Below are 243,740 nucleotides of genomic sequence, written 5' to 3'. Positions count from 1 at the left end.
GCAGGAAAATCATTAATCTCCCATTGTTTCCCTGTCCTTTCCCCAGCTGCCTTTGGTAAGGAAAAACCAGCCAGAAACAGCACAGAAGTTTTCCACCTCCCTGGTAACTGATCCTCCAGCCAGGGCTTGCAAATGTGTTTTTGTGGGTTTATAGCTCTCCGCATACAGCAGGTTTCAAAGGTTCTCGCTAGTTTTCGGGTGGCCGGGGCGGTGTGAGCCGGCATGCCCCATCTGTTATTAGTCTCAACAAGCCGTGTGCTGCCACAACACGGCTCGCACTTGTGACAGACCTGATACGAGGGTTGTGACCGAGCCAGAAAGCGCCGGGTCCAGACAACCCGAAGGTTGCTTTGGGACAGAAAGGGTTTCCCTCCTCTGGTCCAGACCAGTTCTGACCTTAAAAGAAAAGGTTTGCTGTACCCCGTCCGACACAGGACAGTTGTCCAGGGCGCTTTGCTCGCCGCCCTCCTCGGTGCCTGCAGCCGTGCCAAAGCACAACCCTGCTGTCGTCGCCTGACGGGACACCCGGCCAGCCGAGGGGAGAGCTCGCCCCTTCCCGGGGGACAGGTCCTGCCGGAAAAGAGCGTGGTGGTTGAGAGGTAAACCCGAGTAACACCTTCTCCAAAGCGACTTACAGCACCAGGATTTACGCTGCCCAAAACCCGGTGCTTTTTAATGCATTTTAATGCAGTGCAATACTGCTGGAAAATAGTGACCAGGGAAATTGTGAGTGGTTTCTCAATTAACTGTTCTTTTGCCAAAGCAAAAAATTGGGGGAGGGTGGGGGGCGTTGATAGAGGCATGGCTGGCAGCCGGTGCCTTTGGGCAAGGCTCCTGTATCTGCAGGAATGGAAGAAGGGCGAACGCCCTGCCTTCCTCAGAGCAGGGCTGGGAAGGGTTTCCTGGCTGGAAAGAGGTTTCTCTTTTTCTTTTTCATTTTTCTCTCATTCCAAATCAAGATGAAAGTGAGCCTTTGGGGTTTTTCACTGGCTGATTACCGAGGAAAAGTAGAACCCTGGCTTTGGATGGTTTGAAGCAGTTTAACTAAGATATTTCCAAATATTTCACTTGAGTTTTGTTCTTTGAATTCTAAGGTTTTAACATTTTTTATGGAAGTTAACTGCAGGTTTAGAAATACAAACTGCTTTAAATTGTAGTCTCTTCACACTTTTCAGTCTAAAGAAGTTAAGGTGGGACATTTTTATGGTCTTTTAAACTTTTTGAAAATCTTTCAAACTTTTTGACAATCAGAGCTAGGGAAGTTTTTGGCTTTCTTGCATGAGTAGTGGGGGTCTCTTGCAGCTTTCGTGTCTTTCCTGTGAAAAACATAGTTTGCTAAAAAATGTCTGACCAACTTTAAAGATTATATTCTAACTCAACCCACTGGAGCTGGCACATGATATGTTTTCTTTTAACAAGCTACTAGTTACCTTATATTATATTTTCAACTTAAATCATTTAGTGAATGAGTACAGAGAGTAAGACAAGGAAAACTCACAGGACAGTTGAGCAAATACAGACTTGTCACTGCAGTGCTCCTGTTAAACAAGCATTTAATATCTTGCAAAATTTTTCTCTCACATTTAAGATAAATCTTTCATATGTTATAAAGAAAATTATTAGAATCCACATTAAAAAAATTGTTGCAAGATGAGGTTCGTGGAGAGAGAAAGGTTTAAGGACAACTGAATTCCCATCCCTGTTAACAAGTAGAAGTGAGGTTATAAAGGGATTTTGTTTTGCTATTTATAAAATGTAGGCTTGCTACAAAATTAAATGCATGCAAGAAGTGTATCTACCTGTGTGTTTTTCTCTGGGAAAGAATAATTACTCTGTTTGTGCATGCCAATCAGTTAATTTTGTGCAAGAACACCTAAAGGCAATTTGTATGTTCAGGTTACTCAAAGTAAATGATAAGAAGCATTTAGACAAAAGGAACTTTTGTGAAATGCATGACATTTCATGTATCTCATTTTGAAAACTGTCCTTTATGGGGAGAAAATGTTTTTTAAATCTTAAAGTTTGTTTAAATTTAAATAAAATAGTCTCCTCCCCATCCCCATATAACATGCTCCAGATGTGTTTGCAATATTGCGTTTACACTACCAATGAAAGTGATAAAAACTAGTCAGGCCTCTTTCACCCATCTAACTGCAAGGTGAAATTAATGATTTTTCTTCTCTGTGTTGTAGAAGACAAAGAGAAATCGAGTCCTTCACGAGCTCAGCAGCCAAAACCCAAATAAAGGGCTTGAGTGCAGTGGTCTGAAGCGTCTTTGGTCTAGCAGAGGACAGGGCAGGGTATTTGCTCATCACCTGTCCTAGGGGACCAGTGGCTCCCCTCTTTCCTTGTGTCGCACACATACCTTAGCATCTATCACCGCTCTGGTGGGATGAAGCCTCATGTAGGTTTGAGGAGGCTTTTAGGAGGTGAAGAAACCCTTTTGAAGGACATGATGGGCAGCATCGGGTTAGCTTCCAGCACCTTGACTCAGTGATCCCAATGTTCCTGCAGTGCTTGGCACCTTCTGGCACCTCCCTGGGCGAGGAAGACTGTGCCGCTGCCACCAAGGTCCCCACGGACACCCAGGTTGGAGGAGGGCAGGCGAAATGGCCTCGGTCTTCCGGAGCGAGGAAATGAGCCTGATGCAGCTCTTCCTGCAGGTGGAGGCTGCCTACTGCTGCGTGGCTGAGCTCGGGGAGCTGGGTCTGGTCCAGTTCAGAGATGTGAGTAGTGCCCGGCCGGCACGCTGAGCTGTGGGAGATGCACCCCAGGGTGTGCTTGTCCTCCCTTCAAAGCACTTGGGGAAGGTGCACCAGCAGGGTGGTCAAAAAGCCCATGGTGAGAGCGGGACTTCCCCAAAGCTGATCTGAAAGCCAATCGCCGTGCCGAGAGCCAACTCATCCCCGAGTCCCCATCCAGTGCTCTGCACGCCCTCTGCACAATCTTAGGATGATTCCTTCCACCGCCAGAAAACAGGGGGTCTCTCCGTGAGAGTCCATCTATGATTCCTGCTGTCACAGCAAGACTGGGTGGAAATGAGCCTAATATAAGGCCATGATGTCCTTGGCCGTAAGGAAACCCACGGTATTGCCCTGCCTCTAGGAGTCTGTAAGATGCAGCAGTGTTGGCCATCCGCACCGAAGGCATTCGTTCTCTGCTGATGTTAAAAATGAGTGCAGCAGTGTGCAGCCTCCAGCCCCAGGCTTGTTTTCCCTCCTGTTTTTAGCTGAATGTGAACGTCAACAGCTTCCAGAGAAAGTTTGTGAATGAAGTGAGAAGGTGCGAATCCTTGGAGAGGATCCTGCGTAAGTAAACGCTTGTCAAACGCAATCGGCTTTCTGCCAACTGGTGGTGTGGGATTTATTTCTTTGTTAAGTGCTCTCACACTGTGGAGCAGAATTAGTGGCAAAATTGTGATGTTTTCATCTGAGCCCCTGGAAATGTTTTGCATGTGTCAGCTAATTACCACTTCACCCCATATGGGCAATAAATTGTTGCCCCTGTTTTGAAAATGGTTAACTGAACTGAAAAGAAGTTAATTAGCTTATGTAAAATCACAAGATAAATCTGGGGCTGGGGGGGAAGCTAATCCAGATAACCTGACTCTTTTACACCGGTACAATGGCTTCAGCCTGGGGAAAAATCCTTAAAACCCAAGCAGCAGAGCTTGTGGCACCTGCTGCCCCATGGATGTGTGTCCTGTGAACTCTGCACCCCCCCCGCCCCCCCCGACACCGGTGCCCACCGTAGCCACTGTGACAGTACTTGCCATTGCTAGAGTGGAGGAGCTACCATGACTTCAGGAGAAACAGCGTCCTCATTAAGAAAGGAAGCTGTGGGGTGGCCAGTTCTTGGAGGTTGTGTATATGCACTGGGATGACGGCCCTTGTGTATCGCTGCATCTTGTCACTCCTCTATGTGATGTCTCGGTCCTGGCAGGGGGCTTAGCAGCAGCTCGTGACCAGGATGATGCAGCGGGGATGGCTGTATCGAGACTTCTGTGTCCTTTCCTTGCAGGTTTTCTGGAAAATGAGATGGAAGACAATGTTGGGATAGTCAAACTAGAAAAGTACCCAGAGACCCCCCTGCCTCGGGAAATGATTGATATGGAGGTACAGAATTTGACGTGGGCCAAGGAGAGAGAGAAGGGGATGTGCACCGTGATGTCTGTGTAATGTGCTCGATATAGCCCTCCCCTGCAAGGAAGGACCCCGTAGCTGAGGCTGACAGGGCTCCCCTTGCCTGTGGAAATGCTCCCCGGGTCACTGTCTCAGCAGCTAGGTTAAGGCTGGTCTTACTGCATGTTCCTAAAGGAGCCCAGTCTTTTTACCATCCCCAGTGAAATATGCCTCTGGTCCCACATATCAATGGGAAGGTATCACTACCACAGAATGCCCCTATCATCCTGTAGGAGAGAATAAGAAGGTTTTAACCAGGAGAGCTGATGTTCGAACAGGCTTCACTGCGTAAAAACTCCAGGGCGGTCTGTCCTGGTGGGAGTATGGTTGTGATACAGTAGTACTGGGGCCTGACACAAATATTTGTGCCTTGCTTTCAGATGTGCAAGGGATGCTTTATTCTAGCCCAGCTAGAAGCTAAGTTTACCAACTGGGTAATTTTAAAATGCTGCACATGTAGGTGACTAGGAAGAAAAAATCATGCTTTCCAAGGGCTTCAACTTCATAAGCAAGGTGGTTGCCTGGTGTGCCCCTGGATGCACAACCTCGTCTAATTTTTGGCCTGTAGCTAATGAACCTAAGCTAATGGCCATGTTATAGGCTGCTTTTGTAGTCAGTAGACTGACAGCCAGTCCACGTGGGGTCTGAGATGTCCTGCAGGGAAACACAGAGGTGCCAAGACAGGCTGAGACACCCACACCGTGCACCCGCTTACCTGCCTGTGCTTCGGTCAGGTGAGTCAGAACTCTAATGCCAGAAGAGGACAAAACATCTAGTAGGGAACGTGACAATGGGAAAATGAGGCATTTCCATTGATGAATATCTTCCTACAAACTCAGTGTTCACTGAAGTGCTCATTGAGTATTTCTGTATTCCCCCTTGAAAAAAACCCAACCATCTATTGTTTGAGATTTGATATCAGCTTGGTAAAGGGCCATTGGTCTGCTTCAGAGTTTTTCTGGATGTGCTTGGACCCTAAACAGACGGTGCTGGAGAAACTTGAAGCTGAGCTGCTGGAAGCCAAGCAGAACCAGCAAACACTGAAGCAGAACTTCCTCGAGCTGACAGAGCTCAAACACCTGCTGAAGAAAACCCAGGACTTCTTTGAGGTGAGAGGCCTCTTTGCTCTTCCAACAGAGACGTAGAAAGTTCCTAAAAATACTGACATTTTCATTTGGTGTGTGTAGCTGTTATTTATTTTTAATCAAAACCCAGCATTCTTTACCACAAGCCAGTAAGATACTTTTGCAAAGGCACCTCAGTCACTTTGGAGCCTGCATCGCTCCGTGAGTCAATGGGGCTCAAGAACTTGGTTCCCAGATCTCTTTGAAAATGGCATTTATGCTTTTCAGTTGCTTAGACATAGTTTACTTTTTTTTTTTTTTTTTTTTCCTTTGGTCTAAGTCTCTGTGGAAAGCTACCTTTGGGGGAAAAAAATGCCAGGAGAAAAATGTGAAAACAGTTTTCAAACTGGCAATGCTGAATAGTTTTTTAAAACTAATGTTTTCCAGGCAGAAACCAATCTGCCAGATGATTTCTTCAGTGAAGACACATCTGGACTACTGGAGCTGAGAAGCAGTCCTGCTGCTGCAGCTGCCAAGCTGGGGTGTGTATTGGTGATGGCCCCCAGCCTGGCCAGGCTTCCCACCTGCACTGCATTGCTCTGACACTGGTACACTTCTTTCAGCTCCTTAGCAGGGGTTGCTCACCAGCCCCTTCAGTGTAGCTGTTTAATGAAGATGAAAGAGTGACTGTGCTCTAAAGTTATCATCAAAACTATGGTCAGGTTATGGTTCAGTGGGACAAACGGACTTTTACTTCCAGGCCACCAATTCCAGTGATTACTTAGTAGATAACCGAAAATTGTTATCTTATGGCATCTTACCTGTGGCTTATGGACTCAGGCATCTGGCTACCAGCCTGGTCTTCGGGGATGGATGTCTAACCACAGCAAAAAGCCATGGGATTGCTTGCACTGGGCTTTGTCTGCAATAGAAAGTGGCACAGAGGGTGAGAGTTAGGGGAGCAGAAACACCACCGTGCGTATCGCTGACGGTAATTTGGTAGACAGCATTGACTCAAACGGCTTTTCCTTGTGTCTACAGCAGCTAGGTGTGGTGAAACTCTCTGATGGTGTTCTTCCAGGCTAGTGTTTTTAACCGCTCATGCTGGTATTTCTGAAGTCCTGTTCAAATCTCTTATGAGCAAAGCATACACCTGCAGAGGGCTTGCCTTGGTGGGTGTATGCCAGCATGTTGCGCTGCACTGCAAAGGTGAAGTCTGGTGCTTTCTGGGAAAACAGGAGGGAGTAAAGATAAACCACCACTTCAAAATTGCTACCTCCTACCTCTGTTGTTCAGGCAGTCTCTCTTCGTGTGACTGTAAGCATCTCTCTGTTCCTCCATTTCTAGCCAGAATTGTCTCTTCTTTTTCTATTGATCTGGGGAGGACGTACGATGTTTTAAAGAAAGAGCAAAAGAATAAAGTCAGTAGATTGAGATAAGAGCCAGGCTTGAGCAAGGAGGTCTTTCCTAGAAGGGCCTACAGCAGCAGCAGAGCCCTGGCTATCTTGGTCTAGAAAACAAGAGATTGTAAAACCATGTGTGTTACAGGTCCTAAAAGACTTAGAATGGGCTTGTAATTTATTTATCTTTTAACTCTACTCAGATTTACAGCAGGGGTAATAAAGAGGGAAAGGATGATACCCTTTGAGCGTTTACTGTGGCGAGCCTGCAGGGGAAACATCTACCTGAGGTACACCGAAATGGACACCCCCCTCGAGGACCCTGTGACAGTAGGTACCAACCTAGCTTTGCTTCACCCTGCTCCTCATGCATGCCTGTGACCTGCAGAAACCGAACTGGGACCCTGGCCGTGCCACACCAGAGCTGGGGGTCTGAAGGCAGCCTGTAGAGGAAAGGCAGGAAAGTTTGAGGATGGGAGAGGTTTTTTTGACATTGCTCTCCCCTTTTGCCATTATCGAGTGGCTTCTTTTTCCTGCCTGGTTAAGATACGTGTGAGCCCTAGCAGGGTGGCTGTGTTACGGGGACCACTGGGGAGGTGGGCTGTGGCTGTCCTCACCTGGGGCTGGCCACGGGGAGTCGGTTCCTCTTGGTGTCTCTGGGGTGAGCCCTGTGCCCCGGTGGACCTCCGGTCCCCTGCCTCTCCACTCCACATTGCTCCTTCCCCCATAACCTAGAGCTGCCGCCCGTGCCTGGTCCCTGAAGCAACACCTAGGGAAAACATTGCTGTTGGAAAACTGGGGCTAGGGGAAAAGAACAACCTAGTGGAGAGGCTGCCAAAAAGAACCCCACCACGTTTTCCGCACTGGACTCTCTGCTCTGGGAGCATTAAATTCTGCTTGAATTGTGTTGCAGAGAGAAGAGATGAAGAAGAACGTGTTCGTTATCTTCTATCAAGGAGAGCAGCTTAAACAAAAAATCAAGAAGATTTGTGATGGGTAAGGCAGGTCTGTGGGCAAGCCACAGTGACTCCCATGGAGGTGTTTACTTGCCAGCCCAGGTTGGCTGAATTTGGAGCTGGAGATTAGATCTCCAGCTCTCCGGCTGTCAGCTCTGCCACCGAGCTCCCTTCCGCTCCTCAGCTCTGCTGCTCCTAATCATGAAAGATATCCATTACCTTGGTACTTGGAAATTGAGGTCCTAAATTTTCCAAAGTGACATAAAGATCTTGGTAGCTTCAGCTGCTAGCTTTTTAACTTGGGACAACTTAAAGGGGACTGGTTTTTAAGAAATACTCAGCATCCTTCCCCTGAAAATCAGGGGCCCTCACTTGGGCACTGGGAACATGGTAATCCCCGACCTGCTCTCAAGCCTTCCTGCATTTCATTGTGAAAAGATGATGCTGTGGTTTATTCAACCCTTTCCCAAGGCCTTTGAGCAATATCTGTGTAATCAGAGACAGAGCCCAGGAGAGAAATGAAAGCTTCATACAACCTGACTTGTTTCCACCCTGTTAAACATCTTGAAAAGATAATTCAAGTTGAATATTTTGTTACTCTTTCATAACGCTGATGACCGATGGGCTTTGTTGCAGTGTAAATCAGATTTGACGAGGGGATCTGTCTGCTGTCACCGAATCCATTTCAGGTATAGCCCCTCGGCCAAGCGGGGCCAGCCAAGCGCCTGCAGGCTGCAGGAGGTCGCAGGGAGGGGGTGAGCGATTGCTCTTACCCGACATGTGCATTCAGGGCAGGTCTTTCCTTACATCCTGCCTTTAATCAGAATAAAAGCAGGAAGATCAGTTCATCCAGCTGGGAGAATTGACTTCAGTCCCATGAAGCAACAGACCCCTGGGGACTATTAACAGTTCCTGCATTAGAAATGGGACTCTCCAAGATGCTTTCTATAGGCAGTGGGGGGGCAACACTCATCCTGAGAGCAATTCAGCCCTTCTAAGGTGGGCATCTCTCTGTAAAGCAGCCGTGTTAGCATGGACAGCTGGAGGAAGACTCCCAGCTGTCAGTCACTGATTTCTGATCCTGAACCTCAGACGTGGAGGCAGTTTTGCCGTCACCACTGTGCAGGGTCAGTCTGCTGCTGCCAGTGGTCTTTGAGGTTTCAGCGAGTCTCATTCTCTTTCCGGATTACAATTTCCTGCTTATGTCCCATTTCTTTGCCTGCTTTTTAGGTGCTGTTCAGTACCCTCCTCCCCTTCTGCACTCATGGGCAGTTGCTGGTGGTGAACGCTTCCCACTGCATTTGCCCCTGGGCCCATGGCCTTGCGAGTTGCGAGACCATACATTTAGAGCTGGTTGGGGTTGCCCGCAGAGTGCTGCAGGTGCCTAATTTTGGAGGATTTTTTTTTTTTTTTTTCCCTGCAGCATTTTAAATTCCCTGCAGTCAAAAGCCCAATACTTTTTTCTGGGGTGGGAATAAAAGAACAGGCAATGCGATGCCTGTCAGCATTTTCATTATTGATTGAACCCAGAATCATCCAAACCGGAGGCACGACCTTCTGCAGCAGGTTGCAGCTGGGAGCATGGGGCCAGGCGACACTGGAATTTTGAGCAGATCCCTGCAGGGTGGGCCATGACGTGCAAAGTTGTTATGAGCTAGTGGCATGGATGTGGTGGGAGGTTCATGGAAAGGAACTTAGACTGGTTTCTCTCAGGCCCTTGTAACTGAAGGAAAACATACCTACCTAAGACAAATTCACAGGATGTCCTTTGCAGTGTTAGTGCACTGGTTTTTGTTTATTGCCAGCTAATCAGGCTACACTTGAAATCATCCTTTATGTCTTTCCTTCCTCTCTTTTAAATTTTTTCCTTGCTGATATGCACGTATATACGGATGTTTTGCTGAGTGGCAGGTTTTTTTACATGTATTAATCCCATGACTCTCCTTTTGTGTTCTGTGGGCGATCAGCCATCCCTGGTACACAGGCCAAGACGTTTGGGTCTGGTCCATCTTTAAGGCAGGGTTAACTATACCTGAAGCAGATGGCAGTGTCATTCCAGCCCCAGCAGGACATTTCTGCTTAGCACTAAGTCATCATTCATGACAAGTAAATATCCTGCAAAAATCATGGGACTGGTATAAGCCAGTCTCGGGCAAGGCAGGCTAAGACTTGTTTGCAGAGCAGTGTGCCTCAGGTTATGCTTGTAGTCCCTGCTTGACTCTAATTGGTAACATTACTCTGCCAATTTCATGAGCATTAAGTCCATGCACAAATTTATTAGTGAAAGGTGTAGAGGGAGCAGGGAGGAGGAAAATGTAAGAATTTTTCTTTTCCTCCTTTTCTCGCGGCTGCCTCAGTGCTAATGTGAATACTAAACTGGGTTTATCAATGTAAGGATTCCCTGCTGAATTCTCCTGGAGCTTTCAGAGACGTCTGTGCCATTAGGGCAAAGCTGATACTCAGTATGCAAAATGGCTGTTAAAAGATCAAAGCAACACTGCTGCAATAACGTTATTGGAAACGGGGGAACTGTACAGCAAGGAGGAATAAGCTTTCAAGTTTGATTAAAAATCCTTATTAAAGATGAACTAAGAGCTGTGAAGAATAAGAAGATGGAAATAATTAGGTAGGGTGAATAACCTTTTGAAACGAATACCAGGTGTTGAGTGAGGAGAGATTCAATTTTGGAAAGGGAAGTTTAGCTGAAGAGCGCGTGCTGTCATTACACACAGCTCTGGGCTGATCTCTAGGAAACTGCAGAGTGTTTTGTTCAATTTGGAACTGTCCTCACTTGTGTGTGTGCTGGAACTGATTTTGGAGAGCAGGTGGTGATATATTCTGTGCTCAGACAAAGCCAGAACACGATGCTTATCTGTACACAGAGCATGCACATTTTTGTCTCTTAAACCGAGATAGACCCCTATGACCCTGTTACATCTTCATTTAATTCATCTCACGTGCAGAAAGGCAGCCCTTCAGCAACCCTAGCAGCATAACTCCACTGCAGGATGGTGGAAGTGTGTTGCCTTAGGTGGGCAGATCTCCACTCTGTAAAGAGCAGTGATCTCTTTGTGCAGACCTGTTGGGGCAAGGTTGAAGGACGACATTTATAATGCCCTTGAAGTGGCAGGGCTAGCACAAGGACTAGATACCACTGAACAAACCGAGTAGGAACAAGTGGAGGGATCTCTGCTATTTAGTTACCGCAACACCTCGGCTCAGTTAAAGCTTGCAGGCGCAGAGCCTTGCAGCAGTGCACCCTGTGATCTGCAAGGTCCCAGTGGGAACTCCTTGTGCCTGCTCTTTGTGCATGAAGTATACTCTGGGGCTTTTTGCAGGCAGGACAGGTAGCTGTGCACTTTTCAGAGACATGCAACTTATTCATTTCTAATTGGCTGTATTGGGCTCATATAGTGGCTTTAAGACACTGCAGTGTGCTGTATTATTGTAAGCACCTTTACACTAGTGTGACTTGTATCTGCACTAGAGAAGTTCATGTTGCATACTCTGGATGAAGCAGTATACAACACCTGCATGGAGGTAAGACCTTCACTGACATATTAGAAGCCCACATTAGTCCTTATTATACCACACTAAACAAACCAGCTGAATCTCCCAAATAGAGCCTTGGGGGTAAGCTTATAAAAGCATTTATACTGGCCTGGTCACACCACATCTAAGCTGACATAACGGATACCACTCTTGGGTGTTTAGAAAACTTCACCCATCCTTCCCTTGCTCCCAAACTGTCTAGCCAAACAGATGGACCAGAAGCCAAGAGCCGGGTGTATGGCCATCCTCCTTTTGTTTTACTCCTGGATATGCAGGCGTTTGCTTTTTTTTTTTTTTTTTTTTTTTTTTCCACAGGGTATTTACTTACACAGCCCGCATGCACAAAGGGTGTTTGCTTGCCGTGCAGCAGTAGCTCAGCTGATGTCTTCCCCCAGTGCCTGCGAGAGGGTAGTGCAGAGACGGAGAACACCGTATTTTTCCAGCCTCAGTGCAAGAGGGACATCTGTTGGCTACGGGTTATGGGGGCTGCATTCGCCAGGGTGGGCTTTTGTGGCTCCTTGCAGTTCAGGCAGCTTGTGGGCATAAGGGAGGTGCCTACATATTAGTGCTGACCACTGTATAAAATCAGGTACCTTGTAGTACCTAAAACAGGGAGTGGTTTTTTCAGCTAGAACAGATGAAGGGATCCTTTTTCTCATGAAGAGGTAAATGTACCTTTTTGGACCTTTCTGGGAGAGCAGGCACAACTTTGTAGTATGTAAGAAGAGTATACTACGGGGTGAGGAATAAAGTCTGGTTTCCCCACCTTTGAGCTGAGAAGAGTCCGGAGGAAGAAAAAGTCAGTCAAATAAGTGGTGTTTCTTGCTTTTCTCTTCCTGAGACTAGATTTCGTGCCATAGTCTATCCCTGTCCAGAGTCTGCCACTGAGCGCCGAGAAATGCTTGATGAAGTCAACACAAGGATCGAGGATTTAAACACAGTAAGTGGCAGTGGCTTTACTGGGATCTGAATCCTGCAAGTGGGACCTGCCCAGACATTTGTCCTGTCTGAAACGCTGTGGCCATGGCCAGATCCCAGGCTTGTTTTGGGAGCTGGCTGTGCAGAGCTGGCCTGGGGCTGGGGATGAAGCCACCAGCCCAGGAGCGGTCCCCCCCGCCGGTTGTGGAGGCCAGTGCTTGTGCTCTGCTCTGCCCATTTACAGCCCCCAGGAGCTGCTGGAGGACAGCCTCCCATGTGAGGGCTCAAAAACTGCTTGCTGCTGTTGGCCATGCAGAAGTCAGAGGTTTAGACCTTATGGTATGGGGCTACAGGGCGGAATCTAAGGTCATCAGCAGGCTACAGGTATTGTAACCAAATTGCACATTGTTCAAAATGGTTTCATCTAGCTCTTACAGCATGGTTTCCCTCAGCGGCTCGCCAATTTGTTCAGTCACAGCTGTAGTACAACTATACTAGGCTCAGAGAGGACTCTAAAGATTTATTTTATATTTAAATTAGGTTTTCTTTACCAAGGAAATCTTGGGGCATTTGTCACACTAACAATAGAAAGCTAAGACTGCTGTTATAGAAGTACATGTCTCCAACCTCTTTACTCCAATATTTAACACAGGGCTGAAAATTACAACTTCAGTTGCTATGGGTGCTCAGTACCTCATATATCCATATGCTGTATCAGGACTTCACACCTTTTGGAGGGACTCCCGCCTGTGACCTTTGTATTGTCACGCATGACAGTCAGTGGGTCCCGAGGCAGAAGGCAATGGACACCCTGTTTGCCTGAGGTGGCCCATCTAGCAGTTGACATCCTGCTGTCACCCCACTCTGTGGATACCAGTGACTGCCAAGCCTGCACACAGGTCTGCTTCCAAACTGACTTTCACTCCTGAGCATCATGGGCAGCTAGGCTTCTTCAGCGCTTGCAGACCACAGGGGTTATCTTCCTAACATGTTATCTCCATCACTCATTTATGCAGCAGCACTGTGGTGGCCACGTGAAGCATGGAGGTCCCACCAGCACCATGAGCTGTAGCTTTAGCAGTGCAGGCACGCTCATGGGTGTGATGTGCCCCAAGTTCATGGCACAGAGCTGCCTACAGGAGATGGCAGGGTGGGAACGCGTGGTGAGATGTAACCAGTCTGTAAGCAACTGGGTAAGGAGCCAATACCACAGATCAGTAACTCCCAATGGTCTCCTCTACACTTACAGAGGCTTGGGGCCGTGCAGGGAGAGTCCTTAGCGAACAGCATTGTGCACCTCATGTCAAGTGCTCCTGTGTCCAGACCTGCACACACTGCCCTCCAGGATAACCCATACATTCATATGAATCACTCCCTTTCCACAACCCTCTTCCACCTGCCTTCTCCAAATAACTGCTGAATAGATCATGCCACCTATGCCTTCCTATCTTGAGCACTGCCTGTGCTGTGCTTACAGGTGATAACCCAAACTGAGTCCCACCGCCAGCGACTGCTGCATGAGGCAGCAGCCAACTTGTGGTCCTGGGGGATCAAGGTGAAGAAAATCAAAGCCATCTACCACATCCTGAATTGCTGTAACATCGATGTCACCCAGCAGTGCGTCATTGCAGAGATGTGGTTCCCAGTGGCTGATGCTGGGCGGATAAAAAGAGCTCTCCATCAAGGAATGGTAAGAGACCAACATTCTGGGTCCCCTGAGCTCTCACCCAAACTGCATTGTTTATATGTTGACCATATGTTCAGACTGCTGTCTGTTACCGTAATGCTGGGCTCCCTTTTCTGTTTTAATTAAAGTTGAGGTTGTTGCATGATTGCTTGGCCTAGGGGAGTTTAAGGTCATCATTAAATCTTAGCAGGCTTGTGATCGACCCATGAGTCAGCAGTGCTGGCAGCTTTTCCTGAACAAATCAATAGCACAGAAAATGGAAAAATTTGGATATTAGAAAAAGGGTTGAGATATAACATTCTCGAAACCAGCTTTCATGTTGCTGCCTGTGCATGTTCGGACACAGACCGTGGTGCTGCGGGACTGATTCTTCTCTGCTAGCCACCCTGACTGTGTCTGTGCTTGTCACCGGGTTTGCAGGAGCGCAGTGGCTCTACTATCACCCCTATCCTTACCACCATACACACCAGGATGGCACCACCCACCTTCAACAGGACCAACAAGTTCACAGCTGGATTTCAGAACATCGTGGATGCATACGGTGTGGGCAACTACAGGGAGATGAACCCAGGTGAGAAACACTCAGCTACCTGCACGTGGCTTGCTAGAGCCAAAGTAAAGCCTTTGAGCTCCATCACTATCCTAAAATATGCACTCATTGATGATTGAGAAATCTGAACCATATTTTCTGCTGGTAAAAAACAATACTGTTTCGTGCATAGGCATGGATTTTCTCAGCCAAAGAATTTGGCCATCAGTCTTCAGTGATTGTGGCAGAAATAATGAACTACACAAATACAGGATGGGAAACAAATGGTGAGGTAGCAGCTCTGAGGAAAAGACCTAAGCTTACAAGGCAAATATAAGTTGAGCTCATTGTGCTGAGGCAAAAAAAGGCCAAAAGGACCTGAGAAAATTGTGAAACAATGGTAGAGAATCTCAAAGACACCACTGAGAATGAACAGAAACCTAGAAATGGGGGCCCATGGGAAAGGATCAGATGAATTCAGATTGTTGAGTCTGAGAAGACTGAAAAACATGATAGTAAACTTCAAGTACATTATTCTCTTGCAAAACAGAATGCAATTGTCTGTGCATGGTGTTTATTATGGTGAGACAAGAAATGAAGGCTAAAATTGCAAGGAATATGCAGGTCATACAATTGGACAATCTTTCTGATGATAAAGCTAGTTCTGCACTAGGTCTGACTGCCTGGTGAGTAGGGGAGGGATTAAGTGCAACAGCTGTGAGGAATGGTCTGGTGGAGTGGACTGCTGCTCTGCCGTGACCTTTTTGTTTAGGAAGAGCTGAGCTTCTTGTCCTCTCCTTCTTGCAGCTCCATACACTATCATTACCTTCCCCTTCTTGTTTGCGGTGATGTTTGGGGATTGCGGCCACGGCGCTGTCATGCTGGGCTTTGCGCTCTGGATGGTCATTAACGAGAAGAGCCTTCTGGGCCAGAAAAGCAATAATGAGGTGAGTACCAGGGAGCTGGTGCACCCTGTCAGCATGGAAAAAGGCTTGTCATCCCCATTTGGTAAAGGGGGCATCCAGCCTCCCAAAGGGTGAGTGAATATCCTTCGAAGATGCTTATGAGGCAGAGATTTGGCAAGTAATTCTGCCTGCTTCTACACAGAGACCTGGATGGGCCCAAGGGACCCGGACTTTCCTATGAGTAATTATATATACATAGATTAGTACAATCATGTCTCCTGTTGGCTGAGGCCCACGGTTTGATGGGACTGCAGGTACTTTGGTCACTGGCACTGCCTTTCCCCCCTGCAGATCTGGAACACGTTTTTCAGTGGGCGCTACCTGATCCTGCTCATGGGCATATTCTCCATGTACACTGGCTTCATCTACAATGACTGCTTCTCCAAATCTTTCAACATCTTTGGCTCTTCCTGGCATATCATCCCCATGTTTAAAAATAGCACTTGGAAGTAAGTGGCTAAATGTGGGAAACAAGTGAAAACACACCAAATGGAGCACGTAGGCTTTGAAAGAAAGACACGGTGACTGCCTGTGCGGGGAAGGGAAGAACTCCCTGCTGTGGATGCAGTCATGAATGAATCAGAGGTTTTGTCTGACACACACAGACGAACTCACTATTGAAATGGAAATGTAGAGTCCCCGGGAACATGCCTGTTTGTTCAGGCACTGATGTGCATAAAAATCTGCAGGTGTCCAGGACTGATGCATGGAGGATTATCAGTGTGATGGAGACTGTGATTGTGTAGGACCCATTTAGACACCCCCCCACCCCTACCTGTGCACACAAGCCCAGGATAACAGTTCACAGAAAGGCTGGAGCTGGTGACAGGTATCATGTAGTAGTCCTCAGCTCATCTCACATAAATGTACCAAAGGCTTATATAGTGAGATTAAGCTGGAAAGGCCATTTCACTTTTCTTTTGCAGTAAGGATGTGCTTCTGGACAATACGGTGCTGCAGTTGGATCCAGCAGTCCCAGGAGTCTACTCTGGAAATCCATATCCATTTGGAATAGATCCGGTAATTAAAGTAAATTGCTCTAGGATAATTTGTATTTCAATCCTGTTACATATCAGGTACATCAGTAGCTCCCTGCTCTCTCTCCTGAAGCCATGCTCTTCTCTTCTTGCTCTTTGCCTCTTCTTTACATAGTAGTTGTGATGCTTTTCTTTAGCAATCAAGGGTATGTATTGCTGACAGTTTTGCAAAGAGAGCAGCAAAATGGTAAGCAGGAAGGAACTTTGATTTCACTGGAAAGTGGTCTTGTGCTGCAGTCTCCGCTATGTCACCAGACTGCTGGACTCACATTTCCTTACTTGAGTACTTAACCCATTCCAGAGCTACCTCACAAGATTTTGAGGGCAAAGTCCTAATTTCTATGCAGTGTATTTTTTGTATGATGTGTGAAGTAAATGCCAGCATTATCTAATGGATCCACATTTTCTTCTCTGTGTCCTATTTCCCTTTTCTTGCCATTCTCTCTTTATCACATATTGAAATGCAGTTGTTAACATCAAGCTTTCCTGTTTCAATCTTCATATCAGCCGGTTAACCTCTGTTCTGCTGGATGCACTCTCATTTCAGTTGGTCACACAAAGAAACACTGGCTTCCCCTGGTTTGCAGAGAGATTGACCTTGTAGTAAGTTTTTCACAAACTGGGCTCTAAAGGTCTGCCCAGGAGATAGGCAGTGCAAGAAGTCACGACAGAGGAAGATGAATTTTCTGTACATTGCCCCAACACATCCCTAATTTAGGTTAACCCAGGCTAGTCCCTCTCCCACCCTGGCTGCTTCTTGCTCGAGAGTCTGGGACCCCTGGCTGGGAGGGAGGAATGGCTGAACAAGTGCTGGCAGGGAAGGGGTAGACTGGCAAGCACCGGCCCCCACGTGGCCCTCTCTGTGGAAATTATCCCTGTCATCTGCCCAGAAGGATGGATAGTTCTTTGCATTTTGAAATTCCTGGCAGATACCTGGCTGAGGTATATCTTGGAAGAGAAAGAGTCACCCCGAGCTGAGGAGGCTAGGTAGTCTCTTCTATAGCCATAGAAGAGGCAAAGCATGTTGGACAAAGGCACATGAGCTAATGTTTTGCATTCCAAATAATCCTGTCTTGCCTCCTTTCTGTGCAGGTACTATACTTAATATCTGAAAAGAAGTATCTACTTACCATCTTCGGGGTCAGAAGAGTTTGGGGTCTAGGAAGTTTTAGAAGAAAGGAGAGGGAACCCCGGTGCTCTGTAGCATAAAAAAGACAGGACTGAGAAGAGGCATATAGTTACTGTCCTAACACAACTGAAAGGTTACTACAGAGAGGTGGGCAATAATCTGATCTCCATGGCCAGGGAGCTGGAATGAGCTGTTTTTTTGTTCAGACAAGAAGTTTGAACATGCTCTGCCTTCGGTACTTCTCTGGTGAAGGTGGAACAAATTTCCATAGCAGCAGGAGGGATTTTCTCATGTCTTTCCATGTCTGCTAAAGGAGATAACTCAGCCCAGGGACAAGGAATGACACTGAAAAGATCTAGGTTCTGCTACCAGCCTTTGCACTGGTTTCTGGAGGACTGAAGCAAAGTCACTACATCATTTTAAACACCCGTTATTTTCTGTGCTAAACAAGGATAATAATACTTTAGATGAGAAGCTTGGCAGAGTGAGAAGTATTATAAGGAACATCTAGATTTCTGTCACTTGTTATCTTCTTACTAGAACTGGTAGGAGTAAATCAATGGCAGCAAAAAAACAACTTCCATGAATCTGTTACTCTGTTACTGAGCACACACCTGAAAACCTTGTTCTTCTGTCTTGGCTCCTTTCCCCAAAGATCTGGAATGTTGCACTGAACAAGCTGACTTTCCTGAACTCCTACAAAATGAAGATGTCGGTTGTCATAGGGATAGTGCACATGATTTTTGGGGTGGTACTCAGTCTCTTCAACCACATGTAAGTATGTTTCACCAAGCCCATTTCTGCAGCATGCAAGTCCTCACCTCTAGTGTCCTTCATTCAGAGAAAGCCTCATATCTTGGACTGATTACTTGAATTTTGCCCATTCCCCAGGGTGAATAGAAATGCCCCATACACCAACAGATTCACACCACTGTTGGTGCAGAGTGCTGAGTCCAAAGGCCAGAATGATGGCCATCACATTGCAGATATTCTTTTGGATAAACTCTCTTTTTTGCTTTCTCTCTTATATTCTTGATTCTGCAGAAATACTGAAGTACACTAAATTAAAAATATGTAGCACCTCCCACTATCAATAACTTTTGTCTTGAAAGACAAACTCCTTTGGTCTAATCCAAAGCACATAGAAATCTTGCACAGTGTCTGTGCATGCATTTCACCTGACTTAGTGGGCCTTTAGTCAGGATCTGTGGGTGTGCGTCTATACCTCTGCCTCTCTATTTTGCAACAAAAAATAAGAAATTGTGTTAGAGTGGGGAGGCTGACACTACTGTCTTGACAGACTCTCCAAAGTTGGAAGGTGTGTAGTGACCTTCAAGGACAGAAAGTGTTTGCAGATGACAGAGAGGAGGACTGCCCATGCAGAATTGATTCTACATCTGGTTCTGCCTTCCTCAGCATATAATGCTTAACTTTGTAAATTAGCCATTTTTAAAAAATTGGGTTTTATTTCAATGTAGTAATCTTTTGATGTGCTGAGATAGTGGTGGGTCATGCACAAAAACCTGAAGAGAATCAGTATGACAAGGCTTTTATATTTAAATAGTGGCTTTCATTAATAAAGACTGCAATTACAGACTTCTTTCTTGGCTAGCGATAGTTGTATGTTTCTTATGCTATTTTCCAAAGACTAAATAGTGTACAGTACTGCCATCCCTGAGTGCAACTTTGTATTAATACCCAGTGTATTAATTGTAGTTATCTTTCCTGATTCTTTCCAGCTACTTCAAGAAATACATAAACATTATCCTTCAGTTCATTCCAGAGATGATTTTTATTATCTCTCTTTTTGGCTATCTGGTCTTCATGATTATTTTCAAATGGTGTCATTTTGATGTCCACTCATCCCAGAGTGCACCAAGCATCCTCATCCACTTCATCAATATGTTTCTGTTCAATTACGGTGATGCTTCAAATGCTCCATTATATCTGCATCAGGTATGGATCAAGCAGCTCGAATCCACTGTAGCTGGTTTTGGATTCACAGTGGATGTTGTGTAGAGTGGGCATAAAGATGGGGAACAGGCTCGGAAGCTCAATCACAAATGCCAGTCACATACGAGAAGTTTGTTCTTCTGGTATTTGTGTTGGCCTGGACAAGTAGGACAGAGAAGCTATCAATCAGTGATGCAGAGGAAACCTCATTCTTAGTGTCATCCTTACAAGAATGATGATGCAATTTAAGATACTTTTGGCAAAAAAAGGAAAGAAGGGTGATTAGAGATGCAAAGCTGGGTATTGCAGATGTGCTGTCCTGAAGACTTGGCACAACGCTAGAGACAAAGCAAGCCTTTCCGTTCCTTGATAATTTCTTTTTTCTTCATGGAAAACTTGAAAACTTTATATTTTTAGCTAAAAATTAGAAGTAGCTAGAGGATCTTTTTGTCAGAAATACCTCCCTTGGGGAGTTCACTAAAAAAAACCCCAAAACCCCAAAGCAAAAAAATGTCCCCTAAGAGAAAACTCCTTTTTAAAGTCATCTCTATTTATTTGCTCAGAATGTGGATTACTTTTTTTCTTGCTTGATTTTACATCAGCAGCATCAGTGAAGAATCTGCAAGCAAATGCTGCCTCCAGCCACACGTGTGCATCTACATCTATACAGTTGCACACTCTGGCACTTCAATGTGAGCTCAGTTTTAGGGCTGCTAGTGAGTCAGAGTTAGTAGAGAGCCCCAGTCAGTTCCAAGTAACTGCATTAAGGCTGCAGGGGAGTTTGGGAAAACACAGTTTTCCCAGCCTTCAAAAAGTCATTAGATAACATTTGGCTTTGTAAGAACCCAAAGCCTTTCCAAGATGGTAATTTTTTTCTCATATTCCTATCCCCCTACCCTACCAGTAACTGTCTGTGCCATCCACCTGGGTAACCTGAATGCAAAGATTGTATGAGACCAACCATAAGGTGATCAGAGATGTGAGCCAGCTTTAAAAAAATGCATAAGTTGTACTTTGGGGTTTTTTTGGTTTTGGGTTTTTTTTTTTGTGGTGGTTTTTTTTTGTTTTGTTTTGTTTTGGTTTTTTTTTTCCTTAGAGTACAAACACTTATGTTAGGACAGCAATAGGGGTAGCATACTGCAACAAGGACCCTTATAATGTGGGGACAATGTGTTATCAAACCTAAGCTAAGGGCATTCAATTCCCTTCTGGAATTGCAAATGTAGAGCAAATTCTGGATTCCCTGCTTTCCTGGGAGAGACTTGATTGACTTGGCTCTTACTGCAGCATTTCTACTTTGAACAAAACAAGAAAGACTGACTGGCTCACCCAGCAGCTAGGACATTCAGTTGGGACACTGGAGAGCCAGGTTCAAATCAGTAACATTGGCTTTTGGCAAATTAACCCTTTCCAACATGAAAGCCCTTCAACTCTGAGTCTCCAACCATCTCTGGCTGGCAGTGCTTTCTGGAGCCTTAAGCAGGATACATTTATTTTCATGTCCTTACAAGCAGAGGAGACTCAACCGACACGAGGAGTATATCTGTTGTATAAAAAAAATACCATTTTATAGAATCAGGTTTCTAACCATAAATGTAGTTGGCTAAAAGGAAGTAAAGTAACTTTCTGTTCTTCTTGTTGTTCTGTCTCTTAGAAAGAAGTGCAGAGTTTCTTGGTCATATTTGCTCTGATTGCTGTTCCCTGGATGCTCCTAATTAAACCCTTCATCCTCCGAGCCAACCACCAGAAAGCGCAGCGCATGGTAAGGGATGTTGATCAGGCAAGGTGGGTTCAGCACAAAGGCAAAGCTGAGGAGACAGACCCCCAAAATTGCTTGCAGTGATCTAATTCTGGTTTTCTCTGATCTCAGAGTTTCTCCAGTGATTTCAAACTGTGCTTTATGGCACATGCGCCAAAAGCATGTGTATGGACATTTGGCTGAGCCATCTTAACGGGAGGCAGGAGCTTTGTTCACAAGGCCATACCCTATTTGTTGGGAGAGGAGTTAGGCTGACACTGAGTTCTTCCAAGTGTCATATCCAAAACCAGAGAAGGTTTAGAAAGACTGAAGTGCTTGTAAAGCCAAGACAGGGCAGAGACCTCAGTCCACAACCGCCACTAACCACTGGTTGGCTGCTCTATAGGAATGGGGCATCTGCAATACTCCTGGCCTTGGAGACATCAACACTGCTTGGAAGAGAGGCTTGATTTAAAAGCTGTTGCCTGATTTCCAGTGCTGATTTCTTCCCTAAGTGATTGCCTTCACATAAATGGAGCCCTCCTTCCCATGGGCTCTGCGGTTTGCCCAACTCTTCAGCACGTAACTGCAGCAGCTGCAGTTTCCCAGTTGTTCATTAATTCTCCCCTTTATTATGCTAACAGGACTTTACTTGTCTGTCAGGATTTACTTCTCTTTATAGGCAGAGTTAGTGCCTGGAGTACCTTTTATAGGGCACAGATGTTTCCATTTGAAGAGATGCTGGTTGTGCTGCATGACCTTTTCCAACCCAGTCACTTCTGACCTATAACTGAAAGCCAGCTCCCTGGGAGACCTTTGCAGCCCTGCCTCTGTGCTGTAATTTCTTATTTTGTCATTCTTCTGGGATTTGGATGAAAGCTTGACATGGCTGACTCCATCTCCTGCTTTTATGCTAGCAACATCTGACAGCTTTTCCCCACCTCCTATTATGCCCCTGTATTCCTGTTCCTAATTTTCACATGTTAGCTGTCTGATCACATCTTACATTTACGCAGGTTTATGTGTTTGCAACAAGGTCTGTTCTCTATGCTGACATTCAGGTAAAGCAAAGATAAAGCGAGAGTGACAATGATTACTGCTACAATAGGAAATAATATGTTATCATGAGACCTTGCCCATGAAACCTGCTGGAAGTTATAAAGAGTGACAGGGCAGAACCTGACAGAAGCCATGAGGTCCATATTTGGTTATGCTGTATAATAGGACTGTTGTAGTCGTATAATGTAGGGCTATTCTTATGCTGTGCTGTCATTTCTGGAGTAAGGCTCAGATCAGGTTGTTCAAGCCTCTAGAAAAGCTCTGTAAAGAATGATTACAGAGAGAAGATGGGTTGTCATGAGGTTTCTGTCAATTTAAAATGAATCAGGAAATCTGAATTATATTTCTGTCTGTATGCCAGATGCTGTGTGACCTTCATCAAGTCACCTGTTCCTTTCAGGCTCCATTTCCCTTCCACTTGATGCTAATTCCTTTGATTTGCACCCATCTAATTGAGATCATCAGCTTTAATGTGCCTCAGTTTTCTCATTTGCCAAAAGTGATGGATCTTCTCATGGCGGGTATAAAGGGTGCATTGTGAGACTAGAAACTAGCTCCAGATTAGATGGAATCACTGGAAAATGCTCTAGGATGGAAAACATTTAAGTATTGTTAGCCATTTGACAGGAGTATTCAGTTTCTGTGGTCCATGATGACTGACTATTGTTGAAATTGTCCTCATGTTCATGATATACTCCATATGTTACACATCATGAGGTTATTGATGGAGTTCTGTGCCATGGTCTACTTCATTTTGCTATCAACCTGTAGCATGACACAAAAGACATACTATATTTTGTTTCTGAAAGATTCGGTCTCAAGCCATCTCAGGAAACCCTGGAGGTGAAAATGAGGTAGATGTCCCCGAGACCAATCACTCCAAGAAAGCTTCCCAGGGAGACCACAGTGGTGGCCATGGAGGACATGAGGATGATGATGAAGAGGTAAGAAAATGTGGGCAGAAAATTATTCAGACAGACACAATAGTAGAAGACGCAAAGTTCAAGCAGAAGGCTTTTGCAGAGTTGCCAGCCTTTCTTTTTAACAAGATACCAAGAAACACTGTTGCAACAGCTTGTGTTTCCAAGCTCAGTAAGCTTTGAATTTTCATAGAATGAATACCTCTAAATTCTGCCCTTAGTTTTGCCTGGTGAGGGCATGCATTCTTACAAACCTCAAGCTTTTACAAACTTCAAGCTTTTGTTTGCCTGGGGGGGTTGTTTTACTTCCACATTGCACCCAGAGAAGGTCAAGCCTTCCCCAAGTGTCAGTGAATTTTCCTTTCTTTAAATTGCAAAGGAGCGTTGAAAAGTTGGCAGCCTGCAGTGTTGGCTAGGGAGAAAAGTCTTGCTTTGGCAGATACTGTCAAAGGCTTCTGCAGTATGCAGCAACACAGTTAAAAAAGCGACAAAATTGTTTGTAGCAGTTGGGAGCACCAACAATACTGAGTGCGGATATAGCTGACTGTTCCCACTCACAAGGAATCTTCACAGTCTTAGAAGATATGCTTATTTAGTGATATCTCCCAAAACGCATATGCCATTAGGCAGATAGTCTGAAAAACACTATTTTGTATAAGAATTTCTGTCTCTACAAGAAATCACAAAGCTTGGTAGCAATTGGATTGCCATCTTATTCCAGATTTTAAATTATAAGACTGGAATATGAGCTGGTTCCTGAATATTTGCTTTTCACTGGAGTTGCACTTCTCTGGGGAGAATGTATGGGAAGATCATAGAGAACTGACAATTTTCAAAGCAGTCTTTTTATCTGGGAACTATCTGTGTGTTGCTCAGGACATATCAAGAAAAAGGGAGGATTATGAAGAGCCTTTGGTGGAGTGTTGGTCTGTTAACCAGGAAGCGCTGAACTAAGAACTAATAAAATATGTTTGGTTTTATTTGTTTCAGTTCAATTTTGGAGACATATTTGTCCACCAAGCTATCCATACCATTGAATACTGCCTTGGCTGCATCTCCAACACAGCATCCTACTTGCGACTCTGGGCGCTGAGCTTAGCCCATGCACGTGAGTGATTGACTACCTGTTAGTTACTTCACCAGCAACTCCATGCCGATTGCTGCTTCTGCTAGTGTTTGATTATTGCTCTGAATTTCTCCATGAAATCATAGTTCTCCTTGTGGGCATTTATGTCTCAGAATATTTTGCTACAGGTCAGATCAATCCAAGCGTTTCGTGGTGACCATCACAGTTTTCAGTGGTGATACCTGGTAGCTATATATCAGACAGCTCCTGGCTGCATATACTGGCTGGGGCTCCTTTCCCACGCTGCTCTGTAGCCACCCCTCTGGAATAGTCCTCATGGTGTGTGGCATGGTGGGAACTGCAGTCCGAATGCGTACTTCAGTCCATAGAAGTAAAGGCAGTATGGGAACCATAGCTTCACTTCCCAAGAGACACTTGCTATAGCCTTAGGCTATGCAGATGAATGTCAAAATGACTTGAAATTGTTATTTTGATTTCGTTCAGCAAACTAGAAAGAAAAGTTTTGGTTCAAGAACTCCTGGAATTTGTCATTTTCACTGGGATTTTTCCCAGCAACTTTTAGTGGAACCTCACTTTCCATGAGAAATGTACAGCATTTCAATGTCTTTTGTCTTGATTTAAGATAAAAACAAATGCTCAAATACTAGAAATTGCCTCAGGCTGGAACTTCAACGACTCTAATTTTTCTGAAATGTTTTCTATTAATATTGCTGTACTGCCTGTGGCTAGGAGTTGCGCCCGCCCTAAAGAATTGGGCACACAAAAAAGGAAAATAAAAGATGGGGGGGAGGGGCACGCCATGGATTGACAGGAGTGAGCTGTACTTCTTGGCACAGAAATGAACTTAGTAGGAGTCGAGTGGAAGCTAATAAACATTAGCTTTACATGGAGGACAGGTATCTAAAGAAAATAAAATAAACTAACTAAAAATCTTAGCTAAGGGCAGTCCTATGCGTTATGTCAGAATTCTGCCTGGAAAACAACCATATTCCTTTGTAGCCTGACAAACTGGCACTGACAGGAGTATTTTTCCTGAGGGCAGCAGTTGCAAGGGATCCCTTGAATCTGTTGTCACCTAAAGTAACAGGTCATTGAATCTGAATATGGCTCAAGGACCAATGACTGGCAAAATGGAAGGCTGAACTGGTGGCTGGAGCATCTGGATGGAGAAGAGCTGGGCTAAGTCCTTGCTTTGCCTGTATCACAAAAGGAAAATTGCTTAGTCGTGAATCTATCCTCTGTGACTGGGGCAGTTAAGTTAGGAATATGTTATTGAGCTGACAGGGCACGTCAGATATACCAGTGCTATGAATGTTGATATAAACCTGTGCAGGAAAAAAGATCTTTAAGGGCATGCAAGCAACCTAAACACTAATACAGCCTGTCTTGAGTGGGACCAACCAGTTGTCTTTTTTTTTTCCCACCACAGCTTCTCCATGACACCCTAAGAGAAGTGGTTTGGAGAACAAATGGGAATTACATGTCTCCTGTGGGTCTCAGCTAGCATCAGTCAGTACAGCTTGTAACCTAATCTACACATGTATTGACTATGTCAATCAATCATGTTCACTGAGATTTAGCAGCAGGCAGTCCTAGAAGGCTCCACATACTGCCTATCTGACATGTTAAAGAGGTGCAAATTAAACTGATGACTGTATCATGCCAGGGCAACAGCAGTCTTGGTAGTGTGCTTGCATGGACTTGTGGTGCAAAGCCAAGCCAAAACAGCACCATCAGCTTCTAACACAGTGAAGAGGAGCAAGGGAAAACACTCTGCATCCACTTTGCTTCCCCAGCCATCGTGGAGAGACGGGGTGGCCGTACATGATTACTGTCATGTACGTTTTATCCTAGGCCATCTCCTCTAACTGTGAAAAATGGGTGAGCTGCCAGGCTGCATGCTGTGTCTGTCCACAGCTGCTGCTCAGCACTGTTTTTCCTTTATTTCCTTTTGCAGAACTGTCAGAGGTCCTTTGGACCATGGTGATGCACAACGGGTTCAACAACAGCAGCTGGGCAGGCCTCATCGTCATCTTCATTATCTTCGCGGCATTTGCAGTGCTGACAGTAGCCATCTTGCTTGTCATGGAGGGCCTCTCCGCCTTTCTGCACGCCTTGCGTTTGCACTGGTAGGTGGTGCGGTCTTTTGGAGGTTTTCCCGGAGCTGTCTTTGGGAGGGATCGGGCTGTGGAAACAGGTGATTACACCCGCGGGTGTTAGACATGCTGCACTAGTACCTGTGCATTAGGACATCAGTCCCCCTTGGCAAATGAAGCGAGGGAGACTCCTCCAAAGGGAGGTCAGGAGCTCCCTGCTCCATCGCTAAGCTGCTCCCTGGAGCAACCTGCCTGTCCTCCCGAGCCTGTGGTGGCTGTGGGCCTGTGTGGCAAATGGCAACCTGCAATTCTTCCCTGGTAAACATGCGGAGACACCGAGGCCACCTTGACCTGCGTGATAAGGCCTGAAGGCACCACAGCCACACCACTGGTTGTGTATCCCACCCAGAGTTACCATCAAATAAGACAGCTGGGGACTACCTACAGCAGCAAGAGTTCAGCCGGGGCTGCAAAACCTGCCGAAAACCTGGGTCGGCACTTGAGCCATTAGCCCAGGTTGAGCTCCAGGCTGTTTTGGCTTTGTGGCAAACTAGTTTCAAGTTAGCTCATGTCTGCCTTAACTAGATGTCAGGCCAGGCAAGGACAGCAGTGCGCACGCACCATCAGGCTAGTATGTAAAGCAAGACCAAGGTAACAAATCACCCCTCGCCACCACCACAACTTGGCGTCCTGCCTGAGCACCCAAGCTGTGGCCTTTTTCACCACGTAGCGTCCCACCACAAACACTGCCAAGGCAAACCATGGGGCAGTTGCTTGTCATTGTGCAGGGAGGGGAAGACGTCTGTCTCCCACCAGACTGTGCTACCAGCAGGTGGTTATCCCAGCTCTCCGAGGTGCTAGAAGTAGTTTAGCGGGCAGGCAAGGTCCTGCCGGCTGGCCTCACAAGGAGCATTTCCAGGCTGACTGATGGAAAGTCAAAGCTGATGTGTGCTGGGTCGCTCCCTGGGCTGCCTGTGTCTCACTGCTGGCTCCAGAAGGACCCTACATTCCTGGCTCAGAGGCCACCATCTCCCATGGCCTCCTTTTTCTGTGGATGCCTCGTTTTGTCCTCTCGGCTGGCCGCAGGTCCTGCCTGTGGGCAGCACTGATGCCCCTCTCCGCTCCTCCCCAGGGTGGAGTTCCAGAACAAGTTCTACGTGGGAGCAGGGTACAAATTTTCTCCGTTCTCCTTCAAGCACATCATCGATGGCACTGCAGAAGAGTGAAGGCAGTGCATCGCTGCTTCATTCCTCAGACCAGGCTCTATTTTCTTGTGGTCGCTCACCCACAGTGTAGGGTATATGGGATGAAACAGAATGGGATGTGGCCCTTGAAAGAAGAGCAGCTGTAGATGAAAATGTCCCGGCTGCATTCACATATACTGCTGTATCAACTGAGAGCTGAACTACATTGGCTGGGCTGGCTGCACCCTTGGTTAAGTATCTCCACTGATGTCTGTCTTTGCCAAATACCTAGTCCTCAGCATTCGATCAGGTCAGCTGCCTATTGCTTGGTTGAAAAGAGGAGATGGAGCTTTTGAATTAAACTTGTTATTAATAGTCAGCTTGCATGTGTTTTGCTCCATTTACTGCCTTGTCTTTGTGTCGTATTTCTTTCTGAGGAAAATATGTTTTGGCTGTTGTTTCAAGTTGTGGTTGATCATATGACAACGATTAAGTCCCTTATAAGATTGCAGCCCTTCATTTAGCACACAATGCAAACCAGCTCAAAGACAGATCATATTGCAGGCTTGCAATTTTCTACATGCTTTACTACAACAACCATCTTTTTATCTGATTTGCTCCAGGGCTTGACAGCACTGGATTATAGACATTCGCACACGTCATCACTTAACAAAAGTGTTAGTTTTGAGCTGTGTAAATAAAAGAGTGCGCCAGTCTCCACATTGGCAGCCAATTTGTTTCTCTCTATTGACTTGTTTCTCACTGAAGACTTAAGATGACTCCCCCTGTGCTGTATTTTTCAAGATGGGTTGTTAAAGCAGACTGTGTAGAAATGCTAATACCTAATGAACAGAAAGAAAAGAGGAATCAAAACAGTTGAGATTAATTTGAAATATTGATGTACTGTGATCTTTCCTAAATATTCATGAATTACTAATCTTTCAAACTGAATAGAGTTAATCATAACAGGCTATTTTTTTTAAACACAGTGGATGTAAAATCCCAATGCAGCACACCAATGGATTTGGAGGTGACAGTGCTCCCTTCCATGGTGTGTGACCAAACAAGCCCTATTTTCAAACCTCACACCCCTGATATCCAGCTCCACCAAAGAAACCCACCCGGGAGTGTTCCCAGCAGGACACGCAGTGGAATAGTCATCATGGGCCACGAGTCTGCAGTAGTCAGGCTTGAGAGCCACCTTCCTGCTACAGTGACTGAAGAGAAAATACCTCCCCAGGCAAAGCAGTTGTTCCACTTTTTCCCATGTGGTCTCAAGAAGTCATACTGGCATTGGGCATTGGTTACCAACAGAGCCACGAGACTTTTTCCCTTTTAACAACAGGTTGCGTTTGAAGACACAGCTGGACCTGAGAAGAGGTGGGCACAGGAGTGTGTCCCTGACCAACGCGTGGCCTCATGCCACCAGTTCTTTGTGCCACCTCTACTTCACCATGGGTAACCTACGGTACGGACAAAAACCACATGGACTTGAATGCAGTCAGTCAGTCGCTCAGTGTATGCACATCACCTTTGTTTCTTCCTTCCAGCATATTTTGTTTATTCCTATTCAGGAGAAAAGCTGTCTTGAAGCAAGAAAGGCCAAACTAGTTTGATGCATTACCAAACGCAGAGAAAACAATTTGCTTTATGAAATAGTGGGTGGATTTTCTGTACAAACACATATTTTATCTTTATTGCACCTTTCCATGTGATTGCAATGTAACTGAGAAGGTGATTACCTGAAACAGAATATCTGTTCCTTTTAGAGCTTCTTAGTGTTTTGCTTTTTGTCTGAGGTTTACATTTTAAGCAAGAAAAACAAGTTATCCTGTGAATACTGCAGGTGACAAGATGGTCTGTTGTTTACTGTACCAAACAGCGATTCAAACATTTGGCTTAATTCTGTGTTCAGCTCTCCCTTTCTGTGCACAACTGAATAAGGCAGCAGAGCCTGTGGCGCACTTTTGTATTCATGATACAGGGACAGCACTTCCCCCCTCCACAAGAGGACCAAGCCCACTTAAAATCAGGGATCATTCAGATGAAATACTGCTGAGAGGCAGGGTTGTTCTTATACACCTTGAGGAGAGCCCTGGCTTTCACCTGGGTTGTTTTTAAGACTTATTTAAAACCCCAGAAATGTTCCAGAGTGCCTTGTTTTTAAAAGGTTTTCCTGCAGAAGGTGAGGGGGATTTTGGAGCAGAGCAGTGACTGTCCGTTCCCTTGCAGAGCTGCTGAGCTGAACGGGACCATGTTTTCTAGCTGGTGCTGTAAATGTGGCCACCAGATGTGGTCAGATCCAGCAGAGACCACTGTTACAGACTAGTAGACCTTGGTATGACACCCCGCTGTCTTTATCTGGACTTTACCCATTGCTGGAGGAGGTGTGACTTGTAATTACCTGACTGGGAGCTCTTCAGGACCTCAGCGTGCCCCTCTGGGGCAGACTCGGGATCAGTGCCTAGGTAGGAACAGGTGCTTCTGGATCCAAAGCTCATCCATTGCTAGGAAAGCGTTGGTTTCTGAGAGATGGTGACATGAGTAATATCATTTTGTAGGAAATTAATATAAAAAATATCAGTGAATGACCATGTAGGAAGGGAAAGGGATAACAAAGTCAATCAAACGGTTTCAGTCACTCACACTCATTCTCTCCTGGATTTTCCATTCCTTCTCACAAGAGCCATTGCTGTGTGTGGCCAGGCACTCCCACCAGGACGACTTTGGTGACATGGACAATGAGAAAAGTCAGATATTGAGTTCTCGTCCAGTCTCTTGGGTCCTCTGGACTGATGATGATGAACTGGTTTTTGGAGTGAGCTTTCATAAACCTAAGGAGTCAACAGTCTCTTGGGAGCTCAGCCTCGGGCTCCTGCAGCAAACAGCACTTTCCTCAGTGTTTCCCTGTGTGATGGCTCTCTGTCATGTCCTTGGCCAGCACAGAGACCTTTCTTCTCCCCTTGCTCTCTTGTTTCTCCTGGAGCTTTCACACATGTAGACATTTCCGTTTATGCTTCAGTCTGACCAGTCTGCATTTCCGTGGCAAATAACTGAAATATCATGAGGTGGTTAAAAAAAAAAACCCCAATAGGCATAGCAACCCTTTGTTAATCTCAAACACCTGGGCCTGAAAGCACATCTTCGTGGCTGAGAATTTTACTGGTATTTTGGTCATTTTTTCCCGTCTGTGCCGGGGAGCTGGAATGCCCAAACATCTGTACCCGCCTGTGATTGCAAGCACTCTGTCTGAGTTTTTGCAATGAAAACATAATGGTATGAATCTGGCAGCCCCACAAAATGCATCTAGTTCAGCAGATGCCAGTAATGGCTGTAGCTGAATTTTAGATATTATTAAGAGGAAAATAAGGCTGTGAAATAGCATATGTTGGCTGGTAGCAAATGTCTTCCTGATGCTTGGAAGCATGCGATTCAGCATGGGATTTAAATGCTTTGATAAACCTATTGCAGCTTTGCTGCCAGATCAGTGTACGTATTTCAAAAGAGAAAGATTTTGGGAACCCTCATGGGAGAGAGAGACAAAAAACATCCCAGCATGTTCACTGGGAGAAACTAAAGCCAACACCAACACACTTGAGTACTAAAGGTTGGCATATACACTCCTGGTCAAGAGTACGTATCTATCGTAGTTCAGATTCACTGACCAACCCAACCTGCAGCACAGAGATTTGTTGCATGGTAAGGTCAGGATCACTGCAGCAGTTTAAGCCACAAATGCTCCCTGGAGTTCGGTAGTCAGTCAGGAAATTTAGAAGGATGAAGCAGATGAACAGGCCCCATTTTTTTCATGGTGATGGCACCTGGGTTGGCTTCACGTGGCTTGAGGGGTCTTTTGGCTGCAGTGCCTGGGTGCTGCTCATGGCTTTGCAGGGGTTAGGAAAGGCCCCTTCCATGGGCGCTGGTACTGTCAGACCTGCCCCTGAAAGCTGTCAGCTAAAATCTTGCTGGTGTAGTAATAGGGATAACTTCCCGGTGCCCTCCCTCCGTCTCCCTGGGGTCGTCCCTGTGGTGGGGAGCCCCTGCAGAAGACCTGTAGGTGCCACAGGACCAGCACAGGTCAGCACTGGGGCACCCCACCTGCGGCACCTACTGCTGGGAGGGCGGAGGTGGGTGGAGAGGGACCTGCCTGTGCCTGGCGCGGAGGAAACCTGACTCCTGGGAGCTGGATCCCAAACCCACAGCACTGCCAACACTGTAAAAAGAAAATAGCAGATGGGAAAAAAACAACCAGAGAAGAGGAAAGGTCTGCTCCTCCGTGCCTGAGACACTGCAGAGGTAAGGAAGCTTCACTCAAAATTAAAAAAAGAAAAAATATCTAATCAAGCTTTGACTTAATAGTGGGGGGTATCTGGTCATTTGTATGTCAGTTGCAGAAGCTCTCTGACTTTACTGACAGAATTCCCAGCTGGTCTCATGCACAGCATTGCATGTTGTGTGCCCTTCATGGCCTCACAGCCCTCCGCTGTGGGGTCACGGCATCCTTCCGCCGGGTCCCAGCAGCAGTTTCATTGCACTCTTGGTTGCTCCCTTTAGATGGAGGATCACTATTTTCCCTGCCAGCAGCAGCTTGTCACTGCTGGTTTTTTGGCTCATGTAATCGGCATTTAGCATTTTCAGTGGGATTTACAAATAGCAGGAAACTTGTGCCTCCCAGAAGAGGCATGATAGACACTAGCTACTCCATCAAGGCAAACAGGGCTGCAAAGATCTGGGATGAGCAAACCGTGGGTTCCATAGGAACCGTTAGGAGGTTTACTGAAGTGTTGCATCTAAATCTTTGTCTTTTGGACATAAATGCTAAGGCAAAGCGTACAGTGCCAGGGACTTATCTGAACAATGGCTTCTTGTCTGCTTATGGATGACTGAATTTTGCTCCAGCTGCCCCAGTACCTGGACAGAGGGAGATGCAGGTGCCTGCACAGATTTCTGGTGTTATTTGAGATGCTAGAGAAGGTATCCCACCTGCTCACCTGTTGCTATTTGAGAGTGGTGTGGGTCTCCCATAGGTGCTATCTGCCATCCTGAGGCCTCCGGGAATGTCTTGGCTACTGTGGGGTGTTGGAAGTGGCACCGCACCCTTCTGCTTGAGCACCTGAGCCTCATTGGGGGTTCTGCATAGCAACACCAGGGACTGGGGTTTCATCCCCTTTTCTGGAAGAGCTGTGGCACTTCCCAGAATGGTGGCATGTGGCCCAGAGTGGGTGAGCACCAGTGAAGTGCTCCAGCACCTCTCAGCAAAAATTAACAGAGTATTCCAGCATCAGGATGGGTGGGCAAGGGCCCAGGGCTTGATCCTTGTCCTGGGCATGCCCCAGCCTGGCCTGCCAGCACCCTGGGCTTTGCCCGCCGCAGGCTTCGGAGGACAGCAGATGTTTAACCAGACGCAGGCGTGATGTGGCAGCTTAGGGCAGAATGTGTTTGCAGCTCCTAATCATAAAGGAACAAAAAAGGAGAAAAACAGGTCCCCAGATTCTTTTATTGCAAAGCTCTCTGTGGTTCAGCCACACAGTAAAGCTTTACCTCTTCTCGCGGGCTCTTCCAAGCACCTTGTTTGGTTGCTCTTGAGCTGGTTCCACTTGGAAATGGTCCCTAGCTGGTGGCCTGCATGGTCAGCTGGTGGCACCGTGTGCTGCTGGCAACTATTGCTGCCTTCAAGGACACTGCAGAGAGACAGTTGTAAGCAATATCCTACGCATCCTCTGGGATGCTGGACTGTGACGATCTGTAACAGCAAGGTCAGTGTACGTGATCTGACCAACTAATCTGCCATTAGCCCTTGATGACCTCCTTATAGCTGTACCTCAGTATAATGCTTTTAAGGTATCCAGCTTGGGAGTACTGTAACTCTGTGCTTCCCGTATTCGTGCTGCCCTCTATCTCAGCTGGGATTTTGTATCTTTCATTAGATGCTCTTGGTCATTAATTCCCTCAAGCAGTCACCCTACTGCAGCCTCCCTGATTGCTGCTGCGTGGCCGTGAATGCTGCCTCGGCCAAGTCCAGCACCCCTGAAAGGAGGTGATCAAAGGAGAGCGTGTCATCAAATTGAAGACGGGTTGAGGCCCCCCCCCCGGTGTCTGAGCATGCACTCGGCAGGAAAGCTTGTGGGTTAAAGCAAGCAGCGTGCTTAATCTGCGCCCTGGGATTAAGATGAGCTTTTCTAATGAGAAAAGTGGCTGCGATCAGGCCAAGGGATATAGCATTGGAAACCAGAAACATCAGCGGGGGAAGCCAGCTCTCCCCTGCTGCAGCCCGGAACGCATGGCTGTGTTTCTTGCTGACCTGAGTGGACGGGGATTAGCACGGCGGGGGGGTGAGGCAGAAAATGAGGTTTGCAGCGGGAAGCGCTATGCTGGCAAGGTGCGGGCTGGGTGAGGAGGAGTTTGGTGCTTGTCTCTCGCTAGCCATGCCATCCCAGGGCAGCCGGGGTTAGGGGAGCAGGCTGGGCCACCCCGCTCCTCGGCACGGCTGTTCCTACCCGCCGGCTCTGCCTCAGCGGGTGCTCCCGTAAGGCTGAGCAATTACAGAGCGCAGCACCTCTACCGCCCACGCAACCCCAGCTCCCGAGGAGTAGCAATTTCTGCCTCCAACAGGGACAACCTGCTGCTGGTCGTGTCTTGGCCCACTGCGGGGGAGGTAGAGAAAATCGGGAGTGGGGTTGAGCCAGGAGGGAGGGAGGGCTGGGGGGAAGGCGTTCTGAGGTTTGGTTTTACTTCCTAATATCCTTGTTTTGATTTGATTGGTAGTACATTAAATTGATTTTGTTTCTTCCCCAAGTTAAGCCTGTCTTTTGCCCATGACCATAAGTGGGGAGTGATCCCTCCCAGTCCTTATCTCGACCCACGAGCCTGCCTTTATATTTTCTCCTCATCCCACTGTGGCCGGGGTAGGGGAGTGAGCAAGCGGTCGCGTGGTACTTTGTTACCAGCTGGGCTGAAACCACTACAGTGGCTTATTCCTCAGATGGCTTTTTAACTGTCCAGAGGTTTCACAGTTAAATCCCAGCCTTGCCTGACAGTGACGGTGGATCCCAGCAGGAGCTGAGATGGCCATTGCACCTAAAGCGGCAGAAAACGCCATTGGCTTGGAGGAAATCCACGCAGAGAGACAAGAACACCCAAAAGGTGGGTTTGTGTTGGCAGGACTAGAAATTTGGGTCGTCATTTAGCCAGGGTAGAGAGAGGGTCCCCAGTCCTGGCACTCCAGCTGCCTAAAACCTCTGTTCATGGAGTCACAAGCATCAGCTTCATACTGCCCCTCTCCCATCACAGCTACCCAACTGGTGGCTGCTGCCTATGGTGGAGGGAAGAGCTGGCTGGCTTGGTTTTTCTCAGGCCTCTGCTTTGTGTAAACATTTTATTATACCTGTAATTCAAAGACTCTTTAATTTCAGATAACTCGGTTTTTAAAAGAAAAATGTATTCTATTTCAAAAGCATTTTAAAGTGAAAGAAAATGTAGAAAAGCATAATTTCTCTGGAATTTCTGCAGTAAATTCTGTTCCATTTCAGAGCTCATGTTGATGGGTTTGGGATGACTGACTTGGGAGATAAATGGCCTGACAGAAAAATTTATGCAGCTATGACTTTACTTAAATAAGAGCTTAAAAGTATACATATATACTGAAAGCTTTCTGCCGGGTCTGTTTATAAAGCCATCCCAGCTCTGATCTTGAGATGCTTTGTTTGCTCCTGAAATGCGGGGGGAAAGTCAGGAATAAAGGCTTAGGAGATGTGGCTGGGCTCATCATGCAGGGCTCGGACCCGGGGCAGCCCCCAGCTCACTCCACCCGTGCTGGGAGCAGGCCTGTACCCCAGGGGTGCAGAGGGACTGAAGTCTCACGGCAGTTTGGGCAGGGAAAGCAAGTAGACCATTGCCCAGATGCAGTCCCAACCATGGGTTTCTGAAGCAGCTGGGGTAACTCAGTACAAGGCTGTCCTTCTGCCATGTCCAGCCTGCCTCTTCCTTGCTGGCTGCTGTTCCAGCAACCCCCTGACATGCCTGGCCACCAGTGTGCCCAGTAGCTGGTCGGTGGATACACAAATGGTAGATGTTTCCAGCCTTTTTCCTGGTGTGGTTGCACAGTAGCATGAAAAATGTTGACATTTCATAAAAAGGAGGTACAATTTGACTGCTGAAGGTTTTTTTTTGCCTCTGTCTTTCTTTCCCTTTGGTGCTCAGGGCAGAAGACATTTACAGTGGAAGAAGCTGTGGAAACCATTGGGTTTGGGAGGTTCCACATCATGCTTTTCCTGATCATGGGCAGCACTGGGGTAGGTGTCTGCAGCCACCTGCACTGGCCTGAAAAAATACTGTTTTCATTTTCCTTATTACCGTGCAATAACAACCATAAGCACCATGGGCACATATTGCAGCCCATTTTTTTCACACATATCTTCTCAAGCACAATTTCTGCTGTTGTCGTCTTTGGCCAAAATCAATATGGGCCACAATTGACATGAGACCTATTTCAGGCCAAAGCTGAGCAGGTTGGCCCAGAGCATCCTGGTCTGGCCCCTGCCCTGGAGCACCGTCCCACTGGGCAGCACTGATGGGGGCATGTCTTCAATAGTGCCTGAGGGTTACATTCAGCCTCCTGACTCCATTTTCCATGCCATCCCCAGGGCACCCAAACCCTGTGCAATCTGGCATGGGAAGGCTACCCTCCTCTCACCCTTGGCTCCCTGAAAAATTTCCTAACTGGCAGGATCTTGTGTTAATGGTGTATCATCTGGTTTGGGAACTGGGGCAAAAGCCTGAGGCCAGGCTGGGGTAAAGATGGGATGGGGCCATATCCATGAGGATCACTGCAGCTGAGGTGTAAGAGCCTTTAGCTATGTGTGATAGGCTCATTTCTTAACTGAAGCCAGCTGCTGGGGCAAACAGCCAATGGAGCAATGAAGTGTTTAATCAAAACCAGTTTTACGACGTCATCTTTGTGTTAGATGCCCAAATTCACAGCAGGGTACCTAACCAAGCAGCTTGGTTTCCAGAGATAGTTGAAGACCTTCCACTAGCACAGCTGGGCAAGAGTGTCCTCTGCAAAGGCTGAGTCTTTCCAGCCTTCCTAGATACACACTGTACCTAGATACATGCTTTCTAGGTGCACCTTTCTCGCCTTCTCTCCCTGTTTCCAAGCGCTCACCTCTTCCAGATCAGGCACAGGGCTCAGACCACTATGGAGGCCCCATGGCTTCACAACGCTGTTTTGACACGGTGGGACTGCCATGGCTGCAGGCTTGGTAGGACTGAGGGACTTTCCCCTGTGGGGTCCTTGTGGCTTCCCTTCTTGCTAACATGCACACTCGTTCCAAAAGGTGGCTGAAGCCATGGAGATCATGCTAATAGCCGTTGTGTCCCCTCTCATCCGATGTGAGTGGCAGCTTCAAGACTGGCAGGTGGCTTTAGTGACAACGGTGAGTGACTCTGTGTTCCCCTTACGCAGGTCATCCACTACATGGTCATTGTCAGCGGCACCACGAGGGGCTTGCTTTGTAAAGTACATTTCCCAGTGGATCAAATAAATTCCTAGGGCCTCCTCTCAGGTGCAAGAACAACACCACAACTGTAGAAAACCAGAAAGCGAGCTGACGTGAGCACACATCTGTGCCCAGAGCTGTAATGCCAAAACAAGCCCCCAGTTCAGTATTCTCATTTTGAAGTCCTTGCCATCCAACCCCCAGCTTTGAGGGTTGAAGCACTGAGCGCCTACATGGAGGAAGTCAACCCCTGAGAGGCACCTCGCTCACGCTCTGGGCACTGCAGTTCATCCTGCTGTTCGGAAAACATTCAACTCACCCACAGTTCAAAGGGCAGAGCTGCCCGGTGCTGCTGGGAGTGGGCTCTCCACAGCTGTGTTTCAATTCCTCTTAGATGGTGTTTTTTGGCTACATGGTCTTCAGCATAGTGCTTGGGCTCCTGGCCGACAGGTATGGCCGCTGGAAGGTGAGCGAGCGCCGGGGGCTGCACGTCCTTTTCCTGAGCCTCACAGGAGCCATGCACCTGGCTGAGCCCGTGGTTTGGTGACTCTGATTTTTCCCCTTTTGCAGATTCTGCTGCTCTCGTTCCTCTGGGCAGCCTACTTCTCCCTGCTGACCTCATTTGCCCCATCCTACATCTGGTTCGTGTTCCTGCGGGCCATGGTAGGAGGTGGCGTGTCGGGCCATGCGCAAGGGTAAGGCTGCGCCTCGTGGCACGGGCAGCGGCAAGACAGCCTTCGCAGGGAGGTTAGCGAAGGCACCCGTGGACCCGAGGGGGCTGAGATCCTGGGCTTACAGCAAGAAAAGCCCTTCAGCTCATTCTGGCTGACACTGGCCGAGTGCCTGGTTTCCCTTGCACTGAGCCTGATAAGCCGTGGCTGTGCTGTGACCTGGAGGAGATGGAGGGGAAGGGGCCTCCACGGGGGCTGGAAGTGGAAAGGGGAGCAAATTTCCACATAGCCTTAAAACAAAATGCCGTGCTGTGACTTTACGGAATCCCAGTCGATCAACCTAAATTGCGATTCCCAAGGACTCCTGAGCCCTGGAATAGAGAGGGCAGCTGGTTTACGTTAAGCCAGTGACAGAGGGATTATTAAAAACATATATTATAAAAACAATTAGACAGGTAACAGATGAGCAAAGGCTGCTTCCTCATAAAAAAAGTCACAACAATTCTGCTTAACTAGCAAATTCTTCTTGAACTGATGTAAAACATACCCACTTAAATGAAACTTTTTGCCTTGTTGGGGTGGAAAGGGGGACATGGAGGGAGGGGGGAGAAATCCACAATATTAACAACCACTTCACTAGGAGCCTAGCAGAATAAATTATTTCTTTCGACTCTCTCAGGGAAACAAATGCAACATTTCAGCATCTTCCATGGTTCCTCGAAGCCTGGTTGCTGCCCACACAGGAAAGCCCCAAACCAGTTGTGCTGACCCTTTGCTGAAGTGAAGGACAGGAGGGAGATAGGTGCTGTTGGGAGAAGAAGGCACCCTGTGCCTGGGTCACACATCTGCCAAGCTCCGGGCGTTGCCTCCCTCACAGGAGAGCCCCCATTGCCTGGCCGTGGAGGCTGCTAATGAACCTAATGAGGATGGAGGGAAATCGCACATTTGATAAAACACTTCAATAGCTGAGATAGAAGGAGCCAACGTGGGTGTCTCCCCACCCCTCTCTCTTTCCAGCCAAGGAAGCACAAGTCATACCTGTGAGCCTGGGAGACACCAGTGCCAGGCCCTCCCCCAAGGGCTATCTAACCATTTGATAAAAAGTGGAACAGACTGTTTTCTTTATTTAACAAAAAAAAAGATTCACTAAAAATTGTTCATTTCTACAAACACACTCTACGCCTCTATGCCTGTGCCCAGGCCTATGCCTGTGCTGATGCCTCAGTCAACCCACAGGACCTTCCCGTAGGTTTCTTGATGCACAGACTGGAGTGTTTACCTGCCTGTAGCCTACAGCCGTGGCCTGGAGAGGATTCATGCCGTGTATCTCCCTTGCATGTAATTTGGGCTTGCCTGAGTGGAAGGCATATTGAGCAGGGATCCCCTGTCTCGGGGTGCTCAGTGGTGGAAGAGGGATGGTACTCTGCCTACGGACAGCAATGTCCAGCACTGACTGAGCTGAGCTGAACTGCTACTTGATTAGTATAGAAATGCTCATTGTTGCTGTATTGCTGCATTTTTTTCCCCCTTTTTCGCTAGGCTTATCATAAAAACGGAATTTTTGCCCACCAAATACCGAGGATACATGTTGCCCTTAGGTAAGAGTGAGCACGTTACTGTTTCTTCTAGCCCTGAGTCCTGGGAGACTTGTCCCACTGCTGTTTGGAAGCTGGGTCTCCAGCACGTCAGCCTTTCTTCCAGACTATTCACACTTATCTGGGTCCGAGTGAGTGCTGCCTCCTGCCCCTGGAGCACGGCATCTGTGTTATTAAAGATGTACACAGGCAGCTGCCTGCAGAAGAGAGGCAATATCTTCTCAAATAATTGGATGCTCCAAACATTGCATGGGGACTGCGATCGATGGCTGGCACTCAGCCTCTCGGATGCCCTATCGATAACCGTGCTGCCTGCTCTAACGGGGCCAGTGCCGATGGCCCTTTCCAGCCAGCCCTGGGGCTAGCAGCACCACTGGCCCCCTCCGGGCCTGGGCTCATCCCTCCTCTCTTTGGACTTGTTTAATAACAATGCATTAATAAGGTGATTCCCAGATGAGATCCTAATCTGCGCCTCTCCCTGTCTCTGCTCAGGGATGGCACAGAGCTTTGTGTAGGATAGGGCTAGCATAGATAGTCCAAAATTCGGCCTGAGACGTGCTGGGAGGGTTGCGCCCACTTGCTGGGCAAAGACCACAGCAAGCGTGACTCGGGTTGTTGCTTACTTCTGCAATGGGCACTTGCTGCATGTGCAAATGATCTGCGGAGGCCTCCTTGAGCACACGAATTCATCTGACTGTTGAACCAAAAGTGTTTTTTATATGGTCTTGGTGGCTGGGATAATTTGCTTTTCATTACTGCCTGTTTGATGCCAGGGCTTCATTACCAAAGTGTCATCAGAAACACAAAGAAGGTTTATAAAAAAGAACGATCTTGTATTTCTCCCCAGAAATTTGTTATTTCTGCCCACAGATTACTCATAAACTTGCTGCAGCTTTTATATATTTGTTTGTGCTTTGTGTTGGCTGAGCTCCCTTGGGTGGTCCCCTGGAAAGGGATGCATCCCCTAATGGCAACAAGTGAACTTTGGGGAGGAATGTACTTGCAGATCGGGGGGCCAGATTCTCCATTGGTATAACTTGGCATTGACTCTACTGGAGATCCACCAACTTCCAGCAGCGGAAATCTGGCCCGTTTTTGCCTTCGGTGCTTGTAAATCTGGCGCTCCCCTGCAGAGATTTAGACAAGAGGAAAATTCATGGGCATGAGCATTAGCAGAGAAGAGACTGGAAGGACAAAAGAAGTGGCTTTAAGTACAATGGTAGCCACAGCAAGTTATCTGTTTTCATGTGGAGCTAATTAAGACTATCTTCAGCCGTCCCTCCCCAAATCCTTGTCTGTCTTTCCCTCTTTCCTTCAACCCAAGCTCACCTTTTCAGACACCCGTGGGATGGCTCAGTTTGAACCACAGTGCTCCCCAGCACAGATCCCCACCTATCCATGGAACCAGACCAGAAGGGGAGAAAATAAACAAATTGTTGCCATGTGTTCATGTTTTAACCCCTTCCTTTCCCTTGGAAAGGTGTTTTGGTTGGCAGGATCCTTGTTAATCATTGGCCTGGCATCGGTGGTGAACCCAACCATCGGCTGGCGGTGGCTGATCAGAATTGCCTCCATCCCCGGCATCCTTCTCATCCTGGTGTTCAAGGTAGGAAGAGCTCGTCTCCCCCCTCCCCGCCGCACCACCACTGACCTGGCATCTCTCCAGGCACCAAGAGGCATTGCCCTCCACCCCCTGCAAGCCTGGGGCTATCCTTGTGTCTTCCTTTCACTGCTGCAGCCCTCTCACCCAGGGGGCTTGGGAAGGTCCTGATGGCCTGGGGGGGAGCTGCAGACCAGCTGCTGGGGAGACGTCACCCTGCGGGAGATGGCTTGGCTTTGCTTTGCTTTTGCAAAGCCTCTGGCTTTGCTGCCCTGCTGTATCCCTCCAGCACCCCAGGGACCATGGTGATTGTCCAGGCATCGAGAGGAAGACAGGCTAGGCAGGGTACAGAAAAAATCACAAGTAATATCTTCGGTCTAGTGCTGGCCACAGCGTACCCTCTTCGGTCTTTACCTTTGCTAGGGCCGAGGAAAGAAGCCTCAGTATAATGTTCACAAAGCAAATGGGTGTCAGGGTCAACTGTGGCTTTCCCAGGTTTGCTCATGCTTCAGAAATATCAGCCTTGGACACGAGGGCCGTCTTATTTGTGGAGAGTGATGTGGAAAATCCCTACTACAGTGCTCATGGGCACTGCAGTGCTAAGCTGTGGCGAGTGCGAGGCGTGCAGATGCGAAAGCTCTTCCTGCAGCTGAATGAATGCACAAGTCCATTTGGGGTGCTACCTGGGCAGTCAAATCCAAGGTTGCTGTGAACATCCACTTGTATAACTTTGACGTTTGGTTTCCCTGATCATTTTTGACAGAAAAAAATGGGTAGCACAAGTTTTTAGTCCAGAAGAAAAAAAAGACACAGTCAGCATACATACCTTTAAAAAAGGAGTCTTTAATTCATATTTCAGTGATAAAGATGTATTTGTTTATAATTTAATAGAGCCATCATTTAATGAAAAGTGATTTTATTTTGGAAAGAGCACAGGTGTGGGTGAACATTGCAAATGCTAATGATGTGTGGGTTTGCTCCTAAAGTTCATCCATGCCTTCCTTTTTTTTCAATGGCCTTGTTAAGTCTTCCAAGACTTTTGCTTAAGTGACACATGCCTCATCCCTTTTTAGAATTTCAATTAATTAAGGGTTGTTTTTGTAAAACCTGTGTCTTTGGCTTCCACCTCTCATGAGTGCTTGCCACAGACGGCTCAGTAGCAGGCCCCTGGGAGCTGGACCAAGAATTGGGTTTGTTGGGCAGGGTGAGCCCCCCAACATGGGGTATGGGGAGCTGGGACATGCAGGGGTGCCCCAGGGCATGGCTAGGGAGGAGAACAGGCAAAAGGCTGCTCCAGCTCAGGCAGTGCCCTGTGCTAACCTGGCCAGGCTCCTGGGCAGGACGGGAAGCTGTGAGGAGGGTTTGTGTGGACAGAGAGGCGCAGAAAGGCTTTCTGACACCACTCCGCTTTCAGTTCATCCCAGAGTCAGCGCGGTACAACATCTCCACGGGAAACGTGGCGGCTGCCCTGGCCACGCTGCAGAGGATAGCCAAGATGAACGGGGCAGTGATGCCCGAGGGGGTGCTGAGGGAGCCCGCCAAGGTAAACCAAGCCTGCGGCGCTGCCTGGCCCCTCCGTCCCAGGCAGGGCTGCCGGCATCAGGGGGTTGGGGAGGGAGCGGGACCACCAAGCTCATCTCACTCTGCCTCTTTCCCCCTCCTCACCTGGTTTCTCTCCAAACAACTATTGAGTGTGATTATGAAGATGTCATTTTTTCTTTTAGAGGGACAGTAATCTTGGCCCTCAAAAGGAAACTGAGTTTTCCGCTTTTTTTTTTCATTCTTTGTGTTCGCTCAGGAAAATACCATGCTGAGAAAAGATTTGCTTCCTTTACCACAGAAAGGGCTCCCTGCAAAGCGCGTTCTTCCTTATTGCCCATCCATCCCCCAGGGGTGTCCCCTGTGCTGTAAGACCTGGGACCTTCCCCTCGGGGTCCCTCTCGGGGCTGTGGCCGGTCAGGCTGCGAGGGTCCCTGCCATGAGGTCAACCCACTGCTCCCAGAGGCTTCTCCCAGCCCCTGGCCGGGCTTGTCCGCGGGGTCCCAGCACCCTAGGTGTGGAGTGTGGAGCCACGGACTAGCAGAAAAAGGTCAAAGCAGGAGACGCCGTTTCACAGCTACCACCATTTCCACCTGTAAGCAGCTGAGCAGCTCAGGAGTTGATCACTACTGGACCGAAATGCCCAAAAGCATGTGTGGGTGTTGCAGGTGGGGCAGGAGAGGAGCTGGGGGCCAGGCTCACCCCCAGGCTGCTCCCCCTTACCCCCAGTCTGGGCCCTGCTGACTGCAGGGTGGGAGGACTTATTCAGGTGGCTCCTTTCCCCAAGAGAGGAAGATTGGGCGAAACTATTGTCCAGGGCTTCAAAACTATTATCCAGCTCTTTTAAGTCCCTTTCCTGGACCTCTTTGCTGCTTATTCAATCCCACAGGCACCAAGCATTGTCCTTAGCAATTCATGCAAGATGGTGCTATTGTATTGGAATTAATGAGGATTAAAGCTTCCCTGTAGTTTAATTGAATTTATGTAATGGACCCGCATTGGCTGTGGGAAGGGTTTTTGTTAGTTGTGCACCATCTCAGGCTTAACCAATGATGAGGAAAATAAAAATAAAGGCAACCCAAACCGTCCATGTGAACTCGTCTCCCCTCAGTAGCGGGATGCTGGGGCAGCTGCTGGCTCTTGGGGAGCAGTGGGGCAGGCAGGGCCCCCCAGTGCCTGCTTGCCTCTCTGCTCACTGGCATTTCAGGTCTCCTGGCAAGACGTATGTGGCCACAAACTTGCTTCACAGGCAGAGCAGCGGATGCTGGTCCTCTGTCCCCAGCACGTGGGCAACGGGAGCTGCCAGCAGCTCTGGCAGTGCTGGTCCCCCAGCAGCAACCAGGTCCCCCTCCAGCACCATGATGTTCATGCTGGGGCCAGATTACAGGGAGCTGCGACGTCATGTGTGGGCTGGGAGTGCTCAGGGTGTTCTCTTCTCCTCCCCTCCATCCTTTGCAGCATGTCCTCTTGTGGGCATCCTTTGGGAAGAGGGGCTTTCCTCTCTGGAGGGCTGATGGGGTGCTGTGTTGCACCATCTGTCAGTCTGTCTGTCATCGGCAGCCTGGGGTGAGGGCAGCGGGGCCTGGGGTGCCAGCTGCTGCTGCAGAACACTGGCCCCTGTATAAAAGATGCCTTTTTGAAACCTTCTATTTCTCTCAAACAATTTGCAGGAAAGGAGAGGAAGATTCAAGGACCTTATCCACCCCAAATACTTCAGAACCACTTTGCAGATATGGATCGTATGGTAAAAAAAGCTTTTTTTTTTTTTTTTTTCCCTCTTGCCTATCACCTCATTCTCTCAGTTGAATGTGTGCAGAGAGCAGAAGTCTCCCGTTGACTTTGCCATTACAAGGCAGCACTTCTGCCTCAGGAGGTGGCTGCAGATCCTTGGCAGCTGGAGGGGGAGTATGTGGGCATGGGTCACCGTCGGCTTGTCCTGATCTCAGACCATGCCTCAGGCACCCTGCGTCAGTCGGTGTTAACATAGGCAGAAAAAGGCTGGACATCCAGGATGGTGCAGGGCACCATGAGTCCTTCCTCGGGACAGGGCAGCTCAGGGGAGGTGGGGTGGGAGCCAGGCGAGAGCTGCAGGAGGAAACCCACACCTGCCTGCGGCGTGCAGCAGCGATGTGCCCACGACTCCGCTACCCTTCTTGGTGTAGACTTGTTCTTCCGGAGAGGAGGAGAAATGCGTCACCTTTGCAGGCCAGCCAATATATCAGTGAAATAGGGCTCCAACAGAAACTCATTAACAGTTACCAGTGCCACTGGCCAGGGAAAATTAAGATTGAAGAGAGACGGGTTTCATACGCAATGTTCCTGGTAGCTGTATGCAAAGGTAATATAAGTTTCATTGACTTTGCTGTCTGGAATGGAAATGTATAAATAATGGCTCCGTGGGAACTCATTGACCCAAAATGTTGCTAAGCGAGTCAGGCCTTGAATTTTTAATGGTTTTTTCCCCTCAACTTGTATGAGTATTATGAAATATCTTTCTTTTTGTTTTTTAATCCTCCTTTCTCCCTTAGTCCTCCCAGGAGTCGCTGGCCTGTTCTCGGGTTTGCGTTCTCACCCCCCGTGTCCTAAGCATCCCCCACCTCCCCAGGCAGCTCATTGCCTAGCCCAGATTCTGCTGCTTGTTTCTGAAACTGCCGGGGGGGGATGAAAAAGTGAAAATTACTTCTCGGCCTGCTTATGATTAGGCGTGTGCTGAATTACTTGATAATGACACAGCCAGGCTGCCATCACCAGTGCTGTGTTCTGGACAGCCAGCCAGGGTGCGATGTGAGCCTCTCCAGCCAGTTAATGAAAACTCCTTTCGAAAATCCCTGGGCAGAAAGGATAAGGACTGGAAAAAAATCTGGACAGTTGCTTCATGAAAGCTGCAAGCATCAGGGCCTGATGTCGAGAATCCCTGGTCCACAGGGAAGGGGTGGTTTGGAAATGTCTCCACTTACAGCCCTGCGTGAGGGAAGGGGCACGCTCCCCCCTGCTGCAGAGCAAGAACCAGCACTAAGGGACAAGCAAAAAGACAAACTAAGAGCGGAGGTGGGGTCCCCCGAGGAAGAGCGGTGCATGGACATAGGTGGTAGTGGTGTGCTGTGGGTGGGGTGACCAGTGACCTGGCGGGTACCCGAGTCACTGCTAGGCTCAGGCTAAGGGGGTCCATCACACAGAGCTGGTGCACACAGCGGGGGTCCCAGGGCACCCAAAACCTGCTGCATTTCAGTTTCCTCACTTTCTCCATCGTTGCTGCCGCTCACTGCAGCGTTTTCCCCCGCAGGCTTGGCATAGCGTTTGCTTATTACGGCGTCATCTTGGCCAGCGCTGAGTTGCTGGAGCGGGACCTTGTCTGTGGCTCCACGGCACCACCGGCGCAGGACTCCGGCGATGACTCCGAGGAGAGCCGCGGCCCCTGCCACTGCCACTTGTTCGGGCCCGCCGCCTACCAGACCATGATCATCAGCACAGTCGGAGAGATCGCACGTAACCTCTTCTCCCCTCCCTGCCCTGCCTTTCCCTTCTTACAGCCAGCCAATACTCACTGCAAAGCTTTTAGCTGTGCGTGTGCTTCGTGATGTGCCAGGGGTCAAAATGTCCTCAGCGTTGCTGGCAAGTGCTAGGCACAGGCTCTTCAAATGAAGGTCCAGGACACAAGCCATGAGCTGGTGGCAAGGGGCAAGGTAGGGCATTGCTCCCCAGGTGAATAATTCAGCTTCTGATGACAGCATGGGTCCTTCCAACAGCAGAGCCAAGGACCTCCTTTGCAGTTAGTACATACTAACAGTCTTGGTTAAACTCCAGGGGAAATTGCTCCTAACTTACCCAGAACTGAGCCTGGCTTCCCAAATTCCCAGACGTGTAGTTTTTGGAAAGTAAGTCATAAATAAGCAAGGATTGCAAATAGTCAGATTGCTGTAGTTGAATGCACCACACAAGTGCCCTACTTTCCAAGAGATGGCGGCCTCAGGAGCAGGTCCTGTGCTGAGTACTACAGTGAAGGACAGGTAAGTGCCCGGGGAATCTGCAGCTAACCAGAATGCTTCCCGGTGCAGCCTGCCTGGGAGTGGCACTGTGTGTGGGTCTAGTATTGTAACACTCCTGGGAGGTGAACGTTTTCCCTGGTTCACATCTCAGCAACTGAGCTACAAAGCGACCGGTTGTTGGATCCTGCAGGCGCAGCCAGGCTGGGACCAGTCCAGGGATGCACTCAGGTGTCTGCTTGGCTCCCGGCTCATGGTGGGACTCGACGGGGCAGACGCTGGGTCCTGGTGTTTGGCTGGGCTGTGGCCAGAGGGGGCAAAACCACCCAGGCCTGTGGTGCTCACCCAGCAGGTGCCTGCCTTGCATGGCTCAGGACAGGCGTTGGTGTCCTGCTGTAGTACAGCAGGGAAATTTCAGGGAAGGACAGGCTCCAGCTTCTGAGGGGAAGGACAAACAAAAAAAGGGCATAGGGGCAAATTACAGGGTTTGAGTACAGGAAGAGAATTATAGCATTCGTGCATTTTATAGAGCATTTCATAGGTGCTGGGCCTGCAGAGAGGTATTTTTGAGGCACACTGCGTAAGGTCTGTCAAGACAGACAATCGTTGCAGTTAGGTCATCTAACATTTTACGTTTTCCTTTTTATCTCCAGTAAATCCTTTGAACATTCTCGGCATCAATTTCCTCGGAAGACGACTGAGCCTGTGTATCACCATGGGATGTACGGCCCTATTCTTTCTTCTCCTTAATATCTGCACCTCGAGGTAGTCTGGATCAGCACGCGGGTCTTGTTGGGGGGTGTGCAGTGCCGAGGGCAGTACCTAGAGTATTCTCAGGTCACCAGTCGGTCAGGCCAGTAATTCTTGTACATCTGAAAAAACCCTCTGACTGGTTCCCTCCTCTTCCTGGGAGAGCTGTGGGCGCTTCAAGAGGAGCTCAAGTCATCAAGAGAAATGGTGCCACGAGTGCTGTAATTATCAGGTTGATTTGCGAGGATGTGTAGGAAAGACCCCTCTCAAGCTGGCAGAGCTTAATGGTTACTGAAAATCAGGATGGCTTCAAGCTGAAGATTCCTCTGAACTGGCTGGTAGCCTGACGGCTGCTCGCCAGTGGTGTACCCCCTGCCGCCTGCCCTGTGGGCCACTGGCCCTGGAGGCTGGCTAAATACTTGGGAGCTGGAGTGGGAGGCTGCAAATAGTCATTAAGCTAAATAAGGCCCTACCAGGAAGCTTACAGTTGTTCAGAAAGGCATTGGCCTCTGTACTGCTATTATTATTTTCAGTTTTCCCTAAAACTGAGCCTGGCCATCATATTTGCTTGCAACAGTTTTACAGAGGAACAGAAAGCGAGGGCTGGGCTGGAAGTCAGACTTGACCGTAACGCTGACGGCACCAGCTGAGCCACTACAGTCCTGTTCAGATAATTCCCTCCAGCCTCTAACACCGGCCTAAAGGAAACCTAACATGCAATAATAGCCCATTGTCAAACATGTCTTGTCACTGGACTAGAGAAAGATTACACTTGTCAGCAACCATCTTTCCCTTATGCTTTCCCTTATAGTAAGTTGGTAAAAGCCTTATCACAGTGAATATATTAGGCTGTGTCTCTGCTGATCGCTGTTCAGTGATGCTAACTCTGCTCCACATGGCTCTCCCTCCAGCACAGGCATGACTGGGTTTCTCTTCATGCTGCGTGCTTTGGTTTCAGCAAACTTCAACACCATCTACATTTACACAGCAGAGGTAGGTCCTTCTGAAAGTACGTTAAGCTGCTCTGGGGCATGAAAGCCTGTTTGCCTATACCTAGCAATGCTGCCGTATTTATTTTAGAGTCATCTTTCTTGGACAAAGTGTCTCTGGCTTCCTTGCCATGCTGTTTTCGTATGCAAGATCAGAGAAGAAATCGGATAATTAGTTGGAGAGGTGACAAAAGGAGGTGGAAGAGGAATGCCCTACTGAGCCACGTCTTGGTCAGCTACTACAAAATGTTATTTTTTGAGGATGTTGTGTACCACTGTCTTCCAAACCCCACAATCTTTCCCCTCACCACCCCCTGCAAAGTTAGAAAATAGGCTACCACTGAAAGGAACTTTTTCCAGCACTTACTTAAGGGACTATTGTCATAGTATAAGGTAGTATATGAGGTTATAAATATATGATTTATTTCACTTAATGGAAATTACTGTGTTTTGTCTGTAAACAGTTTTAATCCTTCAGAGAGCTTGTCTTTCATAAAACTTTGGAGCCGTGAGTTCTGGGAGTGAAGTATGCATTGTTGGGGGTTTTTTTTTGTTCTTTTTTAAACAATTGTGTGGAGTTAAATGTATTACCCTTCAGATTGAGCAAAGTGATAAAAAGCAAAAACTGAAGTAGCTCCCTGTGTTGGCCTGATACTTCTTTTAATAGTACATTATTTAAGCATGCACCAGGCTTGAATAAATACCAGCTTTATAATAGTCCTGAACTGGATGCTGTTGATGTAAAGACCATTGCTGCAACGGCCATATCATAAACCACTACTACTCAGAATTTAATCAATGACCAAAACCAAACTTGGAAATCCCCTTTTGGGCCACATGCCTGGACTCTTCTTGAATTACCTTACCTCCATTGGCTTGGCCCAGTTAAAGTATTTAAACAAAGGCTTACATGCTTGTACTTGCTAAAATCTATTAACAGGACTTAACTAAAGTTAAGCAAAACACATCCGTAAGTGTTTTATTGGCACAGGTGTTTGGGAGACATGAAAAAGAAAATACACAAAAGACAATCTTCTAAGCCTGGAGGTTTGTTAATGGGATCCGTTTTTCTTTTTCCTCCCAAACAAAAGTGCTGTTGATACAAATAAATAGGCAGTCTTGAAGGTTGCAGACAATATCCTTTCTTCCTGCTTTCCAGACACAGGGCCTGGTAATATAAATTGAATTCTTCCTTTAGTACCCAGCCTATCTTCTGTCACTTTGATGTGTGCTGCCCAGCCCAACTGGGAGAAAGGGGCGTGGTGGGGGGGAACAGACACAGGACAGGGAGCAAACAGCAGGGGAATCACATCCAGCTTTGATTGACTTGTCCTAAAACTTTACTTGGGGCAAAAAGTGGCAGATTTGTAACGGCACAAAAGAGACCCAGAGGAGCCTGCCTTTCTTTTTATATCTTAGCCCACTAGCTGCCCTTGATAATACAATGGGTGTCTCTGAAGAAAAATAATAATTAAAAAAAAAAAAAAAGACACATATCACAGATCATTGTTGCATTAATCCAATTTCTTTCTGATCTGTTTTAGGTTTATCCCACCACAATGCGAGCCCTGGGGATGGGAACAAGTGGGTCATTGTGCCGTGTTGGAGCTATGGTGGCCCCATTTATATCACAAGTAAGAGCACGCTTGATAATGTTGGTAAACACTGTGTGATCATTGCTATCAAATATACAGAGAAATGTCCCTAAAGTTCACCAAAAAAAAAAAAAGTATTCAGTTCCCTCTCCAACTCATTAGTTCTTTATCTGATGTTTTATACAGAGTACTTGTACTTATGTGGTCTTTGCCAGATGCAGATCTGCAAAATTCCCTTCCCAGAGCTTAGGCTTGCTAGTAAGTTACTTTCTGAAAGCTCATAGATACACAATTTTCTACTGTTGAGGCTCACAGGTGCTTGTGACCCTTTGTCCACTCTTTAATTACTAATTAACTGCCAGCTGCCCCATGCCACTGAGCTGATGTTTGAACTGTTCATTTCCCTGCAGGTTCTTATGAGCGCTTCTTTCATTGGGGCCCTGTGTCTTTTCTCATCTGTGTGCGTCGTGTGTGCAATCTCTGCATTCACGCTGCCCATCGAGACCAAGGGCAGAGCACTGCAGGTTTGTATTACCGCTCTTGGGTATCTAAATGCTCTTTAGAAACTAGTAGGTTATGATTCAGACAGAATCCAAACCAAATCCTCCTGAGGGTTCATAACCCAAAAGAAGGCCTGACAGGCAAGCACAGGAATGTGCTGTTGCAGCAGCTTAAAGCACTGTCATCGCAGTTGCCTAAAGCTCATTTCTCATAAAAGAACAAAGGAGAAGGCCTGCCCTAACCCCAGCTCCCTAATGCCAGCACATTAGCTTCAGCTAGCACAAGCCCCTCTTTACTGGTGTCTCCAGTCCTGACTTGAAGTTGCTGCTTCACGGGCACATATTCTGTTCTGCCTGTGCTGTAAGGAGAGAGGACAGCAGGTAGAACTAATACCTTGAACTACTAAAGCCTTTTCTCCATCAAATTCAAGTCAAAAGCCCCAACTGCATCAGTCTGTTAGCTAAGCCATTGTGGCTAGTGTTTCCTATAAAGCAATCAGCCAAAACACTAAGCACAAAGATTGAGGGGGAAGTTTAAATTCAGACATTCTCCCATGCACAAGTTGCACTAGTTTAATTACAGGAGGTGGTGAGCAGTTCTGTGATTCTAGTCGATTCAGCTATACCAGCATGGTACTTCTCATGTCATGCATGCAGCATGCCCACATCACCCGGCCTATTATTCTGCAGTCTTACCTGTATAAACCAGAAGATCATAGGCTCAAATAATCCACATTCTTTAGCAGCCTAGAGCAAGACAGATGTTTGATCAAACTGGTTTAGGTGGGCTTCAGAACCAGACTTTAAAAAAACCATATATACAAACACACACATATTACATACATATAGACACAAACACACACACACTTCATTGGGTCACATCAGCTAAAGTTTCCACAAGGTGCACAGAACAGTTAACCCTAGGGTTTTCAGAAAAGCACCATATTAATCATTACCTGCTTCTTTAAATGCTTATGTCTTTATGCCATTTAAAATATCTATATGATATTCTGTAAAAGACTGGGGAAAAAAATAACCAAAGTTTAATACGGAAGTGGACAAAGCGACTGACTGACTTCATCTTCCCTTGCTGGTGAAGTTCAATCCCCTGCACAGAGGCCAGAGAGCCACTTAGGCCTTCAAACGGTTGGATTTACAACAATTACTAAGCAAAACACTTCACTGAAACTGCTTTAGACTTTTAAAAGGAAAACTTTGATTCAGCTACAGTTGGATTAACTTTGGCTAACAGTGGTCAAGAAAATGGGAGTGTAATGATTCCTTAATGGGATCCCCCCCCTTTTCCTGGGGACTCAATAGCATTATTATCCTCCTTGCTACAAGTAAGAGTTACAAGCTCCAGCTGCTGGCCTTTACATGCACAAGTCAAAAGGACAGAAAAACAAAACGCTGCAGAACTAGCTGTGTAGTTAGAGAAGCCACCATTAGATCTACAATTCAACTTGCTAACTCTTATCTCATGGTCATTTCAGAGATTATATTTGTGTACATAGTCATTCAGGGATTGCTGAATCATGACTGTTGAACATATTGTCCGAGGGCCTCACACAGTACAGTCATCCAATCCATGCAAGAATTTAAATACATCACATAAAAGCTCTTTTAACATGGCAATATTCAGTCCTAAGGCTCCAGGCAATAGCTGTGCTCCTTAAAGCTAGGTCTAAATGAACCAACTAAATAAAGAATATGTAAGTAACTTTTTGTGAAATCTAGACAATGCATTTAAAAAGCATATCTACTCATTTCAGTTTATTAGGACAGCATCAGTTCGCTCTCAAAGCGGTCATGGGGATTGCCTGTCAGAGGCGAGACCTTTTGGACATACCCAAATGCACATTATTTTCCCCTGTATCCATTTCTGTTGGTTTTCATGTACCTTTTATTAATTTTATGTATTATTTTTTTCTCCCCTTTTTAGCAAGTAAAATGAAAGCAAGAGTTTGATGTTGGATTGGGTAGGAAAGAAAAACCTTTGGAATCTGTCATTTCCTGTGAGCTGCATTTGATGTTGATTGTTTCTCCATATCATTTCCATTATTAAAAATTGCAACTGAACAGTGTAAGAGCTATGATTTGTATAGACAAATGGCAAATTTCGCAAAGATGTTCCCTTTCTTATCATTCAATAAATAGATGCTTTGTGCCTGTCCTGTGAAGTGAGATGAAGACTCTTTACTACTAGTGCCATTAGTGTACACACACAACCACCCACCCACCCACCCCCCAAACCAGCCACCACTCTGTGGATTGAGGCAAAGGGGGGAAAATACACAAAGTAGATACGGTCTTTGCCATAGCAGCTTGAAAGAATATAGTACTTTCCTTTATAAATAAACCAGCATTCCTCAACTATTTGTACATATACCATGTGCATTAAAGCAGTTAAATTTAACTACATCTCAAACCTCATTGGAGTGACAATTTCTGAAGATTCTTAGGGTGACATTCAAGACCACAAAATCAAAGTCGAGTCAGATTTTTCCAGTGGATTATTTAAACAGAGACATTTTCAAACAGTTTACAGCAGACAGATAAGTAACTGGACACACTCCTCTCCCCAATATTTTCCATTGGGAGAACAACTTTAGTCTGAAGCTGTATAGGTGTTTAACTTCACCTCTAAATGCACTAAGCCTCCTAATAAATCTGTGCTTGCAACTTACGGTCTGGAGAACCACAGAGCACCTTCCTCTGGAAGCACTGTTAAACTTGGTGAACAAGGTATCTAGGACTTCTAGGCATTGCTAGATCTTTAAGACTTCAAATGTTGCAATGGCAGTGTCTCTTATTTCTTAAGTCTGTGCTACTGTAGTGTGCACTGATCACACCTGTTTTGTTAGAATGGTCTCCCTCACCATCTTGTTCTGTTCCTTCACCTCTCTTCCTTTTTTTCTGGTACTCTGGGATAGTAGAACTCCTGCTATAAGCAACTCTCTTCAGGTGATAAAAACCGCACAAAAAACAAAACACCCCCCAACCCCCACCCCCACCCCCAAACCCAAACAAAACAGAAAATAAGGAAAAGGGGAAAATAAATGCATTACTCTGGGCAGCTTAAAAATCAACCATGTGACCATGGCATTTCAAAAGCTATGTCAAAGGGCTGCTGCAAACACAACTGAGTGTTCTTTTGAAGTGTCCACTACATTTAAGTGGGCAGTGCCACCCTATGACAAAGACAGGTGGGTAGTATCTCATCTGGTGAGAGGCAAAAAAAGGGCCTTTTTCTGAGCACATATGTACACAGCAGGGAGGCACAAGCAGCACTTTTATCTAGTCTCTTCGATGATCTATCCACAGCACCACATCAGGGCTACAAAGCAAGTCAAAAGCAGGCCTGTGTACACTCGCATGTCTTCACAATTGCATCTGCAAAATTCTGGCACAAGCAGAGCTCAATTAATACAAAAGACTGCCTGCTCACCCAAAACCTCAGTTTTCATTTAAGGTGACATAGATGAAGAGTGTAAACCAACAGCTTCAGCAACCATAGACAAATACTTCTCTAACTCTGCAATCTTTGAGGGCAGAAACAACCATCTATATTGTTGTCAGTGCTTCTGGAAAGTCGACAGAACAAAAAAGGTAATTTGTCCTCACCTTCTGGTGATTTTAACAGGGGCAGATGAAGGGTTGAAGAGCAATATCTTTTCTTTTTTCCTCCATCTCTTCAAACTTGTGTACTTCCAAGTGAATAACAATACTGGTTGCATACTGACAACAATATATTTAGAAATTTGGAAAAACAACAAGAGCTCCTTGTGGACAGAAAGGATACTTTATCCCCTCTCTAAACACACACAAAGACTGAGTGATAGTTACAAGCAAACATTTTTCCCCTCGAGACTTTGTCATCAACTCCATTAAACAGAGGTACATCAAACTTGAGACACCTGTTAAACAAAATAGTACAGGAATACCACTGTTTCTTGCTGGTGGTGAGAAAAACGGCACAAACCAAAGTATTCTGTCTTTAACTTCCTTCATTAAAAACTCTCAAACAAATTCCTTTTTTGTTTTTCTTTTTAAGTTATTTTTAATACACTCTCCCTTACATTTTAAAATTACCAGCAACTTCTTTGGGGGCAACTACACTTTAATTGTACCAGTCAGTATTGCAGGACAATAATATTACACCATCTGTTGTCATGGCTTGTGTTAAATACAGTACAAAGAAATCAAATTATGGCCAGCCACATGCCTTTGGTAAAATTATAAGTCTGGTGAGATCACATTTTCTTCAAACTCAGGAAGCCACATGTTGAACCCATGTAATGTTTCAAAGTTCAATTCTATACAAACTTCTTTTCTTCCTCAAAGTAAAGTTAAACAGCTGTCACCCCACGCAAATGGCAATTTCTGTGCTGCTCCAGAAGTACAATGAAAGTTTGGAACTTCAGAGAAGCTTTCCACATGCCCTGATCTCCATTAGATTTGTGTTTCAGACAAGGGATAGAAAGTCTAGTAAATATCCACAAACCTACAAGTCAAAGCAGTCATGATTTTTCCCCTTTTTGCAACTAACAGTGATAAATATTCTTAGTTTTTAAAAAACGTTCCATTGTAACACATGCAGCTCATTTAAGCAACTGACGGTCTTCTCCTTTGAGGCGTTTTTTCCGGGGCTGTACAAAGTCATCATCTGACTCATCAGTAAGTTCTGGATTATCTTTTTCACTCTGGCAGTTGGATTGTACAGGGAACTTTCTCTCAGGATAAAGGTTGCTTAGAAGTTCTTCAAAGTACGCTTCAAGTTTCATGCCGGCATCGGCCACTTCTGAATCAGGCTGTTGGGTGAATTAACAACATCAGTGCATCACGAAACAGCTTTATACTTCGATCACATTAGGTCTTTTGGGTGCTCTTACAAACTACAAAAAAATCAATCAGCAGTAAGAACGGCACCTGTGGAACACATGGTCCCAAAGACCACAAGCCTGCAAAACAGAAGGTGAGGACAGATCTTTTGGCCAACACCCCCAATGACTTTTTTCTCCGACGGATTATCTCAGAGGCTAATTGCAAAAGCCATACTGCCTGGGTTCTGAAAGCTATATAAAGAGATTCTAAAACCTCTTAAATCCTGACACACACACAAAAAAAAAAGTTGGGTTATGCTGTGAAATATATAGGTATGCCTGTAGGATGTCAAACGTGTTTTGGAACAACTGCTTGAAACGCTAGCATTTCTCTAGCTTACAGACCTTTTTTAATTATGGTGAAACTAGAATAGATGATGATTTTAACCTGGAAGACTAGGCAGTCCTAAAGTCAGTCATAGCCACCACGGCTGATCGGTTTCCTGAAGCAGAGGTCACCATGGCAGGAAGTATTCCCAGCTATCAAGGGTGACTGGATGAGAACCCCACTGAGGCCACTTAGAGAAGTCTTTATCCCCAGTGTAATTCTCTCTTATTTCGTGGTCCACTCACTACCTGCATCTCTTTTCCAGCAGTGTTCCCTTAAGTGCTGTAAGGGATAACAACAATCACTCAACATGCAACTAGAAATCATAAGGGTGAGTACAGACCTCCCAGACTGAAAATTCCACTGAATTTAAGATTTGAGGCAAGGGGGATTAAACCCAATTTTTAAATCAAATGCTCGCTATTAACCTCTATGATAAACAATTGTCCTACTCTTTACCTGCTGTCCTGCCATTCAGCTGGCATGTTTGTTACAATCCTCCTTCCTTCTATGGAAGGATCTACACTTCACAGTCATCTAACACCACAGTAGTTTCAAACGTGATCTATGTTTTCACTGCAGTCTCATCATCAAAATAAGTTTAATACAATAAATTTTTGTGTTGTAAGTTCTACCTCCACTACATTTTTCCTGAAAGCAACTAAGCCTACAAAACCAGATAAAGTATCTACATTTCTAACCTCATTAAATTCAGCACAGTTTTGGAAAATCAGTCTGAAATCGGCCACAAAATCTTCCGGCTTTGTGTAGAATGAATTGGTCTCTTCAAGTCTTTTCTTGATGGTTGACAAGTCCATAGGCTTTTTGATTATTTTGTAGTAATCAGGAACCTACATGGAGAATAAATTTTTTTTACTGAATGCAGTCATGTTCATCACTTATTGTTGTACAAACCTTTAGCTCTGAGGGAGAGGGCAAGATTTAGTCTCATCTTCAAAGTACAATTCTAAGATGTAAGAACTGTACTTTTAACATACATGCAGACAGTTTCTGGAATAACAGTGATGTATGCTAGTTTTGCTAGCTAAAATATACTCCTCCCAATGCCTATTTTAAAATAAAGAAAAACAAATAAAAACCCCACCTACATTGACTACGTATGATAGAGCAAACAATTTAGACGTTATTCTTGGATGTAATCAAATGAGCCATGTATTAAATTTCACTCTCAAGACCACCATATGATAATTCTGGCAACCCACTCAAATGGAGACAGTACATGGGTTGCTCAAAAGGAATTTTGGTCATGGAGTATGTCCCTGGAAACAGTGGAAAATTTCAGAGTTATCAATGTTTTTGGCATCTCAAACTGTGGTTGTAGAATTAAGATTTATTCTTTCTTTAGAAAGAATTAGAAATTAGAAAATAAGATATGAAATTCAATGATAATATTTTTATATTTTCTTCCTAACTAGATTCACATTTTAAGAGAAATGCTATAATACCTGAATTTAGTAATACATGACCATCACATGATTAATCAATTAATCTCTTGTGCCCTTTCTTATTATTGAATTCTATGAAATGTTCTTCAAAAGAAGAATTCTTATTCAAATGGAATAAAAAGGGTGCATAGGAGCATATTACTTATTCATGAATTCTTTTCCCATTGACTTGTCTTGAAGAACATAAAAGAGGTACTTTTCATCTGATCACGCTGGTAACTCTTCTGTGCATCCTTGGACTTCTAATGCACCCAGGTATTGTTTACCATTTTAAACTAATAAATTTCAAGCTAATAATAAGAAATTCAATTTCATATTAGTACTACAGAGTACTCTTAATTCTCAAAATCAGGTAATTTTTAAAAAACCCAAACATATCCCAATTCACCTTTTTAGTGGTATTGCTCAGCATTATGAAATCAGCAGACAGTATTAGAACTTACTTTTTGTGTCTATTTTTGAAGTATTAAGCAAAATCAGTTCTTGGGGAATTTTACTAGCAAATCCCCTTCCAACCCGACGCTTCAACTTTTAACTCCCCTTCAGACAGTTTTAATAAAATTAAATACGTTTAATACACTCAATGTCTGGGAACCTTAACTTCTGATAATGGACTGTGATGGGACATAAAAAAATCCATTAGAAACATGCCAATTATGCTACTAACATAAAATGGAAGGAAGTGAGGTACATACTGTGGGAGGAACTGGATCTTGAAAAGCAAGACTCATTTCATGACAGTAGAGGTACAGCAGCAGCCTTTCACACTTCTGTGTCAAGAAAAATAGATAGCCAAGTAATTAGAGAATCCTACATGATCTGTTCTAAAATAACAAACTACAGAAAATACCAAACAGACGCTCAGTACTCCCTCAGTGCCTAAGCAGGACAGTGAGCACGGAAACTGTATTTGGAAGCAAGATTAACTGTCATAACTAGTGGCCTACAGTATTCCTTCTCTGCAATAGATACCTCATTATCAACTCTCAAATGCATGCTATGAAACCTCATACAGTAACTAACAGTGTTATTCAGCATTTGCTGAGCCCAGCAGACATTCCAGGGAATAAAAGAGCATGCATGGCTCTCAGTGCTTTACAAATATTCAGAGATAGCAGTCATATTTTTCCTCATCTGGGTATAACTGCTCTGTAACTGCAAAGGCTACGGTGCTTTTTGTTAGCAGTAGGAAGGGGTATCTTTTCTTTGTGTACCCAAATATATTAAACCGGATCTTGATCCTTGAAAGAGATTCTAATAATAGTTTTGTGTGATTTCATGCTTGCTGATCTTTTATCAGAATATTTACAGCACAGCACTTATAACTTACATTTAAAGCAAATACAAACAGAGCTAGCTTTTTTCCTTTTAGATAGCAGCACATGTAAATAATGGTTCTACAGGTAGACCAAAAGACCGCCAATAAATTACTAATTTCAGTGTATTTACAGCAGTTGCCAGGTGAAACCAAGTAAAACACTGCTGAAAGTTTCCAATACAGCTCAAAATCGCTTAAAAAAAGTTTTAAATAATAATAGAACAACTACAAAGAAATAAGAAAAATAAACAGAAAAAACCCAAGAATCCAAAAGTTTCTGTCAAGCAGTTCAACTGTCTGCTCAAAGGCACAATTTTTTTCTTTTAACTCTGAGGTTTAAGGGAAAAACAAAAGTTGGAGACCCACTGCTTGCTTTGTAGCTTTTCCACCAGACTATTCAAAGCTGCAAAAGGATAGCAGTTATTTCCAGAGACTTGTGTTAATCTCTGCAGGATCAGTATTGTATGTCTGTATATCTTCATTGTGAAAGAACCACCTTAATTTTTTAAAAGGATGTTGACAAAGTGCTTTAAAGACTAAAACCATTAGTTGATAACGTCAATCTATGCCAAATTTGGAAAGCACAAAGACAAAAAAATTCTCAATGCAAGGTCACTGTGTACAAAAGCTCTGTTAGAAACAGCACTTGGTAATTCCTAGAACACAGTCCCAGTTCAGAGCACCAGATCACAACCACTTCTCTGACATTCATCATGTGTTGTTCAGCATGTTTACACGAAGGCTGTTATCATCTCAGAGCTTATTTAAGAAGTTAATTCTTCTTTTCTACCACCACTTTTTAAAAGACACATACGTTTCAGAACACAAGCAGCAAGATGACAGTACTCGTTTTATCCTTACCCTGCGGTCTATTGGCGCCAAACCCACAGTGTCTTCCAATTTTCTTTTTTCAGAGCTGTGAGTGGGTTTATCACAGTCATATTCAACTTCTGGCTTGGACAAATCCCGACAGAATGTACAAATCCACTCTCCACTAAAGAAGACAAACAGACACATTGACCTCAGTGATGTAGCACACTCTTGACAAAAGGCTTTCCACATTTTTCTGGATAAGTTACTCATCTGTGGGGTGTTTTTTCCTGCATTGTGCGTTGTTTCGTTGTTGTTGGTTTTTTAAACCCTACAAAAGGCAGAGACTGCTGGTAAAAATGCTTTATTAGAACTTTGTTTCCTTTTTAATGGCACTGGTGTCATAACAGAAAAATGGTTTGTCATAACAGACAAACAGTGTCTCCCGTTGTTAGTACTGAAATTTTTCACTTGAACTTATAGGATTCAAGCAAAGCACTATTAGGAGTTCTGTTTTCTAACTACAGAGAGACTGAAGGAATCGCATAGGCCGAACAGAAGGAAAATTGTTAGTGTTATATGGCGAGAACTATATATTCTTTCTACAAGCTTGATCTACAACATATTACTACTCTACATAGATTACCCTTGAAAAGATTTTTTTGAAAACTGGAAATTCTTCACTCCCTAAAACTTTCAGATGTTCCCAATTTTATCAGTTAGTCTAAGAAAACCCTATAGATTTAAATGACAGCATAAGATTATGACAAAATTAGTTCTGCAAGCTATGTTCACTGGTGCTCTGATACAATTTGTGAACCTCAAAGTTTTCAAAAAACCTATGAAGAGTCTATGGTTTTAATATAGTTCTCCACAAACGAAGAAACTTGTATGCTTGCAGATAACCACAAGAGGGCTGAATTGTACTTCTTACGTAGCAGACACAATTCAGCAATAACCTGTTATGAGATCTAACTGTGTGTATTTACTCAGAGGTATGTTATTATAAGATCTTTGTAAATAGGAAATAGTTTCTGCAGCGCCTTTTAGTTCAACAGTAAGGCACAAGACTTTCCAAGTTAAAAAAAAAAAAATCTTACTGGTTTTTATTCAGAGTAATCCAAAGATTTCCATCATCTGCTAGTTGTAGCATACAGTAGTGAATAATGGGTATTTTCCTTCAAAGAGACTTTTACCTTCTACTGTCTTAACTTGATGGAGTTATTTATGACAGTGTGACCTCTGTGCTTGGACTAGCATCAGAGAAATGATCTGGCAGATACACAACAATAGATACAAGCCGTGATCTAAAGATCTTATGATACAAGAAAACAGGAAACGCATGAAAGATGGAAGGAACGATGCATTTAAATATCCCAGAATCCAGAAGAGTGTGGTGGGTTAGATTGAAGGAAAAAAAGATGCAGTGACCTTGTAAATCTATAGGGGAAATTGTTCTATCCACCTGAAGCAAGAACAAAAAGCAATCATTAAAGTAGTAGACTGACACTGCTGACATAATAATAAAGGAATTATTTTGTGTGTTTGAAGGAACAAGAGACCAAAGTTTGTTAAGACGACTGTTACAGCTGTAAAAAAACACCACAAAGATGAGAACACAAACCTGATACATCTGAAACCAGGAGGGAAATTAAGCTAACTATGGTTCTGAAGTCCAGGAACACAGAGCACTTGTATTAATATGCACCTTTACAAATCTGAACACTTGTCAGAAAAGTTGTTTTTAGCTCCCTTGCCCCTGGACATCATCTCAGTTTCCACAGAATGATCCAGTAAAAAAGAGAAATGTTAAAGACTTATTCTTGAAACTTTAATTTTAATAGGAACAAAGCCTTGTAAATACATCGTTATCTACCTGCTTAAAGATTATTTTTTTTCTTGTCAGAAAGGCACAAATGTTTATTAGTTTAAGTGCTCACTGTAACTTTAGCAGGGTTTTTCTTATGACAGAAATCTGTAACATAGCATCATTTTATTAAAAAACCCAAGGAAAAAACCCCAAACCCCCAAATCCCTGTAATTTGTAGTTTTAAAAGGTAAAAGAAACATTTTTATGTAACATTTCTAGTGACATTTAAAAGAGTAGATATGCTTGCAGAAGTATGCTTGTTCAGAGTAGCACAGAGATAATCAATGTATTAAACTAAGTTGCTATCCCAATGTTTTACACCAGCAAACTATGCTGATATTTAATAAGAAAACTTAGTATTTATAAAAGCATTAAACAATGTGCGTGTTATGACAGATGCTTTTATCCTGTAATACTAATAAGCTTATTGCATGGCATTTGCATGTTGGAACACTGCAAAATGCCATTTATTTTAATCAAAGACACTAATTCCAGAAGCAAACGCCAGTAATTCTTATAACAACAACCTATTAAGAGTGCATTTTGAAACTCAAGAAACTGAGTAGTTGTTTTGTAACAGCCAATCAAGAAAGCCTACTGCTTGTTTCAACATTGAACGAGATGTTACTAGAAGACGCCAGTTGCTACATCCCATGCTTGGACTGTAGCCATGTTTAGCAGTATAGATAATAATATATTTAATACTATATTAGCTTAGATTTTTCTTTAAGTTTTGTATTATTATTAAACAGATGTAAATCTTTTATGTCATCCTTAAAACATTTTATGACATTGGTAATTCTGTAGCCCAATTTTAATAACAGACGCCCTAGATGTAAGCGATCTTGCTTAATTGACAAATAAGTGAAGAGTTTTATTATTGTGACTGCCAATCTGTAAAGTGAAACTGGAGTTTCAAAGCAAATTCCAATTTTCACCAATTAATAAAACTTCTGTATTCAAGAACACACTGCTTGCTTTGAGGCTGAAGCTTCTCGTACTGGGCTTCACAATACAAAGCTTATGCCTTTTAATGCAAGTTTAGATGGAATTGAAGGGCTCATAATTACCTTGGAAAGCTCATCAATGTAGGAACATGACAAGAAAGATGGAATACTTTGGGACACTTCTCACAGCAAAGGAGCTCCCCTCCATTTTGACATACTGCACACCAGTCTTCGTTGGGATCATCCTCTTTTCTGCCCTCCCCGATGTGGGAGGAACCTATCCATCCTGTCTTCCCACTGGATGTGTTCTCCTGCAGTATCCCTGGCTGATCACCTGTGCTGTCCGGTGCATCTGTTCTTAAGACAGCTTCATCAGAATTGGAATTATGATTGCTATCTAACAGCAATGAAGTAAGTATGCTTCTTGAAAAGGTCGCCTGTAAGAAGAAACAAAGGAAGCCAGATTATAATATTTATGTGAATTTGCACGAACCTAACAAGTAAACTGACCAGAATTACAAACTTACATGCAAGCAGCCGTACAACTTGCAACATAAATAAAAAACAAAACTTATCTTTGATACCCCCAAACTCTAGCAACCTTATTTGTGTATATTACTGCACTATAATTAGAAACACTTCCTAGCACCACATGAAAATTTGATGTTTGCAAGCTATTTCCTGTCTTCCCAGGTTTTCAGTGGGTAAAAGCAGTCTGATCACACCAGTTAATTGAATTGGCATTAGAGCTAGTCTGATTTTGAATTTCACCTCTTCCTTTTATTTAGCTTTTTAGTTTTCCCCTAAAAAAGTCCCCAACAGAATATTAATAAATTATTTTATTCCCCATAAATGCGAAATACCCTCCACCAAAGAGAAAGGAGATCTTTATAAGTGTTAACATTACATTCCGAGGCCGGGATTCCTCATCCGTTTCCTGCTTCACTATAACAATTGGGAAATCAAAGTTCTCATTTGGTGCACTTGACTCCTGTTTAATTCTGATCGGCTCCAACATAACAACTGGGACTTTGTGTGTAGAATCAGCTCCTGGTGGCCTGCTGGAGGAGCCAGAACTGTAAATGACAGACAGAAGCAGGAAAAAAGAAAATTAAGAGTCAGAACTGGACACCTTTTGTACAGTGATGCTTTCTGAGACCTCAGGATGCTAATCCATTTTGCTGCTTTGAATCCTGAGCACTACAGTATTACTTTTATAGAATATGACATCCAAGTTTATTTCCTTTCGTGTACGTTGAAAAGGCATTACAAAAAGGGAAAATTTAATGGTGCAGTTCCAGAACTAGAGAATTACTCATGGTTTGACTTCCCATTAGTGCAAGACTTGCAAATAATCTCCATTTCTTTTAGGTCATACACAAAAAAGTGCTTCAACTGAACATTATCCCACTTCAGAGGAGATGCAGCTGTATTTTGGGGAAGGCCAGTGTCTCTCCAGAGCTGAACTGATCATTGTAAACCACACAAGCGAAGAAGCCAGATAAAACACATATTTACATTTCTTGGAAGAGTTTTCCAGCCTTACAGCTCTACCAAAACTGGGCCCCTACTTTTAGAACTAGATCTGTCCTTTTTTCATGTGTTTAGTCATAAACAAACTAAAAAATACCAGCCTTTTTTTTTAATAATAATGAAGAATTTTAAATCTAACAAAATGAATTCAAGCAGCAGCAGATAGAATCACAGTTTTTAAATGCAAGTAAAAAACTCTTCAAACATTTAAACAGTTCATAAGAGTCCTTCACAGAATTTACCATGTAAATGGAATAGAGTAAAAGGTATTCTATATTAAAAAGCATCTGCATTTCCAATTTGAGTAGGATGAATGTCATCTGATTTTTCTCTGCGTGAAAAATTAATCTCATGTCAGATGTACGCTCTAATTTATTGGAACACATTAATGGATCTGCACTCTTCAAACAACATTGTGTAAACCTATTTGTTCATTAATATTCCATCACTAAGGGGTAAAAACATTTGTGTAGACACTCAGTAGTTATCTAGTACTCACTTAACTAACTGTATTATGGCAGAAAATTCTTAATAACCCTCTTTGTAACATCAGTTCCTTAATCTGAAGTCATTTATAGTTTCACGAGGACTTTCAATATGCAACTTTTTCCTTTGGCTGATTTTTCTGAATTTAAAACCTAATTTAGAATTGGCGTTCTTTTAATAATGCCAACCTAGCCATCATTTACAGAGCTAACATGTTTTTAGATGTGCTATTAATACATTACAAATGAAATCACTACTTTTAGAATGCAAAGAGCGCTGTAATAACCATCAGGCCTGGCCTGTTAACAGAGAAGGTGAGGCAGTGACTTCTATATGCATTAACGAGAGAAGAGACTGAGGCATGTTCTGTGGAAGTGGAAGTTACATTTTCTTCTCTCCCACTCTTTCCTTACCTCTCTCTGCTCCCAACACTGGAGGCACTGGGTGAACGAATTGGAGGGTGTATATTTGTCACACTGACTCCTCCTGGGATAGAAGAATCGGGTTAAAACAAAACACAGGTCTGTGCCAAGTCCAAGATGTGACTCAGAAGTACACAGGTTTTGGGGAAAATTTCTCCTGCAGTGTCATTTATTTAACTCGTATCTCATTTAATACAAATTCAGAAGAGGATGAGAAGCATGGGATAATAGAGGGAAGGAGAGGAATAAAAACAGGCCCATTGCATGTAAGCAGGCTGATAGGTCAGTACCTTTGCCTGGCTGACCCCTCCACTTGATCACTGCAGTTTGTTTTGTCTTACCTTATTAAATTCTAGCAGATCTCTTAGGAGATCTGCTAGGAAGCTTTAAGCCAGATGAGCTAATGAGTAGAAAGAGGTCTGGGGACCAGATATGAAAGAGACCAAAGGTCTGGGGACCAGATAGCCGAAAGGCTTGCGAAGGAATTTTCACTGAGCATTGGTTCTGAGAAACCAGAGTGGGCTCCTTGTGCTGCCCGTGAATGCATTATCCAACTGTCTCAGCTCATCTGCACAAGTGCGTGAACACCACGCGAGTGCACGAACATTGCATGAGTGCTTACTGGGAACTCACGCTCACATAGCTTCATTACAGGCCAGACTGGGAAATGGGAGTAAGGAGTAGCTGCTGATTGCCACCAGGCATGGTGACAGGAATCCCCTGGGTCCTTCAGGTCCCCTACACTTAGCTACTGTCGTGGTTTAACCCCAGCCAGCAACTAAGCACCACGCAGCCGCTCACTCACTCCTCCGCCCTCCCAGTGGGAAGGGGAGGAGAACAGAAAAAAACAAAGTAAAACTCGTGGGTTGAGATAAGAACAGTTTAATAACTAAAGTAAAATAAAATATAATAATAACTATTATAATAGTAATAAAATATAATTAATAATGATTATGATTATGATGATGATGAAGAAAAGGAATTTAACAAAAAACCAACAAACAAACAAAAAAGAGAAATAAGTCCCAAGAAAATACAAGTGATGCACAATGCAATTGCTCACCACCCGCTGACCAATGCTCAAACAGCGATCCACCCCTCCCAGCCAACTCCCCCCGGTTTGTATACTGAGCATGACATTCTATGGTATGGAATGTCCCTTTGGCTAGTTCGGGTCAGCTGTCCTGGCCGTACTCCCTCCCAGCTTCTTGTGCACCTGCTTGCTGGCAGAGCACGGGAAACTGAACAATTCTTAACTTAGAATAAGCACCACTTAGCAACAACTAAAACATCAGTGTGTTATCAACATTATTCTCACACTAAATCTGAAATACACTGTACCAGCTACTAAGAAGAAAATTAACTCTATCCCAGCCGAAAGCAGGACAGCTACCCATAACAATAACTTCTGTGGTCAACCTGTGTCAGGGCTGCACTACCCTTCCAGTGAAAAAGATTTTCTCATATCCAACTGAACTTCCCAAGTCACCATTTGTAGTCACTGTCTCCTGTAACATCCTATCTTGCTTTTTTCAAATACTTGCCTCTTACCACAGCTTCTAGGTTTTAACTTGGCATACCCCTAAGAATGCCATTCTTCTATGGATTTCTGTGCAATTTGCTAAAATCTACTATGTTTTTCCCTCCATGTTTTTAAGATCTGGCCACTTACTTTTGTTCACAGTGCTAAAATATTGTCTCAACTTTACCTTCTACTAGGGTTTCCTACAACTTTGTCTTCATTTTTGTATTTCTCATCTTTGATATAAAACAGAAGTAATTAATTCTGATGTCAGTGTTAACATTGCCACATTAGATTTTTCCATTACACCACTTAAACAGATAATTGCACCACATTCAAATTACCTGAGAGGCCTGGTGATGGTACTGATGAATTTGGTGACTGCACAGTTCTGTTCGAAGGGGGTTTTGGCTGATTCTGCTCTGCAGTGCCATCCTTCCTTACAACATTATCCAGTGTGATGTTTCCTGAACAATCAATCTAAAAGGTGTGTAAGAGAGGGGAAGCAGTTAGTGTTGGGAGGGGAAAACCCCCCCCACAACAAAACCCCTCAAAACCAACAACAAAAAAACACTCCATGCCTCTGCCATACTGTTATTTTGAAGGTGAAGACCAAAATGCATTTCACCTAACTTTAGCCATCCAAAAAGTGAGGTGGTTAATTTAAAACAGGTCATCTTGCTTTCTCTAAAAAGAAAAGAAATGGCCAAATCCAGACAGTGCTTCATTTTAAGATCAGATGATTCTGTAAGGGCCAATTTTTCTCCATCAGCTACAGAGGAGACTTATATCAGACAGGGAGCTTTCACACACTGAAGTAGGAGATGAATTTTTACCTCTATACCTTCTTTTGACATGCTCATGTTATATACTCTAAAAAAGATAGTAAGCAATACACAAACCACCCATTAATCCACTAGTGCTGAACAGGACTGGAAGAACCTCAAAGGACACTGAATTCTATCTAACCCACATACCTTCTGGGCAGGGGCTGTGCATATGGGACTCAAAATGCAAACAGAAAACCAACACTTGCTCTTTCCACCCACAGCCCAGGCCAGACAACTGCACTCTGTTTTAGGGGCTCCCAAATTACCATTCTAACTTTCTGTAAAAATTAGACATTTTGGTTTGATAAAAAGAGAAATGTCCTTTTGAAATGTTAGGGGGTTTGCAATACATAAGATCATGTTTGATAAGAAAACAGGTCACCTTGGTATCAGTTTTCTCAATTATCCAGACACCTCACAAATCCACTGCTATCAACTGCATTGACTACTGAAACTTCTATTTATAAGCTAGACTTATCTGAAGTGGATGCAGAAGCCTCTGCTAGGTCAGCATATTTACGGTGATTTGGGCCATGTATCTTAATAGCATAAACTTAACCAAATACAAGTAGAAGAGTTCATAACACTGTGCACAAAAATCAGTATGCTAAAATGTCTCACAGACTCAGTAGTTTTATGATCGTGTTGTGCAGTTCACCTTAAGCCTGACAGATACTGTGATTCTGTACTCTATGTACTCTATTTAAAAAAATAGAACACTTTAATCTGATAATTTATTGGTGAGAACAAAAGACAGGTGGGAGAAACAGGGACTAACAGCAAGATATGACTAGAAAACCATGACATTTCAGATATCTACAAACCTTAGATCACAAAAATAGGCTTGGCAGTTATTTGGAAGAATAAAGTCAACTGACTAAAACTCAACAGCTCTAACATGGACCTCTGACAAACACGTACCAATCAGAAGAAGCTACGAAAAAGAAGTTTAGAAGCTTAAGAAAAGATCTTATGATGCTCCTTCCATCACTGGCTCACAGGCATGTTAGAGGATATATAAAGAAAAGCAGTACCAAAAGGAAATTATATAAGGAATATAGCCAGTATACCAACAATTATTACCTACCTAAGATAGCCCTTTCAATGAGTTAAAAATATATTTTAAAAAAAAGTTAAAGATTTACCAGAAATACCATCAGCAAACCAGTGCCATCTATGGACATCGGTGAACGAAAACTAAGCTAACTCATTTTTGTTAGTATCATCATGGGGGCTGGGGAAAAAATACGCAGCATCCAAATAAACAAGTCCAATTACAATTACAACCTGCAATGTTATTTTTCTTAGTTGTCCTAACAGCTGGCTCCCAGAACAGTTCTGATTATTGCCAGCAACATGTAGGCAATCCTGCATTGTTGTTTTCTAGAACTGTCTCATTTTGACAAACAGAGCAAGAATTTCAGTCTAAAAGGTTTCTACTTCTCACAAACATTAAGACTTACTTCAAAATAGAATCCATAAAACATTGCTCTTATGTTACACTTACATCAGGAAGAGATGGTAGATTGTAGGAGCTTCCCACTGGAGAACTCAAATCTATCACAGGGGGACCATATGTCTTCCCATCACATCCTACAGCACTAGTGACTGTGGGGCTGGAGGGAGTAGATGTTGTGCTGCTAGCGGTTGAAAGGGCAGTTGAAGTTTGTCCACTACCGATCTGCCACTAAAAAGACAAGACGATAATCCACAATTCAGCATTATTTTTTTTCCAGAGATCACATCTACTGCATATACTGGTTCCAACTCAGCAGTTAAACAAGCAGCTTAGTTCAGGAAGCTCAATTCAAACAAAATCCTGATTTACTCTGAAGTTATCTAATTTCAAGAACCAACCTTAGAAGACAAGGGAAGATGACAAGTAGTTGAAAACTATGGGTAGAAGAAATAAATGTGAATTCTTCAATTCAAAGCTGTATCTCAACATTAAGTATCTATTAATATTTCATGCTGCATTGACAGTGTTGTGGGAGAAACATAACAGTTTTAGCACAATAAAAGTATTACAGATAATAGGCTGAATGCACAACTGCTCCAGTGCTTTATTAAGTAAATAGCTATAGTGTCACTTGGACGCCATCAAGTATTTGATGTTGTGCTTCCCTTAACAACTTAAAGCGATTAAGAATTTGAAACACTGACTGGATCTCCACCCACGTATATGTTTAACACCATGATATGAAGTGCACAGTCAAGTCAGACAAAATTTCTTTCTCATTTAGACGTATGCAGTTTTCAGTGACTTTAATGGGATTTCATGGCAACTGTAGGTGAAATTTGACTCTGCTCAATTCCTTTTTAGTCAGTTGTTCTATCTACTGTTTCGAGGTTCAGAAAGACATTATTAGATAATGAAAATACTTGAAAGAAATGCTTTCAGACAGGTGAATATTCCTTTTCAGAGGCACAGACTAGAAGTGACTTCATTTTTTGTTACTACAGGTTCTCTTAGATATTGTACAGCTTGCTTCAATTTAGTTGGAATTAGTTCTCTGACATCATAAGCATTGCTAACATGAATGGTATTACTCCACTTCTCAGGTCACAGATCAGATTCATTTGATTCTTCCCTGCTTGCCTCTAGGGACATGATTTTCTCCTTCCTTCTACATACCTAACAACTCATGGATTAATATGCTTTTTAATAAAGATTTGCCTTCCTGAACATCCAGAAAACATGATGTGTTTGCTTCTGCCCCAGTTCAGCTGCTGATTAGCTGGGTACTGATCAGTCTAACTCAGCAAAGGTCTCACAACTGTGCACTTTGTTTTCTCTCCTGATCTGTAAAAGTTCAGATTTGGCATACTCTGGAGAATGGTGGCAGGTATAGCTTTTTAGTCAAGCTTTTACCTGGTTCCTAGTGAAGTCACTAATATCAAGCTAAATAGTGGGATTTTCTATTTTGTCTTTTCACTGATTGTCGTGTGCAGACCATGGCCATGTTAAGTTTTGCATGTGGCCAGAAATCACAGTAATAACAAACAAGAGAATGAAACACCTACATAGCACACACAGTGGCTCACTTCTGTAATGCTTCAGCTGTTTAGAACTGTCAAAATGAAAGAAACTTGACAGTTATCTCATTAAGAAAACTGTGGGCACCTTGTCATAGAGAAAAATGCAGTCTCTGTTCTACCTGAAAAGCACTCTAGAAATGTAAGATGATATAAAACGCATTTGATGTTTTATTTCTATATGGCCAGTGAAAAGGAAAAGAAACTCTACCTGTTTTATCGCTTGCTGTGCCAAGAATGCCATTTGCAATGGGCTGGGCTTTATTGCTTGCCTTGGTAGGTTCTGATTTTGGGGAAATCTCATCTGTTGTGCAGGAAGAGCTGAACCATTGGACTTGGAGCTATGATTTTGAAAATGAATCAAGCGCGGAGGTGCCTGCATGAAAACAAACAAACAATTCTGCAAGTTAGCCGATACCTATTCAATGTTCCAGAAATTTTTACCAAGTGGTCCTTTTAAAATTCTGAAAATCTTAACTAGTTAGATGCAAATAAATAGTACCACACCATTTATCTGATTGGTCAAACAACACATTGATTTTCAATGTTAAACCCAAAACCTAGTAGATGGGTTTGAATTATTCTGATACAGTAAATACAGATACATCACAGGAGCCAGTGAGAGTATTTCCAACTTTGAAAGATATATGGGCGAATCACAGAGTTTTATGCAAAAAAGCCTTGGAAAAAAAATTAATGACAGATTCACTTTTTAATCATTTGACAAAAATACAAAATATGTAGCTCAGCACTATATATGGTTGGATACCATATGATTTTTTTTTAAATGAATAAAAACAGGCTGAGTGCTATCACACATTTTCCCAGACAAGTTTAAAATGCCCATTCAATTCTCACTAAAGAAAATGTTCCCTAGCCCATTTACATAGCTGTGTGCTGAAGGTGAAGCTATCTGAAGTTATGTATCTAGACTTAATTTCTTTCTTCTTATCTTTATATACTTTCTCCTTCAGTGCCATGGGAGAAAGACAGTCGTCTTTGGAAATAGTCATAACTTACCTGATGAGAAGCAGGAGGCTGCTGCATGGCTCCTGGCATTCTTGGATTTGGTAAACCTACTGGACCTGCTCTGCGTTGAGCTTGCTGTCTCTGAGCCATGACCTGTTGCTGCATGTGCTGAAGTCGGAGCTGAGCTAAGCTTATCTGTGTTGGAAACTTAGACAGCTGGTTTGAAGGTAAGCTGCCTGGTGGCTGTAAGTTTGTTTCCATCACGGGGCTCTTGGGCATATGTGGTGGGGTTTCTTTATCTTCAATTACCAAAGAACCTAGTTTAAACAAAACAAATAAAATTAATACCAAAATACTGCAGTTAGCAGAAATGCTATTTTTCACAATGAGTTCCTTTTATACCACGTGGTCATCATTCATTATTGTAATGTAAAGAATGGATGAACATGAGATAGAGGACTCCATTTATTTTGTTTGTTTCCCTGAAAAAAAATGGTTCCATTTTATAGCAAACTGTCTTGTGCTGCAGCCTCCTCTGTACAGTGGATTCTCCTAGGAAGGTGTCCTGGCCTCTCCAGAAGAGCAAGGGAGCAAAGTTTCAAAGGGAAAGAGTATCCTGATCCAATCACCTGATTAAAAGATTTAACTGTATCATAAAACTTAAAGGTATTGTGATCCTTTCTTGCCTCTGAGTCAACATCATGGAATACTCAAATGATACTCTCAGTTGCTACACACCACCAATTCTAGGATGTGATGAGCACCTCCAGGACATGTTTTATTTCTCTCCACTGACTCAGAAATTTGACTAGACAGGTAACTTTGAGATTAATGCTGGGTGAGAGATTTTATCTGAAGAGACATATAGTGTGATCACATGAAACTGTCATGTAAAATTCTGGCTACCTCATCCAAGACACATGAATTCCAACTACAACAGAGTTTGATTTGATTCAAGGAAATAGCACACTGTACAGGAAAAGACAAAGATACATTCTTTGTTTAAAAGAGTGAAGTAGGGGAAGTTACGGTCCAAGACCAAGAGTTAAAAATTTCAATGATCTGTGGAAGGTTGCACAACAGCTTTTCAATACAAGTGGGAGATAGACACCTCATACTCCCTTCTCTCCCAGACATTTAAGCCTGCTTCCCAGGAGAGTTCACCTCCTGAGGTAGGTACACCACATGGCAATTTGACAATCCCTGTTACAGCAGAACTTGAAATCACCCTCTGCCACTTCTCTCCTCATATCCATCAGTCTCTGTGGATCCTGTGCAGTCTAGCCCAGCTCATTTTGGGGTAGATTATCTGAAGGAGGAGGAAACTTCTTGTATTTTATATTCCTCTTTTTCATCCCAAGAGCTGAGAAGCTATGCAAGTAGCATCATTCTAGTCTCCTATCTAGACGTAGACACAGAGGGAGTCTAGGCCAGACAACATACTGTAGTGCAGAGTAGGGCAGAAAGCTAACAACAATACTATTTTCATACTGACACTTGGTAATTTTGGTGTTGCATACATTTTAATTATGATTCTACCACTTCAGTCATTAATAAAAATATTAAATATGCTAAACAAAATGGAAAAAAACTACCAACCTATTGCCTAATACACTGTATAAAGCCTGTAACAGGTCTAGTCAGTGTTTCCCATAAAATGAGCAGAGAAAAATGCAGATGAATAATACTGCTTCCCATATACAGCTGTATGAAATATTTCACTACAGTCAAAATAGATCTGTTTTATTTTTTTTCTCTAGAATAGGAATTACCTTGACAAAGAATGGTATTGACTGTACTACAATCAACTGTCAAACCCATACCGCACTTTCATTCTGTTCTCTCCAAGTCTAATTACATCTTCAAAAATCTTTCCAGCCTTAACATCTGTGGTATAGCTACTTACCCAAAGGAACTATAGAGAATGATTCCCTTCTATTATTCTAGAAAACTATGGGTTATCATACAATTTGTGGAATTAAAACACTTTAAATGTTGTATTTTTTTTCTTAAATACATTCTGAAATCCGTAAGAGAGCTATCCTATTAGTGTACAGATGCTGTCACCTTGTCAGCAATATGCAGCCTGACTAGAATTCAAGCCATTCCCAAAGTAACTTGTTTCTTTACTCAGACCTTGTTTTATTTTTCCTTCAGTGGTTCTTAAATCTCATTTATCTACAGAAATTGAACATGTCTGATCATAAACCTAACAGCCTAAAGGTTGTGATTTCTGAAACCAGATAAACGTGATCTGGTTTTATCTATCACTTAAATAGATAAACTGTTACAAGAACTCCTATGCTGATCTACAGAGGTACCATTTCTATCGTAGCACTTTTCAGAATTTAAGGGAACATATTTCGGCAGCTCATTAAATAAACAAAAAAAAAAAAAAAAAAAAGAGCCCCAAAACCAAACACAAGAAAAAGCCCCCTCTTGACAAGCATCATCTCAATTTAGCAGCAGTTCACAGTTATCACCACACAACTTGACAGTCAGTTTCTGGAAACAAGAGATTCACTTTTGATTTCTTTCCCAAACAAAATTATTTACAAAGAAGGAACTTGGAGAATTTCCCTGCTACCATCCAATGTCCTGGTGTGTGGGGAAAGGAGCTTGTTCACCTTAAAGCACTGCCTTAACACTTTCTTTCTCTGCCTTTGTAGAGAAACATACACTTGCACCTCTCTGTACATTGGTAGAGCTGTTATAGATTGTAGAGGGTTAGAGATTGTGTTCCTTGTTTCAGAAGGCAGAAGGCATGCGTATTGTCCAGGAAACTGAAAGCTGCTATTGTCACCAAATCACACCTACCATTCAAGCAAGGTAAGTTTGTTAATACTTTATCATAAGTATTCATAAATAATACTTCTTCCCATACGATACACTTTAAATGTCTTCTACAGGTAAGGAAATAAATCTAACAAAGTAAACCAAGAAATTAATAGTGTGGAGGTCATTTATCTTCACAGAAAGCAAGCTGCTTTCAAAATAGGATGAAGACACCAAAGGGCTAATAAAACCTTATCATACCTAGATTGAAAATGTTTTGAGCCCAGAAGCTAGGATCACAGTGAAACTGGATGGTATTGTTAGTCACCGGTGAAGCATCACACCTTGCTCGGAGAAGATACCGTAGTCGATATGTAATCTGAAACAGGAACAAAACAAGATTATCTTTTTCTCTGGGGCCAGAGCCATGTATCCAAACAGCATAAAAAGTCTTGGAAAAAAACCCAAAACCCAGAACAACAACAACAAAAACCCCCACACCACAAACCACACCAAAAAACAACAGCAACAAAAAAACCCTGAACAAGCACCTAGAGAATTGAGGTGAAAGACAGAGAAATTTGTCCAAGCTACAAATAAGAGAGATATTCTTAACATCTTGCCCTTATTCCTAAAGTAGTTTTAAAAAGCAATCAACTACAACCTAAAAAAAATGAATTATTCTCCCCTATAGAAATACATATCCTTCCACAAACTTGGTCATTACGTTCAATGACTTGAACTACATGCAAGTGAAGTACAAATTCACATAACCATTGTTGGGTTCCCCCCCAAAAAACCTATGTTAGCCCATTCAGTTTTCTTCCAAAGAAATGAAACTCATCCTTTTGGCAACAAGTATCATCACAGGGAATTGTCCTTTGTAATAAATTTAAGTTTTCTTCAGAAACCCAAAGAAGAGATTTTATAAACTTTATCTTTGAAAACTCTCAGATTCACAGGTATTTTCAGACTCTTCCAACTCCTTGGTTCCAAAGGACTGCACTATGATTGCATTACACAAGCAGAATACTCTATCAAATGCTCAGTATTTATCTAGTTCCTAGAAAGAAAATACTTTCTTGCAGTTGTTTCAGTAGAAATATCTGACACAGGCACTAATTTTAGAATAACACACAGCAGATACAGAAAAAACTTAAGAGTTCAACAGGTTTTTTTCTTGACTAATAGATTATTTCCTGGAAAAGTTCAAAAGACGTACTTGGCAAAATCATCTTACCTGTTTAAAATGATACTAGTTATCTTTTACACAGGAATTTTAGAAGAGCTTCAAGTTTTTTCTTTCAATTTTAGGCAGGTCAGTCTTAGACCAGATACAAAAAACATTTAGCAAGACTTAAATATTTTAATGACCATGGAAAATTATGTGCACTCTTTTGAAAATAGATTTCCTAGGATTTCTGTGTACGCTACCAAAATCAAGTATACTACACTATAGAAATTCTAGTCTTTTGTCCTGTCAACAATACTGGTTGCACACATTTCTTGTCATAGTTTGCTCCATAAATTCCTCCTACTGTGCACACATACATATTGTAAATAAACTCATGACTAGACTAGTTACCTCCTGTCAGTAATAGCGGTAGCTACCAGTGTTTTGTTCATATTGGAGGACTAGGCTGGGAAACTGATGTCTTCCAGACATTGCCTCCTAGCTCTGACTCTGCATTTAAGCCTGCTGGGCATTCCTCCCTCCTAGTTTCACGTGGTTGGATATGCTGGAGCAGAAGTCTCACATGCTCCTCTATGCATCACTGTTTAGGAACAGATTTTCCAGATATCCACAGACAGGTTAGCTACTCAATGCCCAAATAACACCACCTTTCAGCAAAAAATCAGGAGCCTAAAGCTCATCTGTTCTTTTGAAAAATATTTCTCATTTGCTGAGGCTTTATGGGCTGGATGGTCTTTTTCTTCAGCTGCAAAATGTTTGTAAGATTAAGATGCCTGCAACATAACTTGTTTTCTTACTCACATAACAGAAGTCTTTGTGGCAACACTAAGCAATTACAAACTACATGACTCAGTTTGATGCCCTTTATCTCTATTGTGGTGGTGCATTCCTTCCCCCTCTCTGGGCTGACCTACGAACTCGGGACGTCTCGCTAGGCCTTAGCATAACTGTAATGAGTTGGGCGGTTAAGCGTCCCTTGACCGTACCAGGAACTCTTACATGGCTAAGACAGGGAGTCGTGCTGACCGTTCCAAGGACTCCTGCTGCCCAGCGGAGGCGGGGAACGGGAGCAGAGATAACTTGGTCTCTCCTGACAACCTTGGGACATATCTCAGTCCGCTCCTAACTGCCTTGGAGCAGCCCCTATCTGAATCTTAATTCATTCTCTGACAGCCCTGGAGCCGTCCTTATCTGAAGCGTAACTCATGCAAAATGGTATCAGCACAGCTGGAATTGCAGTAATTTGCTGATGACTAAAGCCTATCATCTCCCAAGCCTATAAAGCACGGTACTAAGTGAGACCCTTTGAGCTCTCCTGGACCGCAATGGGCTCCCTCTGAGCGGGACACCTCTCAGAGCTCACAAACTTTTCTGTTTGAGAAGATGGGAGGTCTGTCGCCGAAAGCCAGCAAGACTTGGGCTGATACCCTCCACTCCTTGAGGCTCGACCCTTTGCCCGTTGAGAAAGATGATGAAGCATTTGCTGTGAATATTTTCACTGAGCTCAAGGGGAATTTTTAACAGGTATACCTCTTGTAGTCACTTACATATATCTCTTAGTGTCTTCATGCATGTGTGTGTGCTAACCTGAATATTCTATAGCAAGTATATTACAAACATTGCTTTTCAAATCTACACCTAAATTACTGTCCTGAACTTTATTCGACTGTGAATGAATCCCAGGCTGCTATTATACTCATAATCCCTTTAGATATAAACCATTGCCCAAGTCTGAGACTAGGAGTTGATCCAGCTGCACCTAGACTCCAACAGGAGTTTAGAAAGCAAAGGGGTCTTCTCTGAGCCTGATGACTCAACGGGAGGGTCTCCCCTACCTTTCTACATTCCCAATCTCTGTAAAAATCATGAAAAATCAATTCTAACTCAATTTTTCTTTGTATGTTTCTCTTTTACCCTATTGCATCTTTGGTCTCTGCATACATAATTTTAGTTTGATTCTGACTTAATTTTCCTTTGTGCATTTCATCCATGTATTAAGTAATAGAGTGAACCTTGCCATCGAATTCTGTGAAGTCATGCTTTTATATAAGTTCCTATTAAATCTTTTTTTTTATTAATACCATTGGAGGTGATTCTTTAGGTGAACTAAACCCCTCCATTGCACGACATCTATGCAATTAAAAAAATATGACTTGCTGAGGCAGTATAAGGCAGGCCAAATGAATTTAACTACTTGAAGTAAGCTGATAAAAAGCAAGTAATATTCCACTATCTGCTATAGCCTGCAGAATTTTAATGGGTAACAAAAAAAAAGGGGGAAGAAAAAAACACCACCCAAACCCCAAACCAACCCCAAAAGCAACCAAACAAAAAACCCACTCCCACCCCCCCAGTAGGTTCTCAACTAAGCAATGAGAAGAAGAAAAAGCTTTGTGATCCAGGTATAAGAATTGGAAAAAAAGGGATCTAGCATCTTTCCTCAACATTGCCACAGATTTCTGGCATCAGGCTAGCACAATCTAGTAACCTCTGGACAAATCATGGTCAACTCTTTGTCTTTTAATTCAAGTCTTTTAGGATTTCTGTTCATCATGAGCAGTCAGCTTAGTGAGTCCACATGCACTCAGATCTTAAGTCTCCTTATTGCATTGAAATATTTAGCTTCATAACTCTGCACGGACAAGCAAAAGCCTCAATTCAGTTTTATCAATTTAAGACTTTTAGTGGAAGATGATTCTGACAGAACAAAGCAATACATTGATTTCTACATTAAAATGCTGGATATCAGACTCTACAATTTAGAAATACCATCTTTCTCTGAACTCAGAAGCTGTAACAAGTACTGAAAAGAACCTCAGTGATGATGTAGGACATGCAACATTTTGCCCAGTGTTTCACTGCCTCATGGTTTTCACTCCAGAGAAAAGTTGTCCCTACTTCTGCAGATCTACAACAATGCTATGGTAGTGTAATTCTCAGGAGAGAATCATGACCAGAGAGCTACATTATTAGAAACATTCTTTATTTATGTTTGAGAGAAAACCATGAAAAACTATATACAAATATTCCAATTAGCAGAAAGTCATTACAAAGTCTAATTCCCTAGTGTTACTGACAAGCGTGTGCGTGCCTATCTGCCTTGACTATAGTCTTTAAGTAAATGGAGAGAGGTATCTTCCTAACCTTACCAAGCGTTTGCTGTACAGTAGTGCTGTGCTGCTCCCACTGGAAACTGCCCATTTGGAAAAATTCATGACATGTTCCAGCTGTTTAGAGAGACCTGCCACTTCCTGTTGTTGCTGCAGAAGTTTCATCCGATGCTCTTTTGCCAGAGTCTGCAAGTAGAAAGGCAGTTCCAGTCAAAGGGTTCAATTTACAGTTAACAGGCATTAGCTTTCACATTTGTAACTCACAATGATCAAGTGCTTTCACATAGCTCTCCTAAAAAGCACTCCTGCCCCCTGACTGCAGCTATCAAACAGAAAAGTCAGTATACATTTATTCAAGATATCAGCAGTTTCTGTGCAGAATCCCATTTTCTCTTATGACACATTTTCGTATGTGTATATGTATGTGCCATTCTATACACACCCACTTTCTAAAACACAATTGAAGGCAATATTTTTCCAGGTATGCATTCTAGACAATTCTCTCTCCTTTGATTTGCTATTGGATTGCTGAATTTATGAAAAAATCTGACCGCAACACTTTTGTGCATGATGCATAGAATTATGACTTGCAAAAGCATGGAGAAAGAAACCGGGCTCAGAGACAGCCCTGATTCACAAAGCAGGGAACACAGATAATAATTACAAACAAAACAACATCCACCCCCCAAAAAACAAACCCTCCTCCCTTTCCCCACCAAACCCCCACTTGCTCAAATGCCTTGTGTGGGACATCTCTCCACTTTGGAACTGCAATAGGACACGCGCAGGTGGCTAATGCTAGATATGGATTTTATTTTAATGTGAAACTACACAAAAAATATTAAGAGTGACATTTTTGTTTCTTACGATAGAAACAAAATTACCTCCAACTGATGCAGTAGAGCTTTTCCCTTTTTATTTATTTCTACCATCAGTGTAAATATGGCAACTTTAATATCCTGTTCCACCTGCTTTTGATTCTGATTCACTTCAAGAATTCTGTAAGTAGACAGTATAGAAAATAATGTTCTTTAGCTCACAAACCCACCCTCCAAACAGTATAACCACCCCCCTCCCTATTGCTGAGACTGCAATATTTCTTGGTCATATGCACCAATTAATACATATACCATCAGATACTTATAGTCAGGAAAATTACTGGGAGAATTAGAAAGAGCAAGTAACAGTGACCTATAATAAAATTAATTAACTGGTGGAAAATTCTAATGCCGTAAGTCTAAAATTACTGACATCTGTCACTGAGAAAAATTAAATGCTCATTGTAATTGAAATTCTTGATTTTTAATTGGCCAGCACATTTCTGGAATGGCCCATGGCAATCAAAACTGTTTCAGTCTAATTTCCATCTAAGGTAGAATGCCACTCCAGAAACAAAAACAATAAACAGATTTCCTCATTTAGCTATTTCACCAAGAGTACTCAAACTCGTAACAGCAAAGTATATTCTTATATTGTGAAAATCACTTCTGCTAAGATGCAAGGGAGAATAACCACTTAGATGCAGCAAAAGAAGAAAAGGGTCTCTGCTGTTTTTTTCCATCTCCACCATCCTCAGAGACAGACAAAGAGAGAGGAAAAGTTAAAGTTGCACTCAGCATCCCGTACTGTGTTGAATCTTCCTGGGTACTGCCTTTGAACTCTGCTGAAGGAGCAGTTACAAAGGCCTACTGCAGCACACATTTTACAGATTTATTTTTCTCCTAGGTTTGTAGTACCGAGTGAATACAGCCCCAAGCATAAAAGTATTACATAAGTCTTCAAATATGTGTCACAAGCATTATAATGACGTGAGTCATAACCTTTCACTTTCTAAGAGGGATCTACACTAAGAAAATAAGTATGTTGATGGTGGGGAAGAATATAAGACTGCCTTCTACAGTCTTTATTGCGTAAGTTGTTTTGCTGCACCCAAGCTATTGCTGCCCATTAAGTCCACAGGCTGAAGAGAAGAGTTACCCAACACAATCAAGCACATTAAACAGTCACTAAGACAAACTGAAGATTTTAGAGTTTCTCTTTCTGGAAGCATAAAAGGAGAGAGGTACAAAATGCAATAATCTAAACATTTCAAGAAATCACAGTGTATGTAAAGTTGCCCTCTGTGTCAGTTTTAACCTCAAATTCCGATACATACCTGTTTTGGATCTGCTTCCCTGTATATTTTATGTATTTAGTCTTCTCCATTAATTTGGTGATTAGTGTCTCAATGATCACTTTCTGGTTCTGAAAAGCTTCTTCTATAAACTGGTACCTGTAGTAAAAAACAGTGAGTATTTACACATGCAAAAGGTGTGATATACTTGCTAAAAAGCAGAGTGCCTTACAAAAGAGTTCTTTAATCGAATAAAGATGCTGCTCAAGTCCATAATTTAACTGTCATCATGGAAATATATCTCAGCAAATGCTGATATATTTTATTTATAATATAGCTGAATCTATAGTATATATTTCCTGTCTTTTTTTTTTGAGAATTTATGATTTTCATAAATATGAAGGGATATTGCGTGACCAAAGCCCAATTATAGCAAAAGGAAAATTAATGTTGTGCTGTAGTCATCACTTTGTAAGTGAAAGTGCATGTAAGCTATTACTTCATACAAGATAAGGTTGTAGAAACAGAAGAAAGAACAGAGATCGCCGAGTCAGTAGAAGTCAGCAACATTTTAAATCAAGGAACTGAAATCATCAACAATTTGAGGAAAAAAAGAGGTGGCACATTCTGAAAGGGATATAAATCCTAAGAAAAGGAGAACTGAAGAGAAAGACTGCAACTCTGCAAGAGCAAGGTTTAGCCTGTTCCAGGGAGAAAAAGTGGTCACCACCTCTCTACCTATTGATGTTCACCTGGTCAGGCAAGCAAGTTCTTTGGGTGGCTGCATCAGGTATAGTGAGCATATTAATATTTAAGCTAAGAGTACATCTGTCCCAGACCACTACTATATGCATTAGCCAGCCAGATTATTGTCTTGTACCCAGAAGTTGTATATAATCCTGCTCTCCAGCTTCTGTGGCCGATAAAGAGATGACCAAAGAACAGCAATCTGAAGATTTCACTGTTATAAATAGTGTTGTCAAAGTACAGTATAGCCAAACTTTAGGTTTACTCTTCCTTTTAAAGGGCTCTTCACAGAAAAAATATATCCATTTGCTCCATTCTGAAATTGTTTGGTAATGTTCTATTATATAATCATCTTGTTGAAGAACAAATGGAGAAGTTACAAAGAAGTGTACAGTTGCATAACACAGCCCCTGTGCTTTCTAAGGACTCTCTGATGACCTGCACAGCAACAAATTCTATCCAAATAACTTGACAGTAAAGGAAGCTCATGTGCTTAAATCACCAGATTAACAACTGGAAAAATTAGGTTTTATTCTGAACTGTCACACACTCATCAGCCACGCTCTTTTTGCATACAATCTCTATTTATGTGTGGGCTTCATTTCTGAGCAGAAAATTTTATTTTGCACTTTTTTCACCTGACTGTACTCCATACGGCTAGAGCTACAATCAACTTCAAGCTATCTTCCTGTATGTGAGTTGCATAAAAGATACTCTTTGTTTCGATACCTGTGCTCTTTGTGCTCTAGTAACTGACAGTCTCGGCAGGTCAACTTGTCACAGGTTTCACAATACAACTTCAACTGCTCCTTTTTGTGATAAGGGCAAAACACAGGTCGCTGACTGGTCACACCAACTGCTTCTGTGAATAAAGGAAGATGTCAGTCCAGTCTCCTGAAATTACTAAAGATTTGCATTCTCCTGTTTTTCCTTACCACATCCCTCACCTAGATGCTAGAAGTGTGTATCAGGCCACCTAATCAAGAATATAACAGCTGTAAGCTCAAACTGCAACGTCTCACTCTTGATCAAGCATGGAGCTAACACCTTCTCTCATGGAAAATGTCTAGAACCTATTTTACCATAACTTATTATGGTCGCACAAAACTATTTACAAAAGGAGTAGCCAGTACTGTTGCAGTTGCAAAAGACATTGCACAACCAGCAAGTTCCTTTCTTAAATGGAAAAGAGGATATTGCAGACTTAATTCATTGCTCTGTCTTCTTAGTCAAGTGGGTGAAAGGGGGTTTGAAGATACCAAGACACAGGCATTCAAAAGCATAAAACGTACAGAATATAATAACCAGAAGTTACGAATGTCCCTTCAGGACCCCATTCTAAATGGGTGCGAGGTCTCACTTCAGTTTCCAGTAAGCATATGCCAAAGAGCACAGGAAACACCACCAGATGATAGAATTGAAAACTGTTCTTCAAACAATTTGACTGACAAAGCCTAATTTCTTGTTGGGTTGGACACTGAGTTCATGAGGATTATATTGCCTATAATGAAAACTGGCTTCACACCGCAGCCCATCCTTAACTGCAGATAAATAAGGTCCCTTCTCCATACCTATTCATTTATTTATTTTCATGAAACCTGGAAGAAGTTATTTTCCAATCTGTATCGTTCAGTCAAAATTCTTTGAAACTGACCAGCAGACTCAGAGGAGGCCTGAACGCACAGAGAACATTCCCACCACCAAGTCACGTTCAGCCTAACAGTCAGACAGTTTTGCCTACTGCTTTTGTCCTCTCCTGAAAGTACACTCAGTACTCACTTTTGATTAACCACATCTGAAAGTGGGATACACAATATAGTGCATATCTCCAAAGTATCATACTGGAAGCTACCCTTTGAGCAATAAAGATTACAGAAGTGAAAGTCCACATTATATACAAAATTCACAGGACTAGATATGATGGAATGAAAATAAATATACATTATAATACATATTTTATAACAATACATAATAATTTATAAAAATTATACATATATATACACACACACACACGATAAATCATGCAAGTCCAATGGACTTTTTAGAACCAGTAGAATGTTTATCAGCATCCTATTATGTTTATGATTGTCCTACAATGCCACTAAAAGACAAGACGCAAAGGGCATAAACTGAAACAAAAGAGGTTCTCAATGAATAAAAGTACAACCTTCTTTGCCATGAGACTAGTCAAGATTTCTCAGAGAGGCTGTACTGTACGCCACATCCATCCTTGTTCGTTCTCAAGGCCCAAATGGATAAAGCCCTGAGCAACTCGATCTGATCTCATAGCTGACTGCTTTAAGCAGGAGGCTGGACTAGATCATCTCCTGAGGTCCCTCCCAACCTGAATTATCATAGATCCTACTGAGGAAAAACACTCCAATTCATAAGATAATTCCCTTAAACATTAATGAAGTGTTTAAGGCAAAACATTTCAAACTTAAAATATACTTGGCTAAAACATGAATTCTGGCACACTGTATTGCTAACAGAGCATGCTTTATTATCAGAGTGCTGAAAAAGTATAGTCTATTAGTGCTCCTTTTGCAGCAGCATACAACAATAAAGTTCATATAAACCATTTGGTAGACCCTTTAGAAAAACTAGAGCAGCCAAATGCATAAAGAAGTATTTTCTGCAGCTGATCTCTAAAGTCTAGACAATAATTTGCAATCATACCAGGTGAAAGATAAAAATCTATGGGTATTTATTGTTTTAAAACACTTTGCACAAAAATCACATGAAATACCAATCTGTAGGGTTTCTTACCACCATGCAGCATATCTGACAGAAAAATGGCTGTCATACACCTAGCCATGACAAAGTCTCCCTTTTCAGCAGCTACATTCTAATGCATCTAATGCTTAAAATAGTTTTCTCTTTTATTAGCTGGATCTTAAGAGATCCACTTAGATGGAAAGCAGCCAAAAAACCACCAGAATTTATTCAAATGGTTGCAGCCTTCAGCAATGAAATTGAAGTAAGTGACTGGGAGGCAGGAAACTATTAAAACATATCCATTACCAACCAGAAAAATAACATGGTTCCACTAATTCATATGCACCAAAGGGTTATATCATAATGAATCTCTCCTTCTACATCTACTAGAATTAAGGAACACAATTTTTGAAATTTATCACTTTAAAAAGAAATGTGGTGGCCTAATACAGTATTCCAATGTAGACACACATTCCCTGTGAAATTATAACTCAAGTGTGTTACCTGGAGATACTTCCTCTTTCTGTCTTACAGTATGATCCTTTGTGAATTTAACCCTCTGGTGAGCTCTGATGCAGGTCTTGCACAACCATTCTACACATTCCACACAAAACCCATTAGCTTCTGCATTATCTTCACAGCTTGTGCAGACCTGACATGAGGAAGAAAAGGTAGCTGTTAAAATAAATATAAAATATACATACGAGCTATCGTTCATATATCATCAGTGCACTTTTACAGTTTTCTGAAAACAGTGAAATGAGAACGGAAAACTGCCTGAGGGACAGGAACACTATAAATAACTGCATAAAAGTAATCGAATGTGACTTTTCAAAGAAAGTGGCCATTTTGTCAGTGTTACTCTAACATCTTTACCTGACACAATAAAAGTCAAACCATTACTTTCTGCCCGACACTGCACACTTAGAAGCTATATAATGTTTACTATATACAATATGCTCTTGTGAAATGTTTACTAAAAGACACAACATGATCAGCACTGCTCTGATTTTAGAAGCCTCCCTCAGTTTACACAGACGCTTTAATTTTAGTTTCTGTTCACCTGCTTAGGAGTTTCAGAAGTACACACAGTATTGAATAGCAGCGTTCTTCCCAAGAATCTCTGCATCACCACTTAAAGATAGCGCTCCAGTTAAGCTTATCAGTAAAGCTATCCTAGAACAGATTTGCAAACAATGCATACTAATTTTCAAACTCTGGTCTGTTAATTCCTGGGGCTCTTTGGACTATACCCAAGAGATCTAGAGAAAAAATTTAATTAAAGAAAACAAATCTGAGAGCAGACCAAAACCTCTCTGCACAGAGTCAATACGCACACAAGAAAAAATTCTTATGAATCCACAATTTGAACAACAGGTCGAAAACTATGAATGATGGACAACACCACTTCACATGTTCATAACATTATTTCATTTTTAACTCCTCCTTTACAATGCCTCTGTAGTCATACTTTCAAGGGGGGTTTGGTGGTAAAAATAGTGAACATGCTTATGCAGATACTCGTTTAGGTAACTACCATCCGTTTCTATCAATGTTTAGCACTGCTGCAAACAAAAGCTTCAAGATGTCTGAAGATTGCTATATCCTACAGATCACAGTGATAGAATTCTGCTAGCAGAAGCAACAAGGAGAAAATTTTAGATTTTAGTTTAGTTTTCAGTTTCATTAAAAAAAAAAAATCCAGCTTCTGCACCTGCACAAGATAAATGTACATTAAGTTACAAAGGAAGCAAATATTTACATCCTATGCAGAGAAATAATATATATGTAGAACTATGTCCCAGTTTCCCCTTCAAGAAAGAGGAAAATTAGCACAAAACTCGCCTTAGGCTACATAGCAAGTTACTGACAGAACTGGAATTTGAACATAGATAGGAGTTCCAGATTCCCAATGCTGTACTTATTCTTCTGGATCATGTTGCCTCTCAAAGCAAATATCTTCTGAGAAATGAAGTTACAACACAAGGGTTGTTGACCCCTCTTTGCTGTCACTTGGAGTTTGAAGCAGTTCGTTTTCATTAAAGATGACCTGCAAAGGAGAAAAAATTGGGCTTGTGCCCCTTTTTCTGTTTCTTTACAAAAAGGAGGCCTGAAAATTTTATTTTTAAAAATCTTCTTAAATTTTTTTTATCTTGTGCTTTTTTTTTTCCTTTTCCTTCCCCCTCTTCTCTTAACAATAAAAATTCTAGTCCTAACCAGACTAGTTGACTAGGGAGAAATATCAAAGTAAGGACATCATAAAAAAAGTCAAGAAAATGGAAGTAAAGCAATTAAAGGAAGTGAATTGAAATCAGGACATTGAAAATTTTTACCTGCTTTCAACCCTTAATTTCAATACTATTTTGAAAAAAAAAAAGAGAGAGAGAGAGAGAGAGAGAAGTATTCTCAAGGACTCAGCACAGCTTCTTAAAAAAAATTTAGAACAAGCAAGTATCACTGAGACATTACTTCAATATTACATGTTCTCTGGCAGAAACTCCCATGAAAGAAATTCCCTCCTTTCTCCTTTGCCAGTTGTCTCCTCCACAGGTATGCCAATGCAAACCTCTGCAAGACTGTGGTGTAAAACCAGATTGATTACATCATTTTAGCCCAAGGATCAGTTACCTCAGCACTGTTGACTGGGCAGTGAACTACTGCAGGACAAGAAAAGTTTTAAAATCAGTCTTGTTGCCAGAGAGGTACGATCATGCTATGCCCCCAGATACCCAGAGGTGTTTTTGCAAGTGAGAGTGGAGAATAAGAGAGTGGATATTTGTTTTTCTAGTGTAAAAAACCCAACAGTGAAAACAAAATAAGCAAAGCAAAACATAACAACAAAAAAGTCTTTCAGGCATTCTTTAAGTCAAAGCAGCAAAACAAAGACAAAAAAAAAGGCAGGAACCCAATTAAAAACAAAAAACACGAAAACCACCCCCAACACACACACAGAACAGGAAAAAGAAACATCACAACAGCCTTTCCAGGTCACCTTTAGCAAACTTAGGCAGATAAACTTGCTGCGTGCCAGGGTATTTAAGTAAGTTCAAAGGATTTCTGAAGTTACTCATTCCTCCTAGATTCCAAGATCTTTGTCTATTTTCTTTTTTCAATACATTTTAGGGTTTTTTTCAACTGGTTTGACCTGCTATACTTGGAATGAGATGAAGATTGCGATTCAATAACCAATAATCAGGTGCTGCCCCATGAACTGAAACTCCGCCTTTGTAGTCCCAAAAGTATATATTCCAGCTTTATACTCTTCAAAGCCACCAAGTGGGAGAGACAGATTTCTAAAATTTTTCAGAGCCATCATAACTCATGCTGTCAAAATAGCTATGCCTTCTAGGTAGAAACTAGATTTGCTTATACCCACTTCTTATCTGAAATACAAATTTCCAAATACAGCTTGGGTTTTGCTAGAACTCCTAGTTATTAGAATAAGCCACATAGCTAAAGTACATGGAAGTACAATTACTGTAAGTATTTGCTATACTCTTACAAAACCTAAAACTTATTTCACTCTTATTTTTGTGACTCATACAAGCAGTGCTTCAGTGATCTCAAAGAAAACTCTCCCTAGTTAACCTGTAAGGCTTTATTCTGGTTAGACAGATAGTTATTTTTAATTGAGTCTTCCTTGTAATTATATTTAACTCAGTTACTAGTTTTAGTATGTATAACCGCGGGAAGTGTTCATTCAGCCTTCATTCAAATTTAACGAAAGCTGAAATTACTCAGCATGTTGCAGGTAAGTACTATTTTTTCAGTTGTAAAAGCTTGTATATTTACTTAAAAACAGATTTACATGCAAGAGTTGAGGTAATAGAGCTGTATTCTCAGCTACTGTAGTAACTAACCACTCTTCCAATTAAATATACTTTGAGTATTAATGAGATTAAATAAGCAAGCTAAGGTTTCCGAGTTTCAAAGGAAGAGAGCAAAGCAGTCCAGAGGATTATTCAGTGAACTAACATTACAAACTTCGCCAGTGTAAATTAGATGCAAGGGTTTCCCCTATTGGATCCAAAACCCATTGATGCCAATACTTACATACCTATCTCCTGGCACATACAAAATCACTAAAAGACAGCACCTGTCTTCTGGGACATTCTCACCTATATGTAACTCTAAATATGAACCATATGCTGGTATCTCAAAATGCATGAACCCTGATCAACATATCCTCCTTTCCCCAACATCCCATCAACAGCTGCCTCTCTTCAAAGCACAACAAAACCATACTGTGACTCTTCTTGAGTCTATTACCCACTACCCTAAACCAGTGGCTTTCAAAGACATTTTGGCCTCCACTACAGCTTTGATAAGCTATTTAGCATACTAGTTCTTTGGAAGAATACATAGTGGCTACTCTGGCACCATCCAAAAACCAGAGAAACTTTTTGTTCTAAATTGTCCTCATTAATCGCTCTATTATGCCAGTCAGACTTGCCATCTTAGTATCCAGATCTAGTATCAGATCTGAACTTGTACCTTGTTTTGTTACTACATTCCCAACATCTTACATGAAGTCCAACTGTTCTTCATTCCTACTACAACATTTAAAACTCTCAGAACAGTAACTGGTAAAAAATACAGAAAGTGTTCTTACTATCAAAAATATTTTTACACATGTTCTCTTTTGGACACAGAAGCTATGAGAATCAGGACCTAGACTAAAATGCCCTATAGGCTCAATATGCTGCAGCAACACCAATGTTATCACCATGATCTTCTCTTCTGCACCAATCTCACACTTCTCTTACTTTCATGGCTTTGCACATGGGTTAAATAATTTTCTTCTGTTAAGTTCCTGAGTTTCCCTTACTTGTCTACCCTTTAGTCTTACCCAAATTTAGCATTTGCTTCAGTAACGTCTCTTGGGTTTGAAGCTCCTTTCCGCTCACTCTTATGAATAAAGTACAATTAATTTTTTTTTTCAAACTTCCCTTTAGCATCCAATAATTTCGCCAAGTCTTTCAATAAATCATAATGTGAAAAAAATTATAAAGGATCTGTTCTTTCGAAGTATTTATGTCCTAGTTGCCCAAAACCTACAATGATTACTTTCAGGAAGACCACAACTGCATTTCCCGTTAGTCTCTTTTCTTCTGGAAAGCTTCCTATGCTAACACCCAGCACAAAATCCTTAATGTTCTCTTTAACGCTAGCCAGGAAAGCCCTTGTGGAACATATACTACGGACTTTTACACTTTCTTCATGCTTACTTCTTTTGCTCCTTAAGTTTTCAGTAGTCAATGCTAGAAAGCACAGCTATGTAAGTAGGGTACTGAACTGCCAAAATCAGGCTCAGATAAGGTGAACATGATTTTAGATAGATGTATGGCACTTCAATGGGTTCCAGTTATTTTTCTCACCCCACGATGCCAGGCTCCACGATATGCCATTCACTCCTACAGTTTTAATTCAATATGCTAAAAACTATTTTAGCATTATTACCATTTTAAATCTGAAACAACCAGACATTGAGTTTGAAAGGGGTTTTTTGCAGTCTCTCCTGAATTGAAATAAACCAGTCCTTCCTGACAACACACACACACAGGCTAGTCAGATATGGACCAGTGGTTCTAAGCCACAACATCACTTGCACAGAACCCACGGCTTTGCTCTAATTCTAATTTCTTAAACATCCTGCTAAAGCTGCTGAACTATCAAAGCCAAACTAACCATCTCAGTAGAAAATTTCTGTAAGATAGCTAAAGTTTTTGACAGAATTTGGATGATCTCTGATCCAATATTTCCTGCAAGTCTCAGTATCTTTTCCACTTTAATTCCTCTGATCTGTTGCCTATCTTGCTACTGGCGTTTTTTCTTTCTTTCTTTTCTCTTTGCTCCTTCAAAGGCAAAACAAGACAGGCCATTTAGAAGGATGTATCATCCTTAAACCTCATTATGTTCCCCCTTGAACAGGACACTGACCTGTTTAACTATTATTGAGTTAACTTTGCTATTCCACAACAGACAGCTTTGTAGAATGGTGTAGCTTTTTTTTATGGTTCCAATGTCAAAGTACAAAGGAATGTCCAAAAAGCTTCATTATCATACCAAAATAAATCTGTTCAAACAAAACAGAACTGCACATAATTCATTTCCAAGAGGTAAGGTACATGGTCACTTAGTAGGCATCTAACAAAACATCTAGCTCCATTTTTAAAAAAAGTCAGCAGAAAAGCACATGAATGTACCACTCTGCTGGTTCAGCAAAGTCTGCTGGTTTGCCTTGAACTGCTGCAGAAACTATGCTGAGTTCAGCCAGGGAACTTAGCTTAAGAACAGACATGCTTTCTCAACTGCAAGCCTGCTATTTTTTGTTAGGGAGAGAGAGAAACAAATATGGAATGGAAGAGTAAGACAGAAGTCTGAGAAGCAAACTTAAGGTAACACCAATGCTTTGAAGAACCTCCCTGAAATCTGCTCACACCACTCAACAACAGATAATTCCAAACCAGCTGTTGAAATACGTGGAATTTCTCTGTATCTCTTTCCAGCAGATCAAGATCCAAGGGTAAATGAAAAAAGACATCTCCCTCAATTCCAAGGAAGTGCCTGTCTTATGCTGACATCACTGAGTTTGGTGGATACTCCAACTTTTGATACCCTATGACCCATTGAAGTACACCCAATTTTACATTATGATGATCAACCTCAAGAATATGAAGAGCTCTTCTTGAATTTTCAGATCCTTATCCAGGTCTCGAAGGCCTCAATTCCCCACTTAACTTTCACAGAAAGCAGGGGAAAAAAAAAAAACCCCAACAACAAAAAACTTTGTCACTAAACCCAGGAAAAATAATTCTACTTCTATCCCCACTCCCCAAAGCAGTATGCTCCTCTTCCTAATTTTAAAGTCACTAAAAAAGTTATGATCAAATTTTCAATGCAACAGGTACTATTCCTTTTGTCAATATTACTGGTATTGAGAGACTTTGTGCAAATCTCACAACCATCTCCAAAACTCAGATGTTTCCCTGCAACACCCAGGGGAAAAAAAACCCAAACAAACCAACCAAAAAAACACCACACACAAACACAAAAAAAGCAAAGTTTAAACTGTCCTACATTAAGAGAACACTGCTCATACTTCCAGAGACTCCCAACTAAATTTCAGTTTCTGGTAAGGTCTATAATTTCTCAGAAATCCAGTTGCAAAATTCCTTATAAGCTGAATGCAGTTTAATGGTTTTCAAGACATAAGTAAATTATTCTTCCTCAGAGATGATGACAACATTTATGCCTTTAATAGTCAGGGAGCTGGTATCACAAACCTGACTGGTTACTTTCATCTGTTCCTGAGACACATACCCATTCATATATGTAAGCACGAATTTCAGCTAAGCTTTGAAACAAGGAGAATACACAATAAAGGACCTCTAAGAAGCTGCCCCCAAAACAAATAGATCAAGAGCCAATGATACTGGTTCCTAAAACAGGAAAGTGAAAAAGAGGCATTTTCAAAATAAAAGGAGACTACCATCCAAATGTTAGGGTATGAGTTGAAATGCAAGCCACATTGACATAGTAACCTTTTTGTACTGTTATTATGAAGAATGCAACAACATATAAAGAGGCTGAATTATTTACAATAAGTTCCTGGAGTTTAATAAAAAGTTTATGAGTAAAGAGATGTTTGAGATACTCTCTTACTAGCTAAAAATGAAGACATGCAATATTTTGATATCAGAGACTGCTAAACTGTGTTTCTATATAGGTGCTATTATTCATTTGGTACTGCTTCCGTACTAGTACTTTCTTCCTGAAAAAACATCAGGAGGAAAAAAACCCACCAGTATTACCCAGTATTACTATTTTTCCAGATAAGCAGGTTTTGGTTTTATGAGATGGCTATTATTTGATTGCAAAAGGAAGAAGAGGCAGCTTACATAAGAGAAACAAAAAAAAAACCCCTACAACATAGCATCTTCCCCAGTTAGAAGTTTGAGCCTCTTGCTTGGTAACTGCACTCCAGCTATTTAGTGCCATATTTTGTCAGTGCTGAGATAAGAAAAAATAGTCAATTTAACTACAGGATTCCATTTTACATTGAGATCTCTTGATGTAGCATTGTTCGGGTCTCTGCTTCAAAGAGTGCTTCAAGTGCCCTGTCCAAAGTATAGAAATTCCGATTCTAACGCCTATTCCTTACTTTTATCTTTTGCTATCATGATGCAATTTTACATCAACAATTAAAAATAGTTTAGAATAAGATAACCACCTTCTTCACATACATTTTCATTGATTTTAACTGATGTTCTAGACTAGCTACCCCATGGGATGACTAAGTACTTGAAGTCTTTTTCTGCATAGGAAGAGCAAAAAGGCCACACAGGAAGAAGCCAAGGATATGCATACACATCCAAAAGGTGTTAACTTGATTACATCTTAATGCACTTACCTGATTTGATTTCTCTACTGTGCTACTGGGAACCTCTGTGGTATCCTTCACAAAAAAGTTATCTATGATGTGTCTCTCTGCACATTCCTGACCACAAATTGGACAGCGGATAACACCGACTGGGGGGGAAAAAAAAAAAATCTTATTATGCTTTCACAACTTAAGATTATCAAACAACTTCAAAGACAGCTTCTAAGGACAAATACTTTGACAGGATGTTTTAATACTTTCCTGTCAATAAGGTGTGAGTAGAAAGAAGCTAATTCTCATTTATCACTGAAGTAACCTTCACCTGTTATTCCCTGATGGTATATTCTTTCAACCAAGGTCAAGTGCCTATCCTATAAAGAATTTGCCTTAATCTTATAGAAAATTAATTCCTTTCCTCTAAAGGGAATGTGTTCCCATTGACAATTTGTTGTTATAGGATGGATTAAAGTAAACATTTATTAGTGCGGAGTATTAATTAGTGACGTTGAGTGGTATTACATACACACACCCACCCCCCCCAACAGTGACATGATTGACTTCTAACTATGTAATGAGAAACTGAAATGTAGTAAATTCAAAATTAATGAGGCAAGTTGTATAGAGGAAGAACAGACCTGTACTAATATTGTCACTACCTTCACACTAAACAAGGGAAAGCAAGCAAGAAAGACATAGGAATAAATAAGCAAGGTCCTCTTCCTCCTCTCCTCTGCACTGGACACACTGAGGAACAATTCTAAGACAATAACATACTTAGACTCCTGTTTGAAGAAAGAGTGGAGAACCAATAATGCAACGGTTTAAACAATTAACAGTTTTCTCAAGGGAATAAAAAGGACAAAGTCAAGTTCAAAACTTGGGTTTCAACAGTAAGCAGACTAGACTGAAATGGAAAAAAATATCTATATAAACATCTCAAAGTAGACACCTTTCCTAGGTGCAGAAAACAGAATGTTTCATCAGCACTGAGGCTTGTTTATCATACAAGAAAAATCTTTAAAATGCTAGGCATTAACATCTTGCTTTAAGAAAATTATCACAGTCATTACCACCAAAAAGAGAAAAGAATAAAATAACTAAGTTAGGGTGAAATAATCACTTAGGATGTGGAAGTCATCATGCAAAGCCTACAGTAGAATAGTCAGTCATGCGAGTCCACACTGAGACAGATTCTAGACCTACAGCTGCCATTTTGAGAGGAGGCATGATTTTAGGACCTTAAAGAAGATCAGAAGCACCATTTAACCCAATGAATTTAACGCCAGTATATAATTCAGCACTTGCATATTTAACTAAACCAGCATGGGCTTAATTCTGTTCCTGTTTCACTTTTAGAATAAAATGGAGAAGTACAGAAACTGTTAAATATTTCACTTTCTGCAGAAGAACTTCATTCCTTATAGTAAGTGCTTCATACAAGATTTTGGTAACTTTCTCATAATGTTCTTCCAATATACGCTAGAGATTTAACTGGCCAACCCACTATAAAGCAGTTATCTAACAAAAGTCTACTAAATTAACTCTTCATTCTGGAAATTTAGCCAGCAGTTTTCCACTTGTGTGCAAGGCATTTCACTTTCATCTGAAAGGCTATGATGTTAAGCCTGGTTTTATTGTAACTGCCATTTTGCCAGTCTGCATTTCAATACATATTTGTGCAGCTTCCTTTACAAATTCTGTATTTTGGCTAAAGACTTTTGTAACTTTTTTTATACCATCATCATGAAGGATAATTAAGAAATCCAATTCTGGTATGTCAGGTAGTTAATAGAACTCCAAGTGCTGAATTTCCCCTTTTATTAAGCAAATCAATTTACCAGTCAAGAGTAAATATATTTCCTAATACTCAAGCTACATACTTGCTGAAAGAGACTATTTTTTACGTTTTTCTACAGTGCCAATTACAAACTGCTCTCTGTTCCCTCACTGCTCATTCTTTACCCTGACAAAGTGCACCGCTCTGGACCATCACAAGTGACTGAGTCAGTCTTTGCATGTGTTTGGGAGTGGGATATAGACAGAGAATGAGACTGGCAGACTGATTCAGACATGGATGTCTTTCTCCTGCTCTCCCAAGCTTTACCTTCAGTTCCCGCTCTGCTTCACTGACCAAATGCACTACTGTTTACACTACAGCAACATGAGAAGCAGCACAAGGATGGGAAGCGGCCAACACCACCACCAAAGATTAAACATGGAACCACTGAAACACATCAGTTGTATTAAGTCGAGTTTATAAATCAGCTTGAATTGAAAACATGGTGGGCAAGGAAGTGGCAGGGGATGAGTTCGGAAACTTACTAATGTAAACCAAATGTTTCATTTGCATTTTCACCAAGGGAATACTGCCAAGTACCTGTTCAAGTGATCACTTTCAGATTCTAGACTGAGATGGGAAAAGGAGAAAAGAAAAACTGCCCAAACCTCTCAAAATCCTCCTGAAACTTTTCTAGAATACCTTATGCTGTCTAGCCTTAAGTCAAAGTTTTCTTCTGCAACTATGTGTAAGTTTGCTTTTGTTATAATCCTGGATTGATGACTGATAAACAAATCAGTTTTAACCCAGGTGTCGCATCCCAAGGTTGGAGCGACTGAGGTTCATGGACTTCCTTTGTCGGAATTGAGGTGAAACGACACCAGGGGAGTTCAACAACAATCAACATTTATTCAACCAAGCTAACCTTGCCCCAGTACAAGAGAACTTATCAATGTGAACCTTGCATCATGTCATTAAGCCGCTATTTGAAAAGAGAAGGGAGGTGTAGAAAAAGAAATGGAAAAAGGAACATGAAACTATGTCAGTGAACTGTAAGCCTTAAGAAAATAAGGAGAGCCCTCCCGTTGAGTCATGAGGATTAGAATGGACCCCCTTGCTTTCTAGACTCCTTCTCAAAGAGGAGCCTGGGGCAGCTGGATCCACTCCTAGTCCCAGACTTGGTCAACGGTTTCTGTTTAAAAGGATGGGGGGGGGGGGGGGGGGGGGGGGGGTGTGGGTGGCGGCAAGAAGGAGAGAGGAAGAAAGAGAGAAGAAAAGGATTTCACCAGTCCTGGGTCTAGCATTGGTCCAGCCAGTCTGGGGATCCAGTTCCAGAGGGTGCCCCGAGAACTCATCCTTCCTTCTTTTACACCTAAAGGGTGCAGCCCTGTAGGTGGGGGTTTGCCATCATGGAGCAAGAACAGTGTGAGCTCAGGAGTGTTCCAGAAATGAGCTGGAGGTCTCGACATGCGCAGTTCACGTTCCCAGGATTCTCTGGAAATGGGTTGGTGGGCTTGGGGAGTCATCGGGGAGTTGCTTCTCCCTCCCTGCAGGCATGACCACTGTCTGAGCTTTCCTTCTGGCGCATACAGTTGTGCTTCTTCTCATGGTCACTCAAGATAAGGATTCGTGGCTTTGGAGAAGCGCAGTCCCACGCTCCGTGGGGCCGCCTTCTCCAGCAGCATTTTCCTGTTCACACAACTCCAGCGCTTTTACAGAGGCCATCTTCTTCCACTAAAATTCTTTAACGAATGTTTGAGACGTTGATTATAATTTGTCAGACCATGACACCAGGTTTAATCTTCAGGACCGTGGATTTAAGTGAAAATACCTAATACCATGATCTCAGTGTAACTGCTATAACCAAGTTACACTGTTACACACACAGCTGGCAACATAGGCCTTTTTGGCACAAAATGTAAAGCACAAATTAGCCAGGCAGCATTCCTTTCAGGTCCTTACCTACTATCCTTCGCGTATCCAAGGCTCTTTCAGTAACCGAACAATATAAACCACGTGTGGTCTTTTCCTCTCCACTCTCCATGTGGGAAATGGAAGGTGCAAGCAGAATGCTCTGTACATGTTTTTTCATGCGTGTTGCATTTGAAACAAAAGGGTCATGGCAAATAAAAGTACCTGATGAATTCATACAGGTTCATTTCAGAACTTCAATCTAACCACCTCAAAGAGACACTCTCACATAGATAGGCTGCACATCAGCACTGGAATTGCTACCCGCACTCCTTATCAGTAAACAAATACTACAGCGGAGCACACCATATAATCCCCACACAGTCCTACAGAACATGGTGAAGAACTGGCACTTAGCCAGAACCCACGTAATTAAGAGAAACACTAAGTTACAGGGAAGGAAAAATAGGGTTTACAATGAACCCAGAATTCAGAGCTTCCTATGGGAAAACAGAGGCAGTGGAGGAAAGACAATGACTATTTTGGAATTAAATGGAAAACATGGATAAATACAAAAACAATGTATTCAAAATTAAAAAAAGAACACTGACTGTATTCAAGACACTCTAATTCAGCAAAGCTTATGGACAAACAGATCTATTTCACCATCAGCATTTCTACTGATGTTATCAGGGTTACCTGTCCTAATTAAGTACTAAAGTTTTATTTGGAAATAGTAATTTTCAAGTAAATTCTTACTTTGCAATACTAGTTACAGAATGCAGCTTTTTGTATAAAATCATAAAACTACACATAGGCCAAGCAAAGTTTTCAGCCATTCATCCAATACGAATTGTACAGTTGCAGCTATCGCAGATCTGATGGGATTTAAGTCAGTTCATGTTATTTGCTTACAGCCCAAAATGCATCAGCACAACCCTAAGAGCACACACCTGTAAACACCAGGCTGCAGAGAGTTATAAACAAGAAATATTGGGAAGAGCAGCAGGAAAGTTACTGGATTTGTTCAGTATCTTTTTCTGAAGATGACACATAACATTCAATTTTTTTCATATGCAGAGTCCTCTTTTAGAGTAAGATTTGGTCCCATAACATGGTCCATTGTGTTTACATGTCCAGGTTTTGATAAGAGGGGGTGAGAGGGAGCTGCAGTGGTTTTCTCTGTGAGAACACACTGGGGTCTGCCCTCACGTCAGACAGAGCCAATTCCAGCCAGCTCCAAGATATATTCCAAGCTCAGCTAGAACTCAATCTGGCCACTATTGTAAGGGACAACAAAAAATGTTTTTACAAATATGTTAACAGTAAAAAGAAACCCAAGGAGAATATCTATCCTTTAATGGATACAGAAGGGAACGTTGCCACCAGAGATAAGGAAAAGGGAGACCAGTTATGTATCCTCAGGGTACTCTGCCCCCTCAACGGTTCCAGGTTTTGGGGGTTTTTTTGTTGTTTGGTTGATTTGGGGGTTTTGTTTGGTTTTTTTAAAGCTAAATGCTTTAAACAAGAATTCTGTCTTAGTTGATAAGAGAAGTGGACCTGAAAGAGATGCATGTAACTTTGCAGGTTTTATATGGAGAAGACACTGCTCTGCCATGTTGCAACCTTAGAGAGATGTCGAGAATACATAACCTCATGCCATTTACAATATCTGTACCACTTTGGAGGCCTAATCCAGTTTAGAACATTGCTAACCATAGAGAACTTATGCTTTTTCCTTTTCTTAAGTAAAAAGGGCTCTGAAGAGTACTGAGACAGTGTCACTGTCCTCAAACTAGTCGACACCATATACTACTGTAGCTTAAGAGAAATTTTATTTAAAAGAGAGGAGGAAAAACTCAGATAGATGCACACTAGAGTAGAGTCTTTTGGTATCAACAACAAAAATAGAAACTGTACAATAAATATCAGCATATTAATGACTTGACAGTTTTAATACATTATTCCTACTATCTCAAATCATATTATTTATAATGTATTTTGTATGTACAGTTATGATTTGGTAAAGGAATCACAGACATGATTTTAAACCCTTTTTTCCTCATCCAGCTTTCCAGTACAAAGGCTTAACTCAGACCATGGACAAGTATCCCCTCCTAGGTCCTGTGGCAGTAACAAAACACAACACTGCACACTAAGGATTACTGCTCTCCCCAGCCTACTAATAGACCTGACAGAGGAGTTCAACTTCTTTTGGTGCATAAAGAGTCAGCTTGGTTTAAAGTCATAACTGACAAATAATATTAAGACAGATGGCTGAAGCAAGCATCAAAGCACACATACAAGCTTTTTGCTACCAAGCCAACAGGTGATGTAGCAAGCAATTAACTCTAACTTTTTTGAACAACCAAAAGGACAGCGATATTTTCCAAAGACATTTCTGCACATATTTCAGAGTTACAGTAACATACAGGAAGAAGGAATGCAATACAAAGGCAACTTAATATAGCCCCAGCATGTTCTTACTACATTCCACGTATGTATTTGCTTTTAATGTTCATCGGTACATCTTATTTCCTCGTAAACATTTAATTACATTTTAAACTGTTCCTTAAGCATGGAAAGAATGCAATTCCTAAATTAACCTCTGAATTAATTATCATTTCCTCCATCAAGTCCCTCCTAGGGCTACAATGAATTAAACTTTTTTTTTTTTTAAGCGTTAAGGTTTGGAAGCAATCGTGCAATAGCTTTCTAACCATGCTTAACCTTATTGCCAACACTTCCTTCCTCTTGTTTCAAGACACCTGCTTCCTGAATTGTGCCACAATTTACTTCAGCTTTCAAGGCTGGTAACTCTAGCTATTATGCTATGGTCTGTTCAAGAAGATTCAAATTCTGAGCAGCAGATATTAAAAGCCATTTAGTTGATTTCCTTGTATAAATGGGTAAGGAAAATAATTAATCCTCTAACGAAACTACAGGAGAAGCATACTATGTCATCAAGAACTACGTTATTGCTTTAAAGGCAGGAAAAAAAAAATGCCCAAACTATTTTGCTGTTCGTTCCCCACCTCCCCCCAAATACCCACCATTTTGTTAAAAGGAATGAGGGCAAAAGAGAAGAAAAATCTGGAAAGCTGCAGCATAGAACATTATTAACCCACGCACTGTGAGGTAATATAATGAAAATTCACTAATCCAAAAATTATTTTTGCAACTGATATTTGCTATAGCAAGTATATATTCTTCAAGTACATTAACAAGTCAGACCAAACCTAGTATTTTCACAAAAAGACAAAACCCCAGTATCTTTAAAAAAACATTGTCAGAGCAATTACAATGCAGCAGCATCAGAAACAGCATCAGATTCAGTTTAGCATTTTGGCTAACACTGTTCAGGTTAAGCACATTCCTGGATGGTAAGACTCTACTGTTTATCCTGATTAAATTAGGGGTAAGGAGGACCTCTAATTCCACATTAATGTTCTGATGCTCAACTAATTCTTGAACCAATCAACTCTACGGAGCTTTGAGATATTTGCGTGTGAATTGAACAATATAGTTAGCTGGCTTCCAAGACCATTATTTTTCAGTGAACAAAGTAATTTTCCTTCCTAAAGATTCTCTGAAAGAAGACTTGCTACAATAGCAAATTGCCAGAAATAGAGAGTTGACACTTGATATTTTTAATGTCATTTCCTTTCAGAATGCCTGATATTGCACTACACTCAAGAGACACAGGCAATATCCAAGAAAACCAGATCTAGTATTACTTAGAAAAGGCAACAAGTTGAGATCAAGCTACCTTTCCTATTCCTCCTTAGAGTGTGGAGGGATGGGAAATTGGGCAAGGGTGACCTTACCTTTTCCTAAAATTGCCTGAAGTAGCATCACCTACCATCATCTAACCAAAGAGGATCCAGCAGTGACTGCAGCACACCAGAGCAGCTACAGGAGTAGTTAACCAGGGACCTTCAGCCAGTTGTACCATTTTTGACCGGACTTACCCTTACTGGGTTGCCTGTTTGTTTCAAACCCTATGTTTCCCTCTCAAACTGTTGTCAAGCTTCAGTCAGTTGCCAGCTGATTTACCATCCTCCCTCCACTTTCTCTACTGGTAACAAGAAGCCCGTTCTCTGGTTCTAATCATCATCTGTTTTATTCACATCAAATGCAATCTACTGCTTCCAGCCCTGTAGTGCCCACTACAATGGGGCAAATGCAGGGGGGGGCGGGAAGAACCAAAAAAACCCCACAGGATTCATCTGTAAAATAACTGAAAATTTCAGTGTGTTTGGGCCTGAGGCACTGCAAGGTTTAGTGGATATGAACCAAAAAAAGAAAAAACATCTGAAAAGTAGAGAGCACAAAAAACACCCATGTATTGTTAGAAATAGGTAAGGTTCCTCTGTAGTCTTAGCACTTAGTGAATCTTCAAAAGGGCCACATTGCAAGGGATAAGATGACACACATTGGAATGCCTTTCTCTGAGAACAGTCCCATTTTACATGGGCTTAAACTTTCAAATTTAAGAGTCCTAACAAGAATTGCACAGTTTGCTTTCTTTTAATATCCTATTATAACATAAGTATCTTCATTCAAAGCTGTAAAACAAAGAAATCCATTGTCTATCAAAAAGGAAGAGAGGCTGTGGTGGTGCATTCCTTCCCCCTCTCTGGGCTGACCTACGAACTCAGGACGTCTTGCTAGGCCTTAGCATAACTGTAATGAGTTGGGCGGTTAAGCGTCCCTTGACCGTACCAGGAACTCTTACATGGCTAAGACAGGGAGTCGTGCTGACCGTTCCAAGGACTCCTGCTGCCCAGCGGAGGCGGGGAACGGGAGCAGAGATAACTTGGTCTCTCCTGACAACCTTGGGACATATCTCAGTCCGCTCCTAACTGCCTTGGAGCAGCCCCTATCTGAATCTTAATTCATTCTCTGACAGCCCTGGAGCCATCCTTATCTGAAGCGTAACTCATGCATAACGGTACCAGCACAGCTGGAATTGCAGTAATTTGCTGATGACTAAAGCCTATCATCTCCCAAGCCTATAAAGCACGGTACTAAGTGAGACCCTTTGAGCTCTCCTGGACCGCAATGGGCTCCCTCTGAGCGGGACACCTCTCAGAGCTCACAAACTTTTCTGTTTGAGAAGATGGGAGGTCTGTCGCTGAAAGCCAGCAAGACTTGGGCTGATACCCTCCACTCCTTGTGGCTCGACCCTTTGCCCGTTGAGAAAGATGATGAAGCATTTGCTGTGAATATTTTCACTGAGCTCAAGGGGAATTTTTAACAGGTATACCTCTTGTAGTCGCTTACATATATCTCTTAGTGTCTTCATGCATGTGTGTGTGCTAACCTGAATATTCTACAGCAAGTATATTACAAACATTGCTTTTCAAATCTACACCTAAATTACTGTCCTGAACTTTATTCGACTGTGAATGAATCCCAGGCTGCTATTATACTCATAATCCCTTTAGATATAAACCATTGCCCAAGTCTGAGACTAGGAGTTGATCCAGCTGCACCTAGACTCCAACAGGAGTTTAGAAAGCAAAGGGGTCTTCTCTGAACCTCATGACTCAACAGGAGGGTCTCCCCTACCTTTCTACATTCCCGATCTCTGTAAAAATCATGAAAAATCAATTCTAACCCAATTTTTCTTTGTATGTTTCTCTTTTACCCTATTGTATCTTTGGTCTCTGTATACATAATTTTAGTTTGATTCCGACTTAATTTTCTTGTGTGCATTTCATCCATGCAGTAAGTAATAGACTTCTGTGAAGTCACGCTTTTATATAAGTTCCTATTAAATCTTTTTTACTAATACCATTGGAGGTGATTCTTTAAGCAGTCTAAACCACTCCATCTCAGAACACAGGCTTGAAACTGTTTCTCTTCCTGCCTCTGTGCACTGATATGAGCTGAGGGAGAACCTAAGTCTAGGTAGGCAGTCCAGTGAGCTTTTTAAAGTATTTCCAATGTGTCAATTTGTAAATGTTAATGTCTAACATGAAATCACTGCAGGAAGTAAGATTTTTAAAAGCATACTTAGCTGTTTGTTCTCGATCAGAAGAATGAAGTTCTCAAGCATCAGGGTTTATTTTTGTCAAAATAATCCTATAAGATTTATTTTTTTTTAATGGAGCAAGCATTCCAGAGTGCTCCAGAGGGCAGGTGAAAACATATTACTTAACGTGGCAGGAGTTCCATAATCACCATCATGCTTATTGTGAGGATGGTAAGTGGTAAGAACCCACATTTTCATCTACTCCTTTGTGCCAGGATAGTTGTTTATGCAGCTGTATCAAGAGCACGTGGCTCTTGAGTAGGAGGAGTAGAGGGAAAGACCTCCACCCTTTTTAGCAGCAGTATTCATTTGTATAAAAATCAAGCAGCTGTGGAACCTTACATTCAGACTTTGCTTGAACCAGGCCCAGACACCCCATTGCTAACAAAAGTAACAATGCTGGCTCCCCTGCCCATTCGTTTCTATCCCATGCTAACACAAAGATTTATGCTGCCATGCAATGAGCTGGATTAGGGAATATGATGTGGATTAAATGGAGTTGTGCCAGGAGAAAAGAGTTTCTGTTTGCGCCATAACAGTTCTCCCTGGCTCCAGGCTCACAATGCGTATGCCTCTTCAAGGAACGCTAGCCTGTGTTTTAGACACGTAGGGGAAACCACGGCACATTCTTACTCTTCTTCACAAGGTACACACTGCATCCACAGCAATGCCATCTCAAGCCATTCAGCAGAATGGATTTAAGGCATATACTGTATTATTCCCAACTCTGTTCTCAATTTCCTGGGACTACATTCCACACTACTGAAGCATCCTGAGACAATAGGAGGAGACGGCTCTGGTCTGCCCCAGTTTCGGCTCATTTGCGTCTTCACTGTAGCGAACAGGTTTCAGAGCCAATTTGCTAAAGCCACTAGATAATCATTTGTAGATCCAAAAGGGTATTTTTGTTTGTGGATGCAAAGTGCTGCACTAAAAAAGGAGGGCTTAACGGTTCCCTTTCTTCAGCACAGATTAGTAAAAACAAAACACTAGTTTTGTGAAAAAGAGCTCTCAAACAGAATGCTTGGAAGCAACTGGTAACTAATTTTCCCCTAAAACAACACAGTCATTACAGAATAAATTAATTAGGCTTGCATAAGGCAATTTTCCTTGGTTTTACCGAGTCTTGTTTGAAATTTTAACTATACAGATTTCAGAACAGAAAATACTAACAGCAAGTCACACATACAGTTAAATTTTTTAAAAAAATGGACAGGCTAGTTAACATTAATAGAAGGTATGTCAGAGACTGAAGGCAGTGCCAGCTATAAGATTTTTAGCTTAACTACACAGAAAATTAAGGCATTTCAATTGTGACCTCCAGAATCTTTTCTCCTCTTGCTGTGTATATAGACACCATTAATATTTGCAAGGTTCTTCATTAAAATGCATGGGGTTGGGGCTAAACTGGTTATATTTACACAGGTCATGTTTTTCTGTTAAAAACAAACACTTAGAGAACTTAATTTGAGAGACGATATCATGTGCAATAACGCCTGAATCAATTTTAAAAATAATTACTGCTTTCCTCTTGTTTCTCATTAAGTCAATACTGCTGCTGCAAAATTGGCAACTTCTTCAAACCAGTTTGTTCCAGAAAAAGCTGCTCCTATCTAGTTCTGACAGCCTGCTGCTGCTAGTGGAGGGGAGATAGGTTAAACCAACAAGAAAGGACATCTCAAGGGGAAACTGGCACTTACTGCCAAAATATAAACATTCAAAGCAACCACCAATCTAGCAGGTAAGTTTATTAAAACCCAAATGCTTTATTTACCACCCTTTAAAATGTAAATAGACAAAAACCAGACAAAGACTACTAGCTGTAATCCCCCCTCTGGAAGAGTGTTACAGGCCAGTTTTTATGCTGCAGTGCATTGACTTTCTTGGAAAGCACTGCAGAGCTGAATTAAAATATTTCAGCTGCTCTGTGAAATGGTTCATTGTTTTTGCTATACTTGCCCAATCTTCAAACATTTCAAATATTGCATATTAGACTTCATAAACTGTAAATTTTGCAAGGGCTGACTCTCCAGCCACTTCTGAATACCTTAAGAAATTCTGAAGGGAGAGTTTATGTTCACATCCAAGGCTGTCCAGTGCATTTCCTTTGACAGTTATAACAAGTGTCATAATGGTAACAAAGGGAAATACTGCTATTGTGGGATAGACAATATTTAAGCACAAGATGATGAATAAAAAAAGCCTCACTGCCTTGCAATGAACATGCTTAAATGACAATGCAGAAGCTGCCAATAATTATGCCAATTGTCACTGCTGACTGATGAGCATTTCCTTCATCAAAATGAAAATACATTCTTTCAAGTCCTGAAATTCTCAAGTATTTCCAACTTGTATACTTGAATTCATTACATATAAGACACAAGGATTTTTAAGATTCAGCGACATCCTTGCATCGTTTTCTCTGAGCAGCCTAGTATTTAATTTTTCAAGTTGCTAACATTTTGAAAATGGGTTTAATGCTGTCTAGATTCATACATTCTACTGAAATACCATTTTGCAGACACGCTAGGTTCCTACCAACAGTGCTCAAGTCCATTGTATCCATGTGCTTCAGGAACAAGGAAGTTAACACCTTTGTCCCTGAATAGCAACGCTGGCATGTTGTTATTACTACTTAATAAAAGATCACTGGGGCAAAAAACTTCCGTTGCCAGAAACTCTGGTAAGGAGATGGACCCCACCTTAGAGTTGTGAGCATGACACAGCTGGTAATCATTTCTTTGTAGCAAGAAATTTCATACTCTGATCTTCATGTTTTAGAGTACTCACCTACTACCAGCTGACAGTTCAAGTTGCAGTACAACGCATCTATTACCAGAAATGACAGTTACTGAAAAGTAGGTAAGCAGATTACCATTTGGGCAGTTGGACACAGTCACACACCAAAGAACCAAGCCTTTCTGGAAGACACTGAAGGAGTTGGTTCTTTTTAAACCTTTTTTGAAAAGATGAAAACTGTACTCCAACGTGTGACACTTTTCACTGGTTCACCCACTTCCTCTGTTTAGCCCCAGATACCATAATGTTCCCATCAATAGTGAGCAGATGTGAAGGTAAAAAAAGCCTTGAAAAATAACTTCCAAGAATCTGGACCACATTAAGGGAACCAAGTTTGAAGCAGTACTGGGAACTACAGTAGGTAACAGGCTTTAGTCAGAGTACTTCAGGAGAAATGTCATCCAAAACAGGAACACTAATGCAGTTCAAGGCCTTTGGCTAGCTCCTGTCACTCACTCTCTTCTTTGAGTGCTCAGATGCACCCTTGCAATCTGTTCCTTTCACAGGTCTCCTCCCATTCTCAAATTGATCACTGCTCCGTAACTGGAAACTACCTATCAGGACTTTGGAAACTAGCCTCTTGGCCCTGATTTTTCAAGCCACTAGCCTCAGGGGAGCAATTCAGGTGCCTAAACAGACATACCTAATTTGAGGAGGATATCCTGCCTGGCTTCCAGCTACTATTCCAGAAGGAAATAGGTCTCCTGTGGATTATGCATTATGTTTGCCAGTCCTTTTTTTTTTTTTTTGAATATCAGAGGCACCCCAGAAATTCAGAAGTGGCAGAAGATATTCCAGTTTGGACAGTGAATCTCAACCTACCTGTCTCCTCTATTCCACATAACTTTGCTATGGTGATTTCAAATTCCTGGTGGAAAATACAACTGAGAGGCACACAGATCTCTCATGTAGTACCCAAACAAACTGCAGTCTGTAGCTCCAAAGGAAAACTTGGTTAAAATCACTTAAGTGTCAATATTCAGAGCCATAAACTTGTTAACCGCAATGTTTGCTGCATCCATCTGTATTCTGCTATATAGATATCTATTCTGAAGTTCTCATCAAGGACAGACTCATAGTTCAGACAGAAGCCATCAATATCTCTATTATGTTTCCTTCAAATGATCTCAAAATGTAAATTACAGTGATGTAACAAATATAATGAAAGACTCAAACAACTTTATCCATAAACTGTATATGCAGGGAATGGATGTTCCAAAGTACATAGAAATAGTATGTTAATTTAGAATAATAGGTTCTGCCTTTGTTTACATTATTTTGTTTGGTGAGGGGGTGGAAAGAAGAAAAAGAAAGGGCAGGCTGTTATTAAAAAAATAGATTTTTTGCTAATTAGAATCATGGAATTATTTAGGTTGGAAAAGACCCTTAAGGTTTATGGTTGGACTCTATGATCTAACACTACCAAGTTCACCACTAAACCATGTCCCTAAGCACCACATATACACGTCTTTTAACTACCTCCAGGGATGGCGACTCCACCACTTCCCTGGGCAGCCTGTTCCAATGCTTGACAACCCTGTCGGTGAAGAAATTTTTCTTAATATCCAATCTAAACCTCCCCTGGCACAACTTGAGGCCATTTCCACTTGTCCTATCACTTGTTACTTGGAGAAGAGACTGACACCCACCTCGCTACAACCTCCTTTCAGGTAGTTGTAGAGAGCGACAAGGTCTCCCCTCAGCCTCCTTTTCTCCAGGCTAAACAACCCCAATTCCCTCTGCTGCTCCTCACAAGACTTGCGCTCTAGACCCTCCACCAGCTTCATTGCTCTTCTTAGTATTTCTTCAATATATTCTTCAATGATAATATAATAATAGCATATTTACCACACAAGTACAATGCCGAGGACTTAGATCCCCAACAGTAAGTGGAATTTAATATATATTTATCAATAAATTCTGAGTATTTATAAAGGCGCACTTTTAGTCTGTGCTGAAATTAAGTCTGTTGTATAATAAACACTTTCATTATTAACCTGGTAATATATTACGGTTTTCTAGAATTTTTTTTTTTATTTTTTTTAAAGCTTGCTGTTGGCCTGACAATGAAAGGCACAAACATTTGATGAAAATTCACACACTGGTAAATGTAGTCAATAAGACCAAAAAAATAAAAATACTTCTTATTTCCTGCAGTTTCCATTAGAGAGGTTTAAGTGCTCTGTAAGACATTATTATTGGAATAAAAAAGTAAAGATTCAAGCCATTTAATTTATTTGAGAAAAACAAGCCCAAGATTCCCAAATCCAGTCTATTCTGACTACTTGTTATACTCAAAAGCTGTTTAATACTAAAGCTTGTCACATGCAGAATTTCTGCATCTATGAAAAAGTAACTCTTAGCAGCAGCACAGAAATAATACCAATTTACTATGCCAAAGTTACTCCATAAAGTTAAACTTTGCACTTCAAAGGTGGATAAAGTTTCTTTGCAGTGTTGCCGAATTTTAATACCTTGGGTGAGATTCATCTAAGTGTTGATTTACATGAAGTTCCCTTCATAGTCAATACAGACCTAGGTAATATAGTTAGGTCATGAGTTGTCTCATCCTTAAAGCAGATGTCTACACTTGGTCAGATGAATCATACCTTAAAAACATTCACTTCTTCCCAGTAACTACACTAATACTCTTATCCACTATTGGCAATCCAGTTCAATTGCAGGAATCCCTCCAATATTCTAAGCCCAGTAATTACAGAGGAGAATATCCTCCAAGTTATGTGCAAGGTACAAGCATTGCACTTTTGGGTGTACATGTACAGGAATAAAAAGCCTTTATATTCCTCTGTTATGTGCCCAGTATCCCACAGCACTGCCGTAAGGGTTTAAAAAGCAAGGTGACCAGCTTTTTCCAGTTCCCACATACAAAGCTGGAGCAATATATGCATTGTGAGATCCACACAGACTATAAAGCATCCAAGAACCAGCATTAATTAAGAAGCAGCATTGTTCCTTCTACTCTGATAATGCATTAATATGAAAATTACCAAATGTAACTAATAAAACGTATTCTTTCTGGGTTGAAGAGATGTGCTGTTTGATCAAGTAAGAACAACAGTGATTTAAAATACCCTACAGCTCTCAGAAAACAGCAGGTTACAAAGGCAGCAGTGATACTACTTGTGTTCCCACTGCATATCTTCTGATATTCTCTCTTGTAATCTGCAGTAGATAACTGAACCATGAACTAGACCCTGTTGGCTGATGCGAACATCTACATCCACTGAAGAAATCTAACCTTCCTATGGTTTCCCCCATTGTCCCCAAACCAGTGAAGAGCTCCTTTGAAGGCCCTTTCCCAGCACGACACTCTCTGTACTAAGAAAGAAGCTTAGGGAAATGAATCTTCTACCAAAACTGGTCTTCATAAATGCCATTTACCTGTCCTTTAGATTCACTTCATCTATTTCCACCTTCTTGTGCCATACTGCCTGAAAGGATTGATCATATATTAGTTCAGATAGAGTTCTGAAAACATTACACTTTGCCTCCAATACCAGTTTGGGAATGAACTAAGATTATAGTTCTATTCTTATTTATTTTTAAGGAACATTCACAATGGTTCCAATCATGGCATTGTGGTTCTTAACCTACTTGGCTGGCATAACGACAAATGAAAAAGAAAAAACAAACAATCACAACTTTAAGGCAGAACAACAGCTATTCTGGCAAAGGTTTGAAGTCAGACATCCTGCAGCTCATAGCACCTATACTATATTCTCAATAATTTAGATCAGTCAAAAGGCAGCCAAAGAAAACCTCATTAAATCTGATCTCATCCCAATGGAACTGGAAGCAGGGAAAATTTAAAAAAACCCACACGATAAATACAATCAGATTGGAACACAATACAATGCTACTGCTACTAAATGGATTTTAAAAGGATGCAAGATTAGCATTCAGCTTCTTAAAGAATCCAGACTACATTCAGCTCTTGCACAAAGGGTGGAACGCAGGGAAGAGTACTGTCAGTTCAATCCCTTTTGGATGCCCATATATAAAGTCTTCCTCATTTTGCCAAAACAGCTTCTAGAATGATTATTTTGAGAAGCGATCTTTAGCCTAGTTGAATTTAAACAGCAGTGATAATAATCTAGAAGACATGTGAGCTACCATAAACTGTGGCTTTGCTTCCAAGTTGTATCTGGTTCCAGTTACAAGGCCATTTCTAAGAATAAAAAGGCAACAGAGGACTGTCTCCCAATCTGCAGTTAAACCTGCTTAGTCCATCAAGATACACAGAATCTTACTGATGGTGCCAGTCCCAAGAGCGTATACAACAAATATTTCTTTATCGAGTGGTAAGAACAATTCTGACAGGTCATTCTTATGATATAGAATAAGGCCCTACTGCTAGTTTTTTTTATTTAATCTTCACTGCTAGAAGATGTGGGAAGACCACAGACCCCCCCATACATTCCATCCCAGGCTCTTCTGAACACTCTTTCACATCATTGGACTCTGTCTTTGCTATGAAGGAGGGAATAACCATTCTATTTTACAGCGTGGAGTATAATATTTGAAGAAAGGGCTGCTAGCATCTCTGGACTCACATTCAGGTAGACTATGGGAGGCAAGCTACACCTATGTTTATCCCAGGAGAGAATTCTATGTATCTATATTTTGAGATAATACTTCCTCAGGCATGGTTTAAACCATGAGCTCTGAATCCACATTTGAGTTTCTTGCATAAAGAAGGGACCGAGGAAAACTCAAGTAGAGCTTCTCAAAGGAGATCAATTTCCTTTAACATACGATTAAATTAAACAATTGAAGTATTCTAAATTATTTTGGGAGTTTCAAAGAAAGATTTGCTAGCCAGCAGGTTATACCCTCATAGTCCCCGCTTGCTACCAGCAATGGGAAGAGAACTGAAGGCCAAGTAGTCTGTAGTTGGTAAGCTCAACAATTCCTAGGCTAAAACAACTGAGAACAATAGCTGCTAATGTGTGATGAAAGACCCCCAAACAAGACAAAAGCAAGTAAGGAACAGAACTACTGAGGGCTGAAAACCAGCTGCTCAAGCAAGCAAAAGGTACTACTGGAACTGGGAAGCTGTAAACACTCAAAAGAGCTAAATCTAACCCTGAAGTATGCTACCTCCAAGATTTCAACGTTCCCAGGACATTTACCCATTACTGAGGTCCTGTTATCAGAAACAGCATATCATTACACAGCTCTATATTCATTCACCAAAGCTTGTCTGCTAAATAAACTGTCTTTATCTCAGCTTGTGACTGATCAGTTGCCCACTACCCTAATTTGTCCCTTTGGTGCTAGGGAACGCCATGAATTTCAACTTTTGCTTGAAAACTATTGAAATAATAGTTACAAGTCACAGAAGTTTTCCAAAAGGCAAAGATTATTCAAAGCTACTTCCACTTCTCTTTAAACCAACTGACTAGGAAGGCATGTAATTTACACTCCTACATTACTTTAGCAAGTAGTTTACTCATTTTAAAGCAGAGTCCAGGTTGAAAAAAAAAAAGTATGTTTCAATTCACACTTTTGCTGTTCAGGCTAGTCTTGCATACTACTCATTTCTAGTAACAGGCCTATTGGTGCTGGGCTGTTTTGTCAAAGCACTGTACTGTGCATTTAAAATTAGAAGCTTGCTCCCATTTTAAAATGTCTTACTCTCCAGCCCCAGCAGAGTGCTGCAGCTCTCTGCCTCTCTTTCTTCCTACCTACTCATTCCCTGCGCAGCTACGAGTGTTCCCTCCCCTAACCAGCATCACTGTTACAAGTATCCTGACACAGCAAGTTCGGCAGCAGCCTAAGCCTACCATGAACTTCTGTTAGGCTGGCTTATAGCATTAGTTCAACACACTTCAACTCTGCACATCCTTAACCATGTTGTAACTCTATAGCAGATGCCTAGAAATGAATGAAGCAGATTAAGTGAACTTTTAAATTTATTACAAGCTTTCTGAACTCAAGTAGACATCGTAGAAAATACATGGTGCTTTTCCAAGTCAACATTTACGTAAAAATAGTCCTGTTTCTTTTTTACTACGTACAATACAGACAAATGTGTCAGCTCACTGGAAAAATATACGGTCACTTTTCAAATTAGGTAATCATTCTAGTTCAAAGGGTATTTCAGCTATAGTCTTGTTTTATTCAAATAGCACTATATTCACTTGAGGAACTACAGTAGAAAGGGGAACTCACCACTTTAAAAAAAAAGTTGCCTGTGGCAACTTACTTATTAATCAGAAGCAGGAATCTTTCTACAGTCAGAAAGCAAATGGCTTGGTTCTCTTGTCCATGTACTCCCACACTTATGGGTAGTTTAGCACTGGAGCTGCAGATTTCTTTTTTGAAATGAGGATGTGCCTGTGACCCAAATCTACTTTAGAAACAAAGGCACTCAAAACCCCATGAGTGCAGTTCAAACAGCTGAGCCTTGCTTACTGTCTTCCTTTTTCCCATAGCCTGCTGATAAACTTCAAAAATAACTAGAAAGCTTGTTTAACATCAATCCTCTATCATAAGTTAGCAATGTATTCAAGGTAATACACAATTTTCTCCCACATAAAAGCTTCAAATAAGCATTTACTTGAAGCACTGGACAGACAGTATCAAGTAATTAGGAACATTCTTTTGCTCTGCCTTCGGATTCATACCTGACTTCACAAGACTCTTTCTTGTTAAGAATGGTGTAATTTTCTTAGTTATTCACACAACTGTTTCATGATTTCTTTGATGGTAAACATTTATGTTTTTATACATTCTCCCTGGCCACTAGAGAAAAAAAAAGTAGGTATTTAGTCAGTTCAACTATGACACTGACATCTTCAAAGCACGTTTGAGCTGCAAGTTCATAGTTTAAACAGTAAATGACTCCATAGCTACATAACTGCAGAGGTAAATTTTAACAGCATCACTGGAATTTTTCTATGAAAACAATCTTTCTGTGACTTTTAAATTAGCCAAAGAAAAAAGAATGCATCATTAAACTGTTATAGCAGATAGAAGTTAAATAAGAGATAGTAAGCGCAGTAGGAGATTTTGCCACAATTCAGCCAGATCATCTGCCTAGGTCCACAATGCAAGCTACAGGGCCATATTCACCTGAACAACCCTGCCTGACCAGCATATTATTGTTAGGAAATCAGTGAAAACTACTGTATTAAAGTATTTCAACTTATTGTAAAAATCTTTTTAAAAAGTCTAAATTTCCAATTTCAGAAATAACAGGTTTTTCATAAACAGTCAGTTATTCATATTGAAATACAGTCACATTAAAATTCACTTTAAATTCTTTTTGGTTTTCCCCTGTCTTGTTCTTAGATTAGATATAATAGGCAAAATACCAGCTTCAAAAGCTTACTGTTACTGGGAAATTCCACTAAATAATATGGAAACTCCACCTACAGCATCTTAACAAACTCACACAACCCTGGCATAAAGCTTTTCTTGTACAAAAGACCAGCTTCTTTAACAACACCACATTCAGAATCAAGAGTTGCAACAAAATTCCTTTCTTAAATTGAACAAACTGAGTGAAGTTCAGTGAACATGGCCACTTTGTAGTACTCAGGTAAGCCAGCAGGCCAACCTAAAAACTTGCTGCATGGCCTACTAGCTCTTCAGTACATTTCTCCTACGAATGAGCTAGCCCACAAAGAGCACACTCCTTCCTCGACTTGCCTCTTAATGAATATATGCACCATTATTTTCCCTTGCTCTTCAGGCAAGTCATTTTCTTAAAAGGTATCTCTATCATATGCATTAAAACAACCCAACGGACTTTCAACTAGATACACATCTGAGAATTTTTAATACATTAGTATATATTTCCTCTCCTGTTACCTTATGATCTAGGATACCTTTCCATTATTGAAAGTCCTAATTGCTTACCAGAGACATTATAAGCTGATTTTTTATCAGAACAGAGCTAGGTTGGCCTCCGAGGATTTAAATCTTTGCTTAAAAAAAAAAAAGTTTCACACAACAGTTCAGCTATTGATAACTTCTACAGCCTAACTTTTAAAAGGCTTCTAATTCAAATGAAGCTGGCTATATCACTGCGGTTGTTTTAACATTCATCTGAAGTTTCTGATGGCTTCAGCTTTTCAATCTCCCACTTTCTACTGGTGAAAGAAGCAAGAATGTCAATGCATCTGCTGTAGTTTAAGCCCAGCTGGTAACAAAGCATCACGAAGCCACTCGCTCACTCCTGTTGCCCCAGCCCCAGTAGGATGAGGAAGAGAAAAATATAAAGCAGCACTCATGGGTCAAGACAAGGACAGGGAAGGATCACTCACCACTTATGGTCATGGGCAAAAAACAGACTCAACTCGGAGAAAAAACAAAATCAATTTACTACAAATCAAATCAAAACAAGGATAATGAGAAATAAACCCAAATCTTAAAACACCTTCCCCCCCCACCCCTCCCTCCTTCCCGGCGCAACTCCACTCCCAGTTCTCTCTCCCTCCTCCCCTCAGCGGCGCAGGGGGACGGGGAACGGGGGTTGGGGTCAGTTCCTCACACCTTGTCTCTGCCGCTCCTTCCTCCTCAGGGGGAGGACTCCTCACTCGTCCCCTGCTCCACCATGGGGTCCCTCCCACAGGAGACAGTCCTCCACAAACTTCTCCAATGTGGGTCCTTCCCACGGGCTGCAGTTCTTCACGAACTGCTCCAGCGTGGGTCCTTTCCGCAGGCCACAGTCCTTCAGTCACAGACTGCTCCAGTGCGGGCTTCCCCATGTAGTGGCGGCCATCTTGGGGGGCATCCACCCCCTGCTCCGTCATGGGCTCCTCTCTCCCCGGGCTGCAGGTGGGCATCTGCTCCCCCGCTCCCCTCCGTGGGCTGGGGGGGGACAGCCTGCCGCCTCACCACGGGCTGCGGGGGCATCCCCTCCTCCGGCACACCTCCTCCCCTCCTTCTTCACTGACTCGGGATCTGCAGAGGGGTTCCTCTCCCATTCCAGTCCCCCTACTCGCTGCAGGTTCCCCTCTTAAATCTGTTCTCCCACAGGTGTTACCACCATCGCTGATGGGCTCGGCCTGGGCCAGCGGCAGGTCCAGCTTGGAGCCAGGGAAGCTTCTAGCAGCTTCTCACAGGAGACACCCCTGCGGCCCCTCCCCTGCTACCAAAACCCTGCCACACAAACCCAAAACAGGATCTAACCTACCCTCAAAATACTGTTCCGTAGACATACATAAGATAATAAACATATATTATATGCTTATATTAATCATATATTGGAGCAAGCATGATTTAAAGCTTCTTTCAGCATCATGTAGTTGTCCACCTTAATGAAGGCTGCATAGGTATGTCTCCAGATTTTTGTGGAATTCCTGGTAGAAAAGAATGCAGGAATTTTTGGCAAATATATCCTCTACTTCAAATTACACCTGTACAATTAATATCATATCCCATCACATATATTGAGAGCATACCTTTTTCTAAAAGGGCATTGTAATTAGAAAAATAAGAACCTTCTCTAGATAGTTCACTCATTAATATTTTAAGTTTTTACTAGTTTCATTACTTTTTAGCCAAGAGGTTTGTCCATTACAGGCTATCAAAACAAGAACATTATATTTCACCTGTAACAATGCTAAATGCTTTTGTGAAATGTATATTGGCTTTCGCAAAATGAGAACACCGAAATTTGCCTAACTACTGCATAAGCTACATCCCGAAAGGATGTTTGCCTCACTGCCACTAAATTAGGCCTTACCATGGGAAATATGTAGTTAATATATTCCAGGCATCAATTGTATTTTATAGTTTGTAGGCAATAAACGGGCACAAGCAGAATATGTAGTTTCTTTTGATGAGATAAGACATCCTGTAACTCAAGTAATTAAAGGATGTATAGATAGATTTGTGAAAACATAGAAAAACAGACATATGGACCCAAGGACGAGTAAAATTGAGAACACAAGTAAGAAGATAAGGAGTGATTTGTTAGCATGAGAACAGCATTTTGGGGGTCAAAGATTATTTGACATGAAAGATACGAGAAGAACAAAGGAAAACCAGGAGTTTAATGTGAAAATATTAAAAAGTGTGACTGGAGGAAAACGACAGGGTGAAAAGTGCAGCCAGAGGAAGACTACTGACTTCATCCCTTGCAGATCTCCGAAGGCCGCCAGAGGAAGACTACTGACTTCATCCCTTGCAGATCCCCGAAGGCCCCTCCGAACCACAAGAGACGCGCGCAAGGGGGGGTGGTCTGGGGTGGAGTTATGTTAATAGATACCTGAAATATTAAAATAACCCCTTTGAAATACCACAAACACAGTGTATAAAAAGGCAAGTTTGGGTATAACCGGCGCGCCTCTGGTTTTGACCATGCGCCCAGCGCTGTTTGCCTTTGTTCTATAATAAACTTGTAAAATTCAGGAAATTCAGCGTGAGTGCATTTCTCACACTTTCCACATATGCAATCACTGGGGCTTCAGGAGTTTTCAATTCAAAGTGAGCACAAATCAAAAACAGTATGTAAACTAGGCATATCTTTCCTCTACATATTCCTGTAATGTATATTATTTTCAAATATCAGCAGTCCTAAATCTTCTTAAGTTTGTTACAGGTTAAACAATTCAGTTCTTGATGGCACCACAGCAGAATAAGACTTGTGAAAGGATGCATAGGTGCAACTATGTATGTTCAAGTGTGAGTATATACCCACACAAATAAAACACGGACTCTTTGTAATGGCAGAGATGGAGAGAACTCACTTTAAGCAAGTGGCAATATGGAAGACGAAAGGGAAATAATCGTACATAGCAGGCAGATTTAAAAAAATCTTAAGTCTTCTTAGACTACCAACACCTGGAAGAAAAATTGATCTTCACCATAAGAAAGCTCAAATGAAGCTATTATATCCTTCAAACTAACTAATAAGGTTCCTAATCATTATCAAACTGAAAGGGGGAAAGAACACGTTACATACAGAGAAATAAGAAAATTTAAGTTAATTTCAAAAGCTGTATTTTCAAGGTCAAATGAAGTGATGACATGGGAAAGTCCAGATATCAAGATAAGATTAGCCTGAAAGAGTTTAAAGCTATCTGGATAAGGGCTGACTGTGGGACCTGATAAAATAGCAGATGCCATCTGCATAGATGAGGGGATATCAAGGGTTAGGTCTTCATTCCATGCCTTACATACCTCCAAAATTGTGTTGGTAAACAAATATTTCTGGGCATTAATAAGCTGAAATATGAAACATGAACACCACTGAAGTCCTTGTTTAGTAACTCTGAAGTATTTATTCCTTAATTAACAGCAAGTATCGAACGTATTTGAGTTGTTAGTCTGGACACTCCCCAAGAATTTATATCCTGGGAGTGTCCAAACATTACATGCTTTTAACAGCTTCATACGGATTTGTTTGCTAGTAGGCCTGTCTACAGATAAAACAGAAAAAAAAAAATTCCCTCTACTTTTGGTATTGACACTAGTAAGATTTAATCATGATACCTGCATAAACTTTGCTATGCATTTCCATTCACAAATTTTTCCCCACACCAGTTCCCAATCTATATCATGCACAGATTGATGATAAAGAACAAACAAGGATGTTTGCAACTTAAATAGTTCTGAAAAGGAAGAGACTCTCAATCTATAACTTCGCAGTTTTCATGTACCTCTTTCACATTTAAAAATTCCACAAGAGTACTATCATGTCCAGATATTCCCCACATTACCAATGCTGTCCTTTAATTAAAGTACTGACTACTACTCAACTAGTCATTGAAGCACCACCCAGCACAAAATTTGGGCAAATGGCAGATTTCTAATAACAGCCTTCTTGTATGCACCAGTTATAACTGGCACAAATAGTGAAGAATGGCCATTTGAGAAACAAAAAGAAAACACAGGTTAAGTTAACCAAGATACTTAGTAGCAGTGTCTGTAGACATTTGCTCACAAGCTAGCATCACATTTACAGACGCACTCTTGCAGCATTGCCCACAGTTTGCAACGTTCTGTGTGTGGCGACCCATTTTTTGGCAATGCAACAACAAAAATATCACCTACATCAAATAAGCTGCCATTGGACATTCAGAAAACAAGCAGCGAGTTCTCCAGTGCCGAGACCATTGAAGTTTGACACACAGATGATTCTGCAACACCTTAAACTTCAGCAACGGTACAGAGATCAGAAACCACAGGTTTTCTTTTCTATAGAAATTTTTATTTTAAAACTGAAAGCATGTAGCAATATAGAGTATATCCATGCTAATTGGCCTTGCCACCAGCCTACCTTTGCAGGAGGAATACTGATTAACATCCACCACAGGAAACTCCTCCGCATGTCTTGACACTTGTCTTCGCCATTATCCATGCTGAACCTCGTATTCAAGTGAGCAACACTAGAATACTTAATTCACTCTAGATCCTTGAGTTTGAATTTTTTTTTCACAGCACTCCTTTATTAGCTGTTAGTATCATTACAGAAAGAGAGCCAACATTCTCCCAAGTAAACTTGTCTACATGTTGGAAGTTGAAGGTACGCGTTATTCTAGAAAAGTGAAGGACTGTTTCCGCTTGGTAACAGTTTTCTGAAGACAAAAAGCGCATCCAGATTATACTTGAAACTCGGTTCCTCTTTAACTACCTGTTTCTCAACTAATTTGGATATTAGCACACATTCCATCTCAAGGCTGGCTCAGTGAAGCACTTTTCAAATCACATCCTCTTCCTCTCCTTTGTTCAGGACAGACTCCCTTCTACCCATCTTTCTTTGGGCTTCTCTTTGCACAACATCTTAGCGCTCAGCAGACGTGCATAAGCAGTAAGTCTGCTTATCTTTCAGGAGCTTTTCATAGTTTGTACTTCTATTGTGTTCCTTGCCTAGGACATTCCTTCCAGCACAGATAGCTTCCTTGCTGTTTATTTTTTCAGTTTACTCATGGTAATCTCAAGGTACATCATAAGAGGCATTTACCATCCAACTTTCTAAGCTTATACTCTTTGGTTTATTTCTTCAGGTCACTCCTCAAACATTTTGCACAACATATTACCAGAAGAGGTGACAGATTTGCACTATTTTGTCCTTCCTCCCATCTTCCGAGAATTTAAGAACTCCTCCAACCATAACATTTTTCCTCAAGCTAATCAGCTTTAGACACTGACGCTATTTTTTTTCAATCCTAACTTAAGTTTACAACTTTTTTTTTATATCGGTTGGAAAACAGAAAGCAGCCAATGCACATCATCAAGTTAGGTCTTAGGTAGCTAGTGTACAGCCATTGTCATTTTCACTGGGCCAAAACCATGACAAGAAAAGATGTAAAGAATGCATCAAGGAGAGTGCGAGTTCTGTACAAGTTTCTTCTTCCTATTGGACAATGAATAGTAGTGCGGAAGCATGAAAATAACTTGAAAGAAAAGTCAACAGGGTAAAAATAATGTCACCAAAAAACAGTATGTGTGTAAATTTGTAGAATAAGGAGGAATATATGCTGTATCATTCATTCATACAGAACCAACTCACATAGTCAAAAGGAGGGAATAGAGCTACACATTTGCTGTTGCTACGATTCATTATTTCATTTATCATTTGTCCACTCAAGCAGATGTTTGAATAGCACTAATCTTTTCATTCTTAAGATGCATCTCACTTCTTACTCAACTACAGACCCCTTCTGCTATGTTTAAATAGAACATCTGGGAATTAAGCTATGCTGTTCATGACCTCAAAACTCATAAGATGATGATTATATTGTCTCTCAGCCTGTGTTGCAACCCCTGAGTGAGCTGCGTCTCTGCCCTCTTTCTCGTTTCCAAGTACCTCATCTTGAAATACCTCATCATACACCAAAAGCGTGTGCTTTTTCTGTTCCTCCCATGCAGAACTTCACGGTTCTACTCGTAAGACGCATGAGCACTAACAGGTCCTGGATCAGCCAAGCTTAAATATACTGGCTTTGGGTCTCACTGATTTTCCCATTCTGGAACTTCTGACTAGGCAGTCTGACTAATACACCAATTACATGCTACAATTAAAGACTGAATGAATACACTAACACAGACATTCATGTAGATGAAGAGGCTCAGCATATCGTGTTAATAACATACTCAGGACTTCCTCAGATATTCTGAAGCAAGGCTGTCTCTCCAATTGTCACAAATATTCCTTTCTCTCATGAGGGTGTTCCACTACAAGTTCCAATATGAGTTACTGCAAACATTTTGCATATTCAAGTTGTAATCTTTCTGGTCAGAACCGCTGGCAGCGTGGTGACGGCTTCCTGAATGCGCTTAAAGGACAACGGCCCATACTTGCTTAAGAACGGCCAATCTGGAGTTCATGTACAACTTTTCACTTGAGCCCCCGCTACACATCCCAATAAGCACAACCTCCACTAACACCTATAGAGAGGCTCAGTTTCCATCACACTTCCTCTTTTGTATTCAAGCTTCTCCAGGATCTTTACCCATTTCCACTAGAGGATGCTTGTTTGCACCTTCTTCTAAGACAAAGTTGCCTTTAACAAAATTAAGTGACCCGCTAGACCCAAGAGGGCTGGGAAAAAAGAAAAAACATTAGGAAAGCACTTTCAGATCACAGGAGTTTGTTCCCCATCTTCTGCAGCAAGATGCATTTTTTAAACACGTTGACATAAGCAACTATATCAGTATGTGAGCTTACCAGAACTTCCTCGTGGCATTCTCCCTTCAGCCCGACAATTACACAAGTAAGTTTTCCATCAATGCATTACCAGATCCATCCAGGCTGCCTATCACGTGGACAAGTGTTATTATTGCCTGTCCGCACTTGTTACTGCCCGGGTGCTCGCACCCTGCCCGGCTGAAATGATGACACCTGCGGGGCTTCCCTCCAGGTGAGCGCCGGGCTGCCAGCCTACAAACATCACTCCAAAAAAAAGTCTTCTTTTCTCGCTACCTTTTTCTGCCTTCCTATCACTCCATATTAAGGTTTCCCGCCGGCGAGAGGCAAAAGCATGCCCTTCTGGGCGCAAACCCCCCGCCCCGGCGCCCACCGAGGGAAGCTGCCCGGGCCGGCTGCGGCCCCCGCGGCGGGTCCGGCCCCGCACCCCACACCTCCCAGCCCAGCGGCGGGGAGGAGGGGGACGGCTCCCGCCGCTCCTCTCTATCGGCACAGAGAAGTCCTGGGAAAGTAAAATTACTGCCTTCCCTTTCGAGGTGGGAAATTTAAAAAAAAAAAATTAAAAATAATAATAAAAAAAAAAAAACCAAACACAATCCCGCCGGCAGCCCCGGCGCTGGTGAGCAGCGACCGCCCCGACAGGTCCGTGCCCCCGGCAGCCCCGCGGCCGGGCACCTGCACCCCGCCCGCGGCACCCGGTGCTTCCCAAGTTCCCCTCGCGACAGCTCCCCGCCCCCCACGTCTGTCGCGACACACGGGCCTCGGGGAGCGGAGGGGACTGCACCCCCAGCCCCGGGGACCGCGGGCCAGGCGGAGGGAGGGAAGGGGTGGTCGGCAGAAGGGCCACTTACCGGGCGTGCAGTGCAGGGGTGAGGCCGGCGAAGAGACGGGCGAGGAGGGGGGCGCCGGCGGCTGCAGCTCCTTCGGGGTGCCGGCGGCCGAGGAGGGGATGGCGGGGGGCAGCATGAGGTAGCGGTCGGGCTGCGGCAGGCAGCGGAGGCAGACCGAGTGGAGGCAGGGCAGCAGCTTGGGCCGCCGGCTCTGGATGGGCTGCCCGCACACGCCGCAAGTGTCCAACAGGTTGAGCGGGGCCACCTCCCCGCCGCGCTCCGCCGGGCCCTGCCGGCTCTCGGCCTCGTTCTCCCCGCTCAGCGCCGCCGCCCCCGTTCGATCCGCCGGGCAGGGCCCCCCCGCCGCCGCCGCTGCTGCCGCCGCTACTACCGCCGCTGCCGCCTCTTCCATTGTCCTGCGCCGGCCGCCGCCGGAGCGCCGAAGGGAGGCGGGGCGGCCCCGCTGCCCCCGCCGCTTCCCGCCCGCCCGCCCGCCCGCCCGCCCGCGCCGCCGCCGCGCCGACCCCCGCCCCGCGCGGGCCGCGGTGTTTGTGTGCCTGCCCCGGGAGGAGGCTGCCCCGCCGCGCGACACGGCCAACGGCCGCCCGCGGCCCCGCCCCTCGCCAAGCCGGGCCCCGCCCCTCCCCCCGCCGCGCCCGCCGCCTCGGCCCCGCTGCCCCGCCCCGCCTCGCCGCGCCACTCCCCCTCCGGGGCCACGCCCCCGCCTACGTGCGGCGAGAGCTTCTCCCGCCCCGCCCCCACAGGAACCAGCCCGACCGCCGGAGGAAGCCCCGCCCCGCGGGGCCCCGCCCCCAGAGGCCCCGCCTTCTCCCCGCGCGGTGGGCGGGGCTCTTCCCGCCGCCGTCGGCCGCCGGTCGCCCGGCGGCGCAGCCCCGCCGCCTCCCCGGGGCCCGGCGCCCCACCAGGCGGCAGACGCTGCGTTAAAGGCTTCCTACGGGCCCCGCTGGAGCCCGTGGTCCTCTCAGCTCCTGCCCAAATGGCCGCCCTCTCGTCTGGGTGGAAGGCCCCGGCCGTGGCAGCGGCACGTGGGCAGCCTGGCGCTGGCGTGAGGCCTTCACCCCTTTGAGAGGTCATTAAGGAGGCGGCCCTTCTCCCCCGCTCTAAGCGTGGGCGTCTGTAAATTTTGGCCCACGTTCGGATCTGTGGATCACATCTACGCTGCCGTGCATGGGCACGTTACCTGACGGAAGCTAATTGGCAATCGGTAAAATTAAAAAAGTGCGATGGAAAAGTACACTTCTGGCTTGGATGCGACATTTAATTGGATCAAATGCTTTAACTTAAGTACGCGTGCAGAGATGAAACGCTGCTTACGCATTGGTCACATTGGTAAACTGATCCAGGCTCCTCAGAATATTCTAGATGACTGCGCTTAAAATCCGAGAGCGGCCAGCGCACATCCTGCTTCCTTGCAATCCCATCAAGACCCTAACATCAGACCCGTAATAAATAGGAGCATGACAAAAGACGAATTTCTTCAGCACATAGAACAACTGCCTACAGGAGCATTGTCATGATTCAGCATCTCACATCCATAATTTACCATGATAACAGGAGAACAATACTACAGGTTGTTTCAGGGGGTAAAAAAAAAAGCAGATTTGGCTTTACAATGAGGAACTGTTAAGAGATAAATGTCATTCCCTGCTTAAGAAGATCAAGAGAGGGGACAAACCATACCTTCTCAACCCTTGACCTGCCATGCATAGGGGAAAAATGTCACCTGAAGCACACCTGCCTCCCAGTCCAGCTGCCTCTCTCCCTTTGCTGAGACTCAACAAGTGGTAGGGTAGAGCCCTGTCATCCTCTTTCTCTGATCACACACACAACAGCTTCGCCATCCAACACCCTACAATGATGTTCTAACAATTCCTTGTGATGGGAGCTAACATGCTAACAGCGTGTAAGTGCTAATTATGAAATGGGTTTGGGAATTAAAGCTAAGGATGATGGTACAGGTTCCGGATTGTGAAAAAGTATCAAAAATGCCATTAGAATGGGTCTGTTGGGAAGCAGGCAATAACTGAATTATGTTTGATTAGTTTTAATAGCAAACATGATTGGAAAGTCAATTAATAATCTATTTGTGGGGGATGATAGCAAGTCATAAGATAGTCAAACTAGATGGTTTCTGTAACTAGTATAAACTCTTTCTCCAATAGGTGTCAACACAGGAAAATAGAGATATTATCAAACGGTACAAAGATCACTCTGCAAAGGATCTAAGCAGACACTTTGTTGGAAATGATGATCCCCATGAGCCAGTATCCCAGAGATTAGTAAAATGATACGATTATGTTTTCTGCAAAGTTTGTTTGCTTGAAATGTTTGCAAAGCTCACACAAACTGTGCTGTAAAATCTGTAGTCGCATGGCATCTGAACAACATCTGATTTAAAATAAATGTTTGAACTTTTATGATTTGTATTTGAATGTAGAGCCCTGCTCTCATCCTGTTAGTGGTGGCATCAGATTAGGAGTACTCGGGAGAGGAGCAAAAAGCATTAGGGAGGAACAGAAATAACCATCCCAGCCATGCAGTATGAGAAGATGAGAGTGAATGAAAAAGCTTTTAAGTGTAACTGCATTCCTCAGACAAAATGTGGAAAAAAATCGATGAAAGATGCTACACCCCATTATACTCATCTAGGTGCACTGCTTTTGGACCAGAGCTACACTGCATCTGGCCAACAGGGAACCAAGGCAGAGCTGGCTTGGGGTTACTTGTAAAAGGTGTAGACAAACCCACCACAGGGCAATATGTGCTGTACTGTCTTCAGTCTGAAAACAGCTGCTGGTTTTGTCTAATTTCTGTCAGACACAGGCTATGACTTGTTGGGTCCTCCAGTGTTTCACTGGGATGAGACAAAACCAATGGAGAAAAAATGAAGATGGTGACAAGTTGATAGAGTCAGCTTAGAAAGCATGGAAATAATGTTGACTAGCTGCAGGAAACAACCAGCAGCTGAGATGATTACTTCATCTCTCCTCCCTCTTCCATGCTCACAGAAGAGCTTAAGAGCTTGCTATGCTACTTGTTACTTCTGTCCATAATATGTTTCATTAAATCCTCTGCTTCTTCTGGACATCCCAATTAAAGCAAACTCCAGAACCAGTATTCCTCCAGCATTTTGCCTTCTGTTTAGATATACACTTTGTGACCACAATCTAGACCTTTGCCATTTGTAATCAAGACTTTTGCCATTTGTAATCTAGATTCCTGCAACATACTCCACAAAAAGTTACCATTCAGAAACTTCAGCTGCAGAAGGAAATGGCTGCTGACTACCCAGGAGATCTTCTCAGTGGAGGGCTCGTAACTAGGAGTTCCTTGCACTCAGAATTTACTTGCTGGCTCTGATTTCTTCCTTTTGTCTCTGGTTCAGTTTGTCTCCTCCCTGTATTTCTAGATTTTCTAGTAGTCAGTCACTTGGCCTTACAAAACGCAACCCTTCCCAGATTATCTCTAAACATCGGCATGTACATTTCCTCGTCCTCAGACAGCCATATGACACTAAACAGTCTCTTTCCAAAGTCTTTTCATAGACCAAAACAAAGCCATGGGGCTTGCAGTGTGATCTGGACAGCTCAGTTTTGTCCTTTATGTGGCAACATTGAAGGAAGTGGTGGAGGAGACTCAGCGCTCCATCTGTATCATTAAAAAATGCTTTTGCCACTGTGGTCATCCAAGAGGTGGATATAGTAGCTTTTCGGCCAGACTCCACTACCAGCAACGTGAAGCAGTCACTGGGAGGATCTGCCCCAGAATATACAGCATTTTCTAGTCTGACTTCTCTTGACAAATGAATGTCTTAATATATGGTTGCTTTTGCTGTTGAGTGAAATCCATAAAATATAAAACATGTTCACGGGGAACAAGATGAGTCCATTAGAAATTCACAGTTAGGGAGCTGTAATATATTAACCTTTCCAGCAACAGTGAAGAAGGAGAACTTTACATACCAGAACAGCTGGAATAAGCAGTGAATGAACATAGTGCCTCCCTAGCTATGAAGGCTGAATTAGGAACTAACCTAGAATATGGCTTAGGCCTGTAGGCTGCCTTTTTGAACTCTGCAATCAAGAACCTATAAAGCTATAATAAACTACCTGCTTGTCCTCTCAGCCAGGAGAGAGTGAGAGGAACCTGGTTCGGGTAATTTTCTTAGGATTTTCAACTTTCTGTTTTCTATACTTCACTCACCCAAGATACACACACACACACACAAAATCTTTTCTTCCAAACTGAGGGATGGTTTCTTAGAAACCTTCTTTGTGTCCTATTATATATGCTATTTACCCAAGTCAAATATTTCTTCGACACCTGGCAAATAACCACTGGCACTCTTCTTTCACAATTGAGAAGAGATTCACTTGACCAGCTTGGTCTCAGCTGGAAGCTCACCACAGATGAGGCTGGGTCCAACACCCTGGAGTGGGCCAGCTGCCCTGTAGTGCTTCCAGTGCTCCACCCAACATGCCTCCACTGTAAACTATGGAATAACACCACCACTGCTCAGCTTCGCATTAGTTTCACATTCAGAGAAGTCACTGTGCTTTTGTAAATTAACCCTGGGGTCATCCCATTAGGTTCCCTTCCATGAAAAAGGGGCTTGCCTAAGGCGAGAGGCAACATGCCGGTTCTGAATGCCCAGTATTAGATAAAAACTGCTGAAAATGACTGTGGTATTCACAAACCTTTTTTCTTCCACAATGTATTTTTTAGGGTTAACCTTCACTTCCACAGAAAATTCCACAAACACATGGAATCAGTATGGCTAAACATGAACACATCCCAGTTAATGTCCTCTAACAATGCAATGTTTTATCAAACAGTTACAGGTCCCATCTCTAATCCCTAATGGACCTTTGGAGACCTACGTCTCTCCTAGGGATGAGCAGGATGCTAGGACTGCCCGTGCAGAGGTGCTGCGGTTCAAAACTGCATCTCTTCCCCCTTCCAAGTCCCCATGCTCCCTGGCTGTGCAGCCTCAATGGAAGTGGGGCATCCCAGGGTTGCAAGTACAGACCAGCCCAGCAATAATTTAAGAGTGCAGTTGCAAGCCAGCCCCTGATGAGTTAAACTCAGACATTCATCCAAATAATCAGGCCAACAGACCATATTCCTAAATTATCACAGGGCAGCTCCAAATCTGTCACATCCAGTTTCTTTTCTGACACGTAGAAGGCCAGAAATATCTTTCTGCAGCAGCACAAGTAACCCTGTTGGGTATTAGACTCATTTCAAGGAACTCGGGAATTATCCAGTGGGGGCCACAGCTTCTGTTGATAAATCTCAGTAATCTCAGGAATTATAAGGTAGGGGGTATAGCTGTAGTGCCTGTGGATTTGAAATTCAGTAATAATTGAGTGCTTAGCTCCCTACCTGCCTAAGCACTTCTCTTGCCCCTGTCTCTTTATCTGATGAGGGTTTCCTACTCGGGTTCTTGTTAGCATTAGTGCTGTTAGAAAAAATGAAGCATTGCAAACTCCTGTTAATGTATGTTTCTGGGAAGGTCCAAAGAGAATTTGGACCAACAGAACAGTGTTTCTCAAGTGACCTGGCTCCATTGGGAGACTGTAACCCACCAGGATGAGATTCTGCCCTGACTTCATTCGTGAAAAGGGACTTTCTGAAGTACTTTTTCTTTTTCAGGGAGGGTGGGGGAGGAAAAAAATGTTGCTTTAACAGTCGCTTTCAGCATCAGTAGCGATGGTAATAGGTGAATGCACATGGAAAGGAAGTCCCTTGTGACATCTTTTTTCACTTCCCTAGTGTGAGTCTTCAGCTGTAAGGAGAATCAAAATTTCATTTAACAAAAGATTCCCAGGTTTCAGAATGTGCTTCCATTCAGATTAGGAAAAAGTTTCCCCAATTTTAAAGTACTTTGTAAAGAAAAGCTTTTGAGACATAGTCTGGATTTGATTAAAAACTATGTTTTCAATAACAATATTTTGTTTGGATTTTGGTCTTTCATTTATCACTGTGTCAAATACACGTTATACTGCAACATAAAGTATTTGGAATCTTTTTTTTCCCAAAAGATGTCTAAAAGACATCTACCAAATGACCATAACTTTTAGTCCAACGTCACAATTTTCTGAAGCATTTTTATTAAAAAAACAAAAACTAAAAAAAAAAAAAAATCCCCAAACCTCTGCAGACTGCAAAAGAAAATGGTCATTATCTCATTACTGGTATTCCTACTGTCACCTCACTTGCTGACCCCACCTGGTTTTCAGTAATGCCTTCACAGGCTGTGCCATTTTTTGCCCATAGATCTTTGGCTGAATACCCACAGTAAGGTACATTTTGTTCTCTTCTTATTCTTACTGAGTGTCAGAGGTTTATTTTCCTTCTTGTTGACAACAGATCACATTAAATTACTAAGAACAGGCCAGGACCAAAAATACATTCATTTTCACTTCTGTTCTGAAAAGTAACAGTAAAATGGAGTTATGCAATCACTTATTTATTTTCCCAATGATTTTAAGGTCAGATATGCTCAGTTTAAGCGTAAAGGGTGTTAATCTATCTGTAAAGCTACTGCAACTTGCAATCTAAAGGTCATGATATTCCTTCATGATCAACGGTACTCTTAATGAACCCTTATTTTTGACCAGAAAGTCCCTTTCTTTCAACTTAGGCTTTCAGGGGCATCTATATGAATCACATTAAGGAATCAGCTGGGAAGAATAGAATCTCTCTCACTTCATTTTTAATATTGTGTATATTCAGAAATGCCCTACTTTGCACATAGGCATTACATCTGTATGAGGGATTTGCATCAGTGTGACTAAATTGATTTTGCTGCATCATTGCACATTTGCTTAATGTAAACAAGGCCTTTACTGTTGGCTATGCTGAACTAACAAGAAAAAAACCAGCAATGAAAACTTTCTCTAAGGTTGTTTGGAGATAGGATTCTGAATACACATACAGGGAAAATAAGAAGGGTTGGTTTGCTTTTACACTTTGCTGCTTTTACAGAGTTGGTTTTCAATGAAGCAAAGCTTATTAGAAAATTCAGAATCCATCAATTTAGGCCAAAGGAGCATGCTATAAATTTCCTAGCAGAAAGATATAACTAACCTTATCTTGGTTACTGAAATTTTTATTTGCAGTAGCAATTAGCTAGTAAATAAAATGTTCACCTCTTAAAAAGCCTCTGAGCTATTTAGAGTTTCCCTCTCATTGTGTCCCAAGTCTCGTCCATACAACTAAACCAAACCCACATTGGACAGCAGGCACCAGGACCAGCTGGACTCAAACCAACTCCTTTGTTTTATTATGCAGCTTCTCTGAACAGCCCTGAATAGAGGGTGGGACAATGAAATAGAGGATAAAAAATTCACAATCCTGGCTAAAAGCCACAGTGGATAGACACAGGACTGCATTACCTGGAATAACACCTTCGAGCACTCCGGCCATCTGTGTCTGGACAGACATCAAGACTGTTGCACACAAAGTTCAAGGCTCTCACCTGACCTCTCAGCCCTGAAAGCCTTCTTTGTGATGGGACACAGGACACTCTGACTTGTTTAAGCACCAAGACTGAAGGCATGAGATACCACAAGCCTCTCCAATTTTTTCATTCTGTCATCACTATTTATGGTATTAATTCTTAGGGGATTATATGATAATGAAAATAAAGGGAGTAGATTATACATATAAGAACTTTAGATAGACAATATCTAAACCCCACACATTTTACTCTCAATTAGCACAAGGCATTTATGGATCTAGGCAAATACTGAACATCTAAGAGCATTTCCTTCTCAAAGTCTTTGTGTTTGGTTAGCATCTGGGGAAGGAGGGTGTGAGATAGGCAAAGTTCATTTTGCCTTTGCTTTTCCACATGCAATTTCAAGCTTGTCGCTTCCCAAGGTTGGAGAGACTCGGATTCATGGATTTCCTTTGTCAGAATTGAGGTGAAACGACATCAGGGGAGTTCAACAACAATCAACATTTATTCAACCAAGCTAACCTTGCCCAAGTACAAGTGAACTTATCAATATGAACCTTGCATCATGTCATTAAGCCGCTATTTGAAAGGAGAAGGGAGGTATAGAAAAAGAAATGGAAAAAGGAACATGAAACTATGTCAGTAAACTGTACGACACATGCTAACCATATGTAAGCCTTACTTATTTGGGGATCAATTCAGAGAAGAAAATAAGGAGAGCCCTCCCGTTGAGTCATGAGGTTCAGAACGGACCCCCTTGCTTTCTAGACTCCTTCTCAAGGAGGAGCCTGGGGCGGCTGGATCCACTCCTAGTCCCAGACTTGGTCAACGGTTTCTGTTTAAAACGATGACGTGTAGGGACTGTGGGGGGGAGAGAGGGGAGCAGGGGGAGAAGGAGAGAGGAAGAAAGAGAGAAGAAAAGGATTTCACCAGTCCTGGGTCTAGCATTGGTCCAGCCAGTCTGGGGATCCAGTTCCAGAGGGTGCCCCGAGAACTCGTCCTCCCTTCTTTTACACCTAAAGGGTCCAGCCCTGTAGGTGGGGGTTTGCCATCATTGAGCAAGAACAGTGTGAGCTCAGGAGTGTTCCAGAAATGAGTTGGAGGTCTCGACATGCGCAGTTCACGTTCCCAGGATTCTCTGGAAATGGGTTGGTGGGCTTGGGGAGTCATCGGGGAGTTGCTTCTCCCTCCCTGCAGGCATGACCACTGTCTGAGCTTTCCTTCTGGCGCATACAGTTGTGCTTCTTCTCATGGTCACTTAAGATAAGGATCTGTGGCTTTGGCGAAGCGCGGTCCCACCCTCCATGGGGCCCTTTCCTCCAGCAGCATTTTCCTGTTCACACAACTCCAGCGCTTTTACAGAGGCCGTCTTCTTCCACTAAAGTTCTTTAACGAATGTTTGAGACATTGGCTATGATTTGTCAGACCATCACACAGCTATGGAGAAATTCCTTCCTGGGTTTACGGTTTGACATACAACTGTTTTAGCAACAGTGCCAGAGACAAAGTCATGCCACCTTAGCTGTTCAAATGTTCAGTCATGGCCTACAAGAATGTAGCATTGCTAAATGACAAATAAGACTTGTTTGTGTTCCAGTTTTTTGGTGGGGCAGGGGGTTATCTTCCTTCTGATGACTGCTGGAAAGACAATCTTTAAAAGTCAATGACTATGCCAGGAGCAACTCTACTGTCCCATCACAACAGAGTTACAGATCATTGATACCCTGGTGCCTATGTTTCAGCTTCCCAGGCATACTCTCCTCTTGCTTTAAAATAAAGGGGTGATTGTTAATTATATTTATGATCAGGAACAGTATTTTACAAATGAAAAAAGAATACATAAGGTGACAGAAATATTCCTCTAATTATTATGAGCTGAGATGCACACCTATGGCTGTTGGTCCCATCCAGTCTCTCTCTCATAAATACCCCAACAGGGTGGCCATTGCTGGAGGGACCTGCAGTATCCCAACCAACTCCTTCAGTACCGACAGGCTAAAGATAGATTAGCCATAAGATCAGAGGCCTGTGGTTCACATGGATCAATGGATGATGATTGAGTTAGGGTGTTACGTGACTTTGGGGCAGGCCGTTCTCTCTCCCTCTGGCAGATTTGATAGGAAAGTTTACATGCTAAAATTTTTTCTTTCTGCTCCTTTACACTGGTGTAGCGAACAGTAGGACTTGAGGTTTGCATAGGCCAAAATACTGCATGCTGGCATACAGGCAAAATTGAAGAGGTTAAGGCTGATACCAGCTTTTGTATCTGTTGACTTGCTTTATTTAAAATTTATAATATCAATAGAAGAGTCAAAATGAGGCTTCAACTGCATTGGTATGAACCTTCAGAAGTACTGGTAAGGAGAGAAAACGGGTCATATATCAGGATTCAGTTATATTTCCTATGAAACCATGCAAGCGCTGTTACACCTCTCAGAAATGTTGCTACCAAACACTGTCATATTCTGCCCCTCTTAGATTAGTACCTTAGTGCATATTATTGTTTCTATTTGGAGCAGTGTCAGCACTGCGCAGCCATATAATACTGTGACAAAACCTGCTCCTTCACTCACGTGTATTTCCATCCTAAATCAAACCTGAGTAAAGCAAGCAGAGTTTGACCCTAAATTGGAGAGCTTTATAAGCAGAAGCTATGTATTACAGTCACAGAAATCTGACCTCCAGATCTGTGGAGCTGCATATTTATAATTTTCCAATGCTTGAATAGATTTTAAAATAAACCAGTCTGTAAATACAAGGGAAGATCTAACGGCAGCATTATGAAGTTGTGCAATGCAGCACTCCAGATTTGTTTTTTTCACAACTCTGTAGAACTGTGGGCAATTTGTAACTAACTAAATGCCTAATTTATTTCTTTTACTTCTTCTCAAATAAGCCATACCCCAAAGGAATATCTTTGTGATCTACAGTATCGTGAATTCTAATGTATTTTTTTAAGGTATCATTTGACTTTTCAGCAAGGATCAAGGGTGATGGTTCATCCGTTAGAGACATACTCTGGGATTAAAGACAACTGGATTGACTTTTTTTTATATATATCACATACTTCCCTGGGAAAATTACTGAGTCTATAGCTCTGTTTGAATTTGCACAAAAATTGCATTTTCCTGTCCCACAAGCATGTTGTGAGGGACCTCGAAGACTGAGATGTTTCACAGATTGTTGTAATTGGAAGTCATATAAAATGTGCATCAGGCAGATATCCTAAATGTTAAAATGAAGTTTGAACTCGGAAGTAATTTCTAATTTTTCATTATTGTCATCCAGTAACAGATTAAAATAAGGAGAATATTGCAAATTGTTTCTTGGTTTCAAGTCATAATTGGGTGCATTTTTGTCTTGGGAGACAACTCACAGCTAATGACATAATTTTCATTTCAGAAATCGACCAAAACAAAGTTATTCCAAGTTATTAGTCTTACAGAGATTGTACTGTATTAAAAAGAACATAACAAGGATACTCAGCAAGATTATCAGCAAATATGGTTCAGCATAACTCCACTGAAGTAGCTACAACTAGATCAAATTGGACTTCCTGACAGTCTGTCCTGGTGTCCCTACTCACAGTTTCGCAGTGACTGAAATCTTAGTTCATCTTTACAAAATACATAGTTTTATTTCTTAGCTTCTGCTTGATTAATCACAGGTGAGTGACAAACTGAGAAGGATTAATGTAAAACCAGATCTGAATAGTATCAGTATCAAGCAATGAACAAGACAACTGTTTTTCCCTTGAGAAAATTAAACAACCAAAATAGGAGTTGTTAAAAAAAAAATGTACATTAGCTTTAAAAAACCCACCATTTTCTGGTAAAAGGAGATAGCTATGATAAAACTACATAACAGCATAGTAAGTTGTCCACTGAATTGTAGAAGACAAGATAGAAGTTGCTTTAAATTATTTATGGTTATACAATAGGCCAGTGCAGAATTTTTCTGTTCTGTAATTTTCTACAGATTTGCCCAGATACGAATGCTAAATAGCTCAAGTTAACGATTCCCACTTTTGCCACTGGAATATGATGCCACGGTCCAACACCTTTCACAGTTTCAGGTGCGTTTTTTCCTGCCTCATTTTTCCTACATACACTCTTTGCTATCAAAAAAAGAAAAAAATAAGTAAATCATCTCTTCTCATCGTCAGTATCTCCATTTCCAGTATCTGCAGAGAGTAGGAGTCTTCACACTTTCCCTGAATTTATTTACAGTTAATATTCCCTTCCATTTCAGTCTTTCCATTCCTTTGCTCACATTTTGCCACACTTGACTGCCGCCTTCCCAATTTTGCTGCATTTCTGTTGCAGCCTGTACTTTTTCCCAGCAGCGCTGTGCCAGCTCCGTGCTGACTGCAATATAGCAATCACGTCCCAACAGCATTACGATGAGATTGTGTCAGATCAGAGTCATGCAGTAGTCATATCAGATATACCTCACTCTTCTTATATGATTACGTATAATGCACTGTAGCCGAGGCACAGGTTTATACTAAGAAAAACGCCTAAGGACTTTCAGAGGAAATATAGGCAGCTGAAGAAAACCAACGTTTCAAATAAAAGGGAAGGGCCTCTTCCACTTCAACAAGGTAGAGGAAAAAAGAAACTCTGTTGGTGATATTGCAAGCCACTAAAAATTGGGTGATTCAGACTTAGAAGCAACCAATGATTACCTCTCATACATCGGTCTTGATAAAAGCAGTATTTCAGTCTTTCCCCCTTCAAGCTGCAGTCCTGTGGCCATCACCAGCTTGGCGGAGCCTGGAAATGCTGTAATTGGGCAGTGTGAGGGAAACGAGGCAGATGTCCAACCATGCTTTGGGTACTGTAAGGGCTGATGTGTTGGAACCTGAGAATACTGATAGCTATTGGGCTCGCTCTGTAATCTGCGCAGTCAAGGACGTTGCTGTCTGTCGGGTTTCAAGTCCTTCCTCTTGGGTTGCATGGGGAGCGTGGTTTAGCTCAATAGGAAGAAGAGGAAAAGAAAATAATAACCCAGGTAGAAACATCTCAGTCTGTTTGGCCAGACCAGGAGCCTGGAAATCAAAATGTTGGACACATTTCAAGTATATTTCCCTGAAATGGGGAAAGAACTTCTTTATGGCTTAAGGTCATAGGCTGTTTTGCCCAGATTCTGTTTAACACAAAATGGGGGAGAAGGGAAAAAAAAAAAGAAAAGAAAAGCCTTATTTGACCAACCTTTAATTCTTTTCCAGTGGACTTACAACATTTCGGTGAAAAGAGGTATCCCCTGGCTAGACTTCCATAGCCTGAACATGGAAATAAATATAATTTTCCTATAGTGGTTCACTCCAGCACATCCTTAAACAGCTGATTTCTCTGTTTTACTTGTCAATAAACACATAAAATTATAAAAAATAAAACAAAGACACAATAAAATCTGCACACAAGACTATATAGCAAGTGGGAAGAACAAACCATGTTGACTGGATAATATGGAGTAATTGGAGAGTAAGATGTTTCCATAATTTTCTGACTTGCAATCATATGGCAAAACCTTTCGAACACGGAAGATACCCTGTCTGTTAGATTTTGTTCCAGAGCTTGTCATTACAGACAGTTTCCCAAATACTAAGTGAAAACAAGCTAAAAAAAAGGGTTGCTTCATGGTATCCATTCAAGAATTTTGCTTAATACAATGGGAGTAGGCTGCCATCCCCTTACACAAATTTATTACGTAAGCCAAGGAGAAAGAATGTCGGTAGACATAGTAGTCAATACACTGTTTATTGTTCTGATACTCACCGAGCATCCCATAGAAATTAAGTGCATTTCTAGAAAGCCATCACAATTTCTTTTTCCATTCAACTGCACTAGTGCTAACTGGCATGTTAGGGCGGGAGTTGATTATGCAGCTTAGGAGGTGAATTGGTTTGTATCCAGACATAAAATGAGTTGTCTTGCAGAATGATATAAGGGGATTTAACTTTGCTGAGTCAAATTTCAGTAAAATAAATAGACCCAGAGGGTCAAACGTATTAAAGGTACTGTGTCACTGTAACAAAACTATATTGCTAAACATGTTTTGGGATAGGGTCTGAGGTTCCAGATGCATAAATCTTAGCATTGTTTATTCCCGTGGCAGCATGAACCACACCAAATCTTTTAAACCCTTTATTAAAGATAGAAAAAATAAGCGGGACGGAGGGGGGGAATTTGCAATGCAGAAAAGTAAGTCTTTCATTTTAAAAATCTCCAATTTCCATTTGCTGCTAAGAATCTCTATGAGGAAAACCACCATTGTTTAACAGGCTTAAAGAGACAGTAAGAAACACGATTTATTGTTGTTTTTATTTTAGAAAAGAGAGTTATTCAGTTCACTGAGACGGGCTGGATCTGCTACTGGAGCTGTTGTCAGAGCCCAGTCCTTCCCTGGAGAGACAGGCAATATGAACAAGGGACAAAGACGGCACAAGAGCTGCAGGGGAAGGGAACTCAGCCTCTCACTCTGGTGTTGGCTCTGAATAGCAAGTTCATTGCTAGGAAAACTCCAGCACAGCATATTGTTTGTTGGTCGCACGGAAACGGAAATGGCAGCCGTGCCCTGCTGTCTCTAACACAGCTTTTTGGAAGCTGTCTATTAACAACATTGTGACAGCTCTACAAAGGACGTAGCTTTAACATCTCAAGGAGATTCTTCTTGAACAGAAAACAAAGGAAAACACATATGGAAAAGGAAAGAACAAAGGAGGGAAGGAAAAGCACAAACCAGGGGGCTATGACAGTCTCATTCCAGGTGTTGTTCAGGATTTAGGCAATGCAAGTAGAGTGCGAGGTCACCTGGATTCCTCCTTCTGGCCCAGTCCTGTCTGTACACCTTTCATGTTGGTAATAAATGCCCAGTGCAAAGGAGCCGTGGGGGACTGGCTGCAGGGGATGGGGCAAATGACCGCAATGATGCCGGGCTGTACTCCTGCTGTCTACCTATCTTTCTGCGGTTTGGGTCAAATTAAGCATCCTTGCAGCTGATTCACAAGGTTAGGGGCACCAGAGAGGCGGAATAGCCCATCCACTCATGATTTTGTTCATCAGCGAGGCTTACTCTACGGTATATCAATTTTGTCCCACTGAGTCTAGTCTTGTACTTTCCTTCTTTACTAGACATGCTTTCAGCATAGTCCTTGGGGCTTATCACTGGGTCTTTTTTTCCTGAAAAAACTGTCATTTTCTCTTTAATTTTTACTGACCTTTGCAAATTATTTTATGTAACAGGCTGAGCTGTACACTGGTCACCTTGAACTATTTAGAGCATAGGCCTTGGCACAGCAGGATCTAATTTTTCTTATTTGCAAGGGCATTCCTTATCTTCTCTAAGGAATGAAAGTCTGTATAGTGGTCATTAAAGATATTAGAATGCTTTTTATGAGATTAAATGTATCAACCCTGTTGTCCTATCTAAACAGTATGAAATTGTATAATTCAGGAGTTTTTACTTGACACACATTCTCAAGGGGAACTAGTGTAAAACAATCCAGACGTCTGATGTGTCTGACAGGCTGTAGGGGAAAATGTGCTGTGCTTAAAAATTCTGGTGTCTTCTGTGACAAAGCCTACATCTCACAAGTTTGGTGCAAGGACTTAGAAGATAGCGTTTGTGTCAGGGACGTGTTGTTTTTATCCTCATTGTCATGGTTTAACCCCAGCCAGCAACTAAGCCCCACGCAGCTGCTCACTCACTTCCCCCCCACCCAGTGGGATGGGGGAGAATCGGGAAAAGAAGTAAAACTGGTGGGTTGAGATAAAGACAGTTTAATAGGACAGAAAGGAAGAAAATAATAATGATAATGATAACACTAATAAAATGACAATAATAATAATAAATGGATTGGAATATACAAGTGATGCACAATGCAATTGCTCACCACCCGCCGACCGATGCCGAGTCAGACCCCGAGCGGTGATCCCCCCACCCCCCCCCAGTTTATATACTAGACATGATGTCACATGGTATGGAATACCCTGTTGGCCACCTTTGGGTCAGCTGTCCTGGCTGTGTCCCCTCCCAACTTCTTGTGCCCCTCCAGCCTTCTTGCTGGCTGGGCATGAGAGGCTGAAAAATCCTTGACTTCAGACTAAATATTACTTAGCAACAACTGAAAACATCGGTGTTATCAACATTCTTCTCATACCAAACTCAAAAACATAGCACTATACCAGCTACTAGGAAGATGATTAACTCTACCCCAGCTGAAACTAGGACACTCATGAAATAAGTGTATGAAAAGTCATGGTGCACTTTTGATAAAGATGACTTTGATTTTGACAGCAAACTTTCCTAAGGTTCCATTTGCTATGGATAGGCATCTGCTAACATGAGCCGTAAGAGGTCTAGGCACCCAAATGGAAAGCAGGGGTCTGCCTTCCTCTGGTCCCAGCAGGCCTGTTGTTCAACTCAAGAGTACAGAGGTTGGACTTGTTCAAATGCACCATGGAGAAAATCTCAGACAGATATACTGGATCCCAGAGCTGTGCTAGATGAGGAATGCGGTCAGGAGGAGTGGTTGGGGAGTTAGGGTGGTCCAGCCAAGGAGAATGGGAGCAAAGAATGTCATACTGGGGATGAGCAAAGAGGTAATCAGATTGGGAGATCAGGAGCTGGGAACCACAGTGACTTGCTGTAGGAGGAGACTGAGTCTGGGATGAAGTGGGAAAGGCAAAGGACAACGATGGTGAACAGCCGAAGGAGACACAGCAGGTTAGCTTACATCTGGAGTATACATCTACCTGACTACTTGTCACCCCAGCTGAGAAGCAAATCCTCACTTCATGTTTCTCATCAGTGCCCATCAGTGAGCCTCTTCTGGGAGTGCTTTACTCAGAGGATGACAACCCATGACTGGTAGTGGCACTCCATTAGCTCAAGTAGCAGAAATCTGTGCTAATTCTGCAGTTCTCAGTCTGCTGAGGAAAATGAGGTATATCGTGGTGAAATTCATCTCTTTCCAGCTTGTTTTCATTTTTCTATCCTTTTTTCTGTTTAAGAAAATAAACAAATAATTTGTTAAAGAACACTACCGAGATTGCTAAGTCAAGCAACGGAAACAGGAAATAGTAGAATCAAATAAATTATGTTTATTCTCTTTAATTAATTTTTCTTAATGTGATATTAGGAGCTTATCTCCCCCTCTTACCCGGTGTGGCCTGCTAAGTAATTAGCCCAAACTCATTTAGAGCAGAGAGTATGCTAATACAACATAAATATTTCTTCCAGTATGTCTTTTTTTGTACGTCTTTGCTACACAGGCTTATTTTGTGCTCTCTGTGAGTTAGTACAGTGGAAAAACAAGAATGCAACTATGCAGTCATCCTGATTTATCTGTTTTGTACATTGTGCCTGCTGCCCTCACATTTAATCTCGGTTGTTTCTAGGCTGTGCGCTCTGGTCACAGACTGTCTTTCCATCCCTGTGTGGTATCTAGAATATTTTGAAAGTGACTTATAGAGCAATAATGCCAAGGTAATTTCCCTAAATATCTACAAAATATAAAGGACCCTTTGCTCACTCAGGGGAGTAGCCTAACGCTGCCTAAGAGGAAAATGACAAGTTAATCATACTTTCCAAAGGAAAATAGGGGCCCATGTTTGTACCTTGGCTCACATTCCCTCTCTCTTCGAAACAAGCCTTAATGTTCCAGCTTATGTGAGCTATGGCTGAACCTGCCAGATCAGCCTAGAGAGACAAAGTCTCGTATCAAAAGTCATTGTTTTCATAGAGATGAAAATAATCCAATATTAATCCAAGAAAATTACTGACCTTGTTGATGAGTCTTAGCTGTTCTTAAGGCTTGCGGCTGCTCCACCCAACCGATAGCCTACACAAGAGCAGAGCTGTAGTGGGAATGCAAAGGAGAAATCATTTATTAGCAGCTAATAACAAAAAGTGTACGTCGCCCCGTTGTTCTCGGTGCGGAGCCAGCTGTCATGGCCGTAGGACCAGGGCACGGGAGCTGGCAGGGCAGGGCAGGGCAGAGCAGGCAAGCATGCCACTTGTTTATTTTTGTCCCCCGTCAGTGCTGGGAGCTTATCTCCACCTCTTACCACTGCCTGGCCTGTTAGGGAATTAGCCCAACCTCATTCACAGCAGAGAATATTCTAATACGGTGTAAGTATGTCTTCCAGTCTATAATTGAATGCTCTAATTATATAACAAAATTGAATGTCATAACGTAGATATTGCTTCGTCATGGCTGTGTTCTGGGACCCATGGCCTTCATCTTGCTGCTTTCACTACATAAAGGCAGGATACTTTACAGCGTGATCTCACCTGAGGAACTGTTGCATGATTACATACAATGTGTACAATGCATGCTTATATTACTGGTGAGGCAAGCGTGAGCTATGGTTTATATCCCCTTGCTGCTGTCAGCCTTGCCAGCAGCAAGTGATCCAGGCAGTGACATTTCAGTCAAGGTTTTGATTCCGGAAAACAAACCTGTTCTTCAATGCACCCCCATTCAGAAAAGCGTGTAAATGCATACCAAACTTATCTTCAGTAAGTGCTTAAAAAGAAGGCACACATTTAAGAGCCTGTCCTGAATAAGGCTCTTAACTTCAACTGCTATACATATATAAATACATATGGGCTTTGGTGGGCAGACTCCCAAATTAAAAAAAAAAAAATATATATATATTTAGTTGTTTAACTTGGAGAATAAGAACAATCTCATTTTGGAAATGAGGTTAAACCTCTGTGATCTGTACTCAAGACACAGACACATGCTGCTGCTCAGGACACAGGAATATATATAGCACGAGAAGGTGGAAAAATTTCACCAGATACCATTGAGGAATCTGGGCTATGTGTGGGTCTGATTTGATGAGAAAAGTAGAAGAAAGCTGAGACCAGACTGCAGAGTTTTACTTTTTAAAAAAGCATAGAAATAGTGGGTTTGTGTTAAAACTTGGCTAAGAAAATGGCGGGGAATTGTAGCAGAGATGATATATTCTGAATGTACTCAATGTAACAGGAGTCTGTGGCCCCTCTTACATCAATGGCATCACCTCAAAAAGCACACTCAGATCTAAACTCAAACTTTAGCTGAAGCTGAAACAACTTTGTAGATCAATCACATAAAAAAGGACTACTTAGTTTATAGATATTAGTAACCTTGCAGATCAACACCAGATTGCACACCCAAATATTTATGGTTAAAGAGCAAAACTGTCTCTAATGCAACACAGTTTGATTAAAGATCTCTCATTCAGTCTAGGTAATAAAAAATAAACCATCGTTGCTTATGACGCCAGTAGGCTCCAGATACCTTTGAAGATACATGAAAGGCAAAACCCCTTTAATCAGGGATCATGTAATTTCCACTGTGGCATGACTACCTGAGTCCCACACCTGCCAACTCTTCTTGGCATGGACTTTCTCCCCAGTCTATCATGACTGCAGCAATCACACAGCAGTGCCCTGGCAACAGGCCCCCGGCTCCTTGAAGCATTTGGCAGAGTGCTGTAGTCTGGACATAGCTACTCTCTGCATCTCTGGAGCAAGAGCTTTATTTTCCTCCCCTTCGTAAGGTTCACAATTATTACCTCCAGTGGCAGCTAATAAAATAAGCTAGCTAACACAAGTTTTGCTTTACAGAGAAAACAAAGCCATTATGGGGAACATATTTGATTCTCTAGTAGCCCTTACATTATTCTTACTGTCTCCTTCCAATAGCAAGGCTGGGACATGAAGTGGAAGCTAGTGTCTTCCATTCCTCTCTGTCATTCGTTGGTATTTCTAGTGGACACGGTTGAGATTGATCACTGTCATTCCTGTGAGGTGGGTCTTCTTAAGATCTCTAATGAGCATCCTCTTCTTCACACACGCTGGTCTCCCCTGGATCATTTTGTGGAGGATTCTTGGGAGCTCCCATTCAGCGAACGCACACCAAACACATCCTGTGCTCCCTGCTAGCTCTAGTGAAAGATGAGCTGGTGAGCTCTTCAACTCTATGCTGAGGATAGAGCCCAAAGTTCAGACTTTTTCATAGGCACTTTTTCTTTCAGGGCATCTAGTTTTCTAGCACCTTTGATGTCTCTACTTTCCAGGGTCTATTTTAGCATTGTAATTACATGGTTATAATAATTTTTAAAAATCTTGTTTTCGTTCTGGGACTGAATATCTTGGATTTCCATATGCTGAAATGAGTATGAATGGTGGAAGACTCTCCCAGCCTTGCTGTCATTTCCTTCCTAATTACTCAGAAGTGGGATTTGGACAGGACAGGCAAGCTGTTCTACTTTCCCAGAATTTGTGTTTTCTAACATGACTTTGATGCTTGGTATTAAGCTTTCAAGGATGTTTGCTTTGATAGCTGATTTTGAATCCTGTTTGGCTTACTTTTTTTGCTAGGTTATGTATCTTCACAGCTTTTTTCAGGTCTATGGCTCAGTAACACAATGCTACTAGCGCAATTTACGCTTCCGAGATATGTGTAATCCACCCCATGGTATGCTGCTACTTTTGTTGCCTACACAGTAGCTATGTATGATAATGCAAAACAGCAACAGAAAGCAAGTGTACCCTTGTTTTACACCAGGGTTCAAAGTGAACCAGTCTATTACTTAGAAGCACTCCCAGATGCAGCCGTCCATCCCTCTCTGCGAGGCCGTAATGCTGGAGGATGAGCTGAGTGCTGTAGTTCCACAAGGCATTCCCGAGGCTGCTGTCAAGTAGCCTTAAAAAAAATCAATGAAACCGATGATGAGCAAAACCTGTCATTGCATGTGTTCTTTCAGGATGCTCTTTTGTATGAATATCCAGTTTTCTGGGCCTGAGTCCAGAGGCTGTTCTCCTCCAATTCTACGTCCATCATCTGTGTCATCTTGTGCAGCATTCCACTGCAAATGAGCTCCCCTATAGCATAGGGCAGAGAGACACTTTTGCAGTTTCATTTTTAAATATTTTAACAACTCCATGCTCCCCCTCATCAAAAGTTGTATTTTTCCCAGATTTTATTCAACAACTTATTAAATTTTACTTCTGCAGTGACATTGTGGGCTCTTAGCATTTCTGCTACGATCACATTGTCTTTCATTGCATTGTTGCTGCTACCTACTGGACTACAACTTGCTTTTCTGATATCATTACTGAGCCAGTGGCAATCTCCTGTTGTTTGAAGTCACATCATGTGGTGTCACAGAATCTCATGTCAAGGTAGGGCTGAGTTTTTGCCACTGACTTCTTTAAAATGCTTTGCCCATCTATTTTATCTCTGTTGTATGCATTTCTCTATCTTTGCTCCTGATCAGCCCATTTCCTGTTTAAACTAGCCACACAGGATTTTTGTAACTCGGTAAACAAGATCTGTGGTTTCCTACCATGGCAGCAGCTTCAGTTTCAAGTGTTAGGTCTTTAACATATCTCTGTTCATCTGTCATTGAACATTATTTTTCACTGATTTGTCAGCTTTCATGTTCCTTTTTGTAATTCCACACTTTTCATCAGTCTTAACATTGAAGAATTTTTATTTCTGAGTTTTTATTTTCTTTATGATGCCTCCTTTTTGGGCTTACCCAATTTGTTGTCGTGCCCATATTGAAGCTGCTGCAGATTATCACATTGTTTCATGAGCCAGCAAGGCAACTTTAATGGCTCACTCCCACTGAGAGGGCCCTGCCCAACCTTAACTCCTTCCAATCTTAACTACATGTTCCCACCTCCTCCTCACGCTGTGGTGCTCATCTGTCTCTTAGTGAAATAGTTCAGCTAACTAAATCAGCAGAAAGCCAACCAGTTTAAAAAAACTAATCAGCTTCTGCCAGGTCGGTGAGCTGAAACAGCTCACAGAGATGTTGGACAAGGGCCAGCACTAGCTCAAGAGAGAGAGACGAGGAACACCAGGACAGGACCTGGAGGGAGACGGGATCACCTTGCACAGATGGCAGCAGCTAAGTTTTACAGAGACTCAGTCATACTGGGAAATACCATGCTGAGCATTCTCCCTTTGTAACACCGTTTCTCCACCTCACCTACCCTTGGCTCCAACAGTAACTTAAATCACAGAATCATCAAATGATCCAAGCTGGAAGGGGATTCAGAAGTTCCCTAGCCCATCCACCTCACTCAATGCAGGGTCAATGCTGAGCTCAGCCCGGGCTGCTCAGGGTTTTATCCAGTCATGTCTGGGAAAACTCCAAGGATGGAGACTGCCAAACCTCTCTGAGCAACCTGTGCCAGTGATTAATTATCCTCACAGTGATGGGGTTTTTTTTCTTATAAATCTGTACATGGTTAAAGTCAGAATATCATGCAGCACTGTTTCATTTTCAGCTCCGTATCACTGACTTTGAAGTCATTTTCCCTTTGAAAGTCCATCCTTCCCAGACTTTTCTGCTTGGCATTACAAAGACCATCACTGATACCACCAGTTATGTACCAGGTGGTGTTGGTGTCAGTATCTATTTCTCGAAGTCTTTTTGCCATCTGGCAAGATCCACATTTTTAAGCCAGCAAGGTGCTTAGAAATATGCCAGACAACAAGCACAGATCAGTCTCTCTCCCACATTTTCGTAGATCTTTCACACACTCTTACTATTTTAAGACAAGGCCTAGGTCGGCCATATGACCCCAGCTCAGCTTTACAAAAAAAAAAGGTTGCTAAGCTATGAGTGACAGCACATAAACTTAAGCCAAGCAAGATATATAAAAAAAGCAGAAATGAGGACAGAAGTGAAATTGTTGAGTTGGTAGCAGTCACTCAAGAACTGAAGGAAAAAACATTGACTGAAAAAGCTCTAAAACCCTGAGGAAAAAAAATCAAAATAGAGGATAGCAACTCGGCAAAACTGCGGATCAGCCTATTGCAAGGAGCAATGGAGACTGGCGCTTCCCCATGTGATTACCATCTGCCTGACCAGCAGAAACCCAGTGGGTACCTGCATCAGAGGCGGTGAGGACATTAGTGCTTAGGCTAATAGCACGTTAGCCCCAGCTATTTATTGCGTGTACAATCCAACAAATAGCATAATTGTTGCATACTCATAAATTGTGTTTGTGACCCTGCTTTTAAGCCTACGTGCACAGGAAAAGACACCCAAATAAATGTGACTGAAAATGCTGTAAAGGTTATACAATACCACTGCTCTATCCATTTCTTGATTTTTTATTCACCTTCAGTATTAAAGTGGTCCATGAAAGAAATAGGCTGAGTTTTGGTATTTCTTTAATTCCTACTTTGAAGGCCATTTTGGAAATGCATGCTTGTGCTCTTCTCCACATTTCTCTGTCATAGCACAGCACTGTGCAATATCCATTTTGGCATGTGGGGTGCAATGCATTGCTCAGCTCACCTGTTTTGCTGGCACGCTTTCTTCTTCTCCATCCTAATTGCCAGATGACGGTCTGCCTTCCTGGAGTGACTCAGCCTGCAGGCTGGCTGGCTCACCCATCATTCCCCCGTCATCTGCACGTGAATGTGTGTCAAGGCAGGATATGGGTGGAGATGGAAGTGCAGCCCAATTACAGAATCAAGAATGCAAGAGGGAATGCGTGAAATTAATATTGGTAGAGTGCAAACACTGGCTTTCTTCCTAAAATCTTAAACTCTACCCACCTCTTAGGTTAGCTTCCAGCAGAGCCAAAGAATTGGGCTGGTGTTACAATCTAGGGAAATGGTATTCACAGACGTGTCATAGATTCAGGTAATTCACTGTATCATCCATTGGCCAAAGAAGCTAGCCGCTGAAGCTGAAGGAAAAAGAAAAAAAAAAAAACCTAGGAACAAATGTAAAGAAAAGTAATTTTTCCAAAGTTGAAATAAACTGATAGTTTATTTCAGATAAACAAGATTATTAAAAAAAATTAAACAGTAGTGGCAATGTCAAGGTTCGGGAGAAGATGCTGAAGAAGTTGGAGGGATGAGAAAAAGTGGCAATTTGTCTTGTGAAGCCCCATGCTGTCCTGCAGTGAGGTCAGCTATAATCCTACGGACTCATCAAGGAGACAGTTGTCTTGAGTTTGGAGAAGGAAGGAAGGGTGAGTCTGCCGTCCCGTACGTTTTTGCTGTGTGAGCAGCTGGTAATGGGAGCAGTAGCTGTCAGTGACGGGCCAACACCTGGTGATCTGCCCAGCAACAGGACCCCGGCAGCTTGCCAGCACTTGGTGATTTAGTCCAACAGCAGCTCCGAAAATTTTTTTTTTCTACTGATGGATCATTACAGATGTGTGGCCTCAGTAGGCTCAACGCAGTCAACGAAATTTTTTTGGTGTATGCACAGTTGTTTATCAATGCATGCAAACATGCAGCGCTGCTGTCGCCTCAAATCAGCAGGGTTAATGTTAACATGCACTGAAGTTTCCTGGAAGCCAAAGGAAATCGAGTTCCAACTGAAAACTGGGAATATGCATAAATGTCTGCCGAACTGCAGCCTGTATACATGACCTGATGCCTGGTGTTATATGTTTTCTGGTTTACAAATGTTAAAAAAATCCTTCAGATCTGAAACTACCCAAACTCTCTTGTAACACTAAAAGGACCTTTTTCTTCTCAGATGTAAAGAAAAATATTTGAAAGAAAATGCACAAGCTATGAATAGGTGACTACATATAGCTTTTCAGAATTCAAAAAAGATGACTTTTCCATGCTCATCATTAACCTTAATTAACCTCATTAATTCCCATCATTAATCATTGATGCAAATGAGCAGCTGCCTAGAGGAGAGCGGGTCCCAAATCACTGTCGGAGCTGAGGGAATGGCAGGTGCATCTCACATTCATCTCCAGCCTGAGAGCTGCCTGGACACTGAGCAGCTAACACTGTCCCACTGACCACAAAGCCCACGGGCAGCCCAGACAACCTGCCCTTTCTCCTGCTGAACTGGCTGGAGCTTGAGAAGGAGCTGGGGCTACCAGGAGGATGTTGTAGACACAAGGCGTGAACCCAAGGAAACCATGCTGCAATGGTTCTGATACTCCACTATGAATAAATCTGTTAACTACCACTGGTGTCACCTTATGGGAGCATATCAAATCAATATTTAAGAAACAAAAATAATTCAATCACTTACAAGCTAGTAAATCCTACTAGCATCACATGTAGAGTTTTAGAACACATTTTGAAGGAAGTAATAATTGATAGCTGGATAAAAGGAAAAAGGTATTAAAATGCATTGATGACTTGAAAAGAATAGATCATGCTAGAAATAGTTTTCTTCAATAAAAATGGAGACAAACGTGCTTTCAGGCTGCTGGAAAAAAAATAGCATTTGGTATAAATCAAGCCTCAACAAAAGTGTTAAGTGATGCTTGTATAAATATGCCACATTGGACATGCTGTGCACGCAATACACAATATGGTGATATGCAACATCATTTAGGAATGCGTAACATAGATAATCGGCAAAAAATGGAGCAGTGAGTAAGGCTGACCACGATCCCTCTTTCTGTTTACACCCTCAAGTCTTTAGAACACATTGTTTGAATATGGTAAGTTTTACAGTTACGTTTCACAGCTAAATTGTAATTACAGTGTGTGATATACACAAAGTTGCATGTGGTGGGACTCCATAAGCCTGTGAAAAATATGGGGCCAGTTAAGCTGAGGATTCTGGAGAGAGAACACCTGACAAGTCAGGATATGACCCCAGGAGATGAGTGAAGGGTATGAAAGAGAAGAGCAGAATGTTCCTACTAAAGGAACTTGAAAGGGAATTCAAACATGAGAAAAATGCAATGTTGTAAGCCTGAGCGGATCCTCAGCAGCAAGGACTTCACATCCAGCTCAAGTGCTCTCGTACATCATCACTGCAGCCCTTATTATTAACATCACAGTTCAAAGTGAATTGTCAGTAAATGGTGACAATTGTCACTAAATTGAGCTGCCACTCAGTTGCACACCACTGTTTTGTATGTAAGGGTGAGAGGGTGTTACATCCTTTGGTAAGAACAGAACAACTTGTGGTTTGTGCAGCACACCCCAAATGCAGAGAGATTGAGTGAACACTGAAAACAAAGTCCTTTCAGCCCTAAAAGATTACCAATTGTCATGGTTTAACCCCAGCCAGCAACTAAGCACCACACAGCCGCTCGCTCACCTCCCTCACAGTGGGATGGGGGAGAGAATCAGATGGTAAAAGCAAGAAAACTCGTGGGCTGAGGTAAAGACAGTTTAACAGGTAAAGCAAAAGCCATGCACAGAAGCAAAGCAAACCAAGGAATTCATTCCCCACTTCCCATGGGCAGGCAGGTGTTCAGCCATCTCCAGGAGAGCAGGGCTCCAGCACACCTAACGGTGACTTGGGAAGACAAATGCCATCGCCCCGAACGTCCCCCCCTCCCTTCTTCTTCCCCCAGCTTTTATTTCTGGGCATGACGTCCTATGGTCTGGGATATCCCTTGGGTCAGTTGGGGTCAGCTGTCCTGTGTCCCCTCCCAACTCCTTGTGCCCCCCCAGCCTCGCTGGTGGGGTGGGGTGAGGAGCAGAAAAGGCCTTGGCTCTGGGTAAGCACTGCTCAGCAGGAACAATAACATCCCTGAATTACCAACACTGTTTTCAGCACAAATCCAAAACACAGCCTCATACAAACTACTGTGAAGAAACTCTACCCCAGCCAAAACCAGCACACCAATGTAGGAAGACACATTTGCCCATTTTTCTGGACAGCTGTCCCCAGAATTCCTCCTCCTACATCCTTTCTGAAACCTCAAAAAGCCAGGAAATGCGATGTGGATTTGGTGTGCTGTATTCTTTCTTCTGAACAATGCTAGCCCATCTGGTTTCCTGCTTTTGTAGATGATAATCTAATGGCTGCCACTGGTACTTTCTGGGATTATGCAGTTGGGTTTTTTCCACAATGCTTCTGTCAACTCATGCCCTTCTCTTGAGAAAAAAAGTTGTAGATTTAGGTTAAACCACAATGATACAAATGAACGGTTGCCCCCAGCACGGTTCTGTGGACTGAATAGGCTAAATCGAGACATGTTTTATTTACAAAAGTGTATCACTGCAATAAGAGCACTCTACTAATCTCTTTAGGAAGAATTAATTAGAGAGGAAATAGATTCTGAAAGAGCTTGAGCAAAATGGGTGAAAATAGAAAAAAGAGAAGGAGGTGGCTGGGGCAGGGAAGTGGCTACAAAAGAGGAGGAACAAGGAGAGAAAGTATACTTTTCATTATTTTAGACAATGTCATTGCCAAAATATGTCAATACCAGTTGTTTGCATTTGCGCAAACTCCTGGCCAGATCTGTGGCAACCCCTTAGCTCCCTCCTTCCAGCCGATGGCAAGGAGCCGCAGTGTGCAGCCAGCTTCGTTTCACTCGCCTGGCGAGGAGCAGCATCGCGGGGCCCTTGTTAAAATCCTAGAGCAGTTTAAGCGGCTTAAACCGCTTTATAAGCTTAAAGTGTCTAAGTCTTCAAAGCTGCTTAAAGCTATTTAAGCTGCTTAAGACACTTTAGGCTGTTGGAGTGTGCCATGGGGCTGTACGCAACATCCTGGCCTACAAACCAGAGTCCACCTTCGGGTTTACAGGTCCCAGCAACGAAACGACCTCACTGGGGCTGCCCTAAGCAAGCTCAGCTGAGCTGAGATTTGTTCACTTGGGTCTAATTGTCCCTCTGCACTTTGCAATTGAGGCTGTCCTTGACACCCATTTGCACAGCAAAACTCACAAGCTCCAGTGTTTGTTTATAAGAGAGAAGGTTCTCATGCAGTATGGAATCATTATTCTCGTGTCTAAAAGTCATGTATATTTTTAAAAGAACAAAAGGACCAGCAGACATTCACTGAAGTATGGACTGATCAATAAACACCAAACGTAAATATTTCTGAATTTCTGGGAAGTCATATTTGGGCCAGACCTTGATCTTATCTTTGAGGTTTATGACCATCTTTTACTAGACTAAAATAACAGTGGTGACTGCAAACACTTCCAGTGTTTACAGTCATATTTGGGTCAACACCACGGTGCATGTGATGAGCACAGATTTCTCTAGAAAACATTTTTGAGACAATTTTTTTTTTATATTAAGTAGTGACTAGAGTTTGCCAGAAGTTTTACACAAGTTTGAATTTCTAACAAAGAGCACATTTTCTGAAAAACTTAGTTTTGCTCAATTTTCTTTTGGGAGTATGATTTTAAAAAGATTTGTTTTGAGCTAACACTAAAAATAGCCTATTGCAGAATGCTACTTTATTTGCACTGTAATTCTGGTTGGCATTTTCTTGTGTATACTACAGTCCCTGGAGGACTGTGGCTCCTATAATGTTCACTGTGCTTCCCTACCTAAGATGTATATGTGGTACACCATGACTGCAACATTTTGGTTTTTGAATGTTGAAATGTTCAGTTGTAATTCAAGCCCTCAAAACTTTCCAATCTTTCCAAAACACTTACATTTTTTCTCATTCCCATTCTTCTCATTTTCCAAATTAGAAAAAAATCCTAAAATTTTGACTAAAAACAATTACTAAAATTCAGAATTTCTCACAGATTGAGAAATCCTGACTTGTTAGTTTTACTGAAGTCTTTATCTGTGCTGTTGTTTTGCAGACCCACTGGCATGAAAACAAGATTTTGTCCTTTTCCATTGGCAAAGATGATTTGATCTGTGTTTGTTTTGGATATGTTTGTTTAATTCCTCATTTGAGCACTATCATAAATGATTAGGTCATTACTGCCCTGGGAAAAGAACTAGTTTAATTATTAACTTGTGCTTGCAAAGCTCTTCAACAACTCAGAAAAAATACTGTAGATTGCACATGAATCATAGAAATGTAGACTTGGATGGGATCTCAAGTGGTCATGTAGTCTGTTACTCCTCAATATTTTTAATCAAAGATGTACTTAACCTTCCAGAGGTAAAATAAAAACAAACCAAAAAAACCCCCACAACACAAAATCAAAGGAAAACAAGCTTTTTGGAAAAAGAAGTCCAGAGAACAAACTGTGCAATCTTCTATAATGGTTAATGAATATGGCCAGGACCACACGTGGAATTTTCAAATGCTTTCTTAGCGAAAACCTGTTATAGATTACCTTGTAATAACTTGTATGCTCTGTCATGGTTCCAGGGATCTCAGCCACCTACTACAAATCATTCATCTGGTCCATCTCCTAACTTTGAAGAAAGACCACAATTGTCTTGATAATTGTATATGGCAGTCCCTCTGACTTGTATCTAAAAACATTAATGACAGGGATTATACAACCTTCTTGAGTAATACATTCCAGTGATAATCTTTTCTTCTAGTTACAAGGTGTTACTGTAATGCCTATTATAATATAGCTAAAAAAGTTTCCTTCGCATTCTGCCCATATCTCTAGTGGGCATGAAAAAACATATCACTACCCTCTTTATAATAACCTTTTATGTACTTGAAGACTGTTGAACCCCATATAGCCTTATATTTTCTAGATTAAAACAAAAGCAAAACTTGCAGCCTTGCTTTATGGATCCGATTTTCCAAACTACTTGTCCTTGTTGATCTTCTCTGGATTGTTTCCAGCTTATCTACATCTTTTTTAAATTATGGTGCTTCAGAGTAAAGTACAGTATTTTAGCTGAGGCCTCACCAGTGCCAAGAAGAGCACGCTAATTATCTCATCTTACACATACTGGTTCGAACAGACAATTCAAAGAGAATCTAGAATTACATTTATCTCTTTTCCTCAACAGCATCACACGTTGACTCATTCATGGCCCTCATTAATCACTAGATCTTTATCTGCAGTGGCATTCTGTGGTTGTGCTTTTGATTTCGTCCTCCCAAGTGTAGTCCTCTGTGACAGTCTCTGTTGAAATTTTTAATGTTGGATTTCAGAACCTTTCAGAACCTATTGAAATACTTTCAAATTCTAATTCTGTCCTTGAGCACATTTTGCAAATCTTAACATGGTGTCATCTACCAAGCTTATGATTATTTCTAGTTCTGTCATCTAAGTCTTTATTGAAATGTTGAACAGAAGCCTATCCATTAGGAGCTGTGCAAGACTCCTCTTCAACATCCTCCTAGTGCAGCTACCAACAATCATGTGTTAGGTTTACATTTAACAGTGGATTGAATTAGGAGTGTGTGGTGGTGCATTCCTTCCCCCTCTCTGGGCTGACCTACGAACTCGGGACGTCTCGCTAGGCTTTAGCATAACTGTAATGAGTTGGGCGGTTAAGCGTCCCTTGACCGTACCAGGAACTCTTACATGGCTAAGACAGGGAATCGTGCTGACCGTTCCAAGGACTCCTGCTGCCCAGCGGAGGCGGGGAACAGGAGCAGAGATAACTTGGTCTCTCCTGACAACCTTGGGACATATCTCAGTCCGCTCCTAACTGCCTTGGAGCAGCCCCTATCTGAATCTTAACTCATTCTCTGACAGCCCTGGAGCCATCCTTATCTGAAGCGTAACTCATGCATAACGGTACCAGCACAGCTGGAATTGCAGTAATTTGCTGATGACTAAAGCCTATCATCTCCCAAGCCTATAAAGCACGGTACTAAGTGAGACCCTTTGAGCTCTCCTGGACCGCAATGGGCTCCCTCTGAGCGGGACACCTCTCAGAGCTCACAAACTTTTCTGTTTGAGAAGATGGGAGGTCTGTCGCTGAAAGCCAGCAAGACTTGGGCTGATACCCTCCACTCCTTGTGGCTCGACCCTTTGCCCGTTGAGAAAGATGATGAAGCATTTGCTGTGAATATTTTCACTGAGCTCAAGGGGAATTTTTAACAGGTATACCTCTTGTAGTCGCTTACATATATCTCTTAGTGTCTTCATGCATGTGTGTGTGCTAACCTGAATATTCTATAGCAAGTATATTACAAACATTGCTTTTCAAATCTACACCTAAATTACTGTCCTGAACTTTATTCGACTGTGAATGAATCCCAGGCTGCTATTATACTCATAATCCCTTTAGATATAAACCATTGCCCAAGTCTGAGACTAGGAGTTGATCCAGCTGCACCTAGACTCCAACAGGAGTTTAGAAAGTAAAGGGGTCTTCTCTGAGCCTGATGACTCAACAGGAGGGTCTCCCCTACCTTTCTACATTCCCAATCTCTGTAAAAATCATGAAAAATCAATTCTAACTCAATTTTTCTTTGTACGTTTCTCTTTTACCCTATTGCGTCTTTGGTCTCTGTATACATAATTTTAGTTTGATTCTAACTTAATTTTCTTGTGTGCATTTCATCCATGTATTAAGTAATAGAGTGAACCTTGCCATTGAATTCTGTAAAGTCGCGCTTTTATATAAATTCCTATTAAATCGTTTTTACTAATACCATTGGAGGTGATTCTTTAAGCGGTCTAAACCACTCCATTTCACAACAGAGTGATTTCAAATGGGACAGCTTTCCCCAGTTCGTTTATGAACACACAGGACAGTGTCAAAAGCCTTACTTAGGTTAAGATACATCTTGGGTCAAAATACGGTCATTTCTACTGCTTTTCCTTATCTATTGGACCAGTTGGCTTGTTCAAGAAGGAAATTAGATTAGTTTGACAAATTCACGCTGGCTGTTTCTTATCACCTTATTATTCTCATGGTGTGTATGCATTTACTTCTCAATAATTTGTCCCACTATCTTTCTCGGTATTGAAGTTAGACAGAGTACTCTGAATTCCCTAGGTTCTTCATTTCCCATTTTTAAAAGCAGACATGGTTATAACTCTGCAAACCAGGGCTGCAGCCAACAACTTCTTAATAGTGCCCAAATCTGAGCCTGCTGTGAATGCCATGTTTGAGAAAGCTTATTCAATTTTTTTTTCTTTTTTTCTTTTTTTTTTAAACCGTGTGCCATGATGGCAAGAATTAAGGAAGAGCAAGTCTTTAAACCGACTGGGTGTTTTGTTTAAAATAATTTACAAAATGTATATTGTAATGTCAGATCTCTGATCATTGCCAAAAATCGGAAGTATGATTCCAACTGTATTTCCATCTTAGGCTACGTAGTTGCTGCAGGCCCCAGTGACTTATCTGCTCTTCCAGGAACTCTCAGAGATAAGTTGAGAGCCCAGTATGTATTAAGTGAATTTCAGTGAGCTCTAGAGACTTGCGTACATCTAATTTATTCAAATGTTCTTTTACTTGTTTTTTCCCTATTCTGGCATATGTCCTTCCCTTTGTTAAAAAAAAGTGTTGTAAAGTACGTATCATTAATGTTTATATGCACATGAAGAAAGTAGCAAAATAAATAAAACATTTCACTCCACTCTGGGTATCTGTTATTTGTGCCTCTGCCCTTCTCTTCCTCTAACTTCTTGGTATTTATAGAACCTCTTTTTCTTCCCTTTTATGCTCCAGGAAAGTTGTAACTCATTTTGTGACTTAGTCTTCCTAGTTTTATCCCTAGATGTTTATGCTACTGCTTTATTACTCATCTCACTTACTTACATGCCCTTGCTTTCACTCTTTGTAGGATTTCCTTTTTGATATTCAGGTCACTGAAGAATTCCTAATGCAGCTATACTGGTCTCTTACTGCTTATCTGTCTTCCACATCAGGATGGTTTGCTGGTGCACCTACAGCACTGTTTCATTTACTCACAGGTTTATTTTCCTTAAAATTTCTTCACATGGGACAATTCCTAGCAGCACCCTGAATTGCTGTGTTATATAGTGGTCATTTTTTTAACTAGCTTCACTTAAAACAAAATGGGTGTGTTTCATCTGACATTTTTCACATGAGAAAAATAACGGGTTTAAAATAGATAATATGTGGCTCTAAGCAACTTAATTATATCCCATTTTAAAGAACTACTTTGCCAGTGGAAAAAAGGCATGTCAGTATTTCAGCGCGATGATTTATGATTCTGTCATAGTGACAGATGTTCTTCATGTATCTCTGACATTGTAATCTGGAATCAATGTGCTTTTTTTCATGTTTGCTGGTAAAAAGAAATGCACTATATAAATACATTGTTATTTGTCTTCAAGGTCTTGCCCTGCATTAGATTGGAAAACTGGTCTGGTTTTGAGATGAGTTCTGCAGTAAAACCACTTTAGTAGTTACACTGTACCGCAAAACCAGCACTGCAGACCCAGTTGGGCCCCCTTACTGGGCGCTTACCAGGCTGATATGCTCAGATCCAGTGAGGATCTGGCACGTTGCTGCGCTCCTCTGAATCTTGGCAGACTTCAGCCATCATCTCCATCTTCGGCTTCTCGGTTCATCCTGTGGGCTGAGATTCCTGATCTTAAGCACCCCTTGTCTGCATTCAGGATTTATTACCCATACCTCTTGGCTGCTGAGATGCAGAATTTAAGCCTAGTGGGAGAGAGAATCACTGAAGCATGAACAAAGGCATTGACTCATGGAGGAAGAGCGGCATCAAACTGCACCATTAAGGAGCTTCTTTCTGCCACTCACTGCCTCACTCACTGCAGTTCAATAGCCCTCCATCTTTGGCCCTTTCTTAGGTACAAGAATTCTTGTTGGCACCCTTGTTTCTGCTTAAAGGACTGCTGAGAGAAGCTGAAGGACCGAGGCTGTGGTTTAATAAAGTGGTGGAGTGTGTCGTGGTTTAATCCCAGCCAGCAACCAAGCACCACGCAGCTGCTCGCTCACTCCTCCCCGCTCCCAGTGGGATGGGGAGGAGAATAGAAAAAAAGAAGTAAAACTCATGGGTTGAGATAAGAACAGTTTAATAACTAAAGTAAAAATAAAAAATAATAACAACAACAATAATAAAATATTATAATAAAAATAATAACAGTAAATAGTAATTGTAATTAAAAGGAATATAACAAAAAAAGAGAGAAATAAGTCCCAAGAAAATACAAGTGATGCATGATGCAATTGCTCACCACCCACTGACTGATGCCCGAACAGCGATCCACCCCTCCCGGCCAACTCCCCCCGGTTTGTATACTGAGCATGACGTTCTATGGTATGGAATGTCCCTTTGGCTAGTTCGGGTCAGCTGTCTTGGCCATGCTCCCCTCCCAGCTTCTTGTGCACCTGCTTGCTGGCAGAGTATGGGAAACCAAACAATCCTTAAGTTGGGATAAGCACCACTTAACAACAACTAAAACATCAGTGTGTTATCAACATTATTCTCACACTAAATCCAAAACACACTGTACCAGCTACTAAGAAGAAAATTAACTCTATCCCAGCCGAAACCAGGACAGAGTGACACAGACACATGAATATCTGTATACATCCTTCTTGAAGTTTTGCTGATGCAGCGGAATTACACTAAAGATTTCTACCAGCACAGCTCTATCAACCAGGGATTGCACTTTTTCACAGCACGGCCATGTTGGTGACAACTTGTGGGATCAACATAGCTACGGTTCAAAGGTTCCGCAAAACACATCTCATCTTGCTGTAACAGGGAGCTTCCTAACAAAACTTCTGCTCCTATCAATTTCTTATTATGAGGGCACTGCTCTGCAGTCCAGACCTGTGCTACCATTAGTTTACTGGTTAGTCTTGTTCAGCTCTGAGTACTCAGAAAAAGGTGCAGATAACCATGATACCACAAAAGGAAGAAGTTATAGGAAAACCACTTTTGCCAGATATGACTTTATAACCTATCTTTACTAGGAAAAAAAAGTGTGACCAGCTATAGATTCACCTGTAAAAATGTAGTGAAATATTGCAACAAAGAATACTTGTTAACAGTGAACCCTCCAGACTGGCGCTATTTTTTAGGAACATTTTGATAAGCTGGGCTTAGCATTTTGATAAACAAGGCTAGGGTAATATTCAAATTGAACGGTTCTGCACTGAGGGAGCAAAAGATGTTAATGCATCTTTCTCATCTCTGCTTTCTGCGAATGAGCTAGCAAATAGGTGCAATCAATCGGCAATCCAAATTCTGAATGTAAAGACTGACTTCCTGATTATTATCGACAGAGGATGACATTGCTACATTCTGGGGTTTCCTGAATATTGCATCACAGATTGAACTAAACCAAGTCTGCCCTGCTTATTTCTACCACATGACTAATAGTAAGATGCCTGATAAGCAAAAGGAGATCTTCTACTGGAGAAGATGTCTGAAGCCTTCATGAAGATGGAGTTTCATTAACAAAAGGCACAGCTACGTGGATAGGGGCCCAACGGAACACACTGAACTGTGTGTGCTCAGGGATGCTGGGATTCAGGCCAGTCTGGGAGCTAGAGAGGCACAAGAGTGGCTCTCCACCGCTGCTGCTATCTCCTGACCCTCATCTAAAACAGCTTCCAGACCAGGCCTGGTGGACAAGACGCATGTGCAGAGCAAGGGCAGAGAAAGTTCTAGACATAACTGTCCATGTGGCCATGGTTTGAGATACTCAACCACAAGATAAGCTTAACAAAACTAGAACATGAAAGAAGATTACTTACATGAAAGGTACAAAAGGGCTTATTTTCAAGATGGTAGAGCTTATCAATGTCAGTTCTGCAGAGCTTCAGACATCTGCAATGTTGGAGGCTCAGACTCTATTCTTTAGGGTTTAGGAAATCAACAGAAGTTAACCTTTAGGCAATAGATATGCAAATAATTCACTATTGTGGTACAAATACAGAAATCAAGTTTCACAGAGTTACTATTTCCTCCCTTCCTCAGGGCTGCAGATTTTTCAATTTATTTGGTCTTTTTAAAATAAATGCATGCGACATTGTTCAAAGATTTATACTTGCAAAATCAATATATCTGTCAGCTGCTACACAAACTTATTTGGGTTTGAAATATTTACAACATGGCAGAAAAGCAAAGTATGAGTTGAGTTCTTTGTGTTATCGCAAAGCTGTCCTGTTCTGAAAATGTTCTGTTTAGTTTTCTCTATTTTGCAGAAAGCCAGAAACAATAAGGAGTAATCATATTATTTCTTTTTAAACATATACCATTAAAGAGAACCCTTAAGGAAAAAATAATAATAATACAGCATCTGATAAAAATTTTTGATCATGGTCATGAACAGACATATTCACGTACTTTTCAGTCACGACCATTCTGTCTACCTTAGTAATTTGTTTGATAGCAATAGGGTAGCTTTGAAGCAAATCCCCAGATTGTCCCCACTTGTCACATGTTAGTTGTTTTCTCAAAGTGATGCTGGTGTGCACAAAATAGATTCCTATTGGATGAAACCAAACCGGGAGCTCTGCTCCACAGCACTCCAACACTCAGTGGAGTAATGGGTCCTAAATCCTTGTGTGGACTCTCCACTGCAAGGACCTCCAGCGTGTAGCTAAGGTACATGCATTCACAGAAGGCTCCCAGACCCTGAAGAGTGGCCTCAAAACCTGAAGAAGGTTGCAGGGTCAAGTACTGCATATATCTTCCTACTTGCTGTCAGCTGCCAGTCCTCAACCGCTTTAGTGGTGTCTGCCTATCCCCTGCTTTATCCTCATTCATCCAGACTTCAGATCTGAAACCTTCTCATTTTTCCTGCCTTCTGTTGTTGAACTCCCTTGCTGAACCTGTCTTTTGTTATCCTCCTTTTTGTTTTATCTCTTCTCCAGACTTCTACTCTCCTCTACCACACTGGAAGCTCCCTCTTCCATCTGCCAAAAAATTCAGATAACTACAGCCTGCAGCCCTGAAGATATGACATTTCCCATGAACCCGTGCCATGAGAGAAAGAGAAGTTTCTCAAGGGGCAAGATAACCCAGTGGCAACCTCAGAAGGTTGAGAAACTCCCACCAGCTGCCACCTACAAGAGAGGTGGTGAACAAGGCTGCCTTAAAAAGTCAAAGGTGAAGATGGTCTTCTTGCAGGCCAGTAACTATATAATCAGCAGTCAGTCCTGTGCCTCGTACAGGGAACTTGAGAAAGTCTTTGGGAGGGAGCACACAACTGAGCCAGCATCTGTCTTGGATTTCTACACCATGAATCTCAGGGTCCCCATGTAGGAAAGTCTGGAGGAATGTGAGCCCTTGGACATCATTCTTGGCACCCTGGCCCAGAGTCCCACAGCAGATTCCTGAGAGGGCACATCCAGGGATGACACTTCAGCCTCCTCCCCTACAGAGCAGGTGCCAGCCACCTCCTCTGCCATCAGCCCGAGTTCTGACCCCAGCAGGTGTGTAGCCCTTTTCTACAATATCTCTGAAGTAAAGGGATGGCAATGGGGTAGCTGTAAGATTTCTGGTGGGATTACAGCACTGGTCTCGAAGCTGTGGAGAAGGGGTGGATTTTGCCAGGCTGCCCATGGGGACTATTGTGTTTTGAAACGCACTGGAGCCATAAGCTGTAGGAAAAGTCTCCTGCAGAGGAACTGCACACATCAGAAATCTCATGCCCCATCCCCATCCCGTACGAGTGCCTGGTGCATTGCCAGGGCCTTGGTGAGCTGCACATGGGGGCACGTCATGATAATGCAGTTATCTGAGGCCAGACAGTGAGGCCCCACCCGTTTCCTCCTCGCTGAGCGGAGCCAGCTGTAGGCTTGTGACAGTCACACGTTTTGTCATTTGAATGCTTTTGCCAGTCTGTTTCTGTTAGCCGCACCTCTTCTTCTCATACCTAGCCTGGGCCTTTCCCCTTCAAGCCTTGCCTAATGTCTACTTTGCTGCTGTCCCCCTTGGGTAGGGGCATGGCAGGAGCCTGTGGACCATTGCAAGGGGGGAGCACGGAGCAGGGGAGAAGCTCTTGTCCCCCACTAGGGAAACGGGAGGAGGAAAGTTATCTTGCTGAGAGTCCTTTCCCTTCCTTCAGGACCTAATCAGCCCAGCCCCCTGTTTCCTTATCAAGCATAGTTCAGCCTTTATGGAGCTTCCCCACCCCTGCCGCTTTTTCTCCCCACTGCTTCTTGCAGCTCTGATAGCAGGCAAACCCTCCTCCACACCATCACCCTTCCTGCTGGGCTGCAGCTGCTGCCTGGCTCTCCCCAGCATGGGATGCCTGTGGCAGCGATGGCAAAGGAGGCAGTGCAATGACTTCTTGAGAGCCACAGAGGTCCGTGCCACCAGAGGAGGGGCAAAGAGGGTAGAGAAGGTCAGAGACCACTTCGTAAGAGTAAACTAAAGGGACGGTGGATTGCATGTCCCGGAGGAGTGAGTGGACGAAGCAGGCCAGCCTTATAGGGTGCACCAGGGTGTGAAGAAACTCTTCATCCCTTCCCCAAGAAGAGGGGAAGATGACACGTCAACATCTCAGAAAGCTTTTCTTCCATTGAAGAATGTCTTCTCATTCCAGGCATTGGAAGAAGGCACCGCTGTTTAATCACCTCGCTTCATTCTGCTCCACGTGCCCCCCACATACAGTGCAGAGAGTGTCCAGGACACCACTGTTTTCCTAGTCCCCCAGTGCCCCCAGAGAGTAGGAGGGGGCCATGCATGCAGCCACCAGGGAACTGGTCCCCATTGGTCAACCTAGATGGAAGGGCTCACCTGCATCCCCACAGAGTTTGTGCAGGGCTCAGAAAACATCCATAACTGGAGATCGTTGGGAGTGCTGGAGCCAAGTCTGTGCGCTGCGCAAAGCTCATCATCTGATGGCGAGATGACTGAAAGGTCATCGTACTTCCAGCCTACATGCAGAAGAGGCATGGTTAAGCCTTGCAGGTGCACTCTTGCTGTCAGGATATGGCCTTATGATCAAACAGCATAGAGTATATGGCATTTCCCACAAAACCTAAACACCATGAACCTTTCCCTTCTTGGAATGGAGGTAGCCATATCCCCACCAAGCCCAAGGCTGGAGTTGTTGAAAATGCCACATCGTGAGGCCCTGCACCAAAATATGCTGAGAAATCCATAAATCTCCTTTAGAGGTTGACCAAAGCCTTACAGTGTATGTAGTTGTAGCTGCAGCAGGCTGGGAACAGAAGGAGAAAATTAATCTTGTCAAAGCTCCCCTCCCAGTTTGGGAAGTCATGGAGACCAAAGGCTTGGAGAGCTTCTCAGCTGTCACCCACAGCACTAGTGAAGTAAAGGTTTGGAGAATGAAATATCCACAACCTCTCTGCTCGTGGTGGACCTGCCACCCCAAAGGGATTGTTGACCAAGGACTAATGGACGGAGACTGTGAGACTCTAAAGGATGGCAGCCACTGACTTGGGCATGGCTATGGGCTCTGAAATCTCATGTGAGGATGGTGAAAGTATGGCAGCAACTCACAGAAGAGGGCCTTGATGATGCCCTTCATCATCCAAAAGTCTGGCACCTGCCACTGGTTATCCTATCTACCTACCACGGTCAATATAGTCCCATTTGCTAAATTTATTTTAAGATTTGTATCCTATATTCAGAAAACACTGCAATATTTGAGCATCACCAATGTATTATGGAAAGACAGTGGCATTTTTATACTCTTCCAGACCAAAGATATCCAACAGCTCAAACAAGATCTTCTCAGTGCATTGCAAACTCTCCTAGAAAAACAGAGCTTAAAACATTTCCATTATAATACTGGGTCATACCCTTGACTGATCTAGTCCAATAGGTAGCCTCAGATGGAGAGTAATACCAAATATCCATGAATAAGTCTTGTGACTCAACTGCTACTTGAATAATTGGAGGTGGCTGAATATACATTATTGGAAATTTGTCAGGCAGTGATGATCTTTTAGCACATCTCCATAAAGATATTAGCTCTGACACAGTTAAAAATGTTAACCACGTTACATTAAATCATTCTTTCAGCTACAACAGCTCAAAGCTGCTACTTCACTGAAGTCCTGCTGTCTTCCTTTTTAATTACATGTTTAACCTACCAACAGCTTTCTGATAACAAAACCTGAGAAAATGGATAAAAATAATTTTTTTTGTTTTATCTTTTGAACTCAGAGGATGCTAACTTAAGAAGATAGCAGCCAGCAGCTTACCTTCCATCTTCTTCGATCACTTCTATGTTTGCTTGCTGTATGGAGAAGTGGATGTAAACACTCAGTGGAAATGCTACAGCCTACTCCAGTCCTGCTGTAAAAGCATCTTCCAGTGTGACTTTGCTACAAATGCAAACAACCCAGACAGAAGACTTGTAACTGTGAGGCAATATTGTGATTTTTGTTTCACTCCAGATTGATGAGAAATCAGGTGCCTTTTATTTTCAGTTAGATCTAAATCTGAGATATGGGAAAAGGGAGAAGAGTTGTTATCATTTCTGTCATTTTAAGAAAATTAATATGGGCCTCGGCTCTCTTTTTTTTGCCTTCATCATTTTGTGATTGTGAAGAATAGCTCATCCTATACTAGTAGAAATATAAACACTTCATTTTGAGATAATTGGTGTCGTTTTCCAGACTGGCTTACTTTTCAGGTCTCTTCGCTCCCCACTAGCCACAGCCAGCCTCTGCACATCCTGTGCCCCTCATCAAAATGCATTTTTTTCTGCTTACAACCCCGCACCTACGGCGCATTCACCCTTCGATTGGGGTATTATGCATTGCCTCAGCAACCTCTTCTGTATGCACTGCCCATATCTATGCCAAGTCCTCCGCTCCCTCTGTACCCTTTTCTTTCTCATCTTTTGTTGAAGCCTGCATTTATTTTCAAAGACTCCTCTACTCAGCCTTTTATGTGCCATGCTTTAAACCCTTTTATTCCCCTGAGCATTCCCAGCTATCCATTCTTTCCCTGAGAGGGAGGTGGATCTTCCTTGAAGTCATTATTCAGGGAAAGGAGACTAGGCCCCATTATTTGATTGATTTCACAAGTCATTTAAATGAATGGTATGTATGCGCAACTAGCAAATGCTTGTTAAAATGGTTAATTTGATCATTTCTTTTCAGTGATAGTGGGAGAACATAAAAATCACAAAATAAGTAACTGAGCAAAATGGCAAGAACTATGTTTTGTCCTGCTTTCTTTGAAATAATATTAAATTACAATATAAATCCTATAGAAGTATTCATGGGGTATTACTATATCTACCAAGAGTTCATTATGTCTTACATTACTAGAATGAAAGGCAAAGAAATGAGTGATTAGATTATGATGTTAAAGCTGCACCATTTTTATTTAAGCAATTGCATTACTCGCAGTGTAGCATGCCAGAAAAATGACTGGTTCAGTGACAGATCTCCTTTTCTATAACAAAGCCCCTTTTAAAATAATTAGCAACAGAACAGAAAGTAAGATACAAAATACCTTTAAATGTAGGAAAAACAAGAAATTATTCTGATGTCCTAAATTAACCTAAAGCACTCGCTTGTATGACAAAATCACTGCAATAATTTTTCTAACTTAGTGGTCTTCATGCAGGGGAGGTTGAACACTTAAATAGGGTAGCGGTTAGGACAGGAAGGACAGTGACAAAGCTTTGCAAACAAAATCTTGCCACAATCCACCTCACATGCATTCCTTCGGTCAATACCAGAAATTTTTTACTTTACTGAGGAAAAAAAAAATAAATAAAAAAAAAAGAGTTTTTTCTTAAAAATAAGACTGTCTACTGTCAACGTACTAAAAATATAAACAACAACTTCCTGATTATAGTTAATTAAAAGACCTTAGAAAAATACTACATTGGCTTCAAGTCAACAGGCTAAGTTTCTATTGCCAAACATTTGGGTATGATTTCCACTGGCTTTATCAGGAATTGCACCTGTAATCGGTTAACAGAGAGAGTTAATGGCCATGGAAATAAAGATTCCAAAGTCATGTCTAACAGTGTGTCCAAATAAGCCTGGGACAATTGCTGGAAGTATGGTTGGAAACCACACCGCTTTATTTTGCCAGACAGGTGTACTGATGACAGGCATCCTATGTTTGGAGAGCTCATTTAGGCATAAACGTATTCCTTAATAGCAGAGCCTTAGTCTTGTGAGAGACTGAATTGTTATCTTGAGCTATTTGTCTGAAAGATTGTTTGTTGTGAGACTGGACTATCATCTCAAGCCATTCGTCTCAAGGATTGTTTGCTGTGACCAGTCACTTATCCCAGAGATGGCCTGTTTAAGCAGGGCACTCCTCTGTCCAAAAGGAGGATTACCAGGCCACTGAGGCATCCAGGGGAGGAGACAGGCCAGAGCCAGCGAAGAATGTGAAGACTACCATTCTCATGGAAACTGTAGTCTTTGAGATAAGATACTGGTTTCTGGTGTTGATCATGAGAAGGTTGTGTGATAGATGAAACCTGCAGCGCATGAACAGTACGTATGTGCATGCATCATCAGAGTATCTCCTATAAAAAACCATGGAGACAAGCCGTGGTGTGCACCCATCACCGAAGAATTGAAGACTGAGGACCAACAGGATGCTGCTGGATCCATGGTGGTGACTATCCTTGCAACTCTATCGCGACTGCTTGCTTGATTTCTGCCTTTTCTTACATTCTATCCTATCACTACTATTTTCTACTTTTGATGCTTTTGATAATAAAAGTTCTTTTGGGTATACGGCATGTGACCTCGTTTGTGTCTTAATCTCGCTCTTGGGATCATACGAAAACCCTCCCCGATGTTGGATGGGGACAAGTCTTAATGCTGGAATTTCCTGGGGGCTCAGCATTTGTTAACCTCCAGCCCTGGTCTCAAGTTTGCCTCCCTTTGCTCAAATAGAGGAAAGGAGCTGCAGTGACTCACCACTTGTCCCTGGCCAAGGACTTCTCTCCAGCACGTCCCCAGAAGCATTACAGCTAGCGCAGTGCCAAACCCTTTGCCATCACCTTCTGCAGCTCTGGTCCTAGGGGTGTCTCAGGGATGGCTTCTGTGCAGAAATCCCCAGCTGCCAAAAGCCCCCTAGAAGCCATGGGCAAAAGGTACAATGTTAGTTTAAGGACTATATTAAAAAGTTTCTGCAGTCATATCGCAGTTGCCCATTGGACTAAATTGCCGTAAGGCACTCCCTTTGCTAGTGTAAGCTCGATTCCCATGAGGGACTGTTTCTTCCTGGAGGTTAATCCTTCGATTGTGTATTCTCTATGTCAGTAACTTTATTATACTCTTAACAAGAACAGAGTCATTTTTCATGCATCTCTTTACAGCAGTGATTAAGAAGCACCTTCAAACTGGTTATTATTAAGTTTGCCTATGCTTATGTGCAGTTCGCTAATACTTCCCAGGCCAGACAGCAATGAATGACCCTTTGTTCCATGTTAAGCCCTAAGCTTGTCAGAGCTGTGGCAGTAGGTCCATCTTTATCAGGGATGTGCTCGTTTCTTGGTTGAAATTCCTTAGCTTTGTCTGAAGTTGGCTGAAAATAGTGTCTAAAATGCAAGGTCACTCTTACTGAAGCCTATGGAAAGCAGTGATTCCAGCAAAGCAAGCATCCTTCAGGACGTATAGTGCCTTCCATACACTGAAAAACACCAGTCTCTCATATGCATGCAGAGATATGCTTGTATAACTTGTATTATTTATGCTCTAGACTTCATCAATTTTCCATATTAAAATGGGATTATTTCATATTCACTCTGTGGCAGCATATGCTGATCATCCTGGAAAATATTAATCATTTTTCTACGGTTTCAATTCTACAGAGTCATTGTTCTGCCATTTCTATCTTCACACTGGATGAAGACTTACCCACTGGTGTCATTGTAAGATGATAGACTGTTACCGGGTCCTTACTAGAGGCATAAAGCATGTGTTTAAGGAATTAAGTTAATAAAGAAATAGGAACTCGGTGGCAGGAAATAGCATTACAGACTTTAAGAACACCAGGCGCGTAATTAGTACTGCGGCATAATGATGAAAGAAGGTAATAAAATAATTTTACTTCATTCTGTAATTCTTAGAGCAATGCAAATTAGCTTGTCAGCAGGGAAGGGCTGGTTTCTTTTCTTTAAATTTCATCTGTATGCTGTCTTAATGTTATTTTCTTTTTAAAAGATTTTGCAGAACACGGTGAATACCATACAACTGAAATTTGAATTCACATGGTACATGCATGATTGTCCTTTTTCAGGTTGAGAATCTCATCTATAGCACAATTAGGAGAGTTTGTAGTGGCTGGAGGATCAGTGGTTCTCTGGTCCCAGGAAAAAACGCAGGATGTGAGCATTTGATCTGTGATCTCTGCAAAGCCATGGAGGCTCAGGAGGGTGGAGATAACATCACTATACCAGCCTTATTCAAAGCAAAGATGTTGCAAATACTCTGATAAAGAAATTAAAATTCAATTATATAAAAGAGTTAGGTTTGATTAAGAAGTAGAAAATTGTGAAGCATAATGTATAGGAGTGTTAAGTTTGAAATACAGTCATAGAAACTTTAGGAACTGTGTTATGTGTGACCATAGGAACCTTAGTATTGTTAAGTTTGAAATAAGCTAACCATAGAAACCTCACCAGGAAGTTACTGGTTTTTCTATGTTTTGTTTCAAGAAACTAAGGAAACCGTCATGGACACCAGTTTGCTGCTTGGAAACCCCCTTACCCTTCCCATCTCGATATGAGTATCAAAGATTCCGATCAGTAGAGCTAAGTGAACTTGACCAATGATTGTTTTTAAATAAGAATATTGATAAGGTGATATAATCAAAAGACCAATCATTATAAAGGTTAAATCTAAGAGCAAGCATAGTATGCATTTTTATGTAAAGAGCTTATGTAACAATGACTTGACAGAAAAAGTCTATAAAAACTGATGGATTTTGATCCTAAGCTGGACACACCTTTGGAGGAGCGATCCCCCATGTCCCCAGCGCTGCAGTAAATGAAGTGCCTGCTTCTTAACTTCACATCGGTGTTAAGGAGTTTTATTCCGGATTTCGGTAACAAAGAGAAATCACATCGGTGGCAATTTGAAAAATTCAGAGTGATGAGAAGAACCAACATGCTTGATTTATTTAAATTTTGTGGAAAACAAAACCAAAGATTATCTCATAAAATAATGGTGGAGAAAAGTTGTAAAGCAATAAACCACTAGTGCCATCTCTGCTTCCTGCTGATGCCCATGTCAAAACTTCCCCTGCGCTACTTGTTATTTCTTCCATATATTAAAAAGTGATTATTTAAAGTACTGATCAGAGAGAACATTGTGCCACTTTCTTATTCCAAATCCTTACATTTTTTGTTTCACACACAGAACATGTTGGGCCAAATTCAGCTGGTACATGTTAAACAACTGCAAAGGCACTGCAATCAATGCTCTTCCAGTATCAGTACTGCATTTGCTCTGTAACCATTTTACTGTTGGATATATATTTCCTGTTGACTGTATTTATAATATATTTGCAATACAAAACTGAAACATATTAATTTGCTTTTTATTTCTGCATGATAATGGAATGTGATCCGATTCTCTGCTTTTTATTTACCTTTACTATTTTCAGCAGGATACTGGAATTCAAATTTCTTTAGAAAGATAACAGTTAGTCTGAGTTTCCATATATAGTAAGTCAGTCTGCTGCTATTTCATTAAAACCTAATTTAGACTGAACTAAACACTTCTCTGAACTAATTAATCTGACATGGAAAACTTCAGAGTACTAAATCACTAATGGTCTCATTTTATGTTAATAAATGTAGGCAGATATATTGACATCTTGTAGATTCATGTCTATATGGTATAAAAACACAGAAGAAAAGAGAAGGAAAAGCAAGACCTGACAGGGACATAAGTTTAATGGAGCCAAACTTGGTCAAGAAATGGGACTGGGTTCTTTTATGAGAAAGGTGGACAGGAATTATAGGCCCAGAAGGTGGGATTTGATGATGGGATGTAAGGCAACTCAGGAAGGAAGGAAGCCATTCAGTCCATTCCAGATGGCGAAGGCAGCATGGGAGAAGTAGCTCACTGCCAGCTGTGGCGAGACAAGCAGGGGAAACACAATATTTAAACGATTTCTATTGAATTACATAAAAAGCCTACATTCAAAGACTGTTAGGGTTGCAAAGTTTGGTACTCAGAGGATAGGAAATGCCTGATTTACATTTTCCTAGACAAATTAAACTTGTAACTCTTATACACACTGTAATCTTTAATTACAGGATAACATATAGCTTTTTACACAGGACCTTTGGCCTTTCTGTGCACATGGAGGGCATACATTTAATGAGCAACTATTCATTAGCTTGTTTTATCCTCTTTGTTAAGTGCATGGCCTCATGCCTTATTTACTATATCCTATTCAAAGTCTGCCCTGAATACACCATTAGTAATATCATCATAGGATCTCCCACGTAATTTATTGCTATAGTACTTTGTGCTTCACAAACATTAATTAATGTCTCCAACCTCCTTGTAAGGACAGGCCATTTTTCTTATTTTTATGGTTGGGAATAGTGTGAGATGACAAAGGACTGATTCTTTTTTCAGGAAACTGGCATCCCTGTGTCTCTTCTTGGAGAAACAACCTGGTGTTTCCATCCTGGTGTGAAGCCAGGGCCCCTTCCCCTCCTCCTCCAGTAACACCGTGCCAGCCATTTGACGTACGATGAGAGTTTGAGTGGCTGCTCCACTGGGCTGTGGCACACAACAGGGGAGCAATGCCACTGGCCAGCGCTGGCAGCTGCCACCAGCAGATTCCTAACTTCCTACCTTGTCCCATGCAACAGCAGTAGTACAGCCATTATATAAAGGTCCAGCACTTCCAGCCTGCCATGCTGTGGTCTTGCCTGCATGGAGCATACCGTCATCCCATGCAGCCAGCCTGGTATTCCTGCTCCTCCCATCGCCATAGCTATGGCAACCCATTGGGCCCTGCCTCCTTGCTGGTAGGGAGACAGCTTCTCCTCTGTGCCATCCAAAACATGTCCCTTGGGCAGCGCCTGTTTGCTGTAGCTTTCCTGGGTTCATAGCTGTCCTGGTTTCAGCTGGGATAGAGTTAACTGTCTTCCTAGTAGCTGGTACAGTGCTATGTTTTGAGTTCAGAGCGAAGAATGTTGATAACACTGATGTTTTCAGTTGTTGCTCAGTAGTGTTTAGACTAATGTCAAGGATTTTTCAGCTTCTCATGCCCAGCCAGTGAGAAAGCTGGAGGGGCACAAGAAGTTGGCACAGGACACAGCCAGGGCACCTGACCCAAACTGGCCAATGGTGTATTCCATACCATGTGACGTCCCATCCAGTATAGGAATGGGGAGGTGGGGGGGGCAGGGATTCGCCGCTCGGGGACTGGCTGGGTGTCAGTCGGCGGGTGGTGAGCAATTGCACTGCGCATCATTTGTACATTCCAATCCTTTCATTATTGCTGTTGTCATTTTATTAGTGTTATCATTATCATTATTAGTTTCTTCTTTTCTGTTCTATTAAACCGTTCTTATCTCAACCCACGGGTTTAGCTTCTTTTCCCGATTTTCTCCCCCATCCCACTGGGTGGGGGGGAGTGAGTGAGCGGCTGCGTGGTGTTTAGTTGCTGGCTGGGGTTAAACCACGACAATAGCCCATCACCGATCTCCTGACAAAGTGAGTTCCCACACCGATACGCTCACTGGGACATTGCTCCTGGCCTGGGGGAGGTACAGGTGGTACAGGTGGTCCAGCTGATTCTCCCACACTTCTAGAAGGATGGATAGCTGTACAGTGGGCAAAGTTTGACCTCATCCATGGCTTCCTCCTAAACACCCATGGCCACTCCAGTGCCTGTAGACACTAGCTCATGGGAATTATAAAGATGCCCTGGATCTTACAGTACTGTCCACCTCTAAAGTTGCTCTGGTGGACTCCTCAGTACAAATCCCAGGGAAATTACCCTAAAGGACACAGGCGTACTGAGCTTCTCATCATGGTCCTGCACATTCACATGAGCTACCTTTAATTTTAGAAGTTTACATTTGCATTGCTCCCTGTGTTGTAAATACTCTGATAAAGTAATCAAAATTTGATCTCATAGAAGAGTTAGGTTTGATTAAGAAGCAGAAAATTGTGAAACACAATGTATAAGATTGTTAAGTTTAAAAATAGCTAACCGTAGAAATCTCACCAGGAAGTTGCTGGGTTTTTCTGTTTTGTTTTAAGAAACTAAGGAGATCGTCATGGACACCAGTTATGTTGCTTGGAAATCCCCTTACCCCTCCCATCTTGATTTGAATAACAAGAATTCCAATCAATAGAGTTAGGTAGAAGTGACCAATGATTGTTTTGGGGTAAGAATATTGATAAGGTTATATAACTAACGAGACCAATCATTATAAAGGTTACATTTAATAGCGAACATATTATGCATTTTTATGTAAAAGAACTTATGTAACAATGACTTGACAGAAAAAGTATATAAAAACTGATGGATTTCAAAACTAAGTTGGGCACGTTGGGCGGAGCTATACCCCGTGTTCCCAGTGCTGCAATAAAGAAATGCCTGCTTATCTACTTTGTGTAGATGAGTTTTTCTTCCCATTGCTAACATCTGTGCAGTTGAAACAAGCCTGAGTTACTGCCATAGCCAGCAGGAAATTTCTCCAGAAGGAAATGGCATCAAGCACATTCCTCAGTTCTCTGCCCTCCCAGACCCATTAGATCCCAGCCTAGCAGAAGCAGAAGTGCTGCACAGAATTCTGTGAAGAGCTATAGCAGAAATGTCAGCCTTGGTATGGATGGAGCACAAGTGGGAAATGTCTGAGTGTGGGAGAAGTGGAAGAAGAAGGGATGAAAGAATAGCATGTGTTAATGGCACCTAAATTTGTAGGTCATCAGGTCCCCAGCACAACTATCTGCAGTTTCTCTAAACACCCAGGATGAAAAAAAAAGAGAGCAACCTAAATACAACAGCCTACACCCAGAAGGAGAGACAAAAGAACAATGAATTAATCAGCAATTTTGCCTCGTGACTCACAGAGGTGGGACAGCAGGAGAGACAAACTATTCACAATCACTGTCAACTTTTAAAAGGTAAAAGACACATTCAAAAACCAACCACGTGGTTGCCAGTAATAAGAACAACCCAGAAGACACAATGAGAACTAAATAACCAGCTTCCCTCATTCTGTCACTGCAAATAATCCTGGACAGACCATGTGCAGACACATCTTCAAGCTTCTGAGTATGAAAGAATGAGTGAGTCAAATCTATGAGAGAATGACCGTGCATGAGTGGTACCTGGTTTGTACAAAACAAAATGACCTTTCCTTCTTATGCTGTCTCTCATTGAGGGTTGCTCCATTAGTTGAGCTTTGCAGAACAATTCTGGATGCCAGATGCCGCTCCGTGGCTCCCCTCCCACCAGGCGACTGAAGTCACTTCTGCCAGGACTCTGCGTCGGCTTGGCCTCAATGTGCAAATCATCTGCCCTGGCTAAGCAGCAGCACATGCTCCCACGTGTGGTTTCCTGGTGGAAATCAGGTCAGATGATGAGGGAGAACCAGCACACAGCGAAGGGCTTCGGGTGAGCACGGGCTTGTGGCTCTGGCTCTCATGCAGGCACAGAGCATACCTGGCTTCCCGCAAGCCAGCATCTGAGTGTTGCACCGGGAATGCTACACAGATTGCAAAAGAATATCTCACCCATCCACCATCACTCCCTGGTCCTTCGTTATGTCCTCTCTAACCACTGGCAAGCTGTGTCCGTCACCTCTACTGTCGGCAGAAAGGCAACGTTCATCTCCACTCCCAGGTGCTCGCCTGTTACAACAGCTTTAGGTCACCAGTCTGCTAAGGCACCCACCAAGCTTCACAGGTTCAGGAGGGGAGCTTAAATACCAAAGCCTACACAGTCTTTACAAGCAAGTCACTCCTCCCTTGGCTATTAATATCTTTGCAAACTCCTGTAGCATGTAGCTAGAGTACACATCTTTAAATGTTTTACGAGCTTGTGGCAGTCACCCATTCATCATTTATGGTTGAGCACTAAAATATTTTGCAAACAACTGTATCTAACACTAGAAAGTGTTAATAAATATCAGTTACATAGTGAGAATCAGCATAATTAACATTTTGATTTTCAAAACACTTTAAACAAGAATGAATCCATAGAGGATCCTCATGACAGAGGTAGGCGCTGAAGAGAAATTCGAACTATTTAATTTCCATGCAGCACTGGGAATGTGAGCCTGGGTTATAGTCTTATGCCATCAGGCCTGGAAGCTCTGCTTACATGTGAATAAGTAGCACATACTGTAGTTGTATTTTCTTGTATACCGTACTCTGCTTTCCTTACAGGTGAGCTTTTAGTTTGGGCTCCATGAAGTTACTGCTGAACAGGCTGCATTTAGACACGGCAGCGTTTTGGTTATTGCCAGGCAAAATAAACTGCTTCAGGGTGTGGCTATCTACAAATATCATGCTTGGTCATAGTCAACATTCACGTAGAATTAAGTTACTTTCTATATCTAAAAGCTAATCCTTTATTGTAAAACAGATCCACGCCATCATAAGCAAAGAGAAAATAATGGTAAAGTAATAATAAAGGACTAGTTTGTCTCTGCATCACTTCAGCAGTGCAAAGGGACGCCAGTGAGAATGATAATCATGGCCAAAGCCATTACACAGCCCAGCTATAAAATTAGTCTAACAGTCTGAGGCAACAGCTACATATTACGTTCAGCACTCCTTAAATAGTTATTTTCCAGCCCAATCAACTCCCTGATCTGGTTCATGGCACAAACATCCATGCTGGCACAGAGGGCAGAAAAGAGCAGCAGAAAAGAGGGTGCCAAAAGAGCTGAAGGGTGAAGCGCTTCTTAAGCCCTCATCGCCAGGAGGTGAAGATGCCCAGAGCTACAGCCTTATGCAAACAGTCCCATGAGTTCATCATCATGTCTTTCAGGGACATGGTTTAGTGGTGGACTTGGCAGTGTTAGGTTTACAGTTGGACTCGATGATCTTAAAGGTCTTTTCCAACCTAAATGATTCTATGATCTTTCCATAGCAATTTGTGGTGTCCTTCCTCGTGGTCATTAGGATGCAATATTTTTAGAACTAAGCAGTCAGGGGCCTCTGGTAGTACATTCAGGAGAAAGTCCAATCTTATGAAATGGTTGACAAAATGTAAACATTAGGTGACAGCTGATCAAATAATGAGTCTACACAAATCTAGCAGCAATTTAGCTGCAACGTGATAAAATAATACAGAAACAGCTTTATAGCAGTATATAGCCAGAGTCATCAACTAATTTCTACCTATGTATGATAAATGCATACAAAATCCCCAAACTGCTCATGTTATTCACACTTGAAGTGAAAACTCAGAGCTGGTTTTTCCAACCCTGGATGTGGCTATAGTAACAATGACTTCAAAAAGGACTTTGGTCTGATCAGGTACTGCAAAATGGTGGCTATCATTTTTCCAGACAGAATTTTGGTCTGGCTGGAAGAGAGGGAATTATCCTCTTTGCTTCCAAAACCAGCTGAAACCCAGTTGATGGTTTTCTCAGAGTTTGGGACTCACCAACGTGATGATACCTGGCAAAGTTTAATATTAACAGTTGTGACTGTTCACTCAAGTCCTGCCCAGATTTTTGGCTAACACAGCTCATGCTAAGGCCTGATGTTTATTGGGAGTGGTGCCATTAGGTCAAAGAAAGAGCACCACAGAGGCAGGACAGGAGGGACAGGAAGAGATAAAGCTCCATTATGCAGCCATTATCACCTGCAGATTGCCGTCTCCTGCAGCCATCAACTTTGCATGTTGATTGTCTGGCAGTTTCATCAGAATCCACTAACTCATGGAAAGGACACAAGCTGGAAGGTATAAAAATGTCAGCTTAACCAGAAAGCTCTGGAAGCTGATCCAACAGCAGCTGGACTGCTGAGGCTTTTGTGCTTCTGGTGTGATACAGGGGATGCCCATGCCGAGACCAAGGAGAAAGGATGAGCACTCTCACCACCAGCTGGGTAACTATTTTGCTCATAGTTACACGAGTTGAGTTACAAGTTATAAGTTGTGAGTTGCAAATTATGCATTAGAGAACTTGCAAGCGAGAAACCTCATGACTTACATGATGAATTGGTGAATTCACGTGATAGACTAGTTTGTGCAAAGGGGATTGAGCCCTTGTTTGTTGTGTTTGTTTCTTGCTTAATGAGCTTACAAAATAAAGTTTAATTTATGGAGTACGATGTCTTGTAGATTTGAGAGATCCAAACGGACCGTGACAACAGTCTTCAAAAGTTCAGTGTATTTCAACATGGCTTGGTCTATTCCAGCATAGAACAGTGCATGAAAAGTTGAATTAATTTACTTCAGCTTATTTTGAAAAAGCAAATAATTAAAAAAAACCCCACAGCTTAGGCCTGATACATATGAAAGTTTGCCCACAGCTAGCCAGGCTGGTGAGCCTAGGAAGCCATATTCACTATTTTGATTACATAATATGCCTGCAAAGCCAGAGACATACAGACCACAAATAAATTTATTTAAAACCAGATTGGACTAGCTATTTTGTTTTCTTCCAATCTACTATACATCTGCCTCTGAAGTCTGGAACTTTATGATTTCTGCTCTAAGTTTCACTATAGGGTTTCCTACATGACATTAGCAAACTTCTATCACGTGTTTCTAGAGATGTCAAAACTTCATACAACATAGCACTGATGCTTGTAGAGGCTCTGTATTTAATTATACCACTTTGCACTTTATACAATTTGACCAGGGTGAACCATCTCGATTAAACTCACCAGCCTTTCTAGACTGCTTCATTTGTCTGTAACAGCTTCCCCCTATCATTGCAATAATTATCACTGCAACACCCTAGGAGTGCTTTTTTAACGAGACTCAGTTCCTCATCTGTGATTTATTTACAAGCATGGTCTCCTGCCAAGAATTTGTAGATAATTGTACAGTCTCTGTTTAGGCATATAGCCTGTGAGTGTTACTAATTCCCTGTAAAATGCTTAAGAAAAAAACCCTGAGTTTGAGACAGTTCAGTGAACTTTTACCAACACAGTAAAGGAAAGGGAAGAAACAGAACTGGGATCTGCCTCACTGGTATTCTGTCATGGAACAGACAACTTTTACACTAAATGGTCCCTGAGAGCTACCAGCAAGCGTGCAGATGCTGGGTTAGGATGCTTTTCTTTTCAACACCGTGTCAATATCCCTGATTGTTTATGACGTGCCTTGTGACAGTTCTCAGCAGTGGACCAAGACAGTATGGTGCTGTGTTGTCAGAGGAGAAAAAGGTCCTGGACCTCAAAGCTTCCTGCAATGCAGCAGGGTGAGATGGAAATCCTGGCCAGGCACATCGGTGCCAATAACCACAGACATGGATCCGTGGCTTGACCATGGGTTGTCTGCTGTGCACCCGGTCTGCCTTGGGGTGGAAGAGTGTTGTCAGGCCTGGTGAAGTAAGACAGCCAAGACAGTGGCAGCTAATGTAGTACTGTACGGCACAGGGGACAGCCCTTCTCCCCTGGCCAAGGGATGGAGCCACGGCACGGAGGTGGTCACTCACACAGAAGGCACCGGGGATGGCAACCGTACTGTTTGCAGACACGCTGCCTGGCTGCACATAAATGGAGCTGAAGAAATGTGGCAAGAAAAAACTAAACAGAAGGTCTGTCACGTGACTTGTAATAATAAATATCATGTTGTACAACCCCATCCCAGGTCTCCTTCTTGTGGGTAACAGAAGCAAATAGTCACTGGCAAGGTAAGGCAGACACACCAAAGAGGGAGCAGAAGCAGCTAGCCCCCTGTCTATAGCTAGTAATGACCTTTTTCCTGGATGGACGAGAAGCAAATCTGTGCATATTCACACACACGGGCGCGCATATTACCATGCCCACACTCTTACAATGCTCCACCTCTGAAAACATCTTTGTTGTTATGCAAACTTTTGTTTAAAACAAGCAGAACGGGCAACTCAAACACAGCCTGCTGACCCAGCACGCACGCTCTTGTTTAGATAGGACGTGCCACGCCACTCACCCAGAGCAGCGCTCAGAGATGGGATGGGTCCTAGGGGTTTCCCAGCACCACCACATCAGAGGTTGGCCAACACTTGTCTTCCCACACTTCTCGTGTAATATTTCCTGCTCTGCAGACTGATATAAGATCTTCCCTAATTTAGCAGCATTCTTATAGAGGTTCTGCTATTAAATTTCCTGTCTGGGGGGGTATGGCTGGTTTTGTATTTCCAAGACAGCAAGTCAACAGCAAATGTTGCCTCCTCAGAAAAAAGTCACTCACCAGGCATCTCTAGCTCTCGGTTGCTATTCTGTTTTTGCTTGGACTGTAATATTCTTTCCTCTGTTGCAACATTTATTATGACATTCTCCACTATAGGTACCTTACATATCCCTAGCAGCCAAAAATCAAAGGATGCATTTCCCAAATAGGTGGCAGGTCTCGTGCATCTGTTGAGTCTGAGTCCATTCCTCACCAGAGAAAATTAGTCCAAATTTATGTTCGTTGAGCAAAGTCTCACATGACCATGAAATCCCAAAGCAATTTGTCTAACAACTGTCTGCTACATTCAGCTTTTATTACTGGCCGGCTTGCAACCCTCAAAGGAAGAGGTTTCTGAACTGTGTAGTAGGAGGGCTCTTTCCACATCCCCCAGGCAACACAAAACCTCTGCCACAGACTCAGCTGGGACCCCTTTCTCTGCAGTGGGCACCCTCAGGGGCCAGAATTTACTGACCAGCCAAAGCTTGTGATGTGGTTCCACCTAATTTCAGCTCTAATCTGCATGCAGTCCTGGCCAACACATCCCAGCTTCCAAAATTGCCCACTGCCCACAGCATTTTCAAATTTCACGTAATCCTCAGTAATCCATGTCAAACCTTGTTCAGGACATTGCTCTGATCCTTCTAACAAAAAAGCTGCACAACTCATCCCAACACCCCTGGTTGCAGAGGAGCTGCTGTTCCTGTGAAAGCCCCCCTGCACCCAGCTGGCACTTTCCCCGCCTCCTGCAGCCTTTTAATTACACTCATTCCTCCCTTCTTGCGTTGCTGCTCCTGAGCTCCCCAGCTCAGGATCTGCCACCTTCCCACTATGGATTTGTTCTGGTTGATGTCCAGCGCAACGCTCTGCACTGCTGACATGCAGGTAGCTCTGCGTAGCCAGGGGGCTCGGCCAGCCTGTCCCATATGGCTGCTTATATCCCTGGACAAGCTTTTGCTGCTAATCAGGCTGACCTGATTCCCACAGTCTCTGCTTCTCCGGTGGCATTTCTGCCTGAGGCCAATTGCCGAGGCTGGGAGAGCTCACACTGCAGCTCCGGGGCACCTATTAGGGCACTCTCATCCATTGCTAGCAGACAGGCACACACAAGCCCCAAATCCCTCCCTTTGAAGAGCAATAGCCCCAAATCTGCCTTCTGTCCTTCAAACAAGACTCCTCCTTGCAGCTTAATAAGGGTGCATTATCTAGGAGCTTTTACTCCCTCAACCATTAAAAGCATTTCAGGTGTAGGAAGCGAGCAGAGAGGTCTGCAGCTTCCCCTTCCCTGGACCTTGTAGCACATCAGCGCACGCAGACGCAGGTCCACCCGCAGCCTGGGATGTAGACAGTGCTGCTGGAAGTGCAAGCAAAGGTGGACGAGGCAGCCGACTCCCAGATACATGGTCTTTCTCCCTGTGTGAAGTGTTTTCCTGGGCCCGGGCAAAGACTGAGTTACAATAACAGGTCCTGAGCTCTCACTGGCTGTGGGAACCCCCATCTGTCAAATCTGAAGTCTACAGAAGTAGCCAAGTGGAAATAATCATTTTTAAAGAAAACAAGAAAGTAAGAAGGTTTTGATGACCTAAGATGCCAGGAGACAACTTGTTGCCTGGCTCGCTCTCGCCCTTTTGCAACATGATCCCAAACGATTTGAATCAAAAGTTCAAAGATTCTTTGGGAATTTGGGTTTTAAAGATGCCTGAGAAACCTGCAACAGGTTGCTCAGCAAGAGGATCTGCAAGAAGTGGCTCTGCCAGTCCATCCTGAGGGACCAGATTGAGCTCTACAGGAGGCCTGCCGAGCAATGCTGACATGTTTATCCTGGACATAAACACAGACAGAAGGAAATTGCTGTAAAAAAAAAATCTAAAACATGAAAAGCCATAAAGGATGTAGCTACACCTAAAACACATCAGAGATGAGGCAAGTTTTAAGTTTGTTAAGCTACAGAGGAAGATTTCATACAACCAAAAGCCTGCTGTACTTGGCCAAATGACCGAGTTCAGAGAGGTCTAGCAGGCTGTCCCAGGCCAGCCTCATGGGACAACCCATCCTGGCCCCCTTTTTCTTCTGCCGAGCCACCAGGGATGGGCCGAGCCACCAGGCACAAAGGGAGACCCGCAGTCCAATGGGAGGTTTCATCCAGTGGAGATCCCCAGCCCAACAGGAGGTTTCATCCAGTGGAGATCCCCAGCCCAGCAGGAGGTTTCATCCCCAGCCCAGCGAGGGTTCGGAGGTGGGCTCAAGTCTCAGTGCCACATCAATACCCAGTGGTGGCCACCAGAATGATGTGGCAGCCATGACTGGTGTTCCTCTGAGAAGCGCAGTCCAAGCAGAAATAGGGCTGTTGGGGACAGTCTCCCCATTAGGAGGAAAGCACAGAAACGAGGAATGAGCCTATAAAAGAATCTTGCTATGGAGGGAACCATCTGGCTCTCACGGCAAGCATTTGCATGGCTCCCAAGCATTTAAAAGCAGAATTAATAAGAATCTTTTTCTTTCATCCCATCTAGGCAGTAGGAGGAACAGTTGATTAGTTTGCTTGTTAAAGTATTACTGACATACCGTACTGTAGTTTTCAAACAATCAGATCTTGATTAATTTTGGTCATATAAATAAAATTCTTACAAGGATTATTTTCAAGCCTACTTAACTCTCTATATAAATGCAGCATTATTTTCAAACCTCAACTTCCCTTGCCCCAACAAACTAAAGAGTATGTTTTCATGCACATGGCACAGGAAATGAAGAGTTTTTATGGGAATATTTAAAACTCACTTTTGCAGACAAAGCAGACTTAGAAAACCTCATTCAAAAGGGTCACTTTTTCAAGGTTGGAAGGGGCAAATTATGAGCCTTGGAAACAGCATTCATCCTCCCCAAATAATTTCATTTAATCACACTGTTTACCAGATACTTATAATGCTCATGCAGAAGATTTAGGGTGGATAGATAGAAGGATATCAATTGTGCAGAGCTTGGGTAATAACCCCAGATTCTGGCTTTGGAGAGAAGTTCATTGGAAATTCTTGGTGAGAATCCTTATTTCCATAATAAAACCAGAAAAAAAGACATCTTCCAAATGCACTGGATGCACTACAGTGGCCTATGCCCACAAGTACATGTACTTTGGGAAAAGCCCAGATTACCAAGCTTCTGGGCCAAGGAACAAACAACAGCAACAGAAATGTTTCTGGGCAGAGATGGACTCTTGCCTGGAGGACTGTGGGCTTCCCTGGCAGAGCCAAGCATCCTCAAGGCAAGATGTGTTTGAAGAGAACGCAACGTGCCAATCTAAATGGAAATCTTTGATTCATCTCTCCTTGCAGTTTCACACTTGTGCTTTAACTGAATGTTCCTTAATGAAAAAGGAAAGGTTTTTTGGGGAAAAAAAAAAAAAAGAAAAATCAAAGCAAATCTACGAGAAAAGTGTATTGACAGCAACATCCATGCTACAAAGGCACAGACAGAATTTGCCTCACTCCCTGTTAGCCTGTAACTCTATTACAGAATAAGCAGGGGAGGGCCAAGGCACAGCTAATGAAGGATCTTAACAGTGACACAGACCAAATGACGGGAACTTTTAGATCATCAAGGAAAAAAACTGAAATGTTCTTCATCAGAAAAAACAAAGTCAAAAGAAAACCTGTAAAAGTAGGAGAAAATCTCACTGATAGGGCAGGAAGAAAATTCAAGAATCAGTTCAATAGTAAGAGGAAAAATGCTGGGGGATATTTTCCACAAGCAGTGAATTTGACAAAAAAATTGAAACAATGAGTAAATTCAGGTTGAATTCACATAAATTCTTGGCTGAAAGGAGAGTACAGGAATAGATTTTTGAACATGGAAAATCCTTACATTCCAACGGTTTGCAAATAAAATTTTGCAACTTATTCGTTCAAAGTGTCATTCAATTAAAAAAAAGACAAGAATAATCATAACACAAAACGTTCAATTTTGGTGGAATGAAACATTTTGGTTCATTCAAGGTTTTGGCATGATGAGTTTTTTGGTTTCTTTTTGCCAAAGAAAACCTTAGAAAATTCTGACCCAAGATATTTTTTCCTGCTTTTTTGGTTTGGCATCTGAGCAAAAAAAAACCCCAAAGCAGTATTTGCCCAGATCTATTAGAGTCATTGAATGAAATGATGCCAAGGTAACATCATTTTATCATAGCAAAGCATCAGATTAATCCAAAGCAGCTGTGTGCTGTTTTATGCTTGCTGACTGCTGAAGGAAATACAAAAGGAACAATGTAATGCTACACATGATGAATTCTGGAATATGATCTATGTGTCTAGAACCCAAAGATGGCACAGGCTTTTTCTCCCTAGGCTTCTGGCCACGCATACCAATGATATACGGCTAGTGAGGCAGACAGGTGCTCCCCAAAACTTTTTTAAAAATGGACTTCACTGACAAACAGTGGCTGCCTTTTGCTAGCGCAAGTATTGTCTTGGCCTTCACAGGTTATTTATTGGTGCAGTGCTGCAACATACTTCATTTCAAATGACATAAGTCATTTTAGCTGTAAATTTATCTGAAGTCCTTTCAATTTTTGTGTGCCCTCACTTTTAGTGCTGAATGTTCTCCGGTAGGCGAGACGTCATGGTTCATGAGACAGGCACAGCCTCCCGCTGCTCTCGCTGCTCCCATTTGTGCAGTTCCTATGGCCATTCCTGCCACCACTGAGGCCACCGCTGGGATCAGCGAACTGCTGCTGGCATCAGGAAGAGCAGCATGAGTGGAAACGTGTTTCAATCCCTTTCATGTGTATTTGGCAAACCTGGTTTTAGAGCTCATTTCTCAGAGAAAAAAAAAAAATCCCATATTGTCTTCACCAGAAAATAGATGTACACAGAGCACAGATAAAGAATAATGAATGGGAGCTAACAGAGCAGTTATTAATGCAGGAGGAGTCTTCACAGCACTTTGCTTCCAGCAACAATGATCTGTCCCCATCCTGATAATGGTCCGTGTCTGGGGCTTGGGGGAGTGAGAGCAGCATTTGCTGCCAGGTAAAGAGCTGTTTCATGCCCGCTTCACGCTCCCTGCCATGTCTCCATCAGAGAATGGCTCTATGTTATGTAGAAATAAATTAATTAATAAATTAAGCCCCAATAAAAGAGATCCCAGTCAAACCTGCCAGTTAAGTGTTTCATGAAAACATCAGTAAAATGCAGTGTGTACTACAGCCAAAACAGAAATAGTCTTCCTGACACAACAGTAAACAAGAAAATCAATGGAGCAGTAACAGAAATGATGAATTAAAGACAGGGAGCATAGCATTTTGATACTCATGCAAGAGCTTAAGAACATTATTTTTGTACTGGCATGAAAACTGTAAGTAATGTAATAAGGTGTGATATTTTCAGTGGTTATTAGCCCATTGGACAGCACATGTGACAGCCAAGCACTTTGACAATTATATTAAGACTTGCTTAAGACCACCTGGGAGGGGATAAAGTGATTTAGAACAACATTTTATGGTCTGGTAAAGCTCAAATCAGTGTGCTACAGTTTACTAGAAAGGTCCAAAGATGAAGCAGGGAGAAAGAGAACATCTGCTTTTTCATATTTAGAATGGTGGCAGAATAACTTCCAAATGTGTAATGATACATACTGTAAATCTATGCTTAGTCACATTTTATAAAAATATTCCATGTGGTACATAGTAAGGCAGCATTCAAGCAGAAACACTCCTGTCAAAAGGCAAAGACGCAGTAGCCATTGGCTAAAACATGGATAAAGGAGAAGTTGCTGGAAGGAAGATTTTACGGGAAGCTGGGTAATAGGTACACACTGGCATCCTTGTGCCCATTCCCACACCACTGTAAGCAGTTGCTCCCCAAAAGAACAAGTTCAGATTTAGAAACATGATGTTACGTCAATTTATTATTCAGCACATGGGACACACAACAGGTGAGGGTTTCACTTCATGTATTTCAGGTTTATAATGAAAACGTAAGTCAAAACTCTATAGCCAGGCTGTATCTCAGGTTCACCCACTGTGGGACTGGTACCCTGGGCAGCTGCTTTGCAACAAATACTAAATAAAGGACAGAAAACTATTTTTATATTTATTGAACTTTTGTCTTTTGAAAATGAGGAGTCACAGGTAACATCCCTGATATGGTACTGAAAGAGGAAGACAATTTCTCATGCTCAGAGAATGTGATACCTGAATATCTATTTTTGAAGACACATATTCTTTGGTAATTAACAGAGATTAAAGTCTTAAGGACCTTCTCACCAGCACTAGCATCTGTTCCCAGAGTTGCCATGAGTGAATCAGCAAGAGAGCCAAGTTTGGAGACCCTCCCTTTAGACAGTGGGCTTGCCAAGACTAAATTACCTTCTGCATCCATGGTATTTGTTCCAAATGGCTTACACGATGTCACTGCAATGGGCGTGCCGCCGTCTACGGCACAGAGGATGCACCTTCACCCCAGGGACTTGCCTCCTTATCTGACTCTGCTTGCTATGAGGACCCCATTTTGAAGTGCTACGGCAATGGACTGCATTTAAACTGCTGCTTATAGAAGTCTTGAAAATAGGCACGAAGGCAATTTATATTCCCATTCATATTACTGGTTACTTGTATCAGGCAGACCAGACTGCTGAGGGGGTGTCCTCACCTCATCCCATAAGGGCAGGTGAGACCTGCAGGCTTGGCCTTGATTTATGTACGCAAGAAGTCAAGCATGCATGTGGGTAGTTAGGGTCTGGCGGCCGGAAGATGTCGCGCTGTACGGAAAGATAGGGCCCCTCTCCTAAGAGCCAATAACCTTTAGTTTATGATGTAAGCAGGTGGAAGTGACGTTGTAAACCTTAGCTATATAAAGCTGTGTTACTCATCAATAAACGCCATTTGCCATCCACCATATTGGTGTCTGTGAGCCGATGGCCCGAGCAGCCTGGGGTTGGTCGCCGTGCCGTTCCTGAACCAGGTCGCCGCGCCTTTAAAGGCAACAAGTGGTGCCGAAACCCGGGAATCATCGCCTGGACGGGTGAACGGCGGCCGGAGCGGCAGGACCAGCCCGGCGGGGAGGACGCTCCCGGACCAACAAGGAGGATGGAAGCCCTTGTGAAGGTCGTATCACAATTGCATAAGCAGTGGGGTATTGATTGTAAACCCAAAGATTTTACTCTCGCCGTTGCGAGGCTTTTACAAATAGGGGTCATTGACCAGCCGGTGGATATTCTCCACCCTGAAGTGTGGGATAAGTGTACTAAAGTGTTAGCCGAGGAGACGATGTCCTCGGGTTGTGGGAAAAACCTTAAGTCTTGGGGGAAAGTCGTACAAGCTCTGCAAAAGGCCATACAAGAGCAGGAGACCTGGGTGGCAGCAAGGGACTGTTTGTTGGTCACCCCGAAAGTAGGAGTCGGGGCAGCCACACAGACTCCGCTCCCCCCAGACGGTGGCAATTCTGCCGAGCCTAAAAACTTGCGAGAGGGCGATACGCCCCCCAAATCCCCGAACCCCGACCCGCTTACAGACGGACAGAATCAAGCAAAATCCTTCTGGGGTGGGTTAGCCGAGGAGGCCAGAAGTGCCGCGGGGAAATCAGAGTTTGAGGACGTCTGGGCTAGACCACCGCCCTATGCGCCCCAAAATGGCGCCGAGCAGCAAGGGGAAGGGCGGGGCGAGGATACCCCCGGCGGGAACAGGAGGGAAGCGCTAGAACTAACAAGCGTGTGCAAACGGGAAGGGGAGGAGAACGAGAAGGAGAAAAGTGGTGGGGACAACCGGGAAGGGAAGGGGAGCGTGAGTGATGGGTGGAGGGCCAATCAGAACGGCCATCTGAAGAAATGCCCTTATAGGGCAAACACCCCCCCTAGTAGAAGGCGGGGCGAGCCAAGAGGGGGGGAACAGCCCGCCCGCAAGGGAAGTGGGCGGGGCCGGAACCCAACAAAAAAGTATCGGAGCCCGGAAGTAACCAGTCAGTCGAGTTCTGATTCCGGATCAGACACTAGCTGGGACGAGTGGCTCGCAACCGATCCAAATTCAGAGGGGGAGGAAGCGGAGGTAAACAAGGTTAAAAACCAAAATATCCCCATCCGCAATAAAGAGGGGCCGCGAGGGGGAAAAATTCCTCTCACAGATTGGAAAAAAATAAAGATTGCGTGTGCCGATTGGGCCCCATCGGCCACGCTAGCGTTCCCGGTCCGGGTGACGGACGGGGGACAAAGGGTCTATTCGCCAATAAACCCTAAGGATATACAAGCGATTGTTAAAGCAATTGCGGACAAAGGGCTTAATTCTGCCATGGTCTCCACCCTCATAGATGGGGTTTTCGGAGGAGATGACATGCTCCCATTCGATATAAAACAGACTTGTAGATTGATTTTTGATGGGGCAGGGATGATTGTTTTTAAACAAGAATGGGAGGACAACTGTACGAAACAACTAGCCCAAGTAACTGGGGCAGATCACCCACTACATGGCTCCAGCCTGCAGCGACTAATGGGTACAGACCCAACAATGATTACCCCCCAGGCACAAGCCCAAGGCCTGCGGGCCCATGAAGTTACGGCAACTACTCGTGCAGCTAGAGAAGCTATTCGCACAGCCTCTAGAGTTATCGCCAAGCCATCGCCATGGTCTACAATAAAACAAAATGAAAGTGAAAGCTTTACACAATTTGTGGATCGCCTCCAAGCAGCGGTCGACTCCTCGACCCTACCCACGGAAGCAAAAGGTCCGGTCGTTGCAGACTGCTTACGTCAGCAGTGTAATTCAAAAACCAAAGAAATCCTACGATCACTACCGGTGGGGTCAAGTATCGCGGACATGATTAAGCATGTCATGAAAGAAGAGCATCTGGCCCCAATTCAGGCGGCTGTTCGCACCGCTATAGCTAATGTGATGGCATGTTTTAGATGTGGCCAGGCGGGCCACATGGTGGCAAACTGCCCCCGACTGGGGGACCCGCCAACAGCGCCCCCCCGCGCCAAAATCAATCCAGAGGACCGTGTTGGGCCTGTGGAAAGAAAGGACATTTCGCTAAGGATTGCAGATTTAAAACCCAGGGAAACGGAGGGGGGAGAGGGCACTCGGGCCGCGCACGACCCTCTCCCACTTGGGACATGAGGCGGCCCAACTATGCCAACCCCGGGTGGGGCAAGGCGCTCCCGAACCCGCTGCCCCCTCGAGAAGCGATCAACTTCATGGTCCAACCAATGGTCCAGCCCAATCAGCCCCTATCACAGGGACAACAAGGACTACCCCTTGGGGGCGAGACCCCAGGGTGGCCCTGGCAGTAAAGTGTGACAACCCGCCAGTGGTATGGAGGATCTGTTCCCTCTATAATATCCCAAATGACACCACCATTAGTGTCCCCTTCTTGATTGACACCGGAGCAGATGTTACAGTTATTCCTGAGACGAATTGGCCCCCACGCTGGAAATTGGAAGACGCCCCCATGGTGGGTGGAGTCGGGGGATTAACCCGAGCTCGGAAGAGTGCTCAATTGGTAGCAATCACGCTCCACACTGAAAAGGGACCAGAGAAAACCATCACCCTTTTCCCATATGTCATGTCAGGAGTCCCACCCCTGTTGGGGAGGGACGCTCTAGCCCTGCTAAAAGCCAGAGTGACAAATTTACCCTAAGGGCCACTGCCGCACACCCACTTCCACCAATTAAGCTGACGTGGAAATCTTCCGACCCAGTGTGGGTCGAGCAGTGGCCCCTATCGAAGCCTCGAATGGACGCTCTTTTTGAGCTAATTGACCGCGAACTACAGCGAGGTCACATGGAGCCTTCCACTAGCCCGTGGAACACCCCAGTTTTCGTAATACCCAAACGAACTGGCGAAGGGTTTCGTCTCCTCCATGACCTGCGTGAAGTAAACAAGACAATCCAACCAATGGGTCCTGTCCAAACGCTGTTGCTTATGAACTCTATGATACCGGAAGGACAACCTTGTGCTGTCCTTGATATTAAGGACTGTTTCTTCTCGATACCCCTGCATGAGGAGGACAAGGAACGGTTTGCTTTTTCCATCGTGTTCCCAAACAGCCAACGCCCCAACCTACGCTTCCAATGGAAAGTGCTGCCCCAAGGAATGATCAACTCACCCACTATCTGCCAGATTACGGTGGATTGGGCATTGGCACCGGTCCGGCGCAGTAACCCGACTGCGACTATCATTCAATACATGGATGATATTTTAATCGCTGCACCATCAGGAAGTCAGGTAGACCAGCTAGTGTCAACGGTTTCAGAAACTCTAAAAACAAACAGGTTCGAAATTGCAAGCGCGAAAATTAAAAGAGGACCATGCGTAAGTTTTTTGGGAGTGGAGATCACAAGTTCTTACGTAACCCCCCCCCCAAATAAAAATCCGTCGGAACATTAAGACACTCCATGATATGCAACAGTTAGTGGGGTCCTTGCAATGGCTCCGCAACATTGTTTTGATCCCTCCCGAAATCATGGCCCCCCTGTACGATCTTTTGAAAGGAAAGAACCCATGGGAACAAAAAACTCTGACGATAGAAGCAACGAACTCTCTCGACTTTATCGAGCAACAGGTGTCATCAAGCACGCTCGCCAGGTGGAACCCGAATATACCTCTTGATCTGTATGTACACTTCACGGCAGGGGGGGGAGTAGGAGCATTAGCCCAGGGCCCCCCTGAAAAAGCCCAGCCAGTACAATGGATAGTCCTAGGAAAAACGTCACGTGCATTTTCTCCAGGAGTCGAGTGCCTTGGTAACCTCATCATGAAAGGCAGAAAACTCGCCCTAAGGCACCTAGGCATCGAACCCGCCAGGATATACCTACCCTTCCGCAAACAGCTTCCAACGCAATCAGTGGCGATGTCAGAGTATCTGGCCATAGCTCTCGTCGGATTTGGTGGAGAAGTCCGGTACGCCACAAAGCCCCCCTGGGCTCAAATGCTGACAATTGTCAACATCGACCTTCCACGGAAGATCATGGACCAGCCCCAACCGGGACCAACGGTCTTCACAGACGCATCCTCAGCGACCTCAACCGCGGCAGTAGTATGGCAATCGGGAGGAGAATGGCACTGCATTAAAATGACCGATTGTGCTCTTTCAGTCCAGCAGCTAGAAGCGACGGCCGTAGTACTAGCGTGCGGACTGTTCCCAGCAGAACATCTTAACATAGTAACTGATTCGATGTTTGTGGCCAAACTTTGCTTGGCCATGTCGGGGCCCGGCGTGTCAACATCCACAACAGCCCTAATGCTGGAAGAAGCACTTTTTTCTCGAAAGGGCACTATATCGGTCATCCATGTCAACAGCCACAGCCCAATTAAAGGGTTTTTCCAAACCGGTAACGACAAAGCAGACGCCACTGCAAAAGGATTGTGGACACTAAGAGATGCCCGTCAGCTACATGAGTCTCTCCACATCGGAGCAAAAGCGTTAGTAAAGAGATGCGGGATCTCAGTCACTGACGCAAAACACATAGTAGCTACATGTCCCCACTGTCAGAAAGCACCACTGTGGTCCAGCGGGGTGAACCCCAGAGGTCTTAAAGCCTCCGAGGTGTGGCAGACGGATTTTACACTCTGCCAGTTGCTAAAACCTCGAGCGTGGCTAGCGGTAACTGTAGACACATATAGCGGGGTGATTGTAGCCACTCAACACCTTAAGACTGACTCCAAAACAACCATCCAACATTAGCTGACAGCCATGGCGTGGCTTGGCGTCCCTAATCAGATCAAAACGGACAACGGTCCAAATTTTGTTTCTAAATCAGTTCAGGCATTTGCTCTGAAATGGGGTATTACCCTAACACACGGCATCCCGTATAATAGCACGGGACAAGCCATAGTTGAACGAGCGAATCAAACTCTGAAATCTAAATTGGAGGTATTGGCAAAAACAGAAGGTTTTGTCAACGCCATTCCCCCGGGAGACCAAGCACGCCTACTAGCAACTGCTCTACTAGCACTGAATCAATTCCCCAGGGGGGAGGAGGTGAATAGCCCCACCCAAAAACATTGGGCCACTCGAGCACTAGAAGAAGGCCCGTTGGTCATAATTAGAAATGAGCTGGGAGAATGGGAACAAGGGTGGAAACTGGTTCTGACAGGGCGAGGGTATGCCGCTGTCAAAAAAGATGGTAGAGTTAAGTGGTGCCCGCTTAAGTCTATCAAACCAGACCTTCAGAATAAAACTAATGAAAACTGTGAGTTTTTGTTCACAGGTCCGGATCATCGGACACCCCCGTAACCCGTACACCCCGGTGGCAAGCGTCCCGTCCAAACCTGGGAGTTCCACACTGACAGAATCCAGACAACGGCAAAATAGCCGCCGCGGGGGGGGCTGCAATGCCTTTGTGTGATCCTGATTTCGGAGCTTGTCACTATAGGACAGGCAGAACCAAACTACTATCACCATCAACCGTTCAGATGGATCCTACGGGACCCTGCAAGTGATCGAGTGATAAGGGAGAACGTAACAGTAGGTGCCCCAACTTTTACGATAAAAAATAGTGACTTATTCTCCATAATTGGACGCGATTCATTATGGGGAACATACTGGTGTCCCAGTTCAAACCCAGGAAAAAGTTATTGTAACTATCCAGGATACTGGTTTTGTGGGTATTGGGGATGCGAGACCATTGTGACAAGTGATAGATGGAAACCACAAAAAGAAGACGAATTTTTGCGAGTAAGATGGGGACCAAATAGGTGTAAACATCCAAAGTTTGCGAGCGATGGATTACTATATGAAAAAGGTACTTGTACCCATTTGATTTTGGAAATCCTAAACCCAACCAATACGGGTTGGGTTGTGGGGAAAATGTGGTCAGTATTTCTTCACAACGGGTTTAAAGATCCAGGAGTAGTGATACAAATCATTAGAACCATGCAACAAGTACCCCAAGCAATTGGGCCTAACCCGGTTCTTAACCCACAAACATCCAAACCTTTAATACGTAACACCAAAAATAATACCGAGGATACGGCTCCCAATAACACCAAAATTTTGACAACTTTAGAATTTGAAATGCCCCCCCTATGGAAGTTGTTGAACTCAACATACCAGATATTGAACTCTACAAATCCAAATATGACAACAAACTGCTGGCTTTGCTATGACGTAAGGCCCCCTTTTTATGAAGCAGTAGGTATACCCTCTAAACCAGAACTAGTGAATGGGTCTAATCCTGTACAATGTATATGGAACACTGAAAACAGCCCAGGAATGACGATGCAATATGTATCAGGACAGGGCAGATGTGTCGGCGAAGTACCCCCCGAGAAAAGGCGTTTATGTACAAACGAGACCACACTAGAAAAAGGATCAAAAGGTGATTGGCTAGTTCCTGCGAACAACACCAAATGGCTATGTTCGAGAATTGGAGTTACCCCATGTATATCTCTTAAACTGTTCAATGGAAGTAATGAATTTTGTATACAAGTAATAATTATCCCAAGAATCATATACCATCCTGAAGAATTTATATATAATCATCAAACCCTTTTAACTTCTCATCATATACAAAAGCGAGAACCCTTTACCGCTCTGACCATAGCTACCCTACTAACTGTAGGAGCCGCAGGGGCAGGAACAGGAATAGCCTCATTAGTCGAACAAAACCAGAGGTTCCACTCCCTTAGAATAGCAGTAGATGAAGATTTGGTTCGAATTGAACAATCGATCAGCGCTTTAGAAACGTCATTGAGATCATTGTCAGAAGTAGTTTTACAAAATCGTAGAGGATTAGATCTCATGTTTCTACAACGAGGCGGACTATGTGCTGCATTAGGAGAAGAATGCTGTGTATACGCAGATAACACTGGGGTTGTCAGAGATACCATGGCCAAACTTAGGGAGGGTCTAGACAAAAGAAAAAGAGAAAGGGAAGCCCAACAAGGGTGGTTTGAATCATGGTTTAACCGTTCACCGTGGTTAACCACCCTGATATCTACCTTGATAGGACCGATCGCAATGATCATGATAGCACTGATCTTTGGACCCTGTATACTGAATAGGCTCGTGTCGTTTGTCAAGAGCCGACTAGAGAAGGTTAACATTATGCTGGTAGAACACCAGCAACTGCTTTAAGGATGTACCCACTCAGTGTTACCCCCAGTTATCCCTAAGTTACCCCAAGTTACACCCCATTATTACCAGTTACCCTCTAACTTCCACCCGTTCACTGTGCCTTATGTTTTTTATTCAAGTTTATGACATATACTTTTTAAGATTGTTATAAAGTATAGAATAAGAATAAAAATAGAATTTTTTTTAGGATTTTTGCATTTTAGCCAATTTAGTTATGCATAGGGAGGGGGGAAAATGTGGGTAGTTAGGGTCTGGCGGCCGGAAGATGTCGCGCTGTACGGAAAGATAGGGCCCCTCTCCTAAGAGCCAATAACCTTTAGTTTATGATGTAAGCAGGCGGAAGTGACGTTGTAAACCTTAGCTATATAAAGCTGTGTTACTCATCAATAAACGCCATTTGCCATCCACCATATTGGTGTCTGTGAGCCGATGGCCCGAGCGGCCTGGGGTTGGTCGCCGTGCCGTTCCTGAACCAGGTCGCCGCGCCTTTGAAGGCAACACATGCATTGCTGGAGCTACAGAGTGACATGGCTTTCAAGGCACCGCATGACCAGCGTACCAGCTACAGAGCAGATGTTGCCCAAGTTAAGCATGTGAATCGGTATCTTCAGTACTAAGGCTAAATTTTAGGCTCTTTGGTCTAAGAAAAGCATCTTCCCCTTTGTAAAGCTGAGGTAAAAAAGCTACAACTTCCAAATGTGATAAAAATCTCTGCTATAAATTATGCATTAGCTTTCTGTGCAAAGTCTTTCAGGTGACAGAGAAGCAGATGGGTTTTGAGTCATGTGTACATATGTTTCTCAGCATAAGAGGTTCCTGTGGAAGCTTCTAGACACGAAGAACACAGAAAAGATCAGAAAAAATCCTTTCAAAGAGGAAAAGGAAAAGATGTCATTCCAGTGACAACTTAAAAAAATAATCAGATACTGAAAAAGATACTTCAGCATGTATTTAAAGCTGAGTAGAAGTTTCCTGGATTGAGACACAAATGAATATATGAGGCTTTGTGTCTTTTCTCCTTTTTAGTGGTTTTTGAGCAGGTTGTCACAGGGGCCCCTGAGAATACACCCATAGAATGACAGCAGAGGCCTTGAAAGTACAGGCACAGGACAACTCCAGAGGTAAAAGCACAAATACAAATAGTTGAGGATGGTCAGTAAAGGTATGCAGCCCTGAGAGCTGGGCAGGGCTTGTTTTAGGGCATAACAAAGAAGCCATAAAAAAGGGAACAAAGAACTTATATTGAATAGATATAAACCATCTCCTATACAGTGAAAATGCAAAGAAGGAAAAAAGGAGGAATAAAAAAAAAAAACAAAACAAACCTTCTGCCAGATTGGGAACACAGGAGGAGCAGAGCAAGAGGAGGTGCCCCTGCACTGTGCCATCCCCTCGCCCCGGCAGTAACAGCATCATGCCCAGCCAACACTTATCTACAGCAGGTCCTCACTCCCCTTCTGTGGAGTGCCGTCCTACTGAAACTCAGCAACTACCCTTCAAGTGTTATCTTTTTGTCTATGGGTTAAATAAACTAGAATTATAAAGAGTTGCGTACACATGCATGTGTTAATACAAGCGTGTGTTTTCTGCTCCAGCCTTCCCACACAAGGTGATTGAGACCACAGCACCAAGTTGGACTAAAGGTAGACACAACCCAGGGGTTTTTTTAAAATTAATTTAAAATGTGGAATAATAATTAAAAAAAAAATCCACAAAACCTCTAAGTACTTAAAGATTTATAAAATGGTGTAAAACTTCAGATAATGAGTAAATAATTCATTACACAAATAATTCCTAAAGATGCATTTCCTTGCTCGAGGAATTCCTGAAATGAAGCTTGGCAAACGCAATGAACCTACGAAAAGAACGGCATTAATTCCAGAAGGTTCTGAATTTAACAGGTTTCTACCTTAACATGAGATGGGAATTATTATTCTGTCACTCTTTCTGGAATGATAGTAAGATTCAGATGCCGAGCATGGCAATAGAGTGCGAAGGCTTGCTGTACGCCGAGCAGCTCCTCGCTGCACCTGTTTACGATCGATTGCCTCATTATCATTTCGCACAGCGGGAGAGAACACAGCTAAATTCGCCTTCGGAGAAAACTGAAAATTCACCATGCTTATTAATGTCCCTTTCATCCGCAGCCCTGCGTGCCACTTCCCGGGGGCTGGGCAGCACCACGCAGCTGTAACAGGGAGCTTTATTGCCCGGCACTGGGTGGCAAAGAATTGCATCAGAGAAGTCTCCAAGCTGCCGGGACGGCAAGTGGACGTGATAGAGCAGAGAAATAAGAAGCCATGCCCATATGATGGTGGTTGGTTTTTTTTCTTTTTTCCCCCCAGATGGATAAATCTAACTGAGAGCAAGGATGGAATAATACATGGAGAGGAAAGAAGCAGGAAAATCATTGCATTTTTCATGTTTTCATAAATCATAATAAAACACCATCCCTGAGTATTTTTATCCCTGCGGCCAGGTAGGCTCCGTGTGGAGGTGCATAGAACCAGATTTTGGGCTTCACAGCACAGCTTTTTGCTTCTCTAGCGAGGGCTAGAGACCCAGTGCTGCTGGGCTGCTCGCTGCCTTCAGAGCTGCCAGGAGCCTTCGGGCACCCCTCCAGGCACTCCCCAAAGTTGACTCGAGGAACAACTTTGAGGGGTACCCTCCTATCCTCTTGGAAATGCAGTTATTACAACCAGAGCACCTTAAGACAAAAAACATGCTGTAGAGATGCATTTCACTGGTACTGATGTTCATCCCAACAATATTTGCAACCCCTTCTCTCTGTTTGGTTTTTGTATGCACACTGCTGAAAGCAAAATTAATTTGCACATAAGGGAAGCTTGGCAAATAGTCAAATATATTCACCCAAAAGAGCCACACGTAAGAATCATACGTGCAGAGACTGGTGACCAACCACAAGTCCCAAAATAGCAAATACCCAGTGAAACGGTTATAGCACTGGAATATGTTTGCATAAATTATTCACAGAATAATTCTGAATATTAAATATGTACAATGTTAAGGCAGGCTGGGAAACTCTGCACACATGCATTTTTCCTTTTTGTAGAGTTTATCACTTGTCTTGCTGGTCCCCTTAATTCCCTCTCTCCTCGGAGCCTTTGCAGACAAAGGTGTAACTAAGTGTCCCTCTCCAAAGGCAGCCCTTGTAAATCAGAATCTGAACAACTCTGAGCACTAAGAGCAATGGTTAATATGAGCAAAATGGTTAAATCATGATTCCTTCATTACAACAACTGCCTGTCTGTTATCAGCAGATCCTATTTGCCTTGATGCTGAAAATGCTTATAGAAAATGAATGCTGAGAGTTGACTTGTTTTATTTGCCACTGTTGCATTGCACTGGCTTTTGTTTGCCTGGATCCTATGCTGACCAGTCCATAGCAATCTGTCACTTGCCCAAAAACTGCTCACGTCTGTAAGGTGAGATAAAGTACCAAAGGCCCCAAAAGAGGCAGTTTGACACCGCTATTTATTTCCAGAGATTGATTCAGCACAATGCAAGTGGTACCACACAACAATTTCAGTTCTTTTCTAGACTGAAAGTATGCAAGAAAAATAAATATTCCTTTCTTAAAATTCACAGAAGAGGAGGTTGAGGATTCTCTTGATTCATCATGACCAGAGCATTTAATTCTATTCTGACAAGTGCATTAATTTAAGTCAATGCATCTTGGGTGGAAAAGGTATGAATCAACCAATTTAATTGTATTTATATTCAGTAGTAAAAAAAAAAAAAAAAAAAGAAAAAAAAGTAGGCAAAAAAAATCTTATACCACTTTTCCTCTACTGATTCTCCAGCAGTGAGTAAAGAATAAGAAGTGTTTTGTGTAGGGTTGTAAATTCTCCTACTAATGGTGCTCCCTGTGGTACTTATGCACAATGAAATGAAGAGGAAGCAATGCTAGTTTGTGCCTGAAAGGAGAAGAGGCAGAAAATTAACATCTGACAGGTAGAAGAGGACAACCACAGTAGGAGGTGGCGGCAAACAGCGGACGTCAAATGAAAGGAATAAAACAACCAACAACTTCTGAGAGGTTTCAGAGGAAGAAGCCCTCCTTTTTTCAGTCAGTAAAGCCCTAAGCAGAAAGTGATTAGCTCGTGACCATGTGCAATCCTTATTTTCAACACTGAACTCTGTCCAGTGTCTCAGGATACATCTTCATGGCACGATATCAGACCACGCAGAGACCCTGAATGAACTCACTCAAAGAGCTAAAGCCACTAAAGCCCTTCTGAGAAGCATATTAAGAGCATCACTTTATCCTGGCTAGACTGTGTCTAGTCCCAAGAGGATGATTGAATATAAATCTCTCAAGCTCTAGAGAAAAATGTAGCCATTGGGTGCTTGTGTGCCATCTTCATGATACAGAATTCTTCCATCTAGCAAACTCATCATTGCCTTGACTGATCCTGAATGTTCCTTTTGTATAGCTAACTTACTGACCTGGTGATGTAGGTATTATTTTAATTATTATGCAAAAAGAAATGTAAATAATAAAATCCCTTAAAGAGTAAGTGGATCCACAGAAGCCAATAATAAAATTTACCACTGATCTCAATATTACAAGAAGTTCATCTTTACAGCCAAAGACGTCCTTTCAAACAAGATGGAAAGGTCAAATTAGCATCAGGAACTATGTAGTCCTATTTGCAGTAAATTTATTACTGCTATACTTATTAGGTATGACAACTTCACAATTGTTAGTACATTTATCAAGTATATGAATCATCCCATCTCCATTTTTCAGGTACAAACTCAGATGCCCCTTGGAGAATATCAAGATACTTAGCATCTAACCTTAACCAATTTCCATGGAAAAGAAATAGGTGTTATACCTTGAAGAATCTGACACTAAATTATTTCCCTCAGGTCTTAGAAGTAATCAACTGCAGAAGAGAAAACTGAATCCAATTTCCCAAGTTCAAGGCTGGTAACCTAATCTCTGGACAGGTTCCCTCTCCTGTGTGTTAAAGCAGCAGCCTGGAAAAGGAGCCACATGCTATGCATTGGTCGAGTCTTTGACCTTGTCATGGCACGAAGGATCGGTGGAACTTCTTTGGGTGGGCTATAAGAAGAGGGCTTTCTATATGGAGTAAACACTTACTGTAGAATCTTATTGCCCAGAGTCACTTGTGCAGGTATTAATTGCTACAGGAAATATCACGAATCCACCTGATTTTTTTTATTTTATTTTTTTTTTAAATCTCTCCTACCATACAAGTGTTAGGTAACTCAACGGTAACACAGCCCTGCCAGGAGCCACAGTGGTGACACCACCACCTGAGGCAGAGCATGTTTTTTGCATCACGAGCACGTGCTGGTGCATTACCAACCGCCCCATGTGCTTTGCAGTGTTGCTGCTAAGAACAACTGCAGAGACTCTCAAGGGAGAAGGAGACTGCCCAAGAAGAGCAGCCTTCTTGAGCAGACAAGACCTGCAAGTTCAGGCAGATTTATTGCAGCCTTTCTGGCATGTCTCCGTTCTCAATCATCTCATGTTTTTCTCTCCACGGGCCCCAGAAGACTCTCATTCCCCACCTCTAACCCACAAGTGAGTCATAAGTAGAAAAACATTTCAAGGTGAATGTTGAGGTGTTTTCTAGGCCTCCTGCCCCACTTCTGCAGGCTTTACTTGGGAGAATGATGTAAAGCACCAAGTCAGGGAGGGATCCTATAATCCCTGGGATTTACATGTAACAATCCAATCCTGATTAGCTCTGCCTTCTTTATCTCTAAAGCAAATGTACGAGACTTTGGATTTGTGGACTCTAGGAATAAGTTCTTTAAATTATCAAAGCCTGTTTATTCAATGTGGAAATGAAATCTGTTCCAAAGTGAGTTTATAGGACTATTGAATAAATTCCAGAGTCAAACATGATCTTTAATCTTCAATTTCCTGTTCCTCATCACAACAGCAGATTTAAATCTAATTAGTTTGTTTACTTTTAATTGAATTCTTCTCTTATGAAAGATGTAAAATATGAATGATTGCTTGACAGTGGGTTCAGAAATTATTTAAACAAGGGCTTGATCCCAAGACTACTGAATCAATGTTTTCAAATAGTTTTGGATCAGGCGCTGCATAGAATAAATTTTGTACAAATATCTAAACACATTCTGTTGTGTGGGAAGAGTCTAGAAAAGCTCCCAGCTCCCTATACAATCATTGCCTTAAGATCACCTCTCGCTTCCTCAAAAAGATTTGAAAGAGGTTTTATTTGGAATCAATTTTATCAACATGTCTGGTACATAGTATACTTTCCCCATTGCTCTGTTTCAATTACTACTAGTATTATTATTATTAATAAATCACAATTAGTTGCTATGGAGATAATTAAGTCTGCAAATAAAACATTATGACTGAGCTTCTGAGGCAAATAAACAGTAACTAAGTATCAGGAACAGATTAACCCTAAACTAGCAATGGGTTTATTTCCATGTAAATTGCATAATCAGAAAAAGAAGAAAAGAAAGAATAACTGCCCCCCCCCCAAAACCAAAACCCAAAACAACTAAATCACTCTCCATATCCAGCATTTTCTGATGTCTTCTGGGAGACACCATGTCTGCTAGAATGTTTCACTTCAAAATCTGAATATTTATTAAATTACATTACAGCTGTCCCAAGGGCCGGGCACTAACATGTTATCAAAACAAGCACTAAATGTGTTGCGTGTACACACAACTTTGTGTATCTGCTTATTTGAAATAGGATTGCAGAGTTAGAGGCAAAAGTACACTTCAACACTGATACAAATGTAAGTTTCCACATGTAAAGAAAGCTTTTAGCCTTGAGCTATGAATGTGACTGTACCAGGCTGACAAGAGTATTTTGCTTACAGTAAAATGGGGGTTTCTTTATAGTTAAGGAGGGCTGCTAACAGAGCCTCTTTATCATCTAGGCAGAAGAAAGTTTTACCTAGCCATGCCCAAAAAACATAAGTATTTCTGAAAGTAAGGTGGCAGATGGGAGGCAAACCCTTGGGAAAAGATTGAAATCAACATTTTGATTAAATTACATTCTAAATGGAACCACAGAGAATAAATTAGCTGTAAACGTTATGCCCAGAAAGGATCCCAAGCAACAAATTTGGTTAAACGTTTTTTGCTGCACAGATAAAAGCCTCTTTGAGTTCATTTAAGTATGGGTGGATAAAAGAACAGTTTTCTTCTTAGTTCTGTCTCTAAATTCATTGTAATTGCATTGCCGACATTTGTGCTATGTAAACAAATTCTCATTTACATTTGCTTTCATCTTTACTGCTGTTAAGTGTGATTTCAGGAGAGCTAGAAAACAATGAGGCTTGGGTGTAGCAAGCCATAAAACTCTCTGTACTGGCCACTGCAATCCATCCCCAGGGCCTCCAGAAGGAAAAAGCTGTGTTCTTCTGGAAACCACAGTGGTCAGGGCCAGTGCTGGCCACTTACGGTGTCTGCACAACAGAAATGTCCTTCCACACCCAGGATGAGGAGAGGTTTTCCCTGATAGCAGGACACTGGTGAAGACTGCCAGAACCCCACAGCCTTAGAGTGAGTTTGTAACAGTGGCCCTCCTTCCTTGCAAAGTTTAAGGAAAACACTCATCCCCATTAACTCTCTCTCCAAAGACATTAACCATCTGTCATTCCCATTCCCCTCCTTCCCAACTTTCATAATAACTGTTAATGGAATAAAGTACAGTCTCTCTCCCCTTCACAAGGTTGACTGCAGGTGGTCACGGTCAGAGTCTCATGTAATAGCACTTCAAGAGCGATTCCCGTTCTGCTAATTAGATGATGTTCTCAGCACTTCATGAAAACAGAAGGAATTTTAAAGTAATAAAGTCAACAGCTGAGATACGACAGAGAAAACTGCTAAGCAAACCTGAGATTTTGAAGTTCAAAGCAATAGTGAAGACCCTTACAGGCAAAAGCTTAAAGACATACCTGTGGAAAGAGAGACCTTTTCTTTCTCCATAGTCTGGCTGTTGCATCACTTCAAGCTAAAGATTGTTTTGACTTTCCAGTTCATGTGCATGATGCATGACTATCACAGCCCTGATTTTTCAAAAGTGTTCAATACCCACAACTTCAGCTAAACTCAACAGCACCTGGATTTGCCTAGCTCCTCTGAAAAGCCAACCCTGTATTTCTTCTTTTCTCTGAGCAGTCTTTGCAGCACAAACCAGATTGAACAAATATATACTTATAGCAATCCTACTTTCAGAAATTCTGAACAAGGCATCAAAGTATGGTGTTCTGGCTGATTGCAAAAATATATCTTTTCTTTAAACAAACAAAAAACAAAGTCTACGTCTGGTCTTTTACTCCAAAATGGGAACATTTTTTGAATTGTGGAATTTCCTGAAAAAAAATGGAACTTCTGGTTCCTGCCCAGCTCTGCTCTCTCCAGCCTCGTTCCTACTCAAGCGTGAAACCTAGGAAACCCAGTCATTGCCACACTCTCCCTTTGCATCTCATGGTCTTGCCAGGTGGCTCCAGCTGTGTTTTGTGCTACAGCAAAAGAGGCTCAGCTGCTTCTATTGCTGAGCACAAAGACTGATAGTTTAGCACATGCAGCTGCATTAGAGATCTATGAATGCCTTGGTGTAGGATCTCTATTCATGGGCCATTAAGCTTCCTCTTTTATACCTAGAGTAGATAAGGAATTTTATGTGACAAAAGAATTGCCACCTGAAAAAGTCAACTGGAAAGCTTCCCAAATGTGTACTATCTTGGGGGTGGGGCAGAATCCAACACCTTTACATTTTGGTTTGTCAAAAGATATGCAAAGGTTTTATGCTGTTAACATCAGTCTGTAGTTACCTGGATTTCCATGGTTCATTGTGAGAGTTGTTGTTCAGATAGCTGAAGTGTGTTCCCTACCACAAGCTGAGCTCTTTGGCCAAAGTAGCTCCTGTGACGAACCAGTACTTAGGACAAAAGCAATGTTAAAATACTGGAAGTCCTCAAAAGATGAAATTCCTTGTCCCCCTCCCACCACGACCCTGCCATCTAGCTCTGCTTAGAAAGTTTTGCTCTTCACTAAGCTTTGTTTTCATCAGTTGTTTTCAAACCATACACCAAAACAGGTTTGGTGGATGTTGGATGATATCTGTTTAGAGTCTCAAGCACACTCCTGTTACCAGTACTAAATGGTTGCAAAAATCTCATTCAAGACTGAGCATTCTTTAGTACACTAGCTAGCCATGTTTTCCATAGATTTAGCTGGAAAACCCCTGAAGAATAACTTCAGAGACTTTTAAAAGCCTACCCAGAGCACAGCCAACCACATCAGTGAACAAGAGAAGCTCTACCATGACCTAACACGATCAAGTAGCAACCATGATTTGCACCCAGGCAGTCTGGAGATAAGACCTTGAGGTTTGAAGCTGAGGAAGAAATTTCTACATTGAAGTGAAACTCAGTGTAAACATTTGTTTTCTACTCTAAGTGTGCAAGAGTACCATCTGATGGTACAATCCCATCTGAATTGTCATCTCATCTGAATTTAGCTGCCTAAAAGCTAGATGCTGAATCTCAACTTAGTGTCTACTCTCTTCCCTGCAGAGAGACATAAGCATTTCTGGGGGTATTTAGTCCACCTATTTGGGATACCTAGAAACGGTACCTTAATTTTTGGTAGCTAAAGTTAGGTCAGGTGAGTCTGGACTGATGGCAGAAGTCCATCAGGCTTCCTCAGGGCAAGTTTTTAAATTCATGTACGGCCTTAGTTTGTTTCTTTCTACTCTGTCATGAGTACACAAGTGCCAGGACCCTGAACACACTGACAGGCTTTAATCACCCTGACCAGTTGGTAACCATCTTTCTTTAATCCTCCTCCCTCCAGGGTTTGGCTGTCTCTGTTCAAGGTCAGCTCTGATATATATGGCAGTGGTGGTTTAGCTGTGAGCCCTTGAGGTGAGGGTGACTAACCAGGTACCAAGCTGTATTAGCAAGGATGTAGCCAGCAGCTGAAACAAATTGATCCTCTTCCCTTCTATTTGGCACTCATGAGACCACCTGTGGAGTACCATGTTCAGTTTTGGGATCTCTGGTAGAAGAAAGATACTGAGAAACTGGAACAAGTCCAGCAGATGGCCACCAGCATAGGACCACTGGAGGGCTTTCTCACACAAGGACAAGGCGGGGCTGAGGAACTGGGCTTGTTCAGCCACAGGAGGAGGAAAACGCTCAGGGGAGATCTTATGGCTGTCTTCAACAACCTAATGGCAGGTTGCAGAGTAGACAGGGAAACCTGCTTGTACGTACCCAGCAAAAGCACAGGAGGCAAAATTGTGCAACAGGCAACAGACACAAGTTGCAACAAGGGAAATTCCAGCTGGATGTTAACAAAACCTTTCCCCATCAAATGTGGTCAATTATTGGAAAAGGTGCTCAGAGAAGCTGCAAAGTCTACGTCTTTAAGCTCAAAACTCAACTGGACAAGACTGTAACAACCTGATCCAGCTCACGATGATATTAGCAGGAGGTGGGTCTGGATGACACCCCAAGGTCCCCTCCACAAATCTCTGTGCACCTCTGGGTTCACTATTACCGAAATCTGGAATAAAACTCCTTAACACCGATGTGAAGTTAAGAAGCAGGCACTTCATTTACTGCAGCGCTGGGGACATGGGGGATCGCTCCTCCAAAGGTGTGTCCAGCTTAGGATCAAAATCCATCAGTTTTTATAGACTTTTTCTGTCAAGTCATTGTTACATAAGCTCTTTACATAAAAATGCATACTATGCTTGCTCTTAGATTTAACCTTTATAATGATTGGTCTTTTGATTATATCACCTTATCAATATTCTTATTTAAAAACAATCATTGGTCAAGTTCACTTAGCTCTACTGATCGGAATCTTTGATACTCATATCGAGATGGGAAGGGTAAGGGGGTTTCCAAGCAGCAAACTGGTGTCCATGACGGTTTCCTTAGTTTCTTGAAACAAAACATAGAAAAACCAGTAACTTCCTGGTGAGGTTTCTATGGTTAGCTATTTCAAACTTTAACAATATTAAGGTTCATATAGTTACACATAACACAGTTCCTAAAGGTTCTATGGTTACATTTCAAACTTAACAATCCTATACATTATGCTTCACAATTTTACTTCTTAATCAAACCTAACTCTTCTATGTGATTAAATTTTGATTTCTTTATCAGAATATTTGCAACAACTCAGCTCCCACTAAGTCAGTTTCAGACCTTTGCCAACTTCAGTGTGGGCTTTCTATCCATTCTATTCCATTACACTTGGAAAATAAGGATAAAATTCATGCTGAAAATGGGACAAAAGATTAAGATACAAAAAGAAAAAATCAGAAATGAAGAAACATTTTATTTCAAAATTTCCCAATATTTGTTAGCCCGATTCTAGATGTGGTGAAACCCCCAATTTTTCCAACTTCCACTAGCACATGCAAGTGTGGGGGTAAAATTACTAATATTTAAGATTGAGAGGTCTGGCTAAGAAGTTATCTTTAGTAAAGGACCATTCCTTCTGACTAAAAACTGACAGTCTGTGATCATTTCTAACCCCCCATTTCTGAGCTAAGATAATACTGGGTGTGCCACTCCTATAGGCTCCATCAAGAGCCATCTCTCCATATTGTCATATTGTTTACTGCTTGATTCCTTAGAGTTGTAGCAGTTAGCAAGATACTTAAGGAGTCCATCCCTCCCAGGGTTGAATACCCGGCTTTGTTAACATCGAACTGATTTCCTCACCTTTTTCTTTTGTTTCTGAAACAGTGTATAGGTTGGGCCTCTGCAATCACTGGGCAGGGATCAGGGGAGCAGAGGTAGATGCTGTCCAAATGTTCTCTTACTATGATCACGGTTAATAAAGCTTCTGTCTGACCTGTCCTAAATTGTAATTGTGTAATTACGCACTTGGAGTCCCCAGATCTTCCGATGCATGCAAATAAAAATGAAAATTGAAGTGCTCAAACATGTACAACTTTTGTACTTTATAAGGGCTTTCACAGCTCACCAACATGCAAGATGAACAAAACTCAAAGGTGCGAAAAACAACAGGTCACCTATAATCACATGACTGAAAGAAGATAGAAAACTTAAAGGCAGTTTTCCTCTCTACAACAGCTCCCAGCAAAGGCAGTAAGGGGAGGGGAGGAAATCTGATAGAATCTATTTTGCATTCAAAGAGGCATAAAGCAGAATTACCGAACGAGTGGGGAGAGAGAGGGAAGTGAATAGGCTGGACAGTGTTCAAGGCAGTAATGGTTGTGAACGCTAATGTTCTTGCTGCAATTCCCAGCTAAGCCAATTTAATGTGATGACAAACAGCAGTAAAACACAACGCTGCATCATGCTCCTACCATAACATCATGACACTGCACGTTACATTTTAAAGATAATTAACTAACTTCATCATAAAATTTTGCCATGGCACCTGGCCTTAAAGTATGCCAAGAAGATAAGGAAATTCTGCACCAAAGTAGAATTGGAGATTCACAGCAGTTTCCTCTCAGGGAGTGACAAAATTGTACTTCTACCCAAGTACATGTTTCCCAGTTTAGCATTGTTGAATAAATTGCTTTCTTTGTGGCCTTTATTGCAGCGCCCCTTTTGTTAATTGAAGAAGAATATTTATATAATCTGTCTGGCAGTTGCTTAGGTTATTAAATCAACTCCCTATAGAATATGAATCCCACCACCACAAGGGGTGCAGATTTATGTTACAAAGGTTTTTGTCCCAGTTTTTCTTGCTTTGTGGAAAGCCAGCACATCCCACTCGCTAGTGGAATAAATACTCCTTTCTTCAGAGCATTGGTCTGTGCTATGGCATCTGAGCAACTCTCAGTGCTTGTTCAAGTTCCCCCCACTTAATTAGGACAGTGTGATCAGTTCCTGAAATTTGCAGAACTTAGATGAGGCTCAAAGCTCTCCGAGTTTCTTCAGAAGTGTTCTTTCCTAAGCAAGTTTGATTAAAATTTGGCTGTTTCATGCAAGATTCTATGAAGAACTCAGTTAAACTCCTTTGTAAACCCATGGATAAGATGCTTGCTTCCTAGGACTACATGAATGGGAAAAAGCATATAGGATCTGAATCAGAATCAAGAGTCAGATAGGGTTGATTGACTTCTAGTTTGCTTGTATCTATCAGCTTGTTTTCTTTCTTTTATGTGTGATTTTCCAGCTCTGCTGGACTGATGGTTTTGATATATTTTCTTTGGAGAAAAGATACTACTACCTTGGAACAAGCTCCTTATATTAATTCTTTTACCACTGTCCAAAACATTTTGAAGATGACCCTCTCGATTATCAATTTATCACTTGCAAGACTGTTGAAGATAGGTAATATATCTCAGATGGCTGACACAGGCTGAAATCTCTGCTGTCATCTCTTTGCTTTTATGGCTGAGCCATGCCAGTATAAAAACTAATTGCAGATATTTCTAAATCTTCTGTGCCTATGCTTTCAAACTGTGCTGGTTTTGGCTGGGATATGGTTAATTTTCTTCACAGTAGCTGGTATGGGACTACATTTTGGATTCGTGCTGGAAACAGCCTTGATAACACAGGGATGTTTCGTTCCTGCTGAGCAGTGCTTACCCAGAGCCAAGGCCTTTTCTGCTCCTCACCCCACCCCACCAGCGAGGCTGGGGGGGCACAAGGAGTTGGGAGGGGACACAGGACAGCTGACCCCAACTGACCCAAGGGATATCCCAGACCATAGGACGTCATGCCCAGAAATAAAAGCTGGGGGAAGAAGAAGGGAGGGGGGGACGTTCGGGGCGATGGCATTTGTCTTCCCAAGTCACCGTTAGGTGTGCTGGAGCCCTGCTCTCCTGGAGATGGCTGAACACCTGCCTGCCCATGGGAAGTGGGGAATGAATTCCTTGGTTTGCTTTGCTTCTGTGCATGGCTTTTGCTTTACCTGTTAAACTGTCTTTACCTCAGCCCACGAGTTTTCTTGCTTTTACCACCTGATTCTCTCCCCCATCCCACTGGGCAGGGGGAGTGAGCGAGCGGCTGCGTGGGGCTTAGTTGCTGGCGGGGGTTAAACCATGATACAACCACAGAGCACCCATCCTCTGGAAGCTCTGCAATCTTCACCTTTTCATCCACACAGTTGAAGGAACACAAGGCTGCAACACAATAGCATCAAGGTAGTAAATCTCAATTCAAAACTGGGAGGGGAAGGTGACTATTTTGAAGAGAACAGATTTCACCTGTTGACACTGTCATACCTACCAAGGGCCAAGATGCACATGTCCAAGTGCATTTGAGCATGGAGCTTGCATGCCTCCAAGACACCTGGCCACAATTACTTGCTATGGAGGAGGACAAGGTGTGCAGTTATCAAATCCTCACCACCTTTTCAGGGCTCTTCTCAGATTGGTTTTGGATATGTACCCTTGAAACAGTGATTGTGATTTTCCCTCTCTTCATCCTGTCTCACCTCTGCGAGTCATTAGGATTTACACACTGCTCCTTTTTCTCCTTACAGGGGCGTCTTATCTCCAGTCCTGTTATCTTCCCACTATATCTCTTAATGGCTGCAGGCTGCCCTTTGTTGCAGGCTGACCTTTGCTTGTCCTGAGAAACTGCATGTAGGTGGGTTGGGATCTTGATGACCTGCTAATCTAGGTGCTATCAGCACACCTTTTGTACATCTCCCATTTGGTCGTTTCTCTGGATGATCCCATACCCAGACATCCCCATTTAGACCAGGGTGGTCCTTGTCCCACCAATGGGCCCTGCTACCTCATCCTCTAGATGAGCCCTGATACAAGGCATCTTTAATCCTGGATCAGACTGCATGGAAAATTGTGAGGAGGTATGAGAAGCCTCAGTATGGGCTTTCATCCCTGGGTTCGGAGCTGCAGTTACACCTTGGTTCTTGCCTAGAACCATCCCCATGCTGTGGAGAGTCCCCTGCCCAGCCCAGCACCTCTCTTGCCCAGGTACCTCTAGCCTCACCCATGGGGTGCCTCAGCATTGCCACCCATGGCCACTAAACCAAGTCACCATTGCCACGAGCCGCTGGCCCTCACCCTCCCCAGGCCATACCAGCATTGACATTTGCTACAGGTCTCCACAACTCGGTCGCATTAATTAAAAATATATTGGTAACAAAATGAATGCAGATTTTCTAGCACCACTTTTTATTCTCAACTCTACTCATAAAGTCCAGCAATCACCATTACAGCTTCTTGCCTGACTTTGTTCCACATACAAAACTGTTGAAGTTAATTTGATTATGAGTTTTTAAATTCATTTTTCATATATACTAATAACTGATTTTTGTTTCAAGTAAATTTAATCTAGCCTAGCCTCAAGCAATGGAAAGTGTATCCCAAATTTTGTTCTTCACTGAATTACTAAATTATTTCAATTAATGTAATGGATTACACTTAAAAATATTTCCACTACTAAAATATAATATTTTTATTTTTAAAGCAAGTTCCCACTTCTGTAAGAACTTTAACATTATCTCCCTAATATTGCTTAAAGCATTGTAGGAAGGTTGATTGAAGTAGATGAATTCAGCTGGATTCACTTTTTAACATAATGAATAAAGCTTTACATACTGTTTTTCACTGAACATTTTAAACCTCACAAAATATCTGTTGTCATCCTGAATCTCACTAAATGCCCCATACTCACTTCTGGATCACTAGGGTTTTATAAAACAATGGAAATTTTAGGCAGGTATTCTTTATCACAATGCTTGAGGAAAACCCCTCAGTGTTTCATTTCTTACTACAGATTGTTTTGGTTGTTGTTGCTGTTCATTTTACAAGGATATCCTTCATATCTTGAATTTAATGCCATGGATTTAGTCTGTTTGAAGATAACAGAAAAAGTTTTATTTTCACCCTGTTTACTAGCTAGCTTCTCCATGGGCTGGGACTAGAATTTGATTATCACTGCACATAGGAAATGACTGTTTGACTTACAGAATTTTTTTAACCTGTGGCATTCCTGTCACTTCTAAAATAGAATACATTAAAGATCCCTGATAAGTATTAATTTTGTGGTTGACATACTTCTACTTGCACTGATTTATCATTACAATTTAAGACCCTGTGAAATTTGCAGTCCCTTTGAATTCTCTAGATTGGGATCCATAAAATTTGACAAAAAAAAAAAAACCATCCCCCAAAAATAACCACCACTAAAGGGTGAAAGACATACTACTCCTTACTAGTCATAAACTTCTTTAGGTTTGAGTGATCAGACAGTGCTCATTTCCTCTTATCTTCTTGTATAATTTAGTCTTTTCTCCAAATAACAGCTAAGGATTCCAAGGTGGTAAATAAAACTGTAAGCTAATTACTAGAAAAGCAACAACATGCTAATTTAAACCTTAAGAGTTATCCTGATAGCATATAACATGGACCTTGAGTGTAATTCTCATACCAAACTTGCTATTGACTTCAAGTAGAGATGGGTACTGCCATATCTAAGTAAAAAAAATAAAATTGCATATTCTGCAGCCACAATTAACCACCTCAGCTTATCACACTACAAATCTAGGTGCACAAACCTAAACTCTATCCCCTAAGCTTGATTTCACTGTCATAGTTTCTATTAAAAAAGTGATAAGATTTTAAATCATTCATGGATACACCTCTGAATACTGGGGAACTGAAGAAAGAACAAACACAGGTAAAGTAACTCAGAGATATCTGATTAAAATTAATTTAAACAACTATTTGCAAATGCAAATCCTTATTCATCCAACTTTGCTCTGTGTTCACACAATATTCCATTGTATAGAATATTCACATCTCATGTTAATCTCATCAATTATATCAATGGTTGGCTTAAAACAATCATAGAAATAAACAAAAATGCTCAAAGGTACTTTATATGGTCCCCAAAAGAAAATATGTTGACAAGTACACAGGAATTTTCATTTTGAATATGCACATATAATCATATACCAATGGTGTCTAAACAGGATTTGCACACTAATTTTTCCTTTCTATGAAATATATCCTCAGATGTTTCTGGAAGCAGTTTCACCTAGTGCTAATTTGTCTTGAACTGTGTGAATTTACATTAAATACTTGTTCTGTGTCCATCAAGGATCCAGAGTGTTCAGATATGTCCCGTCATTGTGTTAAGCTTTTTAGTCCTTTTTTTGTTAAGCTATTTTTCTTCTTTATCCATTAGCTCATTAATTGTAATGTGATTTTCTCCCGGCTAAACTTGACAAGCTTGCATGCTTTCTTCTCCTGTTCATCTACTCTCTTTTTATGAACTTGTGATGCTTTTCTTCCCATTTTAGGTACTCCTCAGTGGTTATATTTAAGGTGCTGACCTCAATGGCATTATATACATTATAAAGCTAAGCAAATACAGGACGGAGCCTTTTGTTATTCAGAATTTGCGCATTTCATTACCTGTGAACAATTTTCCTGTATCTTAACGTGAATTATTTTGGTTATTAAATAAATGACTACTGAATGTTGCTGAAGTACTGTCTCCTTTCTGGGGACAAATCCCAAAGAACTAGTTTTCAATTATTCATTGGAACATGTCTCCTTTAGGAAAATAATATCAAAAAACTGATTATGTGTATTTACTTTCTGTTGTTCTTTTCTGATGGATTTATTCATATTGTTATGTTCTATGCAAAATGTCCTTTATACTGCATGTCATCCAACTATCTTCACCCCTGCTCTGATTTTTCACTGAAACTAAAAATCCTTTCTTCATTTTCATTGTCTTTTTTCTTAGATTGTCTTTTACCAAGGAAAATTACATTTATGGGGGTTTTTAAAGCTTTCCTACAATGGGCTGCAATTTCTCATCTATTTATGCAAATGGATGTATAACCCAAACACCATAAATTCATGTTAAATGAGTTGCAAGTAAAACCACCAAAAATCACTTTTATTCTGTTTGAGCTCCTCTTGTCATAGGCAATGACGAAGACCAGCAGCAGACATAGGAAATGACTATATGTACATCACAACCCCAAACTTATTTGCCTCTCAACTGAGCATCTTTTAGAAAGAAAGCAGTTTAATCAAAGGAGATCTCTTCAAAATATTTTACTGGTTTTACTTTATCCCTGTTAATAAGTTTTCCCCAAAATCACAATCCCAATTCCACAAGACACAAATCAAGACAAAACTCCACCAAAATAAAACTAAACACAAGGGAGGTGAGAGAGATTGTGACCTGAACAGTTAACTTCAACAAAATTTTCACTTCTCTTCATTGCCCCTCATTCCTCCAACTATGCTAATTAATTGAGGACTACGAAAAGGTTGCTTCTACCTCTCCCTGTATCTGCTCCAGGAAAGGAGGAGAGAGGAAAAACCACACCGCTGAAAAGAAGCCAGTCTTCTTTTAACAAAATACTTCAGCCCATGCTTAAGGTTAAGCCCACACGTGACTCATCTTGTCTATGCACAAGAATTACTGGATAAAATGCTATGGTCTGTTGCACAGTTGTTCCTTATGCCTTAGTATCTGCAAAGCTTTCCCCATGATCCTTATCAGCAGTATCCATCATTTTTGTACGTGAGCATGGTGACCTACTTTTCAAGATCTTCAGATATGATCATTGGCTAATTTTAGCACTCTACTGACTCATTTTGATATCTCTGCCTGTAGAGGCCTACCCACTGAAGAGATTCACACCTCTCCCCAATTTTACTAGCACATTTTCACCTTCTTGGGACCACAGATGCCAGAAGTCTCCTGAAAATCTGGACTAAGATGGAGGTCTCACATGAGGTACTACAAACAACAATGATGACCCTCAGGAAAGGTTGGGGTTGAGTTGCCAGCAGTCATGGCTAACCTCTGCAAGCTCACAGAGCAGCTTAAAGCCTTGTGGAAATAAATGATTTCTTTCAGTTTTTCTTTTCTTTCCTTGTTGGCAGCTTCCCTCAATGACCTTTATTTAAAAAAAAAAAAAAAATTGAGCAAAAACTAAGACATCAGATTCTTGACTCTGCCAAGACATGTCTCTGCATGACAGGAGGCCCTCTACTGACTGTCTCCAAAGGCAGATGCTTTGAGCATGATTCACAGTGGAAAACAAGAGCAGCAGTGCAGTTACTCCACAGTATAGACAGATGTTAGCAATTAATGCAGTGCAAATTATTAGAAATGCCTATTTAGGGGCTAAAGAGCAAGAATCACATTAGACTTCAGTCACGTATGAAAGTCAAGGCACTAACTGCAATATGACTTGCTTAGAAGAATTAATGCTACCTGGGACTATGAATTTATAACCTCAGGGTCAACATGACCTGAAGATCCAACCTAAACAGGTTCTCACCAGCTGAGAACACCCCATACCAACAATAAACAATAGGAGATTTGCCTAAGGAGGACAAGCGTATAACCACAGCCTTGGCGCCCGATCACATGCCCCTGACCAGTCACGCACCTCACGCCCTTATCGGAGTCCTTCACGCATTGGGCTGGGGCACTGCTTTGCACATGGCTAATGTGAGAAAATAAATTCCCTTATTAATTCTATACTGAGCGTCCTTGCCTCTCTCAGTCAGCAAAGAACTGACTTTGACACAGGATATAATGCAGGAGAGCAAAGTGTCAATGAAAGGGAGAAACAGGCCAACCACCACCTCCACTAGCAGCTCTGCCTTCGCAGTATCAGAGTTATTTCTGGTCACTGCCAAAGACATCTGCCCTACCATAATTACAGGATGAATGTCAGTGTAACAGCGTCGGGGAGGAGGGCTTTGCATTCTCCAGCATGAAGATATGCTGCACTATTCATTATTTTCTCATAAATAAAGAAAAGGCAAATACATCTTCATCAAAAGGCTTCACTCTTCTGGTTTATTTTTCTAGTGGAAGTAATTGCAGAAGCTACTTTTTTCAGTAGCTAGAAGTTGTAAAGTGCAGTATCGTGGTAATCAATAACAAGCGTTTCTGCTTTATTACCTTAGGGACATCTGTGTTTCCACTGCAGGATTGCTACAGATTGTAGATATTCAGGTTTCAAACCTAGAAGTGTTAAAGGTGTCTGTGGGATGTGGTGTGGCAACCCATCCTACACCGTAAAATGCCTTTTCTGTATCAAATTCAAGTGCTCTTGCAGCTCTTTTTATAATTTATTTCCTGTATATTCTGTACCATTTGTCTTGGGTTATCAGAAACTGAGCTGTGTGGGAAACAGCTTAAATGAAGAGAGAGATTTTCAGGCGTAGTGAGCTTACTAAGAAGGCCAACTGAAGTCTTATTTAGTCTGTTGAGAAAGCATTTTTGTAGGCTTTTCAAACCCGAGCCTAGACAACTGAAATTATTAACAAATGTAACACAAAGAAGAGTCTTCCTCAGGCTTTTCAATAAGACTGCAAAACATAGCTAATAATTATTAGAATAAATGAAAGCAATTAATTATGGCAAGTTACAGATCCTGTAGAAACCTTTTCTGAGATATTACCCACTCCAGTCATTTTGTGTTCTAATTCTGAACATTATTGATTTTCCAAGAAGGAAAAAGCCTCAGTCATGCTTCTCATGCCTACTGCTAAAAGTTTTGAAAGGTAGAAAATAGAAAACACCAGAAAAATTTTCATACTTCACACAGCACCTAGGATATTTTGGCATTTAGTCCACAGTAGCATCCGCTAAAGTGAAACAATTACAGCAGAGATATTTATTGGTATGATTCAGTAGGGCTGCTTTTCTCAGATGGTCACCGAAATAAAAAACAAACGTCACAATATCAGTTTGGCTTGCATACCTGCTAGCACTTCACTGATCTGAGCAAAGCCAATTATTTCAGAATATTGTACAGACTCATTGCAAACTTGGAGCGTAAGCGATAGCTATGAAGCTATGGAGGGAGGAACAAGCAGGTTAACACCTTTCCAAACAATAATGAAAGAAGTATGATTCACATCTCTTCAGAAAAACCTGGTGCCAGTCTAGTGTCACCCAAGGACATAAATTGAAGGAATATTCTCCATCTACAAGCTCAGATCGGTAATCTCAGTTGAGCACTGGTTGTTGCCAAAATCTGAATAAGGAAAAAATGTGACAGATCAATACCATCAGAAACTCTGCGGCATATGCAAAAAAAACCACTTTTGATGCCACTGTTTTGAAAGAAGAGGACAGCAATGACCCTGACAAAGGACAAGAGAGAAATTTCTAAGAAGTCACCAGGCTCCAAGTGTGCTAATGATGTTACCTTACGAGGCAGAATATATCTTTTGCTGGAAGAAACACAAGTACCTAAAAAAAAAAAAAAATCCAAAAGACTCAAGAAATGCTGGGTAAGTGAAAGATGCCACATGCAGAGGGATGGTACAAAATGTTGCCATGAAGGCGACTGACATCCAAACCTCTGGTTTTGCCAGTAAAGTGACTGTGGCTCTACCAGATGGCTGACCCATTCTCATATGATGGGAAACTTCTCCTGCAGACTGCTTCTTCATGAAGCTGAGAGACAGGATGGGGTGGAGCGGGCGGAGCAGGGTGTGAAATCACGCAAAGTCTCTAGTCTGGCTTTATTTGCAACCCTTACTGAACAACTGCTCCTTTACTTACCTAATTACTGCTGAACTTTTCTGTTATGTTTGCTAATAATATGAGTAAGTGGAAGGTGCAGCACTTCAACCACAAACGCCAAGCAACAGAAAGGGAAGATTCATTGTTCAAGAGTTAAAATTTTTAACAGACGAACCCAGAATTTACCCATATGTGTATGTTATTTTACAGCACATCTTTTTCATTATCCACAGACAACCACTTATGACAGCAAACCAAGACTAAGACTACATTAGGTAACAATGTTTGCAGTACCATAGGCAAATCCCTCTGCTTTGACCAAACACCCAGTCAAGGAAACTGAGCTTCTCAAATAAACTAAAATTGGTTTACAGCAGAAAAATACGGTTACAGTGAATCCAGAGACTGTTGTCACCAGGAACATACAAATCAGTATGAAGTTACTGCACAACTCAGTGCCTCCAATGGTGAATCCCAACCAGTCACAACCATTAACGAAGCCTTTGAGCTGTGTTAGGCTATGCGATAAAAGGCTTATTTCCATGAACACAAAGGAGCACAGAGGAACCTCAATAACCTGATAACAGAGAGAGAGGAGCCCCAGCCCTGGGCCCTCCCAGGGATGCTCCAAGGGAGCCTCAGCCCCAGGGGCCAGGAGGACACCCTGCACCAGACAGGTACCTCGTACAGGAGTGTGAAACTCGTTATGGGACACAGGGGAAGAGCATTTGGGGATTGCACAGGGCTTACTGTGGGATGTTGAACAGAGGAACTGTAGGTGGGAGAACGGAGGGAGCAAGATGGTTTGGAGAAAAACATGCTTTGTATGATAGAGGGATAAGAGGGAAAAAGGGGCCAGTCACACGTAAGCAGGGTTGGCCAGTACACTTGTCTAGCACCAGATCGCCACAGTCTTCACCATAGTTACACCAGCAACTGCAGCAAGCGAGGGTGACAAAGTAACTGGTTACCTTGGAATTGATTTCTGCAGAACAGCAATTGGCTTGTTCAGGGTTTTGGTCTGCAATGCTACTAAAACTTCTAGTAGCTGGAAGCTGTGAAGCTTCAGCAAAGGGAGTGAAATTTGCAGCAAATCTTTCCCGAGCTGGACAAACAAGGGAGCTTTTATCATATTTTTCAGAAACCTCAGGAATTCAGATTCCATCTTGGATTCCTCTAAAAGAAGAATTGAGGGCAATGAATGCCATTATCAGCTCTTCAAAAGAGCTCAGCTATTAGCTGCCATAGAAACTTTTTAATCCAGTCTGAGCTTCTGCAAAACACCAAGCAAGAATTTAGAGCTGAACCTGAAATGTGAATCCAATGTACTAGGGACACAGCTGGAAAGCAATGCCAAAGGGAACTTGGACAACTGGCAGATGACTTGACCATCACCAACCACAGCAGTCCTGGCAATTGTGAAATATAACTGTGTCCATTCCTGCCAGATCAACGAATACATATAAATTAATAACTGACTTCTATCTATAGAACTGTGGAAAAGTAGAAACCTCTCCTACAGGTCAGTGATAAAAAATTCATGGTGGGTAATAAGACTTGGAGGAAGAGAAAAAGAGAACTGTGATACTATTTCAGATACACATCTAATGCCCTGCATGTGCCTTATAGCACAATATGTTATAAAAGCAAGAAAGAAATTATTACTGATTGTAACAAAATTCCAGTAGTGGCTGTCATGCTTTTTGGTTAGCGGGTATCCCCCTCATACATAAACGCAGTTGCTATTGCATAGCCACAAAGTACTTCTATTGCTGGTGTAATACCAGGCTTGCTGCTAGCGCACGCAACATTCACATTTAGTGCAAGAACAACTAAAGATTCAGACAGATTTTAGTCAGACTTCTACAGGTCTGGTGAGCACAGACCCCACTATCCATATGGTAAGAGCTGCCCCCGTGCAATTCTAACAATGAATATAATGTTGTTAGCACCTTTTTTATTTTAAAGAATTGGTCTACTTATGATCAATAAAAAGCAATATTTAAGGTGTAATGCAAAAAAAAAAAATCCCCCAGCCCTCCTCCAAAAAACGAACAAACCAACCAACCTAAAACCTCTCAAACCAAGACAAGAAGAACAAAAAAAACCCAACAAACCAAACCTAAACCAAAAAAACCCCAACAAAAACCCAATCAAAAATCCCACTTTTATCAACTGGGAAGTGTCATCATCGAGACTGTGATTACCACACACAAGGCAGTACTCAGCAAGGGTTCTCATACCTAAACTGAGTCCACAGACTTAGACGTCTCCAGAAGGCTTAATCGGAATTTGCCATTTCAGGTTGTGTCATCTGCTAAAGTTTCTGGCACTTGGTTCATTGACTAGAACACATTATCTGTTCGGAAGATTGTCTGGTAGACATACTGACCCTGACAAATGGGCTGAGCTGTAGGCAAGCACCAGCTGGATAGAGCCCAAGGGGCTTTAATCCTTCTATTACCTGCAATATATATTTGCTGAAAGGTGGTTTGGTTTTTTTTGTTTTGTTTTGTTTTTTTAAACAGCCATTTGGAAGGAGCAGTAACCATTGCAGGGAGGAGTATCATGTAGGTGCCAATGGCAGCAGGTGAAAGAAGAGGGGACACATAAGGACACGGCAGGAAAGCACTGCACTGTAGTTGTGCAGACATAAACCATGATAGCTGCAACCTCAAAGTCTAGTCTGGAGTAGGGTGCATTGTAAAATTTTGGGGAAGAGCAGGGAGAACAACCCTGAATGACCCCAGGGAAGCAGGCTGTTCCTGGGCTGTTGCTGGAGATGCCATTTATGAATGGTGCTCCAAACCACCTGGGTGCTTCACAGACACATGATCCTCTGTGTGGCTTTTGGGGGGAAGACACCCAGGATAACTCAAGCCCCCACGGTATTTTATTGGTGAGGGTGGTAAATGAAGGCTGAATTATTTGAGCTGGAGGCAGAGGAAAACTGACATTATTTATTGAGCCTTTGTCAAACAGAGAGTGATAATTTTACATTTTTAAAAAAAAAGTTTAACTTCCTACTAAAGGTACTAGCCCAGGTCAGCTGAAATAAAGTTTAGGTTGTCATAAGAATAAAAATTGAACGTGGCAGGGAAGGAGTGAGGAGCTGCAGTGCAGATAACTTTGCAGAGACAGGATAGGATCTGGAGAGGACAGGACACTGGAGGTGGCGAGTGCTGAGGAGACAGGACAGGAATGTGCAGATGTTCTTTCCTGCACAACACCTACTTTTTTATATTTTGCTTTTTCATGAAGATGAGTGAAAATAGCAGAGAGGCCTCCTATATTCATATTTAGAGATTAATGCTCACTGAATAACTGACCCACTGGCACATGATGTGGAAAACTGCATGGGGAAAAGAGCTTGCTGCCTGGAAATAGCAACTAGAGGTATTCTTCCCCCTCTGCCAAAGTACAGAAGACTCTGGCCCCACAAAAAGCAGCCTCCAAGCAGGTGCTGCACAGTTGCACCCCTTCACACCTGCCACACCATCCACTGATAACTCTTGCAAAGATGATTGTTATATAAAGCAGAAAAAAAAAATAGCAAGAAGTAAATAACCCAGTGCTCTGCTATGTATTAAATGCACATACAACTTGATTTATGGATTATCAAATGTTGGCCAGTTCTGGTAGGAACTTGAGGTCCAGATATCCCGTTGTAAGGAACATGTGCCTTCTTCACCTTTCTCTTCAACCTTATACCTAGAATGAGCACACCTATAGATAAAACGTGGCTGGTAACAGTCTAACATACACTGTCTTTTTCCATCAACCAACTGAAGCAGAGGTACTCTAGAGCACACAGCTAACCCAGGAACAAGCATGTTTAAAGCAAATTTCACAAATTAGTTATGGAAAATAATTTTTACCATATAACATAAGAAACTAGATCTCAATGGCCCTGTCTGCACGTCACTTTGACCTGTCCAAGTTACTTTTACCCTAGCAAGCTCAGGCACTGAAAGCAATCTAACCACAGAAATTGGGGACACCATCACTAGTATCCCAGATATTAACCTGTCTCCTTTGGTAAGAGTTACAGATTGTGCTGAACTCCCTGCTACAAATACCCAAGCAGGCTTCAAGTTAATTTAGATACGTCTACAAAACCACCCCTTCTCTCTGTCCTGGTCCCACTTGTGAAGCTGCTGACTACCCAGACTATATCCCGTGCTGGGCATGGAGACCAGTCCTGCATTGCTACAAGTGCTTGATAAGGAACCCAGAAGTGCCACCAAGCACCTTCCCCAGCAAAGCAGTAGCCCTCTGCTTAATGTGAAGGAAAAAAAAAAAACACCCAAAGATTTCCAGTCGATGCCCTTTAAAGTTATGCAAGAATAGAAGACACTGACCATGTACACACATTGCTGGATAGCAGGAGATTTCAAGCAGCAATATTTTTGCCTGTAGACAAGCTCGAGTGTAAAAGCAGATAACTGTGACATTTTTCAGAGGGTCAGCCCTGCAGTGCCAGTACAGATCTGAATTTGGGAGGCACAGGGAGATGATAAAATTAGCAGGAGAGCTGCTTTCAAGTCACAGAATCTTTGTTTTGGGAGACTTGCACACTACACTGACAAATACCCAACTTCCCTGCCTTTAGCCTCATGTCCAGTGACATTATCAAGAACAAACTGGTGTTGAGAACCCTGCTTTAGGCTGAAGGAAGAAGAGATGCTGAACTGGTTATCTGAGGGCAGCTGGAAGCTATTTTGTGCTGGGGAGAATGATAAGCCACATTAATATACTCCAACATTTTAAAAGCACAATTTAATTGAAAATGCATTCCCTCAGGGAGAAAAAGCTCAAAGTGGGATTTACTTGACCAGACATTGTGGTGGCTGTTATGGTGATTAAGAAGGCCGAGATAAACTGACTGGAACATATATTGACATTAAACCCTTAAATCAAAGAAACAAACACATCATTAACAAGCAATAACTCAGTGATGGATAATAATTATAGTTAGAATGAACTGAGATCTAAATCACAGGACAAAGTGGGAATTTTGCACCCCATAACAAATATTCTGCATTTTGGATGACTCTGGTTTCACACTATTGGTAAGATGTGAGAAGTGAATTACACAGATTTTATCTTATTAATGTTTTATGTAGAAGACAGTCATAAGGCATGTGAGTCACTGAAAGCCTCAAACCAGTGTATTATACCTTCATAAATCTAATCCTTGTGCCATTTTATAGAACACAAATATTCTTAATGTCCCCAACAGTGATTCAGTCCAAGTGTGGTGGAAATAAATAGGCCTAGGACAAAACTAAACTCATTTTCCTAGTGACTTACCACCGGAATTTGAGTACAAAACCCTTCATCAGTCAGCATAATAATTCACCCAGCTTCAGCAGTGGGAGCATTTCTGTATGTCTTTGTGTTAACAGGAGAAAGAGCATTTCGATGCTGTAACATAAATGGTTCTGACCACTGCACCAAAGCTAAGCCCCCTTTGCATGCAGTGGGTTAAGGCTGTAGATTGACCATTAATTTCCTTTTCAGTGGCAATATCAGCTCCGGCAGTTCCCAACACGCTCATTCCCCCTGCACATACCGTTCCTCAGCAGCACTGGTGCTTTTCTTCCACCCCATGCCCTGCACCGGCCAGGGTGCCCAAAGGGACAAGGGGCAGAACACAGGTGGAGCAACAGGGCTGCTTCTGCTGGTACTGCTTCTGCCAAGCTCAGTGCCAGCCAGGCCATGCCCAGGCTCTGGTCACAGATGTTTGAATACCTCAGTGATGTTCTCTCCACGCCAGTAAGAGTATATAGCTAATATGAGAAACACAAGGAAATTTTTTTATTTGAAAAAAGACCCAGCACTTTCAGCTCTTAAGGAAACTGCTTCACGAACAAAGGACTCCCTTTGTGCAAGAAAAGAAACCACTTCATGTCACCTATGGGCAAGTACGGTAGATACTGGATGTAAGGGTCAGAGATTTGGAGAGATTTTGCCATGCTTTTTTCCTGTTTCAGCTATAATTTCAGCAATTCCAGAGAGCAAGGCCATAAAGATAAATTCATATTGAACAAAACTGTAGTGACCTTTAATGTGAATTGCCCTAGGGCTCCTAGGCCTTGGAGAAGATACAGAAACTTAGATTGGAAAATAGCATTCAGCTGGGAAGTCTGCCTCTTGCCAAACCTGTGATGAGCCACAAAGGCAGGGGAAAATTATATGCCCTTGAAAAAAATCACAGTTCACATGCAATCACACTTTTTTTCAATGTTAGCAGCTAAATGTTTTGCACAGTCCTTGAGTATAACCCAGTCTCTCTCAAGACCTAGCTGTAAGCAGGCTGCAGCATCCTACACCAGCTTTTGGGCACTCTCTTCTCTCACCACCCATGAGAGTCCCCATCAACCCTCAGCACACCCCTTACCCTCACAATACCAACACAAGACCTACCACACACGTTGTCTGGAGGGTCACTAAGTACGTTGCAGGCCAAGGCTAAGATGTTCACAAAAGATGATCTACAAGTCAGCTCTAGTTCTTAGGACAGCTGTGAAACACGTACCCTACGTGGCCTGGAAGTGCCCAGACACAACAGCCCCGCAAGACGTGGGGGGACAACCATGAAGTGGACACAACACTTCTGTCGGGAAGGCCTCTTTCACCAGATCTCTGCAGAGCTGATCGATTTCGCCCAACACAGAGAAAGCTTTTCTTTATCTCACATACCCACTGAAACAAAACACCACGCAAAAAGAGCCTTTAGGTTCAGCAGTCAAGCCCCAAGAGGGGCACCGCCAGCAGCCATGCTTCTGCTCCCCTGGGGCTGCTCTAAGCCTTCTCCAAACCAGCACCATGCCAGCGTGCGGCCCCCAGGCCACATACGAACTCAGCGAAGAGGCAGACCTTAGCATCTCCAGCACATACCACATCCAACAGGCTACAACAATTTCACACCAGGGCTGGCTCCCTCCTGGCCAGCTGGCAGGGAGTGCAAACAAGCCCAGGTTTGCAGAATACTGTGTGGACATACCTCGAGCCTGCAAAACCATCATCCTCAGCATTGTGCCTTCAGTCAAGGAAGTTATGTAGGCCCCATAGCTTTGCTTCGTCCTGCTAAGAGCCTCCGGCAATCCCTCCTTTATTTGTTGCTGCTTTCTATAAAAAAAGTGATTGTTACTTTTTTTGTTAAGTGTAAACAGGAATGTTTGGCATGAAAGACTATTAACTTTCATGGGGCTTGTGACTATCTTGGGATCAAAGACTCACACTATAGGCACTCAGTTACATTTTCCAACTAAATGAGAACCAAAATAAAACGCGGAATTTGAGTTAAACTTCTAATTACAGAAGATTTTTGAAACTAAAGTTAAGCATAGAATTTGGTTTTGAACTCTGAAGTTTTAGGGCTGCAAAATAGTAAATAAACTTTACTTAAAATGAATTACGACCCTCTATTTAAGGTATTTCAGATGGTACAGAGCTGACCTACTTAACATCCAAGGAAATTTATTTAGGCACAACCGGATGAAAATTTTCTTGTCAACAAAGGAAGCAGCAAATGCCACTGAAACACAAAATATGGTAAAACGCACAACTTATGATAAACAAAAATGAGCATAAGTACAATATGGGTTGGAGGTTAGAAGCAGTCAATATTGCCTTAAAAATTTTCCAGGTGCAGGGTATAAAAGTAGTTACTGACCTGCACTCTAAGTAATAGCAGGTAGCAACAGCCATATCACCATCCTGGAGGAAACTGGATTGGGAATCAGCCTCTTTTACCACCAGAGAGACACCTGCCCCACAAAGGAGATTAAGCAGGAGCTGAAGATCATCCAGGTCCCTCACCCAGGGACACAAATCTACAACGCTGAACATGAAGGGCTGGTAACAGTGTCCATTGACAGTCTACAGCTCAGCAAGGGATGAGGCAGGACAAAGAGCCACATAGGAGAGGGGACTGAAGACCACCATCCTACAGCAGAGCTCAGGAAGGGGCTAGCAGCCCCAGGCTGAGCTGAAATAACCTCCAGGTCATGGTGTGGTTGGAGGCCCCAGGTGGAGCTGGCTGGTCAGGGTCGTTAAGGCCCATTAGTGCCCCATTAGTGCCCATTAGGCATTTCCAAAGGTTGTTCTTGAGGTTATGAAGGACCATAAGCACACAGTCATGGCTCATAATGCATGAGCAATTCTGCAGAAGTAACTGAGTGTAAGATGGCTAAGAGACATGCAACAAGGGTCTGATAGCATATGTCCATACATTCTGTCTAAATATTTTTATGGTTTTAATATTTTGTACCAGCCGTAGAAACTGGTTTGCTGCTAGATGACTGTAAAAGTGACATTTAGTAAATAATTAGAAATCTTATACTAATACTATGATTGAAACAATAGACGAAAGTGTAGCCAAGCAATTAACTAGTAGAGGTAGTTACTCATAAGTCTTACAGTTCTTTGCTCTTATGACTGGATGTTCCTGTACATTAGGTAAGAATAATATTGAAGCTGACCATATGTGACGGAAACCATGTTAAGCTCCAAGATCAAAGAATAAGGATGAAGAACAAAGACTTCAAGGTCAGCCAACAGAATTTCAAATGGGTCGGTGGTCGCAAAAGCAGCCCTTTGATTCAAATGAAGAACCATTGCGCATGACCAGATGTAGGCAGTGCTATGATAATCAGTTGTAGTAAATTTTATGTATATGTATACTAATCTAATTAATATGTAATTAGTTACTCTATGTAACCTGTTTGTGCTGAAGCTGTGGCATGCACACTAGGTGGAATTATCCCCTGTGCATTCAGCGCTGCAATAAAGAATGCCTGCTTTCTAAAACTCCAAAACGAGTCTTAGAGAGTGTTCCTTTACAGGCCATGAATTTCGGTATCAGGTCTGGACCTATGAACTTTTGTAGCCTTCCCAGGTGTCTGAACTTATGCATAAACCCACTTGGCAAAACAAGGTCAAAAAGTCTGAACATCAAATAGGACAACTCTTAAGAAAGCTTGGAAGGAGGCAGATCAAAGACCACTTGGTAATTTGTGTTTAGAATTTCCTTTTTTCTTTTTTTTTTCTTTTATTTTAGGTTGTAATTTCTCTTTTCTTCATATACACTGTGTTTTCAAGCATCATCACCAAGAGGTCTCTAGTTATTTCCCTTCCCCTGGCATGGCAACAGCTTTTGAAGAATGATGATTCCAGAGGTCACTTCTGGCCTCAGCTATTCTGATTTGAAGCCATTTTGGATAATCAGCTCACAGCACTTGTAAGCAACCAATTTTCAAAGGATGGATGCTTAGAAAAATTAATGACTCCTTAGGGTTGAGTTGGAGGCATGCAAAAGCATTACCTGCTTTTGAAGGTGCAAGGATAGACTATTTCACCAGTGTCAAAAAAAAAAAATCAGGGAACTTGTTTCCTTCAGTCTGAACCTGCAAATCCCATTATGAGCCCTAAAATAACTATGCTTTAAAGTTCAGCAAATATGATTCTGACTAATTTGATGACCCATAAACAAACTGTGAACATAGGTCAAATTATCGACCAACCTATTTTTTTCCTGAACAGAACTTTATATACAATGGCCAAAAGGCTAACATGTACATTCAATTTCCCTGAGGAGTTTGCAACACAGAAGCTGGTAATTACATTATGCAACATTTTCAAAACACACTTTGTGTGTCCACAATTAACCACACAACTATGTGCATGTGCCTATAATTTTGTTCTCTGAACTGTGGTTCTTCATGGGAACCGCTGTTCTTGCATCAATGCTCTTTGCCCACAGCGAGATGAGAGGAATCTGAGTCATGAGAGGAATCTTGCTCAGGAGCTGGTTTCAGTGTCCTAGTTTTCACCCTGGATTTCCACGATCTGTGAGTTTACCAGCTGGAAGATGACAATCCCAAATAAGAAGCCAATTACGATGAAAGCAGCGGCTGCAGAGTCTCCAAAATTGTGGCCCCAAATCCTGTGCTTAACTTCATCCGGGGCACCTTCCCGCTGACCGTCTTCTCTTCCTGTGCACAGCTGCTGCTGCATCATGACAGCCAATTACTCCTATTCATCAACGCCAGTGAGAAACCCCTTGTGATTAACCTTTAAGCATGACCTTTAAAGAGCCGTGGTAAGACACACAACCTCTACTATCAGTGGGATTTGGATGCCTAAACTGATTACAGAATTGGAAATCTCTTGGGTTGCTCACAGCACCATTAGATCCTCATATTTGTTAGAAATTTGACTATGTACCTGATTCCCAGGGATTTTCACTGAGACACAGAGTTAGACATCTCAGTTTTGAAAATAGGACTTAGTTGCTTCTGACCCACACCTTATTCTGCAACCAAACCACAAAATTGTTTGATTTTTCTTTCAAATAATCCAGAAGAATAAATTGGCAGGATGAGTTCCCCTGGCATCCACCTGGTGTTCCCCACAAGACAGATGCCCATATTTTTTGAGAAGCTAATAAACAGCAAAACTGCCAGGGTTAATTGAACACTAGAGTTACTGGAAAAACCTCTGATATTAGATGCACAATTTGCTGTTATGCACAAGTACATGAACCTGAGCTAGAAAATGAAAATTAATGAAGATGGCAGGTGGGGAATACTAAAGCTGTCGAATACCTTCTGGCCTAGGTCACTCCAGGGTGCTGAGCATGGAGGTAGTGGGTATGTCCACATGCTCCCAGGCTTTTTAGGCAGGGAAATAACAGAAAGCATGGTGGCATTTTTGAGACACCACCAGGCATGCTGGCAAAGCAATGCACATGCAGAAAGGATGGAGCCCTCAGGTGCCCTGGGAGCAATGCCCGGTCTGAGGAGCGATTTCTGCCGGGATTTGCAGGGGGGGGAGGAAGGAGGAGGGAAGCAGGAGTGGAGCCATGGCTGCCACGGGGCTGCGGCACGTACCGCCGGCTCTCCAGGCCAGGCGATGCGGGAGGCCGTGCCGGGATGGATGCACGGCCGCAGCTGCATCCAGGACTGCGGTAAGTGCCTCCGAGCCAGCGCCCGGAGCTGCCACGCTGAGAAGGGCTTAGCGCCTGTGATAGAGCCAGAGTATTCAAGAAACACTGGATTTTCAAGGCTTTGCCATGTTAAGTGCAGAGCAGTTTGAGAGATGAGGCTGTAACAGAGCCCTAATTCCTTTTCGTAGTCTGGCTTCTATTTGCAAGCATAAATAGAGCCCGCTTCACTCAAAAATTTTAGTAAGTCCACCCCAGGTCCCCACTAACACAAGTCCTGGCTTGCTCTTGGCTACATATCTGTGCTGCAGCAGCATTACTGCTGTGTCCACGGCTCGGCAGGAGTTACTCCATTGCACAGGCAGACACAGACTCACAGGAGCTTCTCAAATCTTTAAAGAGCCCGTGAACAAAACTGAAAGGAAACTATTGATAATAACCAGCGTCATGGTAGGAAAATAAATAACCAAACTGTGTGGAAGAGCAGCCTTGTCAAGGGAATACATATTCTGTTCTCATATTTGTTTTAAAGCTTTAAGAGGTGAAGGTAAACATTGCAATGTGTGAGTCCTGCAAGTGTGAGTCGATCTGCATGGTGCTCACATAAGAACCTCGTGATTAGGAAACTGCATTCCCAGGGGATAGTATGTACATTTGTTAATGAGGTCTGCAATGAAGAAGGCAAATATTTCAGGTCTTGCCTGGCCTTCCAGTGGCGTTCAAGACTGAATTTGGCTGACCAGTGTTGTCCCATGTGCCGTGTATCGGTCAGAATGGCTGCATTTCCAGAGACTTCTGGAGATTGCTGTGTGGCATAGCAATTTTGTGAAAATTCATCAAGCAAGTTGGAAGCTACCTCTTCAGAGCACTGAAACGAGGGCGCTGGCGGTACTACTTAGTCAACACATATGGTACTCTGCTATGATTTCCATTTCAGAGTGTACTATCACTTATTCTCTGTTTTTCTCACAGCTGCTCACTCCCAGTGTTAGCACACCCAGAATAGCCTGCTGGCGTATAAATAGGGTTCTTCCTCTGCCGCGCATGGCAGTGCTGCAGACTGTACCGGTCCCCACTTAATTTTAAGGCAGTGTTAATGCCATTAATATCATTTTGTGTCTTCCTGTCCCCAGGAGCCTGAGACACCGCAGGTTCCTGGTGTCACTCATTCTAGGAGGTAGGACAAATGACAAAACAAATAGTTACATCCCAATTTAATCAGCAGGGAAAGCAATATCAAGAAAAAAAGATCTTATTAACTAGACAGTCTTACTAACTCCAAGCATCTACTACATGATTCTCATGAGGTTCAAAACGAGTGCTCGTCAAAGCACCTACAAAGGAGAAATATTGTCTTCAAAGAAACCCTGGGTTTTGGGCAGCACAGTTCTCCAAAGTCAAGCTTGTGGTACGTCACCACCAGATCCTGACTCCATGACCACTTTGGGCATTATCACATTTCCCAGGCAAGATTCCTCTTCAAGTTTCACTCACGTAGTTGCAGCCAGGCCCTGGTGTCCCCGGTTATTTCACTTTTCTGTCCTGTTCTAAAGTGTTGCACAGCTTCCCATGTCATTCAGTCGGGTACCTGACTCCAATCTGCTGAGACATTTCGAAGAGCAGCAGTCCCTTCACACCTTGTGCTGACAATGGAGAAGTATTATAGAGTGCAGTTATAGTAGCTAAAAGTAACAGTGCCCCAAAAGCTTAAGAGGAAAGATTAGGGTAGAGCACGGGGTGCAAAAAATTTTATTATTATAATTATTATTATTAAACAGATTCTAATAGTGAACACATAAAAGACATACCAAGAAATACTGAAGCTTCTGCTTTTTTCTCTAGCTTGATATAGAATTTCTGTTTTCAGTATGTCCTTGGAAGAAGTTTGAAACTGTGTTTTTCTCTCAAAGTGATTTTCCTTCTGCCATTTGGCAGATTCCCTGCCATGATGAACAAAGATGAAACAAAAAAATTATGAACAAATAAATAGGGGGTTTTTTTCTCTTCTGCCCTGACTTATACAACCGCTTGTGTCAGGGCATTTTTGTGATAAAAATATTTACATTCTATATTTTTATGGACTCTTGTATGATGGGATCTTGAAGTCTGGGTGGCACTCCTAAATGTCACTGTAATAGAAGGCAAATATAAATTAGAGGTGTTTAAACTGTTTTCCTCAATGTATTTTTAACCAATAATTACATTTTAACCAAAATAATAAATACCTTGTGGTCTAAACCTTCTAGTTTTCCAAACAATAAACCTGACAATCAATTTAAAATAGCTACTTGCACTGTCAGCAAAAGTTAAGATTGGATTTTTTAAAAAATAAACCACTCCAAACCAAAACATTTTCTATTTTTATCAATGGTCAAGAATTCTAATAGTTTTACACAACAAATATGCTGTCCAAAAATACTGAGAGAAATGATGGTCATGTTTCCAACCACTTGGTTAAATTAGTAATACCACACAAATGCTCCCTCTGTTGGTTGATTTTCAAGACCTATTCCAAATATCATGGTAGCATGCATTAAGAGAGTATTTTTTAATATTTTTTGGGGAAAAAAGAAACCCCAAACCAAATCTCCCCAAACCCCGAACTCTATAACCCAAATTGTGGCACGCAAGAATAATTTGTTCAAATTATTGCCAATCTGCAAAACAAGATTAATTAAATTTTAACAGCCATTAAGCCTAATTATTTGGATCCAGAACTAAATAATATTCAAACATCAGAACTCTTAAAATTTAATTTGGAAGGTTTGCAGACTAATTTTTTCTGGACCAGGAAAAGTGCTCTCTTGCAATGGAAAGAATACTGTTATTCTATTTTCTTGTGGAGTGAAAAGGCACCACTGTGTATCATTAAGAAAACAGTTCTCTATTAGCATTGACAACAATAATACTAAGGAGGAATTTGGGAGTTTTGTTTATGCACATTAAATTTCCAACAAGTAGTTCTTTAGAAGCTGGAGTGGTTTTGTGCAGTGAGGAGCCTTCCCGAGCCTAACAGTTGCCATCAAGGAAAAAAATTCTGTTTCCATGGAAACATCCGAGGTGGACCAAGCATGGATTAATCAAAATACAATGAAGCCTTTTTGCAAGGTACTAGAAAAAAATCCAGTTTAAAGTGAGCACTGCTGCTCTTTCCTTCCATTCACACTGGAAAGCATGGGAAATTCTCCCCAAATGTCTATGTGACATACAGTTTAATTAGCACGGTAAAAAGTTAGGTTTTCTTACATTTATAATTAGTGTGTGGTTCTGAACTAGGAGCCAAGGAGACATTAACATGAAAAAAGAGAGGGAGTGAAATAAATAATTTAAAATTACATTTACATTCCTCTTTTATTTGCTACTGATTGTATCAAGTGGCTCTTTTTAGGTTTAAAAAAATTTAATAGCTTTTTCTGTATTCTTAGTACTGCAGGCTCATTTCTTAGTACTGAAGGCTCATTCTGGTATTCAAAATCGAAGCTATGGGTTAGGGATTTTGTTTGTTTGTTTGTTATGATTATACATGATATTATATCATTCTCAGCTACCACCAGAGGATAATTTTCTGCCACCAGAATTTAGCTGCGAGTTCTGCCATTGCCCAGGGAAGAACAAAAGAGACTATGTAAAAGCCAGCCTCCCTTCACCAATGTTCTCAACAAAGAAAAACAACAACACCGCTCCATTTTTATAAGAGCACTTCCACTGAAGCTGTTCTTTTGTCAGTTCTTTGCATTAGCAAAACAGACACTTTTTTTAACGATGTCTGAAGTTTTTTACTAATTACTCTATTATTGGAAGATGTTAAAAAAATACTCTGAAGGTGTAAGAGCAGCACACAATAATTACAATAGAAACCAACAATGATGTCAAATGACTGTAAACCCTCCATTTGTACACAACATGATACTAATGTCAGAGACACAAAATGCACTTCCACTTCTAATCCTACCTTGGAGTGAGGCTCTGCTCTGAAAAATTGCCAGCAATAACATTGGCAGGGTTCCACTTTTGTGTTTTTCAAAGGTTTGCTAGCAAATACACTCACAGATTTTGTTCCTCTTTATTTTATTACTTTCCAGCAGGGATCTGAGAATCAAGCTGGGTTTTCCATCTCCAGCATCACCATTAGTAATAAAAGCTATGTCGGCCAAATTATGATCACAATAATCTGTGTGTAGTCCCTCTGTTATTAAGAGATTTGCTCAGACATTACTTGGTGAAGAAGTCCCCGATTGGCAAGCGGCACACGTGGATACCTTGGTGCACGAGGATGAGCGCTACGGGCTCCCACAGGTTTAAATGAAGTAGAAAGCAGCAAATGCTTCATTTCTGTCATTCAGGCGGGCAGGTATGACCCTGAATACACAACAACTCGGCTCGTGCAACCACGCACCGCAGCAGCACATCGTAAGAAACAGATTACAGTCAGTTATTACTTATATTCCAGAAATGTTAATAACATGCTAGATATCGTCTGGGCAGATAAGCCGGCAGAGCTGCGTTCAGGGCAGTTTAGGGGCACGCAGACCCCACTACGCATGTGGCGGTGGTATGTGCAGGAGGCACCGCAGGGGACCAGGAGAAGTTGCCCAACACAAGTTCAGGTGAGTCTTTGCAAGGGCACGGGCATGCCGAGCAGTGCAGATGTCCACACCAAGGTGCCAGCCATGGGAGCTAGGGACATATGGAAACACAGCTTCCACTCTAGTGAAAACATGGCCACGGGTCTAGGGCACGGGGAGGAATTAACTCTTAAAGAACTGCAGGAGAGGCTGGCACACTCCCATTGCTGGCGGCTGCCCTCCTAGCCCAGCTGCCAAACTGGTCTGGAGGGGCAAGAGGAACCCCAGCATGGGCAGGACCAGCACAGCTGGCTGGAGGGATGGGCAAGCCACATGGCAAACACAAACCGTGTGGCCAAGCAGCGTGGGCTCCATGTGGGGCTGCATGTGCTGGGTGACACAGGGGCTGGGAAGCGTAAGGAGAGGTTTTGGGAGGCCGGGTGGAAGCAGGTTTGGGAGGTTTCCCTGTGCCCCCTTTAGGCACTGTCTCCAAGAGCTTGCAGACCCTTGTCCTTAGCTCTGCCTGCTCCACCCCACGTGCCTCCACCAGCCCACCTCCCTCAGAAGCTGCTCCCTCTCCCACCAGCCCTTTCCCCTCTCTGTAGGGGCACACTGAGCCTTTGCGGCTACTGCTACACCACTGAGATGGAGGGGCTGAACCTGAGATGATCGCCAGGGAAGGGGAGAGGTGGCCCTGGGGACCACCCTCAGGAGCCTGGCACGTGGCTTCTGCTGTCCCCACAGGGCTAGGTCCCTGCTGGGTGGCCGATGGCCAACTCCAGCTCTCCCAACTTGCACGAAGCAGGTGGTCTCCTGCCCCCCAGCAGCCTGCAAAGAGGAGGAAAGGTTTTATTTATTAATTCTTTGGCTTCTGTCTGAATCAGATTGAGACCAATTTCTTTCCCCCAATATGATTTCTTCCCCTGCACCCCCATCTAGTAGAAAGTGCTTTGGGTCGAGCAGCTCTTCACAGAATTGACCTCTTTTTCTGGCCTTTTTCAATATAAATATGCCTAAAACGGCAAAATCACTAAGAAGGCGCAAGGAAAGCCCACAGGTACTTGCCCCCCTTCCCCACCAGCTCCGCTGACGCAGACACCACCTTGTACCGCGCAAGCCTGTGTCAGAGCTGGCAAAAGTTAGCCAAAGCCACGGCGTTAGGCTAACAAACCAGCATTTCCTAGTGCGACTTCTTTTCACCGGGAAATTTTGACTGGCCCTGGTGGAAACAGCCCTTCAGAGCAAACACCTCCCTACGACGGAGCAAGGGAAATTCAGAGAGAAGAGGCTGGAGAAGTAACTTTCTCCTCGCTACCCACGCCATTACCCCGCAGGCTAACAGAAGACTTTTTCCTAAAGGCAGACACGACCTCCCTCCACATTTAACGCTTCAAACACCGCCTCCTTTCTAACCCCACATCCCATACCCCCGCAGCGCAGGGATGGGGAGGAGCCGCCCCCCTCACTCGGGTGACAAGGGACATCTAGTGGCATCGCGGCACACGGCGCCCGGCTCATGCGGCAGGGACAGCCAGCCCCCCCGTCCCAGCAGACCCAGCCACCTCTCCTGTCCCCACGGTGTCCCACCCCCCCGCAGTGAGACCCCGGGGCCGGTACAGGGAGTAAGAGCTCTCTGCCCTCCCCAGCCTGGCATCGCAGCCCGGTGCGCGGAGCTACCGACCTTTGCCTCCTCCTCTCCCGGTCGGGTCTGCTCAGCTCTTTCGGTGCTCTTCCACCATTGAGTTTTCTTAGTAATATAATAGCGTATTAGATAAATAATAATATATTCACAGTAAAAGGCTGGTTATCTTGGTGGCAAAGGCCTGTGATGGATAAGAAAGCGTGTAGCCTGCTCCCTTTATTCAGAGAAACGTACGGCTTCGAGGAACACATGTCTGTGTGAAAATAAAGTAAATCAGAACATGGTTAGAACAGGACTCTTGAAAATTGCAACCACATGTCCTGGAAAGATTTTCATTTTGTTTAATTAAAAAACCCAAAAGAATAATGGTATGACATCCAGGTCAATTATTTACATCACTAATAAAGACTCAAGACACTTTCATTTAGAAACAGACCAGTACGTGCTGAAGAAAGCAGTTTCACAGAATTTCAGTTTCCTTCACGAGCAATGCCTCGTTGCATGGCTTTTCTCACATCAGCGTGATCCTGGTGAGGGAGTCGGGTCCAGGTCTCCAGGAGGGAGAGACCAAGCCCTGGCGACTTGGGGAAGAAAGGAAGGGTGCCGAGGTGCAAGGGCACCTGAGTCCAAATCAGACCCCTCGGGTAGTTGTTTCATTGGGAGGGAAAATGCTACAGGTGGTAAAACACTGTCCTGGTTTCAGCTTGGATAGAGTTAATTTTTTTCCTAGTAGCTGGCAAAGTGTGGTTTGGATTTAGTGTGAGAACAACATTGATAAAACGCTGATGTTTGTTAAGCAGTGCTTATCCTAAATTAAGGACTTTTCCGTTTCCTGTGCTCTGCCAACAAGCAGGTATACAAGAAGCTGGGAGGGACCGTGGCCAGGACAGCTGGCCCAAACTAGCCAGAGGGATATTCCATACCATAGAATGTCATGCTTAGTACATAAACTGGGGGGAGTTGGCCGGGAAGGGTGGATCACTCTTTGAGCATCAGTCAGTGGGTGGTGAGCAACTGCATTGTGCATCACTTGTATTTTCTCGGGATTTATTTCTCTCTCTTCTTTTATTATATTCCTTTTCATTACAATTATTATATTTTTATTATTGTTATATTTGATTTTAGTTATTAAACCGTTCTATCTCAACCCACGAGTTTTACTTTTTTCTTTTTCCCCAGTTCTCCTCTCCATCCTGCTGGGAACAGAGAGGAATGAGTGAGTGGCTGCGTGGTGCTTAGTTGCTGGCTGGGGTTAAACCACAAACACAAAGCCCAGGAAGCAGTCTTTTAACTACTTACTAGTCAGAGTGGAGCTTTATAGGATTTCTGCAAGTCTCCAGCTGGAAGGTGGGCAGCAGTACTGTGTCCTGCTGGCAAGCTAGTAAGGAAGAACCAGTCCTAATCTCTCTTTCCTTCAGAGCATGCACGTTATTTTATTTTTGATGACCTTAGAAATTTTGTTGAGGGGGTTCTTCAAGCGGAACAGCTTCCCCAAAAGGGACATCCCTTTCTTGTAAGTCTCCCATCATTTCTGTGCTTTGTTTGGTAGCTGTCCAGCCACTTCTGACTTTCCACTCTCAAGCTTCCAGACATGCCTTTAGTGACTTAAATAAGTTCCTGCTGCTGACCAAATCTGTGATTTTCTCTTTATTTTTAAAGAACAGTTTTTAACTGTTACTTTATAGGTTCAGCCATAATTGGTACAAATAAAACATTAAAATGGCAGACCCTGAAAGACTCATAATGAGCAATATAAGTGACAAAACTCTTATAAAAAACCCAAACCCTCTGTGAAATGAGGTTATAACACTAAATAAAACTTCTCTGTACTCGGCAATTTAAAGTAAAACATGGCAATTAGGTGATTTAAGCAATGAACATGCAAAGAAAGAATCCAGCTGAACGGCATGTAATATCCAAACTGTAAACACAAGTATTACAATAACATTTCTTATTATAGAACTTTATCCTTGTTACATTTATAACATCATTAGATTAAATGTATCCTCATATATGAATGTGCTCTTATTGTCAGCAAGTGGAAAACCAGAACGGATCCTTGTGGGAGGAGATGGGGGAGAGAGAAAGGTCAGGAGGATCAGCTGGGGTTTGGAAGGCTGGATTAGCTATCCATCTCCCAAACACTGACCTGACGTTACACGTTGTGGCTCAGGTCAACCTAACAGCTTGCTGTCACTGAAAGGGGATGGTTATACTTCACTCTCCCCTGCATGCTTCCTTGTGTCACATCTGGCACTCCTCTTGATAGAAAACCAACTTAACCAGCAAAGCTAATGTCCCCATTCTCCTGCTCCTGCAAAAGCTAGTTAAAAATGGGTTGTGAGAGAATCAACTGAGTGGCACTTGCAGGTGTTTGCAGCACATATCTGCTATAATGTAGTTATAATTTGACCTGCTTTGAGTGCTTCTTTCTCTGCCTACAGCTATTAAAATAATTATAATAATTTGCTGGAATATTAAAATGCATTTGCTAAGAAACAAGAATCCCAAACTCCTTAAATTATTTTTTGAGCTCACGGAAGTCATGGTTTTGTGCTTCGTTAGAGAGGTCTGGGGCCACATATGGCTCATTCCTACTGGGTATAGCTTTTACCCCTGTAAGTGCTTACTGCAGGAGCCAAATTAGAATAGTCTCTGCTGTCCTCACTCTTCTTTCTTTTCCAGATTGTTAGAAAATAGGACTGTGAGTGTATCTAGGAGGGACATGGCTAGTATACAGGTGAATAAGTGAAAGCTGTAGTAGCAGCAGAGGGTTGGGGTATTGTCATGTTTGCATCATGTTCAAACACAGGGAAGAGTCCCAAAAACATGTGCTAGGGCCTCAGAAGATATTGAGTTTCATTTAAAAACAAAGAAATTTCTTAAATTAAAACCTCTTTTTTTATTTGCCTTCTGCTTTCTCAGATGTTAGGCAATACCCGAATTTCACTTTCAAACTGTTCCCAGCACCCCCAGGAATCAGGATATCACAGACTTGAAAAACTGACTGAGATTGTCCCCTAATTGCTCAGATTTCCCACTCCTGACATTTAGCAAAGCACCCAACTGCCACAGGACCCACGACATAAGCAGTGCTGCACTTGCTCACAATTTCTCCTGTCCAGAGCGGAGTGCGGTGGCCCTCCTGTCCCCAGTGGTGCCCAGGGCCACCTCGGGGATCCCAGATGGGGCTACAGCGACAGGCTGCCTGGACGCTACTTTTGTCATAGGTTTTATCAGCTTCACTTGAAAAAACCCTCCCAAAACCCTGGGATTTCAGTTTCACAGAAGGAGTTTTGATGGCTGTCTTTCAAGGTAGCATCAAAATGCCTTTTTTTTTTTTTGAAAGCCTGGCTTAGATTTCCCTATAAAGGCATTGGGGAAAAAAAAGAAAACCCACACAAGTGAAAGAGTAACAGAGGGCTGGAAGCGGTGCTAAACCTGCTGGGTGGCCAAAGTTCTCTGACCTCAACTTAAAGACCTCATGTGGCTGTAGTCCACCTGTGCCTCAGCCTGGGCTTGTCACCTATGTTTAAGAATAGCTGATTTATTTGTTTTCCTCTCGTGTTCTGTTCCAAAAAAAATTATGAAGAACATTTGTGGCTGGGAGGAAGTAGAAAATGGCCCTTTGGGAGGTGCAAGAAACCCACAGAAACCCTGACTCATCAAACTCACTTTCAGTTTGTTTGGCTGCCTGTCCCTCCTCTTTTTTTTTTTTTTTTCCCCCTCTGCAAACTTCCCCTGATCATATCTCCCAGGCTTCTTGCTTTACCCATTCACCCTCTTTCCCCTTTCTCTTCAAGGCTCTCAATCTTTTGGTTTGGTTTGGTTTTTGCCTTCCCCAGTTTCCTACTCCCCACCCATGTCCCCTCTCCTCCTACCTCCTTAAAACACTGTAATTCCCTAGAAAAAGACTGCAGGCCAAAAAGGGAAGGAGACAGGGCAAAGACAAAGCCTTATGGAGCAAAACAAAAATGAGAACACCTTCTCACAGAAAACCTTTAAAGAAACAGACCTGTCTTTTCCATTTGATATTTCTCTTGGGGAAAAAAAAAAAATATTCTGTTTTCCCTATTAAAGCATTTCACTAAAGTTCTAATAAAATGAAACTTATATGTACACCTGTACATTCTCTTCTTTTTCTTACCCTCCCCATTTTCTTTCCCATTTTTCTGACCAAAACTGGTATGTGGTACCCTGTGCAGAAATACATAAACCACCACCTCATTTTCCCCAGAGCTCATTGTGGCTGTAACACATATAAGCATCTCAAATTTGTAGCTGACAAATTGCTGCCACAACTGAATGATTGAAAAAATCTCAGAGAGCGCACAACAGCTTTCATGGCCCTTCCACTGCTCAGAGCAGAAACTTTCTCCTCCGTCTGAGCAGCCAGCCCTGGAAGATCAGGGGAGACACCGAGCTTTAAAACAACATTAACAATTAGTTTTGAAACGATTGTGAGAAATGTCGCAAAGAAAGGTAACCAGCGTGGGCTTACCAGCGCACAACGGAATATTATTTTGGTATGGAAACAAGGACTACCAAACTGATATATTACTGCTAAGTACCCAAACCATCAGCAAAGGGATGCTGCGGTTTAGGCACAGATGCCCTTCAGAAGCATTACAGGAGCAAGCCCCCAGGCACAGCCGGTACCCCTGGCAGGGCAGGCTCAGCAGCCAGCAGCTGGCACTGTTGCTCCACGGGAGAAGCGACGGGCAGCACCGGCCGGGGATGGGATGGGATGGGATGCAGCAGCACCGGCCGGGGATGGGATGGGATGGGATGGGATGCAGCAGCACCGGCCGGGGATGGGATGGGATGGGATGCAGCAGCACCGGCCGGGGATGGGATGCAGCAAGGGTGCAAGCCCACATTCAGGTCTTCTGAGCATCACTTGCAGAGTCGCAATACACATTGCCTGCACATCAGCATCCCCACACTAAATACACACTCCGTGCAGACATGTCATGAGAAAGGAGGAAAGATTTCCATCGTGCATACAAGTACCACCCTCGCTCAGACCCTACAAGTGCAAATCTATTCTGTCCGGTGAGACAGATGGAAAATAGAGTGATGTGCTGCGAAAGAGTTGGGAAATTCAAATTGGTTTGCAGTGTGTCACAAAGCAGCGCATGACAAAATCCTTCACGAAAGCGAGATACTTCAAAACTGACTCCAAGTGTACCTAGAAAATGGAAGCTTTCTTCCAAATGAGAGGGACCCTCCCCTCCTTCAGGGGTTTGCTGTTTGCAGCGCAGCCCAAAGTAGCAATAGCTGGTATAGATGAGTGAGGCAAGGCCAGAAGAGGGGATATGACAACAGAAAGGCAGCCCGGCAGAACTTGCCAATACAAAGAAAAAGGCATTTGCTAACTTTTCCCATCACAGACCCCTTCAGTACCTCACGAGCCTTGGAAAAGTCACAGCACAGAAAAAGGTGAAGTGAAATTCTGTGACTTTACAACTACCTTTTTTTTTTTTCTCTCCCAGAAATTGAGGAGGTTAAAACAATTTACATTTGTGCGGCAGGGGCAGGGAGAGTCTCACTGGGCAAAATATACTACCCCCACCCACAGATCTGCTCTTTATGGATTTTTAGTACATGTCTTGGCAAAAACGTTAAGTAAGGAAGAATGAGTAAGAACTAAATAAATCTAGTTAAATTTTCAAAAATCAAAAGATAATCAGTTGGAAACATCTGGGAGGTGAGAAGGAAGGAATTTTTAAAAACCCAAACAAACCAACCACATTTCATTGTGAATCCATGGAAAAGGAAAGCACTTCAGTACATCACATGGGGCATTTTATCCATTTCCAAGCATAGGAGCATGAAAGCTTGCCTGAAGGATGAGTACGTGTCTGAGCTCTGCTTGCGCTTTCTGCTCGGCACCAGAGCTATTTCATTGCTGAGGGCTGTTCTGTAATCAAGGTAATGACTGGCCTTGAAAACGCACAATCCAGAAAGGCAGAGAAAAGTCTGGGCTAAATAAATTAGATGGTTAAGGGTAAGAGATTCTTACTCAAGGTCTTTCTGCTGGTCACTGGTTTGAGGAGGGGAAAAAAGACCTCATGCTAGGAGAAAGAAAAAAAAAAGGAGAAAGAATTACTGAGAAATAGCAAAGAGACATTCAAAGAAATGAATTCTGGGGTTCAGAAAAGAAAACTGGCCAAGGAGCTAGAGCAGAAGCTTCCCCTGTGCATTAAAAAAACCCGGAGAACAAGACACAGCTTTGTCTAATAATACACCACAAGAAAAACACAGCAACAGCAGCAGCAAAATCCTTCCCTGCTGTGATTGCAGCAGCAGCAATTCCAGAACACATCGGGGGGGGGGGCACGTATACATTGCATTTGGTTTAATAGCCTGAAAAATAAGTAATTAGTTCCTTTACATTGAGGAAACGATGCATTTCTTAGACTGGGGAGAAAGCAGAGGCAGTTTAGCAATACATTACCATGTCTGCCTCTTGCGATGATCCTCATCAGGGAGGACCATCCCTTTGAGAGCTGCACCTGAGTTTCTCTACCAGTTTTTGGCACAGCCTCAAAGATCATTTTGCCAAAGCGTTGTCTTTCTGTGAGTACATTCCCTCAGAGCAAACCTACCACCAACTGCATAACATTTACCAAGGAAATTCTTTGTAAATCCTAAAAGAAAATAGGATGATATTAGCGATCTTCTTTTAATCTCCCTTCAATATTTATTCACTGTGTTGTCTTGCATTGCAACCTGTAGTTACATACATTCACTTTAGTCACAGTGGTATATAAGCATGCAGGTAGAGGAGATGTCTCTTTTAGTTTTACCCCATGCTAAGGCCCCAACTGTTGTCCAAGGGGAGTTGATATATGACTGAGAAAATCAACGCACAGTATTGAGAACTCAGCAACCAATTTCTGCACATCTGTATCATACAGCGTGGTCTCACTGCACTGCCTAAGTCGTGAATGTCTTATATATTCTGTGTATCCACACACAAAAAAATTCAAATTACAAAGTTTAAATTACTTTTGATTATGGTCTGTGGTCTCCACGTGCAGAGACAGAGGCCACATAAAACCCGTCAGGCCAAGTCAGAAAGACAGCAGCAGTTTTGCACTAGTTATGCCCATTTTGCATTTGGAAGCCCCGCTACCACCACAGGGACTGCCATGCGGAGACTACAGGCTGGACTTTGCCTGTTTCCAGTAATTAAAGTTGAGAGTTTCTTTCGCTAAGGAAACATAACACAAGATACCTTTAATCTCACTGCTGCTTCTGCCCGTCACTTTCAAGGAAGCTGCAGCAACAATGGCAAAACTAGATGCCCTTCGTAACATAGAAATCTGGATCTTAAAATACCACCACTAGACGTCCCCTTAGCTCCAGCCAACCAAGCAGAGATGCTTCTGTAGCCCCGACAGCTTCTTCCAGCCACCCTATGCAACACCAGCAGCCAGGGCAGAGCAGCACAGGCGTAGGAGTGCAAGCGGCAGGAGCAAGGACTCTTCGGGGACTCTACCTACAGCCTCGCAAGTCTCTAGACCATGTTAGCTGCACGCGTGATTTATGCACTACAGTCACACCCCGTGTTTGCCAAGCGGAGACATACCTTAAGTGTTAGCAGTTGGCTGAGAAGAATGGGTCCATTCAGGCCTGGTCACAGCCTGCCTTTGCCTTCTTGGCTGCCCCGGGAAAGCCACCAAGGTGGATCCACACCAATCCTGATCCCGGCAGGTCTGGAATTTCCTCTGATACCCTAATTAAGAAGACAAGGTTCAGCTGGTGTAAGGCAAAGCAGCTGTCGGGGGAGTGATGCCAGTCTACGCTCTCTGTGAATGGCCCTTACCTTCCAGAAGAGAAAATTTTACATTCCCCACATCCTGCCTGTGACACGAGGTTAGATAAAATATGTTTAGGAGGCATGACCTGGCCTGAGGCCCGGCTGTCTGACCACAGTAACCACACTCTTTCCTTATAAACAGGACACTGTTCCTTCTGGGTATCTGCGATTTGCTAATTCAGCTTTATTCAGCTCACTAGAATTATATACATTTTTTTTTTTTTAATGAATTTTCCAAAATCAAAGCAGTGGCTGTGGAATGCTGTCCGAAAGCACTGCTTTTCCTCCAGTTTTGGTGAAACACGGAAAAATTGGCTGTTGCACGGCCACTTGAAGTGGGTTGTTTAGGTACTTGAAAAGGTGTTAACCTGGTTCTCAAGGAGAACTTGAGAGAACTTGGCCTGTTTGAGGACTGTGTTCATCTTCCAAGATTGAGACTCACTTGCACCTTATGTCATAGCTCACAAGAATGACATCATCACCATCACTTCAGGCATTTCAAGCTGGAATAGAAGGAGCAGTTGGGAGCCAAAGTAAATTCTGCTCTGGCAGAGTGTCAGGAGCAAATGACCCCGAGGAGGATTTTCTTTCTGGTCTCCAGTTAAAGCAACCACCATTAACCACTTCCCTATTCATTTTCCCCCCTCCTTAACATATATGCAATATTCTCTCTACCAACAGGGAATATTGTGAATAATTCATCGTGACAATTACCTGGACACAATTACACATATCACATTAACAATCACCACAAGATCACCTGCTATCTTGCTGTGCTCAGGTATTTCACTGTTGACTCTGGTAGGCACCCATGGTTGCTCACCCTAACCTGAAAGAGGTTGCAGAATTACTGCTGTTCCTTGCTCTTGCCAGATGGCAGATCGCAAGTACATACTAAGAAAACACAAGCCTTTTCTAATAAATCTTCTTATATTCCTTTCACAGTATCCAAGCATCGCCACTCATTAAATACTAGCAGCCAGGACACCCTGAGGTGCTTTAAAACTATACTGGTACAGTAAGAGGGGAGGTTTTTGGTCCTCCAGTCAAGTCCCTGCTGAGCCAGAAAGGCTTATAAGTCACCTTGCAAGGTGTGAGTTAACTTTCTCGTTTCTGTGCGTTTTCAGAAATACAAATGCTCTACATTAAAGCAAGCAGAGCATACACAAAGTATACACCATGGGGGTTTTGGTGGGTTAGGACAAGAAGTAATAGTCTTTAAATCACAGGGTGGAAGATTTAGGTGAAGCATGAGGGCCTGTTTTCCAGCCATAGGGATGATGCAGCAGTGGAGCAGAGCACCTGGGGATAGTGTGGGACCTCGAACCTTGGATGTCCTTGAGGACAGGTGATGAAAGCAGCCCCAAGAGACATTTGCCTGCAGTTCATTCTCTTTCTGAACGTGCCCCCCCAGCCCCATCACCTGTGGTACCACAGCTCCAGAGCGGGAGCAGTCTTGCCCCTCTAATTTAAAATAAGATATATTCTTTCTGGGGACTGTGACAATAGCAGTTGCAGGAGATGCAGGAACACTTTCTCTTTCAGACATCAGCTGGGGTTATTTTACAAGGACAACCTTCCAATCAAAAAGGGGGCAGAGCTAATCCATTTCTCTGCCAACTCCACCCTCCATAAGAAGATGCCAATCTTTCTTTGGACTTTGTCCGTGAATTAGAAAGGTAACCAGAAGGCATCAGATAAGAAACTGGACACATCAAAATAGTCAAACAAAACCTGAAGGACTTTGATAATAAACACACACGGAGTGCAGACACTTTCGCATGGATTCCTTACTTCAACATGTAGGAAGACCTACAGCAGGAATTTTGTTTAGGAGAACAAAATACAACATTGAGATCTTTATAGCAATCTCTAGCCACTCTCTCTGGGACTTTTTGCCCCACACACAGACCACAAGCTCACAGAGGTGTCATCTTTTGGGCACCATACAAACATGGGACAAGTGCAGGAACTCCCTGGATGGTAACACAATACAAACAGAGATAAGGGAAGAAGAACAGCAGTGAACAAATGCAGATGCACTCTGATGACCAGAAAAATCCTGGCTCGCTTCCTAGAAAAGCTGTGGTAGCACCTGAACGAAAGAGGCCTCCTGGAGCAGAGGGCACCATACTGTTAGCCAAAATATGTTGGCTAAATAAATCAAATAAGAACGTCATCAACATGACAAAGCAAAAGATACCCAGAGAAGAGCAATTAAAAGATTCGCTGTAAGAGCAATGTACTCGTACCACTGTAAAAGGCCACTTAAACAAACTGAACTTGAAACAGTTCAGCTGATTTATCTTATTAGTTAATTCACGCAGCAGTGTTGTGCCAGCACAGCAAGGCCCGCTCAGAGCACAGGAATCCTCTCACCAATATATCTCTCCTGGCAGAAGTCGGACGGGAGACGCAGCGGTGCTGATGGAAAGGGGCTCCGCTGCCTGAGCCCGTGCCGCTCGGAGGTAGTGCAGCTTTGCTGGCTGAATGGGCCCCCAGCACGGCAGGGGTGGTGGCAGGCCTGCTGCCCCGTGTGAAAAACCAGCACCCACAGCCATTTACACCGGGTTCCTTCAACAGACTTAAACTCATTCCTAAATCTGTCTGTAACTACGGCCTCCTCTGCCTTCGCTCTTAAACTAAGTATGGTTGGTATCAGATCCATCCTTCCTCTCCCTCTCTCAATCACATCCGTGCACACACAGACATGCTAAAATTAAATGCAATTTGGTGTTCGTTCACTGTAATTTCTTGGGTTTCATTTTTCAGCAGACATTCTCCACAGCTGCTAGCTCTTCTTCAGGTTAAAATACGGCCTTTCACTCCAGTCAGTTCAGAAAGGGTAGAGTTTTTGCGTTTCCTCCACCCAAGCGAATGAACTGAATTTTCACACAGCAAAACCTAGCTATGTTTGTAATTGTAACATTAACACACAGAGGAAATGGAGAGTCAACTGGAAAGTCTTCCAGCTCTCAGCGTCAGAGAGTAACTCTACTTGGACCCATGAAAGGAATTTTTTTTTTCTTTTAACAGTTCTCCCTCCTACCACCTTAATGCCAGGCTGCTATCACTACTCAAGTATGCAAATCTGAGCGAGCCACCAAAACAAGTGTTAAAAACCTCCCTGGGAATACAAGCACTGTTTGTATAAACTCTTGCATCCTTCTCCCACTTTCCAACCAAAGGCTGCTTTAGCAGCTGGTAGGATGAGGCTCTCCTGGCGAGGTGGGAACGGAGACACGACAGCTTATCATTACGCACTGTCTTCAGTGTTTTGCTGAGTTAGGAAGGGACAGGACACCGAGCACATTCCCAGGCACTCTGCCAAACTGGGGCCCAAAGGGTGAGCAGAAAGTCATGTGCAGGATGCAGAAGTGTCTTAAAAAGAAAAAAAAAGGCACCAGATGGTCAATGAAATGATCCAGAACAGGGGAATGTGAATGAACATATCAAGTTCTGCTTTAACACCTTATTAAATGTATAAGGATCTGTGTCTTAGGAGCGGGCTGCGTCCTGGGAGAGCCACATCAGGCTGAGATTTTGCAAATAATCCATCTCCTTCGGAGACACCGGTGAAGCCACCACCTCAGCTCCCGAGCGTCCTGCTCCTTCCAGCGCTAGTTAGGCATAATCACCCCAATCATTTTTTTCCCTGAATAAACTCACTTCCAATACCATTAAATGGTAAATTACCACAAGCAGGTTTTGTTCATTTGCTTTTTAACTGCAGCCTCACGTAACAGAATGTGCAAACCCCAACGAAGGGCATTTGTACGCCAGTGCGGGTCGATACTGTGGTTTAACAGAGAGCAGCTTTGTAAAGGGAGAACAAGGCTACTGCAGTGTGCTCTAGGGCTTTTACTTCCTATGGCCAGCACCGGATCTCTGTTCCGCATTAATGAACGGCTGCTGTTGATTCACCCGCCGAGGTGGTCTGGTGAGACAGGCCACCGTGGGACAATTCAGAGGGGATGCGCTGCATGCAAAGTCCCTCCGCTTATCGGACCGCTTTGCATGAACAATGCTGGCAAAATCATCCATGCGTAACACAAAACTCGGGAAGTCATACGGCATCATGCTTCATGCTTTTTGGTTCAAAGACAGAGTGGGCAAGAAAAGGGCTCTTGCTTCTCAGAGAAACGAGCTCTCTTGTAGCCAAGAGGCGGCCATTAATGAAGTTGTGTCCCTTCGGCAGGGGATTCCAGAAGAGCTTTTGGGCTATCACGAGATCTTCTCATCTGATGGGACACACAAGAAGCCACCCTCCCATACAAGCTAACGTTCCAGTGACTTTCATTTGGCCTCGACGCTCTCTTAGCTACTTAATAGAAATACATTTCTAAAATTTGAACACTGAAATGAAATTTCAAATGTCAGAAATTTCCACGCTCCCATCCTTGCATTTCTCTGCAGAGAAGCATGCATTTGTTCTTTAAGAGGTCACAAGCTAAAATCTTGGGAGCTGCTATAAGGGACCACACACTGATATAATAGGAAGGAGCCTGGGTACAGCGAGACACAGCAGAGACCACCTGGGGATCACTCTGCAAAACCAGGTCCAGAAGACCTGGTACAAGAGAAATCTGTTCCTCTTCACTTTTTTGGAAAGGAACCAAAGTTTATCAAGCTTTGTCCAGCATGATTTTCTACAAGTTTAAACACTGCATCACACACTTTTTTGAGGAGATGTAAAAATAGTGTATTAATTGCAGTCTGCTCTTAATTGATTTACCAAAGCTAAAATAACTCAGAAGTCAATTATTTAAAAAAAAAAAAATCTACCTTCATGCTGAAATAAGAGTCCAGGCACTTGCATTACTTTACTGGAAACCTGCTTAAAGACACAGCTTTAATTAAAAGGGTGTAGCTCTTTTTTACACAAGCCTGGAGAGACAGCCTTGCCTAGTAAGGGTGATGGGGACAGGAGGTTGAAGGCCAGCCCAAGGAAAACCTGGCCACGTGACTGCAGAGTATTTTTTGTGCTTTTATTTTCTTCCCTGCTAGCTGTCCATCCTGTCTGGGAACCTGGCTGCCTCCCTAAGCACACGTGAAGAGCGAACCATGCTCCCAGCCAGCCCTCTGCGCGCTGCAGCTTCACCGGCCTCACAACAGCCTCAGTCAACCTCCTCTTGTCTTTCTTCTCTGTCCCTTGAAAAAGCAAATAAAACCCCCAAGCCTCTTCAAAGCCAGTTACCAAGCAGAAACGAAGCAGGAATCCCAAACAGAAACATTGCCACGAACTAGATTATTTACAGGCTCAGGAGAAAGAAATGCAAATACATACCCGGTGATTGCTCTATCCTTTTAGTTTCTATTTTCTTACCTTTTGGTTTTGGCATGAGAAGTAGCCAGCATGTGACAGTAAGGTCAGGATATCTCTGGTTACAGCACCGTCTAACAAGCGTCGTTCTAGTAAAATGACACCATGTACAAGTGACACTATATAAAAAGTGAAGGAGGCACAGGGCGCGGGATACGAAGCACTCCAGACACAGAGGTATCCACGCTAGCCTTAAATGATGATACCCTGGCTACAGGTCCTGCCCAAAAAGCAGGATGTTAACCTATGCTAAACTCGGCACTGCCATGGCAAAACAATGTGGGATAGCTGAAAGGGGTAACCCCACAGCTGCCGAGCTCATGCAGCCTGGGTCCCTACCCAGAGCTCGTCCTTCCCTGCTGTGTTGCAGGAGGCTCGCGTGCCTGACAGACCTCTGGTTTGGGCAGATAACGTGAACAGCACTACGCAGCACTGCCGACATCAGCCACAGGGTAGGGGGAGAGCGAGTAGGATGTCATTACCCAAAAGTTTGGGAGGTGACTGCTCCCCCCACTCTCTGCACAGCGTTCCTGCCAGTGCAACAAAAAAAAGCAGCTGCTTTGGTTTTTCAGGTGTCTCTACAAGATTTCCCATCCTAGCAGTGTCCCTTTCTCCTCTTTTCTGTTTGGTTTGAATCCTCAAACTATTTATTTTCACCTGGTTTCAAAGAAGCAGCAAAGAAATCAGTGTAGGTTCATTAAATGTAGCGGAGACTCCCCAGAAGGTTCATAAATCTTTCACTAAGCTGGCCAGAGCTTCAGCTTTCTACCAAAGTGCTGGCCAGAGCTTCGGTTTTCTACCAAAGTGCCTGAAAACAACTTGTCTGCTTCCCTGTTTCATTAGGAGGCTCTGCACAGCTCTAGCACTGATATTGCAGCAATGACCTTTTGAAGCTGCTGATTGGCATGTGTTTTCCGTTTATTTTCTAATAAAAAAAGAATCATATGCACTAAGTTTTGTAAAAAGCAACCGTACCAGCACTCAGCCACAGGGAAAAATACTGTAAGAGCCCCTGATGCTTTCTGTTAACATCAAATTCAGACAGCTTTGTTTACAAATAGGACTGACCTCTTAATTAAATAACTTTTTTAAGGAATGACATCTGGAAAAGTTTATTAGTCCACTGTGTCAAATACATTCTCTGAGCAACAAACAGGCCTCTGATCACTTTTACTTACATCCAGACATTTCAGAAGTGGGCGAGTAGATGTTTTCCAGTTTTTGGTTAGTGGAGGGCTGATCACAGTTTATACACTGGATCCTGTTCCCAGTAAAATTAACAACTAAATCCCCACCAATATCACTAGGAGGAAGAGCAAAAAGGAGTGCTCAAAACCATGTACTTCTATCAAAAATCTCAGCTTTCTTCACAAACATAGCCAGCTTCAGCTCTCCCTGGCCCCACTAATCGCATTTCCATAGCATTACCACAGTAACAAAGTGCAAGAGTTTACCAAAACTCCTCAGAAAAACCCAATTTGCCTGTCTTTTTTTTATTTTTAAATTCCAGTTTCTAATTACATTTGCACTAAAGACCATAAGATGTTGCATAGAGGTATAACCAAATGACAGCTGTCTTCATCAAATCCCATTCGCGTTCCTAGAAGTGAGGGGAAGCACTTTATGGCAACTTCTTCCCAGGAGAAACACTTGAGTTGCTGCAAGTTCCCAGCCCCAGGGAAGGTCTGGCTGGTGAGAAGCAGGATGAGCCCTGGCAGGGATTACTGAGCTGGAGGAGAACATGAAGGAGAAAGTTTAATTCCTTGTTGCGACAGATTTCAGCAAAGGCTTGAACTTCCATCTCCTACATCGCAGCCAGGTGCTCTCCTCTCATCATTAAGTTAATTGCCGTTTGTTCTCTCATTTTTCTTCTCACTTTCTAAATCTTTAAACATTGGTCAAGAGGGGAGCAGCCCCAGCCAGCAAGCTCACAGAGGCAGGGGCTTCAGGTCTACATCCAGGTCCACTAGAGCTGTGACTTGAAGCCAGTTGCCCCCTCACCTCCCTCCCCACCAGACAGGACTTTATCTCCTGAGATCTCCCCTCCTCAGGTTTCTTCCCACCGTCATTTACAAAACTCTCCTTTTGCTGTGATGAAGAATGAAAAACAGACGTGCCAGTCCTGACTTTTTCATGAGGAAATCTTCCATCACCATTTCCTGCCAACCCCAACTGTTGCTTTATGAGCATGTATATATTTCAGGGGTACAGACTGCCTCGACGGCAGTGGAAATTTAGGAGTTGTGGAGCAAGGGCACAGCATGCAACACAACAAGGGTCTAGATAAGGAGAAAATTGGGACTATCAATATTTGTACAAATGTGTTTCTATAGTATATATGATGCTTTCTGCAGAACAGAGGGTATCTCTAAAAATGAAATTGTCCTGAAGGGAACAACAAATGAAGAAAGTGAACAAAGGAGAAGGAGACAAAACAAAGAGATTTCTAAAAGAAAGGGACCTTTAAAAATACAGTGATGGGGCAGGCTATAGTGAATTTAAATACCAGCCTGCAATAAACTCGGTGTAACAAGATCCCTGGACACAACCCAGCTCTGAGGGCGGTTTCAGCTCCACTTTCCAGGCCTATCTCTTCAACCTTGCCTCTGTCACATAAATGAACTGAAATGAACATATGTTTTTAAGTTTTGTTTCTTAACCAGACCGAAGCAGAAATACTGCGCTGCCCACACTAGTCTCCCCCTGCCTTCCTCAGGGGAAAGAGCAGAGAAAAACCATGCGTGTTAGTCACATCAGATGAAGTGCTATGGTGACGAGGATTTATACAAAACAGAACCGAAAAAAGGTCTGTTGGGTCCCAGCTGCGGGCGAACAATGAACTGTGAGCCCAGGCGGTGACGGCGTGCCAAGGCTCGCTCGCCCCCAGCCTTGCTGGGCTCCCGGAGGCAGGCGTCAGCCCTGCAAGCATGCAAGAGATCACCAGGCGCGTTGCAGGGACGTGTCCACCTTCTGCAACGTGCAGAGCTGAGGATGGGCACCCAGAGCGTCCTGTAAAAGGACTGGGCAGGAGGGGCGAGGTGTTGCTGCCCCAGCCTTTGCTTCCTTTCACAGACAGAGGTAGACCACATCCAAAGGACTCTAGGTAGCAAGGAGATGCTTTTGTCCTTCAGAGGATGCTACAGCAGCCTCAGAGGTGCCCTGACAAGCTCCTTTCTAAAGAGCGAGGATCCTGGAGTTTTAATCACAGTAACAACTGAAGAGGAATTGAGAAGTAGAGATGTGTGTGGATCTAGCAAGGAACAAGCATAAGCGGGGAATAAAGAGTGGATTAAATCAACTGCTTCCCGAAGAGAGAAGACAGTTAAAAGGGCATGCACACTTTTCATTTTGATTGATCCCAACAAAAGTAATTTCTGTTTTGAAATCAAAATGTGAAGGAAAATGTCACAACAAAGTTATCTAGTCTAAAAAGCTGTTCCTTACCTTATCTTATTCCACACTGAGCGGATGCCATAACCTCAGGAGTACTTATTTTATTTCCAAGTTTATATCCCAAGGGATAGGTTTGCACCTTATGAAGATAAGGAGAGCACAGGGCTCTGGCAGCCTCCAACCTTTTATTCCCACTCTGTCTTTTGGCCCATGCTGCAGGAAAGTCAAGGCAAATTCTATGCCCAGCGTCAATGATTCCCTGTAGTTCCACTGCATATTTCTCATGTTGCTGCAAGTACATCGTTACCTACAAAATGCAACTGTGACTGCATCTACATCCACTTGTCTCCTTTCTACCCTAAACCCTGAGCCCCGCAGAGCCTTTTCCTTTCACAGGGCTGCTTGTTCCTTCAAAATCCAGGCTGAATGCTCTCCATGGAAAAAGGACGTTTTGCACCCATGTCTACAATAAGCAGAACAATATACCTGAAACAGCAGCTTGGTTTTTCATGAAAGCCCATTTTCATGAAATTCAGACTTATAGACTATCTAATCATTATTATTGCTCATGAAAGGGTTTTCTCATTTTTCAGTTTGGAGACTTGATAGTTTTCAGGAAGGCCTATCTGAAAGTGACATCATCAAAGTGGAGAACCCAAACCCTCCTGTCTAAAATGTCACTTACTGAGGCTACAAGTAAGATTTAAAATATTTCTGCAAATGAAGGAAGCTAGGAAAAATTATTTTCCACTTTGGAGCATTTTCTTTGTTGTCTACCCACAACACTACTGTGCATAACTAGTTGAATTGCTGTCACAGTATAGGGCCAGCATCAGCAGAGCACACATAGCTATTTTTTTTTAAATTGTTAAAAATTTCAGGATGTAGTACTTCAAAAGTGCTTTGACAACAATGGAAAAAATTTACTTTGCAAAATTTTAGAAAGCTCAAATTGGCAATGTCTCTTTAATTGGTTTTAAAACATTTAATAAAAGTTTTATGGTACAATCCTACCCTGGGGCCACCATTAATCCCTTATGGCTATGAGAGATACCAAGCAACCTATGAAAGTTGGAAGAGAACATTTTGTCCTTTGTTTCCCACCTATTACTCTTTACTAAACTAATTACAGAAGATTTAATAAATCATCTCAGAAAAAGTTGCTCCAAGCTCCCCTTTCTTGTTATGACAGGCAGCCCCATGACTTATTCTGGGTTCTAGCCCCAGCTTTGCCTCGACTGTTTTTCCAGTCTTATGCAAATGAAGCATTGTTCATCTGCCTCCATTTCCTAATCCCAAATTGGATCGCTACCATTTGATTTGCAGAGATGCTGCACAAATCCTTGGAGAGAGGAGGTTTAACATCACACTACCTCATTGCACAAGATGACACGAGGCACGGAAAAGTGGTAGGGTAGAAGGACGGGCCTTTCATAAAAGGCAGCTATTTGGGCATAAGCTTGAATAAACCTGACAATGAAGTTCAAATGGGCAAGGTGGTATGGAAGACAAGTGATAGGCTGGTAGAACTTGGCAGAATATGATAAGCGTGT

At 42.8% G+C, this 243,740-nt stretch overlaps 3 protein-coding genes and 2 long non-coding RNA genes across 13 annotated transcripts; 2 read left to right on the top strand and 3 right to left on the bottom strand.

Moving 5' to 3' along the window:
• The first annotated feature begins 483 nt into the window (after positions 1–483).
• Positions 484–28,466, top strand: ATP6V0A4 (ATPase H+ transporting V0 subunit a4). 2 transcript variants are annotated; one of them, XM_052790692.1, is made up of 21 exons: positions 484–599; positions 2,515–2,726; positions 3,230–3,308; positions 4,021–4,115; positions 5,165–5,290; positions 5,693–5,787; positions 6,849–6,975; positions 7,559–7,641; positions 12,000–12,093; positions 13,549–13,761; positions 14,179–14,329; positions 15,095–15,234; positions 15,544–15,701; positions 16,179–16,272; positions 18,074–18,192; positions 19,158–19,374; positions 21,026–21,133; positions 22,978–23,112; positions 24,079–24,196; positions 26,133–26,304; positions 27,404–28,466. In XM_052790692.1, exons 2-21 carry the CDS (start codon positions 2,610–2,612, stop codon positions 27,495–27,497), a joined length of 2,535 nt encoding a protein of 844 aa, XP_052646652.1. In that variant the 5' UTR covers positions 484–599; positions 2,515–2,609; the 3' UTR covers positions 27,498–28,466. The 2 variants fall into 2 exon arrangements, with proteins under 2 accessions (XP_052646652.1, XP_052646651.1); XM_052790691.1 differs by lacking the exon at positions 484–599 and adding an exon at positions 2,201–2,300.
• A 5,153-nt stretch (positions 28,467–33,619) lies between these two features.
• On the top strand, positions 33,620–50,237 carry SVOPL (SVOP like). Its single transcript, XM_052789940.1, has 15 exons — positions 33,620–33,845; positions 34,458–34,598; positions 35,655–35,746; positions 36,791–36,889; positions 37,347–37,418; positions 37,523–37,647; positions 39,163–39,235; positions 40,699–40,824; positions 42,233–42,361; positions 44,028–44,101; positions 45,641–45,843; positions 46,994–47,105; positions 48,002–48,083; positions 49,624–49,713; positions 50,085–50,237. The coding sequence occupies exons 2-15, from the start codon at positions 34,520–34,522 to the stop codon at positions 50,235–50,237; spliced, it is 1,509 nt and encodes a 502-aa protein (XP_052645900.1). The 5' UTR covers positions 33,620–33,845; positions 34,458–34,519.
• A 2,432-nt stretch (positions 50,238–52,669) lies between these two features.
• On the bottom strand, positions 52,670–120,116 carry TRIM24 (tripartite motif containing 24). 2 transcript variants are annotated; one of them, XM_052790349.1, is made up of 19 exons: positions 119,640–120,116; positions 91,666–91,784; positions 83,757–83,904; positions 81,264–81,396; positions 79,830–79,946; positions 78,559–78,673; positions 77,714–77,860; positions 73,631–73,748; positions 70,647–70,911; positions 69,837–70,005; positions 68,097–68,276; positions 66,104–66,239; positions 64,229–64,301; positions 62,704–62,872; positions 61,920–62,233; positions 59,031–59,163; positions 57,547–57,621; positions 56,087–56,236; positions 52,670–54,985 (listed from the first exon to the last, which is right to left on the bottom strand). In XM_052790349.1, exons 1-19 carry the CDS (start codon positions 120,028–120,030, stop codon positions 54,776–54,778), a joined length of 3,162 nt encoding a protein of 1,053 aa, XP_052646309.1. In that variant the 5' UTR covers positions 120,031–120,116; the 3' UTR covers positions 52,670–54,775. The 2 variants fall into 2 exon arrangements, with proteins under 2 accessions (XP_052646309.1, XP_052646310.1); XM_052790350.1 differs by having other exon boundaries at positions 69,837–70,001; positions 70,646–70,911; positions 119,640–120,083.
• Positions 120,117–135,116: 15,000 nt separating this feature from the next.
• Positions 135,117–155,695, bottom strand: LOC128143279 (uncharacterized). 7 transcript variants are annotated; one of them, XR_008235706.1, is made up of 7 exons: positions 152,138–155,695; positions 148,111–148,252; positions 142,688–142,808; positions 142,425–142,537; positions 139,657–139,810; positions 136,894–136,967; positions 135,117–136,112 (listed from the first exon to the last, which is right to left on the bottom strand). It is a non-coding gene; the product is annotated as an uncharacterized LOC128143279 (long non-coding RNA). The 7 variants fall into 7 exon arrangements; XR_008235704.1 differs by lacking the exon at positions 148,111–148,252 and having other exon boundaries at positions 142,688–142,821; positions 152,138–152,335; positions 152,438–155,695; XR_008235702.1 differs by lacking the exons at positions 148,111–148,252; positions 152,138–155,695 and adding an exon at positions 138,781–139,049 and having other exon boundaries at positions 142,688–144,005.
• Positions 155,696–220,635: 64,940 nt separating this feature from the next.
• On the bottom strand, positions 220,636–223,858 carry LOC128143282 (uncharacterized). Its single transcript, XR_008235709.1, has 3 exons — positions 223,696–223,858; positions 221,245–221,565; positions 220,636–221,079 (listed from the first exon to the last, which is right to left on the bottom strand). It is a non-coding gene; the product is annotated as an uncharacterized LOC128143282 (long non-coding RNA).
• Positions 223,859–243,740: the final 19,882 nt, after the last annotated feature.

Source organism: Harpia harpyja, chromosome 6, assembly GCF_026419915.1.
Source record: "Harpia harpyja isolate bHarHar1 chromosome 6, bHarHar1 primary haplotype, whole genome shotgun sequence".
Lineage (NCBI taxonomy): Eukaryota > Metazoa > Chordata > Aves > Accipitriformes > Accipitridae > Harpia > Harpia harpyja.
The sequence above is the reverse complement of the archived record's forward strand: the minus strand, read 5'-3'. Positions and strand labels throughout refer to the sequence as shown.

What these genes read in the sequence shown, in the direction of transcription:
- TRIM24 (XM_052790349.1), bottom strand. Translation starts at nt 120,030, where the DNA reads ATGGAAGAGGCGGCAGCGGCGGTAGTAGCGGCGGCAGCAGCGGCGGCG. An exon ending in ATCTACCATCTCTTCCTGAT is followed by an intron (nt 66,240 to 68,096) that starts GTAAGTGTAACA and finishes CACACCTTTTAG; the next exon opens with ATTGATTGTTCAGGAAACAT. An exon ending in AAGATCCAGTTCCTCCCACA is followed by an intron (nt 56,237 to 57,546) that starts GTATGTACCTCA and finishes TTCTCCATGTAG; the next exon opens with GTTCCTGATTACTACAAAAT.
- SVOPL (XM_052789940.1), top strand. Translation starts at nt 34,520, where the DNA reads ATGGCCATTGCACCTAAAGCGGCAGAAAACGCCATTGGCTTGGAGGAA. An exon ending in AGGTGGCTTTAGTGACAACG is followed by an intron (nt 36,890 to 37,346) that starts GTGAGTGACTCT and finishes AATTCCTCTTAG; the next exon opens with ATGGTGTTTTTTGGCTACAT. An exon ending in TGCTGAGGGAGCCCGCCAAG is followed by an intron (nt 42,362 to 44,027) that starts GTAAACCAAGCC and finishes AACAATTTGCAG; the next exon opens with GAAAGGAGAGGAAGATTCAA.
- ATP6V0A4 (XM_052790692.1), top strand. Translation starts at nt 2,610, where the DNA reads ATGGCCTCGGTCTTCCGGAGCGAGGAAATGAGCCTGATGCAGCTCTTC. An exon ending in ATCCATTTGGAATAGATCCG is followed by an intron (nt 16,273 to 18,073) that starts GTAATTAAAGTA and finishes CTTTCCCCAAAG; the next exon opens with ATCTGGAATGTTGCACTGAA. An exon ending in CTCCATTATATCTGCATCAG is followed by an intron (nt 19,375 to 21,025) that starts GTATGGATCAAG and finishes TCTGTCTCTTAG; the next exon opens with AAAGAAGTGCAGAGTTTCTT.